General features: G+C 42.4%; 23 protein-coding genes across 24 annotated transcripts; 22 read left to right on the top strand and 1 right to left on the bottom strand.

Moving 5' to 3' along the window:
- Positions 1–25,984: 25,984 nt before the first annotated feature.
- LOC138201190 (ribosomal RNA processing protein 1 homolog A-like) lies at positions 25,985–39,656 on the bottom strand. 2 transcript variants are annotated; one of them, XM_069154435.1, is made up of 16 exons: positions 39,438–39,656; positions 38,958–39,040; positions 38,344–38,401; positions 38,172–38,257; positions 37,235–37,296; positions 36,283–36,412; positions 35,559–35,623; positions 35,154–35,374; positions 34,446–34,561; positions 33,029–33,126; positions 31,901–31,920; positions 31,656–31,799; positions 28,590–29,827; positions 28,327–28,491; positions 27,297–27,363; positions 25,985–26,367 (listed from the first exon to the last, which is right to left on the bottom strand). In XM_069154435.1, the coding sequence occupies exons 1-16, from the start codon at positions 39,562–39,564 to the stop codon at positions 26,159–26,161; spliced, it is 2,889 nt and encodes a 962-aa protein (XP_069010536.1). In that variant the 5' UTR covers positions 39,565–39,656; the 3' UTR covers positions 25,985–26,158. The 2 variants fall into 2 exon arrangements, with proteins under 2 accessions (XP_069010536.1, XP_069010537.1); XM_069154436.1 differs by lacking the exon at positions 27,297–27,363 and having other exon boundaries at positions 26,243–26,367.
- A 7,340-nt stretch (positions 39,657–46,996) lies between these two features.
- Positions 46,997–48,185, top strand: LOC138201633 (trace amine-associated receptor 13c-like). Its single transcript, XM_069155251.1, has 2 exons — positions 46,997–47,220; positions 47,369–48,185. The coding sequence occupies exons 1-2, from the start codon at positions 46,997–46,999 to the stop codon at positions 48,183–48,185; spliced, it is 1,041 nt and encodes a 346-aa protein (XP_069011352.1).
- A 3,440-nt stretch (positions 48,186–51,625) lies between these two features.
- Positions 51,626–52,758, top strand: LOC138200735 (trace amine-associated receptor 13c-like). The gene is made up of 2 exons (XM_069153607.1): positions 51,626–51,789; positions 51,942–52,758. The coding sequence occupies exons 1-2, from the start codon at positions 51,626–51,628 to the stop codon at positions 52,756–52,758; spliced, it is 981 nt and encodes a 326-aa protein (XP_069009708.1).
- A 3,347-nt stretch (positions 52,759–56,105) lies between these two features.
- LOC138200734 (trace amine-associated receptor 13c-like) lies at positions 56,106–57,230 on the top strand. Its single transcript, XM_069153606.1, has 2 exons — positions 56,106–56,269; positions 56,414–57,230. Exons 1-2 carry the CDS (start codon positions 56,106–56,108, stop codon positions 57,228–57,230), a joined length of 981 nt encoding a protein of 326 aa, XP_069009707.1.
- A 2,430-nt stretch (positions 57,231–59,660) lies between these two features.
- On the top strand, positions 59,661–60,851 carry LOC138201632 (trace amine-associated receptor 13c-like). Its single transcript, XM_069155250.1, has 2 exons — positions 59,661–59,884; positions 60,035–60,851. The coding sequence occupies exons 1-2, from the start codon at positions 59,661–59,663 to the stop codon at positions 60,849–60,851; spliced, it is 1,041 nt and encodes a 346-aa protein (XP_069011351.1).
- Positions 60,852–66,033: 5,182 nt separating this feature from the next.
- LOC138200733 (trace amine-associated receptor 13c-like) lies at positions 66,034–67,166 on the top strand. The gene is made up of 2 exons (XM_069153605.1): positions 66,034–66,197; positions 66,350–67,166. Exons 1-2 carry the CDS (start codon positions 66,034–66,036, stop codon positions 67,164–67,166), a joined length of 981 nt encoding a protein of 326 aa, XP_069009706.1.
- A 2,574-nt stretch (positions 67,167–69,740) lies between these two features.
- Positions 69,741–70,864, top strand: LOC138200732 (trace amine-associated receptor 13c-like). Its single transcript, XM_069153604.1, has 2 exons — positions 69,741–69,904; positions 70,048–70,864. The coding sequence occupies exons 1-2, from the start codon at positions 69,741–69,743 to the stop codon at positions 70,862–70,864; spliced, it is 981 nt and encodes a 326-aa protein (XP_069009705.1).
- Positions 70,865–75,039: 4,175 nt separating this feature from the next.
- LOC138200731 (trace amine-associated receptor 13c-like) lies at positions 75,040–76,162 on the top strand. Its single transcript, XM_069153603.1, has 2 exons — positions 75,040–75,203; positions 75,346–76,162. Exons 1-2 carry the CDS (start codon positions 75,040–75,042, stop codon positions 76,160–76,162), a joined length of 981 nt encoding a protein of 326 aa, XP_069009704.1.
- A 2,510-nt stretch (positions 76,163–78,672) lies between these two features.
- On the top strand, positions 78,673–79,865 carry LOC138201631 (trace amine-associated receptor 13c-like). The gene is made up of 2 exons (XM_069155249.1): positions 78,673–78,896; positions 79,049–79,865. The coding sequence occupies exons 1-2, from the start codon at positions 78,673–78,675 to the stop codon at positions 79,863–79,865; spliced, it is 1,041 nt and encodes a 346-aa protein (XP_069011350.1).
- Positions 79,866–84,115: 4,250 nt separating this feature from the next.
- Positions 84,116–85,249, top strand: LOC138200730 (trace amine-associated receptor 13c-like). The gene is made up of 2 exons (XM_069153602.1): positions 84,116–84,279; positions 84,433–85,249. Exons 1-2 carry the CDS (start codon positions 84,116–84,118, stop codon positions 85,247–85,249), a joined length of 981 nt encoding a protein of 326 aa, XP_069009703.1.
- A 2,505-nt stretch (positions 85,250–87,754) lies between these two features.
- On the top strand, positions 87,755–88,887 carry LOC138200729 (trace amine-associated receptor 4-like). The gene is made up of 2 exons (XM_069153601.1): positions 87,755–87,918; positions 88,071–88,887. Exons 1-2 carry the CDS (start codon positions 87,755–87,757, stop codon positions 88,885–88,887), a joined length of 981 nt encoding a protein of 326 aa, XP_069009702.1.
- Positions 88,888–91,993: 3,106 nt separating this feature from the next.
- LOC138201630 (trace amine-associated receptor 13c-like) lies at positions 91,994–93,178 on the top strand. The gene is made up of 2 exons (XM_069155247.1): positions 91,994–92,217; positions 92,362–93,178. Exons 1-2 carry the CDS (start codon positions 91,994–91,996, stop codon positions 93,176–93,178), a joined length of 1,041 nt encoding a protein of 346 aa, XP_069011348.1.
- A 3,105-nt stretch (positions 93,179–96,283) lies between these two features.
- LOC138201629 (trace amine-associated receptor 13c-like) lies at positions 96,284–97,468 on the top strand. Its single transcript, XM_069155246.1, has 2 exons — positions 96,284–96,507; positions 96,652–97,468. Exons 1-2 carry the CDS (start codon positions 96,284–96,286, stop codon positions 97,466–97,468), a joined length of 1,041 nt encoding a protein of 346 aa, XP_069011347.1.
- Positions 97,469–100,627: 3,159 nt separating this feature from the next.
- Positions 100,628–102,516, top strand: LOC138200728 (trace amine-associated receptor 13c-like). Its single transcript, XM_069153599.1, has 2 exons — positions 100,628–100,791; positions 100,944–102,516. Exons 1-2 carry the CDS (start codon positions 100,628–100,630, stop codon positions 101,758–101,760), a joined length of 981 nt encoding a protein of 326 aa, XP_069009700.1. The 3' UTR covers positions 101,761–102,516.
- A 2,346-nt stretch (positions 102,517–104,862) lies between these two features.
- LOC138201628 (trace amine-associated receptor 13c-like) lies at positions 104,863–106,055 on the top strand. The gene is made up of 2 exons (XM_069155245.1): positions 104,863–105,086; positions 105,239–106,055. The coding sequence occupies exons 1-2, from the start codon at positions 104,863–104,865 to the stop codon at positions 106,053–106,055; spliced, it is 1,041 nt and encodes a 346-aa protein (XP_069011346.1).
- Positions 106,056–108,570: 2,515 nt separating this feature from the next.
- LOC138200727 (trace amine-associated receptor 13c-like) lies at positions 108,571–109,703 on the top strand. The gene is made up of 2 exons (XM_069153598.1): positions 108,571–108,734; positions 108,887–109,703. The coding sequence occupies exons 1-2, from the start codon at positions 108,571–108,573 to the stop codon at positions 109,701–109,703; spliced, it is 981 nt and encodes a 326-aa protein (XP_069009699.1).
- A 3,116-nt stretch (positions 109,704–112,819) lies between these two features.
- On the top strand, positions 112,820–114,002 carry LOC138201627 (trace amine-associated receptor 13c-like). The gene is made up of 2 exons (XM_069155244.1): positions 112,820–113,043; positions 113,186–114,002. Exons 1-2 carry the CDS (start codon positions 112,820–112,822, stop codon positions 114,000–114,002), a joined length of 1,041 nt encoding a protein of 346 aa, XP_069011345.1.
- Positions 114,003–116,580: 2,578 nt separating this feature from the next.
- LOC138200726 (trace amine-associated receptor 13c-like) lies at positions 116,581–117,703 on the top strand. The gene is made up of 2 exons (XM_069153597.1): positions 116,581–116,744; positions 116,887–117,703. The coding sequence occupies exons 1-2, from the start codon at positions 116,581–116,583 to the stop codon at positions 117,701–117,703; spliced, it is 981 nt and encodes a 326-aa protein (XP_069009698.1).
- A 2,899-nt stretch (positions 117,704–120,602) lies between these two features.
- LOC138200725 (trace amine-associated receptor 13c-like) lies at positions 120,603–121,735 on the top strand. The gene is made up of 2 exons (XM_069153596.1): positions 120,603–120,766; positions 120,919–121,735. The coding sequence occupies exons 1-2, from the start codon at positions 120,603–120,605 to the stop codon at positions 121,733–121,735; spliced, it is 981 nt and encodes a 326-aa protein (XP_069009697.1).
- Positions 121,736–125,207: 3,472 nt separating this feature from the next.
- LOC138200724 (trace amine-associated receptor 13c-like) lies at positions 125,208–126,324 on the top strand. The gene is made up of 2 exons (XM_069153595.1): positions 125,208–125,371; positions 125,508–126,324. The coding sequence occupies exons 1-2, from the start codon at positions 125,208–125,210 to the stop codon at positions 126,322–126,324; spliced, it is 981 nt and encodes a 326-aa protein (XP_069009696.1).
- Positions 126,325–129,190: 2,866 nt separating this feature from the next.
- Positions 129,191–130,383, top strand: LOC138201626 (trace amine-associated receptor 13c-like). The gene is made up of 2 exons (XM_069155243.1): positions 129,191–129,414; positions 129,567–130,383. The coding sequence occupies exons 1-2, from the start codon at positions 129,191–129,193 to the stop codon at positions 130,381–130,383; spliced, it is 1,041 nt and encodes a 346-aa protein (XP_069011344.1).
- A 9,888-nt stretch (positions 130,384–140,271) lies between these two features.
- LOC138201625 (trace amine-associated receptor 13c-like) lies at positions 140,272–141,400 on the top strand. Its single transcript, XM_069155242.1, is given in 3 exon segments — positions 140,272–140,340; positions 140,342–140,442; positions 140,578–141,400. Coding segments are annotated over 3 exon segments (993 nt in total).
- A 21,696-nt stretch (positions 141,401–163,096) lies between these two features.
- Positions 163,097–166,579, top strand: LOC138200723 (probable 2-ketogluconate reductase). The gene is made up of 6 exons (XM_069153594.1): positions 163,097–163,166; positions 164,237–164,618; positions 165,503–165,674; positions 165,949–166,127; positions 166,207–166,303; positions 166,389–166,579. The coding sequence occupies exons 2-6, from the start codon at positions 164,240–164,242 to the stop codon at positions 166,549–166,551; spliced, it is 990 nt and encodes a 329-aa protein (XP_069009695.1). The 5' UTR covers positions 163,097–163,166; positions 164,237–164,239; the 3' UTR covers positions 166,552–166,579.
- Positions 166,580–247,981: the final 81,402 nt, after the last annotated feature.

Raw genomic sequence — 247,981 nt, 5'->3', positions numbered from 1 at the left:
ACAAGATAACTAACAACATCAAAATTTATTTTCATTTACAAAAAAATAACTAAGAGAGTCTGGAGTTAAAAAGAGCCAAAAGATGAGAGACACTAAACTAACAAACTAAAATAACCCAAAACAGGAGAATCAGACCTCAGAAGAGGAAAGGAAAACAACAGAGCGAGATCCTCCTCCTCCTCTTATCCCTCCTCCACCTCTTCCTCTTCCTCCTCCTCCTCCTCCTCTTCCTCCTCTTTCTCCTGGTCCTCCTCCTCATCCTACTCTCCTCCTATTGCTCCTCCTCCTGCTGCACTGACGGGTGGAGGGAGGGAGGGGGAGATCGTTAATGCTTTGCATTGATAGCGTCGTTCTCTCGGACAAATTCAAAAATAAATAAAATAAAAAATGCAGAAATGGATCCACAAATATACCTGCAGGGCCGTCAAGTAAGTCTGTGTGTGGGAAACATTTCATGTTGTTCATTCAGACAGCTGCTCAGAACCGTGTCATAATTAACATGAATTCTTGAGTGGAGCAGTTTGGAGCAGGAAGTGACCATATTTGGACAAGCTGGGGGGAGGAGCCAGCGGTGGATCTGACTGATCTGATTGGAAACCTGACGATACTATGTCCCGCCCACCGATAGCTGTAACCTGACAGGCCTGTCAATCAAACAGACACACCCCCAAAAACAGGTCTTTTTGAATCTTATTTTCTAATGAATGAGGGATTATTTTCAGATGGACCTCCAGAAAACTAATAAGAATGAGTGACTTTAGCTAACAACACTGAGATAACTGCTGGAGACATTTTAATGACTTTGTATTTGATGAGAGAAGTTGAATGGGAGTCTATGAAGCCGGATGCTTTTTGGAGCCGACCTCTAGTGGCACTCGGTGGTATTGCAGCATAAGACACTTCTGCATCAGACTCATTTTTCAGATCTGAAGCTGCAAACACTTTTATAAACATTCTGTGATCTTCACCCGCTGCAGCTGTTAAAACTCAGAAGAGAGCGATGAAATAACATTAAAAACAAAAAGCTCAAACCGACGTTTCCAGTCTGAGGGATCAAAAGTGGACGCCGACGTGTCAAACTTGATTTACATCAAGTCGAGCTGATCGTAACCCCGTAGGTTTCCGAGCGCTCTTCCCTCTGTCAGGTCATCAGCAGGTCAGGTCAAAAAACATACACACACACACTATTTTACTTCTACAAATTGTAGCCGGGTCAGTGTGCTAAGAGCTTGGTGATAGCGCTCTAGCACGCACTCTAAAATTACCCAGTTTTCACTTGAAATCGTTTGACACACACACACACACATACACACACACACACACACACACACACACACACACACACACACACACACACCACACGCCACACATTCACATTCACATACACACACAATCAAGTGCTCCACACATCAAGTTTTTTTCAGCGTGGTGTGCTTCAGGACGAAGTGAGAAAGAAGACTACGTGAAATACCCAGAAGGCAACAAGAAACCTCAATCACTATTTTTGTCAAATTACAGCTCACCTGCATCGACGAGTTTGAAGTGTTCCTTGTGTTGTTGAGACTCGCAATTGAGCGGCAGAGAATCATTTTTCAGCCTGACAATAAAACCCCAGCCGACTCTGTCCCGCGGTGCCTTCAGGCCCGGAAGAAAGTCTGTGGTTCATCGCTGCATCCACAAATGCAGGTTAAAACTCCAAAGAAGAAACCATAGGAACATGATCCAGAAACACCGTCGCCTTCTCTGGACCCGAGATCAATGAAGATGGACTGAGGTGAAGTGGAAAACTGTCCTGTGGTTTGATGGATCACAATCTGAGATTCTTTTTTGAAATCATGGACACTGCATCCTCCAGGTTAAAGAGGAGAGGGACTATCCAGCTTGTTATCAGCGCTCAGTTCAAAAGCCAGCATCTGTGATGGTACAGGGATGCATTACTGCACATGGCATGGGTAGCTTGTACATCTGGAAGGAACCATCTCTTTCATATTTTCATAAATATGAAAAATATTAGGTAGTTCTTCCAAGTGGCCCAAGACACTAAGGTTCACTCTACTAACAATGTGATTATATGACTCTTTTAGTCAGCAGCCGTGTGTATTGATCTGACTCCTGTTTTCTCCTCACACTGTCTGGAAACGGCTGAGATCAGCTCCACCAGGTGAGACTTTGTCAGTAACTGAATGTCACACCGGCTGCTCCACATATACTCTCAGCAGGCCACTGGGCAGTGCATGTGTGAGTCTTCTATGAATGAGTCCCTCCTCACCTTCTGCTGTCCGTCCCCCTCCTGTCGCCAGCTGTGAGATGCAGCACTTAGAACCTGAGGACAGAATCATCAACTGCACCGAAGTGGCCAAACGGTGAGCAGAAACAGCAATCTGATATGGATTTAAATGATCAACTGTAACGGAGCTGACTTCCTTCAGTTTAGGATCCGAAGTGACGGCAGCTGACAGGAGTCTCTTTGTTCTGCCTTCAAATTGCCAGTCGGTGTGTTACATCAGCTGGTTTAGTTGGAGGTGTGAAATGTTTTTTAATGAAGGATAACCAATCAAACGGCTCTCGAGCTGTTTGAGTCGCAGAGCCAGACTGTTTGATCAGTTTGATGCCAAAGCACAAACTGACCCTGAACATCAGTAAAGTCAAACCTCTTCTCTACAAGCTGGATTCCTTCCAAGACGTGGTGGGAAAATCTGATGGGCTGCTTCCTGTATTTAAGTTCTCTGAGTGTTTTTAAAAGAAAACTAAAGAACAATCTTTTTAATCTGTCTTTCTCGTGATATTTACTGTCCTGATTTTTTTAAAATTTTGATTATTATTTTTATCGCTGGTGTTTTTCTTTACTTTCCCTGAATTTTAATTATCGATCTTTACAACGTGTTTTTTTTTCTTAATTTTATTTAACCTACATACCAAAATTTATTTCAAAATCTTATTGTTCTGTTTTGTATGCCTGTCGGTTTGTTTGGATCTTTGCTTTTTTATGTGTGTATGTTATTCTGATGTGAAGCACTTTGGGCGGCAGGTTTGGATGAAAGCTGAGTTGAGTTGAGTTCAGCATGTGATCAGGACCCTCTGGAATCCACTGGAGGTTCTTCTGGATCCGTTCAACTGGTAGGACAAACCGAGGATGACCCAGAACACGATGGCGGGATTATCTGGTTTTGGGAACGCCTCGGGATCCTCCAGGAGGAGCTGGAACATGTTGGAGAGGAAGAGGCAGGTCTGGATTAATAGATTCAGATCGTTGCAGGAAAGTAGTGTGAACTGGCCCGTCTGAGCTGGTTGTGTCAACTGCTTGTCAAATCTCTAGTGGGCACGTGAGGTGTGAATGTTAATGGGGTTTTTTTCCTACTCATTCGAGGAGACACCAAACGGCTCCATTAAAGATAAGAGAAACTGCGGAAAACAGAGGCAATCTCGTATCTCTAGTTTGAAGCGTATCCTCATGGTATTCGGTTGAAGCACCAACGGGTTGCTTCGAATTATAGACGCTTTTGTTTTATTCATGTTTGTTTCATCACAACAACAAAAATGCAGCTGTAACAGGAACTCTGCATCCCTGTTCTCAGTTCATCGTTTCAAGACGTTACCATTTCCAAACAGGAGCGCAGAGTCAACTGGCAGCTTTCAGGATGCTGCAGGTTTCACCTGCATTATGCTTCAGAGTTCTGCTTCAGGAGAAGATTTTGTTCAGTAAAAGGTGAGACGACGATCTCCTGATGCCACTCAGTCTGCGGCCCATCTGTCAAATACTGAAGTAATCCAACTAATGTAACCTACTGCATGCTCATCATCAACACATAGAAGTTAATATGGTGGATGATGCAGGTGATTGTGACAAATCTGAGTTATTAAAATCCATTTTCAGATGATCAGAAGTCATGTTTAAAGGCTTAAAAAAACCACCTTTAAAAGGTCAAACCTGAGTGTTTGAAAGTTTAATTAAAAAAAAAGGTTGAAAGCAAGTTTTGAAGGCTTACATAACGTTTCAAAAATTTATATCTCTGCAATCATTATTTTGTATTGGAGTTTAACTAAAAATAAGTTCAAACAGACAGGCAACAAAAACAACTAAAAAACAATAAATTAATGAATAGATAGGTATTTAAGAGTCCCGATTGGCTCAGAGGTCATTTCATGACAAGTCCGGAAGTTTCTCCAACAAAGCTGATTCTGGAGGAGCACAAAGTTGTTGCCATGACAGCAGACTATACCTCAAATATGGATGCTGCAACAAAGAAGCTACAGTTTAAAAAATGTGTGTTTCACGCACATCTTGGTTACAAGTGTTCACTGGAGGAGAGGGAACTCTAAACCCGTGACATCGGAGGCGGCAGGTGTTAAACAAGCATAAAAACCTTGAAAGACAAAAGGCAGGAGCTCCATTGTACAAACAGGCAAACAGAAACACGGCGACTCCGACTGAGCTGAATCCAAAAAGTCTGAAAAACCACAAGTAGGAACTGAAGAGAAAACTTTCATGGAGACAAAAATAAAGATCACAGAAACGACATCCTGGTGATAAAAGAAGGGAACACAGGGACTAAATAAACCGAGGAGAGGAGAACAGCGAGGGACAGGTGAAAGTGATCAGGGCGGGGCGGATAATCACAGTAGCAGAAGGACAGGAAGTGACGTAATAGAAACGACAAAGCGAAAAACTGTCAAAGTAAAACCGGACACCTAACACAAGAAACAGGAAACACAAGGGGGAAAGACAGGAGTCACGACAAACAGAAGATCTGTACACTAGCTCCTATTTATTTTTTTTCCATATGCTGCACGTCTGGATTGTAACATCTCCAAGAAACATTTTACAAACAGGAACAAAAACATGTATTTGTCTTTCGTTGCAGTGCTGCTTTGAAACCTCGTTGCCTCCACGAGGTAAATAAGGACAAATGCAGTTTGTCCGTGTGACGCACAAAGAAGTAACAGGAGTCCCTTCAGAAGTTCCCCACCGGCCTCTGTTCTCAGTCCCTCACCGGAAGAGGCATCTGAGCTGAGACGGAAAACCCGTAACGACAAAAAGAAACAGATGGTGGAAAGACGAGGTGAGATGATGAGTCGGCTGCAAGTGGTTTTATTTTTTGCTTTGCTTTTGTCCTTAAAAAACAATTAAAATCTTACAGCAGGGAGTGAGAAAAGCTTTCTGAAGATGTGTCGCTGGTTCACAGATGAATGTCTGGACTGAGATGTGGAACCAGAAGCCGTTTCAACAATCCACTGCACTGTGTCGGAGTTGCAAAGAGAGACGGATGAATGAAAGTTTGTGAACGGGAGATTTATTTGAGCATGGATGGAGCGAAGCACGGAGACGCACACGAAACAGCAGGAAGTAACGACCTTCATGAGGAAGTATTCAGAGTTCAACATCAGCACTGAGTTCCACACGTTAACGTGACCGCTGGTACGAGAACATTAGTGATGTCACCGTGGACCTGAAACTGGAGCAGAGAAACATCAGATTTTAGGGAACAAAAATCTTCAACATGCCCACTTACAGCCGAGTGTTCCTGAGCCCACGCAGTGATTTCCACCACAGAACCATGGCTGTTTTTGATGATGCAGCACGGTGTTGACATGGCACCACAGTTCAGGTCATGAATTCGTCCTCCAGAGTCAGATTTTCAACACCGAGTTCTACTGGGACCACCTCAACTGTGGCGCCATGGCAACAGGTTCCAGGTTAACGTGTGGAACTCAGTGATGATGTTGATCAAGAGACGAAACTTTGAATACTTCCTCGCGAAACGTGGCCGAACATTTTAAACGCACATCCCACGCGAGAGTGAAGAACAAACATGTCAGAAAGACCAAAAAAAAGCCTTCTGGTTTGTGTGTGTGTGTGTGCGTGACGCTCCCGTCAGTCCTGATGTGTAAGAAATTAGACATTTTGTCACATGTTTAAAAAACAACCAAATGCAAGAGAAGTGGATATTTAATTCCACCACATATCACTCACACACACACACACACACACACACACACACACACACACACACACACACACACACACACACACACACACACACAGTCGATGTCCTGAAATGAGCGCACTGATTGATGGCGAAGAATCATTTCAGATTGTCAAATCAGTCCAGATCAGAATCGTGTTCCTCAGCTTCTGCTGGCAATATAAGAAGAAAATGTGAAACGATTACCTTTTTAAAATGTACTGGCTTACATACACACACACACAAACACAGTCGATGTCCTGAAACGAGCGCACTGATTGTTAAATCGAGCTGAAAAAAACGTGACAGAAGAAGAAAGGTGGAGCTTCAAATAATTAAATTAATAAAAAATCACTGCACAGGACAAGGTATAAAAAATTATTGAGATTCTTTAGTGGCAAAGTGAGGTGTGGGGATGGGGGGAGTGGGGAGAGGAGAACCTTCACGCTGGAGAGGATGACGCCATCAAAGCGACAGCTGAGACATGTGAAGTAGTATTTCAAGGAAAATACTTTAAATAGGATGTCGTGCTGCTGACTGTACGTCTGCACTGAAAACGAACTGCAACAAGTGTGATGTTTTTAAAGCTAATTATTGTCCTCTCAAACAATGACATTATGGGAAAATGTAAAAAGAAGTTGCCACTGAAAATATTTTTAGACGTAAAGCCAAATGATCAGCGTACTATGAAGAAAACTTAAGGAAATTAAAGAACTTTATGTTTCCTGTAGGATGAATATTCTTGGAAAAATAAAAGAAGAAAACTTCCTGCTTTATTTATTATTATCGAAAACACTGCAGAATATTTTCTGAAAATTTTTCGGGCAAATGATTTTATAGCTGGGCAGTTCAGCAGTTTTCATCTAGGTTTTTTTTTTTTCAGAAAGTGACCATATTTGGACGAGCTGGGGAGGAGCTCCACCCACCTGGACTGAAATATATCCAAACATATCTGTGTTTAAGTCCTGATATTCAATCAATGCTGGAGTTATTTTCAGAATGAGGGAGTTTAGCTAACGACACCATGATGACTTGTGGAAAACATTTACTGACTTTGTATTTCAGGAGAGAACTTGAATGGGAGTCTATTGGAGAGAGAATTATTTTGGTTTCCACCTCTAGTGGCCCTCAGTGGTATTGCATTTTAAAGCACTTCTGAACTGGTTTCACTTTTCCGATCCAGAGACTACATCCATTTTTATCTTTGTCTTTGGCAGCAGCTCATCATTACAGTGCCTCCAGCAGATCCTGTTCTAGCACCAAAGTATTTCATTTTGTTATTTCCAACAAAAGAGCAAGTCCACAAACCAATTTTATCTCAGTCAGAATTGAATGAAAAGATATATTTTCTCTTTTTGCTTCCTACTGTCAGCCTGTGGACCGTGTCAACCCAATTCTTGTATTTAGTCCGCTGCTTCTCATTTATATTTTTCATATATTTGTTTCCTGATTAATTAGAGAAGCAGACGCTCATGCTGGTTTGTTATAAAAACAATAATGTGAGCAAACTGCTGAATGCCAAATATAATTTTGATCCCATCTTGAACTGGCAGCAGAAACGTGATGACGCTGGCTCGTTGCCATGGCTACCAGGGATGAGGGATGGTAAATCTTGTGGTCAGACTGATTAGACACAAAGACACTTCACAGACACTTTACACTCTTATAACAAGGATTTAACAGGAACAATTCACTTCTCCATCTTAACGACGTGCTCAAATAACTGCTTTAGTTGTTGAATAAATTTATAGATCAACTGGTTTAAGAAACATGAATTGCTTTGTATAATCTTATGACGATTTCTTCAGACTTATTATTATTACGCAACAAAAAGGAATTGTAAATGTATGTTGTTGTGAACAACAAACATTTGTGCAAGGATTTCTGTTCGAGGAGCTGAATCACTAAACAAGTGGATGCTCAAGGTTTTAGTTTTACAATCTTTAAACTAGGAAGTGACAAACTGGATGCAGCAAGGCCTACAAATCTAATCTTTCAGCTTTAAATCCCCGAAAGGAAGTCAAGTCCCTGTAAAAACACTCTCTTTCAAAACTCACATTTCTTGTCTCTACAAGGAGTTTAAAATACTAAAAATATTGTGTTATTGTATGAAAGTGTTGCAGGTGAGGTCACCACGGTGACGCGCCCGTCTAGGCGACGACTTTGGCACACAGTGAGGCCCATTTAAACCAGTACCCTGCAATTTTCAACAATTTTCCTCTGTTGAAGTCTGAGAAAGGGAAAATTATTCTTTACAACCTGCCTGAATAAGTGCTGCCTTCAGACGGTGTTTACGAGAAGAGGTCGAGTGATTGGCGCCCTCCTGTGGTGTTAATGACCAATGTCAACTGACTTTTTTCAACCCGCCTCGTCCCCGTATAACACAAACCAAATCTCTGCACGTCTCCGTGACGCCAGCTGTGATTAAATGTCAGCGTTTGACGGGAACGATAACAATGTGTCATGACCTTCCGAACGCGCCGAATTCAGCCATAAAAGTTCATTTTTATTCGGAAGATAAGTTAATGTATTGGAATTTTATCGCTTTTCTCCTTTCTTCTCGTAAATGATTAATATGTTTATATCTTCTACTTCTGCCTGTGCATTTTTCCGCGTTAGTTTCTCACCTTTCTCTAAATTAGCCCCCTGTGGCTTCTAGACGACGTCCGTGTTGCCGTTGCCTAGCAACATTTTTTTTTTTTCAGGACTCTGCACTCTGAGCCTAAGGTGATCACAACTTCCCGTGTCGTAACCGCGAGCGCACGGGCTCTGTTTGAAGGCAGTGAAAAAACTAAAGCAATGAATGTGTCATTTTAGACCTCTACATTTTTTACATTTTGTTTAAAAAAAAATAAGAACAGCGACATATTTCAAGGTTATTTGATGTTGTTTTTAAAATGTAGTTTTGCCAAAATATTTTTGAATTATGTAACATTATGTGGAGGCTGTTATTCAGCTTAAACATCCCAACTTACTGTTGCAGTACACTGTTACTGTTGCTTCTCTATATCAACCGCTCTCTCGCACATATGTGTGCACGTGTTTGGCAAATGGGAACATGCCTGTAAAAAGCAGCCAGTGACAGTTTACAAAAAAAACACATTTGTTTTTGTTGATTTAAGGTTTGAAAAAAAAAAAGACAGTGCTTACTGTCGATCATTCTCGTTTCCTTGCAGCACCTGTTTGTCTCTGCTGATGAAAAATGTCTGCAGCATCTTGATTTTGGAAACCTCATTTTTGTGGGCTGTTTTGTTCCTTGTTGGCTGCAACGGGTTCTTTTAGTTGCATTAGTGGTCTTAATGCGTTGGGGGGTTGCTGGTGTTCACGCTCACACAAATCACCGCAGGGAAAAATGACCGAGCTTTGTGCTTGAAGTATAATCACAGGCAACAGTTCAGGTGTGAAAACGTATTCAGAGTTTTGCTGCCTACCAGTATCAGACATTCATTTGTGCACACGGACAAAAGTGCCTCTCCACAGCAGAGAAAGTTCCATGTTCACGGGCTTCTTTCCCTGAATGGAACTTTATAATGAAGCACGATTGATGGGTTAGTCAGCCAACCTTTGTTTGGGTTTAATTTGGCTCTTCCACCGTCACAAAACAGCCTGGTGTTATGAGACTAATATTCGCTGTGTGATTATCTCGGTCCGACCGCGCTCGGATCGGAGATCGTTTCCAGTCGTTGCTTTCTAATTGGCTCAGACGTCGGGTTAATGTTCAACCTACTGCAGCAGCTTTTAATCACTCAGCATTGACCACAATATTCACTGAAACTCAACCCCCGCTGCATCTATACTTAGAAACAAGATGGCTTAAAGCCAGGTGGAACACTGTGAAACCATTGGCAGGAATGTGTATCGCAATAAAGTATATTGATATTGTGACAATAAGTGAAAGTACTCTATTATGCTGTTGAGTGGAATTTCAACATTTCAGATCATTTTGGTAGTTTTACACACGACCAGCCTCATTCCTCCCAAAGAAACTTGGGATCACAATAATTAACGCAATCTTTGCTGTATTTGCAGCAGCTTGCAATTTAGCAAAATTCGCACGATTTTTCCGCAAAAAAAGTCATCAGTAGAAGCTCCGCTGAAAGTATGACGGCGTAATGTAGCATTTCCCCCCCAAAAAACTAACCTTATTAACAAAAACGAATCACATCACTCATTTCCTATCAGTGTGATAGCAAATGTAGTCGTAGCCAGCTAATCGTTGAAAAAAAAAAAAAAAAAAAAAAAAAAAAAAAAAATCGCAATATTCTTTTTCATTAATTTGCCATTTTTTGCTAATTGCTACAATTTGACCTCTCTTTGTATAAAGGCCTGAGAGCGTGGCAGGACTCTGAACATGAATTTATAACTCCAGTTTCAGCCCTCTCAGGTGGTCTTCACCCGTTTGTGCTGGCTATTGTACAATCAGGTTTTTTTCTGTTTTCCTAAAACGCTTTTCCTAAAACGCAAATAAATCAATGAGACAACAGACTAACATATGCAATTGTTTTCTCCTGCTGAGGACACCCGTGTGGTCCAAGACCCATCAGCAGGGTCGCAGCTCCTCTCGATGTCACCTGTTCACATCCAGGCCGATTGGTTGGATGTTTGTGTCCCTTTAAAGAAAGTCAAACTGTCCCTCAGTCCGACAGAAACCCTCTGACGGAGAAGCATCCAGCAGACGTCTGGTTTGTTGCCACTTTAACGGGAGTCTGCAGACTGTTCATGATGGTTTAAGTTGAAAAGTGAATGTTGGACCAATGAGAATCACCAGAGAAAGACGGTGGTCGCTGACGCTCCGCGTGACGCAGCGACAGCCAGAAGCAGAGCCTCTGATTGCCGGGTTGATCGTGGCCTCGCCCGGTGTTGTGACGTGACCGGAGTCCCGCAGAGAAAATGAAAAGCCAACAGATATCGTTCTGTGATTTCTTTATTTTTTTTTTCTTCCTCACTTCCCACCTCGCTACACCTGCTCCTCCACTTTGTTGGGGTCCACGTCCACCGAAGGAGCCACCTGCATGGGCTTGCAGCAGCCGGCGCAGACGTACTTCAGGAAGCAGAGGTAAGCGCTGCCCGACATGATCACCGTGATGATGATGATGATGGTGGCGCCGAAGGCCGGCGACACCGCGTCCTCCAGGACGGACTTGAGGCCCCCCATGGTGATCCCTCCGGACGCGCTGCCCGGCACGCTCTCGTTGGGCTCGCTGGTCGCCTGGCCTACGAACAGAGGAGAGACATGAACGCTGGTTCTGCTAATCTTAACAGTCTGTTGACCTCCAGGAGAACCCGGCGGGAATAGTTCATCGGGCCGGAGATAAACCTGCTTTAACCGACGTGTTCACGTGTCGGCTGCCTCGCATTGGTTGTGCACGTGCTCAGAAATGAACGCAAAGCAACAGGCAACATACAAATGACCTATTAGGGCGGTGTCGGGGCAGTATGGAGACTGACGGGGTCAAGGACTCCGAAAACTAAATGGAAAGAAGTCAGTTACTGTTACGTTCACGCACGGTGGAAATTGTCCCAAAAAAACGGAGTGAGGACGGAGACCTGACTTGTTTTTGTCTCCCTGTCATACCAGAATCACCAAAGTAGTGACCTCCTCGATTGTGTCCATGTTTATTGTTTACATCAGGCAGATCAAGATGTTGTAATGGTGTCATTGTTTCACTGGTGCGCCCTCTGGTGGAGTCCTCCAGTAACACAGCACATTGTCAATTATATGAATAAAATGGTTAATGAGGCAAATGGCCGTCCACGTGCATTGTTTAAAAGCAGGTATATCTCCGGCCTTATGCTTCACACTTGTGCACCCACAGTTAATTTCTGGATTATTTTGCAAGTGGCATACATTTTTCCAAATGTGTATATTTCTTTTAAATGAAGCTTAGTATTTCAATTTCAGTTTTATAGGAACTGTCTACAAAAGACTTTGCACATTAAATATTTTCACTGAGGACGCAGAAATCAAAATGCATTAAAATGAATGGTGGTAATCTTTGACATGTCCCAGACTGTTAATCCAGAACACAAAATTACTATACTATTACTATATAGAAAATAATTCATTTTTTGTATTTTTTTAGAAATGAAAACCGAGTGGCATTATCTAAACAAACTGGTTCAAAATGATTGAAGTCCTAAAAATCTAAAAAAAAAACTTGTGGTAGTTGGTTAACATCCATGCGGGACGATGAGGTTGGAATCCAGGAGGTCACACCGTTTTTCTCGAGTCGGTTTTTAAACCCCAACCATGTGTTGTTGGTTTAATTTTCCTCTTCATCACATGGCTCTAAGCATGCAGTAGGTTTAATTTTCATCCACTACAGGAAAACGTGCAACTTTTACGTAGCCCAAAGTGTGGCTATCTCACGTTTTGCTGTAGTGGACCGGCGTGTCTATTTCACGCTTCGATAGCGGGTTGTATCATCATGACAGGTGTTGGTTCAAAAAATAAAGTCAGTGAAAGTGGACAATAATATAAGATGAATATATAATATTTTTCTGGCATTTTTCTGACAGGTCCTCAGTGTAACTTTTTACATCAAGCACGATTATTAAATTTGACTCAATTTTAAAAGATACTGAACTTGTTTTGCACAATAGCCAACAGGTCAAAGTCACATTTTTATCCGTATTCTGCAGAGACGGTTGTTCAGACAGGATGATTAGTGTCGGGCTTTAGGTGCTTCTTTTATTATATGCTGGAATATAAATGAATGTGTATAAAGAAAGGAGCAGAGAAAGAAGCATGAACATCATGAAGTTTGGAACATAAAGAGAAAACATTTTTAAGAAAAAGGTGCGTATGGAAGAAAGAGTGGATGAAGCATAAAGAGTGAAGCTTCTAAATGCAGGAGATCATCACCATTATACGAAAATGGTTTCCAGAGCTTGGGAAGGAAAAAGCCTGTTTCATAATGCACCATTTGAAACAAAGACCTTTCGTTCAACATGACAAAGAGGACAAAATTAGAGTGAAGAGATGATTGAGTCCTTGTGAGAATTTCATTCATTTCTATTCAAATCCAAATGTCTTTATTCAGAATGAAGTAAAGTAATAGAATATGTTCTTTATGAAACCCTGCCAGAGATCACGCTGCAATAACCTCCTTATGAACCCATCTCAGTCATTCAAGTGGTTTATATTTTAAGGGTGATTCCTCTTCTAAATTGAATCAACAGCGTGACGTCACCCGTCAGTTTGTGAACCCCCGTTCTGAACCTGCAGCTCGGCAGTTTGGCCATCGCCATCTTGGAATTTTTGAGCCAGAAGTGACCATGTTTGCACCCCGCCCACCTGTAAACCTGACTGCAACACTCAATCAAACAGCCCCACCGCTCCTAAACATAGCTGTGTTTGAGTCCTAATATCTGATGAATGGTGGGATCATTTTTCGAATGACCAGAACATTGATCAGAAGGAGGTAGTTTATCTGATGACACCATGATGACTAAAAAACATTTACTGACTTTGTATTTCAGGAAAGATGCTTTCTAAATGGAGCCAGAGGGTTTTTTTTACTGCTGGGTGTGAGCTGTGCTGTTCATCCAGCGGTACCTCAGAAAGTCCCCGAGGGTCATCAAGGACCCGTCACACCCACCAAACAGCAGGATGCCCTCAGGAATGAGGTACAACAGTCTCAGGGCACGAACTGAGGAACAGTTTATTCTCCCAGGACAGAAGAACACTAATTAAATTACACACAAACATATCTAAACATCTCCCACGGCGATTTTAATTGTCATAATGTATTCCCTAGTCCCTTAACCTAAACATAATCATCACAACTAAAGTCTTAACCCAAAACTAAAACCTGATTCTAACCCTGAAACCAAGTCTTAACCCCCAGACGGATTTCTGTCCTCACTGTATGGAAACATGAACAGACACATTTCCAAGTCAACCAAATGTCTACATTTTTAAACTAAGTTATTTACATGTCTTTTCATGTATTTTTTCATATTTTTTTTGTGTAAATGTTCAATATTCAGAGTATATTCTATTTATTCTATGTAAAGACGTCTGCTATTAAAGCTGTTTCAGGGGAAAAACATGCAGTTGATGCGGCTCTGAGGGTGACTCTTAGTTTTTATGACGTCTCATTTGTGCAGACGTCAGAATTTAAACGTGTAGATCTGAAAGAGAAAACTTAACGCTCAACTGCAGCGATTTCTAATTACATACGACGAAGGAAACCACGGGAGACGGATAAAATGTTGAAGCAGTCCATCCGAGTAGACGCCCGTGGATGAGTCTCCAATACTGATGAATTTTCCACAGTGCGGTTTGATAGCATCTTTCATTAGACCCCCCATGCCGGGCGTACAGGGCAGCGATTGTGTCAGATAAGCCACTACAATGAAAGTGCGGTCACACTTTAGGAATATATAGTAACTACTTTTGACAGCTTCGAAGCAGTGTGAGTTTTGTTAAAATATCAAAGAGCCGCCGGCATTCTTCCAGCGGTCAGACGGACTTGCGTGTCCTCGCTCATCTCAGAAAAACGCAAAAAAAAAAAAAAAAAAGGAAAAGTGTCGGAACACCCATCGATTAAATCATCTGCTACAGTGACAAAGACAAATCTCCCACAACATTTAATGACTAAGATATGTTATCAGAGCAGCGTATCGTATTTTATAATTTCACGACTGGTGTCTAGAAACCCAGAAAACATAAAATGAATGAGGCTGAATTTCGTTTCAGTTTCAGGGACTTGGTGTTGCTAATGCTGGTTAACTGTTCCTGCGAGGTCCCATCAAAAAGTTCAGAGTCTGTTCCTGAACGCAGCACAGCGATGCACACGGAACAGCAGGAAGCAACAACCTTCATGAAGAAGTATTCAGAGTTCAACATCATTACCGAGTTCCACACGTTAACGTGACCGCTGGTACGTGAACATTAGTGACGTCACCACGGACCTGAAACTGGAGCACAGAAACATCAGATTTTGGGGTCAAACTCTGTAAATCATCAACAGAGAAACGCTTCAGAAAGTCTACGGCGATGAAGCGACGAGCCGGGCATGGTGTTCTGAGTGACGTCCAACATTTCAAGAGGGGCGGAGCTTCACTGTCCAAGACCGAAGAAGAAGGTGCGTGAAATCGTCCCCCAGAGTCAGACTGTCAACACCGAGTTCCACTGGGACCTTCTGAGGACCCTGAGGGGGAAACATTTGCTAGAAACCACCTGAACTTTGGCGCCATGGCAACAGGTTTCTCACATTTAAAAAAAAAAAGAAAAAAGCCATGATTCTGTAGTAGAAATCACTGCATGGGCTCAGGAACACTCGGCTGTACGCGGGCATGTTAAAGATTTTTGTTCCCTAAAATTGGATGTTTCTCTGCTCCAATTTCAGGTCCGCGGTTCTCCAACATGACAACATGGCCGCTCAGCGAGTTGGAAACAGACGAGTTGTTTCCCCAAAATCTGATGCAAGTGACAAGGCCCAATTTTTTGGGGGGATGTCTGTGTTCTTTGGGCCCCTCAGGTGACACCGCTTCAAAAACAGCCACGATTCTGTCATGGAAATCACTGAATGGGCTCATAAAATTAGAAATTAACGCTGCAGCTGCGACACAAAAGGTTCATCATGTTTTTTTGTTTTTGATGTGAATATCTTTTCCTGGGATTACAGCTATCCTCCTGCCAGTCTAATTTCCACCTCGAACAAGCTTTGAAAAATTACACGCAACTGATTCAGAAGAAATGCGAATCACCGAAACGAATCCCCGATGCAGAGCTGCTGTCCGGCTCGTTTCTGTGAGCGTTGCTGGCTCTCATGAATTGGCAGCCGTTAGTGCAGGTGAAGAAACGCTGTTTGTTTGTTTTTTTGCCAATGTAAATGGAAGTGAAATCCAATTACGTTCAGCATGCAGAGGAGGGAAGATGGAATAAATTCAGCTCTGCGGATAAATCCCACATTCATCCCATCTGTCAACATCAGCCACATGCAGAAGATGGATGGAGGCTCTGTTTCCTCGCTGGGCCGTTACTGTTACACCGATTATTTCCTTTACTGAGACGCAGAGGAAAAGCCCGAAAATACAGAGGAAGAAAGCCAGGAAGGCTCAGGAGAACTCTGACAAACCCGAACTCTCACAAGGACGAAGATGTGAAAACTGTTTTCTGTTCCTGTTCCTGTTTGTACAACACAGGAAACAGTGAGACCTTCGTACAGAGAGACGGAGGCCGCAGCGAACGTGTACTAAATGTTCTTTAAGCCGCGAGTTCACCAGTTGTGACGTTGTTTGCTGACGTTTACAGAAAGGTCAGAGGTCGTGGACGTTCATGCTTGGTTGGATGTTAATCTGTTATCTTGTTTTAGTCACGTGGAGTTTATCTTCATAACTTAGATAGTAATCTATGTCTGAGGAACATGTTGACCTTCCCAACGACCTCATCTCATGTCTTTGTATTTCCTGCTTTACGTTAGCTTGATAAACTGTTCTAGACGCCCTCCACGTTGTCGTTGCTTAGCAACAGTGTTTTTAACGACTTAACCACTTGAACGCGGAGCAAACGGCGCACACACGATTTCCCGTGTCGTAACCACGAGCTCACGAGGTCAATTTGAACGCAACACGTGTGTCAGTAGATTTGAAGTATTGTTTGAAAGTTGCTACGTCTGTTTTGAGACGTACAGTTAGTGCAGCTGTCAATCAAGCTGGGCATGGTCTAATTACAGGTGTGTGTGTGTGTGTGTGTGTGTGTGTGTGTGTGTGTGTGTGTGTGTGTGTGTGTGTGTGTGTGTGTGTGTGTGTGTGTGTGTGCGCCAATAACAGTCTTGCGTCAGAGGTCAGGCTGACCCACGCCAGCTGTGACCTCCTGTGTCGCATCCATTTGATGACAGAGAAAAATTCAACGACAGTAACATGTGGACCGTTTTAAATGTCTGGACGAACGCTCAGGTTTGCCGAAGGATTTCAAATGTTCAAATGTCAAATGTTTCGGCCTCCGCTCCACGCGTCGAACACACTCGTTCGGCTGATACCCATTTTTTCCTTTTTCCTCGCCTCTTTCTCAGAACGGGTGAAAAAGCCTCGATTCCAGCTGCTTCGCTTTGAAATCAAATCCAAAGGCCTTTGAAGTGACAACAAACGTGCGCTAATTACGCCGCAAGTGGCCTCGCAGTATGACATTTCAATAATGCAAGATCTGACAACTAATTTACCAGTGATCCAAGAAGCCTGTGGAGCCCATTCAGGACACTAGTTTTTTCGTCATCCTGCTACGTCTGACAATCGACGGGCGATTTCACTCCACAAAACCTTGATGATCTTCCTATTTCATTGTGGCCGCTGCAGATTAAAGGCAGACGCAGCGTAGCGGCCTCGTAGCGCAGCGCCTCCTCTACGTTTCACAGCAAGGAGGAGCTTCACTGTACGAGACCGAAGAGGAAGGCGCGTCAGGTCAGGAGACACCAAGTGGGTTCTTCTTTTGTGTCACCGTGAATTCGTCCCCCAGAGTCAGACTGTCAACACCGAGTTCTACTGGAAGCTTCTGAGGGGAAAAACACTCGCTGCAAACTAGCTGAACTCACATGACAACAGGGTTGGTAAAGCTAAAATATGGTTTCACGTTTTGGTAAATGACTGGAAACAACAAAAGCTGATGGTAATAATCGGTCTGGAACATGAAAAATCACTGGTGGATCTTTTAACATATACGCTACAATTGTGTTTGAAGCAGTAACTGCAGTGCAAACACATTGAATGTGAATCACAGCCACACTCAACACTGAACTGAGGGAATACATGTATATCTGGGCTCCTGTGCAGCTCTCTGACGGGTGCATCCTGGATCCTGAGCTATTATTATAATCCATATATGTAACAACGGATAAGAAGACAAATGAACAGCCGTGTGACTCAAACAGAAGCTTGTGGAAAAATCAATTAATGGCAGCTGCGAGAGCTTTTCATTATTCATGCTTCTGTTCACGCTTTAGTTGAGCCCAGACGTCACTGTTGCTTCTTTGTATTTGCTTAGAGCAGAAATACTCGCTCCTGTGCAGCTCTCCGACGGGCACTCGTGGAGAAGAGAAACTTGTGTGCAGCTGAACACCACGAAGGACGGAAGAGCACGAGTCCACTCCACTTCCCAGTCAGTCGTGCAGGCAGTGCAGCCGCTGTGCAGGCAGACAGGATGAACTTCATATAAAGCAGATTGATGCAAACGCTCGAAGAGACGTGGAAACATTAAGATTACCTTCAAGTATCCAGTCTGGGACACGACCTCGGTTTACTCACCTCGCAAGTCAAGTGTTTTGCAATTTGTTTTCATGAGAATTAAAGGGGACGTGATAATACAAAGTCACAGAGGGGAAAAGATGAGGTCGTTGGGAAGATCAACATGTTCCTCAGACGTCGGCTGTTTATCTAAGTTATCAAGACAAACTCTACATGAATAAAACTACAATATATTAGATTAACATCCAACCAAACATGAACTTCCACGACCTCTGACCTTTCTGTAAACGTCAGCAAACACGTGACAACTCGTGAACTCGAGGCTTAAAGAACATTTAGAGTTGCAACATTGTGAATACCACAAGAGGGCGCTGTTCAAGAGGACTTTTCTCGCGTAACAATTAAAGGTGCAGTTTTATCTTGAATTTAGACACAAGTTCACATACTTGCGAACCTACCATCTGGCAGGTGAAGTCGCCGGATGCGGTGGTCCCGGGTTGCCGTGGTTACGCAAGGTCAGCGGATGCGAGGTCGGTTAATCGACTGCCAAATTCTGGAAAACGTCAGAGGTGGCTCGTGTTTGTGAAATGAACATTGAATTCACAGGCAACATCCAGCAGACGTCCCTGCAGTCAGCATGCCAACGTTGATGGTTGATCATCTGAGCAAAAGGTGATCTGGTGTAAAACTCAAAGCACATCAGTGCGGTCAGAGTGACCGAGTGAGGTCAGAGTGACCGAGTGAGGTCAGAGTTGAAGGACACTCGGACAGAAAGCAGAGGATCTCTCACGTTAACTTTGTCTCGAATTTGCTGCACGCCGCCTGGTGGAAGCCGTTACCCGGACAGACGGGGTGCCATTGCATTTTCAATCTCAGCAGATCTCCTGACTCCCTTCAACTCTCAACGAATCAAATCAACTAATTTCATCACGTCTGGACGCCCTCGGGGAATGTTAAGTGGAACAAAAGCTGACAGTAGTGTTCCGTTTCTTTTAAATGGAAACTACATTGACTCGAGGGCTCGACATTTGGACATTATTAAGTCGGGTATGACGACTTTCTTCCACTTCGTACTTCCTCTCCGCTGCGTTTCAGAATCAAAAATGGTGCCTTTTATCAAACCGCATTTCCTTACAGATGAAGATTTGATTTCAATTTTGCTGCATTCGTATCAGAGTGCAGCAGTTTAGTTAAAATCAGCACAAAGTACAGCCGAGGATGAAAAGAACGTATTTTAGCATAAATCTGGTCGTAACTAAAACTATCTGACAAACGATGGACCGACGATGGTGCGAGATGAAAAGCGAGGTCACCAAATTTACTACAGTTTATCCTCTAGGGGATCATCAATATCTGTACCAAAAATCAAGGCAATTCATTCAGTAGCTGCAAAGACATCAAGAAACAAACAACAAATGTACAAACCATGCATTCGATTTTTGGATTATTATTACAAGAGGATTGTAAATCCCAAATCAATACAGTTCATCCTCTGGGGACCATGAATATCTGGACTAAATTTCAAAATAACACATTCAATAACTGATATTTCTGTCTGTCTACCAAAGTGGTGGACTGACGTTCAGTCAGCGAGCGTGGGGGAAAAAAAGAACCCTTTTATATCGAGTCTGTTATCTGGACGATGCTTCCCTCTAGTGGACGGGCGGGTGTATTGCACGCTTTGCCGTGACACTGAGCGGTCTGATCAGCGTTCTGGTGGTCAGTTCAGACGCATGTTTTAGCCTAATATATAAACATACGCACTTAATACCAATAAATATGCAAATAATTCTTAAATGTGACTTTAGCCACAAAGTTTCAGTAATTCTTGCTTATGTTACAAACTCTAACGCGAGAGCAATCCTTGGCTAACAGAGCCGTCTGATTCATCAAAACTGCGATCACATTTTTGGCAGTATACATCACATACGACTTCCTTGACAGCTCCAGAGAGACCTAATGATAAAATGTACCACATATTGTGTATTATTCACCCTTATTGCTCAGTTTTTAAGCCCGGCTGTTACGCAACACCGGACTCCGGATCCAGCAGCACATAAATATAGTTTGCAACTGAATTATGATGACCGGCATGGTGTGTGTGTGTGTGTGTGTGTGTGTGTGTGTGTGTGTGTGTGTGCGTGTTACGCACATGCAGATCAGTTGTAGAGGAGGTTTCTGAGATGAATAAATCAAAGCAGGCGGATTAAACCACCACCACCCTTAGATATATTATTACATTTGTTGTGATGAATATTCAGCAGGGGAAGGTGGGACTTTTTTTTTTTTTTTTTTTTTTTAGCAGATAAACTGACAACATTATGAAGTTGTAAGAAGGCAGAGGATGGAAGAGGTGGTAATAACTCACAGCACACAGCTGGTAGGGCCACAGAGACCAAGAGGAGCGCTTTCAAAGGGAACAAACGCTCTGGCAGCATTTTACACCTCCTGCGTCTGCAAAGGAAAAACAAAGACTCTACCATTAAATGCATTATTTCCTGCAGTGCAACATCTATGATTCACAAATAATAACTGAGTAATGACACCACGCAGGATTTAAAAAAAAAAAAAATGAGTTCCTGGATATAAAAGTCACTGGAGCAGAGAAACAGCAACATCTGTGTCATTGAACTCACATGCACAGAATGAACGAGGAGGTGGAGCAGAGAATTATTCATCTGACGAGACACCTCACTGAGAAATGAAACGCAATTAATGTGAACTGGAGGAGGCAACTTGTTGTGGTGCAAACTGACCTCGATGTCTCCGCAGCTCCGCTGCGATGATTTCATCTGGTAGGATTAAAAAAAAAAAAAAAAAAAAAAAAAAAAAAAAAAAAAAAAAAAAAAAATGCGCTGAAAAGTGAAGGAAAATTAAAACTTCACTTGCACGTCTTCTCGGGTTGCGCGTGATATCCGGATATATATATAAAAGCTGAATGTGGAGCGTCGCTGTGCGTTTACAGACCTCGGAGACACGGGAGATCCGCGGGTACCGAGAGAAACAGAGTGTGTGTGTGTGTGTGTGTGAGAGAGAGAGAGAGAGAGAGAGAGAGAGATGATGATGATGATGATGATGATGATGAAGATGACTGGACTACAGAAGCGCCTCTATTCGAGTCACATCAGCCTCCGCTGCGTCCCTCACCTGCTGTCTTCTCCCCGCTGTGTGTGTGTTGTCGGTAATTGCGTGCCTGCAGGAGTCACACACACACACACACACACACACACACACATCTGCAGCCGCGTGCTCCCTCCACCGTCTCAGCACCATCACAGATTATTGCTGGACCTGCAGCTTGTCACGTCTGAAAACGGGACTGTTGCCTGGTTTGATTTGATGGAGCACGCTCGTGCATTTCCTGGCTGCATTTGTCCCCTTTTGTGGGTCACGATCAGCTCGACTTTATGTAAATCAAGTTTGACACGCCGGAATCCACTTTATATTTCTCTGACTGGAAACGCCGGTTTGAGCTCTTTGTTTTATTTCATGTTATTTCATCGCTCTCCTCTGAGTTTTAACAGCTGCAAGATCACAGACTGGATTTAAAAGTGTTCGTAGCTTCCAGGTCTGAAACATGAGTCCGATGCGGAAGTGTCTTTATCTGCAATACCACCGAGTGCCACTAGAGGTCGGCTCCAAAAAGCCTCCGGCTCCATAGACTCCCATTCAACTTCTCTCATCAAATACAAAGTCAATAAAAATGTCTCCAGCAGTTAGCTTGTTGTTGTTAGCTAAAGTCACTCCTTCTTATTAGTTTTCTGGACGTCCATCTGAAAATAATCCCTCATTCATTAGAAAACAAGATTCAAAAAGACCTGTTTTTGGGGGTGTGTCTGTTTGATTGACAGGCCTGTGGTGCAGTCAGGTTACAGCTATCGGTGGGCGGGACGTTGTATCGTCAGGTTTCCAATCAGATCAGTTAGATCCACCACTGGCTCCTCCCCCAGCTCGTCCAAATATGGTCACTTCCTGCTCCAAACCGTCTCCGAACTAGCAAAGATGGTGACGGACAGAATCTGAACTGGAGGCTTCATAACGTTCACAAACCAACGATGACATCACTGATGGTTGATGACATCACTGCTGGATGCTGGTTGGATGTGATTGAGTAGTGGTTGTTTGTGACATTTCATTTTGTGCTGTGCTGAGTTTCAGGAGGAAGGGAATAATAAAGGAGGATAAAGGAAGTCCAGGACTTTATTGTCAAATAATAACATCGTGTCTCAGAGTGATGCTGTTAAACCGCTGCATGCATTCATCACTGCAGACGATGTTTTCTATTCGCTCTCACGGAGCTTAATTTTCTGAAGTTCAACGGGCTCACCAGGCCGCTCGCTCAGCATCTTTCAGAGTTCACCAAAGCTCTTCAGTGGATTTATTCCGTCTGCGTCTCCGTGACACATCGAGGCCGTCGGCGGGATGTTTGTGTCTCCGTCCTGCAGCAGGATGAATTCGGGGCAGATCAGACTTCCCGCTGAGACTACAGAAAACAAACAAACACAAACACAAAGACAAAAAAAAAAAAAAAGACAAAAAAAACCCCCACATTTCTGCCCAGTTTGATTTATTGGAGACGTCTAGAAAGAGGAACTCGTTTGCCTGGTTGGGATCCCGGAGGATTTTTCAGGAACTGACTTTTCGTCGCCGCCAGTGTTGTTGGTCGCGGCACGATTAACGTCGAGGCGCTCGGCTCTTTCAAGGGTGCAATTAAATTCAGTCTCATCGAGTGGCGTCTGATCTGGAGCGGATCGGCTGCGATCCCTCGGCGTTTCGTCTTCTTTGATGCCGTCTGAACGCCGAAGTGCTGCTCAAAATGCACCGGCGCTCTTTTGAACTCATCCTCTTTCTGCTGCCGTTCCGCCCTCCGTTTGAGTCGACTGCATTTTGGACCGGGTCTAATTATTCCTCGAGACACTCATGCGAAGCAAGAGAAATTCACTGTGACAATTTTAGGGGAATTTACTTCAACGGGAGAAATGCAATCAGCAAAAAAAAAAGTCCACTGGTGTTTTATGTTCGAGCGATTTTAAAGCTCGATAAGCTTTTTATACCTCTGCAGAAAATATTCTCCAAAAACCGAGGAAGGTTCAGGCCAAACATTTCTAAGACACGATTTTGTCGTAGCTTGTAGTCTCTCTCAACCTCTGTGATGTCGTCAGGAAGGACTTCCTGAAGCGAGAAACGTCAACGAACAACGTCCTGCTTTGCGTCTAAACCAGAGTGGAAGCAATTGTAAAAAGTGGAAAAAGCCCTGAAAAAGAAAACAGGTATTAAAGTTACACATCACATTACAATCGCGGAAAAAATATTTGGGTTTTTTTTAAACATTGAAATATTTTAGGAACAAAAATACGCCTGCGCCGAAGCCACGTGGGCTAACGTCGCGTTGAAGAGGAGTCCCGAGTCGGCGCTCGACAACGAGACAAATCAAACGAGCTGTTTCTTTCACAGATCGAGCTCGGTTACACAAACGGGCAGAAAAAAAACAAAACGATTAAAGTGGAAAAAAACACACAAAAAAACCCAGCAAGCAGGAAGCAGAACACTTAACAAACAGTGCCTTCAGGCCCGGAGGGAAGTCTGCGGTTACATCACGATCCAAAAAGCTCTGAGGAGAGTCCAGAACCTCAAATCCACAAACTGGGACAGCAAAGTTGAAAAAAAAAACAAAAAACTGTGTGTGTGTGTGTGTGCAGCAATTTCAGGTGAAAGCTCTGGGTAATTTTAGAGTGAGTGATAGAGCGCCATCACCGAGCTCTCAGCACAGCTACAATTTGTAGAAATAGTGAGTCGCCCTGCTGATGACCTGACAGATGGAAGAGCGCCCGGGAACCGACGGGGTCACGATCAGCTCGACTTGATGTAAATCCAGTTCGACACGCCGGCGTCCACTTTAGATCCCTCGGACTGGAAACGTCGGTTTGAGCTTTTTTGTTTTTAATGTTATTTCATCGCTCTCTTCTGAGTTTTAACAGCTGCGGCGGGTGAAGATCACAGACTGGATTTAAAAGTGTTCGTAGCTTCCAGGTCTGAAAAATGAGTCCGATGCGGAAGTGTCTTATGCTGCAATACCACCGAGTGCCACTAGAGGTCGGCTCCAAAAAGCCTCCGGCTCCGTAGACTCCCATTCAACTTCTCTCATCGAATACAAAGTCAATAAAATGTCTCCAGCAGTTATCTCGGTGTTGTTAGCTAAAGTCGCTCCTTCTTATTAGTTTTCTGGAGGTCCATCTGAAAATAATCCCTCATTCATTAGAAAATAAGCTTAAAAAAGACCTGTTTTTGGGGGCGTGTCTGTTTGATTGACAGGCCTGTGGTTCAGTCCCAGCATGCATTTACACTGTTCTTGGCTCAGTTCACAGCTTCATGCATCGGGATGTAAAAACGCGCTAGCATGCAGCGTCTATAACGGGCCGACGCCAACGTCCGTCCGAATCTCAATTTTCCAAAAGTGAACGGGTACCAGTTTTAGTATTTAATCGTCTTGAAGGACAATATATTATCGTGGGATGAGTTTTCGGCTGGACTCTCTGGTTTTACATGATTAATACACATCGTTTTGTTGCCCGTTGAGTAAATGGACAGTTTCCTGTTGCCTCGAAGCTTTTAGTTTTGTTTGGTTTCCTTTTTTGAAGTGTCTGCCTCCTGTTGCACTTTTACCCGTTTTTAGCTCTGCTGCTGATCGTCTCCACGGTGGGCTTGTTGAGTGATTCCCTCTCCTCTCCTGCACGGTCCTGGTAATTGCTCATTCACCCTTCGTTCGAGTTCACTCTGATTGGTGCGTGCGTGCGCGTGTCGGAGTCATATCAGGATGTTCATCATTTAAACTTTCTTTTTTTTCTTCTAATTTTTTTTTTTTTGCAGCTAATAAATCTGCACATTTTTAGGAGTTAAAATCTGCACCGGCCTTCATTTCAAACTCTCTTTTGATAGGTTCCCCTCAGCTCGGGTCCGAAGGACTCCGCACACGAAGAGTAACGTGTCATACGTCATCCCCAGATTTGGCCCGACGGATCCCAATCGGAGATTCTTTTTGGAAATCGTGGACGCCGTATCGTCCAGGTTAAAGAGGAGAGGGACCATCCAGCTCGTCATCAGCGCTTGGTTCAAAAGACGGCTTCTGTGATTTATGAAACATGTTGCTGGCTTTGAATTCAAAACAATTACTTCTTCATAAAACTATACCATTTCCCAGTTTCAACATTTGAAATGTTGTCTTTGGTCTATTCTCAGTTAAATAAAAGTTTACGTGATTTCATCACATTTGGTAATTATTTGCATTTTGCAGTGTTCCAACTCCTTTTAGAAACAGGTTTGTATTATTGTTTTAAGGTGTATTACGTGGTAAACTCGCCCCTTTAAGCAAACGTGCCTTTTTTAGGTGCAGTCCATCTCTTGACATTTTGACAAAATTATCACGCAAAACTGCTTCAGTTACAAGATGTTTAAAGGGTTTTCTAGTATGTTGTGCTCATTTCTTTCCCTCCACTTCCAACAGTTCGAACACCTGAAGAGCTTCATTTATTTTATTTTCAGTTGAAGATTTACTTCTAATCATCGGCATCTGATCTCGAAGCCTGGTTGTAATTTGATGGATTTGAAGGCATCATAAATGTGACTGACCTAATTAACATTACAATTTCCTGTCATTTGCTTGAATATATTTGTTTACTAGTTCAAATGTGGTAAAAAAAAAAAAAATGTCCACATGATGCATTTCCTTTTTCACCCAACTCTACCCCCAGCGATGTTCTTGAACGCCTCCCTGACAACATCAGAAATACTTACCACAAAGTTTGATGCAAAAAAACTTCAATGACACGACAACATTTGGTAAAAGTGGAAAACCTGGAATGAGCAACTTTATTGAAACACGGAGTCACTCAAAGAGGCAAAACATGTTTTTTTTTTTTTTCTATCAGATTAACATAAAAATACTTTGATGATATTTGAGTCAGTCAGTGTTGGAAGAGTTCCCACAGAACATCGGTACCTCCGGGCGGCTAGAAAAAGTCAGCGGCCGACGGTCGCCGTGTGGGCGTGGTCTTCGCAGCGTTGGCGCCGCTCTTCTTCTTCTTCTTGCTGTTGGGGGTCTTTCTGACTGTGGGCGGAGACTTTAACACCCCGAACTTGGGTTTCTGCTGCGGGTCGAAGGGCACTCGAGACGACCCGTCGGGACTCACCAGCAGGCTGCGGTCGGTCTTCCTGAACTCTGTGTGACACCGGTAAATAAAGACATTTCACGGATTAACGGCACGCACGACACTTTATGGTCTAAATCTATTTCCATGAAGTTCCTGTGCGCCGCGGTGATTCATGTTTCCATCGTGTTTATGGACTTTCGAATTCAGCTTGAATATTAGGATTTTTCTTCCGTGTTGGAACAGACGCAGGCTCATAGCGCGAGTCTGATTGGAAACCTGGCGATACTATGTCCCGCCCACCGACGGCTATAACCTGACTGCACCAGGGGCCTGTCAATCAAACAGACACGCCCCCCCCAAAAACAGGTCTTTTTTTTTTTTTTTTTTTTTAAAGCTGGGGACCTCGGCCAGATCCCTGGAGACGACGTCTGGTCTTGTTTGCATCAAATAAACATCCACATCTGACCCTCCTATCAAACTAAACCACGGTCAATTTTCTTTCCATCTGGTGTGTTTTTTGTGAGTCGGAAACGATCAGCTGGTGACGCGGGTCGCCGATCGGGGAGGATCGACACGTGTCTGTTACAGAAAAAAAAGGAATGACGCGTGTTGAAACCGCTCCGGTTTGAACATTAGCAAGAAAACAAACCCGACGAAACCTTTGACCGGCTCGCTCGGATTTCCAGAGTGCGAGCGAGCGAGTCAGCCGAGGCTGCGCCGACACAAAGGAGGTCGAGTTGCTTCCTCCTGGCTGCAAATGGATCAATCTGCCGTGTTAAAAGAGCGCAGCGAATCTCTCCGGAGCCCATCATCCACTCCACCTGAGGAGAAGGCTGCTCGCTGAGCTTCCCGCACACTCCGGTGTTTTAAACGGAGCGAGTCCATCGTCACCATTTTCGTCTTCGGTCTTTAGTTTCACACCGAACGCGTCTTTTATAATTAAAAAAAAAAAAATAAATAAATAAAAAAGATTATCGGATTACGCGCGCTTCCTTACCGGCTGTTTTATTGTTCTTGAGGCCGAAGGTCACCTTCTTGGAATCCGATTTGGGCGTTTGACTCTTCTGTGGAATAAAAGCACAAACAGGAAGTGACACACGGATACAAAACGGCAGCGAGGGAGCCGCGTCCGTCGCCCTGGCCTCCAGCTTTCACTTTAATTCAATACAACTGGAGTTCAGTTCATCGGAGAACGGCTGAGAGCGTCGCACAATGAGGGAGAACAAGGAGCGGTTCCATTCATTCAGCGAAGGGGAACGTTTCCTAAAGAAGGGAGGCGAGAAATCTGACGGGTTTACGGACGGAACGACTCGACCTCGTCTCGTTCCGTTTAAACTCACGAACTACACACTCAGACGGCAAAAATATTCACCGAGCTGTTCGGGAAAAGGACTCTTCTTCTTCCAGCCTGGCATCTGAAGAATATCCCTCGGCTGTGGTAAACTTGGGAGACCATCGTCTTGACTTCAATAATCAATATCTGTGACTTCAATTAGGCGGCGTGATCAATATTCTTTATCGACACTGGATGCAGTATTTAAAACCCGATCAGAACCGACTCCGCTGCAGGTCGGAGTCCGAGAATCCTCACGCAGCGTTTCCCTCCGTCAGTCGTCCTGTTCTCACCTCAACGGCAGCACGTGACCGGTGTGTGTGTGTGTGTGTGTGTGTGTGTGAGAGAGAGAGAGAGTGTGTTTGGCCCCCCTCCGTTGTGCTCCAGCTGAAAATATTGTAATGTTATTGACCTAATTTCTGAGCAGCCGTTTGTTTCCATTTCAGTGAGAGTCTCTGCTGCGTTTCTGTCCTCTGATCTCTGTGTCTCACTGTGGGCGGAGCTTCACGTCTGCTGCGTTTCTGTCCCCTGATCTCGTCCGCTCGTTAATCCATTGTTCTGATAGCGTCGTTCTCTCGGACAGGTTAAAAAATAAATACATAAAAGAAATGGGTCGCCGTCTGTTACCATGGATACTAACCTCTGCAGACACCATGGCCTCAAAAACAAGAACAAACAACAACCACCACGTTACCTTCTTGCGGGACAGCGGGGTGTTGAGGCCTCCCTTGGTCCTGCAGAAGAGGGGCGTCGGGGTCGAGGCTTTACTCTTGAAGGTGATGAACTCGAACCCCGGACCGGTCTTAGTCTTTTTCTGGGACTTCTTCCTGCTCAGAGGTGTCGACGGCTCACCGACGTCCTGAAACAGGCAATGAGTTTAGAAGCTGTTGATGTTACAGCTTCGTTTAAAAAAAAAAAAAAAAAAAAAAATTGTATTCCACCTCGTCACACACTCACATCGCCGAGTTTGGTTTTCTTGGGAGTTGCCTCTTCCTCTTCAGCGAGGCCGTTGACAGCTGCAGCCGCCTCCAGCTCGTCGGCCTCGAACTCAAACACCACGGGGACCTTCCTCTTCTTCTTCTTCGCTGGTGTCCCGGAGGACGCCTCGTTTAATGGGAGCTCCGCCTCCTCACCGCCGGCCACCTGTGCCTGCGTTTCATCTGCCAGCTGTGGATTCTTCTTTTTCTTCCTCCTCGTTGCTGGCGTTGTCACTGCGATCTCCTCCAGCTCTTTCTCTGCATCCTCTCCTGCTGCGGAGTTAAATTCTTCTTTCCGATTCATTTTCTTCTTCTGTGGTGTCACGGCAGCAGAGGGCGCCGCAGGCGTCGGATCCGTTTCCCTCTCGTCCACCCTCACTTGCTGCTGCTGCTTCTTCTTCGGCGTCTTTTTTGCCGGTGTTGCGGCGGTTTGCTGTGACGCTGGAGTAACATCCGCCTCGACCTTTGGCTCTTCTTCGAGGCTCTTCTTCTTCCTCTTTCCCTTCTTCTTGGCTGGCGTTGTAGCGTTGGTCGGCGTCTCCCCTCCGCCGGTCGCGTCTTCGCCTGCCGACGCCTCGCAGCGCTCTGATGTCGCTTCTGTTTCCGAGCTCACGCCGTTGACCTGCAGCTCGCCCTCCGGACTCCCTTCAGCCTCGACACCCTTCTTCTTCTTCTTCTTGGCAGGAGTCGCGGCGTCGGTCTCCGGCGCTTCTCCCGACGCCTCACAGCTTCCCGCCTCGGTGCCGTCAGCATCTCCCCCGGCTGTCAGGCCCTTCTTCTTCTTCTTCCTCTTCTTCGCTGAGACCGGAGCGTCTTCAGAGGACATCTCTGCAGCAGGAGTCGGACCGTCCGCCTCCGTGACCTTGGGTTTGGGCTCGGCATCGTCGCTCTTTGATTGGTCGGCGGCGGGCGGCGGGGGACCGGCGTCCTCCGTGACCGTGACTGAAGGCTGCGTCTTCTCCGAGAGCAGCAGAGTTTCTGTCGGAGCCTCTGTGACCGTCACGGATGAGACGGAGCTTTGCGCTGCTTCTTCTGAACCCCCCAGGCGTCCTTCAGCCTCTGGCGCCACAATCTGCCCCTCTGCTGCTTTAATCTTCTTCTTCCTTTTCCTCTTCTTCTTCTTCTTCTTCTTCTGGTCTTCATCATCAGCAGCAGCCGCTCCGTCTGCCGGCTCGCCGTCCTTGTTCAGCTCGTCCGGCGTCTCCTTCTTCTTCTTCCCTGAAGGTGGCAGGGACACAGATCAGTGACTCCCTACGGACGGATTAACTGGAAAAGTGTCGCACGGTTGATATTTTCAGGGTCGACGGGTCAAACTGACCCGACCAGAGAAACAGGGCTGCCGTTATTCACATTAATCTGAGAGCTCACGGTACGAAACCTTTCACGGTCTGTGCAAAAAAAAAAAAAAAAAAAAAAAAAACTGCAACGCGAACACAAAAGTACAGGCGGCCAACAGCAACCGATTTTTCAAAAGAAGCCAGCATGTTTCTTACTGTTGTCGCGACAACAAAAAGACTCCCTTCTCCCATTTTTGCATCGTTTTGAAATCAACATTTTTTCCCCCCCGCATGTTCTTCTTCTTCCTCATCAGCTACAAGAACAGACTCGTCTTTACTAAAGTGTTTGTGACGTGTTGACGAACAGAAAAGAGGTTAAAAACCACTCGGGCAGGACGCGACACACGAGAAATAACGAGATTAAAAAAGAAAAGCGCGTGATATTTTAATAAATGTCAACTAAAAGTTACACAAAAGCCCAAAGAACGATCAAATCCACTGACTGTCCCTGTCTGGAAAGGAGTTTTAATAACTCCCTGATAATCCATGAAACTCTGTATTTAGTTGAAAACGCAGCTCGGTTCTTCATCTCAGACACTCAAACCTCAACATGGTGGCTGCTCGCTGCACCGACGCGAGAGCTGATAAAAGGAGGAGCTTCCTCAGATGAACATTTCTTCCATTTCAATGCAGATTGTGACGTGACGGAGTGTAATTACACATCTGCACACCGCGATCCCACACCCATGACTGCGTTGTGGTTTTAAGAGGCAGGTCCACGCCGACCTCTCTGAGGACGGGTTGACTCGACCCGAAAGGTCTCCGATTACCGAGGCGACATATCGCGCGAGGAGGAAACCGCCGGGATAATAATCCACACATCAAAGTGACACACTGTGGAGCTCAGGGACCGCTGACGCCACAGCTGGAGTTTTACAGCAGAGCATTAAGATGTCACGGACAGACGCACAAAAGGAGACTAAAGCCTCTTTCAACACGGGGAGACCTTTCTGTTCATCTGAGGGGGACATTAAAAGTGTTGACCTCCTGAATGAACACTCAGCTTTCCGAGTCAGACCACCTTTGACAGACATTGACGGGTTTCCTCCAATCATCAACCAGCAGTGATGTCATCGTTGGTTTGTGAACATTATGAATTCTCCAGTTCAGATTCTGTCCGTCACCATCTTTGCTAGTTCGGAGCGGTTTGGAGCGGGAAGTGACCATATTTGGACGAGCTGGGGGAGGAGCCAGCGGTGCACCTGACTGGAAACTTGAAGATACTATGTCCCGCCCACCAGTAGCTGTAACCTGACTGCACCACAGGCCCGTCAATCAAACAGACACGCCCCCCAAAACAGGTCTTTTTTAAGCTTATTTTCTAATGAATGAGGGATTATTTTCAGATGGACCTCCAGAAAACTAATAAGAAGGAGTGACTTTAGCTAACAACACCGAGATAACTGCTGGAGACATTTTATTCACTTTGTATTTGATGAGAGAAGTTGAATGGGAGACTATGGAGCCGGAGGCTTTTTGAGGCCAACCTCTAGTGGCACTCGGTGGTATTGCAGCTTAAGACACTTCTGCGTTGGAACCTTTGTTCGGAGCCGAAAGCTACGTCCACGTAGTAACACGTTCCTCTTCTACTTTGTTGGAAAACAGCTTTTAGGCGCAATACTGCCACCTTCTGGCAGCAGTAACACATTACTACCAGACACCAATAAAACTAAAATTAAAAAAAAAAAAAAAAAATCAGCCTGCGTTACCTTTACTCTTCTTGGCTGCCGGTGCGCTGTCCTCGTTATCTTCGGCGCGACGCCGCCCTCTCTTCATCCTCTTCCGGCTGCCGAACATCTCATCGTCCTCATCTGTGGAGACCTCCTCCGGATACTCGTCCTGAGGAAAGATGCCTGCCGGGAGGAAAAGTAGACGAGAGTGAGCCGAGACGAGGAGAGACGTCAAGGACGAGCGTCGTGTTTTGAAGACGAGAAGAGAGACGGATGTTTCCTACCTTCACTGAGGTCCCGCAGGCTGAGAGTCAACGCGACAGACGGCGGGAGAGAAGGGAGGAGAAAACACGTTAGTTTTGACTCCGACAGATCACTCGCGGTGCACCAATAACGACCCAGAGGACTCGGAGCGGACGCAACAAAAGCTTTCTTCGGGTGCAAAGGTTCAACCGGCACAGCTCGCCAGGAGCCGCAAACGATCGCTCTTCATCACTTTCGACAGCCTCGTCCTCATCTGTACAATCCTCCCAACAGAACAACGCTCGTGCAACGCGGCTCTTACGACTGAGACGCCGGGAGTCACGGCGGCCTGCGAGCTCAACGCGCCGCAACTTGAGGAAAATGAACCGGACGAAACACAAGCAAACCAAGAAAACGTCCTCAGTGATGGGAAAACACAGAATACACAAGGAAAAAAAATAAAATAAATGCAGCAAGTACAGAAAACTAAACCAAACACAGAAACAGCACATCGGAAACAAAAAGGGACAGACACACCGGACCGTTATTTGTATACTGCTAAATCGGATCAGGCGGAGGAACGCATGCACTAAACTCTGCGCTGCTGCCATTGGTTTGTTTGAATGTCACTCAACTGAACCCAGACCCCCCCCCCAGAAGATATCGACCAATCACAGGCTCACCCAATATACACAACTATAAAAAAGTATCTCTACTTGTAGTATTTAATAGTGATATACATGTAAAGGCAAAACAATTTCATAGGACGAAATTAGATTCCCCCCCCCCCCCCTTGATATAAAGGCTAATATTTAAAAAATAATCTTCAAGTATGGCCGCTATGATGACCAGGATCTGAGCTTAAAAGTGAAGGTAGTGAAATCACCCTGAAAGTAGCCTTTCGGGTTCAAAGGGTTAATGAAGTTCACACATGTTCGCGTACCAGCAGTCATAAAACCTCCAGTGCTGAAGAAGAAATGCAACGTGGAAATTAGATTCTAAATAAAAATGATGAATCTCAAGAGGTATTTTGCACTTTCCTTTTAGTTATGTTCACCTGCTATAACAGACAAGAGTTTTTTGGGTTTTTTTTTGTGTTGTTTTCTCTGATTAGAGAAGCCGGATGTTCCCAGCATGTTCTTCACTGCAGTGCCGGAGCTTCTACTCACACTTTGATGATTCTGTAGAGCCTCGGTCGGTTCTGGCCCGGCGTGCTGCTCCGACTCGCCGACTCAAACAGCTTGTCTGCCAGGGCGCCGAAGTCGAACTGCACGACACACAACGGCACATCGTTAGAATCGATTCAATTCCGAGTCGCAAGGTCCCGATTCGATTCTGTTCGGGATATTTTAGTTAAAATACCAGTGTTTCTTCGTTCTGAAACAAGAATCTCAGAGACCTGATTCTGTAAATTGTACAAAGAACCCTCTAACATAGTGTATTTTTAAAAAAATATTAGTAGTTACGTCAATGCATCTTTTATTCAAAAACAAAAACATCATCCTCCTTCTTTCTGGTATAAGCCCCGCCCAGGCTGAGGACAGGATATGGAGGCTCCTATTGGCTCAGTGAGATGTCAATCAAACAGCCGGCGTAAAGACGCTACCTGACTTCACTGCTTAACCGTGTAGAAAATGAAAAAGCCGTGCTGGGACATTTCAAATGAAGCTACAGCAGATTGCTTGTATTCTGGATGTTATCAGGTATTTTGGACTAAATATAATGTGATTCTATCTTGCAATGGTTCAAATCAACCGAATCACAAGAATCATATCTTTCCACAGACGTCTCGCACGTAAAGTTCAGCTCTGCAAACAAGAAAGTTGATGACGCTAAAACTATGACGGCCCGCGAGGGGGCGGCCCGAACGTTACGTGACGAAAAGATCAACCTTTGAATTTATGAATCTATATCGGAACATTCGGGAAATCGAGTTTTTGCACCCATTAGAAACAAAACTAATTTATCACCGTCACAGACAAATGGCTATACACAAATTAAAACACTAGTTTGAATTAAATCCCAGACAGAAACCTTGTTCTGATCTATAAAACAGTGACTCACTTTCTGCTTCACTTTCAAACTACTTCTTTCACAAATTCAATAAACGGATTATTTTACATTTTCAAAAACACATCATTAGTGGCCACTTTGATCTTCTTCCCTCCAAGCAGCAATGATCGGTTTGTTTCTGTTATATTTTGGCAGTCTTTTTTTTTTATAATTTTTTTTAATCATCATCCTTCGGCTGAGAGGTGATGAGGCTCTCAGCTGCGATGGTGCGTTCAAGGACACCGTGATACTGCAGGCTGAGAGCCTGTTCTCCAACTCCACTGACTCACATTGGCTTTTAACAGTGAGGATGCTTTGCGCACGTACTTCTATTCCGGTTGTTTTTTTTTCGTGGAAGCAACAGTGTTCGACAGCAGTACAAAAAACTGCAATCAATGATTTAACAATCTTCTTCTGTATATTTTACGCCTCTAACATAACGATTAATTCATTCGACACATGCATCATTAAGAAGAGCCAGTACAATATAAAAACCACAAAAGTAAGGTCCAAAAGAGAGGAGGAAGCCTTCACCTGTAGGACCGGTCCGATGTCTTCATCACCCGGCAGCTCTGTGTCCGAGTCTTCTTCCAGGTGAAGCAGCTCATCGTCATCATCGTCGTCGTCATCCTCTTCGCTTGATTTTTTACCTGAAACACAAGGACCAGCAGAATTTACTACACCTGGTTCCAACTGCCCATCCTAACTTCCTGTTTCCTGATCGGTGCGGCATCTGGCTCAGCTCACCGACCCGGGGGAGGCGGCTTCGGACTGAAGTCATAAAAGCTCAGACGAATTTTTTGGAGCCGACCTCTAGCTGCACTCGGTGGTACTGCAGCTTAAGGCACTTCTGCATCGGAAACCATTTTTCAGACCTGGAAGCTACGAACACTTTTAGAAACCGCTAATGGTCCGTACGTACTGGGAAAAACAGAGTGTGGACGGAGCCGATGGCGTTTCGTCCCCCTGTGACCTCAGAATCAGCAAAGTAGTGACTTTAACTCATTCATGCAAATTTTGAAACTTAAAATACAAACTAGTGATTCATTAGCAGAGATGAGATCATTTGAATGTCTAACTTAAGAAATCAGTGCATCTAGCAGAAGAATTTGTGCACATTTATCAATTTGACTACAGCGATCTCCAAATATTGTGCAGAAGTTCTCCCCCCACTCCCCCCTCCGTCAGACACCACTTTCTGTATCCCCTAATGAACAGAAATCCGTTTCTACGGCGGCGTACCGTTGAGCTGCTTCCCCGCTCCTTTCCCGCCGACCGCTTTGCTCTCCATCTTCTCCTTCCCTTCGCCGCCGCCGTCGTCCTCTTCGGAGGCCTGTCCCGAGTCGGAGTCCGAGGCCTCGGCTGCTGCCTTCACCTCCTTCATTAAATCTTCAATAGCGAAGGGGGCCTGGTCGATGATGGTGCTGAAGACGCTGCCGCAGATGGCGCTGAAGAGAGTCCGACTGGAAAGACACGCAACAAAGGTATGAGCGGAGAAACGAGCTGCTTCGGGCGTTCAGAGCGGCTGAGCTTCATAAACGTGCGAGAGAGTCACGATAGGAGACGGACGTCTGGCTCGAGGCGAGTTTTGCAGTTCAAAGCCTGATCTGCGGCGCGCTTCATAACGAGCCGTGCGGAGACACTCACTCTTTGGTTCTGGCTGCTGTTCTGCAGAACGGCTCGATGAACTTGAGGTTCTGGTCAGCGGTGAGCTGTCGGAGGGGAGAACGTCAGCGCAGTGTTAATATAAAAACAGCAATAATTGGAAAATTAGGGGCTCGGCAGAAAATGACAAGTGTTAACATTTTCTACGAGCTGCAGCAGCAGCAGCAGACAGAGCAGGACGAGGAAGACGAGCCAGTGAGGAAGACTTCTACTTGTTTCCATAGGAGACGTGGAGCAGCCTGCCAGGAGGGCTGATGGCTTCACCATCTTTAAACACCTTCAAAAGAAATCTTAAGACATACTTTTTAAACTTGGCATTCTCGTAATCTATTTCATACTATTTTCTATATTATCGTCTCTCACGACACATTTTTTTGTTTCGTGAACTCTTACCGTCGCTGCTCCAGGAAACGATATTTATGACACATTTATAATAACAATATTTTGAAATTACAGATCCGTTTCTAACACTGATGGGACAAGAGAAAAATCGCGGTTTAAATGACGAGTCTGTGAATATTTTGTACTGAAAACGTTGATAATGTGAATAATATTCACGCAAGTTCAGCCACTTAAAACGTTTCCTGTGATTTTAGCACCCTGAGGTGTGATGTGTCACGGCGATCTCCTCTTCCTCCATCACTGATAAACAAACCGCAGCGAGACCCTGTGGTGATGATGATGATGAAAATTGGTGCTGCCGTACCTCTGCTGAGCCCACGGCTGCCAGCTCGGTCATGTAGAGGTCCAGGATGTGCAGCTGCAACTCGCACGGCGCCGCGCTGCCGCTGTGCAGCAGCTGAGCCGCCAGCACGTCCAGGAATGAGGCGACCGCGCTGAGGAGACCCAGAAATAAAGAAATATTACACAGGGAGACCCAGAAATAAAGAAATATTACACAGGGAGACCCAGAAATAAAGAAATATTACACAGGGGGGCCGGAGCCTTAATGGCATCAACTGGCACGATACGTTACCAACTAAATAAAATGTGTAAAAACTTAATTTCAAACCTCCAATAAATTTGGATGAGGGCTGACTGTGTCGTTCGATAAAAACGTGAATTTTTTTGGAAATGATTACAATTTTTTTCCCTTTGAATTTTGACTTTAGTTTTTTCCGATGCTGTGGAGGACTGTTAGTCTGTTGGGTTTTATGATCATATCCGCGATGACACGGTGCTAAAATCTTAAAAATGCACGCAGCAGATATCTTAGTTCATCAGATATCTTAGTTCCAACCAGACTGAGCTAGCTGAGCAGTTTAGTGTTTCCATGTTCTGTATTTATTCAGTTGGAGACTAGAAATCCTCTCCGTTGCTAGGTGGTTGCTAGGGGGAGGGCTACTTCCTGGAATAGTGAACATTGCGTACGTTACATTCGCTTCCACCGATGCGACTGATTGTTTTCCAGTCGGTAGTCATGACCTAATGCGTTGCCATGGAAACGGAGAGCGCACGGACAAAAAAAAAAAGTTTTATATTTTGAGAGCGAATTGCCCCACGACATGAACACTTCTAGATTACTTGTTTTCTTTAGTTTGCAACTCGTCGTATAAGCGCCTCCGTCCCGGTGCGTGAATAATGACGATAAAGCTCAACCCCTCGAGTGTAATATTGCTTAATCGTTCCCCCTTCAAAATAAAACGACGACACTCTACCTGCTCTCCCAGGTTTTCCTCTTCAGCGCCTCGAAGGTTTGTCGGAACATGAAGCGAACCAGCTATGAAGAAGAGAGAGAGAAACGTGTGGATTCATCAGCAATGACAACGTCACACACACACACACACACACACACACACACACACACACACACACACACACACACACACACACACACACACACACACCTCGCTGCAGCGAGATGCATTCAGGTGCAATCACACCTGCTCGGCTGTTAACGGATTCACCTCGTCAGCTGTTCGTGACCAGCAGGAAGACAGACCGGCTGCTCAGAGAGTGCAAGAAGAGTGACCCGCGTACGGCCGCATCACAAAGTAGTCGGACCGCTTCACTCTTTTTATTCACAAGTGGATAAAATGAATACAAAAAAAAAAAAAAAAAAATCCTCCCTCGCGATGAAAGGAGAATCAGCGGCAGAATTTTTCTGCATCAACTAATCTTTTTCTTTTAAAACGTTTATTGCGAGTTCGCGGCGGTCGGAAACCTCCTTCTTCCGTTTATGACTTCACTTGTTCTACTTTATCACGTACTTCAAATCGGTGTTTGTCCCACTATTGTTGAAAAAGACCTAACGAAACGTACTCGCAGAACTGCAGTGACGTCCCGTAACCGCCGTGTGTTTCACTCAATCCCTGAACACTCGCTTCACTTCAGCTCCGTGTGAGAGTCGCTCGTGTAGTTTTTCTCCCGTCGCTCAAATTTGTCCGATTCTCAGAGGGTGGGCGGAGCCTCACGGACGGCAGATACACATGAACATTACTCGAGTTGATGACAACTACACTCGTTCCGTAAAATCCGAACGTGATATTTGCATCCACGCGGCGATGTCCCACCTAAACGTGTACGTCACGAGTCGTCTCGCTGCAGCAGCTCCTTTAAAAAGGGGGACAAAAAAATAAAAATAATCCCACCGACCTGATAGAACTTGTCCATCCGCAGCCTGTCGATACCCGTCCACTCCCTCTTACAGGTCTGCAGGAAGCTCTCCAGGTACAGCATCTCTGCACACAGACGCTCATCATCATCATCATCATCATCATCATCATCACCACCACCACCCCCGTGCACAGACACCTGTTCGACTTACGTCCGTGGATGTCGTGGAAGCTGAGGATCAGACTGGAGATCTGCTTCGACAGCTCCTCCTGCAACACGAAGAGCAAACGAAGGTTCAAGAGGATGATTTATGGGTTTGGAGTCGATTTCGGGTCCTTTCCAGATCTCACGAGCTTTGAGCCGTTAAATATTTTAATTTCTACATGCAGACTTTAAAAAGGCAGAACAAGACTTTTTATTTGCTTTTTTTCCCCCCCTGTGTTACTGCTGCAACCTCTGCGTTATTCATCAATCGAGACACAAACATCAGTCCATCCTCGGAGTATCGCAAATATAAACTCTACAGAATAGTGACCTGATGTAAAGTCTACGGAGGCCCGTAGCGGCCACGGAGAAATTAAATCGGGTTCTCGGTGTAGTATTTCCTATTCTCGATTTAGTATCTCAAAGAGACAACAGATTTATTTAAATCCTGCGTGGAGGCCCCGTGGCCACTCCGGGCCTGTGTAACATTCAGATGTGAGAAACACAGCGGGGGGGGGGGGAAGAAACCCCCCTCCGTCTGTTGCTCTCTTTCCACATGTGCTCGCTCTCCGCGAGTAAAAAAAAAAAAAAAAAAAAAAACACACAAGCGGAAACACGAACCTGCAGCAGCGGCTTGTCCTGCATCCACAGGCAGTAGAAGAGGCCCTTCCACAGTCTGAGCAGCTCGTCAGCCGAGAACCCACCTGTGGGAAGAGGAGGGATGACGTCACGCAGAGGTCAGGCTGCATCTGGACGCTTAATTCACAGCGACGTCGCTCGACAGTGACCTTTGACCTCCTGCCGCTTTGACTTCTCGCCGTCACGTTTGTCTTTGCTGCTCTTAAAAGTGAACAGGAAGGGTCAGCTTGTGACATCAGACTCACGAGCCGCTGACCTGAACTCGCCGTCGCACGTGCGCACAGATTTTTTTTTTTTTTTTTTAAAGACACACAAACACGCAGCTCACCGACAACTTTTAAAAACAGACTGTTTAAATTAAAATCCGAACACTCGGGAGAGAAACATTAATAACTCGCGCCCCCGCGGTTAATGTTAGGTTCAGTGTGTTTGCCCTGTTGTTAGCCAGAGCTAGCCGCGTACCTGTCGCCTTCTGTGACCTCACGTTAACGTATTTCCTCAGTTTCTTCAGGGCCCTGGTCCGGACGGGCTTCTCGTTGGAGGCTAGTCTCTGCGCGAACTGGACCTCCGGCTCTTGAGTCGACGCCATGCTCGTCGCTCCACTTCACGTGGACACTTGGTTTTTCCTCCACTGCGTTTTCAACTCGGCTCCTCTTCCCACGTTTCCCCCCCGTGTGGCGCGGGCTGATGACGTCAGGAGAGCGCCGGGCGTTGCGCTTTGAAAGGCAAAGCAGCACCACGAGGCGGCAGCAGCGGAAGGAGGAAAATAAACAGCTCATCACGTGGAGTCACGTTGATTCAGATAAGAAGGGTCGGATTGGTATAAGAATGAAAAAAAAAAGATATAATTTAAATAATAATAATGATAATCTAAATTATAGAACGTTTCTCATCATTATGAGTTTGGAAGTCAGTATTTTGAGTGACTATTAATCTTTTTTTAAAACGTTTCTCATTATTTCTGGATAGATAAATCAATATTTTGAGATGCTAAATCAATATTTTGATAACGTCTCATTATTTGTAGTTTGCAAGTCAATATTTTGACACATTATCAATATTTAGAGAATGTTTCTCATTATTTTGAGATAGTAAACCAATATTTTAAAATACTAAATCAATATTTTGAGTTTGTAAGTCAATATTTTGAGATATCAAACAAATAGTTTAAGACACTGAATCAATATTTAGAGAAGGTTTCACTATATCTAGATCAGAGGTGTCAAACATACGGCCCGTGGGCCGGATCCGGCCCGCCAGGGGGTCCAGATCGGCCCGCCGGATGACTTTGCTAAGTGTGAAAATTACAGAAAGACATAAATTGCATTTCTATGAGAATATGGAGGTTTATGAGTACAAACGTTTCGTTATTTTTTTTAATCAATCCAGTAATTGCTTCAAAAACAGCGTAAATGCGACGTCTGCTCCGGAGGCAGCAGCGCTCGCTGTTCGGGAATCTGCAGAGGAGAGCCCAGGCAGATAAACAGTAGCTGAGTGTTTGGTCTTTATGTTTCTAGTTTATTGTAGAAAGACCTTGAAATAGGGTTTATCATCCAAAAACCTTCACCAATGATTTAAACATAGAGAAATATTGTCGTTATGTATGCGTTATTATGCTATGAATTTACTGGTCTGGCCCACTTGAGATGAAAGTGGGCAGTATGTGGCCCCTTAACTAAAATTAGTTTGACACCCCTGATCTAGATAGTAAATAAATATTTTGAGGTATTTAATCAATATTTTTTTATAACGTTTCTCATTATTTGTAATTTGTAAGTCAATATTTTGACTTATTATCAACATTTAAAGATTGTGTCTCATTATTGTTGAGATATTAAATCAATATTTTGAGATTGTAAGTCAATATTTAGATCATGTTTGTCATTATGATGAGTTTGTAAGTCAATATTTTGACATATTACCAATAATTAGAGAATGTTTGTCATTATTTTGAGATATTTAGTCAATACTTTCAGAATGTTTATAAATATAACGACTTAGAGGATCTATTTTTTTTTTTTTAATACCATGGTTGAAATCGGCTTCCATACATTTAATTAACATAAACAACTTGAAAGGGAGAAGAAAATAATTCTGACCATTGGTAGTCTAAAAGTCTGACGCCAGTAAACAGGATACTTATTGGAAATATATTAAAAAAGAAAAGAAAAGGAGGAGCAGGTCTCTGCAAGAGTGAAAGCAGCTTCTCCTCAATCAGGGTGGAGTCGAACCAGTGTACTACTGCATATAAACAGCAGGGGGAGACAAAGGATGCCAGAACAAAAACAGCACTGTTCATCCTTTTTCAATCAAAGCATCTAACATCTAACTTCATATGAGTGATTGATCATCCTGACTGATGCTCATCTAATTTTTTTTTTATTCTGTCCAAGAATGCAAAAGCAAAGTAGAATAACTCCACGATGCATTTATTTGACTTTATACTTTGTAATTTGCAAAGTTTTTTTGGTCACTTCACACGAGCACATTACGCTCTTATTAGTATTATTTTTTTTATTATGATAGAGCTGGACATGAGTTGTCCTGGGAGGCATGAATGAAACATCTGCTTTGTCTTGATTTCTTGAGGTTCTGTTGTCCAAACAATTTCATTTTGCCTTATAAAAAAAGACAAAGGACAACTTGCTTGGCTAAAAGCTGAAAATGTTTACATATGAAGCTCCATGTAGAAGCGGCAGCCACATTCCCAATCCGAGCAAGCCTTAGATAAGAACGTCATCTCCTGTAATGTACAGGATGAACTCATACGGTTAAAGGAGAGCAGCAGGTTGAGTCTATAATGTAATACTGACACAAGACAGAAGAGGGAGACACTGGGAATGTCATGTTCCTTCACATGCACCTCATACTGTAAACATATATCATAAATAATAAATTGTCATATAATTAGCTGACATTCATTGATAAGATTTGGTTTTTAATTTACCCAACATCTGTTTGTCTGCTTTTTTTTATGGCGTGTCAGACTCACAGGAGTCAGATAAAGTAGATTTTAGAAGAACAGTAAGTATAACTGACTCTGTTGCTCTGGTTAATTTATTATTATTATTATTTAATATTATTGAACAAGAATAATCCAGAATAGTGCATTCAAGATCTGAGGGTATTATTTAACAAAACCAGTGGTTCCCTGAAGAGAGAATTAAACTGAAACATTCAAACACTCACACTTATACACAGTAGTGAGATGTCAATCATATTGTGCAACAGGATTTTTCCCACGTGGAGAAGTCACAGTGATTTTATGACACAAAGAGGAATAAAAAGAACCACAAAAACTAGTGTGTGAAAAGTCTGCGAGCCTTTCTGAGACAATCAGGGAGAATTAAAAGGAACACAAGAGCTTCTCACGGTGTCTGTTTGAGTGGAAACATTCCAGCTGTCATACTTCAATATGCAAAAATATTTAAAGAAAGAAAGAAAGAAAGAAAGAAAGAAAGAAAGAAAGAAAGAAAGAAGGAAAGAAAGAAAGAAAGAAAGAAAGAAAGGAAGGAAAAAAGAAAGAAAGAACAAAAGAAAGAAAGTAAGAATAAACAAACAAAAGAAAGACAAAGAAATAAATAAAGAAAGAAAAAGACAGAAAGAAAGAGACAATGAATGAAAGGAAGAAAGAGACAAAGAAAGAAAGAGCATCTCCTTATTCTACTTATTAATGCATGTTTTGAAAATGATTCAGTTCAATCTTCAGCCTCGTCCTAAAGTCAGTGTTTACTGGGTGGCTTTTTACACATTCATAAAGTAAACTAGTTTTACAGGCGGTGACGGACAGTGATGTCATCAACCATCAGTGATGTCATCAACCATCAACCAGCAGTGATGTCATCGTTGGTTCGTGAAAGTTATGAAGCCTCCAGTTCAGATTCTGTCCATCACCATCTTTGCTAGTTCGGAGACGGTTTGGAGCAGGAAGTGACCATATTTGGACAAAGCGAGCGGTGGATCTGACTGATCTGATTGGAAACCTGTGGACACTACGCCCCGCCCACCGATAGCTGTAACCTGACTGCACCACAGGCCTTTCAATCAAACGGATCCATAGCCTTCTTTGAGGCCTAATATCTAATTAATGATGGAATCATTTTCAGAAGGACCACAAAAAAAACAAATAATGAGTGAATTTTGTGAATGACACTGTTTTGACTGGTGGAAAAAAACTGATTTCACAAGTGAAGTTGAATGAGAGTCTATGGAGAAAGTTATTTTTTTGGAAACCAATCTCTAGTGGCACTCATTGGTATTACAGCTTAAGACACTTCTGCATTGGTTGAATTTGTCAAACGTGAAACTACGAACACTTTTACATCGAGTCAGTAGTTTTACCACATGAACTAAAACACGTGGAGAGATTTGTAGTCATTGAGTATTTACACCTGGATACGGATAGGTGGAACAGGTGTGCAGCCAACGGACTAAATGTCAGCTTTCCATATCTGACCTGCATCGTGATGCATGTACACGTGTGTTGTTCTGGCTGCAGGTAGGAACTGCCAACATGCAACACAACTCGACTGAAGAACCGATTTTTATTTTGTATTTATTGTCTACAAACCTTTTATATTAAATTCAACATGTGGGATTTATATTGTTCTATTGTACTTCTTATTATTGTTTGCTTGATGACCGTGTTGCTACTGATGACTGAATGAAAATAAAGTTTTCATAGACATCCAGTCTGCAGAGCCGTCAGACTGACAGTCACAGGTCATCAGAGGGGGAAACAAATTTAGCGTTATATTAGAGATAAAAACTATTTATCCTGTCCAGTATATTTATTCATCAGATCCTGGAGTTACACTGAACAAGTTCTTCAAGAACTGACATTGCCATGAAAGCTGACTTTTGCTGTCCATAGTTTAAACCTGCATAAACTTCATGATAGAAAAACGGTGCAAGTTGCATCAAGTTCAGTGTGTTTGTTGTCACGTGAAGTTTGCATCATGTATTCACGTGTTTAGCTGTGTTTACGTCGGAACGCAGGTGTTTTCGTTAACACCTCTGATTGGAGCGGTCCCACCGAGACGAGAGCTTCGCGGCCTTCTACCGAGGTGTGAATCCTCCACGAGAGTGCTTCATTAGAGAGCTGCTTACTCTCACGTGTGTTGGATGTTTTGTTCAGCGCCTGCCATGAAATCTGGTCTCTCGGGCTTTGGAGGGTCATGCAGACAGCATGCATGTGTGCATGTGGAAGAAAGAGATACTGTGATGATTCAACACACACACACACACACACACACACACACACACACACACACACACACACACACACACACATGCAGGAAAAGTCAAGTCAAGTTAAGTTCACTTTTGATTTTTACACAATTTAAAAGATACACACAAATAACATGAACAGCAGAGAAAACCCAGTGACCTGTTTGACAGAACTCATATGACCACATGAAAGTGATATAACAACATAGGCAATAAGCCCTCCAAAAGCACAGGACCAGCATGAAGCATGGAGTATTTATAGAGTCCAGAACTCCTTCCTTTTACTTCAGTCCATTTCCTGTGTTGAATTCGGAAATTGTAGCCTGCTCTGACACCATTTAATAATATAATAATAACAAAGCCGCACAAAACCTTCCAGAGAGAATGACCTTAAGCATTTACCATGTCTGTTTTCAGGTGACTATGAGGCTTTCTGAAGCACCTTGAAGTCTGAGGCCAAGGTTCTGAGTCTGAGGTCCTCTGACAGTGAACTGCTCCCTTCAGGACTGGAAGTGAGTCTCTGCCTCAAGTTCAAGCTGCTTGCTCACAAATGAAGGTAAAATGAAGCGTAAGGCAGATTGGCACGTCATTTCGGTATCGTTTCGAACCATTGAGCTGAAGACAGCTGAGCCTGAAGGTGAAGTTCTCAGGAGACAGAAGGAAATCTAGCTTATTCTAATCAGGTTAATACCACAAGTGCTAATTCTTTGATGATTGTTTAGGGATCAATTACAGGACAAGCATGGTAGTGGCACCAATTTAAACTACCATAAACTCTATGTGTTGAAGGGTGGCAGGTTTTGGTACACCTCTTTTTGTTGGGGGATCTGTAACTTAAAGAAGGCAGGAATTTTAAACCTTGGAAGCGGAACCAACATAAAATTGGCTATAGGAGCGCGTTTGAGGATTCATGTCTGATCCTAGTGTGTTTCCCTCTGTTTTGTCCCCGATCACCTCTCCTCATGTGTGCTGTCATTTCCCTGTCTGTGATTGTTTGCCACAGGCTTGTGTTTTGTTTTGTGTTCCTCCATTGTACCCTCCTTCGAGCTCTGCCCACTCACACCCGTCTCCAGAGATCCAGCTGGAGCTCATTCCACTGATCACCTCCAGCTGGATTAAATACTCCGGTCTTCCATCAACTCTCCATCAGTCCGTCCGTTTACCTACCCGACATCACGTCCCGTAAGTCTGTCCGTCTCCTTGCCTGAGATTCCGGTTCTGACTCTGTCTGTTTCCTTTTCCTGACATTCAGTGTCGAGCCACGGGCATTCACCTGAACAAAGAAGATTCCAGATCGTTCCACAGAGATCATCTGCTGCAATCTTGGCAATCCTGTGTCGAGCTTCGAGTGTCGAGCGTCACACAGTCGACCCTGCCTTGCCGTCCAGTGTCGAGCCTTGGGTGTCACCTGTACGAAGAAGCTGTCTAGTTCGTTCCTCGGAGATCAGCTGTCGAAGGTTTGGCCATCCTGTGTTGAGTCGCGGACGTTGCACAGTCGATCCTGCCAATAAGCTGCGCTGGTGGAGGACCGCGGGATTCCCACCAAGCCACGTCAACCTGCCGCTCGCTGTGGAGAAGCCTCGGGATTCCCCAGCGAAGCTTCGCCCACCCAGCTAAATCAGCCTGTCGCTTGCTGAGGAGGACCACGGGATTTCCCCAGTGAAGCCACGCCCTGCTGCGTTCTGCCTGCCTGTCCATCCGTCAGCCTGCCAGCCGTGTTCGCGGAGGAGCTAACTTCCGGCTCGGATTGGGACTCAGACTTTTGGTGTGTTTTCCTGTTTGCTCTCACTGCCTGGAAGAAATAAATGCCTGGTTCCAAGAGACTTTGCTGTGTGTCTGCATTTGGGTCCGTTTATCAACACACCACATAACAGCGTGTCCCTTTATATCTAACCTGGCATTGGACTACCTCGGGATCCCACGAGGAGCTCAGAAATTTTGGTAACCCAGATTGGAGTCATGATGGTGTAACCCAGCGTCAAATGAAAGGCAAGAAACTGAATCCTCTCCCATCTCCTTCCCACTGAAGACCTTCTTTAGCTGCTTCAGACACCTCAGATAGGAGTGAGACTCCCCCGAAGTCTTCAACCTCTCCTTCCACCTCATGGCGTGTTGGTCGGGTGCAGGAGTTCCTCAAAGTGCTGGTTGTCACGACGATTTCTTCCCGTGGGATTTCAATGCGCATGTGCTCGTCAATACTTCTATTCAAGCCATGGATGGGCCATAACAAACGCCAATAAGTGTAATTGGTACCAAGACACCTTAGGCCCAAGATCAATGATTGATGTTGTGGTCATATCGTCTGATGTGCGGACGGAAGTTGACCAAGCCCATAGTGCAACAAGAGGCATCAATAGTAAATAAACCAGATGGAAATGAACTGGGATTACTCTTTAAGTGTCATTTACCGCTATATTTAAAGATATTTAACTTGACTGCAGCATAACAGATGATGTGAGGAGGCCACCGATGATGTGAGGTTGCACAATGTGGAACAGCTTGACGTGGACAAGGTTACTGTCAACTGTCAAGTCATTGAAACCTTTTCTCTTGAGGTTTGAAACAATATTAACAAATCTGACGTCCCGAGAGGACGGAAAGAAAAATGAGGCGGAAAAGATGTTATTGCTGGAACGACTCACAGAAAACATGGAAGGAAAGGAGGGAACTTGAGGAAGAGGAGGGTTGAAAGTTCAGTGAGTCAATCTCTATGGAAAAAATCTCTACGGACAGAAAAAAAAATAGGACAGAGGAGTGGAGGAAGGAGGGGAGGATGTAGATAAATCAGCTGCATGGTACAAAGAGTGGGTCAGAGAGCTGCCAGCGTTCAGAAGCTGCTCCTCTCTTTGATGATGGAGGAAACTGAACTCTGCTTTCCAGAACTCTTCAACACCTCCTGCAGGAGGCCGAAGCGTCCTTACTTTGAGAATATGCTGATTTACATTCCGCTGTCCTCCATCTCTTTGCTCACTGTGATTCTCAACCTGCTGGTCATCATCTCCATCGCACACTTCAGGTAGACACATATTGTATTAATTAATGAAACTGGTTTACTCCACACAATTTATATTTTTGCTACTTCAGTGTTTCCTCTGTCTGCTTCAGTAATACAACCAAAAGAAAATATTATGAATTATGAATATATTGCTTTTCTTTCTCCTCAGGCAGCTCCACACCACCACCAACCTCATCCTCCTCTCTCTGGCTATCTCAGATTTCTTCCTTGGCATCCTCATGTTCTTTCTAATTGTGGTCATAGATGGCTGCTGGTTCCTTGGTGACCTCATGTGTGCTCTGTATCAGTATCTAGGATACATTATCACATCTGCCTCCATAGGAACCATGGTGATCATATCTATTGACCGTTATGTGGCTATTTGTTATCCACTACATTATTCCACCAAAATCACGATTCAAAGAGTTCAGATGTGTATTTGTCTGTGTTGGATCTGTTCTGTGGTCTTTCAAAGTTTGGTTCTGAATGATGTCTTGAAACAACCAGGTAGGTTTAACTCCTGTTTTGGAGAGTGTGTCTTTGTTATTAACTATATTGCTGGACTATTTGATCTTGTATTTTCCTTCATTGCTCCCATCACAGTGATTGTACTTCTGTATGTGAGAGTATTTGTGGTGGCTGTGTCTCAGGCTCGAATCATGCGGTCTCAGCTTGCACCAGTCAGACTGCAGAAATCAGTTACAGTAACTGTTAAGAAATCGGAGCTGAAAGCAGCCAGGACTCTTGGTGTTGTTGTACTTGTGTTTCTAACATGCATGTGCCCATATTATTGTGTTACTCTCTCAGAGCAAGATGACTATATGAATGCCAGATCTACTGTCTTTGTATTATCTTTGTTCTACTTTAACTCCTGTCTAAACCCCATCATCTATGCCTTTTTCTACTCCTGGTTCAGAAAATCTATTAAGCTCATCGTTACACTTCAGATACTGCAGCCTGACTCCTGTGAGGCCAACATGCTGTAAACATGCAAACACCCTCCAACTCATTTAAAGCTAAAAGTTAGATAATTAACAGTAACCTCAAAATGTCATAGAAATATTAAAGATGATTTAATAATTAATATTGTTGGGTTCATTTGTTTTACCTATAAATTCAAACAACAGTATGCTGGCCTCTCTTTTCCTCCACTGCATTTCAACTCAGCTCCTCTTCCCACGTTTCGCCCGTGTGGCGCGGGCTGATGACGTCAGGAGAGCGCCGGGCGTGGCGCTTTGAAAGGTAAAGCAGCACCACGACGCGGCAGCGGAAGGGGAAAAATAAACAGCTCACCACGTGGAGTCATGTTGATTCAGATAAGAAGGGTCGGATTGGTATGGAAGAATGAAAAAAAGATATAATTTAAATAATAATAATGATAATTTAAATTATAGAACATTTCTCATCATTATGAGTTTGGAAGTCAGTATTTTGAAAACTTTTCTCAATATTTTGAGATATTAAACAGTTTAAGATACAAAATCAATATTTTGAGAATGTTTCACTATTTCTAGATAGTGAATAAATATTTTGAGACATTTAATCAATATTTCCAGAACGTTTCTCCTTACTTGTAGTATGTAAGTACATATTTTGACATATTATTTATATTTAGAGATAGTTTCTCGTTATTTTGAGAAACCAAATTCATATTTTGGGATACTAAATCAATATTTTGAAATTGTAAGTCAATATTTAGATTATGTTTGTCATTATGATGAGTTTGTAAGTCAATATTTTGACATATTATCAACAATTAGAGAATGTTTGTCATTATTTTGAGATATTTAGTCAATACTTTCAGAATGTTTATAAATATAATGACTTATACACAGTAGTGTGATTGAATTTGTCAATCAAAATCATGCAACAGGATTTTTCCCACTTGGGGAAGTCACAGTGATTTTATGACACAAAGATGAATAAAAAACCCCACAAAAACTAGTGTGTGAAAAGTCTGCGAGCCTTTCTGAGACAATCAGGGAGAATTACAAGGAACACAAGAGCTTCTCACGCCGTCTGTTTGAGTGGAAACATTCCAGCTGTCATACTTCAATATGCAAAAATATTTAAAGAAAGAAAGAAAGAAAGACAGAGACAGAAAGACAGACAGAAAGAGAAAGAAAGATGGACAGTCAGACAGAAAGAAAAAAAAGAGAAAGAAAAAAAGAAAGACAAAGAAAGAATTAAAGGAAAACCAGAAGAACAAAAGAACAAATAAGACAAAGAAAGAAAGAAAGAAAGAAAGAAAGAAAGAAAGAAAGAAAGAAAGAAAGAAAGAAAGAAAGAAAGAAAGAAAGAAAGAAAGAAAAATACAAAGAAAGAAAGATACAAACAAAAAAGAAATAAGGAACAAAAGAATGAATGTGACAAAAAAGAATAAGAAAGAACTACAAATGAAAGCATGAAAGAAAGAGACAAACAAAGAAAGAACAAAAGAGACAAAAAAGAAAGAAAGAAAGACAGAAAGAAAGAAAGAAAGAAAGAAAGAAAGAAAGAAAGAAAGAGAGAAAGAAAGAAAGAAAGAAAAATAAATAAATAAAGAAAGAGCATTATCCTTATTCTACTTATTAATGCACTTTTTTTTTTAAATGATTCAGTTCAATCTTCAGCCTCGTCCTGAGGTCAGTGTTTACTGGACTATAAAATGATGTCTTTATGTACCAGGGCTGTTTTCAGGTGACTATGAGACTTTCTGAAGCACCTTGAAGTCTGAGGCCAAGATTCTGAGTCTGAGGTCCTCTGACAGTGAACTGCTCCCTTCAGGTCTGGAAGTGAGTCTCTGCCTCAAGTTCAAGCTGCTTGTTCCAAAGGAAGGTAAAATGAAGCGTAAGACAGATTGGCAGGTCGTTTTTGTATCGTTTCGAAACATTCAGCTGAAGACAGCTGAGTCTGAAGGTGAAGTTCTCAATTTAGGTTTCACCCTCTTCACATCTGGACGATCGCGTCGAACGTCAAAGTTACAGAAATGGTTGAACAAAGCGGCCTCAATCTGATGTCAGGCAGGCATGGCACAGATGGGTTTCTGAAAACTGTCCAACGTGCTTCTCAGACTCAGTGTTGAGGTCCCTGCAGTGCCCGAGCTGATGAGGTCGAGGAATCTCATATAACCTGCTTCTTGGAATTTCTTGGAAGTCCTGAATCTGCTCATCAAATCTTTTGAAGCAGTCAGTTAGGTGTACAATAAAGACAATCATGTCATATTTTAAAATCTAGCTTATTCTAATCAGGTTAATGCCACAAGTGCTAATTCTTTGTAGGTGGTTTAGGGGTCAATTACAGGACAAGCATGGTAGTGGCACCAATTTAAACTACCATAAACTCTATGTGTTGAAGGGCGGCAGGTTTTCGTCACACCTGTCTTTGTTGGGGGATCAGTAGTTTAAAGAAGGCAGGTATTTTAACCAACCTTGGAAGCGGAACCAAAATAAAACTGGCTATTGGAGCGCGTCCTTTTATATCTAACCTGGCATTGGACTACCTCGGGATCCCACAGCAGGAGCTCAGAAATTTTGGTAACCCAGATTGGCGCCCTGCTGGCGCCACCCAGCATCAAATGAGAGGCAAGAAACCGTATCCTCTCCCATCGCCTTCCCACTGAAGACCTTCTTTAGCTGCTTCAAACACCTCAGATAGGAGTGAGACTCCCCCGAAGTGTTCAACCTCTCCCTCCGCCTCATGGTGTGTTGGTTGGGTACAGGAGTTCCTCAAAGTGCTGGTTGTCACAACAATATCCTCCCGTGGGATTTCAATGCGCATGTGCTCGTCAATACTTCTATTCAAGCCATGGATGGCCCATAACAAACGCCAATAAGTGTAATTGGTACCAAGACACCTTAGGCCCAAGGTCAATGATTGATGTTGTGGTCATATCGTCTGATGTGCGGACGGAAGTTGACCAAGCCCATAGTGCAACAAGAGGCATCAATAGTAAATAAACCAGATGGAAATGAACTGGGATTACTCTTTAAGTGTCATTTACCGCTATATTTAAAGATATTTAACTTGACTGCATCATAACAGATGATGTGAGGAGGCCACCGATGATGTGATGTTGCACAATGTGGAACAGCTTGACGAGAACAAGGTTACTGTCAACTGTCAAGTCATTGAAACCTTTTCTTTTGAGATTTGAAACAATATTGACAATTCTGAAGTACCGAGAGGACGGAAAGTAAAAGGATGCGGAAAATAAGTTGTTGTTGGAACGACTCACAGAACACATGGAAGGAAAGGAGGGAACTTGAGGAAGAGGAGGTTATAAAGGTCAGTGAGTCAATCTCTATGGAAAAAATCTCTACGGAGAAAAAAAAAAGTATGACAGAGGAGTGGAGGAAGGAGGGGAGGATGTAGATAAATCAGCTGCATGGTACAAAGAGTGGGTCAGAGAGCTGCCAGCGTTCAGCAGCTGCTCCTCTCTTTGGTGATGGAGGAAACTGAACTCTGCTTTCCAGAACTCTTCAACACCTCCTGCAGGAGGCCGAAGCGTCCTTACTTTGAGAATATGCTGATTTACATTCTGCTGTCCTCCATCTCTTTGTTCACTGTGATTCTCAACCTGCTGGTCATCATCTCCATCGCACACTTCAGGTAGCCACATATTGTATTAACTAATGAAACTGGTTTACGCCACACAATGTATATTTTTTGTCTTTCAGTGTTTCCTCTGTCTGCTTCAATCTGACTGGTGATAGATACAACAGAATAACAATTATGAAAATATTGCATTTCTTTCCCCTCAGGCAGCTCCACACCACCACCAACCTCCTCCTCCTCTCTCTGGCTGTTTCAGATTTCTTTGTTGGCATCCTCATGTTCTTTCTAATTGTGGTCATAGATGGCTGCTGGTTCCTCAGTGACCTCATGTGTGCTCTGTATCAGTATCTATCCTACATGATCACGTCTTCCTCAATAGGAACCATGGTGATCATATCTATTGACCGTTATGTTGCTATTTGTTATCCACTACATTATTCCTCCAAAATCACGATTCAAAGAGTTCAGATGTGTGTTTGGCTGTGTTGGATCTGTTCTGTGGTCTATACAGGTCTGGTTCTGAAGGATTTCCTGAAACAATCTGGTAGGTCTAACTCCTGTTTTGGAGACTGTGTCCTTGTTATTAACTATATTGCTGGACTATTTGATCTTGTAATTTCCTTCATTGCTCCCATCACAGTGATTGTACTTCTGTATGTAAGAGTATTTGTGGTGGCTGTGTCTCAGGCTCGAATCATGCGGTCTCAGCTTGCACCAGTCAGACTGCAGAAATCAGTTACAGTAACTGTTAAGAAATCGGAGCTGAAAGCAGCCAGGACTCTTGGTGTTGTTGTACTTGTGTTTATAATATGCATGTGCCCATTTTACTGTGCGACTCTCTCGGGCCAAATTAATGTGTTCAATGCTTCAGCTGATGCCTTTGTAGTATGTTTGTTCAACTTTAACTCCTGTCTGAACCCCATCATCTATGCCTTTTTCTACTCCTGGTTCAGAAAATCTATTAAGCTCATCGTTACACTTCAGATACTGCAGCCTGACTCCTGTGAGGCCAACATGCTGTAAACATGCAAACACCCTCCAACTCATTTAAAGCTAAAAGTCAGATAATTAACAGTAACCTCAAAATGTCATAGAAATATTAAATATGATTTAACAATTAATATTGTTGGGTTCATTTGTTTTACCTATAAATTCAAATAACAGTATGCTGGCCTCTCTTTTCCTCCACTGCGTTTCAACTCGGCTCCTCTTCCCACGTTTCCCCCGTGTGGCTCGGGCTGATGACGTCAGGAGAGCGCCGGGCGTTGCGCTTTGAAAGGTAAAGCAGCACCACGACGCGGCAGCGGAAGGAGAAAAATAAACAGCTCACCACGTGGAGTCATGTTGATTCAGATAAGAAGGGTCGGATTGGTATGGAAGAATGAAAAAAAGATATAATTTAACTAATAATAATGATAATTTTAATTATAGAACGTTTCTCATCATTATGAGTTTGGAAGTCAATATTTTGAGTTACTATTAACATTTCGAAAACGTTTCTCATTATTTCTGGATAGTAAATCAATACTTTGAGATACTAAATAAGTATTTAGAGAATTTTTCTCATTATTTGTAAATAGTAAACCAATATTTTAAGATACTAAATCAATAATTTGAGTTTGTAAGTCAATATTTTGCGAACTTTTCTCAACATTTTGAGATATTAAACAAACAGTTTAAGATGCCAAATCAATATTTTTAGAATGTTTCAGTATTTCTAGATAGTAAACCAATATTTTGAGAAATGTAATACATTTTTCCAGAACGTTTCTCCTTATTTGTAGTTTGTAAATAAATATTTTGACATATCAATATTTAGAGGTAGTTTCTCGTTATTTTGATAAACCAAATTCTTATTTTGGGACACTAAATCAATATTTTGAAATTGTAAGTCAATATTTAGATAATGTTTGTCATTATTATGAGTTTGTAAGTCAATATTTTGACATATTATCAACAATTAGAGAATGTTTGTCATTATTTTGAAATATTTAGCCAATACGTTCAGAAAGTTTATAAATATAATGACTTATAGACAGTAGTGAGATTGTGTTTGTCAATCAAAATCGTGCAACAGGATTTTTCCCACGTGGAGGAGTCACAGTGAATTTATGACACAAAGAGGAATAAAAAGAACCACAAAAACTAGTCTGAAAAGTCTGCGAGCCTTTTTGAGACAATCAGGGTGAATTACAAGGAACACAAGAGTTTCTCACGCCGTCTGTTTGAGTGGAAACATTCCAGCTGTCATACTTCAATATGCAAAAATATTTAAAGAAAGAAAGAAAGAAAGACAGAAAGACAGAGACAGAAAGACAGACAGAAAGAGAAAGAAAGATGGACAAGAAAGAATTAAAGGAAAACCAGAAGAACAAAAGAACAAATAAGACGAGAAAGAAAGAAAGACAGAAAAATACAAAGAAAGAAAGATACAAACAAAAAAGAAATAAGGAACAAAAGAATGAATGTGACAAAAAAGAATAAGAACTACAAATGAAAGCATGAAAGAAAGAGACAAACAAAGAAAGAACGAAAGAGACAAAAAAGAAAGAAAGAAAGAAAGAAAGAAAGAAAGAAAGAAAGAAAGAAAGAAAGAGAAAGAGAAATAAATAAATAAAGAAAGAGCATTATCCTTATTCTACTTATTAATGCACTTTTTTTTTTAAATGATTCAGTTCAATCTTCAGCCTCGTCCTGAGGTCAGTGTTTACTGGACTATAAAATGATGTCTTTATGTACCAGGGCTGTTTTCAGGTGACTATGAGGCTTTCTGAAGCACCTTGAAGTCTGAGGCCAAGATTCTGAGTCTGAGGTCCTCTGACAGTGAACTGCTCCCTTCAGGTCTGGAAGTGAGTCTCTGCCTCAAGTTCAAGCTGCTTGTTGACAAATGAAGGTAAAATGAAGCGTAAGGCAGATTGGCAGGTCATTTTTGTATCGTTTCGAAACATTCAGCTGAAGACAGCTGAGTCTGAAGGTGAAGTTCTCAATTTAGGTTTCACCCTCTTCACATCTGGACGATCGCGTCGAACGTCAAAGTTACAGAAATGGTTGAACAAAGCGGCCTCAATCTGATGTCAGGCAGGCATGGCACAGATGGGTTTCTGAAAACTGTCCAAGGTGCTTCTCAGACTGAGTGTTGAGGTCCCTGCAGAGCCCGAGCTGATGAGGTCGAGGAATCTCATATAACCTGCTTCTTGGAATTTCTTGGAAGTCCTGAATCTGCTCATCAAATCTTTTTAAGCAGTCAGTTAGGTGTACAATAAAGACAATCATGTCATATTTTAAAATGTAGCTTATTCTAATCAGGTTAATGCCACAAGTGCTAATTCTTTGTTGGTGGTTTAGGGATCAATTACAGGACAAGCATGGTAGTAAATAAAACTGGCTATTGGAGCGCGTCCTTTTATATCTAACCTGGCATTGGTTGGGTCGGGATCCTACAGCAGGAGCTCCGACATTTTGGTAACCCAGATTGGCGTCCTGCCGGCGCCACCCAGCATCAAATGAGAGGCAAGAAACCGTATCCTCTCCCATCACCTTCCCACTGAAGACCTTCTTTAGCTGCTTCAGATACCTCAGATAGGAGTGAGACTCCCCCGAAGTCTTAAACCTCTCCCTCCGTCTCATGGCGTGTTGGTCGGGCACAGGAGTTCCTCAAAGTGCTGGTTGCCACAACAATATCCTCCCGTGGGATTTCAATGCGCATGTGCTCATCAATACTTCTATTCAAGCCATGGATGGCCCATAACAAACACCAATAAGTGTAATTGGTACCAAGACACCTTAGGCCCAAGATCAATGATTGATGTTGTGGTCATATCGTCTGATGTGCGGACGGAAGTTGACCAAGCCCATAGTGCAACAAGAGGCATCATTAGTAAATAAACCAGATGGAAATGAACTGGGATTACTCTTTAAGTGTCATTTACCGCTATATTTTAAGATATTTAACTTGACTGCATCATAACAGATGATGTGAGGAGGCCACCGATGATGTGAGGTTGCACAATGTGGAACAGCTTGACGAGGACAAGGTTACTGTCAACTGTCAAGTCATTGAAACCTTTTCTCTTGAGGTTTGAAACAATATTGACAATTCTGAAGTACCGAGAGGACGGAAAAAATGAGGCAGAAAAGATGTTATTGTTGGAACGACTCACAGAACACATGGAAGAAAAAGAGGGAACTTCAGGAAGAGGAGGGTTGAAAGTTCAGTGAGTCAATCTCTATGGAAAAAATATCTACGGAGAGAAAAAAAAGAAGGACAGAGGAGTGGAGGAAGGAGGGGAGGATATAGATAAATCAGCGGCATGGTACAAAGAGTGGGTCAGAGAGCTGCCAGCGTTTAGCAGCTGCTCCTCTCTTTGGTGATGGAGGAAACTGAACTCTGCTTTCCAGAACTCTTCAACACCTCCTGCAGGAGGTTAGAGCGACCTTACGTTGAGAATATGCTGATTTACATTCTGCTGTCCTCCATCTCTTTGTTCACTGTGATTCTCAACCTGCTGGTCATCATCTCCATCGCACACTTCAGGTAGCCACATATTGTATTAACTAATGAAACTGGTTTACACCACACAATGTATATTTTTTATCTTTCAGTGTTTCCTCTGTCTGCTTCAGTAATACATCCAACAGAACAAACAATTATGAATATATTGCTTTTCTTTCCCCTCAGGCAGCTCCACACCACCACCAACCTCATCCTCCTCTCTCTGGCTGTTTCAGATTTCTTCATTGGCATCCTCATGTTATTTCAAATTGAGGTCATAGATGGCTGCTGGTTCCACGGTGATCTCATTTGTGGTCTGTATTTGTATCTAGACTACATTATTACTTCTGCCTCAATAGGAACCATGGTGATCATAGCTATTGACCGTTATGTGGCTATTTGTCATCCACTACATTATTCCTCCAAGATCACAATTCAAAGAGTTCAGATGTGTGTTTGTCTGTGTTGGATCTGTTCTGTTGTCTATACAGGTCTGGTTCTGAAGGATTTCCTGAAACAACCAGGCAGCTTTAACTCCTGTTTTGGAGAGTGTGTCCTTGTTATTAACTATATTGCTGGACTATTTGATCTTGTAATTTCCTTCATTGCTCCCATCACAGTGATTGTACTTCTGTATGTAAGAGTATTTGTGGTGGCTGTGTCTCAGGCTCGAATCATGCGGTCTCAGCTTGCACCAGTCAGACTGCAGAAATCAGTTACAGTAACTGTTAAGAAATCAGAGCTGAAAGCAGCCAGGACTCTTGGTGTTGTTGTACTTGTGTTTCTAATATGCATGTGCCCATATTATTGTGCTACTCTCTCAGACCAAACAAGTGTGTTGAATGCTTCATCTGATGCCTTTGTAGTTTGGTTGTTCTACTTTAACTCCTGTCTAAACCCCATCATCTATGCCTTTTTCTATCCCTGGTTCAGAAAATCTATTAAGCTCATCATTACATTTCAGATACTGCAGCCTGACTCCTGTGAGGCCAACATGCTGTAGAGACGCTGTATGCTGAGTGATTGAATAACAGATGGAAAGTCTAGACAAAGCAGTGTGTTGACAGTTTTTCACGTTCATAAAACAAACAGACCATGTGTCCAGACATACTGCATGTGACAGTATAATGTTGTCATAGCACCACCTCTATCGAGGATTTAACATGAGAAACTCTAAATCAAACTGTATTTAAACGTGAGGGAAACCCACAGACATTAGCTGAAACCAGAGTTGTCTGTGGTGATGCTGTACGAGGCCAGTTTTTGAACACAAACACTCTCAAACACAGTTAAAGATAAAAGTCAGCTTATTAACAGTAACATAATACCTAATGGTAAACATCAAATGACAGTGAGACTATTATTTTTTGTCTTCCATCCATCCATTATCTACACCCACTTTATCCTGAACAGGGTCACGGGGAGCTGGAGCCTATCCCAGCTCACTTTGGGCGAAGGTAGGGTACACCCTGGACAGTATGCCAGTCTATCCCATTTTTTGTCTTCACACCTGCAAACTAGAATAACTCAGTGTGCTGGCAAAATGAGTTGGAGTTTCAAAAGTACAAAATGAAACAAAGAAAACAAACTGAAGCAAAGTAATATATTCTTAATAAAATTGGAAGATGCACATTAATAGCAGGTTAGTATCTTAAATATGGTGTGGAAGAATGAAAGTATATGTACAGGCTGTCAATGCAAAAAAATAAAATGAACTCCCTTATGTTATAAGTTGAATAAAAATATTCTGTTAATTGACCGAGTGTTCCCAAGAGATCAACTCCCATTCAGATCCTATTGTTCTAGTATGGACTTTCCCCAGGAAGGGATACGCCATCACCTGTGTTTCATGAGTCCTATTCACTGTAATCAAAACTACTCACTTCACCTCATCAACTGCTGCTGCCTATTTGGTGACACAGTGGGTTTTATCGGTTTCAGAAACAACCTGACATGTCACGGGTTACAAGCAGTTATATTTTCTGTTGTCCAATGCCGACACCTGACTGACATATAGTCCATCTATTCTACGTATTTACACTTTGCACTGTGATGTTACGCAAACTCAATACTTCTGTTACATAAGCTTTCAAAAACTTAAGATTCAATCCAAAACTGAGTGTAAAGACATCGGGTTTCCCAAAAGAAATCTTCCACACCTGGTGGAAATGTGTATGAAATTTTTGTCATAATTGGTGCATGAATTCTTGAGTCATGGGCACAAATGTGTTCTGTGAAGTAAAAGTGATGTTTGGCAAACAAAAATGTAATCACTTCCTCCAAGTGAACGTTTGTGCCGAGCATCTGGTAACCAGGTCTTTTCCCATGGGACCTGGTCGGGCTAAGTCCGAAGAAATAAGGTTTCGAGAGGGTAAGCTGGGAACATCTTGTCTTAGACCCCTGTCCATGAGGACTTTAACTCCCACCTCCAGAGGAATTCCTCTCCCATCCCAGAGGACAATGGGGACATGGAATCTGAGTGGGCCAAGTTTGAAGCCTCCACTGTGGATATGGCCAAAAGGAATTTGTGGTCAGGCGGTTGTCGGTGCCTGTCGCAATCGCAAATCGATACCTTCGTGTTGGCAGAAGCCATCAAGCTGTAGCTGTGGCCTTGGTTACCCAGAGATCAAGTAAAGTAGCAGACACAAACCATTGGGCTTACCAGTTGTTCTATGTTCTAACCCTAACCTCTGGTCATGAGCTGTTGATGGTTACCAAAAGAATGAGATTACCAATACAAGTGGGTGAAATGAGTTTCCTCTGCAGGGTGGACAGGCCTGGTATTAAGGAAAAGGTCCAAGTGGTTCGGCCATCTGATTACGGTGTCTCCTGATGCATCATGGGTGGTTTTCGGGCCATGTCCAACTGACAGGAGACACCAGGGTTGACCCAGAATATACTGGCGAGATCATATATCTCATCTGTCCAGGGACGCCCAGGATGAGCTGGAAAAAGTTGCTAGGTAGGAGGCAGGCCTTGTGAGGCCTTTGGCCACCTTGAACAAGAGGCAGGAGATTGATGGATGTCAAAAGTCTATCAAATGCCTCATAGTTGTGGAGCTCTTACTGAATAGATGTGCGGATGTGTTTAAGTTTGAATTCTATTTTAAAATTGCTTCAGATTTGAGGTTCTAAAACAAAGAGTTTTCTCACCTTTTGTTATTTTTATAGTATTCTCCTGATCTACTTTAACATCAAGGATAAAAGGAAATGAAGATGAACATGAATAAGAGAAATGAGGAACAGAATAAGAGAAAGATGGAGGGAAGAAAGTCAGAATCTAGTGTCATAAGATATTTACGTAATGAAAGGAGGAAATGTCACGTTGAGGAAGATGAGCGCAGAAAGCAATGAGTCAATCTCTACGGAGAGAAAAAACAAGAACGGCACAGAGGAGTGGAGGAAGGAGGGGAGGATGTAGATAAATCAGCTGCATGGTACAAAGAGTGGGTCAGAGAGCTGCCAGTGTTCAGCAGCTGCTCCTCTCTTTGGTGATGGAGGAAACTGAACTCTGCTTTCCAGAACTCTTCAACACCTCCTGCAGGAGGCCGAAACGTCCTTACTTTGAGAATATGCTGATTTACATTCTGCCGTCCTCCATCTCTTTGCTCACTGTGATTCTCAACTTGCTGGTCATCATCTCCATCGCACACTTCAGGTAGCCACATATTGCATTAACTGATGAAACTGGTTTTGTTCACACTGTATATTTTTTGTCTTTCAGTGTTTCCTATGTCTGCTTCGATCTGACTGGTGATAGATACAACAGAATAACAACTAAGAATACATTGCCTTTCTTTCTCCTCAGGCAGCTCCACACCACCACCAACCTCATCCTCCTCTCTCTGGCTGTCTCAGATTTCTTCGTTGGCATTCTCATGTTCTTTCTAATTGTGGTCATAGATGGCTGCTGGTTCCTCGGTGACCTCATGTGTAGTCTGTATTTGTATCTAGCCTACATTATTACGTCTGCCTCAGTGGGAACCATGGCGATCATATCTGTTGACCGTTATGTTGCCATTTGTTATCCACTACATTATTCCTCCAAAATCACAATTCAAAGAGTTCAGATGTGTGTTTGTCTGTGTTGGATCTGTTCTGTGGTCTATACAGGTCTGGTTCTGAAGGATTTCCTGAAACAATCTGGTACATATAACTCCTGTATTGGAGAGTGTGTCCTTGTTTTTAACTATATTGCTGGACTATTTGATCTTGTATTTTCCTTCATTGCTCCCATCACAGTGATTGTACTTCTGTATGTGAGAGTATTTGTGGTGGCTGTGTCTCAGGCTCGAATCATGCGGTCTCAGCTTGCACCAGTCAGACTGCAGAAATCAGTGACAGTAACTGTTAAGAAATCGGAACTGAAAGCAGCCAGGACTCTTGGTGTTGTTGTACTTGTGTTTCTAATATGCATGTGCCCATATTATTGTGTTACTCTCTCAGGCCAAAGTACTGTGTTCAATGCTTCATCTGATACCTTTGTAGTTTGGTTGTTCTACTTTAACTCCTGTCTAAACCCCATCATCTATGCCTTTTTCTACCCCTGGTTCAGAAAATCTATTAAGCTCATCGTTACATTTCAGATACTGCAGCCTGACTCCTGGGAGGCCAACATGCTGTAGAGACGCTGTATGTTGAGTGATTGAATAACAGATGGAAAAGTCTGGATAAAACTTCGTGTCAACAGTTTTTCACATTCATAAAACATACAGACCATTTGTCTACACATACTGCATGTGACAGTATAATGTTGTCATAGCACCACCTCCAACGAGGATTTAACATGAGAAACTCTAAATCAAGCTGTATTTGAATGTGCAGGAAACCCACAGACATTAGCCGAAACAAGAGTTGTCTGTGGTGATGCTGTGCGAGGCCAGTTTTTAAATACAAACACCCTCAAGCACAGTTAAAGATAACTTATTAACAGTAACATAATACCTAATAGTAAACATCAAATGACTGTAAAACTATTATTTTTTTCTATCCATACATTATCTACACCCACTTTATCCTGAACAGGGTCACGGGGAGCTGGAGCCTATCCCAGCTCACTTTGGGCGAAGGCAGGGTACACCCTGGACAGGACGCCAGTCCATTCCATTTTTTGACTTTACACCTGCAAACTAGAATAACTCAGTGTGCTGGGAAAATGAGGTGCAGTTTCAAAAGTACAAAATGAAATAAAGAAAACAAACTGAAGCAATGTAATATATTATTCATGAAATTGGAAGATGCACATTGATAGCAGGTTAGTATCTTAAATATGATGAGGAAGAATTAAAGTATATGTACAGACTGTCAATGCAAAAAAATAAAATTAACTCCCTAATGTTAAAAGTTGAATAAAAATATTGTCCACGACGTTAAAAAGGCTATTTTGTACAAAAATGTCTTAAATAACATCTTTTGGTCGACAATGAGTAACAAAAGAAGTGAAATTTCGTCAGTGGTCATTTTTTAATGAACAGCATATGTACAAATCTGCAGGCTCACAGTCTGCTTGCAGGTGTTATTTTTTTGAGAGAATATATTGTTATGCACAGATATTCATGCATATACTTGTCAGATTATCATGCCTCTTGTCATCATATTCACCTCAGGAGTTTTTGTTAAATTAACACCCTCCCATAGATATATATTTCCCCCACTGACAAATGAATTGGATGGAAGAGGAAGAGCAAACATAATTGCGAGGTAACACAAAAATAACCCTCAAAACTAACATTACTGTCTTGTGGTTATGTGCCTCCGCCAACCAGTTCAGTTTAAGTTTACATCCATTTATTTCTCGACCCATATAATATATATAGTAAAGGCTTTGAAGGAATCCTTCTTGTGTGTACATGTTTGGCCAATAAAGCTGAATGATAGTAGATAATACTTCAATTATGAATGTTGTTGCAGAAGCTACAATTTCATTTCATCATTTTATCCTCTGTGGTGGATAATTCCTCACCGGGGCCGAAAGGTTTTGTTCCCTTCACACCGCTTGCAATCGTCTTAATCTAACAAAATCTTTTGCAATGTGTGTTTTTGAAAATCAAAAGATTTAATTGACCGAGTATTCCCAGGAGATCAACTCCCATTCAGATCCCATTGTTCTAGTATGGACTTTCCCCAGGAAGGCACGCGCCATCACATTTGTTTCATGAGTCCTATTCACTATAATCAAAACTGCAACTTCTCCTCATCAACTGCTGCTGCCTGTGTGGTGACACAATGGGTCTTATCGGTTTCAGAAACAACCTGACATGTCACGGGCAAAATGCAGTCGTATTTTCTGTTTTCCAACACCGACACCTGACTGACACATAGTCCAGCTGTTCTACTTATTTACACTTTGCACTGTGGCCACTAAGAGTTGTGGTCGGAAGGTCATTTGTGGCTGTTGCGGTGGCAACCTGAGAACCAGGTGGTGGACACCGGGGGTGAGGGAAGCTGTCAAGCTGAAAAAGGAGGCCTTTCAGGCCTGGTTGGCTCAGGGGTCTCCAGAAGCAGCTGACAGGTATCGGCAGCCCAGAAGGGCTGCAGCTGCGGTGGTCGTGGATGCTAAAACTTGGGCATGGGAGGAGTTTGGGGAGGCCATGGAGAAGGACATTCGGTTGGCCTCAAGGAAGTTCTGGCAAACCATCCGACAACTCAGAAAGGGAAAGGAGAGACTACCCCAAGCTGTTCTCAGCGGGAGGGGGAGGGGTGGGACTGCTGACTCGGATGGGGTACATCGTCGGGCGGTGGAAAGCACTTTGAGGAACTCCTAAACCCGGCCACCATGTCTTCCGGAGAGGAGGCAGCGTCTGAAGACTTGGGGATGGTTGCACCCATATCCCTGGCAGAGGCCTGTGAGGTAGTCAAAAAGCTCCTCTGTGGCAAGGCGCCGGGGGTGGATGAGCTTCGCCCTGATATGCTGAAGGCGCTGGACATTGCTGGGCTGTCTTGGCTGACATGCCTCTTCAATGTCACATGGGGGTCGGGAACAGTGCCCATGGACTGGCAGACCGGGGTGGTGGTTCCCATTTTCAAAAAGGGGGACCGGAGAGTGTGCTCCAACTATCGGGCTATACACTACTCAGCCTCCCGGGCAAAGCTTATGCCAGAGTGCTGGAAAGGAGGCTCCGACCATTTGTCGAACCTCAGATTCAAGAGGAGCAGTGCGGATTCCATTCTCGTCGTGGAACAGTGGACCAGCTCTTTACCCTCGCAAGACTACTGGAGGGGGCCTGGGAGTTTGCTCATCCAGTCTACATGTTCTTTGTGGACTTGGAGAAGGCTTTCGACCGGGTCCCCCGGGGTTTTTTGTGGGGGGTGCTGTTGGAGTACGGGGTGCCGGACCCATTGCAACAGGCCATCCGTGCTCTTTACAACCGCATTCGGAGCTGTGTTCGTATTCTCTGCAAGAAGTCAGACTTGTTTCCAGTAGGTGTTGGCCTCCACCAGGGCTGTCCTTTGTCACCGATCCTGTTTGTGACCTTCATGGACAGGATATCTAGGAGCAGCCGGGGGGAGGAGCACATCGGGTTCGGGGTCTCCGGATCGTATCTCTGCTGTTTGCAGACGAGGTGGTCCTGTTGGCTTCTTCGGACTGCGACCTCCACCACTCACTGGGGAGGTTTGCAGCCGAGTGTGAAGCGGCGGGGATGAGGGTTAGCACCTCCAAATCTAAGGCCATGGTTCTCTGCCGGAAACCAGTGGATTGCTCCCTCTAGGTGGGGACGGAGTGCCTGCCTCAAGCGAAGGAGTTTAAGTATCTCGGGGTCTTGTTCATGAGTGAGGGGAGGATGGAGCGGGAGATCGACCACTGGATCGGTGCAGCTGCAGCAGTATAACAGGTGCTGAACCCAACCGTGTTGGTGAAAAGGGAGCTGAGCCGGAAGGCGAAGCTCTCAGTTTACGGGGCGATCTACATTCCGACCCTCACCTATGGTCATGAACTCTGGGTCATGACCTAAAGAACGAGGTCGTGGCTACAAGCGGCCGAAATGAGTTTCCTCTGTAGGGTGGCCGGGATCAGCCTTAAGGATAGGGTAAGGAGTTCAGACATCAGGAGGGAACTTGGAGTTGAGATGCTACTCCTTCGCATCGAAAGTAGTCAGCTGAGGTGGTATGGGCATCTAATCAGGATGCATCCTGGGCGCCTCCCTCTGGAGGTTTTCCGGGCACGGCCAACGGCCAGGAGACCCTGGGGAAGACCCAGGACACGCTGGAGGGATTATATCTCCCGGCTGGCCTGGGAACGCCTCGGGATCCCCCAGGAAGAGCAGGAAAATGTTGCGGGGGAGAGAGAAGTCTGGGTCAGCTTGCTTGGCATGCTGCCACCGCCCCCGACCTGACCCCGGATAAGCGGAAGATGATGGATGGATGGACTGTGATGTTACGCAAACTCAATACTTCTGTTAGGTAAGCATTAAAAACTTAAGATTCAATCCAAAACTGAGTGTAAAGACATTTGGTTGTCCAAAAGAAATCTTCCACACCTTGAAGAAATGTGTGTGAAATTTTGTCAGAATAGATGCATGAATTCTTGACTCATAGGCACAAATGTGTTATGTGAAGTATCAGTCACCTTTGACAAACAGAAATGTAATCACTTGCTCCTTCAAGTGAACGTTTGTGTCGAAGATCTGGTAACCAGGTCTTTTCCCATTGGACCTGGTCGGGCTAAGTCTGAAGAAATAAGGTTTTGAGAGGGTAAGATGGGAACATCTTGTCTTAGGACCCTGTCAATGAGGTCTTTAACTCCCACCTCCAGAGGAGTACCTCTTGCATCCCAGGGGAGGACGGGGACAAGGTATCTGAGTGGGCCATGTTGGAGGCCTACACTGTGGATGTGGCCAAAAGGAGTTCGTGGTCAGGCGGTTGTCGGTGCCTGTCGCGATTGCAACTCGATACCCCGGTGGTAGTAGAAGCCATCAAGCTGTAGCTGTGGCCTTGGCTGCCCAGAGATCAAGTGAAGTAGAAGACACAAACCATTGGGCTTATCAGTTGATCTATGTTCCAACCCTAACCTCTGGTCAATAGCTGTTGATGGTGAACAAAAGAATGAGATTACCAATACAAGTAGCTGAAATGAGTTTCCTCTGCAGGGTGGAAAGGCCTGACGTTAAGGAAAAGGTCCAAGTGGTTCGGGCATCTGATTAACGTGTCTCCTGGGCATCATGGGTGGTTTTTGGTCCATGTCCAACTGGTAGGAAACACCAGGGTTGACCCAGAATATACTGGCGAGATAATATATCTCATCTGTCCAAATACGCCCAGGATGAGCTGGAAAAAGTTGCTAGGCAGGAGACAGGCCTTGTGAGGCCTTTGGCAAACTCGAACAAGAGGCAGATTGATGGATGTCAAAGGTTTCCCAAATGCTTCAGTTGTGCAGCGCTGACTGAATAAATGTGTGAATGTGTTTAAGGTTGAATTCTATTTTAAAATTTCTTCAGATTTGAGGTTCTAAAACAAAGAGTTTTCTCAACTTTTGTTATTTTTACAGTTTTCTCCTGATCTACTTTACCAGCAAGGAAAAAAGACAATGAAGATGAACATGAACAAGAGAAATGAGGAACAGAATAAGAGAGAGATGGAGGGAAGAAAGTCAGAATCTAGTGTCGGAAGATATTCACGGAAGGAAAGGAGGAAAAGTCACGTTGAGGAAGTTGAGCACAGAAAGCAATGAGTCAATCTCTATGGAGAGAAAAAACAACAACAGCAAAGAGGAGTGGAGGAAGGAGGGGAGGATGTAGATAAATCAGCTGCATGGTACAAAGAGTGGGTCAGAGGGCTGCCAGCGTTCAGCAGCTGCTCCTCTCTTTGGTGATGGAGGAAACTGAACTCTGCTTTCCAGAACTCTTCAACACCTCCTGCAGCAGGCCGAAGCGTCCATACTTTGAGAATATGCTGATTTACATTCTGCCGTCCTCCATCTCTTTGGTCACTGTGATTCTCAACCTGCTGGTCATCATCTCCATCGCACACTTCAGGTAGCCACATATTGTATTAACTAATGAAACTGGTTTTGTTCACACGAAGTATATGTTTTGTCTTTCAATGTTTCCTGTGTCTGCTTCAATCTGACTGGTGATAGATACAACAGAATAACAATTGTGAAAATGTTGTTTTTCTTTCTCCTCAGGCAGCTCCACACCACCACCAACCTCCTCCTCCTCTCTCTGGCTGTCTCAGATTTCTTTGTTGGCCTTCTCATGTTCTTTCAAATTGTGGTCATAGATGGCTGCTGGTTCCTCGGTGACCTCATGTGTTCCGTGTATCAGTATTTAGCCTACATTATTACATCTGCCTCAATAGGAACCATGGTGATTATATCTATTGACCGTTATGTGGCTATTTGTCATCCACTGCATTATTCCTCCAAAATCACAATTCAGAGAGTTCAGATGTGTATTTGTCTGTGTTGGATCTGTTCTGTGGTCTTTCAAAGTTTGGTTCTGCATGATGTCCTGAAACAATCAGGTAGGTTTAACTCCTGTTTTGGAGAGTGTGTCTTTGTTATTAACTATATTGCTGGACTATTTGATCTTGTATGTTCCTTCGTTGCTCCCATCACAGTGATTGTACTTCTGTATGTGAGAGTATTTGTGGTGGCTGTGTCTCAGGCTCGAATCATGCGGTCTCAGCTTGCACCAGTCAGACTCCAGAAATCAGTTACAGTAACTGTTAAGAAATCAGAGCTGAAAGCAGCCAGGAATCTTGGTGTTGTTATACTTGTATTTCTAATATGTATGTGCCCATTTTACTGTGTTGCTCTCACGGGCAAAGATAGCGTACTCAGTTCTTCATCTGGTGCCTTTGTAATATGTTTGTTTTCCTTTAACTCCTGTCTAAACCCCATCATCTATGCCTTTTTCTACCCCTGGTTCAGAAAATCTATTAAGCTCATCGTTACACTTCAGATACTGCAGCCTAACTCCTGTGAGGCCAACATGCTGTAGAGACGCTTTATTTTGAGTGATTTAAGAACAGATGGAAAAGTCTGGATAAATCTTTGTGTTGAAAATTTTGCACATTTATAAAACATGTCAATGTCAGACTATCAATGCAAAAAATAAAATTAACTCCCTAATGTTATAAATTTAATATAAATATTGTCAACGATTTAGAAAAGGCTATTTTGCACAAAAATGTCTAAAATAACATTTCTTGTTCGACTATGAGTAATAATAAAAGTAAAATGTCGTCGGTGGTAATTTTATAATGAACAGTATGTATGCAGATCTGAAGGCTCAAAGGCTGTTTGCAGTTGTTATTTTGTGTGACTACGTATTTTAATGCACCGATATTCATGCATACACTTGATGTCAGATCAACATGCCTCTTGTGCCTTTTCACCACATGCAGGAGTTTTTGTTATGTTAACACCCTGCAAGGGAGAATTTTTTTCCCCCACTGAAAAATGAATTAGATGGAAGAGGAAGAGCAAACATAATTTCGAGGTAACACAAAAATAATCCTCAAAACTAACATTACCACCTTGTGATTATGTGCCTCCACCAACCAGTTCAGTTCAAGTTTACATCCATTTATTTCTAATCCCGTAAAATACAAGTAGTGAAGGCTTTGAAGGAATCCTTATTGTGTGTACATGTTTGGCCAATAGCGCCAAATGACAGCAGACAATAATTGAATTTTGAATGTTATTGCAGAAGCTACAAATTCATTTGATCATTTTATCCTCTGTGGTGGATAATTCTTCACTGGGGCCGAAAGGTTTTGGTCCCTTCACACCACTTGCGATCGTCTTAATCTAACAAAATATTTTGCAATATGGGTTTTTTGAAAATCAAAAGTTTTAATTGACCGAGTGTTCCCAGGAGATCAACTCCCATTCAGATCCCATTGTTCTAGTATGGACTTTCCCCAGGAAGGGATACGCCATCACCTGTGTTTCATGAGTCCTATTCACTGTAATCAAAACTACTCACTTCACCTCATCAACTGCTGCTGCCTGTTTGGTGACACAGTGGGTTTTATCGGTTTCAGAAACAACCTGACATGTCACGGGTTACAAGCAGTTATATTTTCTGTTGTCCAATGCCGACACCTGACTGACATATAGTCCAGCTATTCTACGTTTTTACACTTGTCACTGTGATTTTACACAAATCAATACTTCTGTTACGTAAGCGTTCAAAACTTAAGATTCAATGCAAAACTGAGTGTAAAGACATCGGGTTTTTCACAAGAAATCTTCCACACTTGTTCGAAATGCTAGTGACATTTGTTCATAATTGGTTCATGAATTCTTGAGTCATGGGCACAAATGTGTTCTGTGAAGTAACAGTGATCTTTGGCAAACAAAAATGTAATCACTTGCTCCTTCAAGTGAATGTTTGTGCCGAGCATCTGGTAACCAGGTCTTTTCCCATGGGACCTGGTCGGGTTAAGTCCAAAGAAATAAGGTTTCAAGAGGGTAAGATGGGAACATCTTGTCCTAGAACCCTGTCTGTGAAGTTTTTAACACATACCACCAGAGGAGTTCCTCTTGCATCCTCGGGGAGGACGGGGACAATGAATCTGAGTGGCTCATGTTGGAAGCCTACATTGTAGATGTGGCCAAAAGGAGTTCGTGGTCAGGCAGTTGTCGGTGCCTGTCGCGATCCAAACTCGATACCCTGGTGTTGGCAGAAGCCATCAAGCTGGAGCTGTGGCCTTGGTTACTCAGAGATCAAGTGAAGTAGAAGACACAAACCATTGGGCTTACCAGTTGTTCTGTGTTCTAACCCTAACCTTTGGTCTTGAGCTGTTGATGGTGAACAAAAGAACGAGATTACCAATATAAGTGGCTGAAATGAGTTTCCTCTGCAGGGTGGACAGGCCTGGCGTTAAGGAAAAGAACCACGTGGTTCGGGCATCTGATTAAGGTTTTTCCTGGTTATCATGGGCAGTTTTCGGTCCATGTCCAATTGGTAGGAGACACCAAGGTTGACCCAGAATATACTGGCGAGATCATATATCTCATCTGTCCAAGTTGCCAGACAGGAGGCAGGCCTTGCGAGGCCTTTGGCCACCTCGAACAAGAGGCAGGAGATTGATGGATGTCAAAAGTCTACCAAATGCCTTATACTTGTGGATCTCTTTCTGAATAAATGTGCGGATGTGTTTAAGGTTGAATTCTATTTTAAAATGGCTTCAGATTTGAGGTTCTAAAACAAAGAGTTTTCTCAACTTTTGTTATTTTTACAGTATTCTCCTGATCTACTTTACCAGCAAGGACAAAAGGTAATGAAGATGAACATGAACAAGAGAAATGAGGAACAGAATAAGAGAGAGATGGAGGGAAGAAAGTCAGAATCTAGTGTCGGAAGATATTCATGGAAGGAAAGAAGGAACTGTTACGTTGAGGAAGATGAGCACAGAAAGCAATGAGTCAATCCCTATGGAGAGAAAAAACAACAACAGCACAGAAGAGTGGAGGAAGGAGGGGAGGATGTAGATAAATCAGCTGCATGGTACAAAGAGTGGGTCAGAGAACTGTCAGTGTTCAGCAGCTGCTCCTCTCTTTAGTGATGGAGGAATCTGAACTCTGCTTTCCAGAACTCTTCAACACCTCCTGCAGGAGGCCGAAGCGTCCTTACTTTGAGAATATGCTGATTTGCATTCTCCTGTCCTCCATCTCTTTGCTCACTGTGATTCTCAACCTGCTGGTCATCATCTCTATCGCACACTTCAGGTAGCCACATATTGTATAAACTAATGAAAATGGTTTACTCCACTCGATGTATATTTTTTATTTTTCAGTGTTTCCTCTGTCTGCTTCAGTAAAACATACAACGGAATAATAATTATGAATACATTGCTTTTCTTTCTCCGTAGGCAGCTCCACACCACCACCAACCTCCTCCTCCTCTCTCTGGCTGTCTCAGATTTCTTCGTTGGAATCCTCATGTTCTTTCAAATTGTGGTCATAGATGGCTGCTGGTTCCTCGGTGACCTCATGTGTACTGTATATCATTGTTTATCCTACATTATTACGTCTGCCTCAATAGGAACCATGGTGATTATATCTATTGACCGTTATGTTGGTATTTGTTATCCACTGCATTATTCCTCTGAAATCACAATTCAAAGAGTTCAGATGTGTATTTGTCTGTGTTGGGTCTGTTCTGTGGTCTATACAGGTCTGGTTCTGAAGGATTTCCTGAAACAATCTGGTACGTTTAACTCCTGTTTTGGAGAGTGTGTCTTTGTTATTAACTATATTGCTGGACTATTTGATCTTGTATTTTCCTTCATTGGTCCCATCACAGTGATTGTAGTTCTGTATGTAAGAGTATTTGTGGTGGCTGTGTCTCAGGCTCGAATCATGCGGTCTCAGCTTGCACCAGTCAGACTGCAGAAATCAGTTACAGTAACTGTTAAGAAATCGGAGCTGAAAGCAGCCAGGACTCTTGGTGTTGTTGTACTTGTGTTTCTAATATGCATGTGCCCATATTATTGTGTTACACTCACGGGCCAAGATAGCGTGTTCAATGCTTCATCTGATGCCTTTGTAATATGTTTGTTCTACTTTAACTCCTGTCTAAACCCCATCATCTATGTCTTTTTCTACCCCTGGTTCAGAAAATCTATTAAGCTCATCATTACACTTCAGATACTGCAGCCTAACTCCTGTGAGGCCAACGTGCTGTAGAGATGCTGTATGTTGAGTGATTTAATAACAGATGGAAAAGTCTGGAGAAATCTTGCACATTCATAAAACATACAGACCATGTGTCCTCACATGCTGCACGTGAGAGTATAATGTTGTCATAGCCCCACCTCTATTGGGGATTTAACATGAGAAAATCAAAGTCAAGCTGTATTTGAATCTGCAGGAAATCCACGCACATTTGTCGAAACCAGAGTCGTCTGTGGTGATGCTGTGCGAGGCCAGTTTTTGAATACAAACACCCTCAAGCACAGTTAAAGATAAAAGTCAGCTAATTAATAGTAACATAATACCTAATCTTAAAAAGTAAATGACTGTAAGACTATTATTTTTTGTCTTCTATCCAACTATTACCTACTGACCTGTACTCCTCCTCCCGTCCATTCCTGGTTGGGTATATAAGGAATGGACGGGAGGAGGAGTATAGGGCAGTAGTGGATGACTTTGTGGTGTGGGCTGGTAGAAATCAGCTTCTTCTGAACGTGGCCAAGACCAGAGAGATGGTGGTCGATTTCAGGAGGAAGACGACAGCTACACAACCACTGAGAGTTCTGGGAGAGGAGGTGGACATGGTGGAGGAGTACAAGTACCTGGGTGTCTCCATCGACAACAGACTGAACTGGAAGACCAACATCAATGCTGTCCACAAGAAGGGGACGAGTCGACTTTTTTTCTTGAGGAAACTTCGATCCTTCAATGTGTGCAGCAAGATGTTGGAGATGTTCTACCGGTCTGTTGTGGCCAGTGCATTGTACTTTGCCGTAGTCTGCTGGGGGAAGGTAGGGGGAGCAGCATTGGAGCCGGCGACACCAACAGACTTAACAAACTGGTTAAGAAGGCCAGCTCCATAATTGGCTGCAAACTGGACAGTCTGGAAAAGGTGGTGGAGAGGAGGTCACTGAAGAAATTATTATCCATATTGGATAATCCTGACCACCCTCTCCACCACCAGCTGCAGGGACAGCGGAGCACGTTCTCCAATAGACTCCTCCAGCTCCGCTGTCACAAGTACAGATACAGGAGATCATTCCTGCCAACCGCAAGAAGACTGTCCAATAAATCACCACAGGCAAAATCTATCACACAACAATAACTCCCTTGCACTGCTGTTTTGTACGTTGTTTTATTCTAATTCATCGCACTGTTGTTTAGGTTTTGTTTAGGTTAGTTGATTTAATATTATTTTATTGTATAGAATGTAAAGATTTTTATGCTGCTGTACCAAAAGTTTCCCTCTGAGGGATTAATAAAGTATCTATCTGTCCATCCGTCCATCCGTCCATCTATCTGTCTATCTACCAATCTATCTATACCCACTTTATCCTGAACAGGGTCAGGGGGGGCTGGAGCATATCCCAGCTCACTTTGGGCGAAGGCAGGGTACACCCTGGACAGGACGCCAGTCTATCCCATTTTTTGTCTTTTCACCTCCAAACTAGAATAATTCAGTGTGCTGGCAAAATGAGGTGCAGTTTCAAAAGTACAAAATGAAACAAAGAAAACAAACTGAAGTAAAGTAATATATTATTAATGAAATTGGAAGATGCACATCGAAAGCAGGTCATTATCTTAAATACAGTATGGTGTGGAAGAATGAAAGTATATGTACAGACTGTCACTGCGAAAATAAAATGACCTCCCTCATGTTATAAATTGAATATAAATATTCTCCATGATGTAGAAAGGCTATTTTGTACAAAAATGTCTTAAATAACATTTCTTGTTCGACAATGAGTAACAAAAGAAGTGAACTTTTTTCAGTGGTAGTTTTTTTAATGAGCAGTATATATGCAAATCTGTAGGCTCACAGGTTGCTTGCAGGTGTGATTTTCTTGTGAATATATAATTTTATGCACTTATTTTAATGCATACACTTGATGTCAGCTCAGCATGCCTGTCGTCATCATATTCAAAAAATTTCCCCTCGGGGATTAATAAAGTAAATACCTACCTACCTACCTACCACCACAGGCAGGAGTTTCTGTTATGTTAACACCCTCCCACAGAGATTTATTTCCCCCACTGACAAATGAATAAAACGGAAGAGGAAGAGCAAACATAATTGCGAGGTAACACAAAAATAATCCTCAAAACTAACATTACCACCTTGTGGTTGTGTGCCTCCACCAACCAGTTCAGTTCAAGTTTACATCCATTTATTTCTAGACCCATATAATATATATAGTAAAGGCTTTGAAGGAATCCTTCTTGTGTGTACATGTTTGGCCAACAAAGCTGAATGATAGTAGACAATACTTCAATTATGAATGTTGTTGCAGAAGCAACAATTTCATTTCATCATTTTATCCTCTGTGGTGGATAATTCCTCACTGGGGCCGAAAGGTTTTGTTCCCTTCACACCACTTGCAATCGTCTTAATCTAACAAAATCTTTTGCAATGTGTGTTTTTGAAAATCAAAAGATTTAATTGACCGAGTATTCCCAGGAGATCAACTCCCATTCAGATCCCATTGTTCTAGTATGGACTTTCCCCAGGAAGGCACGCGCTATCACATTTGTTTCATGAGTCCTATTCACTATAATCAAAACTGCAACTTCTCCTCATCAACTGCTGCTGCCTGTGTGGTGACACAATGGGTCTTATCGGTTTCAGAAACAACCTGACATGTCACGGGCAAAATGCAGTCGTATTTTCAGTTGTCCAATGCCAACACCTGACTGACATATAGTCCAGCTATTCTACGTTTTTACACTTTGCACTGTGATGTTAAAGAAATTGATACTTCTGTTAGGTAAGCCTTCAAAACTTAAGATTCAATTCAAAACTGAGTGTAAAGACATTGGGTTGTCCAAAAGAAATGTTCCACACTTGTTAGAAATGTTAGTGAAATTTTGTCATAATTGGTGCAGGAATTCTCGAGTCATGGGCACAAATGTGTTCTGTGAAGTAACAGTGATCTTTGGCAATCAAAAATGTAATCACTTCCTCCTTCAAGTGAATGTTTGTGCCGAGCATCTGGTAACCAGGTCTTTTCCCATGGGGCCTGGTCGGGCTAAGTCTGAAGAAATAAGGTTTCGAGAGGGTAAACTGAGAACATCTTGTCTTTGACCCCAGTCCATGAGGTCTTTGACTCCCACCTCCAGAGGAGTTCCTCTTGCATCCCTGGGGAGGACAGGGACATGGAATCTGAGTGGGCCATGTTGGAAGCCTTCACTGTGGATGTGGCCAAAAGGAATTCGTGATCAGGCGGTTGTCGGTGCCTGTCGCGATCCAAACTTGATACCCTGGTGTTGGCAGAAGCCATCAAGCTGTAGCTTTGGCCTTGGCTACCCAGAGATCATGTGAAGAAGCAGACTCAAACCATTGGGCTTACCAGTTGTTCTACATTCCAACCCTAACCTCTGGTCATGAGTTGATGGTGAACAAAAGAATGAGATTACCAATACAAGTGGGTGGAATGAGTTTCCTCTGCAGGGTGGACAGGCTTGGCATTAAGGAAAAGGTCCAAGTGGTTTGGGCATCTGATTAAGGTGTCTCCTGGGCATCATGGGTGGTTTTTAGACCATGTCCAACTGGTAGGAGACACCATGGTTGACCCAGAATATACTGGAGAGATAATATATCATCTGTCCAGGGACGCCCAGGGTGAGCTGGAAAAAGTTGCTAGGCAGGAGACAGGCCCTGTGAGGCCTTTGGCCACCTCGAACAAGAGGCAGATTGATGGATGTCAAAGGTTTCCCAAATGCATCATAGTTAAAGAGCTCTTACTGAATAAATGTGCGGATATGTTCAAGGTTGAATTCTATTTTAAAACTGCTTCAGATTTGAGGTTCTAAAACAAAGAGTTTTCTCAACTTTTGTTATTTTTATAGTATTCTCTCGATCTACTTTACCAGCAAGGATGAAAGGAAAGGAAGATGAACATGAATAAGAGAAATGAGGAACAGAAAAAGTGAGCGATGGAGGGAAGAAAGTCAGAATCTAGTGTCGGAAGACATTCACGGAAGGAAAGGAGGAAATGTCACGTTGAGGAAGATGAGTGCAGAAAGCAATGAGTCAATCTCTATGGAGAGAAAAAACAAGACGGGCACAGAGGAGTGGAGAAAGGAGGGGAGGATATAGATAAATCAGCTGCATGGTACAAAGAGTGGGTCAAAGAGCTGCCAGCGTTCAGTAGCTGCTCCTCTCTTTCGTGATGGAGGAAACTGAACTCTGCTTTCCAGAACTCTTCAACACCTCCTGCAGGAGGCCGAAGCGTCCTTACTTTGAAAATATGCTGATTTACATTCTGCCGTCCTCCATCTCTTTGCTCGCTGTGATTCTCAACCTGCTGGTCATCATCTCCATCGCGCACTTCAGGTAGCCACATATTGCATTAACTAATGAAACTGGTTTACTTCACACGATGTATATTTTTTGTACTTCAGTTTCCTCTGTCTGCTTCAATAATACATACAACAGAATAAACAATTATGAATGTATTGCTTTTCTTTCCCCTCAGGCAGCTCCACACCGCCACCAACCTCCTCCTCCTCTCTCTGGGTGTCTCAGATTTTTTTGTTGGTCTTCTCATGTTCTTTCAAATTTTGGTCATAGATGGCTGCTGGTTCCTCGGTGACCTCATGTGTACCGTGTATCAGTACTTAGCCTACATTATTACTTCTGCCTCAATAGGAACCATGGTGATCATATCTATTGACCGTTATGTGGCTATTTGTCATCCACTACATTATTCCTCCAAAATCACGATTCAGAGAGTTCAGATGTGTATTTGTCTGTGTTGGATCTTTTCTGTGGTTTTTCAAAGTTTGGTTCTGCACGATGTGCTAAAGCAACCAGGTGGGTTTAACTCCTGTTTTGGAGAGTGTGTCTTTGTTATTAACTATATTGCTGGACTATTTGATCTTGTATTTTCCTTCATTGCTCCCATCACAGTGATTGTACTTCTGTATGTGAGAGTATTTGTGGTGGCTGTGTCTCAAGCTCGAATCATGCGGTCTCAGCTTGCACCAGTCAGACAGCAGAAATCAGTTACAGTATCTTTTAAGAAATCAGAGCTGAAAGCAGCCAGGACTCTTGGTGTTGTTATAGTTGTGTTTCTAATATGTATGTGCCCATTTTACTGTGTTGCTCTCACGGGCGAAGATATCGTGCTCAGTTCGTCATCTGGTGCCTTTGTAATATGTTTGTTCTACTTTAACTCCTGTCTAAACCCCATCATCTATGCCTTTTTCTACCCCTGGTTCAGAAAATCTATTAAGCTCATCGTTACATTTCAGATACTGCAGCCTGACTCCTGTGAGGCCAACATGCTGTAGATTTCGAGTGATTTAATAACAGATGGAAAAGTCTCGATAAATCTGTGTTGAAAATTTTGCACATTTATAAAACACGTTAATGTCAGACTATCGATGCAAAAAATAAAATGAACTCCCTAATGTTAAAAATTTAATATAAATATTGTCATTGATTTAGAAAAGGCTATTTCGCACAAAAGTGTCTTAAATAACATTTATTGTACGACAATGAGTAATAAAAGAAGTGAAATGTCGTCGGTGGTCACTTTTTTAATGAACAGTATATGTGCAGATCTGCAGGGTCACAGGCTGTTTCCAAGTGTTATTTTGCTTGACTATTTATTTTTATGCACATATTTCATACATATACTTGTTTTTAGATAAGCATGCCTCTTGTCATCAAATTCACCTGAGGCAGGAGTTTTTGTTATATTAACACCCTCCTACTGAGAATTTTTTTCCCCACTGACTATGAATTAGATGGAAGTGGAAGAGCAAACATAATTGCGAGGTAACACAAAAATAATCCTCAAAACTAACATTACCACCTTGTGCTTGTGTGCCTCCGCCAACCAGTTCAGTTTACATCCATTTATTTGTAGACCCATTAAATATAAGAAGTGAAGGCTTTGAAGGAATCCTTCTTGTGTATACATGTTTGGCCAATAAAGCTGAATGACAGTAGACAATACTTCAATTATGAATGTTGCTGCAGAAGCTACAAATTAATTTGATCATTTTATCCTCTGTGGTGGATAATTCCTCACCGGGACCGAAAGGTTTTGGTCACTTCTCCCCACTTGCAGTCATCTTAATTTCACAAAATCTTTTGTAAATTGGGTTTTTTGAAAATCTAAAGTTTCAATTAACCGAGTGTTCCCAGGAGATCAACTCCCATTCAGATCCCATAGTTCTAGTATGGACTTTCTCCAAGAAGGGACATGCCATCACATGTGTTTCATGAGTCCTATTCACTGTAATCAAAACTACACGCTTCACCTCATCAACTGCTGCTGCTTGTGTGGTAACACAATGGGTCTTATCGGTTTCAGAAACAACCTGACATGTCACGGGCAACAAGCAGTTATATTTTCTGTTTTCCAACGCCGACACCTGACGAACACATAGTCCAGCTATTCTACGTTTTTATACTTTGCACTGTCATGTTAAATAAATCAATACTTCTGTTACGTAAGTCTTCAAAACTGAAGATTCAATCTAAAACTGAGTGTAAAGACATTGGGTTGTCCAAAAGAAATGTTCCACACTTGTTGGAAATGTTAGTGAAATGTTGTCATAGTTGGTGCATGAATTCTCGAGTCATGGGCACAAACGTGTTCTGTGAAGTAACAGTGATCTTTGGCAAACAATATATTAATCACTTGCTCTTTCAAGTGAATGTTTGTGCCGAGCATCTGGTAACCAGGTCTTTTCCCATGGGACCTGGTCAGGCTAAGTCCTAAGAAATAAGGTTTCGAGAGGGAAAACTAGGAACAACTTGTCTTAGACCCCTGTCCATGAGGTCATTAACTCCCACCTCCAGAGGAGTTCCTCTTGCATCCCAGGGGAGGACAGGGACATGGAATCTGAGTGGGCCATGTTGGAAGCCTCCACTGTGGATGTGGCCAAAAGGAATTCGTGTACAGGCGGTTGTCGGTGCCTGTCGCAATCACAAATCGATACCTTGGTGTCGGCAGAAGCCATCAAGCTGTAGCTGTGGCCCTAGTTTCCCCGAAATCAATTGAAAGTAGTAGACACAAACCAGTTGTTCTATGTTCCAACCCTAACCTCTGGTCATGAGCTTTTGATGGTGACCAAAAGAATGAGATTACAAACACAAGTGGCTGAAATGAGTTTCCTCTGCAGGGTGGCCAGGTCTGGCGTTAAGTGAAAGGTCCATGTGGTTTGGGCATCTGATTAAGGTGTCTCCTGGGGATCATGGGTGGTTTTCGGGCCATGTCCAACTGGTAGGAGACACCAGGGTTGACCCAGAATATATTGGCAAGATCATATATCTCATCTGTCCAGGGACACCCAGGATGAGCTGGAAAAAGTTGCCAGACAGGAGGCAGGCCTTGCAAGGCCTTTGGCCACCTCGAACAAGAGGCAGGAGATTGATGGATGTCAAAAGTCTCCAAAATGCCTCATAGTTGCGTAGCTCTTACTGAATAGATGTGCGGACGTGCTTAAGGTTGAATTCTATTTTAAAATTTCTTCAGATTTCAGGTTTGAAAACAAAGATTTTTCTAAACTTTTGTTATTTTTATAGTATTCTCCCGATCTGCTTTACCAGCAAGGAAAAAAGGCAATGAAGATGAACATGAACAAGAGAAATGAGGAACAGAATAAGAGAGAGATGGAGGGAAGAAAGTCAGAATCTAGTGTCGGAAGATATTCACGGAAGGAAAGAGGAAATGTCATGTTGAGGAAGATGAGCGCAGAAAGCAATGAGCAAATCCCTATGGAGAGAAAAAACAAGAACAGCACAGAGGAGTGGAGGAAGGAGGGGAGGATGTAGATAAAGCTGCTGCATGGTACAAAGAGTGGGTCAGAGAGCTGCCAGCGTTCAGCAGCTGCTCCTCTCTTTGGTGATGGAGGAAACTGAACTCTGCTTTCCAGAACTCTTCAACACCTCCTGCAGGAGGCCAAAGCGTCCTTACTTTGAGAATATGCTGATTTACATTCCGCTGTCCTCCATCTCTTTGGTCACTGTGATTCTCAACCTCCTGGTCATCATCTCCATCGCACACTTCAGGTAGCCACATATTGTGTAAACTAATGAAACTGGTTTTGTTCACACAAAGTATATGTTTTGTCTTTCAATGTTTCCTCTGTCTGCTTCAATCTGACTGGTGATAGATATAAAAGAATAACAAACGTGAAAATATTGTTTTTCTTTCTCTGTAGGCAGCTCCACGCCACCACCAACCTCCTCCTCCTCTCTCTGGCTGTCTCAGATTTCTTCGTTGGGATTCTCATGTTCTTTGAAATTGTGGTCGTAGATGGCTGCTGGTTCCTCGGTAACCTCATGTGTATTCTGTATCAGTATCTAGGCTACATTATTACGTCTGCCTCAATAGGAACCATGGTGATCATATCTATTGACCGTTATGTGGCTATTTGTTATCCACTACATTATTCCTCCAAAATCACAATTCAAAGAGTTCAGATGTGTGTTTGTCTGTGTTGGATCTGTTCTGTGGTCTTTCAAAGTTTAGTTCTGAAGGATTTCCTGAAACAATCAGGTAAGTTTAACTCCTGTTTTGGAGAGTGTGTATTTGTCTTTAACTATATTGCTGGACTATTTGATCTTGTATTTTCCTTCATTGCTCCCATCACAGTGATTGTACTTCTGTATGTGAGAGTATTTGTGGTGGCTGTGTCTCAGGCTCGAATCATGCGGTCTCAGCTTGCACCAGTCAGACTGCAGAAATCAGTTACAGTAACTGTTAAGAAATCGGAGCTGAAAGCAGCCAGGACTCTTGGTGTTGTTATACTTGTGTTTATAATATGCATGTGCCCTTATTATTGTGTTGCTCTCTCAGGCCAAAGCAGCGTGTTCAATGCTTCATCTGATACCTTTGTAATATGTTTGTTCTACTTTAACTCCTGTCTTAACCCCATCATCTATGCCTTTTTCTACCCCTGGTTCAGAAAATCTATTAAGCTAATTGTTACACTTCAGATACTGCAGCCGAACTCCTGTGAGGTCAACATGCTGTAGAGACGCTACATGTTGAATGATTGAGTAACAGATGGAAAAGTCTGGATAAAGGTTTATGTTGAAAATTTTGCACATTCATAAAACATACAGACTATGTTTCCACACATAATGCTTGTCACAATATAATGTTGTCATAGCACAAACTCTATCGGGTATTTAACATGATAATCTCTAAGTCAAGCTGTATTTGAACGTGAGGGAAACCCACAGACATTAGCTGAAATCAGAGTCATCTGTGGGGATGCTGTGCGAGGTCAGTTTTTGAATACACACAACCTCAAGCACAGTTAAAGATAAAAGTCAGCTTATTAACAGTAACATAATACCTAATAGTAAACATGAAATGACTGTAGGACTATTATTTTTTGTCTTCCATCCATCCATTATTTATACCCACTTTATCCTGAACACTGTCAGGGGGGGCTGGAGCCTATCCCAGCTCACTTTGGGCAAAGGTAGGGTACACCCTGGACAGGACGCCAGTCTATCCCATTTTTTGTCTTCACACCTACAAACTAGAATAACTCAGTGTGCTGGCAAAATGAGGTGGAGTTTCAAAAGTACAAAACGAAACAAAGAAAACAATCTGAAGTACTATAATATATTATTAATGATATCGGAAGATGCACATTGAAAGCAGTTGAGTTTGTTAAAGGAGGTGTGGAAGCAAAGAATAAAATTAACCCCCTAATGTTACAAGTGGAATACAAATATTGTCCACGATGTAGAAAAGGCCATTTTGAAAAAAAAGTTTTAAATAACATTTCTTGTCATAAAATGAGTAATAAAAGAAGTAAAATATTGTCGGTTGTCATTTGTTAATGAAAAGTATACATGCAGATATGCAGGATAACAGGCTGCTTGTTGGTGTTAGTTTGTGTTACTATGCATTTTTTTGCACATATTTTCATGCATATACTTGTTGTCAGATCAGCATGCCTCTTGTCATCATATTCACTTCAGGAATCATTGTTATATTCACACCCTCCCACAGAGATCTATTTCGCTCACTGACAAATTAATTACAAGGAAGAGGAAGACTAAACATAATTGCAAGGTAACACAAAAATAATCCTCAAAACTAACATTACCACCTTGTGTTTGTGTGCCTTCGCCAACCAGTTCAGTTCAAGTTTACATCCATCTATTTGAAGACCCATTAAATATAAGTAGTGAAGGCTTTGAAGGAATCCTTCTTGTTTGGCCAATAAAGCCGAATGACAGTAGATAATACTTCAATTATGAATGTTGCTGCAGAAGCTACAAATTCATTTGATCATTTCATTCTCTGTGGTGGATAATTCCTCACCGGGGCCGAAAGGTTTCGTTCCCTTCACACCACTTGCAATCGTCTTAATCTAACAAAATCTATTGCAACATGGGTTTTTTGAAAATCAAGATTTTTAATTGACCGAGTGTTCCCAGGATATCAACTCCCATTCAGATCCCATTGTTCCAGTATGGACTTTCCCCAGGAAGGCACACGCCATCACGTGTTTCATGAGTCCTATTCACTGTAATCAAAACTACACGCTTCACCTCATCAACTGCTGCTGCCTGTTTGGTAACACAATGGGTTTTATCGGTTTCAGAAACAACCTGACATGTCACGGGCAACACGCAGTCGTATTTTCTGTTGTCCAGCGCCGACACCTGACTGACATATAGTCCAGCTATTCAAAGTTTTTACACTTGTCACTGTGATGTTACACAAATCAACACTTCTGTTACATAAGCCTTCAAAACTTAAGATTCAATGCAAAACTGAGTGTAAAGACATTGGGTTGTCCAAAAGAAATCTTCCACACTTGTTAGAAATGTGTGTGAAATTTTGTTATAATTGGTGCATGCATTTTTGATTCATGGGCATAAACGTGTTCTGTGAAGTAACAGTGATCTTTGGCAAACAAAAATGTAATCACTTGCTCCTTCAAGTGAATGTTTGTGCCGAGCTTCTGGTAACCAGGTCTTTTCCCATGGGAACTAGTCGGGTTAAGTCCAAAGAAATAAGGTTTCGAGACGGTAAGATGGGGACATCTTAAAGCGCTTAAAATGGCACTTACTTTTAGCACTTTGTAGTTTGGCTTTCTTGAAGAAATTGTATTTTGTTGATTCTTCTTGTCCTGAGTTTTGTACCCTCATGGTTGAAATTCACTTGTTGTAAGTCGCTTTGGATAAAAGCGTCAGCTAAATGAAATGAAATGAAATGTAATGTAATCTTGTCCTAGAACCCTGTTCATGAGGTCTTTAACTCCCACCTCCAGAGGAGTTCCTCTTGCATCCCAGTGGACGATGGGGACATGGAATCTGAGTGGGCCATGTTGGAAGCCTCAACTGTGGATTTGGTCAAAAGGAGTTCGTGGTCAGGTGGTTGTCGGTGCCTGTCGCGATCGCAACTCGATACTCCGGTGGTGGTAGAAGCCATCAAGCTGTAGCTGTGGCCTTGGTTGACCAGAGATCAGGTTAAGTAGCAGACACAAACCATCGGGCTTACCAGGTGTTCTATGTTCTAACCCTAACCTCTGGTCATGAGCTGTTGATGGTGACCAAAAGAATGAGATTACCAATACATGTGTCTGAAATGTTTTGTCAGGATTCCTGTCTGCTCCTACTGTTTGCTCCTCCGTTTTGTCCCCAATCATCTCTCTTCATGTTTTCTGTCTTTCCCCTGTCTGTTTGTTATTGTGTCCCCATGTGTTCTGTCTCCTCCTCTCCCTGCCTCCTTTCACATCCCATGTCCACACCCCTCACCGGTCTCAGCAGCTGCTACCATTCTCCCCAATCAACACCTGCAGGTGGCTGATTCCACTGATCACCTCACCAGATTATATCTGCCCTGCCCCTGCAGTCATCGGGTGTCGGCCCATACTGCGAGTTTCTGCTAGTCACTGCAAGTTACTGCTAGACTCTGTCACCCGTCCGTCACCCGTCCGTCTATTCATGTGGTTGTGGCTGCTTCGGCTCCGGCTCCTGTCCCTGCTCTCGTTCTGCAACCCTGTCAGCGCTTTCAGTAAGCGCTACTGGACAACACTCCTGTCAGCTGTCCTACCACCTGTCCCACCAGCTGTCCTGTCAGCTGTCCTACCACCTGTCCCACCAGCTGTCCCGTCAGCTGTCCTACCCGTCCGTCTGCTCCTGCTCCTGCTCCAGTACCCTGTTTCTGCTTCCAGTCCATGCGATCAATCAGAGCTCCCAATCTCAGCTGATTACTGAAGCGAAGCAGGGTCGGGCCTGGTTAGTACTTGGATGGGAGACCACCTGGGAGTACCAGGTGCTGCAGAGCTACCAGTCGGAACCACCAGTCAGAGCTGCCCGGTAACTCCAGTACCAGCCGGGGCTACCGGACAACGCTACCGCACAGTGGTCATCTTCACCCCCCCGGGGAGAGTCGGTTGAGTTGCCCTCCTGACTCGGGAGGAATAGGAAGGCTGTGACTGTAGGTACCGTACACCTGTGTTCAATAAAGACTGTGTTTTGAACTTATACCTGAGTCTGTGTGCCTGCGTTTGGGTCCTGTTACACCTCACCTCATAACGTGAGTTTCCTCTGCAGGGTGGCTCGGCCTGGCGTTAAGGAAAGAACCACGTGGTTCGGGCATCTGATTAAGGTTTTTCCTGGGTATCATGGGTGGTTTCGGGACATGTCCAACTGGTAGGAGACACCAAGGTTGACACAGAATAAACTGGTGAGATCATATATCTCATCTGTCCAAGTTGCCAGACAGGAGGCAGGCCTTGCGAGGCCTTTGGCCACCTTGAACAAGAGGCAGGAGATTGGTGGATATCAAAAGTCTCCCAAATGCTCATAGTTGTAGAGCTCTTACTGAATAAATGTGCGAATGTGTTGAAGGTAGAATTCTATTTTAAAATAGCTTCAGATTTTAGGTTCTAAAACAAAGACTTTTCTCAAATTTTGTTATTTTTACAGTATTCTCCCGATCTACTTTACCAGCAATGATAAAAGCCAATGAAGATGAACATGAACAAGAGAAATGAGGAACAGAATAAGAGAAAGATGGAGGGAAGAAAGTCAGAATCTAGTGTCGGAAGATATTCACTGAAGGAAAGGAGGAAATTTTACGTTGAGGAAGATGAGCGCTGAAAGCAACGAGTCAATCTCTACGGAGAGAAAATACAACAACAGCACAGAGGAGTGGAGGAAGGAGGGGAGGATGTAGATAAATCAGCTGCATGGTACAAAGAGTGGGTCAGAGAGCTGCCAGCGTTCAGCAGCTGCTCCTCTCTTTGGTGATGGAGGAAACTGAACTCTGCTTTCCAGAATTCTTCAACACCTCCTGCAGGAGGCTGAAGCGTCCTTACTTTGAGAATATGCTGATTTACATTCTGCTGTCCTCCATCTCTTTGGTCACTGTGATTCTCAACCTGCTGGTCATCATCTCCATCGCACACTTCAGGTAGCCACATATTGTATTAACTAATGAAACTAGTTCACTCCACACAATGTCTATTTTTTTGTCTTTCAGTGTTTCCTCTGTCTACTTCAATCTGACTGGTGATAGATACATCAGAATAACAATAATGAATATATTGTTTTTCTTTCTCCTCAGGCAGCTCCACACCACCACCAACCTCCTCCTCCTCTCTTTGGCTGTCTCAGATTTCTTCGTTGGTATCCTCATGTTCTTTGAAATTGTGGTCACAAAAGGCTGCTGGTTCCTCGGTGACCTCCTGTGTGCTCTGTATCAGTATCTAGGCTACATGATCACGTCTTCCTCAATCGGAACCATGGTGATCATATCTATTGACCGTTATGTTGCTATTTGTTATCCACTGCATTATTCCTCCAAAATCACGATTCAGAGAGTTCAGATGTGTATTTGTCTGTGTTGGATCTGTTCTGTGGTTTTTCAAAGTTTGGTTTTGAAAGATTTCCTGAAACAACCAGGTATATTTAACTCCTGTTTTGGAGAATGTGTACTTGTCATTAACTATGTTGCTGGACTATTTGATCTTGTATTTTCCTTCATTGCTCCCATCACAGTGATTGTACTTCTGTATGTGAGAGTATTTGTGGTGGCTGTGTCTCAGGCTCGAATCATGCGGTCTCAGCTTGCACCAGTCAGACTGCAGAAATCAGTGACAGTAACTGTTAAGAAATCGGAGCTGAAAGCAGCCAGGACTCTTGGTGTTGTTATACTTGTGTTTATAATATGCATGTGCCCATATTATTGTGTTACTGTCTCAGGCCAAAGTACCGTGTTCAATGCTTCATCTGATGCCTTTGTAGGTTGGTTGTTCTACTTTAACTCCTGTCTAAACCCCATCATCTATGCCTTTTTCTACCCCTGGTTCAGAAAATCTATTAAGCTCATCGTTACATTTCAGATACTGCAGCCTGACTCCTGTGAGGCCAACATGCTGTAGAGACGCTGTATGTTGAGTGATTGAATAACAGATGGAAAAGTCTAGATAAATCTTCATATTGACAGTTTTTACATTCATAAAACTTGCAGATCAAAAATGTCTTAAATAACATTTCTTGTTCAACAATGAGTAACAAATGAAGTGAACTTATTTCAGTGGCAATTTGTTCATTAAAAGTATATGTGCAGATCTGCAGGCTCACAGTCTGCTTGCAGGTGTTGTTTTTTGGTGAGTGTATATATTATTATGCATGTATTTTTATGCATATACTTGTTGTCAGATCAGCATGCCTCTTGTCATCATATTCACCTCAGGTAGGAGTTTTTGTTATATTAACACCCTCCCACAGAGATTTATTTCCCCCACTGAAAAATGAATTGGATGGAAGAGGAAGAACAAACATAATTGCGAGCTAACACCAAAATAATCCTCAAAACTAACATTACCACCTTCTGGTTGTGTGCCTCCACCAACCAGTTCAGTTCAAGTTTACATCCATTTATTTGTAGACCCGTTAAATATAAGTAGTGAAGGCTTTGAAGGAATCCTTCTTATGTATACATGTTTGGCCAATAAAGCCGAATGACAGTAGCCAATACTTCAATTATGAATGTTGCTGCAAAAGCTACATATTAATCTCATCATTTTATCCTCTGCAGTGGATAATTCCTCACCGTGGCCAAAAGGTTTTTATCCCTTCACACCACTTGCAATCAGCTTAATATAAAAAAATCTTTTGCAACGTGGGTTTTTTGAAAATCTAAGGTTTTAATTGACCGAGTGTTCACAAGAGATCAACTCCTGTTCAGATCCCATTGTTCTAGTATGGACTTTCCCCATGAAGGGATACGCCATCACCTGTGTTTCATGAGTCCTTTTCACTGTAATAAAAACTACACGCTTCACCTCTTCAACTGCTGCTGCCTGTGTGGTCACACAATGCGTTTAATCGGTTTCAGAAACAACCTGACATGTCACGGGCAACATGCAGTTATATTTTCTGTTGTCGAACGCCGGCACCTGACTGACACATAGTCCAGCTATTCTACGTATTTACACTTTGCACTGTGATGTTACACAAATCAATACTTCTGTTACGTAAGCGTTCAAAACTTAAGATTCAATGCAAAACTGAGTGTAAAGACATCGTGTTGTCCAAAAGAAATATTCCACACTTGTTAGAATTGTCAGTGAAATTTTGTCATAATTGGTGCATGAATTCTTAAGTCATGGGCACAAATGTGTTCTGTGAAGTAACAGTGATCTTTGGCAAACAAAAATGTAATCACTTGCTCCTTCAAGTGAACGTTTGTGTGGAGCATCTGGTAACCAGGTCTTTTCCCATGGGAACTAGTCGGGTTAAGTCCGAAGAAATAAGGTTTCGAGAGGGTAAACTGAGAACATCTTGTCCTGGAACCCTGTCCGTGAGGTTTTTAACTCCCTCCTCCAGAGGAGTTCCTCTTGCATCCCAGGGGAGGACAGGGACATGGAATCTGATTAGGCTATGTTGGAAGCCTCCACTGTGGATATTGTCAAAACGACTTCGTGGTCAGGCGGTTGTCGGTGCCTGTCGCAATCCAAACTTGATACCCAGGTGTTGGCAGAAGCCATCAAGCTGTAGCTGTGGCCTTGGTTATCCAGAGATCAAGCGAAGTAGCAGACACAAACCATTGGACTTACCAGTTGTTCTATGTTCCAACCCTAACCTCTGGTCATGAGCTGTTGATGGTGAACAAAAGAATGAGATTACCATTACAAGTGGCTGAAATGAGTTTCCTCTGCAGGGTGGCCAGGCCTGGCGTTAAGGAAAAGAACCACGTGGTTCGGGCATCTGATTAAGGTTTTTCCTGGGTATCATGGGTGGTTTCGGGCCGTGTCCAACTGGTAGGAGACACCAAGGTTAACACAGAATATACTGGTAAGATCATATATCTTTTCTGTCCAGGGACGCCCAGGATGAGCTGGAAAAAGTTGCTAGGCAGGAGGCAGGCCTTGTGAGGCCTTTGGCCATCTCGAACAAGAGGCAGATTGATGGATGTCAAAAGTTTCCCAAATGCATCATAATTGAAGAGCTCTTACTGAATAAACGTGCGGATGTGTTTGAGGTTGAATTCTATTTTAAAATAGCTTCAGATTTTAGGTTCTAAAACCAAGAGTTTTCTCAACTTTTGTTATTTTTATAGTATTCTCCTGATCTACTTTAACATCAAGGATAAAAGGCAAAGAAGATGAACATGAACAAGAGAAATGAGGAATAGAATAAGAGAGAGATGGAGGGAAGAAAGTCAGAATCTAGTGTCGGAAGATATTCACAGAAGGAAGGAGGAAATGTCACGTTGAGGAAGATGAGCTCAGAAAGCAATGAGTCAATCTCTACGGAGAGAAAAAACAACAACAGCACAGAGGAGTGGAGGAAGGAGGGGAGGATGTAGATAAATCAGCTGCATGGTACAAAGAGTGGGTCAGAGAGCTGCCAGTGTTCAGCAGCTGCTCCTCTCTTTGGTGATGGAGGAAACTGAACTCTGCTTTCCAGAACTCTTCAACACCTCCTGCAGGAGGCTAGAGCGTCCTTACGTTGAGAATATGCTGATTTACATTCTGCTGTCCTCCATCTCTTTGCTCACTGTGATTCTCAACCTGCTGGTCATCATCTCCATTGCGCACTTCAGGTAGCCATATATTCTATTAACTAAGAAAACTGGTTCACTCCACACAATGTATATTTTTTGTCTTTCAGTGTTTCCTCTGTCTGCTTCAATCTGACTGGTGATAGATACAACAGAATAACAATAATTAATATATTGCTTCTCTTTCTCCTTAGGCAGCTCCACACCACCACCAACCTCCTCCTCCTCTCTCTGGCTGTCTCAGATTTCTTCGTTGGAATCCTCATGTTCTTTCAAATTGTGGTCATAGAAGGCTGCTGGTTTCTCGGTGACCTCATGTGTGCTCTGTATCAGTATCTAGCCTACATGATCACGTCTTCCTCAATCGGAACCATGGTGATCATATCTATTGACCGTTATGTTGCTATTTGTTATCCACTACATTATTCCTCCAAAATCACAACTCAAAATGTTCAGATGTGTGTTTGTCTGTGTTGGATCTGTTCTGTGGTCTATACAGGTCTGGTTCTGAAGGATTTCCTGAAACAATCTGGTACATATAACTCCTGTATTGGAGAGTGTGTCCTTGTTTTTAACTATATTGCTGGACTATTTGATCTTGTATTTTCCTTCATTGCTCCCATCACAGTGATTGTACTTCTGTATGTGAGAGTATTTGTGGTGGCTGTGTCTCAGGCTCGAATCACGCGGTCTCAGCTTGCACCAGTCAGACTGCAGAAATCAGTGACAGTAACTGTTAAGAAATCGGAGCTGAAAGCAGCCAGGACTCTTGGTGTTGTTGTACTTGTGTTTATAATATGCATGTGCCCATATTATTGTGTTACTCTCTCAGGCCAAAGTACCGTGTTCAATGCTTCATCTGATGCCTTTGTAGTTTGGTTGTTCTACTTTAACTCCTGTCTAAACCCCATCATCTATGCCTTTTTCTACCCCTGGTTCAGAAAATCTATTAAGCTCATCGTTACATTTCAGATACTGCAGCCTGACTCCTGTGAGGCCAACATGCTGTAGAGACGCTGTATGTTGAGTGATTGAATAACAGATGGAAAAGTCTGGATAAAGCTCCGTGTTGACAGTTTTTTACATTCATAAAACAAACAGACCATGTGTCTAAACATACTGCATGTGACAGAATAATGTTGTCATAGCACCACCTCTCTCGAGGATTTAACATGAGAAACTCTAAATCAAGCTGTATTTAAAGTGCAGGAAACTCACAGACGTTAGCCAAAAACAGAATTGTCTGTGGGGATGCTGTGCGAGGCCAGTTTTTGAATGCAAACACCCTCAATCATGGTTAAAGATAAAAGTCAAGCTTATTAACAGTAACATATGACCTAATAGTAAACATAAAAGGACTAAGACTATTATTTTTTGTTTTCCATCCATTCTTTATTTATACCCACTTTATCCTGAACACGGTCAGTGGGGCTGAAGCCTATCCCAGCTCACTTTGGGCGAAGGCAGGGTACACCCTGGACAGGACGCCAGTCTATCCCATTTTTTGTCTTCACACCTACGAACTAGAATAACTCATTGTGCTGGGAAAATGAGGTGTAGTTTCAAAAGTACAAAATTAAACAAAAAACAAACTGAAGCAAAGTAATATATTATTAATGAAATTGGAAGATGCACGTTGAAAGCAGGTCATTCTCTTAAATATGGTGTGGAAGAATGAATGTATATGTACAGACTGTCAATGCGAAAAATAAAATGACCTCCCTAATGTTATAAATTGAATATAAATATTCTCCATGATGTAGAAACGCTATTTTGTACAAAAATGTCTAAAATAACATTTCTTGTTCGACAATGAGTAACAAAAGAAGTGAACTTTTTTCAGTGGTAGTTTTTTTTAATGAGCAGTGCATGTGCAAATCTGGAGGCTCACAGGCTGCTTGCAGGTGTGATTTTTATGTGAATATATGATTTTATGCACTTATTTTCATGCATACACTTGATGTCAGATCAGCATGCCTCTTGTCATCATATTCACCACAGGCAGGAGTTTCTGTTCTATTCACACCCTTCCACAGAGATTTATTTCCCCCACTGACAAATGAATTAGATGGAAGAGGAAGAGCAAACATAATTGCGAGCTAACACCAAAATAATCCTCAAAACTAACGTTACCACCTTGTGGTTGTGTGCCTGCGCCAACCAGTTCAGTACAAGTTTACATCCATTTATTTCTAATCCCGTAAAATATATGTAGTGAAGGCTTTGAAGGAATCCTTCTTGTGTGTTCATGTTTGGCCAATAAACCCCAATGACAGTAGACAATACTTCAATTATGAACGTTGCTGCAAAAGTTACAAATTAATTTGATAATTTTATCCTCTGTGGTGGATAATCCCTCACCGGGGCTGAAAGGTTTTTATCCCTTCACACCACTTGCAATCGCCTTAATCTAACAAAATATTTTGCAATGTGGGTTTTTGAAAGTCAAAGGTTTTAATTGACCGAGTGTTCCCAGGAGAACAACACCCATTCAGATCCTATTGTTCTGGTATGGACTTTCCCCAGGAAGGCACACGCCATCACGTGTTTCATGAATCCTATTCACTGTAATCAAAACTTCACGCTTCTCCTCATCAACTGCTGTTGCCTGTTTGGTGACTCAATGGGTTTTATCGGTTTCAGAAACAACCTGACATGTCACGGTCAACATGCAGTCGTATTTTCTGTTGTCCAACGCCGACACCTGACTGACACATAGTCCAGCTATTCTACGTTTTTACACTTTGCACTGTGATGTTACACAAATCAATACTTCTGTTACGTAAGCGTTCAAAACTTAAGATTCAATGCATAACTGAGTGTAAAGACATCGTGTTGTCCAAAAGAAATATTCCACACTTGTTAGAATTGTCAGTGAAATTTTGTCATAATTGGTGCATGAATTCTTAAGTCATGGGCACAAATGTGTTCTGTGAAGTAACAGTGATCTTTGGCAAACAAAATTGTAATCACTTGCTCCTTCAAGTGAATGTTTGTGCCGAGCATCTGGTAACCAGGTCTTTTCCCATGGGACCTGGTCGGGCTAAGTCCAAAGAAATAAGGTTTCGAGAGTGCAAACTGAGAACATCTTGTCTGAGACCCCTGTCCATGAGGTCTTTAACTCTCACCTCCAGAAGAGTTCCTCTTGCATCCCAGGGGAGGACGGGGACATGGAACCTGAGTGGGCCATGTTGGAAGCCTCCACTTTGGATGTGGCCAAAATTAATTCATGGTAAGGTGGTTGTCGGTGCCTGTCGTAATCGCAAATCGAAACCTTGATGTTGGCAGAAGCAATCAAGGTGTAGCTGTGGCCCTGGTTTCCGAGAAATCAATTGAAAGTAGTCGAAACGAAACATTGGGCTTACCAGTTATTCTATATTCCAACCCTAACCTCTGGTCATGAGCTGTTGATTGTGACCAAAAAAATGAGATTAGCAATACAAGTAACTGAAATGAGTTTCCTCTGCAGGGTGGACAGGCCTGGCGTTAAGGAAAGGGTCCAAGCGTTTCGGGCATCTGATTAAGGTGTCTCCTGGGCAGCATGGGCGGTTTTTTGGCCATGTCCAACTGGTAGGAGACACCAGGGTCGACCCAGAATATACTGGCGAGATCATATATCTCATCTGTCCAGGGACACCCAGGATGAGCTGGAAAAAGATGCCAGACAGGAGGCAGGCCTTGCGAGGCCTTTGGCCACCTCAAACAAGAGGCAGGAGGTTGATGGATGTCAAAAGTCTCCCGAATGATCATACTTGTGGAGCTCTTACTGAATAAATGTGCGGATGTGTTTTCGGTTGAATTCAATTTTAAAATAGCTTCAGATTTGAAGTTCTAAAACAAAGTTTTCTCAACTTTTGTTATTTTTATAGTATTCTCCGGATCTACTTTACCATCAAGGATAAAAGGCAATGAAGATGAACGAGGAACAGAATAAGAGAGAGATGGAGGGAAGAAAGTCATAATCTAGTGTTGGAAGATATTCACGGACGGAAAGTACGAAATGTTACGATGAGGAAGATGAGCTCAGAAAGCAACGAGTCAATTTCTACGGAGAGAAAAAACAACAACAGCACAGAGGAGTGGAGGAAGGAGGGGAGGATGTAGATAAATCAACTGCATGGTACAAAGAGTGGGTCAGAGAGCTGCTAGCGTTCAGCAGCTGCTCCTCTCGTTGGTTATGGAGGAAACTGAACTCTGCTTTCCAGAACTCTTCAACACCTCCTGCAGGAGGCCGAAGCGTCCTTACTTTGAGAATATGATGATTTACATTCTGCTGTCCTCCATCTCTTTGTTCACTGTGATTCTCAACCTGCTGGTCATCATCTCTATCGCACACTTCAGGTAGCCACATATTGTATTAACTAATGAAAATGATTTACTTCACACGATGTATTTTTTTTTTATTTTTCAGTGTTTCCTCTGTCTGCTTCTGTAAAACATACAAGAGAATAACAATTATGAAAACATTGCTTTTCTTTCTCGTAGGCAGCTCCACACCACCACCAACCTCCTCCTCCTTTCTCTGGCTGTCTCAGATTTCTTCATTGGAATCCTAATGTTTTTTCAAATTGTGGTCATAGATGGCTGCTGGTTCCTCGGTGACCTCATGTGTACTGTATATTATTATTTATCCTTCATTATTACGTCTGCCTCAATAGGAACAATGGTGATCATATCTATTGACCGTTATGTTGGTATTTGTTATCCACTGCATTATTCCTCCAAAATCACAATTCAAAGAGTTCAGATGTGTGTTTGTCTGTGTTGGATCTGTTCTGTTGTCTATACAGGTCTGGTTCTGAAGGATTTCCTGAAACAATCTGGTACGTTTAACTCCTGTTTTGGAGAGTGTGTCTTTGTTATTAATTATATTGCTGGCCTATTTGATCTTGTATTTTCCTTCATTGCTCCCATCACAGTGATTGTACTTCTGTATGTGAGAGTATTTGTGGTGGCTGTGTCTCAGGCTCGAATCATGCGGTCTCAGCTTGCACCAGTCAGACTGCAGAAATCATTGACAGTATCTGTTAAGAAATCGGAGCTGAAAGCAGCCAGGACTCTTGGTGTTGTTGTACTTGTGTTTATAATATGCATGTGCCCATATTATTGTCTTACTCTCACGGGCCAAGATAACGTTTTCAAATCTTCATCTGGTGCCTTTGTAATATGTTTGTTCTACTTTAACTCCTGTCTAAACCCCATCATCTATGCCTTTTTCTACCCCTGGTTCAGAAAATCTATTAAGCTCATCGTTACATTTCAGATACTGCAGCCTGACTCCTGTGAGGCCAACATGCTGTAGAGACGCTGTATGTTGGGGTGATTGAATAACAGATGGAAAAGTCTGGATAAAGCTCCGTGTTGACAGTTTTTTACATTCATAAAACAAACAGATCATTTGTCTAAGCATACTACATGTGACAGAATAATGTTGTCATAGCACCACCTCTATCGAGGATTTAACATGAGAATCTTGAAGTCAAGCTGTATTTGAACGTAAGGGAAACTCACAGACGTTAGTCGAAACCAGAGTCGTCTGTGGTGATGCTGTGCGAGGCCAGTTTTTGAATGCAAACACCCTCAAGAACAGTTAAAGATAAAAGTCAGCTTATTAACAGTAACATAAGACCTAATAGTAAACAACAAATTACTGTAAGACTATTATGTTTTGTCTTCCATCCATCCATTGTCTCCACCCACTTTATCCTGAACAGGGTCACGGGGAGCTGAAGCCTGTCCCAGCTCACTTTGGGCGAAAGCAGGGTACACCCTGGACAGGATGCCACTCTGACCCATTTTTTGTCTTTAAACCTACAAACCAGAATAACTCAGTGTGCTGGCAAAATGAGGTGCAGTTTCAAAAGTACAAAATGAAACAAAGAAAACAAACTGAAGCAAATTAATATATTATTAATAAAATTGGAAGATGCACATTAATAGCAGGTTAGTATCTTAAATATGGTGTGGAAGAATGAAAGTATATGTACAAGCTGTTAATGCAAAAAAATTAAAATGAACTCCCTAATGTTATAAGTTGAATAAAAATATTGTCCACGATGTAGAAAAGGCTATTTTGTACAAAAATGTCTGAAAAAACATTTCTTGTTCGACAATGAGTAACAAAAGAAGTGAACTTTTTTCAGTATTAGTTTTTTAATGAGCAGTATATGTGTATATCTGGAGGCTCACAGGCTGTTTGCAGGTGTAATTTTTTTGTGAGTATATATTTTTACGCACATATTTTCATGCATACACTTGATGTCAGATCAGCATGCCTCTTGTCATCATATTCACCTCAGGAGTTTTTGTTATATTAACACCCTCCCACAGAGATTTATTTCCCCCACTGACAAATGAATTACAAGGAAGAGGAAGAGCAAACATAATTGCAAGGTAACACAAAAATAATCCTCAAAACTAACATTACCACCTTGTGGTTGTGTGCCTCTGCCAACCAGTTCAGTTCAAGTTTACATCCATTTTTTTCTAATCCCATAAAATATATGTAGTGAAGGCTTTGAAGGAATCCTTCTTGTGTGTACATGTTTGGCCAATAAACCCCAATGACAGTAGCCAATACTTCAATTATTAATGTTGCTGCAAAAGCTACAAATTAATTTGATAATTTTATCCTTTGTGGTGGATAATTCCTCACTGGGTCCGAAAGGGTTTTATCCCTTCACAACACTTGCAATCGTCTTAATCTAACTAAATCTTTCGTAAAGTTGCTTTTGAAAATTTAAGGTTTTAATTGACCGAGTGTTCCCAGGAGATCAACTCCCATTCAGATCCCATTGTTCTGGTATGGACATTCCCCAGGAAGGCACACGCCATCACATGTGTTTCATGAATCCTATTCACTGTAATCAAAACTACACGCTTCTCCTCATCAACTGCTGCTGCCTGTGTGGTGACACAATGGGTCTTATCGGTCTCAGAAACAACCTGACATGTCATGGGCAACATGCAGTCGTATTTTCTTTTGTCCAACGCCGACACCTGACTGACACATAGTCCAGCTATTCTACGTTTTTACGCTTTGCACTGTGATTTTACACAAATCAATACTTCTGTTAGGTAATACAAAACTGAGTGTAAAGACATTTGGTTGTCCAAAAGAAATCTTCCACACCTTGTAGAAATGTGTGTGAAATTTTGTCATAACAGATGCATGAATTATTGAGTCATGGGGACAAATGTGTTCTGTAAAGTATCAGTCACCTATGACAAACAAAAATTTAATCACTTGCTCCTTCAAGTAAATGTTTGTGTCGAGCATCTGGTAACCAGATCTTTTCCCATGGGACCAGGTCGGGTTAAATCCGAAGAAATAAGGGTTTCGAGAGGTAAACTGAGAACATCTTGTCTGAGAACCCTGTCCGTCAGGTTTTTAACTCCCTCCTCCAGAGGAGTACCTCTTTCATCCCAGGGGAGGACGGGGACATGCAATCTGAATGGGCCATGTTGGATGCCTCCACTGTGGATGTGGCCAAAAATCATTCATGGTCAGGTGGTTGTCGGTGCCTGTTCCAATCGCAAATCGATACCTTGGTGTTGGCAGAAGCAATCAAGCTGTAGCTGTGGCCCTGGTTTCCTAGAAATCAATTGAAAGTAGTCGAAACGAAACATTGGGCTTACCAGTTATTCTATGTTCCACCCCTAACCTCTGGTCATGAGCTGTTGATTGTGACCAAAAAAATGAGATTAGCAATACAAGTAACTGAAATGAGTTTCCTCTGCAGGGTGGACAGGCCTGGCGTTAAGGAAAGGGTCCAAGCGTTTCGGGCATCTGATTAAGGTGTCTCCTGGGCAGCATGGGCGGTTTTTTGGCCATGTCCAACTGGTAGGAGACACCAGGGTCGACCCAGAATATACTGGCGAGATCATATATCTCATCTGTCCAGGGACACCCAGGATGAGCTGGAAAAAGTTGCTGGACAGGAGGCAGGCCTTGCGAGGTCTTTGGCCAACTCAAACAAGAGGCAAGAGGTTGATGGATGTCAAAAGTCTCCCGAATGATCATACTTGTGGAGCTCTTACTGAATAAATGTGCGGATGTGTTTTAGATTGAATTCTATTTTAAAATAGCTTCAGATTTGAGGTTCTAAAACAAAGAGTTTTCTCACCTTTTGTTATTTTTATAGTATTCTCCCGATCTACTTTACCATCAAGGATAAAAGGCAATGAAGATGAACATGAACAAGAGAAATGAGGAACAGAATAAGAGAGAGATGGAGGGAAGAAAGTCAGAATCTAGTGTTGGAAGATATTCACGGACGGAAAGTACGAAATGTTACGATGAGGAAGATGAGCTCAGAAAGCAATGAGTCAATCTCTACGGAGAGAAAAAACAAGAACAGCACAGAGGAGTGGAGGAAGGAGGGGAGGATGTAGATAAATCAGCTGCATGGTACAAAGAGTGGGTCAGAGAGCTGCCAGTGTTCAGCAGCTGCTCCTCTCTTTGGTGATGGAGGAAACTGAACTTTGCTTTCCAGAACTCTTCAACACCTCCTGCAGAAAGCCAAAGCGTCCTTACTTTGAGAATATGATGATTTACATTCTGCCGTCCTCCATCTCTTTGTTCACTGTGATTCTCAACCTGCTGGTCATCATCTCCATCGCACACTTCAGGTAGCCACATATTGTATTAACTAATGAAAATGGTTTACTCCACACGATGTATATTTTTTTTATTTTTCAGTGTTTCCTCTGTCTGCTTCAGTAAAACATACAACAGAATAACAATTATGAAAACATTGCTTTTCTTTCTCGTAGGCAGCTCCACACCACCACCAACCTCCTCCTCCTCTCTCTGGCTGTCTCAGATTTCTTCGTTGGCATCCTCATGTTTTTTCAAATTGTGGTCATAGATGGCTGCTGGTTCCTCGGTGATCTCATGTGTACTGTATATTTTTATTTATCCTTCATTATTACGTCTGCCTCAATAGGAACAATGGTGATCATATCTATTGACCGTTATGTTGGTATTTGTTATCCACTGCATTATTCCTCCAAAATCACAATTCAAAGAGTTCAGATGTGTGTTTGTCTGTGTTGGGTCTGTTCTGTTGTCTATACAGGTCTGGTTCTGAAGGATTTCCTGAAACAATCTGGTACGTTTAACTCCTGTTTTGGAGAGTGTGTCTTTGCTATTAACTATATTGCTGGACTATTTGATCTTGTATTTTCCTTCATTGCTCCCATTACAGTGATTGTACTTCTGTATGTGAGGGTATTTGTGGTGGCTGTGTCTCAGGCTCGAATCATGCGGTCTCAGCTTGCACCAGTCAGACTGCAGAAATCAGTGACAGTATCTGTTAAGAAATCGGAGCTGAAAGCAGCCAGGACTCTTGGTGTTGTTGTACTTGTGTTTATAATATGCATGTGCCCATATTATTGTCTTACACTCATGGGCCAAGATAGCGTTTTCAAATCTTCATCTGGTGCCTTTGTAATATGTTTGTTCTACTTTAACTCCTGTCTAAACCCCATCATCTATGCCTTTTTCTACCCCTGGTTCAGAAAATCTATTAAGCTCATCGTTACATTTCAGATACTGCAGCCTGACTCCTGTGAGGCCAACATGCTGTAGAGACGCTGTAGGTTGAGTGATTGAATAACAGATGGAAAAGTCTGGATAAAGCTCCGTGTTGACAGGTTTTTACATTCATAAAACAAACAGACCATGTGTCTAAACATACTGCATGTGACAGAATAATGTTGTCATAGCACCACCTCTATCGAGGATTTAACATGAGAATCTTTAAGCCAAGCTGAATTTGAAAGTGAGGGGAAACCCACAGACGTTAGGCGAAACCAGAGTCGTCTGTGGTGATGCTGTGCGAGGCCAGTTTTTGAATGCAAACACCCTCAAGAACAGTTAAAGATAAAAGTCAGCTTATTAACAGTAACATATGACCTAATAGTAAACAACAAATGACTGTAAGACTATTGTTTTTTGTCTTCCATCCATCCATTGTCTACACCCACTTTATCCTGAACAGGGTCACGGGGAGCTGAAGCCTATCCAAGCTCACTTTGGGTGAAAGCAGGGTACACCCTGGACAGGATGCCACTCTGACCCATTTTTTGTCTTTAAACCTACAAACCAGAATAACTCAGTGTGCGGGAAAAATGAGGTGCAGTTTCAAAAGTACAAAATGAAACAAAGAAAACAAACTGAAACAAATTAATACATTATTAATAAAATTGGAAGATGCACATTAATAGCAGGTTAGTATCTTAAATATGGTGTGGAAGAATGAAAGTATATGTACAGGCTGTTAATGCAAAAAAATAAAATGAACTCCCTAATGTTATAAGTTGAATAAAAATATTGTCCACGATGTAGAAAAGGCAATTTTGTACAAAAATGTCTAAAATAACATTTCTTGTTCGACAATGAGTAACAAAAGAAGTAAACTCTTTTCAGTGGTAGTTTTTTAATGAGCAGTATATGTGCAAATCTGGAGGCTCACAGGCTGTTTGCGGGTGTTAATTTTTGTGAGTATATATTTTTATGCACATATTTTCATGCATATACTTGTTGTCAGATCAGCGTGTCTATTTTCATCATATTCACCTCAGGAGTTTTTGTTATATTAACACCCTCCCACAGAGATTTATTTCCCCCACTGACAAATGAATTACAAGGAAGAGGAAGCGCAAACATAATTGCAAGGTAACACAAAAATAATCCTCAAAACTAACATTAGCACCTTGTGGTTGTGTGCCTCCACCAACCAGGTCAGTTCAAGTTTACAGCCATTTATTTCTAATCCCATAAAACATACGTAGTGAAGGCTTTGAAGGAATCCTTCTTGTGTGTACATGTTTGGCCAATAAACCCTAATGACAGTAGCCAATACTTCAATTATTAATGTTGCTGCAAAAGATACAAATTAATTTGATAATTTTATAATCTGTGGTGGATAATCCCTCACCGGGTCCGAAAGGTTTTTATCCCTTCACACCACTTGCAATCATCTTAATCTAACAAAATCTTTGCAACGTGGGATTTTGAAAATCTAAAGTTTTAATTGACCGAGTGTTCCCAGGAGATCAACTCCAATTCAGATCCCATTGTTCTAGTATGGACTTTCCCCAGGAAGGCACACGCCATCACATGTGTTTCACGAATACTATTCACTGTAATCATAACTTCACGCTTCTCCTCATCAACTGCTGCTGCCTGTTTGGTGACACAGTGGGTTTTATCGGTTTCAGAAACAACCTGGCATGTCACGGGCAACATGCAGTCGTATTTTCTGTTGTCCAACGCCGACACCTAACTGACACATAGTCCAGCTATTCTACGTCTTTACACTTTGCACTGTGATTTTACACGAATCAATACTTCTGTTAGGTAAGACAAAACTGAGTGTAAAGACATTTGGTTGTCCAAAAGAAATCTTCCGCACTTGTTAGAAATGTTAGTGAAATTTTGTCATAATTGGTTCATGAATTCTTGAGTCATGGTCATAAATGTGTTCTGTGAAGTCACAGTGATCTTTGGCAAACAAGAGTGTAATCACTTGCTGCGTCAAGTGAACATTTATGCCGAGCATCTGGTAACCAGGTTTTTTCCCATGGGTTCTGGTCGTGCTAAGTCCAAAGAAATAAGGTTTCGAGAGGGTAAACTGGGGACATCTTGTCCTAGAACCCTGTCCATGAGGTTTTTAACTCACACCTCCGGAGGAGTTCCTCTTGCATTCCAGTGGAGGATGGGGACATGGAATCTGAGTAGGCCATGTTGGAAGACTACACTGTGGATGTTGCCAAAAGGAATTCGTGATCAGGTGGTTGTCGGTGCCTGTCGCGATCCAAACTCGATACCCCGGTGTTGGCAGAAGCAATCAAGCTGTAGCTGTGGCCTTGGTTTCCCAGAGATCAAGTGAAGTAGCAGACACAAACCATTGAGCTTACCAGTTTTTCTATGTTCCAACCCTAACCTCTGGTCATGAGTTGATGGTGAAGAAAAGAATGAGATTACCAATACCAGTGGCTGAAATGAGTTTCCTCTGCAGGGTGGACAGGCCTGGCGTTAAGGAAAGGGTCCAAGTGGGTCGGGCATCTGATTAAGGTGTCTCCTGGGCAGCATGGGCAGTTTTTTGGCCATGTCCAACTGGTCGGAGACACCAGTGTCGACCCTGAATATACAGGCGAGATCATATATCTCATCTGTCAAAGGACACCCAGGATGAGCTGGAAAAAGTTGCTTGACAGGAGGCAGGCCTTGTGAGGCCTTTGGCCACCTCAAACAAGAGGCAGGAGATTGATGGATGTCAAAAGTCTCCCAAATTCTCATACTTGTGGAGCTCTTACTGAATAAATGTGCGGATGTGTTTAAGGTTGAATTCTATTTTAAAATAGCTTCAAATTTGAGGTTCGAAAACAAAGACTTTTCTCAAATTTTGTTATTTTTACAATATTTTCCCGATCTACTTTACCAGCAATGATAAAAGCCAATGAAGATGAACATGAACAAGAGAAATGAGGAACAGAATAAGAGAAAGATGGAGGGAAGAAAGTCAGAATGTACTGTCGGAAGATATTCACTGAAGGAAAGGAGGAAATTTTACGTTGAGGAAGATGAGTGCTGAAAGCAACGAGTCAATCTCTACGGAGAGAAAAAACAACAACAGCACAGAGGAGTGGAGGAAGGAGGGGAGGATGTAGATAAATCAGCTGCATGGTACAAAGAGTGGGTCAGAGAGCTGCCAGTGTTCAGCAGCTGCTCCTCTCTTTGGTGATGGAGGAAACTGAACTCTGCTTTCCAGAACTCTTCAACACCTCCTGCAGGAGGCCAAAGCGTCCTTACTTTGAGAATATGCTGATTTACATTCTGCTGTCCTCCATCTCTTTGCTCACTGTGATTCTCAACCTGCTGGTCATCATCTCCATCGTACACTTCAGGTAGCCACATATTGTATTAACGAATGAAACTGGTTCACTCCACGCAATGTATATTTTTTGTCTTTAAGTGTTTCCTCTGTCTGCTTCAATCTGACTGGTGATAGATGCATCAGAATAACAATCATGAAAATATTGCTTTTCTTTCTCCTTAGGCAGCTCCACACCACCACCAACCTCCTCCTCCTCTCTCTGGCTGTCTCAGATTTCTTCGTTGGCATCCTCATGTTCTTTCAAATTGTGGTCACAAAAGGCTGCTGGTTCCTCGGTGACCTCATGTGTGCTCTGTATCAGTATCTATCCTACATGATTACGTCTTCCTCAATCGGAACCATGGTGATCATATCTATTGACCGTTATGTTGCTATTTGCTATCCACTGCATTATTCCTCAGAAATCACGATTCAGAGAGTTCAGATGTGTATTTGTCTGTGTTGGATCTGTTCTGTGGTTTTTCAAAGTTTGGTTTTGAAAGATTACCTGAAACAACCAGGTATATTTAACTCCTGTTTTGGAGAATGTGTCTTTGTTATCAACTATATTGCTGGACTATTTGATCTTGTATTTTCCTTCATTGCTCCCATCACAGTGATTGTACTTCTGTATGTGAGAGTATTTGTGGTGGCTGTGTCTCAGGCTCGACTCATGCGGTCTCAGCTTGCACCAGTCAGACTGCAGAAATCAGTTACAGTAACTGTTAAGAAATCGGAGCTGAAAGCAGCCAGGACTCTTGGTGTTGTTATACTTGTGTTTCTAATATGCATGTGCCCTTATTATTGTGTTACTCTCTCAGGCCAAAGTACCGTGTTCAATGCTTCATCTGATGCCTTTGTAAGTTGGTTGTTCTACTTTAACTCCTGTCTAAACCCCATCATCTATGCCTTTTTCTACCCCTGGTTCAGAAAATCTATTAAGCTCATCGTTACATTTCAGATACTGCAGCCTGACTCCTGTGAGGCCAACATGCTGTAGAGACGCTGTAGGTTGAGTGATTGAATAACAGATGGAAAAGTCAGGAAAAATCTTCGTGTTGACAGTTTTTTACATTCATAAAACAAACAGACCATTTGTCTAAGCATACTACATGTGACAGAATAATGTTGTCATAGCACCACCTCTATCGAGGATTTAACATGAGAATCTTGAAGTCAAGCTGTATTTGAACGTGAGGGAAACTCACAGACGTTAGTCGAAACCAGAGTCGTCTGTGGTGATGCTGTGCGAGGCCAGTTTTTGAATGCAAACACCCTCAAGAACAGTTAAAGATAAAAGTCAGCTTATTAACAGTAACATAAGACCTAATAGTAAACATAAAATGACTGTAAGACTATTGTTTTTTGTCTTCCATCCATCCATTGTCTACACCCACTTTATCCTGAACAGGGTCACGGGGAGCTGAAGCCTATCCAAGCTCACTTTGGGTGAAAGCAGGGTACACCCTGGACAGGATGCCACTCTGACCCATTTTTTGTCTTTAAACCTACAAACCAGAATAACTCAGTGTGCTGGCAAAATGAGGTGCAGTTTCAAAAGTACAAAATGAAACAAAGAAAACAAACTGAAGCAAGGTAATATTTTATTAATGAAGTTGGAAGGTGCACATTGAAAGCAGGTCATTCTCTTAAAAATGGTGTGGAAGAATGAAAGTATACGTACAGACTGTCAACACAAAAAATAAAACGAACTCCCTTATCTTATAAATTGAATATAAATATTCTCCATGATGTAGAAAAGGCTATTTTGTACAAAAATGTCTGAAATAACTTTTCTTGTTCGATAATGAGTAACAAAAGAAGTGAACCTTTTTCAGTGGTAGTTTTTTAATGAGCAGTATATGTGCAAATCTGCAGTCTCACAGGCTGCTTGCAGGTGTGATTTTCTTGTGAATATATAATTGTATGCACTTATTTTCATGATTACACTTGATGTAAGATCAACATGCCTCTTGTCATCATTTTCACCACAGGCAGGAGTTTGATATATTCACACCCTCCCACAGAGATTTATTTTCCCCACTGACAAATGAATTACAAGTAACAGGAAGAGCAAACATAATTGCGAGGTAACACAAAAATAATCCTCAAAACTAACATTACCACCTTGTGGTTGTGTGCTTCCACCAACCAGTTCAGTTCAAGTTTACATCCATTTATTTCTAATCCCGTAAAATATATGTAGTGAAAGCTTTGAAGGAATCTTTCTTGTGTGTCCATGTTTGGCCAATAGCGCCGAATGACAGTAACCAATACTTCAATTATGAATGTTGCTGCAAAAGCTACAAATTAATTTGATCATTTTATCCTCTGTGGTGGATAATTCTTCACCGGGGCCGAAAGGTTTGTATCCCTTCACATCACTTGCAATCGTCTTAATCTAACAAAATCTTTTGAAATTGGGTTTTTTGAAAGTCAAAGGTTTTAATTGACCGAGTGTTCCCAGGAGATCAACTCCCATTCAGATCCCATTGTTCTCGTATGGACTTTCCCCAGGAAGGGACATGCCATCACATGTGTTTCATGAGACCTTTTCACTGTAATCAAAACTATGCGCTTCACCTCATCAACTGCTGCTGCCTGTTTGGTGACACAATGGGTCTTATCGGTTTCAGAAACAACCTGGCATGTCACGGGCAACATGCAGTCGTATTTTCTGTTGTCCAACGTCGACACCTGACTGGCACATAGTCCAGCTATTCTACGTTTTTACACTTTGCATTGTGATGTTACACAAATCAATTCTTCTGTTCCATAAGCTTTCAAAAGTTAAGATTCAATGCAAAACTGAGTGTGAAGACTTGGGTTGTCCAAAAGAAATCTTTCAAACCTGGTAGAAATGTTAGTGAAATGCTGTCATAATTGGTGCATGAATTCTTGAGTCATGGGAACAAATGTGTTCTGTGAAGTTACAGTGATCATTGGCAAACAAAAATGTAATCACTTCCTCCTTCAATTGAACGTTTGCGCCGAGCATCTGGTAACCAGGTCTATTCCCATGGGACCAGGGTCAGGCTAAGTCCAAAGAAATAAGGTTTCGAGAAGGTTTGATGGGAACATCTTGTCCTAGAACTCTGTCCATGAGGTTTTTAATTCACACCTCCAGGGGAGTTCCACTTGCATCCAAGGGGAGGATGGGGACATGGAATCTGAGTGGGTCATGTTGGAAGCCTCCACTGTAGATGTGGCCAAAAATAATTCATGGTAAGGTGGTTGTCAATGCCTGTTGCAATCGTAAATCGATACCTTGGTTTTGTCAGAAGCCATCAAGCTGTAGCTGTGGCCCTGGTTTCCCAGAAATCAATTGAAAGTAGTAGACACAAACCATTGGGCTAACCAGTTGTTATATGTTCCAATCCGAACCTCTGGTCATGAGCTGTTGATTGTGACCAAAAAAATGAGATTACCAATACAAGTAACTGAAATGAGTTTCCTCTGCAGGGTGGACAGGCCTGGCGTTAAGGAAAGGGTCCAAGTGGTTCGGGCATCTGATTAAGGTGTCTCCTGGGCAGCATGGGCAGTTTAATGGCCATGTAAAACTGGTAGGAGACACCAAGGTTGACACAGAATATACTGGCGAGATCATATATCTCAGCTGTCCAAGTTGCCAGACAGGAAGCAGGCCTTGTGAGGCCTTTGGCCACCTCAAACAAGAGGCAGGAGATTGATGGATGTCAAAAGTCTCCCAAATGCTCATACTTGTGGAGCTCTTACTGAAGAAATGTGCGGATGTGTTTAAGGTTGAATTCTATTTTAAAATAGCTTTAAATTTGAGGTACGAAAACAAAGACTTTTCTCAAATTTTGTTATTTTTATAGTATTCTCCCGATCTACTTTACCAGCAATGATAAAAGGCAATGAAGATGACCATGAACAAGAGAAATGAGGAACAGAATAAGAGAAAGATGGAGGGAAGAAAGTCAGAATCTAGTGTCGGAAGATATTCACTGAAAAAAAGGAGGAAATTTTACGTTGAGGAAGATGAGCGCTGAAAGCAACGAGTCAATCTCTACGGAGAGAAAATACAACAACAGCACAGAGGAGTGGAGGAAGGAGGGGAGGATGTAGATAAATCAGCTACATGGTACAAAGAGTGGGTCAGAGAGCTGCCAGTGTTCTGCAGCTGCTCCTCTCTTTGGTGATGGAGGAAACTGAACTCTGCTTTCCAGAACTCTTCAACACCTCCTGCAGGAGGCCAAAGCGTCCATACTTTGAGAATATGCTGATTTACATTCTGCTGTCCTCCATCTCTTTGCTCACTATGATTCTCAACCTGCTGGTCATCATCTCCATCGCACACTTCAGGTAGACACATATTGTATTAACGACTGAAACTGGTTCACTCCACGCAATGTATATTTTTTGTCTTTAAGTGTTTCCTCTGTCTGCTTCAATCTGACTGGTGATAGATGCATCAGAATAACAATCATGAAAATATTGCTTTTCTTTCTCCTCAGGCAGCTCCACACCACCACCAACCTCCTCCTCCTCTCTCTGGCTGTCTCAGATTTCTTCGTTGGCATCCTCCTGTTCTTTCTAATTGTGGTCATAGATGGCTGCTGGTTCCTCGGTGACCTCATGTGTGTTCTGTATTCGTATTTATCCTACATCATTACGTCTGCCTCAGTAGGAACAATGGTGATCATATCTATTGACCGTTATGTTGCTATTTGTTATCCACTGCATTATTCCTCCAAAATCACAATTCAAAGAGTTCAGATGTGTGTTTGTCTGTGTTGGATCTGTTCTGTGGTCTATACAGGTCTGGTTCTGAAGGATTTCCTGAAACAATCTGGTACATATGAATCCTGTTTTGGAGAATGTGTACTTGTCATTAACTATATTGCTGGACTATTTGATCTTGTATTTTCCTTCATTGCTCCCATCACAGTGATTGTACTTCTGTATGTGAGAGTATTTGTGGTGGCTGTGTCTCAAGCTCGAATCATGCGGTCTCAGCTTGCACCAGTCAGACTGCAGAAATCAGTTACAGTAACTGTTAAGAAATCGGAGCTGAAAGCAGCCAGGACTCTTGGTGTTGTTGTACTTGTGTTTCTAATATGCATGTGCCCATATTATTGTCTTACTCTCACGGGCCAAGATAACGTTTTCAAATCTTCATCTGGTGCCTTTGTAATATGTTTGCTCTACTTTAACTCCTGTCTAAACCCCATCATCTATGCCTTTTTCTACCCCTGGTTCAGAAAATCTATTAAGCTCATTGTTACATTTCAGATACTGCAGCCTGACTCCTGTGAGGCCAACATGCTGTAGATTTTGAGTGATTTAATAACAGATGGAAAAGTATCGATAAATCTGTGTTGAAAATTTTGCAAATATATAAAAAACATCAATGTCAGACTATCAAAGCAAAAAATAAAATTAACTCCCTAATGTTATAAATTTAATTTAAATATTGTCATTGATTTAGAAAAGGCTATTTTGCATAAAAGTGTCTTAAATAACATTTCTTGTACGACAATGAGTAATAAAAGAAGTGAAATGTCGTCGGTGGTCACTTTTTTAATGAACAGTATATGTGCAGATCTGGAGGGTCACAGGCTGTTTCCAAGTGTTATTTTTCTTGACTATTTATTTTTATGCACATACATGTATTTCATACATATACTTGTTGACAGATCAGCATGCCTCTTGTCATCATATTCAGCTCAGGGGTTTTTGTTATATTAACACCCTCCCACAGAGATTTATTTCCCCCACTGACAAATGAATTACAAGGAAGAGGAAGAGCAAACATAATTGTGAGGTAACACAAAAATAATCCTCAAAAGTAACATTACCACCCTGTGGTTGTGTGCCTTCGCCAACCAGTTCAGTTCAAGTTTACATCCATTTTTTTCTAATCCCATAAAATATATGTACTAAAGGCTTTGAAGGAATCCTTCTTGTGTGTACATGTTTGGCCAATAAACCATAATGACAGTAGCCAATACTTCAATTATTAATGTTGCTGCAAAAGCTACAAATTAATTTGATAATTTTATCCTATGTGGTGGATAATTCCTCACCGGGTCCGAAAGGTTTTTATCCCTTCACACCACTTGCAATCGTCTTAATCTAACAAAATCTTTTGAAATGTGGATTTTTGAAAATCTAATGTTTTAATTGACCGAGTGTTCTTTGGAGATCAACTCCCATTCAGATCCCATTGTTCTAGTATGGACTTTCCCCTAGAAGGATCACGCCATCACATGTGTTTCATGAATCCTATTCACTGTAATCAAAACTACACGCTTCCCCTCATCAACTGCTGCTGCTTGTTTGGCGACACAATGGGATTTATCGGTCTCAAAAACAACCTGACATGTCACGGGCAACATGCGGTCGTATTTTCTGTTGTCCAACGCCGACACCTGACTGACACATAGTCCTTCTATTCTACGTTTTTACACTTTGCACTGTGATGTTACACAAATCAATACTTCTGTTACGTAAGCGTTCAAAACTTAAGATTCAATGCAAAACTGAGTGTAAAGACATCGTGTTGTCCAAAAGAAATATTCCACACTTGTTAGAATTGTCAGTGAAATTTTGTCATAATTGGTGCATGAATTCTTAAGTCATGGGCACAAATGTGTTCTGTAAAGTATCAGTCACCTATGACAAACAAAAATTTAATCACTTGCTCCTTCAAGTGAACGTTTGTGTCGAGCATCTGGTCTTTTCCCATGGGACCTGGTCGGGCTAAGTCCGAAGAAATAAAGTTCCGAGAGGTAAACTGAGAACATCTTGTCTGACACCCCTGTCCATGAGGTCTTTAACTCCCACCTCCAGAGGAGTACCTCTTTCAGCCCAGGGGAGGACAGTGACATGCAATCTGAATGGGCCCTGTTGGATGCCTCCACTGTGGATGTGGCCAAAAGGAATTCGTGATCAGGTGGTTTTCGGTGCCTGTTCCAATTGCAAATCGAGACCTTGGTGTTTGCAGAAGCCATCAAGCTGTAGCTATGGCCCTGGTTTCCTAGAAATCAATTGAAAGTAGTCGACATGAAACATTCGGCTTACCAGTTGTTCTATGTTCCAACCCTAACCTCTGGTCATGACCTGTTGATGGTGACCAAAAAAATGAGATTACCAACACAAAAAACTAAAATGAGTTTCCTCTGCAGGGTGGACAGGCCTGGCGTTAAGGAAAGGGTCCAAGTGGGTCGGGCATCTGATTAAGGTGTCTCCTGGGCAGCATGGGCAGTTTTTTGTCTGTCAAGGGACACCCAGGATGAGCTGGAAAAAGTTACTAAACAGGAGGCAGGCCTTGCGAGGCCTTTGGCCAACTCAAACAAGAGGCAGGAGATTGATGGATGTCAAAAGTCTCCCAAATGCTCATACTTGTGGAGCTCTTATTGAATAAATGTGCGGATGTGTTTAAGGTTTGAATTCTATTTTAAAATAGCTTCAGATTTTAGGTTCTAAAACCAAGAGTTTTCTCAACTTTTGTTATTTTTATAGTATTCTCCTGATCTACTTTAACATCAAGGATAAAAGGCAATGAAGATGAACATGAACAAGAGAAATGAGGAATAGAATAAGAGAGAGATGGAGGGAAGAAAGTCAGAATGTAGTGTTGGAAGATATTCACGGAAGGAAAGAGGAAATTTTACGTTGAGGAAGATGAGCTCAGAAAGCAATGAGTCAATCTCTATGGAGAGAAAAAACAACAACAGCACAGAGGAGTGGAGGAAGGAGGGGAGGATGTAGATAAATCAGCTGCATGGTACAAAGAGTGGGTCAGAGAGCTGCCAGTGTTCAGCAGCTGCTCCTCTCTTTGGTGATGGAGGAAACTGAACTCTGCTTTCCAGAACTCTTCAACACCTCCTGCAGGAGGCCAAAGCGTCCTTACTTTGAGAATATGCTGATTTACATTCTGCTGTCCTCTATCTCTTTGCTCACTATGATTCTCAACCTGCTGGTCATCATCTCCATCGCACACTTCAGGTAGCCACATATTGTATTAACGAATGAAATTTGTTTACTCCACACGATGTATATTTTTTGTCTTTCAGTGTTTACTCTGTCTGCTTCAATCTGACTGCTGATAGATACATCAGAATAACATTTATGAAAATATTGCTTTTCTTTTTCCATAGGAAGCTCCACACCACCACCAACCTCCTCCTCCTCTCTCTGGCTGTCTCAGATTTCTTCGTTGGCATCCTCATGTTCTTTCAAATTGTGGTCACAAAAGGCTGCTGGTTCCTCGGTGACCTAATGTGTTCTCTGTATCAGTATCTAGGCTACATGATCACGTCTGCCTCAATAGGAACCATGGTGATCATATCTATTGACCGTTATGTTGCTATTTGTTATCCACTACATTATTCCTCCAAAATCACAACTCAAAATGTTCAGATGTGTGTTTGTCTGTGTTGGATCTGTTCTGTGGTCTATACAGGTCTGGTTCTGAAGGATTTCCTGAAACAATCTGGTATATATAACTCCTGTATTGGAGAGTGTGTCCTTGTCATTAACTATATTGCTGGACTATTTGATCTTGTATTTTCCTTCATTGCTCCCATCACAGTGATTGTACTTCTGTATGTGAGAGTATTTGTGGTGGCTGTGTCTCAGGCACGAATCATGCGGTCTCAGCTTGCACCAGTCAGACTGCAGAAATCAGTTACAGTAACTGTTAAGAAATCGGAGCTGAAAGCAGCCAGGACTGTTGGTGTTGTTGTACTTGTGTTTATAATATCCATGTGCCCATATTATTGTGTTACTGTCTCAGGCCAAAGTACCGTGTTCAATGCTTCATCTGATGCCTTTGTAGGTTGGTTGTTCTACTTTAACTCCTGTCTAAACCCCATCATCTATGCCTTTTTCTACCCGTGGTTCAGAAAATCTATTAAGCTCATCGTTACATTTCAGATACTGCAGCCTGACTCCTGTGAGGCCAACATGCTGTAGAGATGCTGTATGTTGAGTGATTGAATAACAGATGGAAAAGTCTGGATAAATCTTCGTGTTGACAGTTTTTTACATTCATAAAACTTACAGACCATGTGTCCACACATACTGCATGTGACAGTAAAAAGTTGTCATAGCAACAACTCTATCGAGGATTTCACATGAGAAACTCTAAATCAAGCTGTATTTGAAGTGCAGGAAACCCACAGACATTAGCCAAAAGCAGAGTCGTCTGGTGAACGTGTGCGAGGCCAATTTTTCCAATGCAAACACCCTCAAGCACAGTTAAAGATAAAAGTCAGCTAATTAACAGTAATACCTTATCGTTAACAATTAATTACTGTCAAATTATCATTTTTTGTCTCCCAGCCATCCATTATCTATACTCATTTTTATCCTGAACAGGGTCAGGGGGGGCTGGAGCATATCCCAGCTCACTTTGGGTGAAGGCAGGGTACACCCTGGACAGGATGCCAGTCTATCCCATTTTTTGTCTTCACACCTTCAAACTAGAATAACTCAGTGTGCTGGCAAAATGAGCTGCAGTTTCAAAAGTACAAAATGAAACAAAGAAAACAAACTGAAGCAAAGTAATATATTATTAATGTTGAAAAAATATTGACAGCCGGTTAGTATCTTAAATGATGCGTGGAAGAATGAAAGTACATGTAAAGTCTGTCGTGTCAATAAATAAAATGAACCCCTTGATGTTGTAAGTTTAATAGAAATATTTTTCACGATGTAGAAAAGGCAATTTTGTACAAAAATGTCTGAAATAACATTTCTTATTTGACAATGAGTAACAAAAGAAGTGAAATGTCGTCGGTGATAATTTTACAATGAACAGTATGTATGCAGATCTGAAGGCTCAAAGGCTGCTTGCAGTTGTTATTTTGTGTGACTATGTATTTTAATGCACAGATATTCATGCATACACTTGATGTCAGATCAACATGCCTCTTGTCATCATAATCACCACAGGCAGGAGTTTCTGTTGTATTCACATCCTCCCACAGAGATTTATTTCCCCCACTGAAAAATTAATTAGATGGAAGAGGAAGAGAAAAAATAATTTCGAGGTAACACAAAAATAACATTCAAAACTAACATTACCACCTTGTGGTTGTGTGCCTCCCCCAACCAGTTCAGTTCAAGTTTAAATCCATTTATTTCTAATCCCGTAAAATATATGTAGTGAAAGCTTTGAAGGAATCCTTCTTGTTTGTTCATGTTTGGCCAATAGAGCCGAATGACAGTAGCCAATGCTTCAATTATGAATGTTGCTGCAAAAGTTACAAATTAATTTGATAATTTTATCCTCTGTGGTGGATGATTCTTAAACAGGGCCGAAAGGTTTTTTGTTCCCTTCACACCACTTGCAATCATCTTAATCTAACAAAATCTTTTGAAATGTGGGTTTTTTGAAAGTCAAAGCTTTCAATTAACCGAGTGTTCCCAGGAGATCAACTCCCATTCAGATCCCATTGTTCTAGTATGGACTTTCCCCAGGAAGGGATATGCCATCATGTGTGTTTCATGGGTCCTTTTCACTGTAATCAAAACTACACGCTTCACCTCATCAACTGCTGCTGCCTGTTTGGTAACACAATGAGTTTTATCGGTTTCAGAAACAACCTGACATGTCACGGGCAACATGCAGTCATATTTTCTGTTGTCCAACGCCGACACCTGACTGACATATGGTCAAGCTATTCTACGTTTTTACACTTTGCACTGTGATGTTACACAAATCAATACTTCTGTTACATAAGCTTTCAAAACTTAAGATTCAATGCAAAACTGAGTTTAAAGACTTGGGTTGTCCTAAAGAAATCTTCCACACCTTGTAGAAATGTGTGTGAAATGTTGTCATCATAGATGCATGAATTATTGAGCCATGGGCACAAATGTGTTCTGTGAAGTAACAGTGATCTTTGGCAAACAAAAATGTAATCACTTGCTCCTTCAAGTGATTGTTTGTGCTGAGCATCTGGTAACCAGGTCTTTTCCCATGGGACCTGGTTGGTCTAAGTCTGACGAAATAAGGTTTTGAGAGGGTAAAGTAGGAACATCTTGTCTTAGACCCCTGTCCATGAGGTCTTTAAGTCCCACCTCCAGAGGAGTTCCTCTTGCATCCCCAGGGAGGATGGGGACATGGAATCTGAGTGGGCCATGTTGGAAGCCTCCACTGTGGATGTGGCCAAAAGGAATTCGTGATCAGGTGGTTGTTGGTTCCTTTTGCGATCCAAACTCGATACCCTGGTGTTGGCAGAAGCCATCAAGCTGTAGCTGTGGCCTTGGTTACCCAGAGATCATGTAAAGAAGCAGACACAAACCATTGGGCTTACCAGTTGTTCTATGTTCTAACCCTAACCTCTGGTCATGAGCTGTTGATGGTTACCAAAAGAATGAGATTACCAATACAAGTGGGTGAAATGAGTTTCCTCTGCAGGGTGGACAGGCTTGGCGTTAAGGAAAAGGTCCAAGTGGTTCGGGCATCTGATTAAGGTGTCTCCTGGGCATCATGGGTGGTTTTTTTGGCCATGTCCAACTGTTAGGAGACACCAGGGTTGACCCAGAATATACTGGCGAGATAATATATCTCATCTGTCCAGGGACGCCCAGGATGAGCTGGAAAAAGTTGCTCGGCAGGAGGCAGGCTTTGTGAGGCCTTTGGCCACCTTGAACAAGAGGCAGATTGATGGATGTCAAAAGTTTCCCAAATGCCTCATAGTTGTAGAGCTCTTGCTGAATAAATGTGCTGATGTGTTTAAGGTTGAATTCTATTTTAAAATTGCTTCAGATTTGAGGTTCTAAAACAAAGACTTTTCTCAACTGTTGTTATTTTTACAGTATTCTCATGATCTACTTTACCAGCAAGGAAAAAAGGCAATGAAGTTGAACATGAACAAGAGAAATGAGGAACAGAATAAGAGAAAGATGGAGGGAAGAAAGTCAGAATCTAGTGTCGGAAGATATTCACGGAAGGAAAGTACAAAATGTTACGTTGAGGAAGATGAGCTCAGAAAGCAATGAGTCAATCTCTACGGAGAGAAAAAACAACAACAGCACAGAGGAGTGGAAGAAGGAGGGGAGGATGTAGATAAATCAGCTGCATGGTACAAAGAGTGGGTCAGAGAGCTGCCAGTGTTCAGCAGCTGCTCCTCTCTTTGGTGATGGCGGAAACTGAACTCTGCTTTCCAGAACTCTTCAACACCTCCTGCAGGAGGCCGAAACGTCCTTACTTTGAGAATATGATGATTTACATTCTGCCATCCTCCATCTCTTTGCTCACTGTGATTCTCAACCTGCTGGTCATCATCTCCATCGCACACTTCAGGTACACACACTGCATTAACTGATGGAACTGGTTTACTCCACACGATGTATATTTTTTGTACTTCAGAGTTTCCTCTGTCTGCTTCAATAATACAAACAACAGAATAAACAATTATGAATGTATTGCTTTTTTTCCCCTTCAGGCAGCTCCACACCACCACCAACCTCCTCCTCCTCTCTCTGGCTGTCTCAGATTTCTTCGTTGGAATCCTCATGTTCTTTCAAATTGTGATCATAGATGGCTGCTGGTTCCTCGGTGACCTCATGTGTACCGTGTATCAGTATCTGGGCTACATTATTACGTCTGCCTCAATAGGAACAATGGTGATCATATCTATTGACCGTTATGTTGGTATTTGTTATCCACTGCATTATTCCTCCAAAATCACAATTCAAAGAGTTCAGATGTGTATTTGTCTGTGTTGGATCTTTTCTGTGGTCTTTCAAAGTTTGGTTCTGCACGATGTCCTGAAACAACCAGGTGGGTTTAAGTCCTGTTTTGGAGAATGTGTTATTGTTATTAACTATATTGCTGGACTTTTTGACCTTGTATTTTCCTTCATTGCTCCCATCACAGTGATTGTACTTCTGTATGTGAGAGTATTTGTGGTGGCTGTGTCTCAGGCTCGAATCATGCGGTCTCAGCTTGCACCAGTCAGACTGCAGAAATCAGTTACAGTAAATGTTAAGAAATCAGAGCTGAAAGCAGCCAGGACTCTTGGTGTTGTTGTACTTGTGTTTCTAATATGCATGTGCCCATTTTACTGTGTTGCTCTCACGGGCGAAGATAGCGTACTCAGTTCTTCATCTGGTGCCTTTGTAATATGTTTGTTCTACTTTAACTCCTGTCTAAACCCCATCATCTATGCCTTTTTCTACCCCTGGTTCAGAAAATCTATTAAGCTTATCGTTACATTTCAGATACTGCAGCCTGACTCCTGTGAGGCCAACATGCTGTAGATTTTGAGTGATTTAATAATAGATGGAAAAGTATCGATAAATCTGTGTTGAAAATTTTGCAAATTTATAAAAAACATCAATTTCAGACAATCAATGCAAAAAATAGAATTAACTCCCCAATGTTATAAATTTAATATAAATATTGTCATTGATTTAGAAAAGGCTATTTCGCACAAAAGTGTCTTAAATAACATTTCTTGTACGACAATGAGTAATAAAAGAAGTGAAATGTCGTCGGTGGTCACTTTTTTAATGAACAGTATATGTGCAGATCTGCAGGGTCACAGGCTGTTTCCAAGTGTTATTTTGCTTGACTATTTATTTTTATGCACATATTTCATACATATACTTGTTTTTAGATCAGCATGCCTCCTGTCATCATATTCACCTCAGGCAGGAGTTTTTGTTATATTAACACCCTCCCACAGAGATTTATTTCCCCCACTGACAAATGAATTACAAGGAAGAGGAAGAGCAAACATAATTGTGAGGTAACACAAAAACAATCCTCAAAACTAACATTACCACCTTGTGGTTGTGTGCCTCCACCAACCAGTTCAGTTTACATCCATTTATTTGTCGACCCATTAAATATAAGTAGTGAACGCTTTGAAGGAATCCTTCTTGTGTATACATGTTTGTCCAATAAAGCTGAATGACAGTAGACAATACTTCAATTATGAATGTTGCTGCAGAAGCTACAAATTAATTTGATAATTTTATCCTCTGTGGTGGATAATTCCTTACCGGGACCGAAAGGTTTTGGTCTCTTCACACCACTTGCAATCGTCTTAATTTAACAAAACCTTTTGCAAATTCGTTTTTTTGAAAATCTAAAGTTTTAATTAACCGTGTGTTCCCAGGAGATCAACTCCAATTCAGATCCCATTGTTCTAGTATGGACTTACCCCAGGAAGGGACACGCCATCACATGTGTTTCATGAATCTTATTCACTGTAATCAAAACTGCACGCTTCTCCTCATCAACTGCTGCTGCCTGTGTGGTAACACAATGGGTCTTACCGGTTTCAGAAACAACCTGACATGTCACGGGCAACAAGCAGTTATATTATCTGTTGTCCAATGCCGACACCTGATTGACACATAGTCCAGCTATTCTACGTTTTTTTCGTTGCACTGTGATGTTAAAGAAATCAATACTTCTGTTAGGTAAGCGTCCAAAACGTAAGATTCAATGCAAAACTGAGTTTAAAGACTTGGGTTGTCCTAAAGAAATCTTCCACACCTTGTAGAAATGTGTGTGAAATGTTGTCATCATAGATGCATGAATTATTGAGCCATGGGCACAAATGTGTTCTGTGAAGCAACAGTGATCTTTGGCAAACAAAAATGTAATCACTTGCTCCTTCAAGTGATTGTTTGTGCTGAGCATCTGGTAACCAGGTCTTTTCCCATGGGACCTTGTTGGGTTAAGTCCGAAGAAATAAGGTTTCGAGAGGGTAAGATGGGAGCATCTTGTCCTAGAACCCTGTCCATGAGGTTTTTAACTCACACCTCCAGAGGAGATCCTCTTGAATCCTAGGGGAGGACAGGGACAAGGAATCTGAGTGGGCCATGTTGGAAGTCTCCACTGTGGATGTGGCCAAAACGAGTTTGTGGTCAGGCGGTTGTCGGTGCCTGTTTGAGATCGCAACTCGATATCCCGGTATTGGCAGAAGCCATCAAGCTGTAGCTGTGGCCTTGGTTACCCAGAGATCAAGTGAAGTAGCAGACATAAACCATTGGGCTTACCAGTTTTTCTATGTTCTAACCCTAACCTCTGGTCCTGAGTTGATGGTGAACAAAAGAATGAAATTACCAATACAAGTGGGTGAAATGAGTTTCCTCTGCGGGGTGGACAGGCTTGGCGTTAAGGAAAAGGTCCAAGTGGTTCGGGCATCTGATTAACGTGTCTACTGGGCATCATGGGTGGTTTTCAGGCCATGTCCAACTGGTAGGAGACACCAGGGTTGACCCAGAATATACTGGCGAGATAATACATCTCATCTGTCCAGGGACGCCGAGGAAGAGCTGGAAAAAGTTGCTAGACAGGAGGCAGGCCTTGCGAGGCCTTTGGCCACCTTGAACAAGAGGCAGGAGATTGGTGGATGTCAAAAGTCTCCCGAATGCTCATACTTGTGGAGCTCTTACTGAATAAATGTGCTGATGTGTTTAAGGTTGAATTCTATTCTAAAATTTCTTCAGAATTGATGTTCTAAAACAAAGAGTTTTCTCAACTTTTGTTATTTTTATAATATTCTCCCGATCTACTTTACCAGCAAGGATAAAAAGCAATGAAGATGAACATTAACAAAAGAAATGAGGAACAGAATAAGAGAGCGATGGAGGGAAGAAAGTCAGAATCTAGTTTCGGAAGATATTCACGGAAGGAAAGGAGGAAATGTCACGTTGAGGAAGATGAGCTCAGAAAGCAACGAGTCAATCTCTGCGGAGAGAAAAAACAACAACAGCACAGAGGAGTGGAGGAAGGAGGGGAGGATGTAGATAAATCAACTGCATGGTACAAAGAGTGGGTCAGAGAGCTGCCAGCATTCAGCAGCTGCTCCTCTCTTTGGTGATGGAGGAAACTGAACTCTGCTTTCCAGAACTCTTCAACACCTCCTGCAGGAGGCCAAAGCGTCCTTACTTTGAGAATATGCTTATTTACGTTATTGTGTCCTCCATCTCTTTGGTCACTGTGATTCTCAACCTGCTGGTCATCATCTCCATCGCACACTTCAGGTAGCCACATTAACATTAACTAATGAAACTGGTTTACTCCACACGAAGTATATTTTATATTTTTCAGTGTTTCCTCTGTCTGCTTCAGTAAAACATACAACAGAATAATAATTATGAATACACTGCTTTTCTTTCTCTGTAGGCAGCTCCACACCACCACCAACCTCCTCCTCCTCTCTCTGGCTGTCTCAGATTTCTTCATTGGAATCCTAATGTTTTTTCAAATTGTGGTCATAGATGGCTGCTGGTTCTTCGGTGACCTCATGTGTACTGTATATCATTATTTATCCTATATTATTACGTCTGCCTCAATAGGAACAATGGTGATCATATCTGTTGACCGTTATGTTGCTATTTGTTATCCACTGCATTATTCCTCCAAAATCACAATTCAAAGAGTTCAGATGTGTGTTTGTCTGTGTTGGATCTGTTCTGTGGTCTATACAGGCGTGGTTCTGAAGGATTTCCTGAAACAATCTGGTACATATGAATCCTGTTTTGGAGAGTGTGTCCTTGTTATTAACTATATTGCTGGACTATTTGATCTTGTATTTTCCTTCATTGCTCCCATCACAGTGATTGTACTTCTGTATGTGAGAGTATTTGTGGTGGCTGTGTCTCAGGCTCGAATCATGCGGTCTCAGATTGCACCAGTCAGACTGCAGAAATCAGTTACAGTAACTGTTAAGAAATCGGAGCTGAAAGCAGCCAGGACTCTTGGTGTTGTTGTACTTGTGTTTCTAATATGCATGTGCCCATATTATTGTGTTGCTCTCTCTGGCCAAGATAGCGTGTTCAATTCTTCATCTGGGGCCTTTGTAATATGTTTGTTCTACTTTAACTCCTGTCTAAACCCCATCATCTATGCCTTTTTCTACCCCTGGTTCAGAAAATCTATTAAGCTCATTGTTACACTTCAGACACTGCAGCCTGACTGCTGTGAGGCCAACATGCTGTAGAGACGCTGTAGGTTGAGTGATTTTTTACAACATATCACACAACAAGAACTCTCTTGCACTGCTGTTTTGTACGTTGTTTTATTCTAATTCATCGCACTGTTGTTTAGGTTTAGGTTTAGGTTTTGTTTAGGTTAGTTTATTTAATATTATTATATTGTATAGAATGTACATTTTATATACTGCTGTGACAAAAATTTCCTTTTGTGGGATTAATAAAGTATCTATCTGTCCGTCCGTCCGTCCGTCCGTCCATCCATCCATCCATCCATTGATCTATCGACCTATCTATCTATACCCACTTTATCCTAAACAGGGTCAGGGGGGCTGGCGCATATCCCAGCTCACTTTGGGCGAAGGCAGGGTACACCCTGGACTGGATGCCAGCCTATCCCATTTTTTTGTCTTCACACCTACAAACTAGAGTAACTCATTGTGCTGGCAAAATGAGGTGCAGTTTCAAAAGTACAAAATGAAACAAAGAAAACAAGCTTAAGCAACATGATATATTATTCATGAAATTGGAAGATGCATATTGAAAGCAGGTTTGTATCTTAAATATGGTGTGGAAGAATGAAAGTATATGTACAGACTGTCAATGCGAAAAATAAAATTAACTCCTTAATTTTGTAAGTTGAATATAAATATTCTCCATGATGTAGAAAAGGGTATTTTGTACAAAAAATGTCTTAAATAACATTTCTTGTTCGACAATGAGTAACGAAAGAAGTGAACATTTTTCAGCGGTAGTTTTTTACTGAGCAGTACATGTGCAAATCTGGAGGCTCACAGGCTGCTTGCAGGTGTGATTTTCTCATGAATATATAATTTCATGCACTTATTTTCATGCATACACTTGATTTCAGATCAGCACGCATCTTCTCATCATATTCACCAAATGCAGGAGTTTTTGTTATATTAACACCCTCCCACAGAGATTTATTTCCCCCACTGAAAAAGAAATTAGATGGAAGAGGAAGAGTAAAAACCACCGTGTGGTTGCATGCCTCCGCCAACCAGTTAAATTCAAGTTTACATCCATTTATTTCTAATCCCATAAAATATATGTTGTGAAGGCTTTGAAGGAATCCTTCTTGTGTGTACATGTTTGGCCAATAAACCCTAATGACAGTAGTCAATACTTCAATTATGAATGTTGCTGTAAAAGTTACAAATTCATTTGATCATTTCATCCTCTGTGGTGGATAATCCCTCACCGGGGCCAAAAGGTTTTTATCCCTTCACACAACTTGCAATTGTCTTAATCTAACAAAATCTTTTGCAATATGGATTTTTTGAAAATCTAAAGTTTTAATTGACCAATTGTTCGCAGGAGATCAACTCCCATTCAGATCCCATTGTTCTCGTATGGACTTTCACCAGGAAGGCACACGCCATCACAGGTGTTTCATGAGTCCGATTCACTGTTATCAAAACTACACGCTTCACCTCATCAACTGCTGCTGCCTGTTTGGTAACACAATGGGTTTTATCGGTTTCAGAAACAACCTGACATGTCACGGGCAACACGCAGTCATATTTTCAGTTGTCCAACGCCGACACCTGACTGACATATAGTCCAGCTATTCAAAGTTTTTACGCTTGTCACTGTGATTTTACACAAATCAACACTTCTGTTACATAATCCTTCAAAACTTAAGATTCAATGCAAAACTGAGGGTAAAGACATTGGGTTGTCCAAAAGAAATCTTCCACACTTGGTAGAAATTTTAGTGAAATGTTTTCATAATTGGTGCATGAATTCTTGATTCATGGGCACAAATGTGTTCTGTTAAGTAACAGTGATCTTTGGCAAACAAAAATGTAATCACTTCCTCCTTCAAGTGAACATTTGTGCCGAGCATCTGGTAGCCAGGTCTTTTCCCATGGGACCTGGTCTGGCTAAGTCCAAAGAAATAAGGTTTCGAGAGGGTAAGATGGGGACATCTTGTCCGAGAACTCTGTCCATGAGGTTTTTAACTCACACCTCCAGAGGAGTTCCTCTTGAATCCTAGGGGAGGACAAGGACATGGAATCTGAGTGGGCCATGTTGGAAGCCTCCACTGTGGATGTGGCCAAAAATCATTCATGGTCAGGTGGTTGTCGGTGCCTGTTCCAATCGCAAATCGACACCTTGGTTTTGGCAGAAGCCATCAAGCTGTAGCTGTGGCCATGGTTTCCCAGAAATCAATTGAAAGTAGTAGACACAAACCATTGGGCTTACCAGTTGTTCTATGTTCCAACCCGAACCTCTGGTCATGAGCTGTTGATGGTGACCAAAAAAATTAGATTACCAATACAAGTAACTGAAATGAGTTTCCTCTGTAGGGTGGACAGGCCCGGCGTTAAGGAAAGGGTCCAAGTGGTTCGGGCATCTGATTAAGGTGTCTCCTCGGCAGCATGGGCAGTTTTTTGGCCATGTCCAACTGGTAGGAGACACCAGGGTTGACCCAGAATATACTGGCGAGATGATATATCTCATCTGTGCGGATGTGTTTAAGGTTGAATTCTATTTTAAAATAGCTTCAGATTTGAGGTTCTAAAACAAAGAGTTTTCTCAACTTTTGTTATTTTTACAGTATTCTCCCGATCTACTTTACCAGCAATGATAAAAGCCAACGAAGATGAACATGAACAAGAGAAATGAGGAACAGAATAAGAGAAAGATAGAGGGAAGAAAGTCAGAATATGGTGTCGGAAGATATTCACTGAAGGAAAGGAGGAAATGTCACGTTGAGGAAGATGAGCTCAGAAAGCAATGAGTCAATCTCTATGGAGAGAAAAAACAAAAAGAGCACAGAGAAGTGGAGGAAGGAGGGGAGGATGTAGATAAATCAGCTGCATGGTACAAAGAGTGGGTCAGAGAGCTGCCAGCGTTCAGCAGCTGCTCCTCTCTTTGGTGATGGAGGAAACTGAACTCTGCTTTCCAGAACTCTTCAACACCTCCTGCAGGAGGCCGAAGGGTCCTTACTTTGAGAATATGCTAATTTACATTCCGCTGTCCTCTATCTCTTTGCTCACTGTGATTCTCAACCTGCTGGTCATCATCTCTATCGCACACTTCAGGTAGCCACGTATTGTATTAACTAATGAAACTATTTTTGTTCTCACAAAGTACATGTTTTGTCTGTCAATGTTTCCTCTGTCTGCTTCAATCTGACTGGTGATAGATACAACAGAATGACAATTGTGAAAATATTCTTTTTCTTTCTCCTCAGGCAGCTCCACACCACCACCAACCTCCTCCTCCTCTCCCTGGCTGTCTCAGATTTCTTCGTTGGCATCCTCATGTTCTTTCAAATTGTGGTCATAGAAGGCTGCTGGTTCCTCGGTAACCTCATGTGTATTCTGTATCAGTATCTGGGCTACATGATTACGTCTGCCTCAATAGCAACCATGGTGATCATATCTATTGACCGTTATGTGGCTATTTGTTATCCACTACATTATTCCTCCAAAATAACAATTCAAAGAGTTCAGATGTGTGTTTGTCTGTGTTGGATCTGTTCTGTGGTCTTTACTGGTCTGGTTCTGAAGGATTTATTGAAACAACCAGGTGGTTTTAACTCCTGTTTTGGAGAGTGTGTCTTTTTCATTAACTACATTGCTGGACTATTTGATCTTGTCTTTTCCTTCATTGCTCCCATCACAGTGATTGTACTTCTGTATGTGAGAGTATTTGTGGTGGCTGTGTCTCAAGCTCGAATCATGCGGTCTCAGCTTGCACCAGTCAGACTGCAGAAATCAGTGACAGTAACTGTTAAGAAATCAGAGCTGAAAGCAGCCAGGACTCTTGGTGTTGTTGTACTTGTGTTTCTAATATGCATGTGCCCATATTATTGTGTTACTCTCTCAGGCCAAAGTACCGTGTTCAGTGCTTCATCTGATACCTTTGTAATTTGTTTGTTCTATTTTAACTCCTGTATAAACCCCATCATCTATGCCTTTTTCCACCCCTGGTTCAGAAAATCTATTAAGCTCATTGTTACACTTCAGATACTGCAGCCTGACTCCTGTGAGACCAACATGCTGTAGAGACGCTGTATGTTGAGTGATTTAATAACAGATGGAAATGTCTGGATTAAGCTTCGTGTTGAAAATTTTGCACATTCATAAAACATACAGACTATGTTTCCACACGTAATGCTTGTCACAATATAATGTTGTTATAGCACCAATTCTGTCGGTGATTTAACATGATAATCTCTCAGTCAAGCTGTATTTGAACGTGAGGGAGACCCACAGACATTAGCCGAAACCAGGGTCGTCTGTGGTGATGCTGTGTGGGGCCATATTTTGAATACAAACACCCTCAAGCACAGTTAAAGATAAAAGTCCCCTTATTAACAGTAACATAATACCTAATAGCAAACATCAAACTACTGTAAGACTATTATTTTTTGTCTTCCATCCATCCATTGTTTATACCCACTTTATCCTGAGCAGGGTCACGGGGGGGCTGGAGCCTATCCCAGCTCACTTTGGGCGAAGGTAGGGTACACCCTGGACAGAACGCCAGTCTATCCCATTTTTTGTCTTCACTCTTACAAAGTAGAATAACTCAGTGTGCTGGAAAAATGAGGTGCAGTTTCAAAAGTAAAAAATTAAAGAAAGAAAACAAACTGAAGCAATGTAATATATTATTAATGTTGAACAAATATTGATAGTCGGTTAGTATCTTAAATGATGTGTGGAAGAATGAAAGTACATGTAAAGACTGTCGTGTCAATAAATGAAATGAACCCCCTGATGTTACAAGTTTCATAAAAATATTTTCCACGAAGTAGAAAAGGCAATTTTGTTCAAAAATGTCTGAAATAACGTTTCTTTTTTGACAATGAGTAACAAAAGAAGTGAAACATCATCGGTGGTGAATTTATCATGAACAGTATGTATGCAGATCTGAAGGCTCAAAGGCTGCTTGCAGTTTTTATTTTGTGTGACTATGTATTTTTATGCACAGATATTCATGCATACACTTGATGTCAGATCAGCATGCCTCTTGTCATCATATTCACCACATGCAGGAGTTTCTGTTGTATTCACACCCTCCCACAGAGATTTATTTCCCCCACTGAAAAATTAATTAGATGGAAGAGGAAGAGCAAACATAATTGCGAGGTAACACAAAAATAATCTTCAAAACTAACATTACCACCTTGTGGTTGTGTGCCTCCGCCAACCAGTTCAGTTCAAGTTTCCATCCATTTATTTCTAATCCCGTAAAATATATGCAGTGAAGGTTTTGAAGGAATCCTTCTCGTGTATACATGTTTGGCCAATAAAGCCGAATGGCAGTAGCCAATACTTCAATTATGAATGTTGGTGCAGAAGTTACAAATTAATTTGATGATTTCATCCTCTGTGGTGGATAATCCCTCACCGGGGCCGAAAGGTTTTTATCCCTTCACACCACTTGCAATCGTATTAATCTAACAAAATCTTTTGAAATGTGGGTTTTTTGAAAATCTAAAGTTTTAATTGACTGAGTGTTTCCAGGAGATCAACTCCCATTCAGATCCCATTGTTCTAGTATGGACTTTTGCCAGGAAGGGACACGCCATCACCTGTGTTTCATGAGTCCTATTCACTGTAATCAAAACTACACGCTTCTCCTCATCAACTGCTGCTGCCTTTGTGGTGACTCAATGGGTCTTATCGGTTTCAGAAACAACCTGACATGTCACATGCAATGCAGTCGTATTTTCTGTTGTCCAACGCCGACACCCGACTGACATATAGTCCAGCTATTCTACGTTTTTACACTTGTCACTGTGATGTTACACAAATCAATACTTCTGTTAGGTAAGAGTTCAAAACTTAAGATTCAATGCAAAACTGAGTGTAAAGACTCTGGTTGTCCAAAAGAAATCTTCCACACCTGGTAGAAATGTGTGAAATTTTGTCATGATTGGTGCATGAATTCTCAAGTCATGGCCACAAATGTGTTCCATGAAGTAACTGATCTTTGGCAAACAAAAATGTAATCACTTGATTTGATTTTGATTTTATACACTTTATTAATCCCCGAGGGGAAATTTCTTCACTACAGCAGGGGGGCTCTCAGGGGGGAGCTGCTGCAGCAGGCTGCCACTAGCGCGGCGCCAGGTAACCTGACCTGAGGTGCATGTTTTTGGATGATGGGAGGAAGCCGGAGAACCCGGAGAGAACCCACGCAAGCACAGGGAGAACATGCAAACTCCGCACAGAAAGGCCCAGGACCGGATTTGAAACCGGAACCTTTTTTGCTGTGAGGTGACAATGCTAACCACTGCACCACCGTGCTCCTTCAAGTGAATGCTTGTGCCGAGTATCTGGTAACTAGGTCTTTTCCCATGGGACCTTGTTGGTCTAAGTCCGAAGAAATAAGGTTTCGAAAGGGTAAACTAGGAACATCTTGTCTTAGACCCCTGTCCATGAGGTCTTTAACTCCCACCTCCAGAGGAGTTCCTCTTTCATCCCAGGGGTGGACAGTGACATGGAATCTGAGTGGGCCAAGTTTGAAGCCTCCACTGTGGATGTGACCAAAAATAATTGGTGGTCAGGCTATTGTTGGTGCCTGTCGCAATTGGAAATCGATATCTTGGTGTTTGCAAAAGCCATCAAGCTGTAGCTGTGGCCCTGGTTTCCCAGAAATCAATTGAAAGTAGTACACACACACACCATTGGGCTTACCAGTTGTTCTATGTTCCAACCCTAACCTCTGGTCATGAGTTGTTGATGGTGACCAAAAGAATGAGATTACCATTACAAGTGGCTGAAATGAGTTTCCTCTGCAGGGTGGACAGGCCTGGCGTTAAGGAAAAGGTCCAAGTGGTTCGGGCATCTGATTAAGGTGTCTCCTGGGCAGCATGGGCAGTTTTTTGGCCATGTCCAAATGGTAGGAGACACCAGGGTTGACCCAGAATATATTGGCGAGATCATATATCTCATCTGTCCAGGGACACCCAGGATGAGCTGGAAAAAGTTGCTGGACAGGAGGCAGGCCTTGTGAGGCCTTTGGCCACCTTGAACAAGAGGCAGGAGATTGGTGGATGTCAAAAGTCTCCCAAATGCTCATACTTGTGGAGCTCTTACTGAATAAATGTGCGGATGTGTTTAAGGTTGAATTCTATTTTAAAATTTCTTCAGATTTGAGGTTCTAAAACAAAGAGTTTTCTCAACTTTTTTTTTTAATTTTTATAGTATTCTCCCGATCTATTTTACCAGCAAGGATAAAAGGCAATGAAGATGAACATGAACAAGAGAAATGAGGAACAGAATAAGAGAGAGATGGAGGGAAGAAAGTCAGAATGCAGTGCCGGAAGATATTCACGGAAGGAAAGAGGAAATGTCATGTTGAGGAAGATGAGCTCAGAAAGCAATGAGTCAATCTCTACGGAGAGAAAAAACAAGAACAGCACAGAGGAGTGGAGGAAGGAGGGGAGGATGTAGATAAATCAGCTGCATGGTACAAAGAGTGGGTCAGAGAGCTGCCAGTGTTCAGCAGCTGCTCCTCTCTTTGGTGATGGAGGAAACTGAACTCTGCTTTCCAGAATTCTTCAACACCTCCTGCAGGAGGCCGAAACGTCCTTACTTTGAGAATATGCTGATTTACATTCTGCTGTCCTCCATCTCTTTGCTCACTGTGATTCTCAACCTGCTGGTCATCATCTCCATCGCACACTTCAGGTAGACACATTAACTAATGAAACTGGTTTACTCCACACGATGTATATTTTTTGTTTTTCAGTGTTTCCTCTTTCTGCTTCAGTAAAACATACAACAGAATAATAATTATGAACACATTGCTTTTCTTTCTCTGTAGGCAGCTCCACACCACCACCAACCTCCTCCTCCTCTCTCTGGCTGTCTCAGATTTCTTCGTTGGCCTTCTCATGTTCTTTCAAATTGTGATCATAGATGGCTGCTGGTTCCTCGGTGACCTCATGTGTTCTCTGTATCAGTATCTAGCCTACATGATTACGTCTTCCTCAATAGGAACTATGGTGATCATATCTATTGACCGTTATGTTGGTATTTGTTATCCACTGCATTATTCCTCCAAAATCACAATTCAAAGAGTTCAGATGTGTATTTGTGTGTGTTGGATCTGTTCTGTGGTCTTTCAAAGTTTGGTTCTGCACGATGTCCTGAAACAACCAGGTGGGTTTAACTCCTGTTTTGGAGAATGTGTCTTTGTTATTAACTATATTGCTGGACTATTTGATCTTGTATTTTCCTTCATTGCTCCCATCACAGTGATTGTAGTTCTGTATGTGAGAGTATTTGTGGTGGCTGTGTCTCAGGCTCGAATCATGCGGTCTCAGCTTGCACCAGTCAGACTACAGAAATCAGTTACAGTAACTGTTAAGAAATCGGAGCTGAAAGCAGCCAGGACTCTTGGTGTTGTTGTACTTGTGTTTCTAATATGCATGTGCCCATCTTACTGTGTTGCTCTCACGGGTGAAGATACCGTGCTCAGTTCTTCATCTGGGGCCTTTGTAATATGTTTGTTCTACTTTAACTCCTGTCTAAACCCCATCATCTATGCCTTTTTCTACCCCTGGTTCATAAAATCTATTAAGCTCATCGTTACATTTCAGATACTGCAGCCTGACTCCTGTGAGGCCAACATGCTGTAGAGATGCTGTATGTTGAGTGATTTTTTTACAACATATCACACAACAATAACTCCCTCACACTGCTGTTTTGTACATTGTTTTATTCTAATTCATCGCACTGTTGTTTAGGTTTAGGTTTAGTTTTTGTTGAGGTTAGTTTATTTAATATTAATATATTGTATAGAATGTACATTTTTATATACTGCTGTGACAAAAATTTCCGTTTGTGGGATTAATAAAGTATCTATCTGTCCGTCCGTCCATCCATCCATCCATCGATCTATCTACCTATCTATCTATACCCACTTTATCCTAAACAGGGTCAGGGGGGCTGGCGCATATCCCAGCTCACTTTGGGCGAAGGCAGTGTACACCCTGGACTGGATGCCAGTCTATCCCATTTTTTGTCTTCACAACTACGAACTAGAATAACTCAGTGTGCTGGAAAAATGAGGTGCAGTTTCAAAATTACAAAATGAAACAAAGAAAACAAACTGAAGCAAAGTAATATGTTATTTAATGAAGTTGGAAGATGCACATTGAAAGCAGGTTATTATCTTCAATATTGTGTGGAAGAATGAAAGTATATGTACAGACTGTCAATGCGAAAAATAAAATTAACTCCCTAATTTTATAAATTGAATATAAATATTCTCCATGATGTAGAAAAGGCTATTTTGTACAAAAAATTTCTTAAATAACATTTCTTGATCGACAGTGAGTCACGAAAGAAGTGAACATTTTTCAGCGGTAGTTTTTTACTGAGCAGTACATGTGCAAATCTGCAGGCTCACAGGCTGCTTGCAGGTGTGATTTTCTCATGAATATATGATTTCATGCATTTATTTTCATGCATACACTTGATGTCAGATCAGCATGCCTCTTGTCATCATATTCACCAAATGCAGCAGTTTCTGTTATATTAACACCCTCCTACAGAGATGTATTTCCCCCACTGAAAAATAAATTAGATGGAAGAGGAAGAGTAAAAATAATTTCGAGGTAACACAAAAATAATCCTCAAAACTAACATGACCACCTTGTGGTTGTGTGTCTCCGCCAACCAGTTAAGTTCAAGTTTACATCCATTTACTTATAATCCCATAAAATATATGTTGTGAAGGCTTTGAAGGAATCTTTCTTGTGTGTACATGTTTGGCCAATAAACCCTAATGACAGTAGCCAATACTTCAATTATTAATGTTGCTGTAAAAGTTACAAATTCATTTGATCATTTCATCCTCTGTGGTGGATAATCCTTCACCGGGGCCAAAAGGTTTTTATCCCTTCACACAACTTGCAATTGTCTTAATCTAACAAAATCTTTTGCAATATGGATTTTTTGAAAATCTAAAGTTTTAATTGACCAATTGTTCGCAGGAGATCAACTCCCATTCAGATCCCATTGTTCTAGTATGGACTTTCCCCAGGAAGGCACACGCCATCACATGTGTTTCACGAATACTATTCACTGTAATCATAACTTCACGCTTCTCCTCATCAACTGCTGCTGCCTGTTTGGTGACACAGTGGGTTTTATCGGTTTCAGAAACAACCTGATATGTCACGGGCAACACGCAGTCGTATTTTCAGTTGTGCAACGCCGACAGCTGACTGACATATAGTCCAGCTATTCAAAGTTTTTACGCTTGTCACTGTGATGTTACACAAATCAACACTTCTGTTACATAATCCTTCAAAACTTAAGATTCAATGCAAAACTGAGTGTAAAGACATTGGGTTGTCCAAAAGAAATCTTCCACACTTGGTAGAAATTTTAGTGAAATTTTTTCATAATTGGTGCATGAATTCTTGATTCATGGGCACAAATGTGTTCTGTTAAGTAACAGTGATCTTTGGCAAACAAAAATGTAATCACTTCCTCCTTCAAGTGAACATTTGTGCCGAGCTTCTGATAACCAGGTCTTTTCCCATGGGACCTGGTCGGGCTAAGTCCAAAGAAATAAGGTTTCGAGAGGGTAAGATGGGAACATCTTGTCCGAGAACTCTGTCCATGGGGTTTTTAACTCGCACCTCCAGGGGACTTCCACTTGCATCCTAGTGGAGGACGTGGACATGGAATCTGAGTGGGCCATGTTGGAAGCCTACACTGTGGATGTGGCCAAAAATCATTCATGGTCAGGTGGTTGTCGGTGCCTGTTCCAATCGCAAATCGATACCTTGGTTTTGGCAGAAGCCATCAAGCTGTAGCTGTGGCCCTGGTTTCCCAGAAATCAATTGAAAGTAGTAGACACAAACCATTGGGCTTACCAGTTGTTCTATGTTCCAACCCGAACCTCTGGTCATGAGCTGTTGATGGTGACCAAAAAAATTAGATTACCAATACAAGTAACTGAAATGAGTTTCCTCTGCAGGGTGGACAGGCCTGGCGTTAAGGAAAGGTTCCAAGTGGTTCGGGCATCTGATTAAGGTGTCTCCTCGGCAGCATGGGCAGTTTTTTGGCCATGTCCAACTGGTAGGAGACACCAGGGTCGACCCAGAATATACAGGCGAGATCATATATCTCATTTGTGCGGATGTGTTTAAGGTTGAATTCCATTTTAAAATAGCTTCAGATTTGAGGTTCTAAAACAAAGACTTTTCTCAAATTTTGTTATTTTTACAGTATTCTCCCGATCTACTTTACCAGCAATGATAAAAGGCAATGAAGATGAACATGAACAAGAGAAATGAGGAATAGAATAAGAGAGAGACGGAGGGAAGAAGTCAGAATGTAGTGTCGGAAGATATTCACGGAAGGAAACAGGAAATTTTACGTTGAGGAAGATGAGCTCAGAAAGTAATGAGTCAATCTCTACGAAGAGAAAAAACAAGAAGAGCACAGAGAAGTGGAGGAAGGAGGGGAGGATGTAGATAAATCAGCTGCATGGTACAAAGAGTGGGTCAGAGAGCTGCCAGTGTTCAGCAGCTGCTCCTCTCTTTGGTGATGGAGGAAGATGAACTCTGCTTTCCAGAACTCTTCAACACCTCCTGCAGGAGGCCGAAGCGTCCTTACTTTGAGAATATGCTGATTTGCATTCCGCTGTCCTCCATCTCTTTGCTCACTGTGATTCTCAACCTGCTGGTCATCATCTCCATCGCACACTTCAGGTAGCCACGTATTGTATAAACTAATGAAACTGTTTTTTTTCACACAAAGTACATGTTTTGTCTTTCAATGTTTCTTCTGTCTGCTTCAATCTGACTGGTGATAGATACATCAGAATGACAATTGTGAAAATATTGTTTTTCTTTCTCTGTAGGCAGCTCCACGCCACCACCAACCTCCTCCTCCTCTCTCTGGCTGTCTCAGATTTCTTCGTTGGCATTCTCATGTTCTTTGAAATTGTGGTCATAGAAGGCTGCTGGTTCCTCAGTAACCTCATGTGTATTCTGTATCAGTATCTAGCCTACATGATCACGTCTTCCTCAATCGGAACCATGGTGATCATATCTATTGATCGTTATGTGGCTATTTGTTATCCACTGCATTATTCCTTCAAAATCACAATTCAAAGAGTTCAGATGTGTGTTTGTCTGTGTTGGATCTGTTCTGTGGTCTTTCAAAGTTTGGTTCTGCACGATGTCCTTAAACAACCAGGTGGGTTTAACTCCTGTTTTGGAGAATGTGTCTTTGTTATTAACTATATTGCTGGACTATTTGATCTTGTATTTTCCTTCATTGCTCCCATCACAGTGATTGTACTTCTGTATGTGAGAGTATTTGTGGTGGCTGTGTCTCAGGCTCGAATCATGCGGTCTCAGCTTGCACCAGTCAGACTGCAGAAATCAGTTACAGTAACTGTTAAGAAATCGGAGCTGAAAGCAGCCAGGACTCTTGGTGTTGTTATACTTGTGTTTCTAATGTGCATGTGCCCTTATTATTGTCTTACTCTCTCAGGCCAAAGTAACGTGTTCAATTCTTCATCTGGGGCCTTTGTAATATGTTTGTTCTACTTTAACTCCTGTCTAAACCCCATCATCTATGCCTTTTTCTACCCCTGGTTCAGAAAATCTATTAAGCTCATCGTTACATTTCAGATACTGCAGCCTGACTCCTGTGAGGCCAACATGCTGTAGAGACGCTGTATGTTGAGTGATTGAATAACAGATGGAAAGTCTGGATAAATCTTCGTGTTGACAGTTTTTTACATTCATAAAACACACAGACCATGTGTCCACACATACTGCATGTGACAGTATAATGTTGTCATCGCACCACCTCTATCGAGGATTTAACATGAGAAACTCTCAATCAAACTGTATTTGAACGTGCAGGAAACTCACAGAAGTTACCCGAAACCAGAGTCGTCTGTGTTGATGCTGTGCGAGGCCAGTTTTTTTAACACAAACACCCTCAAGCACAGTTAAAGATAAAAGTCAGCTTATTAACAGTAACATAATACCTAATAGTAAACATGAAATGACTGTAAGACTATTATTTTTTGTCTTCCATCCATCCATTATTTATACCCACTTTATCCTGAACACTGTCAGGGGGGGCTGGAGCCTATCCCAGCTCACTTTGGGCAAAGGCAGGGTACACCCTGGACAGGATGCCAGTCTATCCCATTTTTTGTCTTCACACCTACAAACTAGAATAACTCATTGTGCTGGCAAAATGAGGTGCAGTTTCCAAAGTACAAAATGAAACAAAGAAAACAAGCTGAAGCAACATGATATATTATTCATGAAATTGGAAGATGCATATTGAAAGCAGGTTTGTATCTTAAATATGGTGTGGAAGAATGAAAGTATATGTAAAGACTGTCAATGCAAAAAATAACATGAACTACCTTATGTTATGAGTTGAATAAAAATATTGTCCACGATGTAGAAAATGCTACTTTTCACAAAAATGTCTTAAATAACATTTCTTGTTTGACAATGAGTAATAAAGAAGTTAAATGTCGTCGGTTGTCTTTTTTTAATGAACAGTATATGTGCAGGTCTGGAGGCTCACAGGCTGTTTGCAGGTGTTTTTTTTTGCGAGTATATATTTTTACGCACATATTTTCATGCATATACTTGTTGTCAGATCAGCATGCCTCTTATCATCATATTCACCTCAGGAGTTTTTGTTATATTAACACCCTCCCATAGAGATGTATTCCCCCCACTGACAAATTAATTAGATGGAAGAGGAAGAGCAAACATAATTGCGAGGTAACACAAAAATAATAATCCATTATTAACTGTATTGCTTGATAATTTGATCTTGTATTTTCCTTCGTTGCTCCCATCACAGTGATTGTACTTCTGTATGTGAGAGTATTTGTGGTGGCTGTGTCTCAGGCACGAATCATGCGGTCTCAGCTTGCACCAGTCAGACTGCAGAAATCAGTTACAGTAACTGTTAAGAAATCGGAGCTGAAAGCAGCCAGGACTCTTGGTGTTGTTGTACTTGTGTTTATAATATGCATGTGCCCATATTATTGTGTTATTCTCACGAGCCAAGATAGCGTGTTTAATGCTTCATCTGGGGCCTTTGTAATATGGTTGTTCTACTTTAACTCCTGTCTAAACCCCATCATCTATGCCTTTTTCTACCCCTGGTTCAGAAAATCTATTAAACTCATCTTTACATTTCAGATACTGCAGCCTGACTCCTGTGAGGCCAAAATGCTGTAGAGACGCTGTATCTTGAGTGATTTAATAACAGATGGAATAAATTGTAAACTTTGTATTGACGGTTTTGTACAGTAATTCAGATGCGCAGACGGTGTGTCACAATGTGCAAGTGACGGTAAAATGACCTCGATGCACCACCTCTCTTGAGGGTTCGTTCAGCACCAGAAACTTTTATTGTAGCCGTGAATTTTTAAAGTATTGGCCACTGTACCCTTTAATACACCTTCAAACACACTTAGAGCCAAATGTCAGCTAATGAACAATAACCTAAGAGCATCATGGAAATATTAAAAAAAGACTGTAACTTAAGAATTTTTTTTCTTTTTTTCCATCCACAAACTAAAATATTATCGTATTCTGGCTCGTAGTTGTAGTTGTACAAGCGCAAAATGAAACCATTTTATTCGCTATGAAATGGAAAGAGGCACATTTGAAAAATGTCTCGTGGAAGATTGAAAGTTGGATTATATTATATTATAATATCATATATTAAATAAAAAGTTGGGCTAAAATATTGTCTGCGATGTAGGTAAGACTATTTCGCACAATAATATATTGTAAATAACATTTCTTGTTCTCATTTCAAAATTTGGCACAAACGTCTCACGATGTCTCAACAATTAACTGATTCGATTTTGTTGGTCAAAGGTCACTCCATCGTTCCCATTCGGGTCCATGCGATATCTCAGGAATGCCTTTTGGGAATTTCTTTGAATTCGCTTTGAAGCTGTGTTTACCAGAAGTTGGTAATGTTATGTCGTATTCTTATCCATTTTGCTAAATTGTTGAACATATCTTCAAACTGTTGGTGCTCAGTTTGAGACTGATCGGCCACACCTGAGCTTTACATCTTCCCTGGAGGTAAAAAAACAAAACACAAACCACGCTTGCGATCAAACTGTCTGACCGTTTCCTGCCCCGTTACATTCCACACCACAGCTCTATCGATTTAACCCGAACATGGGAGCTCTGAGCTGTTCTCCTTTTGTCAGAGGAAATGATTTAAAACACGCTGCATGTCAGAGCAGTAATAGAACATACACACACACAGATGGCCTCTCTAAGATATAAATATAAACTGTTGATTATGGATGTGAAGCCCAAACTGTAACGAACGACTACTCATCAATATCTGCCACATCAAGGCAGTATTACAACTTTACTATACAAAAAGTAATTCTGCCCCTGAGATCTGATTGGTCAACTGAACATTTGGAACAAATCATTATGACATCACATCCACCTTCTCAATGGGAATTCTAGAATAGAGTTTCATATAATATGTAATATAATGTAGTTTCTACTTGTTATAGGTCTATTAAATTAAACTACGCGTTCTCTAAACTATTAAAGGATTTTAAAATGATCCGGGAGGAATCAAAGGAGATTAAAAAGAAGAAACACATTCATTTGAATTTAATTCTTTTTTTTTTTTTTGCATTGCGAATGTTTAACTCCAAATGTGTTTCAGGTGCCTGTAAGCAGACCGCCTTCATGTCCTGCTTCCTGCTACACCTGGCTTCACACAGCCTGCTCGCAGGTGAGAGGGCTTCTCACTTCAAACACATCCATGCCGACTTTACTCACTCTGCTTTTATTTTGAAACTTGCCAGACAATCAGGAGATTCATGTTGTTGTTTTTTTAATGTGTAAAAAAAAATTGTCCGGTGAATAATATCTTGTCTGTTTTTTGAGCAGCTGCCCCAACCCTCCAGACCGGATGGTTACGGTGGAGGGCAACGGACTGGGAACGTCCAACTACGTCTCTCAACACGTTACGGTTCTCTGGCAGGACCGGTGACGTCTACCTGCACTGCAGAGTGGAGCTGTGTGTCCGGCAGGGTAACACCTGCGCACCGGCAGGCCCACCTGCCCAATATTCTCCTAAGTTCAGGAGAAAACACAGACGATATCTAAATTAAGAGGATTTGCGCAATATTTGTATTGATGCGTGTTTGTTTGGATCACTGTTGGACCACGAATGCCGAAACCAACCTTAAAACCGGATCTTTTTCTGTGACTGTCTCCCAGAGGTGCAGCCAGAGAAGGCGCAGATCTGCCATGCCGAGACATGAGGATGAAAACCCTGCCTTCATCACCATGGCCTGGTGTTATTAGGTAAGTGCTCCTTTTCTAGTCGTCCCTGTCCCACGAAAACCATCGATTTCCAAAACACGAGCAGATTATACAGCCATGTTTTCAGAGCAAAATGTGTAAGGTTGATTTTAATAACATCAACACACAGAATTAACACGCATGTCGACACACTAGCAGGGCAGGCTTCCCTTCCTTCATTGACATCATTCATAGATGCAGAGCAGGTGACGACCAACAGCAGGTAGCAGCCTACGACCCACAGAGTCCTGCATCAGCATCAAGCAGAGGAGTAAAGTGAAGGAAGCGGTCCAGGTTCCTGAGCTCAGACCGGCCTGTTGTTATATTTGTAGAAGGTTGCAGAAAGTGTTTACATGTTTTCGGTTTACGTTCACATGTTGAACTCAGTGCCGATGTTGAACTCTGAATACCTCCTGATGAAGGTCGTTGCTTCCTGCTGCTCGGTGTGCATCGCCGTGCTGCGTTCAGTAACACTCTGAACTTTCTGGTTACACCTCGTATTCTTTGATAGTTCTGTGTTCTGTGCGTCCATGTGCATGTGGACAGAAAAAGTTTGATTAATGACAACTACATTACTTTCATGAAAGCTGAAAACACTTGCAAACAGCGAGTGACAGTGTGGACTCGTCTCCTGATGCATTAATGTTTGATTGACAGTATCTGAATAATGTCCATGATGAAACAGTCTTTCATAACAAACACATATTGTGTTACTAACATCCTCGCTGAGTAGCTCATTAGCTGCCTCTAATGAGTGTGTACCTGTTGGACCGAGAACATTTTCACACCTGCTTTCACAGGTGTCAGATGATGACATCGCTGCAATCAGAGGTGTTACTGTTGGAAAAAAACAAGCGGCGACATCAGAACATGATGCAACCATTAATAAGTGCATCAACAAGTAGTTTGTTTTAACTGAGATTGTTTCTGTGACGACCTTTTAAACTTTTCTGATGCAGCACCTACATCAGCGCAGGATGCAGTCGTGGCTTCCCGCATCTGATCGCCCAAACCAACCCAGAAGATAACTTTAAATGACAAAATGATATATTTTTTTCTTTACATGTTACACAAACATCAGGAGGCCGTTTGTACACATGCATATTTAACAGGCATCATCTGGCTGCACTGCATGATCAGAAGCTCTTCTTTTTCTTTTTGACCAAAAAATTCCAGACTTTAAACACAAAATATAAACTGTGAAGTTGGATGGAACCAAGAAACATTGTTTCATGATGCTCCAGATGTTTTCAATGGGTGACAGGTCTGGACTGCAGGAGGCCAGTTTATCAGCGGACTCTTCTACTACGGAGCCATACGTGCAGAATGTGGTTGGACTGGATGGCAGCATACATTGCTCCAGAACCTGAATATATCATTCAGCATTAATGCTTTCTTCCAGGTGTACAAACTACTCATGCCATGTGCACTAATGCATCCCTGTACCTTCACAGATGCTGGTTTTTCAACAGAGCGCTGATAACAAGCTGGATGGTCCCTCTCCTCTTTAACCTGGAGGATGCAGCGTCCATGATTTCCAAAAAGAATCTCAGATTGTGATCCATCAGATCACAGGACAGTTTTCCACTTCACCTCCGTCCATCATCAATGATCTCGGGTCCAGAGAAGGCGGCGGTGTTTCTGGATCATGTTTCTACCTGGTTTCTTCTTTGGAGAGTTTTAACCTCTATTTGTGGACGCAGCGATGAACTGTGTTCACAGATGATGGTTTTCACAAGTGTTCCTGAGCCCACGCAGTGATTTCCAACACTATTTTGAAAGGTGATATACAGTATGAATAACACAATTGCTGAATATAGTGAGAAAATTAGGTGTGGAAAGTCACACTCTGTTTTCATTACACCATCTCAGTCATAAACACGCAGTGGAAGATTTCCTCTTTCAGTTTCACATGAATATTAAATGCTGTTAATATAAACACATTTTGGCAATAATCACTGCAGCTCTGCTCCAACATGCTTGATTCTAAGCTTTTAATCAGCTTAAATAGCAACCTTAATTGACATAGAATTTGACGTCTGTGTCTCACCATATAGCTAAATGCAGAGTAAATAATTCCCTCTGTGGGCTCTCCACCTGTGAATATACAAAAAAAAAAATTTAAAAAAAAATTGGGGACCATAGGCTAGAAGTTATTTTCTTTAAATTTCTACCTCAAACTAAATCCCAAAATTCAGACCGTAACTGTGAGGCCAAGCTGAACCTCAGGCTCTCTGGATCCGAGGAGAAGTTTGAAAAACACTAACCGTCTGCGACTCCGTCAGCAGGCCAGAGTGACGTCTGAAAAACGGATATTTCACTATTACAGTATTACCAGGCTGAATGTGCCACTTTCTGCAACCTTCTACAGACATAACAACAGGCTGGTCTGAGCTCAGGAACCTGGACCGCTTCCTTCACTTTACTCCTCTGCTTGATGCTGATGCAGGACTCTGTGGGTCGTAGGCTGCCACCTGCTGTTGTTCGTCACCTGCTCTGCATCTATGAATGATACCGATGAAGGAAGGGAAGCCGCCCTGCTAGTGTGTCGACATGCATGTTAATTCTTTCTGTTTGTTGTTGTTATTAAAATCAACCTTACACACTTTGTAACCATTGTTTCTGTCATTAATTTGGTGTTTACAGGGAGTTGTGTGTGTGTGTGTGTGTGTGTGTGTGTGTGTGTGTGTGTGTGTGTGTGTGTGTGTGTCTCTCCTCCACCGGCATAGGTCCCGCCCATTATGTTCAACTTAACTTGCAAGAAAAATGTTTTTGACTCACATCCAAAGAAGTCAGACTCACAATCAAAACTTTCTGTGACACAATGAAGAAGCTTTGAGAGCAAAAGTTTCAAGTCTGTGACTTAAAACGAAAAACAACTTGGAGATAATTTATTTGCAATTGACAAAAATGTTAAATCTCAGTCTATATATTTTTTTAAAAAATTAAATTTTTGATTGCAGTGCAAGAAATGTGCTTTCTAAAGTGTTGTTTTTAATTATAATACAAAGACACAAAAATAACTTAACCTTGCAGTCCGGGAAATGAGGCCTTAAGCTGCAATACCACCAAGTGCCACTAGAGGTCGGCTCCAAAAAGCCTGTGGCTCCACAGACTCCCATTCAACTTCTCTCATCAAATACAATGTCAATTAAAACTGCAAGATGCAGTGATATGCGGGCCCTCACAGCTGCACGTCGGAGAGCCGGTGGCCCCAACCCACTGGATCCCCACACGCGAGGGTCGGCATATTCCCTCTTGCAGTTTTATTTTTTTTCTCGATCTTGGTCCATATTCTTCTTTAAAAAAAAAAAGGCTTTTTTTAGCGGCTTCAACATCTTCAAAAACTCATGAAACTTGGTGCCTGACACAAGTTTCATGAGGTTTGGAGCATCGTTTGACCTTAAACATCAACTTCCTGTGTCACGGCGAAACATCAAACTTAGCCGCATCGCCCTGGCTATACTATATACTCTATACAATATACTCTATACTCTATACTCTATACAATATACTATATACTCTATACTCCATACCCTATACTCTATACAATATACTATATACTCTATACTCTATACTCTATACACTATACTCTATACTCTACTCTATACGCTATACTATATACAAAAATGAATTTTGGGTCACTTTTTGGACGACATGCTATAGTATGACTTTTCTTTGAATATTTTGGAAAACATACTTTGGATATTTTGGATGACTTTCATGAATTTTTGGAGTATGACCTTTTTCTGAGCTGACATGCATGTCTCAAGTTACTTCTCACTGAGGTATCTGCTCTAACACCACTGTGTCATACTATATCACGTTGTCAGAAATATGAAAAAAAAAAAAAAAGTCACTTTTGGACTTTTATTTTTTGTTTGTTTTGTGGTTGACCTTGGGTTTGGTATTAGTATGACTGCATGTTCAAACATTGAACCTGTGTGACTTACCCTTAGAGCAGGGGTGTCAAACTCATTTTAGTTAAGGGGCCACATACTGCCCACTTTCATCTCAAGTGGGCCAGACCAGTAAAATCATAGCATAATAATGCATACATAACGACAACATTTCTCTATGTTTAAATCATTGAAGGTTTTTGGATGATAAACCCTATTTTAAAGGTCTTTCTACAATAAACTAGAAACATAAAGAGCAAAAACTCAGACATCAGCCCACTGTTTATCTGCCTGGGCTCCCCTCTGCAGATTTAACGGGTCACAAAGCCAGCAGCAGCTTCTTCCTCCGGAGCAGACGTCGCATTTACGCTGTTTCTGAAGCAATTACTGGATCAATTAAAAAAACAATCACAAAACGTTTGTACTCATAAACTTCCATATTCTCATAGAAATGCAATGTATGTTTTTCTGTAATTTTCACACTTAGCAAAGTCATCCGGCGGGCCGAGCTGGACCCCCTGGCGGGCCGGATCTGGCCCGCATGTTTGACACCCCTGCCTTAGAGGGACTTGCCTTAGGAGGTCTTGCCCTCCGTGAACCATGTGGCTTACCCTTAGAGGGATTTGCTCTCTGTGAACTGTGTGGCTTTTTAAGGGGACTCGACCTCAGTAAACCATTAACCTTGTGTGTTACCTCGGCGGGTAAACCGTGAACCTCGTGTGTTACCTTGGCGGGTAAACCGTGAACCTCGTGTGTTACCTCGGCGGGTAAACCGTGAACCATGTGTGTTACCTTGGCGGGGCTTGAACCCGTGTCTTCATGAGGTCGTTTCCAGCTCTGAGTCGGTGTCAGCGTTGTAGACCACTGGACTATCTTCGGCGCCGGAGAATGAATCACAGCAGGAGAAAGAGTTTCATGGAGTTCACTCAGAGCTTCCAGAGACTCAACCAACAGTCTGGTTAACTCAACAGGTAAAAGATTCTACTTCACCAAGGTTGCTATTAATGGTTCAGATTCCACCTTGGCCTGTTGATGGTGATTCAACTTTTAGTGAAGTTGAAACGTTTGGAGAAATTGAAAAAGTTTTGCATACACTACACATTACAGGAAGATATTTAATATCACTGCAGACCCCCTTGAAAACACGTATATCTACTATCCAAAGAATGTCTGTGGCAATTTTGGTCGCATTTGAATGAATATTTGTGGACGGTCGAGTTATAGGTTGCAGTGAGCCAAAGATTTGTCACAATGCCGTCTAACTCCTGGGAAGATTGGTAGTGCAGTGGTTAGCACTGCTGCCTCTCAGCCAGAATGGTTCAAGTTCACCCTTTGTCATAACTTAAAAAAAAAAAAATCATAAGTCATTTTGGACTTTGAAAATGCCGGTCATTTTTTAAACAACATGCCATAGCATGACTTTTGGGTCACTTTTTGGCCGCCATGCCACGGGCACATCGATCGATGAAAACAAATTATTTTGATAACTTTTAATTCCAAACATGTTAAGAGGGCACAGACTCAATTTCGAGTCGGTCCGACAAAATCTGAAAAAGGAGTTTGTTAAAGTACAATGTGCGAATCGCCAAAAATGGCGAATAAATTCAAAATGACGGACTTCCTGTTGAGTTGATGTAATGATGCAATGTAACTTTTTTGTATGTCCAGGTGTGATACACATGTCCACCGAATTGGCATCTGTTTAGGGGGCGCTACCGAGCCATTTGGCCGTGCCCACTCGCGACTACACAAGAATATGAAATTTTTCGCTGGGACAGATGTGTGTATCAACTTTCATGAGTTTTTGAATATAAGAAAACCTCCAAAAATGCATTTAAACTTTCAGGAAAAAAATAATAATAACTTTACGAATAGCAATAGGGCTTTCGCACCTTTGGTGCTCGGACCCTAATAAAATGTCTCCAGCAGTTATCTCGGTGTTGTTAGCTAAAGTCACTCCTTCTTGTTAGTTTTCTGGAGGTCCATCTGAAAATAATCCCACATTGATTAAAAAATAAGCTTAAAAAATACCTGGTTTTGGGGCGTGTCTGTTTGATTGACAGGTCTGTGGTGCAGTCAGGTTACAGCTGTCGGTGCATAGTGTGTTCCAAATACGGTCACTTCTGGTTCCTAAAAGACAAAAAAAATGTATATTTCTAAGATGTTAAGAGAAAAAGCGAAGAGGTGTTGATGCAACGACTCCGACAGACCAGAAGCAAACGCACACTACAGACTACCAGGAGAGGTGAAACCCTGAGGGAGCGTCGGTCAGGAGAATAAAAGAGCTGAACGTCAGAGTCCGTCAGCTTCTCTCCGTCGAACGATGGACGTCGCTGGAGGAGCCGAACTCTGCGTCCCGCAGCTGAACTCGTCCTGCAGGAAGCCCGCCCACCCCCCCCACCGCCACCATGCTCATCTACGTGCTGCTCTCCTCCATCGCGCTCATCACCGTGGCTCTCAACCTGCTCGTCATCATCTCCATCTCCCACTTCAAGCACGTATAATCATCTAAAAATCCTACAACTCACACACTCTGCTTGTTTTTGCGCGTGTTAATGCTTTTTTTTTTTTTTTTTTCCCTTTTGGGCCTTTTTGCCTGCGGCTCCCCGATGACACTCTCCCTCCCCAGGCAGCTCCACACCCCCACCAACTTCCTCCTGCTGTCTCTGGCGGTGTCGGACCTCCTCGTGGGCCTCCTGCTGATGCCGGTGGAGATCGTGTACGTGGAGGCCTGCTGGTTCCTGGGCGACGTCCTGTGCACGCTGTACTACGTCGTGGACTACATCATCACGTCGGCCTCCGTGGCCAACATGGTGCTCATCTCCCTCGACCGCTACGTGGCCATCTGTGACCCGCTGCGTTACTCCAGCAGAGTCACCGAGAGGACGGCGCGGACCTGCGTGTGCCTGTGCTGGCTCTGCTCTGTGTTTTACAGGATGCTGCTGCTGATGGACCACCTGAGACAGCCGGGCCGCTCCAACACTTGCTTCGGGGAGTGCGTGGTCGTCATCAGCCACGTGGCGGGAGTGGTGGACGTCGTGTTCACCTTCGTCGTGCCCATCGGCGTCATCATGGTGCTGTACCTGAGGGTGTTCGGCGTGGCCGTGTCTCAGGCTCGCAGCCTGCGCTCTCAGGTCGGCGCGGCGGCCGGCCGGCGTTCGGGAGCCGCGACGGTGAAGAAAAAGGAGCTGAAGGCGGCCCGGACGCTGGGCATCGTCGTGCTCGTGTTCCTGTTCTGTTTCTGCCCGTATTATTTCCCCGCTCTGGCAGGCGAGGACACTTCGGTCGACGCCTCGTCCGTGGCCTTCGAGATCTGGTTGGCGCATTTCAACTCGAGTTTGAACCCCGTCATCTACGCCTTCTTCTACCCCTGGTTCAGGAAGTCCATCAAGCACATCCTGACCCTGCAGATACTGAAGCCCGGCTCCCGCGATGCTAAGATCCTGCCCTGACCTCACACATATGAACGGCACAGCGGGATCCAGTTGTTCTTTATTTGTGTAACGTGTGTGTGGAAATGTTGTGAAAACAATTCGGTTTCTCTCAAAAATATTTTTGTCCCACGATTATAAAAAAGAGGATTCATTTATTTGTACATTTGTTGGATAAACATTAATGAATTTAGTTTCTCCTCCTCTGCAGCCTTGAAATAAAGTAACTCCAGCTGATGGAGGGACGACATTAAGTTCAAAAACACTATGACCAGTCAAATGTCACCAGCTCCCTTTTCTATCAATATGCTTCACTGCATGTGTCGGATTCTTTTCTTTCTTTGAAAGTCAGAAGGAAATATGTCATTATTTCAAACAGCCGATCGATGGTCTGCAGCCTCAGTGTACATGCTCGAGTGTTTCTCAAATTCATTTCAGACATATTTTTAGCTTGGCTTTTTAATTGAAGCTCTATTGTTTTGTTTTTAATTGATTTATTGCTTTGATCTTTGTTTTTCAATGTTGTTGTTGTTTTTATTGTATTTTTAAGCTTCTTTTTTCTTTTATCATTGCGATGCATCACAGTTTGAAAGGTGATATATAAATAAATCAAGCCAGAAGCTAATATAAACCTTCATTTCTCAGTGTCTGATCCATTTCTTTTAATGTAGTTTTCCGTTGATGAAACAAAGCTTAGTTGTATTGTATGTCCAAATGACAGAAACACATTTTAAAAAAATAAATCATAAAACATGCATAAAATAATGCGCAGTAATGTTTTTATTTGACAGTTTACACCAAACTACACAAAATACCTGAGAGACACAGTTGGTAGTTTACTTTATAATCAGAAAGCAGCTGAAAGATGAGTGAAAATTAAAGGACAATAACAGCAAAGAGGCATCGAAGGTACCGACAGTAACCAGCAGGGGTCAGTGTGTGCAGCCCTTTACTGTGTGTGTCACAATAATCTCCCTCACTGTAAAAAAAACATAATAAAATATTACAGTAACACGTCAAACCACCACTGATATGAAAATAAAGCTCAGATTTCTCCTTTGATTCTCTTTCATTTCATTTAATCTAAGTAGGATGATTTATGGCGTGAAGACCCAACATTTCATAAAAGATATTTACATCTTTTAACTGCAAATTCACTGGTAGATTTTAAATTTAAAATATAACCAAATCTGAAACTTTGAAAGTGCTCTCAGGAAATATGAGAAGCATCCTGCATAATTAAGGTTAAAGGTTAATCCTCTCTTTTATTTTCATTATTTTTTTACATTTGTAGATATTATAAATCACTCTCTGCAGAGTTCTGCTCTGAGTTTTAACCATCTCATTACAACAGAGGTAGCAAGGTGTGTTCATATATTGGCATTTCTGCTTATCACCTTGTCATTTCATATTGTTTTCTTCTCAGTCTCAAACAGTAGATTTTTAAATGTTTCAAGCAGATTTATTTTGATGTTTGTACAGCTGAGGATGTTAATATAGTTATTATATTATAAAACAAGATCATTTTTTTTTTAAAAGAGCTTTCCTGTTGGGTTTATTGTGGGAAAAACATAGAAGTTCAACTTTTGTATTTGTCCAAGATGACCGAGGATATCTTTAACCTGAGCAGCTCTGATTGGCCATATGACTGTGCTGCATAATATCTATGATTGCTGATAAGCTTTTTAATGTAAAAATCAGAGAAATTGTAGATGCCAGGTAAATTTAGTGCAGTACAAATCACAGTATTTCCCAACCAAAATGAAGTGTAGTACTTGAAGCAAAACTATGAAGTAGCACAAAGTTGAAATATTTTATTCTAAGAAGAAAAAAAAAAAAATCTCAATTATTGACAATTTACATCATCATAAAAGTATCTTGGAGGTAGCTGGAACAGCCTTTTAATAACACGCAGCAGGCAGAGAATACATTTTAACAATAAACTTAATCCAGCAGAGAAAATGGGCCGCACCCCTCCAGTCTGCAGGAACCCAGCAGAGGGCGCTCAAACTCCACACAACACACGAAGCATCAACACAAAAGGACATGTTTTAATCTTTCATTTCAAAGGGAAAGTGACCCCCCCCCCCCCCCCCAAAAAAAAAAAAAAAAAAAAAAAAAGTGCTGAACTCGTGCTGCGTTCCAGATGACAGACTTCCCTCTAAATAGTGCTCTTCCATGTCAGGACTCTTACTTGTGAAGTGCAGGAGTTTCTACCGAGTGGTGTTGTTTCAAACCACACCGACAGGAAATGACCTCGGCATGTGAACACATCACCCTCCAAAATATCAGCAGCTTTAGTTATTTTACCCAGATATCAGCGTGTTTTTGTGTCCTCTGTTTAACACACAGATTCTTCTGTCCAGCAGCAGCAGTGAAAAAGAAACACTTTGTGTCCATGAACAGCTGCAGCTTCCTCATATGCTTTAATTTGAAAATCCTTTATGGCCCCGCCCCTTCCTCTACGGAGCCAAGATGGCGACCGGTTAGGGTGGAAAGTGTCCAGAGTTTCACACTTCTTTTTTTTTTGGAGCGTTCTGAGTGCTTCATCCTGGTACTTGTACACAGGAAAAACGGGAGAGTCATTTTTTACCGGAGCTACTATTATTTTCCTCTAACAGAGTAATATTTCATCATTCTGGAGCGTAATTACTACCAGTAGCCAGTAGAGTGGGATCAAATATTCAGAATAAAATCTATTGGCGTAAAACAGCGTGACCACGCCCACCACGGTTCCTTAAATTTAGTTCTCGCTACGCTGAATTCCCACAACTTTTGGTGCTCCACGGACACACTAACGCCAGGTGGATTGCCGACACGCCTGTGTTAAAGTCTCAGTAAAGCAGTCTTAGCTATCATCAGCAGCCAGCGGACTTCGCCGAGCAGGTGCACGCGTGTTTTAGTCTGTGCAGAGCGCCGTGGAGGGACCGTCTTTTGCTGGTGTAACGCGTGTCTTTTACTCCTGAAAAGAGCTCCGTTAACCACCGCTTTAAACGGACGGTTTCGATCTGCAGTTCGTCAGCACCCTGGTCGATGCGACCTGCGAGTTGTACTCTGAAAAATGCACTTTCGCTGTGTTGACTGCTAAAACTTGCTGGGCTTGACATCGGCGCGGGACGTCGGCGCGGGCCACCCGCCAAGTGCGGGCGGAATTGGGCAGCACAAGCCTGATTGGTCTGTTATACTGATATATATAGATATAGATCTATCTATAGATATAGATATAGATATATCTATATCTATATAAAAGCTAACTGGCGGCTGCGTGTCCTGTATTACAGTGAATAATGTCGCCAACATGACTTCGACATTAGTGGTCACCGCGGCAGTCGATATTAGTGTTCACTTAAAAATAAATACAACTGACAACACCGTGGCAATTAACATTTTATACGAGCGTATAACCAAGGTGGAACAGGTTTTTAACAATCCTCCCATTGCACAAGTTGTCTTTTTTGCTGTACTTTTTATGTTTAAATTTTACGGCACAACAGATGCTTTTCCGTTTTATTGTTTATTTTTGACCTGTTGTGTAATAAAGTAATAGTGTAATAAAGACCTGCTTGAAAGTTCCCTTATTTTTTTATATTGAAATAGTTTACCTCTGTGGAGACATATTAGTCCATGCATCATGTCTTTCTAATGTTAGTTTACTATGGTATTACCAATGTTGGCAGTTACACTGGTTCTGTACATTTTAATTGAAGTTGTAACTGTTAAAGATACTAAATTGTTGGCTGTTTCTGATAATGCAACTCATTTAGTTTTTCTTGTCGTGAAGGATGCAGGCTGTGCGAGTGAAGTACAGAGATCGTCAGAAGTACATTTGTTATGAGGGGCAACCAACCTTCAAATCCTTTTTGGATTGTGGCGAGTGGAAAATATTGCACACTAATCTGTGGAACAATATACTTGGGATGTCGGTTTATGTTTTGCTTGACTGAAAGTCTTTTCCCTGAAAAAGCAAAGGTCTGCTAAGGAACACCAAGTCAGTTTTGGGATTACAATGTTCAAGTAAAAATGGCCTTCTGACTTATGTCTGTTGTGTTTTTCTGCAAATACACAACCGATTCACCACTAAGCTTGTCCCTTGTTATTTTGTCTTCACAGCTGCCAAGAAATTTGACCTTTCAACCTTGGACGTAAAAGTCTCTGATGAATCGAAGACCGAAGTTGATGAGGAGGTGTATGAGTGTCTTCTAAAGAAACAAGACCTCGGTGTGCTGGAGATTTTGTTTACCCCAAGACCCGAATCTTGAGGGTGAGTTACTTATTAGCTTATAACTTCATATTTATGTCTACAGCTCGGTCAATCTAACATGTTTTGAATATGCAAGACAATTGAATATATCTGAGTTTTCTTTTACTTATTTAGATATTTTGAAATCATCTTTGTTTCTGTGCTCACTTGTTCCACCATTTCTGGAACTGTAGTGGGCATAATACAATGTGACATATTTGAATTCCTCTAGTAATAAGGGATGTCTGCACTTATATTGTGTGATAGTCACAATGTTAATCACATCAGTTAAATGTTAATATGATTTCCAGATCCTTTGAGCTGCCCTTCATGATGCTCCTTTGCAAGCTTCAGTGGAGACAATGATCCTATGATGTAGTATTCAGGAGGGAAAAGGCCAAAATTGTATTTTTCACTTTACAGAGGTCCAATTTTATTTTCTTAAAATGTATTCTGTAAAATATCTGTTTTGATGTATTGCACATTTATTATATTTCTTTTCAAAATCGTAAAGTGTGTTTTGTTAAATACTGATATCTGATTTATTCAACTTGTCGGGTTTAAAGATAACCTTCCAGAGTGAGTTCTCACAGGTTTGAATCATAATTTAAGTATATATCGAGTGAAATTCAATTCCATATGGAGTTCAATCCAATTCAGAGTGAAATTCAAATCCATATAGAGTGAAATTTAGTTCTATATGGAGTGAATTCCAGTTCTAAACAGTGAAAATCTACTCTAAATGGAGTAAAATATAACTGTAAATTGAGTGAAATGGCAGTAGAGTTGTTTTCATTTTACGCTACGTAGAGTAAATAATCATCATGTAGAGTTAAATATAAACACTGAATAGAGTAAAAAATACTCTGAGGCAAGAGTACATTTTACTCTATTTAGACTGGGACCAAATGCTACATTTTTTTTGGAGTAAAACTTTTTTTCAAATTGAGTAAAATTTACTCGGATGAATTTGCCGTTTAGTGTTCTGATGTTTCTGTACTGACAGTGAGAACACACTGATGAGTGATGGTACACAAGTACAACATCTGAAACACGAGTAAAACATCCGAAACACGAGTGCAACATCTGCAACACAAGTAGAACATCTGGATCACAGCACCAGTCTTCAGGCCCACAGTGTGTCGACATCTGAGCGTTATGCCTTTAAAAGTTTCAGCTGACCTTCTGTTTACATGTCAATATATCAACTAACCTGTGCAGGGAGGTCAAACCCCTTTTATTATATGTAACAAAAACTCCTATTCAGCACCTCTTTTTGTTTATTAGAATATTTACTCATGCATGTGTCTTCAGTTGTGTTGAAGTGTTTAGAGACTGAATTAGTGGATGGAGGAAGACCGACTTCCGGGATCAGATTTTGGAGCAACGTTCCCAACACGGGCGTCACGGAATCCTGCAATACCAGAGCCGGTCCACTGGGGGGAGCTGTGGCTCCTTAAAGGCCTGCCACAGTGACTGGTGGTTAGTGTGCAGATGTAATCCGGCTCTCATTCCTTCATTTGGGAGCTCCACCTGGTCATAATTTCCCTGAATACGAGTCATCGTCTCACACACCAGACATTTCTCCTCCTGACTGATTTCATTCATGTAAAAAAAAAAAAAAAAATAGAAAAGAAAAAAAGTAAACGCATTAAAACTCCTCCCGTCTCATCCCTCCGTCCTTCCCTCTCTGCATCCTTCTCTGTCATCTCTTTTCATGCGTTATGGTGGAGTATTTCTCATCAGCTGGACATGTATTCTCTCATCTCTTCCTCCCAGCGACGCCTCCTCCTCCTCCTTCTCCTCCTCTCCTTCCCGTCGCTCTCTGCATGAGAGAGCAGAGGAGCTGCTGCTGCTGGTAATACTGCAGCAGTCTGAGGTTAATGTCACACAGTGCAGGGAGCTCGATGACAACGGCTGCCAAATTATAATTTCAAGACACACACATACTGTATGTGTGAGTGTGTGTGTGTGTGCAGACTTTGAGCACACATTTAGGGATTTTGACCCATTTACTGAATTGTACCGGTAAAAGGGACAAGTTTAAACACACAGGAGAGAGTTAGCTTTAGGAAGAGACTAAAACAACAGGTGGTTATTTTGGTGTCACTAAAAAAAACTATAAAAACCATAATTTGAGCATGTTAATTAGTCCCGTTAGCAGCAATGTTCAGGAACCACGGGGCTTCGAGCTGCATGCTAACGTCAGCATGCTAATAACGAAGACACTAACTGGTGTTAAAGCAGCGAACCTCCATCTGCTCGATGCCGCTCATCACCATCACCTGCAGCCGCTTTCAGTCCTTCAACGCTGATTCGATTTGATTTATTTTGCACAAATTTTAAAACGCAAGATCTTACAAGGTAAAAAAAAAAAAAAATCTTCTTGTGCAGTGCAGGGAGAAGTAAAAAAAAACAACAACAACAACAAAAACAAACTGGGCTTATTTATAAGTTATAAGTTATAGAACAAAATGTACATGCAGAAACAATATTGCTGCATGGAAACAAATGACAGCAAAATGTATCTGACAACCACAGCAAAAACAATGAAGTCAATACAAAAGCTAACAGATCTGCTGATGTCGGAGTGTGTGTGTCTGTGTGTGTGTGTGTGTGTTGCAGTTACAAAACAGCAGTTAAATGTTTTTTTGTTTTTTTTTAAAGCAACTTAATTTTTTTTTTTTTTTTAAAGGAACAGCTTTTCACGCAAAGCATTTCCTTCAAAGGAACAGATGCTGCGTTCAAACGCGGTCGTATTCACCGCGTGCATGAGAACAGTCCGCGTGAACAGCGCCCTCTTGTGGTGTGCACGACGTCGCAACTCTAAATGTTCTTCGAGCCTCGAGTTCGCGAGCTGTGACGTGTTTGTGACGTTTACAGAAAGGTCAGAGGTCGTGGAAGTTCACGTTTGGTTGGATGTTAATCTAATATATTGTAGTTTTAGTCACTCAGAGTTTGTCTTCATAACTTGGATAATAATCTACGTCTGAGGAACAGGTTGACCTTCCCGACGGCCTCGTCTTTTCCCTCTTTGTCTTTGTATTTCCCGCGTTACCTTAGCTTGACGATCCATAATAACCAAGGTCAGCGCTGAGAGGGGAGGAGAGCTTTAATTAGTTACTTTTAAATCGTTCAGCGTTATCGTGACTCCGGCCAACGGGTTCACCGGCCGTGAGCGCGTCAGCTCATAGTCTACAAAACGTAGCAGAGCCACATACGGCTTCCCGCGTCAAAATCTAAGTTTTAACGTCCGATCGTGACTTATTGTGGTTATGGCGCGATTATAAGCGACAAAAAGAAACTGCGGTTGCGTTTCGGAGGAGCGTTCGTTGTCTGTAATATAACGGCGGCGCCAAGCTGCAGTCTGCCGCGGCAAATCTTCCCCCCCGCAGCACGTTCCTGCACCGAGGCCCCCCCGAACATATTTACTCTGCTGTGATCCGTACAGCGTTGTGGAAAGACAAACATGTGCCTGTGTTTGTTTCTGCTTCCTGCAGACCCTGGAGCAGATTGCTTTCGCGCAGCGCGATGCTCCGAGCAGTCGGCTTTAATGAAAACCGAGCTCGTTCCGCTGCGAGCCGGAGAGGCCGACAGACGAGGAGGTCCGACGGAACGCAAACATTGGGAGGTTTTTAAGGAGGGAGCTCGTCGTGGCGGCAAAGAAACAAGGAGCTGCGAGGTTTCGCTTTCCAAGTCATCGAATTCACGACGTGAACGGGAACAGAAAGGGTCCTACCGGGGCGGAAGTGAGCCGTCGGCCGACGCCGATGGATTCTCCCACATCTCGCAGGAGCGAGCGGAGTCTGTTGGAGCTCCTGTCTGCGTGACCGCTTGTGATTTTTTATTTGTCAAACGGCAGCAGCTGTCCAGGATCGGGCGTCGAGGTCGGCCGTTCTTCTTCCTGACTTCAGGTGAAGTACAAGAAATTGTATTTTCTTGATTCCTGTTGTTCTGGGTTTTGTACCCTCGTGGTTGAAATGCACTTACTGTAAGTCGCTTTGGATAAAAGCGTCGGCTAAATGAAATGTAACGTAAAAAGTGCTCGTGAGACACTTCGGAGACGCCCTGCAGGACTTTAATCACTTTGTAGGAATTTGGAAATCACTGAGAATTAAAAGGGTGTCACAGTCTGTAGGAATTGAGACTCAAACGCACGACATGAGAAACCGGAGGGGAAGCAAACAAAAGAACTTTGGTCCAGAACGTGTGGCTTCTGGACACCCTCCCCGTAGCCGTTGCATAGCAACAGTGGTTAAACACCAAGCATACGGTGTACACGATTTCCCATGTTGTAACCATGCGGCGACCATCAGCGACGTTGGTTTGTGAACGTTATGAATTCTCCAGTTCAGATTCTGTCCGTCACCATCTTTGCTAGTTCGGAGCAGTTTGGAGCAGGAAGTGACCATATTTGGATGAGCTGGGGGAGGAGCCAGCGGTGGATCTGAGTAATCTGATTGGAAACCTGACGATACTATGTCCCGCCCACCGATAGCTGTAACCTGACTGCACCACAGGCCTGTCAATCAAACAGACACGCCCCCAAAAACAGGTCATTTTGAATCTTATTTTCTAATGAATGAGGGATTATTTTCAGATGGACCTCCAGAAAACTAATAATAAGGAGTGACTTTAGCTAACAACACAGATAACTGCTGGAGACATTTTATTGACTTTGTATTTGATGAGAAGTTAAATGGGAGTCTATGGAGCCGGAGGCTTTTCGGAGCCGACCTCTAGTGGCACTCGGTGGTATTGCAGATAAAGACACTTCTGCGTCGGAACCATTTTTCAGACCTGGAAGCTACGAACACTTTTATTAACAGTCTGTGGTCAATATACAATATATTAGCTACATATTTTCAGCTGACATAAGCTGTTTGTCTCCTACTGTACTTTCACACTTGTCTCAGTGTCAGTTAAATACTTTCTCTTTGTTTTCCTCCAGGCAGTCATTTCATTTAACACTGTTCACGGCCCTGACAGTCACGCTGTTGTTTCCATTCACATTGCTACTCTTCAGCTGATTTACTCGAAATGCTTCAAATTCTCATCTTTTACACATTATTAACAGTTCAAGACATTTTGTTTCTGTCCCGTAAATACAAATAATTGATGAGAGGCAGCAATCTAAGTTTTGTGCTGGAAGTCTTTCAGTAACACAAGAGGCTGGAAAATATGGCTGAAGAATTGAGCCGAGCGTCCATCCACCCGTCTTCAGACCCCAAATATCTGCAGCACGTTGAGCTCAAACACAAAGCGAGTGTTTGGCAGTGATAAAAAGGGGGGGGGGGGGGGACCAAAACCAAAATGCAGCTTAAAGATGATTGTACACTGCTTTAGAAATGCTTTTTATTTAATCGACCTACACCTCCAGCTCATTATTGGATGAAATGAATGTGCGCGGTAGAGCTTAAATCAAGGTTGTTGTTTCTAAATGAAAAGACATGGAAACAGAACATGTTAACATTCAATGAGCTTCCGTGTCAGAAAACAGAAAATTATCCAGCGGTTCTGCATCATGGAGTGCTAATGGAAGCTCTGGAGATAATATTCAGGCGCAGGTGCAAACACCTTCGGGAAAATGAGGTTGAACAAATTTATTTCCTGAGATCCCCAGTCAGACAAAACTCCAGCGGAGAGTGAAATGTGACTCCTCCTGCCAAACACTATTAAATTGGCTCGTTTTGTCTTTGCTCTCGCTCGCTTGCCAGGTTTCTGATAACATATTCAATATAAAGCCGGCAGCAAATTAATGGCTCCTGACATAATAAACAGAACTCGATACTGTTTGGTTAGCTTGTGGCTGTGAAAGCAATTCACTTCATTAATGTGGGCAATGGGCATCCAATTAATTTATGGACTGTCAATATGTGTAGTTAACAGCAAAGATATCAACAGCTGCAGATCTGCAGCTACACATTTCTTACAATAGTTCGAAAATGCGACTTTAAATTTAAGCAAACACTTTACACTTTAGGCATCAAGTATTCAGACCCACTCCCTTGTTTGGTTTCGGAGTTTAATTATGAATGCTTAGATTGGAATTTTTCCATCAGTCCACATTCAATAACTCACTTTCAGTGTGCAAAAAAAATACACCTGCTCAAAATCCAGAGGGATGCGCTTACGAAGAGATATCGGCGGGTTAGCAAGGTTTGTGGAGACTCAAGTCGGGATTCAACTATCAAATTGCTCTCTGCGAAAACTATAAACACTGAAAACATGATTGCACTTTTCCATAGTTACAGCGGCAGCGGTTCAGTCATTGTTTGTTTCCCTGGAGAGGAGAGGTGGGTGGTCATGACTTCAGCAGCTTGTCCACAGCTCTCTGGGAAAAATATGTTCATCAGTGACGTCATCGTTGATTTGTGAACGTTATGAAGCCTCCAGTTCAGATTCTGTCCGTCACCATCTTTGCTAGTTCGGAGACGGTTTGGAGCAGGAAGTGACCATATTTGGACGAGCTGGGGGAGGAGCCAGCGGTGGATCTGACCGATCTGATTGGAAACCTGACGATACTACGTCCCGCCCACTGATAGCTGTAACCTGACTGCACCACAGGCCTGTCAATCAGACACGCCCCCCAAAACAGGTCTTTTTGAAGCTTATTTTCTAATGAATGAGGGATTATTTTAAGATGGACCTCCAGAAAACTAATGAGAAGGAGTGACTTTAGCTAACAACACCGAGATAACTGCTGGAGACATTTTATTGACGTTGTATTTGATGAGAGAAGTTGAATGGGAGTCTATGGAGCTGGAGGCTTTTTGGAGCCGACCTCTGGTGGCACTCGGTGGTATTGCAGCTTAAGACACTTCTGCATCTGAACCATTTTTCAGAGCTGGAAGTTATGTCCACTTTAGAGAATAATGTAAACCGACACTGGGGCCAAACAGAGCTCAGGAAGTCATGATTATTTGGACACAACATTTTCACATGTTTAGATGTTGTGCTGTTTGTGATATTGACCACAGAGCTAGCTAACTGGGTAGGCTACGCTAACCAGGTCTGTTGTACAGTTCTTCCATTCACTCCAATCAATGCTACATCAATCCTTCCTTGTGAGGAGTTCCCAGTTCATCAGGTGTTCCGGTAGATTTCCCCACCACCCAGTTGCTCATGAATGTACCATTGAACTGAAGAGCCGTGATTTAAAATATCTTTAATTTAATTCTGTCTTAAGTTTTTTAACAGTGAGGCCTTTTAAGAGCAAATGGAAAAAAAAAAAAAAAACGTTTCAAACATGTTCATGGTGAATGCTCTTCATTTTTTTTCTCTTCTGCCAGATATTCTGATTGAAGTCAGTCACTCTCATTGCTTCTTCCGCCCTGAAATTTAATTTCATGCAGCTCTCACTGTGCAGCGTCCACTGGTTCCGCCGTTGATCTAATATCTCAGCTGTTAGATTTACACCGCTGCAACTTCTCCTTGGCATGATTCTAATGCAGTAACTCCTCTTTCATCCTTTTTATATTAATGCTGTGGGTCTTTTGAACTCAATCCGGCACCGAACCGGGCACCTTGTGTGAAGACACCACGTTGTGTGCCATCTTCAGTGTGGCGGTAGTGTGATATTTTAGAGGTGACGTAACTGCACACAATCCCACAGGCTCTCTGCCACACTCCACATATTTATAGCTAGATCACAGCAAACACCTGCAGAGTCAGGCGAAAACAGTCGGAAGCAGGAAGCAACAACCTTCACGAGGAAGTATTCAGAGTTCAACATCATCACTGAGTTCCACACGTTAACGTGACCGCTGGTACGTGAACATTTAGTGATGTCACCTGAAATCTGAAACTGGAGCAGAGAAACAGCAGAATTTTGGGGTTAAACTTTGTAAATCGTCAACAGAGACCCTTGAAACGCTTCAGAAAGTCTACGGCGATGAAGCGACGAGGCGGGCGACGTGTTCTGAGTGATGTTCAACGTTTCAAGAAGGGGAGGAGCTTCACCGTCCAAGACCGAAGAAGGCGCGTCAGGTCAGGAGATACCAGGTGTGGGTTTTTTTTGTGTCACCGTGAATTCGTCCCCCAGAGTCAGACTGTCAACACCGAGTTCCACTGGGACCTTCTGAGGGAAAACATTCGGTGAAAACCAGCTGAACTGTGGTGCCAAAGCAACAGGGTTCTCCAACATAACAACACACCTGTTCAGCGCGTTGAAAACAGGCGAGTTCTTTCCCCAAAATCTGATGCAACGGACGAGGCCGAAAACCAATTTTGGATGTCTGTGATCTTCAGGCCTTCAGGCGGCACCACTTTAAAAACAGACATGATTCTGTGGTGGAAATCAGTGCGTGGGCTCCGGAACACTTGACTGTGTTGAGGATTTTATTCCCCAAAATCTGATGTTTCTCTGCTCAAATTTCAGGTCCGTGGTGAAATCCCAAATATTCACGTACCAGCGGTCACGTTAACGTGTGGAACTCAGTGGTGAAAACTTCCTCATGAAGAACAGTCTCAGAACTTTCCGATCCACCCTCGTTTTTGGATGAGCTGGGAAGGAGAGTTTTTTTTTTTTTGCAGCCGGCCCCTTGTGGCCCTCAGTGGTATTGCACTTTAAGGCACTTGTGCACTGAATTGAAACTGCTATTGAAGCACTAAAAGTGTTGCGCTCTCACGTGCCCTGTTTCATTACCCAAAAGAGCACTGAGAGTTCAGAGAAGTTCAAGACAAACACAAAGCAGCTGCACAGCATCCTACTTTTACCTTTTCTCTCCATTAAACACACTCATCTCAGTTTGGTCCGTGCGACATCTGAAATAAAAGCATTTCAGGATATTGATCGATACCCATTGATTCATCTGTCGTCTTAACTGGGGTTGAAATAAAAGCAGCACTCTGGACGAAGTTTTTTTTTTTTTTTTAGCTGTTTCACAGATCAAGCCATATAAACAGACCCTAAAAAATAATCCAGTGGTCTGGTGAGAAAACCGCCCAGCTTTTCAGGTCTGCCAAATCGATTTAGCCTGGATTACTCAGTGAAACATTTTGGAGCACTTTGATTTTTCTCCCCCTGGAGACACACAGCTCTGTCATTCGTCTTTCATATAAGACATTCTCTCTGAGTCAATTCAGAGGGTAGCTTTAATTCAGCCTCACGGTGCCTCCAAAATGCTATAAATTTAAAATGACCTTTGTACGGTTGGATTTCTGAAAGGTCACCCTAACATTTGGTTTTGACGCGACTGGGCTCCCTTGATGATTTCATCCCGATAACAGCTGTCGGAAAACTGCCGGGAAAAAAAGCTTTAACGCAAAACAACAATTCACATCTGCTTAAATTAGAAGTGAAAAGTAAGAAAACACAGTAACATGATTTACTTTTTTGAAGGCTCTTGTCGCAGAGTGGCACACTGCATGTCGTAACCACAAGCTCTCAAGTTGCATTTGAAAGCAGCAAGTTTACAAAGGTGTCCTGCAGACATCTGTTTTCTACCTCACTGAGTCTCCAGGGGAGCGGCTCAACCGTGAAATATTTTTCTCTGCTCCGCAGACAATACGCTAGCTGACACTAGCACTATGCTAACAGACGCGGCTGTATTATAATGCAGCGTCCCGTTGCCTTCCCGTCGTACAGCTTTTTACTTTATCGTTGATGCAACCAACTACACAGCAGCCCTTCGGCATTGGTTTTTAATCCAGTTAGTTAGTTAACGAGAGCCTGGTCCGAATGACGTGGTGCCGGTCGAGTATATTCAGGCAGCTGAAAGCAACTGAGCAACAAAACCCTGCTCTGAAGTCAGTGGTGCTGTATTTTGCTGTTACTTTAAGGGACGTGTTATCACATTAATTTACATAAATCCTAAATATAAATAGAATATTATCGTGAACACCCATTAGCACACGAGCAGATCTATTTCATCTGCAGAGAACAGCTCTTTGTGACAGCAATCTGCAAAGGCGCAAGCATGCCGAGAGTGGGAGATGACACGTCTGTCAGAAGGGTGAGAGGAACTGATTCGACTTTTTAGACTTGAATGCATAACTCAGAAGCAGAGAGTTCACATAAATAAAGGTCCTCACTGCTGAGAGTTCAGTTCACAGGTGTTCAGGCGGAGACGGGCAAACTACACAAAAGGGAGAAGCCGAGGCGAAATCCAGAACAACTGAAAACGATAGGAAAAAAAAAATAATAACCAAGAAGACGGAGATGAGGGAAAAGGCTGGAACACCAAGCGCAAGGACGAACTGGCACAGAGGACAACGGAGTAATGAGACACAGGTGGAACAAATCAGGGTGGGTAAGACAATCACTGCGGCACAAAAACACACAACGGCAGGAAATGGAACCTCAGAAATGACAGATGTGAGTTTACAAAATAAAACAGGAAGGCGTAAGTGTGGAAAAACACAGAACAAAAGAAAACGTGACCAAATGAGCGGGTTGTAAAAAGTGTCTTCACAAATTGTAGGTGTCTTTTGGATTCGTACGATGCGTTCAAATGTTGTCGTATTTACCTTGTGCAGAGAAGAGTCCGTGTGAGCGGCGCCCTCTTGTGGTGTTCACGACGTCGGAACTCAACATTTTCTATCAGCCTCGAGTTCACGAGTTGTGACGTGTTTGCTGACGTTTACAGAAAGGTCAGAGGTCGTGGAAGTTCATGTTGGAATGGATGTTAATCTAATATATTGTAGTTTTAGTCATGTAGAGTTTGTCTTCATAATTTAGATAACAGTCTACGTTTGAGGAAAACGTTGATCGACCCAACGGCATCATCTTTTCCTTCCGTGTCTTTGTATTTGCATTACGTTTCCGTTACCTAGCAACAGTGTTTTTACAACTTAACCACACGAATGCCAAACATACACGGCTTCCCGTGTTGCAACCACTCGCTCAAGAGTTCCCTTTGAACTGTGCGTTTCGCTTCAGATTATCCAATGTTAAATTGGCAAAAGTGGATTTGGACGCCCCTGAAACCCAAAGTGCTTCACAGTAAAACAACACAGAAAAATAAAACCAAAAACAAACCAAAACTTAAGACTGAGGACAATGCAGGATTCAATATTAAACAATAATGTGTTACAATAAATACATAAATAATATTCAATAAAACGGGGTGAATATGACCATTACAAAAAACAAGGTGATAAACATTGCTCCAAATTAAAAGCCAGTTTAAAGATTTCTCTCCTGAAAATACTGAGAGTTTCCCACTCTATTCGAATAGTTTAGGGTGATAAAAAGCGAATAGTCTCCTTTATCGGCACCATATGGACACAACTGCAACGGTGTTTCGGGCCAGTGTGCGAGCGCCTGGCTAGAGAACCATCCTCTCACTCAACTCATGGGTGCAACATAATAACGTTTTTTTTACAGTGTTTCTTGGATCGTTCTGAAGGAAACCTGCATTTTGTATTTTTTTTTTTAAATATAAGGCCATATTAAATCCATGCAATTAGCTCTTTACGAGATGGAATTCATCACAACACACCTGAAGTAAGAGCACCTGCATGTCACCCAGCGGCACCTTCACTCATGTATTTAAACGAAGCCTTTCCAAACTGAGGCGTACGAGGCTAAATTCCCTGACTAAACGCGGTGTGTCTTTTCCCAGTGTTATCAAAGCGTTACAAACTGATCTGGGAGCAGAGCATCCCCGAGGTCTCTGTGTGCAAACGCTGCTCTTCCTGTAACTTTGATTTGCCTTTACAGCAAATATTACCTACAAATCTCACTACAGACGAATCCCTTCAGCTGATTCCCTTTTAATTCTTTTACAAAGGTTTGAGGCAAATTGAATGAAGTAGGACTAAACCGGGCCGTTTCCTCTGGGATTTTACCTCCAACGCATCTTTTCCAGCTGCAGCGGTTTGAGGTAGAATAAAGATGGTGAAAGGCACTTTGATGGTGTTCTTCATAAAGAGGTACACCGTGAAAACAACTCGTGATAGTTCGACTCTGAGATCTGAGTTCCCTCGCTGCCTCAGAAACAAGAGTAAACCCGACATTAAAGAAACTCTTTTCCAAATCGGAAAGTAAAGAGAGAACTGATTGCTCCTGACTCCTGTGGCTCCAGTCGCACTCGCTTCGTTTGCTTTTACTCTTGGTTTAGATTTGTTTTCTTCGTTCTCTGTCTTATTTGGGTTTTCCCGGTCAGACGATGCGTCTCTTGCTTCGTTTGCCATCACACTCTTACTTCCCGTTTTGTCATCATTCAGCGGCCTCCTGTTCTGCACAGGGAAGCAAATTTGGTGCCCCACACAGTGCAGTCTCACATGAAAATGATTGTTTCCTACATCTAACCAGTCTTCTTTTTTTTTTTTTTTTTACCGAACCCATGATGCATCCCGAGGCTTCATATCTCCTCCCCGTTGCAGGACCAGATAATGTACAATTCCAAAAGAGTTAAGACGCTGTGTAAAATGTAAATAAAAGCAGTATGTAAAGATTAACATATCATGTAAACCTATATTTAACTGCAAATCGACCAAAGACAAACAGATGCTGGTTTTTCAACTGAGCGCTGATAACAAGCTGGATGGTCCCTCTCCCGTTTAGCCCGGATGACGCAGAGCCCATGATTTCCAAATAATCTGGATCAGAGTCCTCCTGTAAACCCTCCAATGGAGGTTTGCGGGGCAAAAATGAGTTTGGCTCTGCTTCTACGTCTGGTTCGGTCTCCACCACCTACTGGAGGGAAATGTCTGTTGGTTGTTTTGTGTGTTTTTTGTGTTTGTGGAGCTGAGAGGAAACAGAGAGTGAAGCAGTCGTTTTCTGTTGTGACCCCAGTAGACATGAGATCCATTGTTAATATCAAACATAAATCTTTGATCACAGAAATGCCACATCAGGAAATGTTGAGACAAGTTGAAATCGGAGTACCGACATGTGGTCGTCATTCTGCAAACAAAACTGCTCCGCTGTCATCAGCTGACGAGAAGGTACACGTCCCGAGTCCCGACGCAGATCGTAACCTCTGGATCTCTTTAAGTAATATAACATTTCTGACAAAAAAAAAAGTGTCTGAATTTTTATAATAAATCATCTTTGCTAATTACTGAATGTTGGCCAAAGAAAACGCTTTAATTTGTCACTGCGTAATAATGATCTTGGCAGTGAAAAAAAGTCACAGATGAAGTCTGCCCTGCTGCCGTCCTAATGAGCCCACCGAATACATTAAAAACTAAAACCCTCTTTATGAGCAGAGACGTTTCTAATTTATAATTAGAGTGAGATAGACAGACTAAGAGGCAAATATATCTTCATTTTAATAATTACTTTGGAACGCATTAATTATCTTGCTCACTATAGTGCCACAGTACATTTGAGGTGATAGTTTAAATGGATTGGTCTGTCACACCAGTGACAAGGATCAGACCACGGCGATCTGACCACTGTTTGATTCTTTGTTTTGTTTTTTTAACTCAACCAAAGCCGTCCTGATATTTCAGAAAGGCCACCCCGGGTGGTGCCGTTCACGGGGACACCGACACGAGTTGACCCTTTCAAACACAAAATCAATGTGGGTATAACCCCGGCTGACCACTCGGTGTGTGCAAGCGGATTTAGAAAGACAGAAGAACATTTTCCTTCATGGCGCTTTGAAATCCTGTGTGAATTTTTTAAAATCCGTACGGCATCTTATTTCTTTTGTTTTTCCTGGTTGTAGAAAAGAAAGTGTGTCAGCGCAGCGGGGCTGTAGCTGTGGTGAGATGCAAAACAAGGTCATTAGCGAACTGTGCAGCAAGTCTCTCGCTCCAAATTATAACCGGGAGGAACAGAGGAGTGAGTGGACGCCGCCATCAGCGACACCCGTGCTTAGGGAAACAGGATGCTTAATAAACGGAGGGACATCCACAGCACGTCTTCAGAGGAGGAATAAGAAATCAAACCTGAAGAGGGATCTGGACCCGCCTGGGAGACGACAGCACGGGTCCGATCAATAGGGGAACGGATTATTCAGGGTGGTTTGTGGTGAGGACTCGAAAGCTGGGGAAATGGATCCAGAGTGTACTGTACACTGAGTCACTATTACCACTGTGTGTGTGTGTGTGTGTGTGTGTGTGTGTGTGTGTGTGTGTGCGTGTGTCTCCTCGACTAAAGAAAATAATCATCAGACCAAATCTAAAAGGAGAACCCGAATTTCACTCTGAATCCAGTTTGTTTCAAGATACCGAAGAGACAATAGTGTTCTCAAATAACTTATCATCTTCAGACCAAACTGACGTTCTTTCGAGGAACCCCAAGTTTTGTTGCGTCATCAAAATCAGCACCCGAGTCACACATGGTTTGAGAGCATCTGTCCGGGTCTGTTGTCAATTTCTCCGTAGACCTGGCTAGAGGGAAATCATCAACAGACGGCCTTGAAATGCACACCGAGTGTTTCTGAGCCCACGCACCGATTTCCACTTCAGAATCAGGGCTGGGTTTGTTCGTTTTTTTTTTTTGTGGTAAAAATGCGGAAATTACCGGAAAAGACCTTTGAAATGCTTCAGAAAGCGAGGTGTTCTGACTGATGTCCAACGTTTCAAGAGGGGCGGCGCTTCACTGTCCGAGACCGAAGAAGGTGCGTCAGGTTCAGGAGACACCAGGTGGGTTTTCTTTGACGTCGCCGCTGGTTTTGTCACCGTGAATTCGTCCCCAGGGTCAGACTGTCAACACCGAGTTCTACTTCTGAGGCGTTAGCTGTTTGTTCAGCTGGTTTTTAGTCAAATTTGCTGGCTTTTTAGCTTCGTTAACTAGATGTTAACGTTTTGATAACTTAAGTTTAGCTGGTTTTTTCGCAAAATTATCTCTTTGTTAGCTCAGTCAGCTGGTTGCCAGACGGTCAACATCGAGTTCCACTGGGACCTTCTGAGGCGTCTGAAGGAAAACATTCGCTGCAAAACCACCTGAACTGTGGCGCCATGGCAACAGGCTTCTCCTGCTCACAGCACCCTTGACAACATAATCATCACTTCCCACCCAACTTTCCATATTTGTGTCCCCGCAGCTTCTTTCTGTTCTTCAAAAATGTGTCTCAAACTCTAATGTGCGCCGTCTGCTCGAGTTTCATGTGTGGGAAGAAGCTGCTCACGGGCAGGACCGGCGCCCACAAAAACTTGTAAATCAGGTGTTTTCATTTTACTGCCGTTAGTGAACACAACACTGACCCTTCAGAATAGTTCAGTAGTAGTTTAGTCCTGCGAGGGATGAAGAAAACTGAGCCTGTTCACATTGTTTAAAAGACCTTGAGAGTTTCACATTAGTCACATTCTGTCTTTAAATGTCGCCGTGGTATTTTTTCATAATCATTGTTTAACATCTGCGTGACTAATTAGCGGTTCTTTGATCAGTAAGCGTCTTGGAGCGTGGTGTCACAGAGGCGCCACACTGTGACTCAGCACCGTGATCCCTTCTGTGTTTTTCTTCGCATCGGACTCGCCGTTGCCTTCCACCCACATTCACACCCAATAAAGGAACGCACAGGCAGCTTTGAATGGAAACATCCACCACAGAGTTTAAAGCAATCTCTGTGAAAAAAAAAAGTCCAGTTGAATCTCAGCTAACGCACATCAAATTACCGTGTCAGGGAAGTCAGCCAGAAGAGCAGGGGGCCTTTTCAGGTCTGTTGGGTTTTCTGCCTCCTCCGTGACTGAGTGTTCAAGTCGTCGTGTTTATCTTTTAGTTTCATCCTTCCTTATAATTGAAAAGGACAAACCATGTGCCCTGATCTCCGAGGAGGAGGATCAGGTTTATCTGCACGACCCTTGCATCCCGGCCGTGTCTGTGTGGAGTGTCTCTCCTGCGGCATCACCTGCTCAGTTTGCTTCGAGACAACAAAGCTGGGGTGGAAACAGCAGCTTTTCTTTGATTGCAGATTGCTTTCAAATTATTATTATGTTTAGCCTAACTTTCCTTTTGCACATCTGTGGTTTTACTTTAGACCGAGTTGTTTCGCTCGAAGCGATCGAGCCTCGGACGACTCGTTGCGGTGGCGTGAAGCGTGACTCACCCTGAACCTTTAAGAAGGCCTCATCTCAGAGTCAGTGTTGTAACAACAGATGCTCCTCAAGCTGTGTAAAACATGATCTTGACTCACAGTCAGTCTGAAGAAGAAGACGGTACGTGCAGATGTACGAGGCACCGAGCACCTTGTGCACACGGCGAGGTTCTGTGGAATGATGGGAACAGAATGATTTATTCATTTAGAAGGAGAGAGTTGTTTTCAACTCGAAAGATGGTGTGTCCACCTGTATTTCTGCTGTATATGAAATGTTTATTGTGTGTTTTGTGTCAAATTCTTTCAGTTTTTATCAAAAAATTCAGGTGGTGACAAACGATGGACTGTTAACTAGTTAACTAGTTTCATTTGTCTTTCAGGGAGCATCCTCTCCTGAGCTTCCTCCTCCAGTGATGGACGGGCGATCCGTCCCCAGCCCGAGCCCAAAGACAGCTCCAATAGGCTCCAGAAGCGCCGTGACGCTATTCAGGATGAAGGTGGCAAATTATTTCCGTTGAGCAATTACATACAAAGTCAATGCAAAGATGCGCATGTCCGCCAATAAAATTTTAACATGTGCAGCCGTAATTGCGCGAGTAACGTGATGCGAAAATTCGCAGTCTTTTCAGAGGATTTTTTTTTTTTTTTTTTGTCTAAATCTCATGTCTGAGATCTGATTTATCTCTGATTCAACAAAATTTTAACTCACTTCTGAACTAGAGAAAGTTACACAAACTTACTTAAAGTATTTGGTTACAGAATTTAGTTTTAACCTACATTTGTGGATGCAGCGATGAACTGTGTTCACAGACGATGGTTTTTAGAAGTGTTCCTGAGCCCATGCAGTGATTTCCACTCCAGAATAGTGTCTGTTGTTAATGCAGTGCTGCCTGAGGGCCCGAAGATCACCACCCTCCAATATTGGTTTTCAACCTTGTCCCTTGTGTTCAGAGATTTCTCCAGATTCTCAGAATCTTTTATTGATATTATGAACCGTAGATTATGAAATCCACTAATTATTTGTAGTTTAACATTGAGGAACATTATTCTTAGATTGTTGCACTATTTTCCCACAGTCTTTCACAGAGTGGTGAACCTATGATAATTTATTTTTCATAAAACAATAACATTTCTCAGTTTCAACATTTGATATGTTACCTTTTATATATTTTCAATTAAATATGAGTTTATGTGATTTGCAAATCATTGCATTCTGTTTTTATTTTCATTGTGCACAGCGTCGCAACTTTTTGGGAAACGGGGTTGCATATGCAAAACACAACAACCAGAGTTGGTATAAAAGTTAAAAATGGACTTTTTCACAACAACTGTTAGTTTTAATCTGATTGTATACTACTGAAGTTAAACTCTATAACTGATAACTGATGATAAGTGTGGGCATAGTCTAAAAGATCATTCCTGTTGTGCATTATTTGTGAATCATAAACTACTTTCATCCTGCTGCTGCCTCTCTGACTCCACTGTGCGAGTTCCATATTAACCCACTTCAATTTATCCATAACTTCATCCAGGAAAAGTGACAACACGAAGCAGGTCAAACTCTCAGCTTCAATCTGACAGAAGGGTTGAGCGTCAAATTTTGGTCAAAAAGGTAAGTCCTGCTCACAAAAGTAACTTTTCTGATAACGAAAGTATTTTTTCTTGAATATAGGTTTAGTTCTGTGTTCAGTTTTGTATTTTTTTTGTATGTTAGACTGATATACTGTATACTGACGGGGATCTTTAGGTTATACTCGCTGTTAACTGAAATTACAGATTTGCAAATGTACTGACCGCTGCTTGAAGTGGAAAAATAAAAGTGCCTGTACTACCCTGCCTCACATCTTGGTGTGTGTCGACCGGTATCAGCAAATCTTGAATTATGACACTCTGAAATCCAACGGTGATTAAAAGATATAAAGGGATATTGCTGATGTTCACAGCATGAATTTATTTAATTAAAGTGACAACCATTTCAATTATTAGAATAACTAGAACTCACCTATTGCTGGACCATGTATGAAATCTTAAAGGTCTTTTAATTTGGAACAAAGGCTTTTAATTAGAAAAGTTGCTGCGTTTGCCTGACCAATGGAGACTTTTGCAGTTTTGCCATTTGAAGTCCGGACATTGTCCCCAGAATCAGGAAGGCAAGTGGAAAAGTATACGGGTCATTTAGTGCCCCCTGAATGATACTTTTCATTTCACCCTGAGGACCCAACGGACGCAAATTGTGTCCAAATTCTCCACCCCCACTACTCTTGATTGAATAATTCCCAAAGTCTTGATCGCTTCACAACGTCCTATATATCAAATTAAACAGCAGAGCTTAACCTTCCCAATGATACCCATTATTTCTCCTCTGCACAATTATAAAAAGATAGCTCTACTGACAATATTTAATGGTGAGATACATGTAAAAACATAACAGTTTCATAAGGCGAAATATTTTTTTTCCTTTATGTAAAGGCTAATACAAATCTCTCAGTGTTATCAAATTAAATGAATGATTTAGATAGCCTACACTGTCCTGAAAAAAAAACAAGATATGGCATGAATGGTTCGCCCCAACAATGACCAAGTTATGAGCGTAAAAGTGAAGTTTGTGGAATTGCCCTGAAAATAGAAAAAGTGATGTGTCCAAAAATGCAGAAAAAGTTATTTTCCATATTTTGAAAGCAGGTGATGGAGCAGGAGAAGCCGTGGGCATTGATCTCAGAGATCGGAGGCGAGCATGGTTACCTCGAAGAGCTCGCTGACATCATCAAACAACACTTCCGAATCATCTGCCTCAAGGACTTCCTACAGAACCCACAGCTCCACGGATCTAACATCCAGGCTCTGCTGAGTTGGAAGTACTGCCCTGCTGCCGAGCCGTCGCTGCTGAGGTTGCTTCCCTCCCTCAAAGTGGTCATCAGCGGAGGAGTGGGCGTCGACCACCTGGACGTGCCGTTCATCAACAGTCTCGGCGTGAAAGTGGCCAACACGCCCGGTGTGGTCGGTGACGCCACGGCAGATTTAGCCATCGGTCTGCTTCTGGCGTCGGCGCGCAAGATTCTCGAGGGTGAGATTAACCGGTGCAAAACAACATTCAGGCAACAAGTTAAAGTTAAAACGCAGGTCTGAGGAATCTCCATTCACTGTTATACTGATGCCATACAACTGTACGTGCCTTTTAAACCTGTTGAAACTTGACGTATTGGACAAATTGTTTGAATTCCATTAAGGACTTCCTACAGCTTAATGCAGACAAGACTGAGGTCGTGATCTGAGCTTCAGAGAGTGTAGCTATGAAGGCGTCTCGGTGTATTGGATCTCTTTCCTCAGCCATTCAGTTCAACCTTAGAAACCATGTCTTTTTAGCAGCATGTCAAATCACGCACTCGTACATGTTTCCTTCACATAAGAAACACTGCCAAACTCAAACCAGAACTGGAAATGATTAACGCCTTCGTATCATCCAGACTGGACTGCTGTAACTCCCTTTTTGCCTGCCTCAGCGAGTCGTCTCTGGACCGTCTACAACTGGTCCAAAATGCTCCTGTGAGGCTCCTCACCAGGTCCAGCAGGATAACTCGCATAACATCCATTTCATCCTCCCTTCACTGGTTGCCCATCAAGCGGTTACATCTGCATCAGGGCTCCCAGTCAATCCAGACATCAACCATGTTTAAATGGACACAGGATACGTATTTCTTTGCTTTTCATAATAGACAAATAACACTTATGAATCTGGGAAAAGATGTCATTGGTGTAGGCTTTTATAAATACATAGCTGAATCATATACAGCACATATTTAAATTGTTTCATCTAACCCAACAATTACTGCAGGCAAGCGGGAAGCCAGTGAGAGATCGCTTCCCTTTATCTGCCTCCTTCTGAAATAAATAAATCAAATAAATGATCCTGACTTTTTTTTTTTTTTTTTTCCTCATTTTCCTTCGTAGGTCATCGGATAGCCACAGACCCAAAGACTATCCAAATACCACAGAGCCTGATGGGAGTCGAAGTCACGGGCTCGACTCTCGGGATCGTTGGAATGGGAGAGATCGGCCTCAAAATCGCCCAAAGAAGCAAAGGATTCGACATGAAGATTTTGTATCATAACAGAACCAGGAGGTAACAAAAAAAAAAAAAAAGAGAAAAGAACAGTCTGCTTTAAATTAATGAGGATGATAAATCTGATGGCTATTTTGCTTGTATATTTGCAGAAATAACAAATGACTGTATGAACATGCAAGAAATCAACCGTGGCTGCATGATGAGCTTTATGCTTTCATTCTTTAAAAGAAAAAAGACAAATGCGGTGCGAAAAAAGGATGCACGCTCTGAGTAAAAGCTGCATTGTTTTAAAATGCTCAGGATTGATTCAGCCGCTCGTTACTCCACTCAGGATTGCAGGAGCCGAGCAGGCGGTTGGGGCGACTTACTGTGAACGCCTGGACGACCTGCTGAGGTGGTCGGACTTCGTCGTGATAAGCGTGAAACTGACTCCGGAAACGACGGGCCTCGTCGGCCCCAGAGAGCTGTCCCTCATGAAGCCCACGGCGACGCTGATCAATATCAGCAGAGGTGGGGACGACATATTTCCTCGACATTAATCAATTAGGTATTACCGGTCCCAGTTCATAACGCTCCTTTTGTGTCTCAGGTCAGGTTGTGGACCAGGACGCTCTGGTCGAAGCGCTCCGGTCGGGAGCAATTCGAGCGGCGGCACTAGACGTAACGCACCCCGAACCATTACCGAGGTCCGAAACAACGAAAACTCTCGAGACCGGTGACGGAGCACGATCACAAAGTGACAAGCTGCTGTTTGTGCTCCATCTCCTGCAGGGACCACCCCCTCCTCCAGCTGCCTAACGCACTCATCACCCCCCACATGGGGATCAGTACCTACAGCACAGCTCGTGGGATCGTGGAGAAGATGGTGGAGAACGCTGCGGCTGCGGTGAAAGGCTCACCGGTTCCTAACGAAGTCACCGGTAATCAGCGTTAAATCTGTCTGCAGAGATTTATTAAAGATATCTTCAAAATGAACAAAGTGAGAAGGAGTCCAAATGTATTCAAAATGTCAGATTATTGAACATATCTGATTACGCGATTTAGAAAAAGGTCTTTAATCAAGGTTGAAATAATACGGAAAGAAATGATTTCATTAGTTTTATACACTGACGTCCCCGCTGTGCACTAAAATTAGATGTTCTGTTTTTACTGGTTACTTCTTAATCAGTGAACAAAATATGCTCCTCGTATATTTCTCGACATAGACTCAGAGAAACTCTTTGTTCTACTTCCTGTCTTTGTGTAGTTTCCTGCCTTTTTTTTTTCCTGTGTATTGTTAGTCAATCAAATCCCTGTGTACATATAGTACAACTTCTTTCCCTCCAGATTGGGTTTGTACTCTCTGTAGACACTTTGGATGACCCTGAGTTTGTCAGCGTCAGTTCAGCTGCATAATGACTGGAACCGGCGTGGATGAACAACCGGTTTCATCGTTAATTACAATACCTGCAAATCACAGCATTGTAAAGTGGTGAAAGATGTACTCTTAGATCTTCCTTATTGACCTGCAAATTAGTTTGTTGTCATATCCAGATTCTATGATTTTTGATCAGATCCAAACCACATTTGGAGACGGTTTAAAATGTGATTCCAATCAGCTTTCTACAGATAAGTCAAAGTCCGGACCAATCAGCAACCAGCAGTGATGTCATCAACCAGCGGTGATGTCATCGTTGGTTTGTGAACGTTATGAAGCCTCCAGTTCAGATTCTGTCCGTCACCATCTTTGCTAGTTCAGAGCGGTTTGGAGCAGGAAGTGACCATATTTGGACGAGCTGGGGGAGGAGCCAGCGGTGGATCTGACCGATCTGACTGGAAACCTAACGATACTACGTCCCGCCCACCGATAGCTGTAACCTGACTGCACTGCAGGCCTGTCAATCAAACAGACACGCCCCCAGAAACAGGTCTTTTTGAAGCTTATTTTCTAATGAATGAGGGATTAGTTTCAGATGGACCTCCAGAAAACTAATAAGAAGGAGTGACTTTAGCTAACAACACCGAGATAACTGCTGGAGACATTTTATTGACTTTGTATTTGATGAGAGAAGTTGAATGGGAGTCTATGGAGCAGGAGGCTTTTCGGAGCCGAGCTCTAGTGGCACTCGGTGGTATTGCAGCTTAAGACACTTCTGTATCAGAACCATTTATCATACCTGGAAACTACGAACACTTATATAAACAGTCTGTGGCTCTTTGCTGGCTCAGATCGGATTTCTTGCGTCACTCACAACGCGACACACGGTGATGACATAATTTTCAGAGAGAGAGTGAGCAAGTTTATGTTCAAGGAGAAAGATTGTGCTTTTGGTTAAATATTGAAAAAGTCATCCATGAATATTTATAGTGTTTGACATTAAAGTAAAAAGTTATTTTCCCTAAACCTTCACCGAAGTGCTTTTGTTGCTTACATTGTAGGTGAGACTCCAGTCTTCAGTGTAAAAGTCCTGAACTTTAGTTTAGTCTTTTATTATTTATTATAACAACTGCACTGTCAGCAAACTTAATGCAAGCAGCAATGTACAATTATTTGTTCCCAGAACACTTCAGCTGTTTGTATTTTACTGACTCCGAGTCATGAAAATTATATCATCGACACATCACTAATAAATTTGAGAGGGACTGGCAGGAAGTCAGATTAGAACTGGTGTTGACAGACATATTAAGAAATCTGCAGTGACATTATAATTATCATAAATTTGTTTGGACTTTTATTTTGTAAAAGGCCGTGATGTGTTTGTGTTCTTATATTGAATATCTTGTGATTTTTCAGAGATAATCCATAAATAGAATGTAGTGATAGATATGGTGTCTCCATACAGTACAGACATATGCTGATTACAGTGCAGCGTTGAAGGTCACGTTTTGACCCTGGAGCTTTGGCTACCCAAATGAGGCTTTCGCGGCCGTGCCCGTGAGCGAGCGAGGATGGACGGCGGTGAGGCTGCCGCTCACTCGCTACGTGAGATTGTATTTTAAAAAGGGCACACTGTCTAGAAATGAAGGGCACCCTTTCAGCAGCCAGCGAACACGAGCCTCCCCGAAGCACCTCAGAGCGGCTTGCTCCGGCCGCCCGTTTCCCCTCAAGGCTGCTCCTATAAACCGCCGAGATGTCCCTAATGGAGAGCCATACATTAATGACCTCACTTCAAACTAAAGGTGTCCTTGAGATCTTATGATTGTTCCTTAGTTTAATTTACTCAGCAGTCTTTTCCTTGAGGTTACTGAAGGTCTTTGTTCACGTGGACGAATCTGTGCACTTTGAAATCGTGCAGGTCGGCTGACTTCATTAAATATCAAGGGATTTAAAAAAAAAAACAACTCTTTTCCGGACAGGGAAAGTCAGGATTTTATCATTTTTTGTGGTCAAAATCTGAAATATGAGGGAATTCTGTTTGTCAGCATGTGACAAACACTTCAGTACAGATGAGTCTTTTCTTGTAGCTGCTGAGGAAGCAAACAAGCCGGAAAATGTAGATTTCAAGAGCTTCAGCTACAAAATGATGCATTCAAAGACTGAGCAATTAAAAACAGACAACAGAAGAGTTTGTAAAACTTCTGCAGATCTATTAAACACGGGAAATGGAGCCTTTTGGTGCCACGTTGGCTTCTTATTGCTTCCTTTCACAGGATTTTTGCACAGGCCTCGTTACGTGTGATCACAACCGTGTTGCAGGTTTAAAGAGGGAAAAATGTCGTACCTTGAGCTCACACACAGAAATAAATCAAATTATGTGTGTTTGTTGTCTGCTCAGCTCAACACCAGCCGGTTTCTCTGTTCATTCGAGGTGGTGGAGTCTCAGATGTTTTAGTCAGAGACAGTCAGAGAGTTTAATATTTGACTCACAGTGGGATCCCTGCATTCGTTTCCTGCAGCCCCCCTTCATGCAGGATCGTTGTTACAGGAGGAGCTGATCAGTGAAATATTAACTGTGATCCACTGTAATTTAACTCGTCGCTCCAAATGCCATTTTTAACCACAGAGAAATGACAGGATGTGGAACGGACGTGGACATCCTGCAGGACGAGCTCACGCAGAATATCCGCCTGCTGATGCTGCTGACAGCAGTTTGGACGAGCTTTCATACGGCATTCCTCTCTCTCTCTGACTGGAACAGGTCTAAATGTTGGCGCTGACAGTTTGTCACCTATCAGAGGAGCAGAAACAGTTTTAATTGAGCCAATGGAAACATGTTTAAAAAGTTTGGCAGGTTGATTTTTGCCTCTTTAAGTCACAGCTCCTCCAAGCGCCAAGCCGGAGTCAGAAAGAACGAGGAGTCCTTCAACGAATCTAATTGGCACAATTCTTTTGAATGAAGAGTCATTTGAATCAGAGTTGATATGTTGAATAATGTAAGTTATATCAGCCGACGTGGTGTGTGTGTGTGTGTGTGTGTGTGTGTGTGTGTGTGTGTGTGTGTGTGTGTGTGTGTGTGAGTGAAGAGAAGCCTAATGAGCGATGCTTCAATGTGTAGTGACCTCCCTACATAACATTAACATAATTTTCACTCATATTGTGAAAAAAAAAAAAAAAAAAAGGTTAAAAATAATAAGAACCAACAGATCAGAAGTGCGGAGCGTCTGGTGGGAATTGAGACGCTCGCAGTGATCTCAGTGAGTCACAGAAACAGAAACAGACATCAGTTCCTCTCAGGCTCCGCTGGATGCCTTTATTTGTTCGTGTCTTTGTCTGCAGCCCGTCCTCATGTTCTATTTCTATTTTTGCATGTTTTGACTTCAGTAGATGAAAGCGCAGATTCTTTTTCGCCTCAAAGCTCGAGTTCCTGTGAACGACTTCTTTGAGGGGGAGGAATTCACCAGCCTTAATTACAGCACGCACAATAAAGTACAGTAAGGAATATCTGCTCGTTTCTTTTATTATTTTTGGATTAATAAAGACTGAAACCTTGTGTGTCGTTTGCACACGGCTCCTTAAGTGTGACACATACTGTCTTGATCCATCAAACCTTCATGAGATATATAGAAATCCTTTCTTTGTTACTTCATGCAATCATCCAATTATCTCGGTGTTGTTATATATAAAAGTTGTCTTAGTGAGATGCTCTATATATCTGAATAATCACTGCTCGTGGGCTGCGTTGTATTTAAATGTTCCAGTTTCCACAAAGAATAGAAAATTAGAGAAAATCTTCTGAAGTTTTCTGTGTTGAAACTTTTTGTTGGCTTTGATTATAACATTAAATTTAGATGATTTTCTTTTCCTCAGGTCCGTTGGTGATTTTAATTAACACTTACTAAAAGTGTTAACAGTGCATGTGTAGCTGTCGTATCACTCCGAGGGGGTTACAGCGAGCGTCGGGGAATTTGTTTGCCGAGAGCTGCTGAGGAAAATAAGAAACTGCAAAAATGCTTTTCTATTATGAGCTGCGAGTATCTCACCATGAAAATAACAAAGGCAGAGTCCTGGCTGTGTAGACGGCGCTGACATACCTACATACCACCCTCTTCATCTGAAAGCTCCGTCCATGCGTCCCCTTCTCATCCGTAAGGGGTCCAGGGCATATTGTCCTCAGGTTCTCCGTTACATCCAACGCCTCGTTCCGCCTCCAGTTCAGATTCTGTCCGTCACCATCTTTGCTAGTTCGGAGCGGTTTGGAGCAGGAAGTGACCATATTTGGACGAGCTGGGGGAGGAGCCTGGGTGTATCTGACTGATCTGATTGGAAACCTGACGATACTACGTCCCGCCCACCGGTAGCTGTAACCTGACTGCACCACAGGCCTTTCAATCAAACAGACACCCCCCAAAAAATTATTATTATTTTCTAATTAATGAGGGATTATTTCCAGATGGACCTCCAGAAAACTAATAAGAAGGAGTGACTTTAGCTAACAACACCGAGATAACTGCTGGAGACATTTAATCGACTTTGTATTTGATGAGAGAAGTTGAATGGGAGTCTATGGAGCCGGAGGCTTTTTGGAGCCGACCTCTAGTGGCACTCGGTGGTATTGCAGCTTAAGACACTTCTGCATCGGTCTCATTTTTCAGACTTGAAAACTTTGCCCACTTTGATACACAGTGTATGGTTACACTCCTTTTGAATGCCTATTCTCCGTCCTTCTTTTGTGGGCGGAGCTTTAGCGCCACAAACTGTCCCTGCAGCTTGGTCAATGTGACGTATCTTTCTCTGCAGAGGATTGTGGGTCAGAACAACCAGAGCAGCATGCTGGCCTGTAGACTGCAAAACAGGACCGGATTCAGTAGAACATCCTGGTACTTCTGGCGTACTACATTTAACAAACTGTGTATTTGGACACACTGAATCATTGTTGGGCAGACTTAACAAGACGGCAGTTTGCAGCCAAATGTTGTGTCTGATACTTTTAGTGTGATTCACACTCTGCTGCCTGAACAGCTGTCAGCTGCAGCATGTGGTGACAACAGCTTCGCAGAGCTTATTGGCCATCATAGATCACACTGTAGATGTGTTGTTAGTATATCTGATTGATAAGAGATATTGATCATTATTTCAACTCTTCTCAGAAGAAGAAGGGCTCTCAGTGAATCTTCTTTTGCAGGTTTTGGATTCAGAGAGATTTGCCTGATTAAATCTTTTAAAGAGGGAGTAGATGGTAAACATCCAGAGAGCATTAAATACCCCGTAGAGCTGTCATGTTGCTTTTATAGAGGAGAATAATACACAATCTGATTGGTTCGGAGCTCCCTTTGGTGTTTAACAAGGTGATTTTCTCCCTCCTGTTTACAGCATATGTAAATGACTCAGCTCTTGATGTTTAAGGAATCTAATTTGGTGCATTTGAACCATTCAACTCTCCACATCTGTGAAAGTTGTTCAAGAAAAGTCAAACAAACGATTTATTTCTCAGGGCTGCTAAAATACACCTGAATATAAATGAAAGTTATGATTTACTCCTGATGAATTTATAATTAGCTGACAGCTTCGTGATGCATGTGTTTCCTCCGTATTGAATTATTCTGCAGGGATACAGCATTCTTTGTGCCCCTTTTCATGTAGGTGGTTATAAGTTTGCTCCTTCTTCGGGGTGAATTCATGATTCAAAAAGGAAAAAATGTGAACTGATAATGTGAAGTTTTGGATCAATGTGGCAGAAAAACAGGGTCGAAAAGAAGTTTTGTTTTTCTTCATGGGCTGCAGAGCTTCATGATGTTTGAGACATAAGTACAGTGATCCTTCACACACAACTGGAAGAAAGTTAGTTGCCAGATTTGCAAAAAAGAAAGATTGTTTATAAGAGATTTTGTTACCAAATTGCGAACATATATTCAAATGAAGTAAAACTATGGGCAACCGGTTCCTTTTGTACCCAATCATGTTCCTGACCTGTTGCCAATTAACCTAATTAGTTGTGAGATGTTTTTTTTCAGTATTACACAACTTCGAGACGTGTCACTGTCATCAAATTCAAAATGAGCATATATTTTTCATAAAACAATAAAATTTCAAAAAAAATAATTTAAATTTTTGATTAATATAGGTTTATGTGATTTGCTGTTTTTATTTACATTTTACACAGCGTCCCAATGCCCTTTACTTTAAAGTTAAACAAGTACACACAGTATTGACTAAATCTCTGACCACCACATAAATCTCGGTATATTCCTCAGTATACAGAGCTTACAATAAGCAGATAAAATAATTCAATCATGCATCTCTTTCCGGATGTTGTCTGACCGAATGGATCAAACTCTCAAAGTAAAACAAATAATTTCGGGGGGTTATGATGCCTTTTTTTCTTCATATTTCCACCATTTAAACGACCCAACAGGTGCACCAGAGTCGGCTACAGCCAAAGTCAAAGATTTTATTTGCACTGTTGAAAGCAGGAATTCTTCCTGTGGCTCATGAATTTGGCAGATTTAAGAACATCCATCAAACATTGAACGACACCTTCTTTCTGTGGGGAAGTAATAGATAACACTGGTGCACCAATTTGTTTGCACAACTGCTGAATATAGCACTGTTATACTTTATATTTATGTTTTATTTACATTTGTTTTTACAGTACAATATATTTTAATACCTCTTTTATTCTGTCAGTTTTATTGCTTTGTTTAAAATTTGTAATCTGTTGACATCTATCTATCTATATATCTTGAGAACCTTAGGACACCACGCCCCGCCTTCCTCTACCAGAAAACTGACGGCACCCCGGGCCTGTCAATCAAACCAGATACGCCCACAATGAATGCTGGAATTATTATTTTTGAATGGGAGTCTAAGGAGCTGGTTTTTTTTTTTTTGAGCCAGCCCCAGTGGTATTGCACGTAATTGCTATTTCAGCATCGGCCTCACTTGTCAGACCTAAAGTCAGATAATTCGGTCTGTAATCAAGCTTCAGTTTCTTCCTAGATCCGTCTGTTTAAGACTTAAAGAGCCAACGTGTGTTTGAAATGAAGCCTGTGGCCGTTCGTCAGCAGACCGAAGCTCCTGTGAGAAGCCGAAAGGTCTCCAGACAGATGACATTAGTCACCCTTCTGTCCTTTCACCGCCCTGCCTCATGTTTCTGTCAGCTCACATCGTGTAGGAGCCCATCTGTGTTGTGGCTGCGAGTCCACCGAGTCAGACACCTCTTGTTGTCTTGGGGACTGAACCGGTGGGAGATGTGGCTGTCAGAACTCAATGACACAGAGCGCGAGGTCACAGAGGACGGTCGGACCAGAAAACAGGCTGATGGTTTTTTTTTTTGTGAAGAGTGAGGCAGAAGCGCAGTCCATTAATTGCCATATCCATCCTGTTATCATTCTTATTATTGTCCAAACGCCTCCAACCCGGCTTACCTCTTTACAGGATTCCTGAAGGGAAGAGTTGAGGTACTTTCGCAGTCCGATGTTTTCACCTCGCTGGACTGCAGCTGTGAAAATGGGAACGGGTGAAGGACAGATGTGACATCCTGTTCTCTCCTCCTGTATAGAGAAACTTTGTGAAATCAGCCAGTTGCTATAGAAAGTGACTTTTTGTCCAAATTGGGTGAATTCACTTTTCTTTTCTTTTTTGGGGGCTAAGCTGTTAAAAGCTGCAACATGTCAGATTTATAGTTTGAAACATAAAAAAAATGAAATGAAAATTGTTGACTGTGAAGAAATATCAGTGTTAACATTATTAATAAATAATTTATGTGCTGTGCTGCACAGATATCTTCAGAAGTTAGCATGCTAATTAGCTAATTATATCATGACGACACTATACCAGGTGAAGGACAGTGTTTTCTTTGCTGCTCTCCTCTCTGTATCGCTCATCTGTCTCGATGTGAGTGTTGTGTGTGTCTGTGTTTTTTGTCTGAATGTGGGTCAACAGAAACCACGTCTCCCTATGAACGAAGGTAAATAAAAACCACGTCTCACTATGAACGAGGGTAAACAAAAAATATGTTTGCTGTGGACGAGGGTAAACAAAAACCATGTCTCGCTATGAATGAGGGTAAACAAAAAACACGTCTCGCTATGAACGAGGGTAAACAAAAACCACGTCTCCCTATGAACAAAGGTAAACAAAAACCACGTCTCCCTATGAACGAAGGTACACAAAAACCACGTCTCGCTATGAACGAGGGTAAACAAAAAACATCTCTCGCTTTGAACGGGTAAACAAAAACCACGTCTCGCTTTAAACATAGGTAAACATAAGACACGTGCCTGCTTTTTGGTGACAACTCATCACTTGTTGGACCTCAAAAGTTCAATATTGATGTCCATTATCGAAGAGGAAGTCATTGAGTCATTAGTAGGACCTGCAGTTGACACGCAGCCGGTGTGGACACACACACGCGCCATCAAGCCACAGCTGAGCAGCGTGACAGGTAACGCACACATGCAGCCAGTGTGTCCAAGACCTTAACGTTGGTGGTGCTTTCCACTGCTGCTGATGTTCGATGCTTAAAATAGTTTCTTCTTGTTTGGCGAGGAAACATTTGTTAATTATAACGGCGGCTACATAGCGATAGCTTATAAAAGCAGCTAATTGTGCTACATTACTGACAGTGTCAATATGTTTAGTTTGCCCATCAGAGCAGTTAGAATAGATGTGACGTGCTCAGTCCTTTAACTATCTACCAAACTGAGGCAGTTTAATGTTGCGAACAAACCAGGGTCGTGGACAGTTGGAAATAGATATTTGGTGCAGCTAAAATTAAAATGCAGTCGATTTGGGTTTTGCTAGTATGGTCTCGCTAAAAACGGACGTAAGCAAGTTATAACGTAAACTATTGGTTTAACCGACCGCTATTTTTTTCTATGATCAACCACAGAGTTCAAACCAATTACCTTCACAAAAATCACGTTTTTAACAAAGCAAAAAAAACCATATCTAACATCAAGGCAAAAATATGCAAAATTCAACCAAACTGTTGAAACTCAGAGTCGGACGGAGGACAAACTGGACACTGTTGTAACTCACTATCGCCTCCCTATGTACAAAGTGGTTTAACAAGACCTCTGCTCCTTTTTTTTTGCAATCCTTGGAAGCTTACCGTCTTCTTTCTTCCCATCTGATAAAGGAACCTTGCCTCTCACTAACTCTGCTAATTTGCAACAGCAGCTATTTTTCTGGGGGAAAGTAATGCATTACAAATGACATCCTTTGATGAGCATAATAAGGGCAATCTTGTACACATATTTGGTAAGCCAAGGTATATTCCTCATAGAAGTGTAGTGAAAGCTTAGTACTTAAAGAGGTAAGTCTACTTGAGTTAAATCACCTCTTCTGTCCACTCGTATGAGCACTTCGTTAACTAAATACTAATTATTCCAGGAATTCATCACAGAAACTGACCTGGAGGTTCTTGATAAATAAGGTGCACCAGTGCCTAACGCGGCTGATAAAACATCTTCGTTCTGATGCTAAATTTTAATTAGTGCAAAATGTCAACCCAGACACAGAAAGTTAACTTGACCCGGAGGCCTTTGGAAACATTTTCCCCATAATGTTTCTCATTATGTGCCTCGCAGTGAATTATTAGGGAGGCTCTCAAAATGAAGGCAGTGTCATTAAAGTGAAAATGTTTCCGTCAGTTCAGCAGGGAGACGACAGGCCTCTACATCTCACGTGTACTGAGAAGAAGGATAATTGTGCATTAATGGGTACCTAAATATTCAGTGGTCGTATTTTCCAGTCGGTAACTAGTCGTTCTACAGTATGAGGGTTCATCAGTAAGTCCAAAGACTGCACCCCAAAAAACTGCACTTGATTTAAATCTGGCTGCCGCCCACTTCAAAGTCGACGAAAGACGTCGCATGGAGCCAAATCTGGAGAATAAGTGAGCGAAGGTCGTGTTGTTGTGAGAAACTCCCACATTGTCATGTTTGAGAGCCCTGTTGCCACGGCACCACAGTTCACTTTTTGATCGACATCCGTTCTGCATTTTTGTCTCATTTAAAGCCCGACGCTGTAGTTCAGCTTTCAGTTCTTCTGGTTCAATTCTTTGACAAGACTGCTCTGATATTTTTGTTGTACTTTGCAACTGCGTCTTTTTTTTTTCTTTTTTCTTTGCCGGTTTTGGTGCAGCTGCTTCAAAGTGATCAATAATAAGGAAAATAAATCCGTGGAACAGCATTGCAAACTCATCCACTTTATACTCTGTTTTTAAAGAAACTCTTCAAATGCTCAACAACCTAAAGACAGAACAAACAGCTTCAACCAAACTGGTCCTCAGGCCCTACACACCACCACACGTCAGCCTTTTCAGGCTGCGTGTAACCTTTGTGTAAAATTGTTGTCATTGTTTAGAGTTGCTTTCTGAGAGGGCATTTCAAAAAGGCTGTCCAGAAAACACAGAACAAAGAACGAAATGTCTGAAACACCCATTAAAACCATACATTATAAGAAAAAAACATTCATTTTGAGTTCAGACAAGCTCCCAAGTTATAAAAGAGCCTAATTTAATATGATTTTCAAGGCAACAAAGGTTTTAATGTTTTGCAGATGTGACTCTTCTTGAAAAAAAACACAAAGAACACAAAAACCGAACCGAACAAGATGTTAACACAACACATACTTGTCCAACAAGGACATCTGCAGATAAAAGATACTCTCTTATTTTATTTTTCTATCACGTCTCTCACAAATTGGGTTGATGTGATAATTAAACTGCTTGAGAGCCGTGCCAACGGTTGCTACTAGCAACAGAAAGTTCAACTGTAAGTGAGTGACTGCGGTGGATTAAAGTATCTGAATATTTGATGAATATTTGATGAATATTTGAACAACGTTAAAAAAAAAATTCAGGGTGAACACCAGCAGAGTGAAACAGAGCATCAAAAACACCAACTTGAGAATAAGTTTGAAGTGTTGGTGCTTTGTTTGATATTTCCATTTTTATGCCGTTTATTACCTTTACTCCGTTACAACTCAAAGGTAAACATGATACTTTTTACTTAACTGCATTTAACTAACAGTGGCAACACTGTGGTACACAAACATGTGCATGCTTACTGAAGAATGAATCAAGAATGATCGGATGGCCGATTTATTAGTGTCTTCCTAAGACGAAGTGCGACCAATAAGTTCAACAGGAACAGTTCAGAAACTGTTCCTGTTGAACGCAGCACAGTGAGACAGAGATCTGAGGACAGAAACACAGCAAACGGCTGCTCAGAAATTAGGTCAATAACAGAAATACAATAGGTTCAGCTGGAAAAAAGATTGGAGTCCTTGTCCGTGGCGATGAAGTATTCGTTGGTAAAGTGCACAACATTTACTCATGTCAAAACTGTGATTAACACAAGTTAATCCCAACATGTTTTTCTAATTGAGGAAGCAAGAACATCAGACTGATGTTGATTTTACTCTTAAGAGATGCTCTTTTTAATTAGTACTGTGTCTATGTATATTAAAGGTTCTGCACAATTATTGGTGTATGAATTTAAAAGCTGACTTCCAGACAGCAAAACATTTGATGAACAATTAAGTGGTAGACAAATTCTCCCTTATGAGTGTGTTTTAGCTGATCATCCTTATCCTTAACAGTTAATTAAAGCTGTTTCTTTATTTTTTTAAATTCGTTAATTATGATTTGTTTATTGCGAATGCTGCTGCCTGAGGCGGATTTGTCGCTAACACAACACGAGTCTTGAGTTTATTTCAGTGCTTACAAGATTTATTAGTGTGTTCTTTGTGAGGGAAGTTATCTTTTTATTGTTTTCTGTATCATTGAATTTGTTGCATTTCTTGCCGACAATGTTTCTCTCACCTAATCGGTAGTTTTGCCTCATCACACCTGAACTTTATGGTAATCCAGCCTTTGATAGTACTACTAATGTTACTTATAAGTATACACAACAATAAGAGAACAGGGAACAACAGCAATAGAAAAATGTCAGTATGAAATCAATAGTTCTCAGCACAAAACCACTCCGTTTTTTCAACGTTTTTTCTGACTGCATTTTTATCTGTTCTTGTTTCCTCCAGATTTGGAGCGCTCGGTGTCCCAGGAGGATAACATTAAGTCAACAGGGCTTGTTGCAGCTTGCGAGGGAGGTTCGGGAACAAAGATAAGGGCCCTCTTAGCCGACTGCATTCTCCGGGAAAAGCTCAGGTGTCAATGAGATTTCAAGCTCCAGCTTTGGAGTCCGCTGTGGTATAAAAAGAGGCCGAGCGGAGTACCGAATACTTGATAGTTAAATATGTGAAGCAGCGTGAGGTGGTGAACGACAGATAAGAGCTGTTAGATCACTTAGTTCAGGACGTTCACGTCTCTGAATATAAAACTGTCAAATAACGGGAGCACCTGTGAGCTCCTGACTGACAGCTCCCACCGTATCTGCAGCACCCAAAGTGCTGCTGAGCAACAACACTTGTACAAAATAAAAGTGGAGAAGCATGCAGACCTCTGTGGTGAGCATTACCAGACAACACGGACGCAGCCAATCACTCGTCAGTCTTCGAATACGAGGAAAACCTCCTCCAGGAAGACAAGTCTGCACTTTGAGCTGCTTTCAGCTCTGAAGATGAAAGAGCACTGGTTGAACCGCTCTATCCATTATATGGATATCGATGAAAGCATCTCTCGCATCTTTTCTGTCCTTGGATTATAAAATATTCCCACAGTCATTTCAATTATGATCACACGCCACAAGACAAACACAATTTTCTCACACAACAGGAGGAAGTTATATTTGTAATGGAACATACAGACCGCAGAAACATATTTCCTGCAGTCACGTAAGCAGAGATATGACTTATTATCCAAATAACATTTGAATTTGAGTGGAGAAAAAAAAAAAAATCTATTTTGTTCCCAATAAATGCATTTTCTGTGAATCGATATCCACATCTGCACACGATGATGAGCTCTTGCCCTCGTTTCCTGTCGTTTTGTGTCCCACATGTTAATCTGGCTGAACACTGCAGGACCGACGCTTTTCCTGTCTTTTGTCTAAAGGCTGAGTAATGTCAGGAAGGCTGTCATCATGTCAGTCAATGTGCACTAAGGACGGGCATCTCAAGCAAAACTATGATTGAAAATTTGCTCCAAACTATTTGATTTCTAATACAATATTCGCCTCCATGGTTTGCACCGCACCTCCTCTTTTTTTTTTTTTATGTTTTGAAAGAGTTCCACACGGAACTTTCTGACGGCTGTAGTCGTCTTTGCTTGTTTCCTCATGTTCCTAGCGTGTTATCTAATAACCAGGACAGATTTTCCTGCAGAGCTCCGGACCCCTTGAAAGCAGCGTGTTTCCTCTTCTACCTACGTTAGTTAATGGCGGCTGGCAGGCAGCTTTTTAGGCGCATCACCGCCAACTTTTGACGGGAGTAACGCATTACAACCATGCGCCGGTAAAAACAGGAAATAAGGAAGCGGGTTTGTCGCGTGTACTTATCGAATTTGTAGATTATAACAACTATTTGAATATTCAAGATTCGTGCCAAAATCCCTACTCTGCATACGTGGATGAAGTTCAGGTTAGCAAAATGAGCTCAATGGGGAAAAGTCACAAGCTGCAGATTTCTACGAAACAGGACGGCTGGTAGGAAGGTCGCACCGCGCAACACCATTTCCAGTCAAACTTTAGCTTCCTTTTATGCTTTCTGTTGCTTAATGTGGGAGATCGGAAAGTTGCATTCAACTAATATATGTTTAGTCCTTCGCAGGCTAAAGGCCGAACCACTTTGTCCCACACAAACCTACTGCCTACTGGCCAAGGCATATTTTCATTTAAATGAACTGTGGCTGTAAACTGAAATAAATCTGTTGGATTTTGTTGAACAGTGGCAGCTGCATCCCATTTACACCCAATAAACTCAGCCGAGACACTGAGAGAACAAACAAAGTCCAAGGTCTTAAATGCCAAGAGGACAGATGAGCAAAACTGAGTGAGACAAAGAGGTTGTCGTCGTGCATCGTTGTGCACTTACTGTATGTGAAGAACACGAAACAGTATTAAATATATCTAGAGTAGATTTTCATTTCCTCACAAGCGCCATTGTGCGCTCATAAAAATCTATATTTGTAGATGATCACCATGGAAACCAAATGATTGTAGGAGGATGTAGAGGTATTTAAAATGGAACTTAAACTGACTTTTGATGAAATGATTGTCGGGATTTATAAACTTGAACAGTTTATTGTGTAGTTTGTTCCTGTTGAGTATCCAGATGATGTACTCAACATGAATTGAGTATGGAGCGCTGGACACTTTTCACCCTCAATGGTCGGCACAATGCCTTCGTAGCAGTAAAGTAAAGTGACATAAGGTATTTTCAAACCGCACTGGCCGGGGAACGTTCAGGCTGCAGACACACAGTTCCTGTAAAAAAGGGGAAAAAAAACTCTCTGACTCGTTTGTATTTTCTCAAACCAATCACAATCCTCTTTGGCGTGGCCAAAATAGTGTCAGGGGAGCTTGTTGAAGGTGGAACATTTGCACGTATGGACGCGAGTCCTGGTATTGAAATGGTTAAATCCCGTAAAAAACGGAAGACAAATCCTCAATGAAACTTTCCATTTACAGCATGGAGGCGGCTGCTCGGAGGTTGTTGTTGTAGTTTCCTCCTGTGATGGGGACTAAGGCCTTGGACACGCTGCCTGCCCGGCGTGTGCGTTACCTGTCACGCGCTGCGGCTAGGTTGCGTTTGTGCGTCCAAACTGGCTGCGTGTCGGCTGCGGTGCCATTTAATCAGAGTTTCTCCTTGATGATGGCCATCAGTACATAATTTTTAAGGTCCGACAAGTGATGGGTTATAACCAAAAAGCAGTCGTGTTTTTTGTTTACCCTCGTTCATTCCGAGACGTAGTTTTTGTTTATCCTCGTCCATAGCAAGATGTGTTTTTTGTTTACCTTCGTCCATAGTGAGACGTGGTTTTTGTTTACCCTCGCACAGAGCGAGATGTGTTTTTTGTATACCCATGTCCACAGCGAGATGTGTTTTTTGTTTACCCTCGCACATAGCGAGATGTGGTTTTTGTTTACCTTTGTCCATAGCAAGATGTGGTTTTTGTTTACCCTCGCACATAGCGAGACATGTTTTTTGTTTACCCCTGTTCATAGTGAGACGTGGTTTTTGTTTACCCTCGCACATGGGGAGATGTGTTTTTTGTATACCCTTGTCCATAGTGAGACGTGGTTTTTGTTTACCCTCGCACATAGCGAGATGTGCTTTTTGTTTACCCTCGTTCATAGTGAGACATGATTTTTGTTCCTTCTTCAGTGCTCCGTATGTGCTGCTGATTATATGTGTGAAGCTCGCAGCCAACATGTGAAAAGGAGGAGCAGGTGTGTCGCAGAGGAAATATGACTGCGTTGATGAAGTTTAAAAACTGAGATTGTCCTCCAGAGAAGTGTGTGTAGGAGCATGCTGGTTAATATATTTCTGTCTTAGAAGCTTTTCTTTGATCATTTTTGTGCACAATGACTGGTATAAGGTTCAGGGGGAAGCGATCAGCGTCTCTAACTGTGTTGTAACGGAAGATATTATTACAGAAAAAATTTTGCTGATCAAAACAAATCAGAAGAAAATATTTTGAGGAAAAGACTTACTGTGAATTATTTTAAGATATGGACATGTTCTAATCATCATGTTACAGCAACTGGCAGGAGAATAATCCTATTAATCAGCCGTCTTTTTTTTTTTTAGACAGAACTTACTTACAATATCGACAGAGAGCGAAGCGACAAAACTTTTGACTTGTACCTGTTAAACAGTGACTGGTAAAATCTGTATGTATGAAGTGATGAGGTCATCAGTTATGAACCGTATAAGTGGTTTTGGTTTTATATCTGAATGGGACGTATGTAGGTGATTTATAAGTTCTGTTATTTGCTTGATGAAAATCACCACCTGAGTCACACATGCTTTTGTGAGCAGTGATCCGCTGATTCTTTAAACTTGAGCCATAGAAACATTAGTTTTCAGGGAACAGAACGAAGTCGCGGGGAGTCAAATCTGGTGAGTAGGGTGGGGTTGTGTTGTTGTGGGTCCCGTTTTCAACGCTCTGTGAGCGGCGTGTTGTCATGTTGGAGAACCCTGTTGCCCTGGCGCCACAACTCAGGTGGTTTGCAGCAAGTGTTTTCCCCCTCAGACGCCTCAGAAGGTCCCAGTTTAAGAACTCTACGTTGACAGTCTGACTCTGGGGTACGAATTCACGGTGACACAAAGAAAACCCACCTGGTGTCTCCTGTCGCCTTCTTCTTCGGTCTTGGACGGAGAAGCTCCACCCCCTCTTGACACGTTGAACGTCACTCAGAACACCTCATCGTCATCGTTTCATCGCCGTAGACTTTCTGAAGCAATGAGCTGTCTCTCTGTGTGTGTTTGGATCACACTCACCTGAACTGGATTCGATTGTCAGTGCAGCTGTATATCAACCTTTTGAACCGGAGCTCCTCTCCATTTGGCCATGGAGATGTTTTTTTGGGCTGCTGCTGTTGTTCAGCTCGATACTGTTGTTTAGACAGTGTTTTGATGGATAGCGCTCTGTTCGGTTCTTTTGCAGACTAATTAGTAAAAGTGTCTTGTTCAACTCACCTATAAGGAAACCTTATTTTGTTAATTTGCTCCTCTTGTGTCTTGTATGGTTAGAGAGCTCAGTACTGTCTTTTGGTTTTTGGAGGCCAACCGAACTTTTTTTGAAGCAATGAGCTGTCTCTCTATGTGTTTTTGTATGTATGTGTTTTTTTTTTGTATGTGTTACTGGAGCCCATGACCTCTGGCTGCTTCCACATCTGCTTTTTTTAGTTTAGTTGTCGTGATTAGTCATTTCAATAAACAAGTGTTCTTCATTGTCATGCTGGTTCTGTTTTTGTAAAGGTCTTTACAGCTCGAGACACTCGGAAAAATACAATTATTTTTTGCCACAAAATAGGAGAAGGCCATGTGAAGGTGGTGTCAGACGTTTGCAGATGAACAGCAAAACAAGATTCTTTGAAACCAATCCTGTGGAATTATGAAGTTATACTGCAACGTTCTGGCTGCAAAAGAGATAAATGAAATTGTGCAGAACGTCATCTGAAGAACAAAATCTACAACTGACGACCTCAAGAGGCAACCCGGTATCACGGCAAAGCGTGAAATAGACAGGCCCGTTCACGACAGCAAAAGCGTCAGGTAGCCACGCTTTGGGCTGTCTAGGTGTGGCAGTTACACGTTTTTCTGTGGTGGACGAAAATTAAACCTACTGCGTTCTTTCAACCATGTGATTTACATAAAAACAAAACACACGATTGGGATTAGAAAACAAGAATATGTTTGGGGATGTGGACCAAAAAACAACCCAAGAAAAAACATGGTTGCCTACTGGATTCAAACCTTTTTGGGTTATTAGTGCCACTGATCGGGTCTCCTAATACCACAGAAAAGTGTCCTTTACACTTGGGCTCAACACCTCTGTTGCGGTACCTTGGTCAGATGATCCTTCGTCACGTGCAAAATCCACGCTTACAAAACGTGTAACTTACACGCCTAGACAGCCCTCGGCGTGGCTATCTCATGTTTTTTTCTGTAGTTAACAGGCGTGTCTATTTCACGCTTTGTTGTAATACTGAGTTGCAACAGGGGAATCTGAATGTTTTTTTGGCCTTGACCCTCACGGTCCCCTCACAGAAAGCTGTGCAAAATTCCCCAAAGAACTGATACGCTCCTGGCTGACTACTAAGCGTGTTTACAAGATAATTTAAGAAATTGTAAAAGGAGAGCACATTGGACTGAACTTTGAATATTATGTTTATTTTCAGTGAACCTCGAAACTCCTAAGACGACCCTGCACTGATGACTGAAGCCTTGTATAGTGAAGAGGTTTTTAAAGTAACCCACCTGAGAATACTTCACAGAGCGCAGCGCTGAGGTGTTGGGAGTTGAGGGAACAGGTTAACCTTTGCTCAATGGTGGCAGCGGCAGCGTCACCGAGCGCTACGCTGTCACTGGAGCGTGAAATCACTGTTGACCAAAGAAAAATATTAAAAAAAACAAGTCCATTCTTTTAACGCTGTGTGCTTCCAGTCCGGATACATTGTTATTTTTACATTTGTAAAAAACGATCACAATGGTGGAAACAATGGGAGCTGACCAATAAATGTATTACATGTTTATATTCATGCAACTTTTCCGCATGCAACCAGCCCACAGAGCTGCCATCCTGCAGGCGGGACCACGGGAGGGAGAAAAGGGGCTCCTGTGTGTGTGTCTGCATTGTGCTGATTGTCGAGCAGCGGAGCGGCACAGGAGGAGGATGATCAGCTGCGTCCTGCCCAGGAGGAGCCGATGACCCCCGAGTCAACCTCATCAGTTTCCCCCCGTGGACGAACGGCGCCGGAGCCGAGAGCCGCCGTCCATGTATCACCGGCAAGATCTGCTTACCGCAGCCCGGCGGAGCGCCACACATCACGCCGGAAAGGAGGCTGCATGGTGGAGGAGGGGGGGGGGGGGGTCGCAGCTACTGTGTCATGTACACCTGTAAGATATGGTGGAAAAAAAACTAATGGAAAACAAAAAAAAACCTTGTAGTTAAAGCGTAGCTGGGATTTTATTAAACCCTCGACACCATGAATAGTATGAATGCAGTGCACTGATTTCAGACTCGTAGATTACACGGGCTTCCTGTGTGTGTGTGTGTGTGTGTGTGTGTGTGTGTGTGTGTGTGTGTGTGTGTGTTTGTGTGTGTGCGCGCGCGCGCGGGTGTGCGTGTGTGTGGGCCTGCAGAGACCACAGGTTTTAATTTCTCAGGGAAAATAACCAGTCAACATATGAAAAATGATGCTCCCCAGATAATATTTTCATAAGAAAAAGGAATTTAAGGCTCATACTTTATACGGTGAATTTGAGCGGATATATTACTCACAACAAACACTGTTTCAAATGATGATCGCTCAGTAAAATAGTGTTTTCTAAAGCCGCGATCCTCAGTAGATCAGCTCGACGCAACAAAATGAAAAGTAGAAAATGAAAGTGTGTTGGTTAATGTCCTGCAGCTGTTTGCTGGGATATTACGTGACCTTTTAAAGTTCACGGCCGCGCCGGATTGGCTCCTCTCCATCTCACGCTTCTCCTGCAGAGATGCGAGAAGCACAAGCTCAGCAGACAGCACAGGGGAATAAAGAGAGAAGAGGAGGAGAGAGAGGTGGAGAACTCATTAACAGAATTGATGCAGTCTGCTTCTACCCAGCTCTGATGCCAATACTCGTCCAAGGTTGATTTCTTTGTTAACACCAAACCAAGTAATCAGTGGCCCTGTGGCGCAGACGCTGGAGGTCTACAGCAGCCCGCTAATGATTTTGTTTACACACACAGAAGAAGAATGTCACACAAGTGGCAACACAGTTACTCACAACGGAGGGGAAGAAAAAAACAGTCTTCTGGTTTCATTTTTGTTTTTGTCCTGCAAACTAGATTAGTGAGACAATCAAACGATTTTAGGTTTATTTCAACCTGCCATGATCTCAGTGTTTCCCTGAACGTCCGCAGCAGAGATGAAGCGTGACCCACGGAGACACAATACATTAATGTGAAAATATGAATGGTTGAAATTCACCGGAATGATCCATTAAACTTTGGATAAACGTGAACAAACTTGTACCCTTTTTTTTTTTTTTTTTTTTTTTTTTTTTTTTTTAATCTTCGACAGTCAGAAGAAGAATGAACCTTTTGATAAAACACGGAATAATCTAAAACAGAAAAAAATGTAGAATATGTTTTGTAAATTTATGGGTTTCCTTTTTTTTTTGCTGACGTATCCACGAAAGTTGATAAACCAAAACCTTAATTTAAATTGCACTTATTTGTATGAGACTGGTTTTCACTTAAAAATGCTGTTTTTTTTAAATTTATTTCTGCATTTATTTCTATTTGATGAAAGAATAAACAAATATAAGAAATAAACAAAGAAGGAAGGCGGACAGACCTCACATTGATCTCTAATCAGTGCAGAGCATCCCTTCGTCAAAGGAACAAAATAATACAACTTTACTTCAAATAAATCCACAATAGCACTATGTGAAATAGAAAATGGAAACCAGAATCCCTCTTTTCATTGCACTACGTCTTGTATGTAGAAGTTCAGATAAAACAGTAATTTGAACTAAAATTTAACATCATAATCTCAATCTTTTTTAGACGTTAAGCGGGCAACAATATTAAAATGAGTTGAGGATTAATTCTGCACAAAGTCCCGACATGAAGAGCTCCTGTCCACACTGCAGAGAGACGGAGGTATCAGCTACTTCGCCTTTAAATCATAAGACATAATACACTGTTCAATATAAATCAGTTATTGTAAATGGTCTGTACTTGTATAGTGCTTTATCACCTTTTGGTCTCAAAGTGCTTTAACATAGTTTTCCAATTCACCCATTAATGAGACAGATCACCATGCAAGGTGCTGCCATCAGGAGCACATTCACACACTGATGGTACACCATCGGGAGCAACTTAGGGTTCAGTGTCTTGCTCAAGGACACTCGGGCATGTGGACAGGAGGAACTGGGGATTGAACCACCAACCTTCTGATTGGTGTTCAACCCACTCTACCGTCTGAGCCACAGCCTCCCAGCCTTATTGTGACGTTGCTATGGTGACATGAGGGTTTGGTCAGGTTAAAGTAAGATAGAGTCATGTTTTCTGTATTTTGGGTTCTCTTCTTGTTCCAGGTGTTTTCACTTCCTGTCCTCGTGTCTGATCACCTGCCTAATTGTCTCCACCTGTGTCTTATCGTCTTCCCGCCCTCTTCATTTTTAAACAAGGTCCACAGGTTGCACAGGATCACAGTGTAAAATCACCATGCAAAGCACTTCACACCCACAAAACAACACACAGCAAGGATACAAAATAACAAAACCCTTAAAGTTGGCACATTCATGTAACAAAAAATGCATTTAAAACATAACTTTTTTTAAATCCTTTTTTTTTTTTTTTTAAGAAAAAACGACAACAAAGAAAATAAGGAAAGAGGAAAAGTAGCTAAAAAATGAGATGTCAGTTCTGGTTATCAAAAAATGTGTAAGTTTGCACATTTATGATGCAAAACGAAACCTGTAAATTAAAAACCACAGTGTGACTTTTGTCTGCAGCTTAGCCGCTGTGGAGTCGAGGCTTTGTTAACGATGTATTTCCAAAGAGTTTTAGAAATACATACTAAAGACCTCCGCCCAGCGAGTCCCCCTCACCACAGGCTACACCCACACATCCACCTCCCTACATCATTATATCCATAACCGTCCTCTGGCAGGTTTATTCAAGATTTTACATCAACAAAAGGACGAAAATCAAGGAGAGACGTTTGAAATATGAAGCCCTCATTTCTGCTCTGAGATTATGAGGAACAAAGGTGTGATATCAGTAATAAACTGAATCTCCGTGTTTTATTTATTCGGCTGTGCAGAATTATTGTTGGCAGAAAAGCATAAACAATGACTCACTATTTACAACAGCATGCCGGATTTATTCATGTATATATATTTCATACTTGCTTTTATTCTGACAGTCCAGTGTGGACAGGAAATGTGGGGAAAACAGAGCAGACAGCAGAGGTCTGTCGTAACCTCTCGGTCATCCAGCCTCCCAATGTGCTGAATTTTTTATTTCACAGAGTCGTACGGGTTGGACATGACGAGCAGATGAAAAATAAAGCAGAACACACCGACACGGAGCGGCCACGTCTCCGGCGTGGAGGAGATTTCTCAGCGCGGGGGACGTGTGGTTGTGTGGGCGCGTTTCCACAAGTACTGGTGAGGAAGAGCAGTTAGTCATTCTTCAAAAAAAAAAAGAAAAAAAAAGAAAGTAGAACCTGCTTCAACTGTTTTTGTTTTCACACAATAATAGCTTCCTTTGTTCTTTCACATTTATGGGGTGATTTCTCTCTGTTTAATACGCTGTCAGATTCTAGCCGTACATCTTCACACTGAGAGGCGGAAACAACAGAAAAAATAAAGGCCTCCGTATTAAATGACAGAATATGTTGGTTGGACATGTCCTCTACATCAACACTTTCCCTGCGTTCCAGTATCCATACTACAATATGCCAGAAAAAGATTTAGTACGTCCCAGTACATAGTATGTTAAATGTAGTAAACTAAAAGTACCACGATGTCACATCGACTGAGCCGCTGAGACAGTTGGTGGCGCTAAAGCTCTGCCCACAAAAGGAAGAAGAAGTATTAAAAGGAAGCGTACTCGTTCCGAATCGCAATCCTTTTTTACTTCCAATCGGATCGTGATGGATACGACCAAGAGGGTCAAAGGTCAAGATGCATTTTTTTTTTATGGAGTATTACGTCCCAGGTGTATCCGTGCTACATGCAACAGTATACTTACTTTTTAAGGGGAGCTGCAGTGCATTCTAAAAGCAAAACGATATAGTATGCGATTCGGAACGCAGGGATGGAAATGGTTTCTGATCTTATGTCCCTGCTGGTCAGAACATATTTGTCTGGTCTTTGCAAAAACTCCATTTCAAGTCACGAAAACTAAATGGTTTTGTTTAAAATAAATACTTTCCTTCGGTTTGGGGGGGGAAGTTCATGGTTAAGACTAGAGAGAAATTTGTTGAAAGTATTATCAAAACAAAGGGGGCTATTAGTTATAAAAATACATAAAACTGTCCGAACTCCGGGTTTGAAAAGTGAAAGAAATGCAGAAGTTTCTTCATGTGTAATACCACTGAGGGCCACTGGGGGCTGGCACTAAAACAAACCTCCAACAGATCATTAACTTCTCTCATAAATACAAAGTCAGGAAATGTTTTCCACGAATCATTATGGGGTCATTAGATAAATTATCCCAGCATTGATTAGATATTAGGACTCTAACACAGATATATTTGGGGGAGTGTTTGGTTTGATTAACATGCCTGAGGTGGTAAATCAGAAAGATATTTGGCCTCAGGGAAGAACGTAGCCCACGAATGCGGTTATTATTACTAGAAGTAAAAGAAGTAAAAGAACTACACCCACGGTTCCTCAGTGATCCAGTCAGATCCGCTCCTCTGAAGCTCGTCCAGATGTTGTATGCATTCCAGTATCCATACTGACATACTATTTTAAGTATGCAAGAAAACGATTTAGTACGCCCCAATAAACAGTATGTGAAATGTAGTATGCCCCAAAAAAATCCCAGGATTTTGAAGTGTGCAGGTCAGCATGCTGCTCCGGCTGTTCTGACCCACAATTCCCTGCAGCAGAAGATACGTCACATGGACCGAGCCGCCGAGACAGTTGGTGGTTGGTTGAAAAGAGGCAGTAAAAAGAAGTGTGAAATTGAGTTTTTTATTTAACTCAAATGTCACGCTACAGATTTCTCAAGGCACACTTTTATGACAAAGTAGTATGTCCCAATCCCATGAATACTGCATGTACCTACTTTGTAAGGGTTGCTGCAGTATGCACTGACGGTAAAAGTATGCAGTTTGGAACGCAGCTTAAAAAATAAAAAAGGCGACAGATGAAATGCCAAACTGGGAGCTTTACAATCAGACTGGTGACGCCACGCTGGGTCGACAATGCGAAACGAACGCCAGTCTCCTACAAGAAAATCGGATGTTTTGTTGACATCCATCCACCCCAACCTCCTCTTTAGTTTACTTTGTCACTTTATTTCGTCACCTGATTTCTTTTTAAATTAAAGCTACGACAATCATTTAAAAAGAGACCAATAGGAGGAGTGTGCTCTTCACTGATAAAATTATCCTCAGTGCAATTAAATTTTTGACCTTATTTTTTAACCTATTTTAAAATGTTATTTTGGGTTTTCTATTAGGCAAATGGAAAACTTCTAATCAGCTGCTTTATCATTTAAAAAGGCTAAATGTTGAAATCGATGTGGAAAACAAGGATAGCCCACAGAGGTAATAAAAAACAGTTAGTTACCGTGACGGACAAACATGAGAAATGATGAAAGTAAGAAGCTGAAACACACACGGGGTCAGTGAAGGCTGCGGGGACGTGCTATTGGCTGCAAAATAACAGATTTAAAAGGCCTCCGCGGTCAGAGGCGTCTTCCAGCAGCCGGAGGAGAGTGTCACATTACTTCTTCGGTGCGCTTCCCGCTGCAGGGTGAACGTAGCCTCACCACTCGATTTGTTTCCAAAACCCCGGAGCTCAGACAAAGAAAAGGGTTTAGAGAGTACAAGGCTGAGGGTACGGAGGCTTTCGGCGCGCTGGTTTGTTGTTGATACGTTCAAAAAGTCAAGGTTACAGCTCGCCTACAAAGCGAAGGCCAGATTTACTGAGGCTTTAGCAGCAGTTTCTCTCAGGTACAGATTTAAGACATTCTGCAATGAAAGGAGGTTTGAGCACAAGAGCATCAAACGACATCGGTTTTGTACCGGCAAGAAAGTAGGACTGATCACAACAATGATGCAAAAAATTAAACAAAATGAATATGGAAAAAGCAAATGAGCTCTTTTAGACCTGCAACAGCTAAATAAATTGGCAAAAAAAAAATTGGCATAACATCAAGGATTCTGAATTATACTTTTGTACAGAACTGTGCAGAAGAGATAAAAGTGAGGATATTTTTGAAAATAACACCATGAATACTTTCACTATCAATTAACTTCAAACATGCAGTAAACAGAAAAAAAACATCGAAATGAAATCCGTGTTTGGTTTGAACACCATCTGCCTTTAAAATCAGCATCAGCTCAGAGTGTCTGCAGTGAAAAAGGCCCTTTCAGTTTCCCTACATAAGAAATGATGTAGAATCTGTCTTCGGCTGTGGTTAGCATCAACGAGAGCCGCCGTCCAACGGGTGTGCGATCTCTCCGAGGTGCTTAAATATCAACAAGACGGACAGAGATGGAGGAGCAGAGTTCACCGGCATCAGAGGAGCCCGGTGCACAAACACTCATCCATCATCATCATCATTATTATTCTGAAGGGCAGCAGATAAGTGACAGCGGGGCGGTTATATTACATCACCAGTGACATGATAACCCAACAGCGAAGCGCACTGAATGTCTCACCATGTGGGCGGCAACACGGCCGCAAATTACTATGATGGATGTAAAACAAAAAAATGTGTGGGATTAAAGTCCAGTTCACCTGATTCCTATGCAGGAACTAAACTCGGTCAGATGGAGGCCATCTCATTTTCCACAGGTCACATGAACCACTTGTCGGCTTTGAAGTAATTGGCCGGGGGACAATAATGCTGCAGCATCTCAGGGTCTGCAGGTGTTTCCTTTGTACTGAATATCTGCAGCTTCCAACGCAGAATGCTCACCAGAGGCTCCAGCAGCGAGTCATGTTATCGCTCACGTACTTGCCTCTGTACTCTACGCGGTACCGGAGGCCGCCACCAGAGGGCGAACCAAAGAAACAGGGATATAATTAGAACATCTGGCTCTGCCCACACTCTGCAATTTCACGGCCGGAGTGGTCTCAGACTTGTTTAGTTTTGCAGGTCCCCGTCACACCTCCACACTGCCCCTACAGGTCATCTTCATATTTAATCTTGGCGACATGCCGACACACCTAACAGACGGACAGAGAAGTTCTGCAGAATTAAGGGCGGGGCTACTTTGAGTGACAGGTGGGTGCCGCCGGGAGTACGGCTGAATCAGGGACTGCCAAGGTAGAGTTTCCTCAGATTTGGGTTACAACAATCACTGAAATTGTTGTCGTCCTTTAAAGGTATGATTTCCTTAAAGTTACGCAAGCTTTATCGTCATGGCAACAGTAAACTTTTTTTTTTTTTTTTTTTTTTAAAGGACCTGCCTGGTGGTTGGTCTCCTGTGGAACCAGCTCCAAGTTCTCCACAAGTGTTTGGAACCATGTTTCATGGTGATTTTACTCTTCAAATAAAACCAAATTTATCTTAATTCAGTTAAATACTATAATGTGATTCATCCAGAACGGATGCCAAACTCTTCATGAAGAGATAAAGCTTCTCTTTCTGTTTAGTTTTCTGTTGGATGAAATTGATTGGAATGTGAAAGCCGTGATTGTTCTGGACATCTTCTGCTGCTTGAAACACACTTCAGATAAAACACATCACAGGGAAGACGTGTTTTTTTTATTTTATTTTATTGGCGCTAAAAAAGACTCTCGATAGTTGGACCCTCGAGAAGGCGCAGCTCGTCAACGACATGCTTGCTGTGGTGTTTTATTGTGGCAGGATAATGTTAAGGATTACCAAACATCACCCCCACCCACCCACCCACCCACCAGCCTTCCATCCACCTCCCACACACACACACACACACAGTCTCCATGGATTTCAGCATAACAGATTCATCAAGGCCTTTATGGTCCCAATCCGGCTGCCAGTGGTCCCACCTTAATGATGTAAGTGCTTCCTGAAGGCCTCGGCACCTCGCCGCTCATCTGTCAGCATTCACCATCAGCCTGCCACCGCGCAGCAGTAATGGTGTTGCGTTTCTGTTCTGAAGGTCACTTACCACTTTAAAGTGACAGCACAAAGCGAGAGGCCCGTGTGTCATTCCAGGCCAACACCAGTTTGACATCTGCTTCCCTTGACGTTCAATCACAGTGATTTTCCTGTTTCCCACTCGGGTTTTTGATTCCGCGGCACGGCTCTCGCTCAGGCAGGTGGGAAGTGATGAATGTGGCTCAGGCAGGTGGAAAATGATGAATGGCAACAATCACGCCTGACCATCAGCGGAGGCTACACAAAGCGGAAACGCAATGGAAAAGGTTGCCGAAGGAGCTCTGTTCAATGAGTGACTCATTTATGATGTTTTATATCTTTTCTTACCATTTATCCCTAACTGGCTTTTTATTTAGCTCTATCTGTATGTTGCCTCTTCTACCAGCTGGAACAAAGCAATGGTTTCATTTCCAATGGATGAATAAATAAACGCAAACTGAGAGAATCGTTTTCGTGGTTTTGGCCTAAACATCCGTTTTTCTACAGTGGAAAGCCGCATTTAAAAACCCCATCGCTGCTAACAGAGACACCACCGGTCCATTACGTGCTCATTGGTCTGCAGTTATGTCGCTCTTTTTAACCTTGTGTGTAAAGGGAATGCAACTTGAGGTTCTGCATCTCACCCGAGGACGCTTCAGAGTGTGAACATCCGTACGATCCATCCGTATGATAAGTGGACATCCTGCTGCTCCATCTGAGGCGGTCCAGTAGGTTACTCACTGATGAGACTTCAGGACGTGAAAATATCATCGTGTCCAGACAACAGCCTCCTAAGTCCGTAATCAATGAGTCCGATTGTTGCATCTCCCTTATAATGACCTGCTTGGGGAAGCCTTTGAGAGAAATAAGAAATGACAACTTTTATTGCTCTTAAAACCAGAAATTGATTGATATTTAAAACTCAGACTGTGAAAGCACCACAGGATGTGAACATGGTATAAAAGTGCATTCAAGCGATCAAGAGTTTGCAAAGTTGAACCTTCTGATAAAGTTTGTGTACAATATTCAGATTGTGAAAGCTGAGAAGAAGAGAAGAAGGAACTAACAGAGTTTAACGTATTTTATTTGACAGTTTCTGAGCAGCATCCGTGTGCTGTGTTTTTCTGTGTTGTGTTTCCATCCTTTCAGCAGGATGATGAGGCCACAAAGGAGACAGCACATCGTTAGGGTTCATCCTCCAGGTAACATACAGCGGTCGTCATGGAAACGAGGCTTTTGGTTTAGTACAAAATCACGTTGTTTGTAAAAGGAGACATTTAGGATGGTGTTGGGAATTCAGAAATTCTTCAAATATAACTGGCATTCAAATCATTCAAATCTGTATCTGGATCAAATGTGTTGACATGTCATTCAGGAAGTACTTAGTCACTTTAATCACTTTTACATTTATATGACTGACCTTTTTTCCAATCAATTTCCAATTTTCTTGCCAATTTATAAAGAAAAATCAAAAACTGACATTTCTCGTCGACAACAATAGTGAGACTGTCTGCTGCAGTTTCAATCTGTTCAGCTGCTTCCTGTTTGCTGTGATCGTCCTTGAGATGAGGCTGGAACCAGACTCCACCTGTGAATTGATTTTGATTCTCACACGTCTGTGTGTGTGAGAGCGTTCTCACCAATCTTTCTGCTTCTCAGGACACAAACTGAGCTGTGAAGTCTCTGCAGACTCCTGTGATCAAACTGTGGTGCACAGATCGAGTCTACCACCGTCTCTGAAGCTGAGGTTGTTCCCAGCAGCCGGCGGCCTCAATTAACTCTGACTCTTCAGGAAGGAGGTGACCAAGAAGTCAACAGTCAGAGCTTCAGTAGACCTCAGCAGAGACGAACATCTCAGCAGAGCTTCATCAGTCACGTTTTACATTACATTTCATTTAGCTGACGCTTTTATCCAAAGCAACTTACAATAAGTACATTTCAACCATGAGGGTACAAATTCAAAACAACAACAATCAAGAAAGTACAATTTTCTTTAAGAAAGCCAAACTTCAAAGTGCTATAAGTAAGTGCCATTTTAAGTGCTACTATTCAAGGTGAAGTCTGAAGAGGTGTGTTTTTAGTTTGCGGCGGAAGATGGACAGAGTTTCTGCTGTCCCGATGTCATTGGGGAGTTCATTCCACCATTTAGGAGCCGGGACAGCAAACAGCTGTGATTTTGTTGCAATTAGGGATTGTTTATGATTTCCATTTATTTGAATAAGTTAGCACATTTTTCGCTCATTTTACCAGATTTTTGCCCACACCTGGTTGTACTGTGTTACAAAAGACGAATGAACCACAAATAAAAAAGATGACATTACAACTGGACAACCGTAAAACCTGTGTGGCTGTGTGATTACGTGCTACGCTAAAAACAGGAGAGAGAAATAAAGACGACTACAGCAGGTGAAGCTAGCAGATCATCAGTCTGCCACAGCTTTGCAGCGTCATCAGAGTGAAGCACCGAGCAGACGGTGCGTCCACTGATCAATAATCAACAGTTCTGTCATCAGACGAAGTTTGATGTTGGACCACAGACTGTATACAAAAGTGTTCGAGGCTTCCAGGTCTAAAAAATGGTTCCGATGCAGAAGGGCCTTAAGCTGCAATACCACCGAGTGCCACTAGAGGTCGGCTCCAAAAAGCCTCCGGCTCCATGGACTCCCATTCAACTTCTCTCATCAAATACAAAGTCAATAAAATGTCTCCAGCAGTTATCTCGGTGTTGTTAGCTAAAGTCACTCCTTCTTATTAGTTTTCTGGAGGTCCATCTGAAAATAATCCCTCATTCATTTGAAAATAAAATTCAAAAAGACCTGTTTTGGGGGCGTGTCTGTTTGATTGACAGGCCTGTGGTGCAGTCAGGTTACAGCTATCGGTGGGCGGGACGTAGTATCGTCATGTTAATAACTGAGGTTTCAAAGTAATTCAATGAGCATATTCAATGCTTATTAGTGCTGAAGACGTCTTACTCTCAACCCAAATGTTCCTCGAGCCCTGGGGAGACAAAAAATTAATAAAAAATTGGACCATTTCTACAGTGCAACATGCAAATGTGTCGCGTGATACGTCGAGGTTTCCTTCAGATTGCAGAGTCCTGCTGGAGCTCCCGAGTCTGTCGGGGAAAAAAGAGCGATAGTGGAAAAAAAAATGGAGTGTGATTATGTTGTCCAGTTACTGTTTAAAATTCCCCAGCATGGTCTCAGTCCTCACCAACCGCACATTTCTGCTGGGAGCGGGAGAACTGGCAGAACTCCGGCTGCTCATATTTGTCTGGAATAAAACAAAACTTGGATTTATCTCAAAAATGTTTTGCTGTTATTTTTCATTTGCAATTTAAAAACTCCCTCTTGCATGGTCGCTGAGATGTTTGCAGCGATGGGGTGAAAAAAAAGTTGTATTGCTCATTTTTCCGTCCACAATAACTTTCCCCAGCACGGCCGAATGAAACCAACCGACGTCTGTTGGAGATGGATTTAGCCCGTAGCAACTCAGAATCATTACGTGGTATTTTAGGGAAACCATAAAAAAAAGCTTGGACCTTAAGTAAAAGTGACAGAGACGTGTGAGCTGCTGTGTAACTCTACTTAATTTCTATTTCAAAAAAAAAAAAAAAATCCTTTATGTGACGAGGAGGAGTGTTGCAAATTGCCAATTACAACGCAAGATCCAACTGAAATCTCTCACAAATGGCGCCTTTGAGGAAGCTTAGTGTCTCGTTCAGGGAAGCTTGAGTTCCCAGATTTAACACAGAGGCCTGAGGATACATGCAAATATTAATCCTAACTGCCATTTATGAGCCTGGCGCAGAACAATCAATACTGAATAAACGACAAAAATCGGGGCCCAGAGTGAATCCGGATATCCCCGGATCCCTCTCAGACCGTTAGGAGTCGTGTTAAAATAATATTTTACTGAACAGTAAATGAGAACGAGCGCATTATGAAGGTGTTTTAATGCATCAGATGACAACACAAAGAAATGAAAGCGATGCCTCAAAGGTTTTACTTCTATCCATCCATCCGTTTCTCTCCTCTTTATTCCGAGCTCGCTGCCTGCTTCGACTTTAGTTATGTAATTTTTTTTTTTTTCAGGACCTCAGCTGCACTGCACGAAGAGGAAAACACTTCTCTTGATTACTTTCTGGGCTGCAGCGTTTTGCTGACTGGAAAAGCTTTGCACTATTTAAATAAACCTGCGAATAACAACATGCTTGTTTTACAACTGCAAAATGAAACCAAACACAGAACAGCATTAGAAACCCTGCAGAGAATCAGAGACAACATAGGATCCTCAGTTTACAGGAAAATATTGGACAAATAAAAACCCTTCAATCATAACACATTTTCTTCATCACCGTAACATGAACATAACAGCTGGTCGTTCATTTTAGTTCGGTTCCTGTGAGCTGCATTCTCTGTTTTCAGCTTAAACTTCATTTTAGGTGCAAAAAGAAGTCGCAGGGAGTCAAATCCTACAAATAGAGTGCGCATCGTCATGTTGGAGAAGCCTGTTGCCATGACGCCACCGTTCAGGTGTTTTTTAGTGAATGTTTTTACCCTTAGATGCCTCAGAAGGTCCCAGTGGAACTCTGTGTTGACAGTCGGACTCTGGGGGACGAATTCACGGTGACACAAAGAAAGCCCACCTGGTGTCTCCTGAACCTGACGCACCTTCTTCGGTCTCGGACCGTGAAGCTCCGCCCCCTCTTGAAACGTTGAACGTCACTCAGAACACACAAAAATCTGATGTTTTCTGCTCCAGTTTCAGGTCTGTGGTGACGTCACTAATGATCTCGTACCAGTGGTCACGTTCACCTGTTGAACTGATGCTGATCAAGAGACGACACCCTGAATACTTCCTCATTAAAGTTGTTGCTTCCACCTGCTTTGTGTTCAGGTTTCCAGATTTTTCTCATGCTTATTAAAACCAAGAACTAACTATAAAATAAAACATGTCCTTATTGAAGTCAGAGGTCCTGCAGGCTCAGTCAAAATAACACTTTCAATCATGCTCAGTAATTACGGCATCAGCTGAATTTGCGTCACTGTATTCTGTAGCACTGTTGTCTCCTGTTAAGATGCTATTACCTTGTGTGCTCAGGTAATTTAACTTCCAGTGCAAAGCTCAGGATCGGTGTGCAATATGATATGATATGATATATGAGCTTAGAGCTTGGCTGGTTTTGGAGGTTATTGGAGTTTTGGCTCTGATGATGCACCGTTCTCATTGTACTCTCAGATATGCAGGACTCAAAGATTGAAACCGAGCGCCCTTCTTTGCAAGACTCCCAATCTACCAGCTTTGCAACTTTTTAATAACATTTCCTGCTCTGCAAGATGTGCAGTATTGGATAATGTAGCAGTGGCTTTCTCCATAAGAGGATGATTAAACCTGCTGCCGGGAGCTGATAGCATTAGGCAGTCACCACTATGATGAACGACCTTCACATCTATCAACCTTATTGTCAAAAAAATAGAAAATGTTTAGGGATGATGTGATTAGCAGGGCTCAGAGGAGAATGAAACAATGGGGCACATCAGAGGGCTTTATTAGCATCATTAGCTGAGGTTACTCCTGAAGGTCGGGTTCGCAACGGTTCTGTCTCCACATCAGAACACGCAGATTTGTCCCTGCTGACCTTCCCTTCATCATCCTCACACCAGTGAGCCCCGCTGATCCGAGAGACGTCTTTCAGTGCATGAGCAGGTTTCACCGATGATCCTCACGTCTGAATGTGAGCTGACAGAAATATTTACATTGTTCTTATTGTGATAAATTACCAGAACATCACAGCTGCTGTGTGTCTGCCCTGTTTGTGTTTATTTATGTTAACGGCTGCTCACATCAGTAGCAAGGTGATTTAGCAGGTGTGATGGTGGGCGGAGCTCTGAGCCCTATCGGTATACGCAGGTGAAAGGTGCTGAAGCCAAACACAGATTGTATAAAGATTGTATAAAAAAAAAAGTGGACAAAATGAGGCCGATGCAGAAGTGTGTTATACTGCAATACCACCGAGTGCCACTGGAGGTCGGCTCCAAAAACCCTCCGGCTCCGTAGACTCCCATTCAACTTCTCTCATCAAATACAAAGTCAATCAAATGTCTCCACCAGTTGTCTCAGTGTTGTTAGCTAAAGTCACTCCTTCTTATTAGTTTTCTGGAGGTCCATCTGAAAATAATCCCTCATTCATTTGAAAAAAAGATTCAAAAAGACCTGTTTTTGGGGGAGTGTCTGTTTGATTGACAGGCCTGTGGTGCAGTCAGGTTACAGCTATCGGTGGACGGGACGTAGTATTGTCAGGTTTCCAATCAGATCGGTCAGATCCACCATTGGCTCCTCCCCCAGCTAGTCCAAATATGGTCACTTCCTGCTCCAGACCGCTCCAAACTAGCAAGATGGTGACAGACAGAATCTGAACTGGAGGCTTCATAACGTTCACAAACTAACGGGTGATGTCACTGGTACAGAGAGGACATGTTTAAGCTGAACATTATAACATCATATGTGATGGAAGAAAAGTACATCAGGTCCCCTTAAAGAAATGTAAAAAAACAGCAGAGATAAACTTTTGTAAATGAAAGTCTGAAAGCTGAAACACCACCATCAGTAAAAACCCTCCTGATTAAACGGCTTATCTCACATTTCTTTTCCTCGTCGGCCGCTGTTTGAAATGAGAACCTTTCTGCTGTAATGTTCACATGACGAACAAAAAAAGGGAGTGTGTTGCCAACATGCGATGGCTTCCTGCTGATGTGTAAAGTAGTTTTTCTGCAGCCCGGCTTCAACAGGAATCTTTAGCTTTGTTATTTACATGAGCTGAGGATGATGTTAATGTGCAGCTTGTCTCTGTGATCCAGGCTATTATTGGATGCCTCCGTCACCGTGTGTCTCTGTAAACACAGACTGTTTGTGTTTTACTCGTTCCTCAGTTATCCTCACAGAACCCTGCAGGCTTCGTGGCGGCGACTCACACAGCCAAGGCGGTCCAAGGGGAATAAAAACTATGAATTTAAAAAGCCTGGCCTTTACCTTGGGAGACCGCACAAACGCTATTTCATCACGGTTCTTAGCGGGCGAGGCGAGCTGCATCCGCACCCAGAGCTCGTTCTCGGTAATGGCTTCCTGAGGGACGGACAGGAAACAGATCCTACACAGGTGGAGAGTCGCCCTCTCACAAGTCCCGTCTTCTGGTAAATTTGCGGAAGTGTCAGAGGGGCGATAAAAACAGTGAAAAAAAAAAAAAAAAGATGCCGAATTTACAGGCTGTGGGAGAGCAACAACACACATTTGAGTTACGATCCGGTGCACAAAACTCAGGCAGGAGTCGGGTTTTATGTCGGCAACTAAAATATCCTCTCCTACCTGCACCATCATTAATGTCAGCCAATTTTGAAGGTACTTTATTGTTTCAGGAAACAAGTCTGAAGCCCATTAAAGTCTAATGAGGTCTGAATAAGGACAGGCTGCAGATATTTAAAGGATATCTGCAGTTGGAAATGTTTAGAGGGTCTGTGGTGGTTAAAATAAAATAAACCTGCTTATCAACTGAAGACCACCGCTGCTGCTGTACATCATCCGAAGAGTCGTCGAGAGCGATAACAGCTGAGAGCCAAAGCTTTCAATTTTCTCAAGACGCTATCTCTCTCCATTTTTTTTTAATATATATATTTTTTTTTTAATTAAGAAAGTGATTCCTCATGAAAAAGGGTTTCAGGCTGATCAATACAAAAAAAGAAGAAACAGAAAGTGGTGTTTAATCAGCTCTGATGTGGAGGAAGCAGCACGAGATGCTCTGAGCCGCCGAACTCATCCAGTCTGATGGGAAACATTACGAATGATGCTGCTGGTTGTGGTTCAGCTTTAAACTTTGACCTACATTTTCAGGGAGCCATTCAAATCACAGTCTTGGAGATATTTGTGTCTGCTCCACCTATGGCGGGAACTGACTGCATCACACAGGCCTGTCAATCAAACAGACACGCCCCCAAAAAACACATCTTTTTGAGGCCTAATATCTCATGAATGCTGAAGTTATTTCCAGGAGGAGGGGATTAAACTAATGACACCATGATGACTCTTGGAAATCATTTACTGACTTTGTATTTCAGGAGAGAACTTGATGCTTTTGCAGTGGGAGTCTATTGGAGGTGGAGGTTTTATGGAGACAGCCCTTAGTGGCCCCGAGTGGTACTGCAGTTTATGCCACTTCCAGTATTGGCCACAATTATCAGACCCCGGAAGGTTTGGGAACTTTATGGGCGGAGCTTGTAGCATCAAAGGTTTGGTTGTATTGTTCCAGGTGCTTTTTAATAAAAACTCCAGTGCTTCGGCTTTGATTTATTTTTCCATAACAGTACTTTATTTATCTAACAGGCAGAAAACGTCTGTATTGCCCTCTTAGGTGTCGCAACAATGCTGCTGAAATCAAACTGACTGATTGTGTTTGGAAAAATTTCTCATGATATGCAGAATCTCCAGATATGAGTCATCTTTTTTCCCTTTTTTGGGGACCTCTATCGTAATACTTGTAGAATTACTAATACTTCTAATTCGGAGATAAGCATATTGCCGTACCGTTCGGTGATATTATGGAGAATAACAGGAAATGTTTTAATCTTCTCGGGATCCCAGAAGCAGCGTGAAGAACAGGAGAAAGTCAGGTGACCAACATGTCTGCAGGGCAGCTGCTCTGATTAAAGCCGGCTCCTCTGAAGGCTTCAGCCGACCATCCTGCACCTCTGACACGGCGTCCTTGTCGTTCAGCCTTTTACGATGTGACCTCTGGATGAACAGCGAGATAGGGAGACAAAAGCCAAAAATAATTACAGCCCCCGTCTGCACTCACCTCAGCACATCAGATGGGCGCTCACACCGATGCCAATCAGACATGGCACACGATCAGCTGCTGTCTTTACAGAAACTCACAGGGAGCCAATTACAGCCCCCCTCCCTTCCCCCTCCTCCTCCCATCCCCATCCCTCCATCCACCCCTCCTCCCCTCTTCAGATGCACAGCGGCGCCTGGTTCCCGGCAGCTTCACAGGAAATCTGAGGCCTCATTAGCATGAACAACAGGTATAACTAGCTGCGTTCTCCAAACCGTCACACTAGTTAGTTCTCGTTGTACATGTGGAACAAATCTCACCTCCAAAATCCCTGAGGTAAAAACAGCAACAAATAAACATTTGGAAACCGATTTTTTTCATTTTAGTAATGTTATTTATTGCAGGTTTGTTCGCCAGCCAGAGCGGAAACAAAAGGCTCGGGCTCAAAAGTAGGTTTACTGACTGAAGCTGCTGTGGTGGTCGTCACAGCACTGCAGCTCTAATCTGCTTTAAACTCCAAATGCCTCAGTATCATGACATGCATGGTAGATAGAAGAGCCTCAGCGGTTTAATGGATTTCAGCGGGTTCACAGGAGCGTCCAGTATCCGTCCCACTGGGTTTCTGTTCATCCTGTGTCGTTCATGAAGTGTCGTTAAAGACTTTGTGTGCCTTTTACCACATTGTGCCTCTTCAGAATGGCTTTACAGGATACTGAACAACAGCATTGAGATGGTGTCTATTTACAGTTTTCTCTCAAACGCTCTGCAAAATGTAGAAAAACTGATGATTGACAGAGTGACTTCAAATCAGTCACCTCATCTCAGCGCCACGGTGTCGATACAAGGCGCCATTAAGAGGCGGCGGAGGTGCTGGTGGCAGTCTGGTTCTGTCCATTGAGTTAAAGGTAATCAATTCCCCCTGACTCAACAAAAGAGTCTGAAGGAGAGGAGTTGATGGAGCTCCATGTGTAGAATGATAGCGCCCGGGAGAGTTTAACCTACTGAGACTGAACCCAACAATTCAACAATTCCCACAAAATCTAGGATGGAAAAACTGTCTTTTAACAGGAAGAAACCTCCAACAGAAGGAAGGAAAAATAAAGTCAGGTTCCGCTACAGGTGGGCGGGGCATAGTGTCCTCACGTTTCCAATCAGACCAAGTCAGATTCACCTCTTGCTCCTCCCCAGCTCAACCAAATATGGTCACTTTTGGCTGCAAAATACCAAGATGGCGACAGACAAAATCCAAACTTGAGGCTTCATAATGGCTGTTTGCAAACCAATGGGTGACATCATGGCGTGTTACCAGTTGGAAATGAAATAATACATGGTGTACTCCTCCCCAGCTCGCCCAAACATGGTAGTTTCTGGCTCAATAAAACCCGACTGGAGGCTGTAAAATGTCACTTCCCAAACCAACGTGTGACGTCACATTATCGGTCTTTTTTTTGGCAATTAAAGGCTATTTAAAGAAAATAGATTTGACAGTCATGTAAATCCTGAGTGAGGTTAAATGTTGAAGACGTAATCTGCCTGCCAGCGGTCATCTGTTTGATACGTGGAGTGCTTCATTTAGATCCGACATAAATCTGCCGCGTCGTCTTAAGGTTATTATCAAATCAAACATGTCTGATCCTCGGTACCAACGCACAGCCTCTTTAATAGGCTTCAGTTTTTCCCATTTCGTGCGGCTTCTGCTTCAGTGATCTGAATAATAAGAAGGTAGATCGACACACAGTCCATTCACCCCGTTCACCGACGCTCCTCTCACATTACACAGCGTGTGCATCGCATTAGGAACCTGTTGATGAACGTTCCCTCCGTCACACTGTAATGAAAACTTCCCTAAAACTGTGTTGCTCAGCTGAACTGAAGTGAACCCGGCGTCCTGAGGTTGGTCGTGTTGTGCAGAGCTCAGACCGGAGATGGTGGGGGGGCACCGAGACACAACTGAAACACACTTTTGCACACGGTAATTGTGACATTGCAGTCGGTTGTCACTGCGGCAGGCGTACCTGTCCATCATCCATGACGTAGGACACGCGCACTTCTCAAGAACTAATGAGGTTCCAACTCAAAGTGGAGAATTTCAGCGCTGAGGAGCCGCTGTGGTCTGTGTTGCACAGTTTAAACTAGACTATGAGAAAAAGTAGGACTCAGTCGGTTTGATCATTTATTCTCTGCATGAGGCAACAGGAAGAAGAACCTGAATGCAGGCGACCAGATCCCCCCCCCCCTCCTCGTTCTCAGAGAAACATGCACAAGGTGCCCTTTGGCGTCTCTGACACACGGATAAAGGTGCCTTATGTGTTGTGCAGCATGATGGGGGTCAACAAAAGGTCACGTGACGAAGCGCAGAGGGAGAGAAGACCACAGAGGGAGGAGGTCGAGGGCGGTTGGATGGATCAAACCCGTGAATTCACCCGGGAGAGTCCATGGAAAAGCAAAAGTCAACATAGATTTCTTTTAAAGCGACCTGAACTTAGATGTTTTCTGAGCCATAAACACGTCGTTTTTGGTGTAAAAAGGCTTCGATAAAACGCCTTGAGAACGAGAAGCAGGCAGGAACAGATCAGTTACTTTTTGTTGTTAATTTAGTCTTTTTCTTAATGCATAAGGCACTTTGAACTGCCTCGTGTCTGAATGATGCTGCAGCAATAAATGTGTGTTTACAACTGGCCGAACGGTTGGAAATAAATTTTTAAAAACACACGGATTATTGAATGACAAGAAAGTAGAAATATGAGACAAAATATGCACACACAGGCAAGCTCTGTGCACAGAGTAAATAAAAAGACAACGTAACCTGTGAAATGTAAAGAAAAAAGGTCATTAACGCACAGGTGGTAAAAAAAAAAAAATGTCGTTAATTGTAACTTTCCCAGGATATATTGCACATCTGTCAGTCTGGTGTGAAGACAGCTGGTTGTGTTTCTTCGGAGGCAGAAGTTAACGAAGTGTCAATGTACGTTCACAGATTTAAGTCGTATTTATGTTGGCAGAAAAAACCCCATTAAACTTTTAAACTTATGCCAGATACAAACAGTCTTACTTCCTGAGATAAACTGAGCTAGAGACCCTGTGATCCCCCCGCCCCCCTCCTCCCTCCCTCCCTCCTCCCCTCCGCCCCCTCTTCACCTCGTGGGGCTTCACTCAGTTTAACTTATTATATTCTGTGAGTGCAGATCTGTGAGACAGTGAGATCATGCTGCCCTCCCACTCCCCCCCCCCCCCCCTCCACCCGCCCGCCCCCTCCCCTCTGAGGTCCGCCGGGGTCAGAGAGGCAGCGGAGCGTCCCCTCTGATCCAGGGAGGCGGCCCACCGTGGGGACGTGACAGGCTGACCTGCCTGGCAGCTATGATAGATACACTGGGACTGGGAGCGACCTCTCTGGCTGACATCCACGAGATCACCGCCGGCAACCGTTCGCCGTCCCCGGGCACGTCTGGGAATAGGGAACACTGCTGCAGTATATCATGGCCCATTTCTGCTGGACCGGAGAACAACGTGCGCTGTGACGACTTCAAAAAAAGAGGGAACAGAGCTTCGTAGTGAAAAAGGCACAACCCCCCCCCCCCAAATATCAGCTAATGTTTGCGTCTTTGTGAAGGATTTATTTGCAGTAAACAGTCTGACAAACCTGCTGATGTATTTCAGTATAATACCTTCCTCAGAGCAGGAGTGACAGCTGTGAGCGCATCATGTAATCAGCAGAAAACAGATGCAGCTGCAGACCTGACAGGAAGTCCTCTGCTCCCACAGACAACAACCTACAAAAGAACAGCAGATCAGAAAAGAAGCGACAACACCTGTGAAATAAACACAGGCTGCAGTAAAGACGAAAAGTTAACGAGTCACTGCATTTGAGCTATTTTTCAAATTTGACCCCCTCGCAACGCGTTTCCTCCGTCGTCGCCTAACTCCTCATTTCCCACCGTCATCCGGTCAAAATGACAGTTTGCACTTTGAAAAATGAAAAACATGAGCCGTTAGCACGGTTAGTACTAAAACCAGTCAGATGAGGAGTCTTCGAATTCACGAAGGTCTTTAAAACATCTGCAACAAATTTGGACTAATTGAGGCTTCGGATTCCAGATCATTTATTTCCACAGACGCGAGAAAAAAAAAAAAAAAAAAAAAAAAGAGCAAAGCTGCTGCACTGCTGGCAAACGTGTGAGACAAACTTGATTAGAACAGATACAACATAATTACCGGGAAGATATTTCAGAGCAAAATATGAAAACAAGATGAAGTCGACTGCCGGGGTCTCAGAGTTTACTGAACATTTTAAGATGCTCATAAAATGGTGCTTAAAGGTCGAAACCTTCGCGACCTGCAACGAAGCAGAAAAAACTCATTTGTGTCTTCATTTCAGACAAACTAACTATGATGCATTATTCATCGGCGAGGCCGTCTGAGAAGCTCTCTTCTCCAGTCTAAACTCTGCTGGTTGATTCCTATTGAAAACACAAAGAGCGTTGGGCCGCGTTTGCTTTAAACTCTTTACGCTTCAAGTTCCAGTTTTACACGAATACAAAAAAAAACCAACCAAAAAGCTTTAACGCTCCGACAAAGCTCTGGTCTCTGGAACATTTCAGATTCCTTTTAATGCCTCATCACCCTCAGATCATCTCTGCCAATATTCAGCAGCACCCACTTTGAATATGAGTCATAAAATATCCTTGTAAAGTACAGAAGACTTTATATATATTTCAATAAAACTTGTATGTTTAATATTTGATCAACCTTTTAGGCCGATTCTGAGTTTATTGCCTTCAACTTATTAAATGTGCTCTGAATGATTTATTTTCTGTTGTTTGTATTCATTTGTTTCCTGCTCGGCGCCTGGATGTATGTTTGCAGCACTTTAAAATGACTTCAGCGGATGAATTGTGTTTCTATAAATAAAATCTATTATCACTGTAATTATTTGGATTAAATTATAGCTCAGCTTTCATGTCTGCAGACAGAACCGTGCTCCTGCCACTCGTCTCCTTCCTCCTCGTCCTCGTCCTCATCCTCGTCCTCGTCTTTGTCCCCTTGACAACCACTTTCTGCTCCGTAGGACAAAGTGAATATGATTGAAAAGCCAACAGTGGCTATCTCCAGCGTGAATTCAGGCATACCGAAACACCCACCGCTCGGTCAAAAGCAGCTTTCTTGTGCAGTCTACTCCCACCTGCTGTCAGCGCAAGAAACACTCGGAGTGACTGGCAGACGCTCGGGGAAACTCGACTCCCACACCCAAACAACAGGACGCTGGAGATACTGGTGAGCGTGTGTTCGCTGCACGCCTCATCTCACACACGCAGCCTCTCAAACTATTGATTCTGTCAGTCAATAAGAAGACACCGAGTATGTGTGTGGCATGCGTGTGGCGTGCGTGCAACCAGGTATCATGACAAAGCGTGAAATAGACACGCCGGTCCGCCACAGCAGAATGTGAGATAGCCACGCTTTGGCCTGTCTGGGCGTGACAGTTCCACGTTTTGAAAGCGTGAAACCTACACGCACGAAGAAGGAGGTGTGGCTTGGTGGCTTTAGTCACCGACTGCTACATGGGAATTTAGGTTCAAGTCCAGGAGGTAATTTTTGTCCACTACTGGAAAACGTGTAACTAAAGCGTGTCTATTTCACGTTTTGCTGTGATGCCGATTTGGTGCATGTAGACCACAGTTTGGCAATTTGAATAAAATCTTGAAAAAGGTGTGGGTCTATGATATCGACAGAATGTGTCAAAAGCTTGTGAAAACAAAAATGGTGTCAGTGGACCTTGAGTTTATAAAATCTCTACCTCAACGATGAATGAACATCTAAACTCGATCATTCGTGTTTAGTCGTTCTTGAAATATTTTGGAAGCAAATTCTGGTCACCTGTATTTACATTTAAATCCTAATGAAATTGAAAACTACAACACACTTGCAGGTTTCTGTACCTTGAATGAACTGCCTGCGAAGTACAGAGACTATCTTTGTCAGGAGACTTCAGATGTGGTTGAGCCACGAGAATACTTCCATCCAGTATCAGTGTCCGCGATCATCCTGCCTGTCAGAGGGGGATAAATAAATCAGCAGGCTGCTTCCTCCTCCTCCTCCTGCGGCACAGCTACAGTACGGGAGGCACAAGTGCAACTCCAAACCACCTCTGAAAGGAGGATTGACATTTTCAGAAAAACTCTTTATTTTGCAGAGCGTTTGATGAGAGGGTTGATACCACTCTGCCTGTTGAAACATGGTGCTCGCGCCCGCAGAAGATTAGCGTAGCACAGACGTGGAAACATAGCTCCAGCTGGAAATGCAGTTTTTATTGCAATTCTTTCACTGCTCAATCCCTCCAAGATGTCCACATGTTTGATTTTGCGGCGGCTTTTCTCAAAAATGTATGTGAAGTTGCAGGAACTGGCAAAAATTACATATCAAGGAAAAAGCTTTTGATCTTGATTTACCCCCTCCCTTATAAAGAGATAATTATAAAGAGATAATCTGTGCTGACTTCCTGTGATTATAATCCTGTTGAAATATCTGACCTGTAATGTGTTTTTCTTCCTGTGTTGAATTTAGAGAACCACCAACGTGATAAAAAAGAGTCTAAAAGTGACGTATCTTTCCAGAACAGACTGTCTGGGACTGGAATATAGAAACAAAGAATACATCGGCTGTCAAAATAAGAGCTTTACATGCTTTTTAAATCACATTCATTCAACACTAAAACAAAGTTCAGTCTCTTCCAGCTGGAAGTGGAGAAAACTCATTTAACATATACCTTGTTCCATCATAAGACCACATTTCCCACAAACCCCGTCGCTTCCTGTTGTTGCAGTTCGCTAACAGCAGTTTGTTTTGATGGTGAGAGGAGAGGGCGGAGCCTGATGATTGGAAATCAACATGACATGTTTGTACGTGTACGTAATGGTAATAAAGTCTGACTTTATGCAGTAAAACTTTCAGAGTTTCTGTTGACGACGTGGTGCTGAAAAATGTTAGGATTTTTGCAAAATTGATTGCTTCAAGTTGTTTTCATTATTGCGACTGCAAGACGGCGATTTCTTGGAGGAATGAGTTTTTTACATCCTTATATCTGTCTTTTTTTTTAAAAATGCATTTAAAAACAGCTGCACATTATCGAAGAGCTTCATCTCGTCAATTTAATTCTAGTGAGTAAAATATGTCAGTTCTATATATTCAGGGTGAAGTTGACATATATATTTGAAAACATTGACATTTAATTGGGTTGTAAATAATGTATCTGCCTCAGAGTTAAAAATTTAACTGTACATCAGGTTCTCATGCCCAACAAAATAAATACAAAAAAACCAACAACTCTGTGCTACATGACGGATTCACCCTTGATGTTAAGGCCGTGAGAGAGCAACTGCTTGCATAACAGAAACAATCGATAAAAACGTGGGCAGGAAGCAGCCGGAACGAGCAGCTCAGGAGTCTCCGTCTGCACACAAGTGTGAAGGTCTCATCCTCAGCTGCTGCGTGTTTATTCCCAGCCTGAGATAGCATCAACCGCGCTGTCGTTCTCCTGCCTCCTCCAATTTTCAGTTCCCACAGCGTGGAAGCTACTCAGTGCTTCTTTTTTTTTCTTTTTTTTTTTTTTATGCAGCGCAGCAGATGTGGAGGCAGGAATTAATCTGACACCTGCAGTGGCATCGCCGATTAATATAAATTTATTTGCTGCAATTAAGATCCCTCCACTGTAAACCTCGGTTTGAAGATTGGACATATTCAAGGGGTGTATTTTGTAATTTAAATTCAAGCGTGGTGTCCTCAATATTAGCCGAGCTGATCCCTGTACACCTAATAAACGTGATGCCGGTCCGACATGTCTTCGGGGAGCGCTGCTGTTAGCGCGGGTGGGCAATTCCTTAATGGACTGTAGAATGACCAGATTAGTTCATTGACATGCCTCACTCGCCTTCCTAAATTCAATTATCCGCTCTCTTGAATTAAATTATCACCTTTGTGTCAGGACAGATGTGTTGCTTAGAAGGGGAAGGTAAAAGTTGATTAGATGTATACGGTGTGTGTGTGTGTGTGTGTGTGTGTGTGTGTGTGTGTGTGTGTGTGTGTGTGTGTGTGTGTTCCAGTTTAAGTGTAAACAGTGTATTTCAAACCATTTCAGAGCTACGACCCGGAGACATTTTCATTAGGCGGTCTTTGGACAATATTTGCCTAAGTGGAGAGCCATAAAGGTTTCCTGCATAATTAATTCTACGTAATGAAGGATATTTATTGTGCAGATGACATTTGCATTTTGTCGTTTTTCCGCCATGAAGTGCCATAAAGATTGACATTTGAGCAGCTGTGGTTCTCGGGGCAGTGATGGAGTGGCGCCATTTGTCTCTGCGGCTGCGGGGACGGTTTACTGCCTCGACCACATCTCATCCGCTGGATCCACCGTAAATGGAATAGTAGGAGCTCTGTGTAATAGACAGCGTCCTGCTCAGACTAATGGCCACCCCGGTCGTTGCAGCAAGCACCCTGAAACAACACGGAGGTGCCGAAGCTCTCCTGTAACCATATAAATATAACTAACATCTGGAGCTACAGTCCAAATGAGGAGGAGGTCGGGGTGGCTGGACAGGTCAACAAAACATCCCTTTTTTCTTTTTTTTTTTTTAGCATGAATTACTATTATTTGTTTCCTACAGAGAGGTAACTTTTTCTTCTTTATTAAATTAAGTAATATTTGAAACCTGCATTGCGAAAGCTCGCCCCATCCCACCCCCTCCTTTTGCCGTTGAGAGGAATTATAAAAAAAAACAAAAAAAAAACCAGTTATAGACTCCTCTGTTGCTCCTATAAATGATTCTGCATTCATCCTCATCAACACAGGAAGTGACAGAATCACAAAAAAAAAGTTTCTGTCCTAATAGTGACTAATTAAACGTCTTCCTTTTTGCCATATGGTGACACCACAACAACCAATCATTAACTTCATCTGAGACTTGTCAATTATTTTATCTCAACTTGCTAACAGGCTGGTTCACATAGGCTGCTGGGGGGAAAAAAAAAAAAGAGAGAAAAAGATGCTGCAGGCAGGAAATGACTTGCCACAACTGTCTGTCCTGCGCTGATGATTTATGTGCCGGGTATCACAGAGCCACGCGATGAATCTTCATTTGATGGAAGGGCTGCACGACTCTCCAGTGTTTTACATGTATTCCAGAAACCTTCTGCAGGCTGAGAGGGAGCTGCTCTACATTTAACTCTATGTTTCAGAGATATTGAAGGGAAACATAACATTTGTCAGTCTGTTGGTGTGTCTGTAGTAAACCCAAGCTGCTGGTGCAGACCGGCCCGGCCGAGCCCTCGCAGCTTTCACTGTTTGTTTTTCTCTGCACCGGGACACACGGTGATATATGTGCACGTCAGCGGCAGCAGCCGGAGTTGGCAGGCTCCGTTTGCAATAACATCCCATATTGCATCATATGAAAAAGCAGCTGTCGTGGCGGGAACGAGGGCAGTAGTTCAATATCAATAAAAACAATTTACATGGAGATATGTTATTTAGAAAAAGATCTGCAGGTGTTTGTTGGAGTTCTGTGTGGAACACCCTGCCTGCTGTTGCAGGGAAGTTGCACAAACACCTGCAAGTCTTCACACCTGAAAGTTAATTAATATCAGCCATTTTTAATGTGATTCCGTTGATTTAAATTGAAGTTGCCTTTCGATTTCTTCGTTTGGACCAAATAGCACCTCATTTGTACTTCTCTTCCAGCACTTTTTCTTCTTCTACTGTTTATTTGGTGACCACAGCCGGCCTCAACTTCCTGTAATTGGTCCTAAGATCACCTGTGTGTTTCAATCCCCACACTACCAGACTATTCAGTACGGCAGAAACAGATTTGGTACGTCCCAGTAATTCATATGTTAAACGTAGGACGCCAAAGGTAACAAGATGTTCTACTTCATCCAGTCGCATTCTGCAGTCTGCAGGCCGGCAGGCTGCTATGGCTGTTCTGTGTACTTTAGTGTAAAACATCTTTAGTTTAAACACCTGTTTAAAATGTTTACTTCCTTCTTCCTCAGGAGTTTTTTTTTTTTTTTTTGTCCAGAGTCTCTCCGTCATGCTTTTTGTCCACAGCGAGCTTGAAAGAGAAATGGTTTTTTTTTGTTTTTTTTTACCAAAGTGTGAAAGTGGAGAGTCAACAGTGTGGCGGTGTGCTGTGCTTGTTCAAATTACAGAAAAGGGGCTTCAAAGAGGGAAGGGGAGGTGGGGCCGAGTAAAAGGGGGGGGGGGGTCCACTGATGAAAAATTCACAAACATGCAGCCTGTGGCTTGGCTACACTCTCGCCTGTTAATGCTGCTGCCGCTGCAGAGATTGGCAGCTCGGCCTTCTTTGACTGTGGATTCCTCGCTGCGTGATTGAGCACTGATGTAAGATGGAGAGGCGAGAGTGAAGCCTTTGCTCTTTAGATTTGCTTTTGGACCCGAGCGTTTGAAAAAATTTCAGCGCGACACCATCTCCGAAATGGAAGAAAAACACACTCCCAAAACAAGCGGACGGAGAGGCACGTCGAGTTGTGCTGAAATTATAAAAAGGACTGTCACTGTAAGGGCTCTAAAACGGTCTGAGGAGAAAGCTCTCCGAGATACGACATCATCATCATCATCATCAGTGCATCCAGAAGGAAGAGCTTCTCTTTTTGTTGTGTGAAAGAGGTTGTGGCTCTGAAACTTTTTTCTTTTTTTTTTCTTTCTGTTGTTAAGCGGCAGCAGCTTTCATCCCGTTCACCACAACCTTACAGCATCAGCGTCTTTAGATTGCACCGCTCCTCTTTAATGCACGTGGGGACCCAGTTCAGACCGAACGTCGAGATGATTGGAAACTTGCAGCCTCCTGAAAGCTGCAGAGGAACCAGACAGAACCTCTCAGTGCTTCGGTTTTAATGGCCGCCTGCCATACAGCTGGAAAAGAATTCGTAGCGTCTTAAAACATGAATGAGTACAGCGATAGTGAGTTCATGCAAAAGCTGCGTTCGCAGTCGTGATGAAACGACAAGAACACGAGTTGACACGCCGACTCGCAGGCTGCGCCGCGAGGCTCCTACATTTTGGAAATAATTTCACGTGGATATGAATCTTTGATCTGAACCGGGTTACAGAGAATCTACGGTTGGTTTGTACCTACGAGGCTCCTGTGGAAACATGGTGGCTCTGAGGAAGAGGATCCACTTCCTCTGTAGTTAAGAAGTTAATGAAAACACAACGATTCCAACTATCAGCTGATTATACAGTAATGAAAACATAATCATAAATATAATATTCAATTAAGCAACATTACAGAAGAGGATGTGCTTAAACGTCATTATTGTCACAGTGATGCGGTCAGTTAGCATCACTGAAGTAATAGATAGATAGATAGATAGATAGATAGATAGATAGATAGATAGATAGATAGATAGATAGATAGATAGATAGATAGATAGATAGATAGATAGTTAGTTAGTTACTTTATTAATCCTGCAAGGGGACATTTCTTCGCTACAGCAGCATTTATAGATACAGATAAAGCAATAAATACTTTGATTATACAAGTTACCAACTAAATAAAATATGTCATCAAAATGGATTCTTATTGTAGAGCAATTTGCTCTCAAAATATAAAACCTTTTGTTATGCGATGTTCACTACTGCAGGAAGTAGTCCAACCCTTAGCAACCACCTAGCAACAGAGAGGATTTCTAGTCTCCAACTGAATAAATACAGAACACAGAAACACTAAATTGCTCAGGTAGCTCTGTCTGGTTGGAACTAAGACATCTGATGAACAAAGATATCTGATGAACAAAGCTATCTGATGAACACAGATATCTGATGAACTAAGATATCCATTGACTCATGTGTTTTTAACATTTTATCACTGTGTCGTGTTAAAACCAAACCAGGTTCAGCTAGCCGCAGATAGGATTGTAAGTGCATGACTATCCATGGTGTTACGGTACGGGTGCTCGGAGCGACCAAAAAGGACCAAAAGAGACCCGACTTCACCAAATGGGTCATTTAATAGACCTATAACAAGTAGAAACTACATTATATTACATATTATATGAAATCCTAATGATATATTCCCATTGTGGAGGTGGAGTGGTATTTATACTGATGAGTAGGATGTGATGTCATAATGGTTTGTTCCTAATGTTCAGTTTGGAACTACTTGTCCTGTAATCATTCCTCCTGAATCCTCCACTCTGAGTCCTGTAGGCTGAGTTGAATGATTGTGTTTCTGCAGCAGCGCAGCAGAGACCGACTGGAAGAAAAGCTCCAGCAGACAAAGACGTATCGACACATCTCCTCTGCAGCAGTGCAGTGACACGGCACATTGTTTACTGATGTAAAGCAGGAAGACGAAGATCTAAATGCAGCTCGGTGTGTCTGCTCCGTGAATCTGTGGAGCAGTCGGCGGCCTCATCAGGCTGAAATCGTATTTCTGTGAATATTTGATGGAAAACTTGTTTGACTTATCAATCCAATTTCCTCCAGAACAAGTCCCATGTTTTATTTACAGTTTTAATGGAGGAAGCAGTGTGATCTTTATCAGCAGGCTGTGATTAGGGTCATTCAAAGTTGCATTTTCATGTGATCAGTTATTTTTAAATTGTTTTGTATGTTGGGCCAGAAAGAGAACATGGATCAATGACATTCCTCCTTTCAGTACATTACAACATATGAATAAAAATAACAACTACTTATAATACAAACAATGTCCGCTGTTTATCTCATGCATGGAGAAGTATCAATAAACACTAATAAACTGTATATTTGCAAACACATGTTAACTGAAAGCTTTGAAATACAACTCAATACGGGATGACATTTTTAAGATACAGAGTAAAAATTCCCTTAAATGTGAAGAGAAGTCGTTCTACAAAGTTAACGCAGGAATCAAAGAGCCGCTCCACCCGAGAGCAACCGGTCCCGCTCACCAATGATCACAGCTGCTTTTGTTTTGCCTTTAGTTTGAAATTCATGTATTCATTTGATTTTCTTTTTTACAGAGTTTACCAGCAGTGACAGAAAAACTATAAAAAAAAAAAAACACTTTTCCAGAATTTTTAAGGTCCCAGATGGAAACTGGCTGTGTGAACGTCTGAGTCGGACCGAGCTGCGTTCACTCTCCAGTCCTCCCGTCCTGCTGCTCGCACACTTCAGGTTCATTTAGAAACTCGTGCTGCGTTCAAACGCGGTCATATTCACCGCGTAGAACGAGAAGAGTCCGTATGAGCGGCGCCCTCTTGTGGTATCCACGACGTCAGAACTCGAAACATTCTAAAAGCCATGAGTTCACGAGTTGTGACGTGTTTGCTGACGTTTGCAGAAAGGTCAGAGGTCGTGGAGGTTCATGTTTGGTTGCATGTTCAGAGTTAACAGCGAGCTCACAGGATCCACTTGAAGGCAGCGTCAGTGTTGGAGCGTTTTTAGGCTTCGTTGGAGGCTGATTACCTGACAGGTGAGGCTCGCCAGCTGATGCAGCTCACCTCAGGTGTTCAGTTTGTTTTTCTCCTCTGTCCATCAGCCGTCAACATTTTTTCATGTTTCAGCTCTGCTCATTTCCAAACTCCTGTCTTAGTTTGAATTAACTTATTTAAAAATACATTTAACCTGAGTGAAGTGGATCTCCTGAGAGGACTTCTACTCGTTTCTCTCTCTGAGTCAGTTCGTGACACTTAATTAGCAAACTGTAGTTTTGCTGTGATGTTTTTGTGAGCTGCAACGTTTTTGTTTTTTTATCCAAGCAATTAAACAAAGGACATTTTCAGTATATCATCTATATATTAAAAGAAGCTTATTAATCAAGGATCAAGATTTTAATGTTATATATGTAGTTATTTTTAGAGATGACTGAATGATTATAACTTCAGATTAAATCCCTCCTCTTCTAATAGATTGTTAAAGTGTTTTGAAATGTTAATTCTACACTCGTGTTTTCTCCAGTTATCATATGAGCTGATAATAAATCACATCGGGGTCTCTGAATCACTGATGATCCAGCTCACGACTTACATTTGAACGCAGCACCACATACACTAATTATCTTTCTGGCTCCGCCCACCTATGGCGGAGCCAGAAAGATAATTAGTCATTTGATGGCCCAGATTTCCAAATGAGAGAATTTGTCAAAGCTAACTGTCACTTTCATATCTTATTTTAAAAATGGCTAATTGTTTGTGTCCACAGACTGTTTATAAAAGTGTTTGTAGCTTCAGGTCTGAAAAATGAGGCCGATGTGGAAGTGTCTTAAGATGCAATACCACCGAGTGCCACTAGAGGCCGGCTCCAAAAAGCCTCCCCCAGCTCGTCCAAATATGGTCACTTCCTGCTCCAAACCGCTCCGAACTAGCAAAGATGGTGACAGACAGAATCTGAACTGGAGGCTTCATAACGTTCACAAACCAACGATGACATCATTGATGGCTGCTGATTGGTCCTAATATGAATTTATAAGGAATTGGGATTATTCCTTTGGCAGTTTGCAGAAGAATTTTGGTCTGAGGATGAACTATGTGATTGTAAACAGAAAAAAAAAATTCTTAAGATTTTAGGAAGATTAAAATGATGTTTGAGTTTAAAGATGGACTTTTTAATCGGCTCATGACGAGCAATCAGATGAAGGACCGACTGAGGCCGACACGTGACAGACAGCAGAGCACCACCAACCTTAATATTTACAATCTTACAGTATATCTGGTAAGCTCATCTCGACCCAACTTAATATCGTGATAGAATTACATCATTTAATTTAATCTGCCTTTTTAAAAATGTGCCCAGAGTCTTTTTATGTTTACTAGCCCAGAAAAAAATGTGTGAATCCAGATTGGACCGGTTCAAACAGTGTTCTGGTGTAATCACAGGCCAGCAGACGTTATCAGGTGGACCCGCTGCGCACTGCTATCAGACCTATGTGTTTACAGAGCCCCAGTGATGGGGTGGGGGGATCGATCCGCTGCCGGCTCACTTTGTTTTCCCCAGCTGGAGGGAAATTTTCTGCATCACTAAGGGATTCTATTTTTTTTCTGTAAAATCTTAATTATTTAGCCACATTTCTTTTGACATGCTGTGCCTCTCGCTTGTTACAGTAAATCCATGAATCATTAATGGAAATAAATTAATTATAATGTTCTATTTTTGGCCTCCCCCGTGCAGATTCAGTTATCTGTTTCACTGGGTATAAATTGGAGTCATCTCGCACAGCGATGTCATGGTCAGTGAAACATGATGGGCTCTGGGGAACCAAAAAAAACACACTGTAAAAAGGGTAAAGAGCCACTGGAGAGGCCTGGCAGCTGTCGGAGGAGCTCAGAGGTCCTTCCTCCTTCTTGGAGGCTTTGTCCGAGTAAACACCAGAAAGAGTTGGTGTCGGGGAGGCTATTAATTCAGCGTGTGCATGTCAGTGTGAGGGAGCTGCATTTACATCCCCCGTGGATAAAACTAATTGCATTTCATGGGCTGAAAACACAGAAGAGCCTCCATCCAAACACAAACACACACACACACACACAGCCATAAATCCTCTAACAACCACGAGGTCCATACTCAAGGGGAAATCAATTACCACGCTTACATCCACACAGAAAACGTAGAAGTCGTCCTTGTGGTGGCGGTGCAGTGTGTGCAGGCTGAAGTCTGGAGCAGGGTCCTTCAAATAGAAATGTTCCTCTTCTTATGGATTTGATTGGACTGTAATGGGAGGAATGCAACACCCCCCCCCTCCCCCCCATAAAAAAAATGCTTCTTTGTGAGCAGCATTGTGACAAATGTGTCATGAGAGAGTGACTGTGAGCGGGAACACGGTGTGAAGCTCTGATCTCAGTTTCAAATGACCAACAAAACACAAGAAAAACAACCCGCAGCCATGAGACTGGAAACATCACAGCGCTGGTAGGAGCTTGTTCTTAAACATGTGGTGTTAGCAGACTCAGACTGGATGTAAAAGGGAGAAGTCCTTGAAGCTGCAATACCACCGACTGCCATTAGAGGTCGCCTCCAAAAAGCCTCCGGCTCCATAAACTCCCATTCAACTTCTCTCATCAAACACAAAGTCAATAAAATGTCTCCAGCAGTTATCTCGGTGTTGTTAGCTAAATTCGCTCCTTCTTATTAGTTTCCTGGAGGTCCATCTGAAAATAATCCCTCATTCATTAGAAAATAAGATTCAGAAAGACCTGTTTTTGGGGGCGTGTCTGTTTGATTGACAGGCTTATGGTGCAGCCAGGTTACAGCTATCGATGGGCGGGACGTAGTATCGTGAGGTTTCCAATCAGATCAGTCAGCTCCACCGCTGGCTCCTCCCCCAGCTCGTCCAAATATGGTCACTTCCTGCTCCAAACACCTCCGAACTAGCAAAGATGGTGACGGACAGAATCTGAATTTAAGGCTTGATAACGTTCACAAACCAATGATGACATCACTGATGGTTGACGGTTGGTCACAATAGGTCAACGTGATTTGTTAGAGCGCCCTCTGCTGGATGACAAGGAAAACTACTTCAAACAGTCTGCTGCGCATATAGACTGTACATTTTTTATTCGAACGAGTCATTATAAAGTTAACTACGTTCGAAGGAAAAAAAGGGATTATTATTATGAGAGTTTATTTCTTTTAATTCATTTAAGAATGAAATTCTCTCCTAAAACAGTTTGTTTCACGATCAGCTGACAGAATTACAATATCAGACTGCACAGTGAGCCTATACTGTATTATTTATATACATATATATATATATTTATATATACATACATATATATGTGTGTGTTTATGGGAGGGAGCTCTGACTGCCTCCCGGCAGCTGCTCGAGAGGCAATGAACAATAAAAATGTAATAATCCTTTATTCGTGTGGGCTTTCTTAGCTTTACAACATATACGCTCATTTTTAAATCTGACTTTTCTTTTCATTTTTCTAATTTGCATGTGTTATTAATGAGCTGAATAAGTTATTTCACAGATTACTGCAGTTTCGTTCTCTCATTAATCAAACCCAAAGTTGTCTGTTTGGGACTTCGCTCTCTTTCATCTTAAAGCGCAGATTCTTCTTCCTCTCCGCCTCAGCTCAGCCCAACCTGTTTGCCTTCAACGGCTGCATTACTGTTACTGTGGGTCGCTGCCTGATAGACATGATCGCTGCTTGGCTCGCTGTTGTAATGTGCATCTGTCACGTGTGAATATTACTGTTAATAATACCCGGCAGCGAAGTTCTGTTCGGTCGGTTCACTGCTGAAATGCCCCGACACCTTCACCTGTCGCCGTATTTATCCTGATGGTCGTGGAGCTTCGCTGCCGCCTCCGTCTTACAGGGCACAACTTCAAACACTAATAGAGCTCTTCATTTCTTCAGCACAAAGGATGGAGCTCAGTAGGATGCTGAAGTGTATCGAAACACAATATTTGCATACCGCGTATACGTGGAGAGAGTTTTGCTGAAATAAATCCCCCTCTCACTCCGGCTGTGAAGTAATCCTCGCGCAGCGCTGGGTAAGAACCGGGACACCACATCCATAGTCTTCGTCTGTTCCAGATGTATTGTAAAGTTCATGCAGAGCTAATACGAGCCTTTAGCTGTCAGCTCTCCAAAACACACGTGGGTGTCTTTCGTCCTGGCAGATGGACGGAGGTTTTCCTGTCAGGTTGTGTCCTGGTAACCGACTCGGATGGATCCCTCCGCCACGCTCAAGGACTGGATATAAAACAGTGAGGCCAACGCGGAAGTGCAATACCACCGAGGGCCACTGGAGGTTGGCTCCCATGTAACTTTTATAATGAAATACAAAGTCAATAAAATGTCTCCAGCAGTTATCTCGGTGTTGCTAGCTAAAGTCACTCCTTCTTATTAGTTTTTTGGAGGTCCATCTGAAAATAATCCCTCATTCATTAAAAAATAAGCTTCAAAAATATGTATTTTGGGGGCGTGTCTGTTTGATTGACAGGCCTGTGGTGCAGTGAGGTTTCCGCTATCGGTAGGCGGGACATAGTGTCCTTGGGTTTCCAATCAGATCGAGTTGAATCCCCAGCTCGTCCAAATATGGTCACCTCCAAACTGCTCCGAATTCGATAAAACAACAGGTGACGTCACGGTTGGTTGCTGCTTGTTCATGCTCCAGCAAGAAATACAAATATTGTGTCATGTGTATCCTGCACATAAAATCTTTGCTCCACAGCACCACCTGTGGTCAAAACTCACAGAGACTACCTTTAATGTTTTGTCAATGCCTGACACTGCTCCGACCTCCTCATTCTGTCTCCGTCCCTGTATTTGTTTTCATGGTCTGATTCTGTTTCATTAAATTTACTTTGAACCGCAGCAGCTTAGCGGCATCTTACAAGGACCTTACAGTAACAGTCCACATATCTTAGTCAGCCGCTGGGAAAATGGCAATAAAAATGTTCATCCGGAAAGTGATGAGGAATATTTTTAAATATTGATATGCAAATGGTTCGCAAGCAGAATATTTTGGGAGGAAACCTGCTCCTGGAGCTCCCTTGTGGTTTTCAGTGTGAAGTCGTGTTCATTAATGCACAGAAAAACATCTTGACTGAGATTATGATAATTAGGATGGTGATAGTTTTAGATCAAAATGAATATAAATATAGAAATCATATGTTTGTTCAATAAAGGGAAACCATCTGTGGTATATATATATCACCTTCCCACCTTGCACACTTAGTTTTCAGTCACAGCTTCTTTTTTATGTTTGTCTTTTTTTTTTTTTTTTTTTTTTTTTAAATCGATTCCAAAACTGCATGTTTTATTAAAAAAATAGATATTTCTCCTGTCGCTTAAACCTGTATAATTTGGTTGTTCTATTCTCTAGAAGTACAAATGAAGAAGTCATGCTGGGAAATGCTCATTTGTTTGTGATGTTTCGAACAGTTTGCTGCTAATTCCCTGCAGAGGAGCCGAAGATCAGTGTAAAGACACTGACAGGGCTGGGATTTCATTGGACACCAAAATTAGCATTTCCCAGCATGCCCTCTTGCTTTGCAACTTTTAAGAAAAAAGCAACCAAATTATATTGGCCTAAATGGTGAGTAAAAATATAGATTTATTATGAACATGCAGTTTTGGAACATTTTGATGAGTCAAAATTAACTTGCACATCAACGGGTCAAACTGAACCCAGAACTGGTGGGTCTTCTTCCCTGTTCGATAATCACAGATCGGTACTGTCGCTGGAATGTTTAATGATTTTATCACGCATGTTAAATTAACACAATAAATATGTCCTTTTTGAATATCACGGTCATAACATCACATCGTGATCCCTCTATTTTGGAATGTGCAGATGTTGAATATACAGAAAAGCTGACTAAGCAACGAGGACGACTGGGATCAAGTTTACGATGGCTCCTGAACAAAAGAGGATGCAGCTGATTATTATTTGTTTGAGTATTTGTTGTGTGTTTGTTTCGGCGTCACGGATGGTTGCCATTTGCCGGTTTGTCTGCAGGGTGTTGTACGCTGCAGCAGGAGAGTGTGTGTAGTTTGTGACAAGCCAAAGACGTCGCGCGGGCACAGACCCCGTCAGTCCTTCTTTTTTAGGTGACAAACGGGGACACGCACCGACACGCCATCTGTGCTGCATTACGGAGCTGCAGAGGCTGTCATGATTGACAAAACTGGGAACAGCGACACCCATTCCAAACTGCTGTCTGGCTCTGGGTCGCTGGAGATGGAGAGTGATGGCCTGTCACGCGGCTTCTTGGGATATGACTTGGGGACGGCTTCAAACGTGGGGGGAGAAAACAAGCTCATCTCTGGTGTGCATGAGGATGACAGTGTGCCACATGCTTGATAATAGCTCCCTGAGCTCAGGGAATAAACAGAGGGGTGTTTATAATGAGATTGTGCTGTAGGGCCTCCGATGGTCCCAAGCAGTGTGAACACACCATTTAGTTCACACGCTTGTACTATAATACACAGGCCGGAAACATTTTAAAGCTATTTATGTATTCTGCACTGAGAGGAATTACCGGGAAAAGTCATCGGGGGGATAAAACCAACTGAGATTTGAAGGTAAATAAATAGTTTTGAGTTCCAAAAGCAGAACCTGAGCTCCAGCGTTTAAATTCGCTTACTGCTGATGAAAGAAAAATAAAGCTGCTGTGAAGTTTAATTAGGGGGGAGAGAGGGGGAGGGACTGTGTTCCTCTCTCCTCAGGTGTTTCTGATCTGTGATGAGTGAATGGCTCCGCCCACTTTTATTCTATTTAGGGCAGGTTGGAGGAGAAGAAGCTCTGACTGAGTGTTTTGTTTTTTTTTCTTCCTGTTGAGACTGAAGGTCTGGCCATCCTGTTTTTTGGGGTTTTACTTTGTTTAGGGAAGTTTGTGAGGGAAAGCTACGCCTCCTTCGGTCGGCCTCCAGCATCCTACAGTTTTGTTAAGGTTTTTTGGTAAATAAAATGACTGCTGTCTGTTGTCCTCGGCATGTCATTTGTGCAGCACAACAGTATTTTGTTTGACACTTTGGTTGCACAAGTGGAGCGTTTCATTTTGTGTTTGTGTACTCTGTTTGCAGGGCTGCATGACCGTGATGTGTAGTTTCTGTTTTTAATTGTCTGAGTGGCTGCTCTGAGAGCAGTTGGTCCTCTGTTGTTGTTCCAACTGGCTGCACTGCATAACAGTTTAATCTGTAACATTTTGTCGGTGGCACAATAGCTGGAGTGTCTAAAGAAAATCTTCAAGTCGTTGCAGGGAGGTTTGACGCTCCTATCAGGCAGCGAACAGGGATTGTTGTGAGGCTGCTATTCAATCTGAGCAGGCAGATCTCGCTGAAGGAGCTGGAGGTGGAGTTACGGAGGAAGCTGATCGTAATCTTGGTGTGTTTGAAGGAAACGTAATGCCGCCGTGTCTCTTGAGGCGCCGTACAGATGGGAATTGCCTAATATTTTAAACATATGAAGTCTAATTGTGATAGCATGAAGCTCGGTGTTGCTCTCTGAAGCATTCAGCCTCCATCTGCTGACTGCTGGGTGGAGGAGCTGCCGGTAAAATACAATATGGCTCTGTCACCACAAACTGACGGAGGAATAACAGAACACGGAAAGGCAATGTCACCCATTGGTTTGTGAAAGTTATGAAGCCTCCAGTTCAGATTCTGTCTGTCACCATCTTTGCTATTGGAGCAGGAAGTGACGAGCTGGGGGAGGAGCCAGCGGTGGATCTGACCGATCTGATTGGAAACCTGACGATACTACGTCCCGCCCACCGATAGCTGTAACCTGACTGCACCACAGGCCTGTCAATCAAACAGTTATGCCCCCAAAAACAGGTCTTTCTGAAGCTTATTTTCTAATGAATGAGGGATTATTTTCAGATGGACCTCCAGAAAACTAATAAGAAGGAGTGACTTTAGCTAACAACACCGAGATAACTGCTGGAGACATTTTATTGACTTTGTATTTGATGAGAAAAGTTGAATGGGAGTCTATGGAGCCGGAGGCTTTTTGGAGCCGACCTCTAGTGGCACTCGGTGGTATTGCAGCTGAAGGGCACTTCTGCATCGGACTAATTTTTCAGACCTGGAAGCGACAAACACATTTATAAACATTCTGTGGGTTGAACAGAGGTAAATAACCGCACCACGGTTTCTATTTACAGCATCCAGAGTGAGGAACCGTCTCAGTTATCTCACCGTCTCAAACCTTGTTATGAGGAATACCATATGACTGCATATGAATAATGGGAAAACATGTAATTACATCACTTGGGTCCTTTGGGATACACCTGCACTTGTGTTTAAATTAAATCCTCAGATGCCCTCTGCTTGACATTTGTGTGAGGAAGCTGGAACCCCATCAGGCTCACTTCGGAAAAGAAACCCCACGGGGCAGAACAAGCCCAGGGCTCATATTTTCCTTTACGGCACCTGTATCAGCGCAAAGCCAAGGTGTCCTTCTGCTTTCGCCGACAGACCGCAGGCCTCCGATGATTAATCACTGCAGAGACACACTGGTTCACACTAGTTAAAACAACAGCAGCTCTCAGCTCCTTCACCCCTACCAAAGTTAATTAACATCAGCGTCTCTTTCTTAATTACATTACCAGTTAGCTTCCAAGGAGCAGATAAGAGTAATCATAAAGATCTCTCTTAGCAAACTGCAACGTATTCCTTTACAAATGAAGACTAGACTAAATAAACTCATTAAAGAGGTCTCGTGACCGTTGGAGAAACACAACGACGGAGTATCAGGCACCTCTGAAATCGATATGGTTGGTTGAGCCATGACTTTGGTTCAGACCAAAATCCGGTGCAACTATTGGATGAATTCCCGTTGATCTTAGTGTCTTTGGTGATCTCCTGAGCCACAGTATCCCCTGGTGCCGACAACACGTGGATGCAATGTGGTTCTGCAACAGCTGTTGGATGGATGACGATGCAATTTGGTGCTGGCATTTATGTCTGCTGTGAACAGCTCTTCTGAAAACTGGGCTGGTGCTTTGGAGATGCTATGATACCGGGTATCCTCTGAAGTGAGTCGTGGGGTGGGGGTGGAGGGGGGTGCATTGGTCCCGCCAACTCAAAGTTGAACATTTTTCAACTCTCGACGCCCAGAAAAAAAACCTCAAACATTCAGCTGCCGTTTTTTCCGTGCGAGAACAATAACAAGTCAGAGGTTTCGGCTCCCCAGACTGCAGAATTCTCCAATATCACCTGCTGTTGTGGTTCTACGAGCAGCCGGATATCCATTCGACCTTCCTGAAGTTAAATATAAGTCCGATGGTTTGTGTGAATAGTAAATTCGGTCTCAGCCGGTGACGTCGCTGCTCTCTTCGACCTGAACCAGCCGAGCCGATCAAAGCAACAAAGACAGCTAAACAAACAAGCGGAGGCTCTGCAGAAAATCCGACTGGGGAGCACGCAGTGCCGCAAATATGCAGCCAGATGGTGTGGGTTTATAGACACAAATACGTTCCGATGAGGAAGTTTATGTGCTCGTACAGAACCAAGCAGTTTAATTTCTAAAGTGCATCTCACCTTATTAAAATGTGACACGACACAAATCTGCACGGTCAACAAATAAAACGTGAAAGTTGGAGACGAGGCAGCGATACAGAGGACGGATGATCCGCTGTGACCCGGCGGCTCCCGTCCAAACAGCCGAGCGCAGATCGGACCGCACTGATGTGGGGGAGCATCGATCGGAGCGTCTTCGTAGCCGCTGGCCGTATTTGCACATGATTTAATGAAGGCAAACACAACAGGCTGGCGGTAGTGTGGAACGGCATGTCGCCCTGACGCTCCACTCCTCAAACCTGAGGCTGCACATTCATCAACATCTGGCCCGCTGTGGTGTTTTAGACTCGGCAAGGAATTCCTCACTACACCTGCACTTAACTGGAGACAGGACATCCCCCTCTGCTCTGTCACCTATTTTTATCCACAGCGGTTCGGTCGTTTAGAGGAGTCTGTGTCTCCTCAGAAAAATGGTTTAAATTATACAAACACTTGAGTTCTTCTGTACGAAATGCTGCCAGTTCACTCGGTTACTGCAGCTGACTTTGTTACAAGCTGATTGAAAGAGGTGATGTGCCCACTGATGACTAGGCAAGCTGAGTTTCAAGAGGACATCATCGGCTGGTTTCAGCCAGGGCCAGTTCCCACTTCTGCCAACTTTTTCCTTAATAGTTTAAATCTTGTAAATTTTGTTTGGTCTGAATTTGCTTTAAAAAAAACAACTGAGGGTGGTTTAAACTTTAATAGATTAGAAAAATAACCTCCGATCAGAAACAAATCACCTCTGCCTCTCGTTTTTTTGGTTGGTTTTTTTTGGAGCCAGAAGTGCCCATATTTGGACGAGCTCGGGGGGGGGGGGGGGGAATCTTACATTATGCCCCGCCCATCTATACCGGAAACCTAACTTGTACCACAGGCCTGTCAATTAAACAGACACGACCCCAAACATATGTTTGAGACCTGATATCCAATGAATGCTGGAAATATTTTTTTTTGTGGTTGATGCTTTTTCAATGGGAGTCTATTGAAGACAGATGTTTTTTTGGAGCCAGCCCCTGGTGGCTCACAGTGGTACTGCACTTTTAGGCACTTGTGCATTGGCCTCACTTTCCAGAACTGAAGACTACATCCATGAATGTGGGACTCAGGCATCTCGAAAATAATCCTTCCTCGTTCATTCATTGTGAATATGATATCGTCACATCACATTCTCTTTCCATAACAATTAATCAGGAGCAGCTGAGCTCTTCTCAAACGACGTTAGCATCTCCCCAGGAATCACACTCTATTGTGAGGAAATTGCCTTTTGAGAAATGGATGTTTCCCCGCGCTACAATATCAGAGTTTATCCTGGGAGAACAGTTTTCTCTCTGCAGCATGACCCTGCCAACAGATTCCTGGTAGCAGTTTTAGGAGAGGTGGCCTGTTCGTCCACACTGGTGTTATTACAAGCTGAGGGATGCATGTGTGCTGGCAGCTCGTTCCCAATCAGCAGAGAGGAAAAACACCCTGATGAATCTGTCCTCGATACCCCCGTGAACAGATGAAAATACAGAGTCCGAATGCTTTTTTTGATCCATAGTTCCCATTTGGTCTAAATTGAAATGTCTCACCATTCATGTCCATAAAGCACTCAAGCATCACACACACAGAAATATTTCTCTCTGGGAGGACTTCATGCAGTGAGGCCAGACTGATGGCAAACACATGCAGACGTGTTGCTTTTAAAAACCAGTAAAATGCACCGATCGACAGAAAAACGATGCCCTTTGCAGGAATGTTGTGTTCTGACACAACATTTCCACGTAATCACTATTATTCAGTGCTTTTCTCATCACCGTGTCTGCGCTGATGATCGTTTTAACACCTGAGTGACAGCCGCGCCGCCGTTCAGGGTCATTTAACTCCAGCTGACATGGCGTCGGCGAACAGGCTTCTCGGTCTCATTTAGCTCTAATGTATTAATGCACTGCTCTATTCCTTTTAATTACAGCATTTTTAATTGCAGCATGTATTTGTGCTCGAGCGAGAAGAGCCCTCTAAAAACGGAATTGAATATGAGCAAATGAGCATGTGGGGTCAATGGATGGGTCAACCAAACATCCGGCTGTGACGCGGTGGACCGCTGGTCGTTTCCAACTAACAGATAACATGTGTTTTTAAAGAAGCTTTCTCTAACTGACCCGACTCCAACAGATCATTCGACTCATCAACTTTGTAACCATGACAACAAAGGACCTCTAAACTTAATAAAGTAATACATTTAAACAAAACCACAGTGTTTATCTTAGCCGCTGCACTGTCACATCATGAATTTGATTTCTTAAAACATGTTGTGGCAGAAAATATTTCTATGTGGCGAAAGACTTTCATTTTGCTTCTATAATTACACTTTTTCAGTATTTTCTGTAAAAGTGAAAATTTTCCTGATTGTTCCGGTTTCTTAATTATTTTTTAAAGTAAATTGCAGCACTTTCTTTTAGGATTTGAAGTGCTGGTGATTTTAACATAGTTGAAGGATGATGCTGGTGTCAGAGTCCAACATAACCGATGGCCCGGGTACCAGCAACGGTTTAGAGTCTGCGATGTGAGCGTGTTTTCAACGATGTCATTGTTTTCAAGTTGCATGAACGATGCACCATGATTCCCTGAAATAACCTAATTCTATATATCTCTCATGTGATTTCCACAGACTGAATATAAAAGTGTTTGTAGCTTCCAGGTCTAAAAAATGAGGCCAATACAGAAGTACCTCAAGCTCCAATACCACCGAGTGCCACTAGAGGTCGGCTCCAAAAAGCCTCCGGCTCCATAAACTCCCAACTGAAAATAATCTGTCATTAATTAGAAAATAAGCTTCAAAAAGAGGTGTTTTTGGGGGCGTGTCTGTTTGATTGACAGGCCTGTGGTGCAGTCAGGTTTCCTCTATCGATGGGCAGGGCCTGGTGTCCCTGGTTTCCCAATTAGATTGAGTCAGATTCACCACTGGCACCTCCTCAGATTGTCCAAATATGGTCACTTCCTGCTCCAAATGAGCAAAAGGGTAAGAGACAAAAAGCCGAACTCGAGACTCCATAATGGTAGCTTACAAACCAACAGGTGACGTCCTTGTTGGTGATCCCTCCTCCATCTTTATAGCCTTCCACCATCTCATACCTCTCAGCTACAAATGTGTCGTGTCAGGTTGACAGACTGTAATTTAACAAAATTGCATATTTTAATGTAATTACAAAGATTTTCTCCTCATCACACCTCTTCAGAGGATTACAGAATAATGAGCAGGGTTGTTTGACATGTCCACAGCTCACTGAGACCGAAGAAGAACGGATAGAGCCGAAAACCAAATCAAAGAAAACACAGGAGGCTGTTGGTCACCCGAGGCGCCGCGCTACGGTAAATAGTACCTCTGACAGTAATTGAGATGCATCAAGATGGCTGTGGAAGTGATCTGTCAGAGATTGGTCGTGGAAGTGTGTGTATCACAAAGTGACGGAGGAAAAATCCTTCCTCCTCCCTCCTCTCGGTTTGCTTTGTGAATGCACGAGGGGCAGTCAGCAATATTCCGGCTAAATGAGTCCACTCTCCTCTCCGGGAAGCTAAATCTATAAAGCAGCTACTTTGGCATTTAGAAAATCCATTTACCATGATTGAAACTATCCAGCTGAAACCACTACAGTCAGTGTTTTCATTCCCAAGAGTCAGTGCATCTCACATATGATGTTCTCAAAGACATGGGGAAAAAAAAAGGGGAAGCAATCAGTCATATGAAGCACATGACACAGTGGATGTCGGAGCACAGCTTACTCAGCAGGTGACTAACTCCATTTTCACCTTTTATATCTTTGCATTGGTATTTTCTTTTGACAGAAATATCCTTTTCTTATGTTTTTACAGTTATTATCTGAAAAAGGCCTTTATAGGCAGATTAAACTGAAGATCCAACGATAAGTGATGAAGAAGAAAACCTGTTGCAGGTTGTTTGTTAGAATGGTTTTATGTATCAGTGAGCTGAGAGGGCTCAAGTAGGTGAAGAAAACATTTATTCATGATGATAATAATAATAACATCTTTAGTTCATTGAGGAACCCCCACATGTCCAACAGAGGAGCAGCCAAGACGAAGATAGCTAAACCGGACAAGGTCTTCCTAGTAACCCTGTCCTTCCCAATGACTGTTTATAAAAGTGGACATAGTTTCGAGATCTTAAAAAATGGTTCCAATGCAGAAGTGTCTTAAGCTGCAATACCACAGAGTGCCACTAGAGGTCGGCTCCAAAAAGCCTCCGGCTCCATAGACTCCCATTCAACTTCTCTCATCAAACACAAAGTCAATAAAATGTCTCCAGCAGTTATCTCGGTGTTGTTAGCTAAAGTCACTCCTTCTTACTAGTGTTCTGGAGGTCCATCTGAAAATAATCCCTCATTCATTAGAAAATAGGCTTCAAAAAGACCTGTTTTTGGGGGGTTTCCGCTGTCGTTGGGATCCACCACTCACCTGGTGCGATCCATGAATATGGGTCTTGTCACCCGCCATAGAGAATAGTTTGCAGTCGTTCCATCCTACTGGGCGTAGACCTTGGATTAATATTAACCAATCAGCGTGCGGCAAAACCCTCCGACCCTCTGCCACCGCTGCAGCTGCCTACCGTGTCCACCAAAGTGTTTTTTCCTGAGTACAGCATGTTTTTAAAGTTGATTTTAATTATTTTTATTCTGCACTGAACATTTGGTAATTTTTTTTTCCGGTTACAAATCGTTGAAAAACGTAAAGGCTGCGCTCGTTACTGTCAACAGCCATCCAATCACGGTGAAGGAGGGGCGGGACCAATGCGTTTAACCAGCGATGCTGGTCTCTGATTGGCCCGCCCTTCAGAGTGGCTGTGCAAATGCTAACACTGATTGGGAGCTGATTTACCAGACGCTATTGTCGACAGTCGTGTGTAGACGGGAAAGCAAACCGCTCCCAACTAGCAAAATGGCAGAGGCTTCATAAAGGCTATTCTGTCCTCACCTTTCCCAACTGCCCCGGTCCGAAGCTTTAAAATTCTGTTTGGGAAAACATCCCTAATAGTTTGAAAGTATTCAGGCTGCAAGTTGGGGGAACGCTGCTGCACCCTGCGACGCGATAATCAGAAAAGAGGAAATAGTTTTATATCCGTGCCGTCTCGCTCTGTCACAGACAATCACAGACCTGTTTGCTGTTTATTGTGCTCTCTGTTCCCCTCTCACACACTACAATAACAATATTATGGAATTCAAGAAAGCCCAAAACCCCATGACAATAGGATTAGAACAAAAAAACGCATCTGCAAGTCAAATACCCGAGTTTCATCATTTATTGTCTTTTCATGACTTGCAGATCAGCTAAAGTCCTTCCATTTTCATTTAGCTGATTATATTCTGAGGCGTGCTCGCCGCCGGTGGACCTTGTTTACTGCACTGAACACAATCAAACACTTGAAGATCAGAATAACTTGGTGAAGTTCACAACTTCATAATTCAAATGCAAACAGAGACAACAAAAAAACACACATCATCAAAGAGACTGGAAACAAGAACGGTTCTGCGTTTCTGTCCCGTTCACACTGATCAAAAGCCTGTTTAACAACTGGAGCCCTGTCTGGGCGAAACATCACTGTGTTCTCATCACTTTGATTTTGTTCCTGCCTTTGTCATTGTAAACGTTACGTCTGACCCACTGTTTGAATTCAGCACCGTCTGAAACTCACCCGCTGACAGTTTGCAAACCATTGATCACGACTAAGAATAAAATATACATATTTATAAATAAGTAAAAAGGCTTTCAGATAGAAAACAGAAAAAAAAAAAAAAAGAGGCTGTGTGGAGCTGTGACGCCACCAATACTCGTAAAACATGAAGCACACTGCAGGAGGACAGTTTCAAAAACCCCACGATGAAAACACTGGAGTTTTTATCCTCCATCACACAAACTGAACCTTTGGAACAATTCATCATGACATCACATCCTGCTTATCACGACCAATATAACTCCACTTCTTCAATGGGAATATAGAATTAGAAATAAAATTTCATATACTATGTAATATAATGTAGTTTCTACTTGTTAAAGGTCTATTAAATGTGACCTATTTGGTATCTTTTGGTCCTTTTTGGTCGCTCCGAACACCCGTACCGTAACACCACGGATAGTTGCGCACTTCAAATCTTAGCGGCAGCTACCTGGACCGGTTTGGTTTTAACACCCGGTGCACGTGCAGAGTCCATGGATATCTTTGTTCATCGCATATCTTAGTTCATCAGATATTTTTGTTCATCAGATGTTTTGTTCATCAGATATCTTTGTTCATCAGATATCTTTGTTCATCAGATGTTTTGTTCATCAGATATCTTTGTTCATCAGATATCTTTGTTCGTCAGATGTTTTGTTCATCAGATATCTTTGTTCATCAGATATCTTTGTTCATCAGATATCTCAGTTCATCAGATATCTTGGTTCCAACCAGTTTGAGCTACTTTAGCAGTTTAGTGTTTCTATGTTCTGTATTTATTAGAAATCCTCTCTGTTACTAGGTGGTTGATAAGGGTCGGACTACTTCCTGGAGTAGTGAACATTGCATGCGATACATAAGAGTCTGCTGACGCGACTGATTGTTTTCCAGTTGTTAGTCATTTCTGTTTGCTGCTGCCTTTCACTGAACCAGATCTGAGGATGTCTTAAACTGTACTATAACTTTTATCTTATTTTTTAGCTTGCTTAATGTTTTTAATGACTGTTTTTAATGTTTTAATTACTGTTCTTAATTCATTTTTAAATGTCCTTTTCTTTTGCCTCATGCTTTGATGCTTTTAATGGTTTTATGTGAAGCACTTTGAATTGCCTTGTTGTTGAAATGTGCTATACAAATAAATGTGCCTTGCCTTGCCCATGTGTTGCCATGGAAACGGAGATCGTACTAACGAAACGTTTTATATCTTGAGAGCAAATTGCCCCACAATATGAATACATTTTGAGGACATGCCCCCAACCATAGCTGTGTTTGAGTACTAATATCTAATGAATACTGCAATTATTTTCTTTGTATTTCAGGAGAGAACTTCATGCTATTGAATGGGAGTCTATTGGAGATTTGGGGACTTCCTGCATTGGCTTAACTTTGCATGTCCAAAGATACTTTTTTTTTTTAAATTTTATTTTTTTGTATCACAGTCTGATAGACTGAAAAGAAAAGATGGAAAAAAGTGTGGTGGGGCTGGATAAATACACACACACACACATATATGTGTGTGTGTGTGTGTGTGTGTGTGTGTGTGTATTCACGTGACCTCTCATGTAATAGCTTTGTTTTGTGTCAGGCTTCCTCCTGTTATCAGTACATTTTGTTGTACCAGTGTTCGATGTTATTTTTTGTCCCTTTTCACTGTCACATTGCACCAAATAAAAAAGCGTGAAACAAAGAAAACCCTCTGGTCCAGGAGAAAGCACTCATTACTGTTTGGCTGGCTGTTGCCTAGCAACACGAGCTTGCAGGAAGCTGCAGCCACGTTTCATGATGCTCAGCACAGAGAGGCAAATATTAGTTGTTTAACGGTAATGGGCGGATGAAGTTCTTCATTGACCCCGGTCATTTATTAGTCATTATGCTCATGTGATGCACAACTTGTTGGGAATCAACACCCACTCTATCTACATGCAAATTTAAACGTGATCCGGAAACTCCACGGCTCATTTATTCCTACTAAAACAGTCCAACAGCAGTTTAATGTTACGTCCACTGTTTTATCATATCAGCAACCAAACAAATATTTTGAGTACCTTCAGGGTGCTCAGACACAAGAGTCCCTAATTAATCTGTAATTAAGAGCTGCACGTTTAATTACATCCTCCAACTGCAAAACACATCAAAACTCTGATGTGTTGGCATGAAAAGTCTTAGTTTTTTTTAATATTAGAATTATAAAGAAATTATAAAGAAAAACACACATATAAAAACACAAATAGAACAATTTCTAGTTATTTATATTCTCCAGTGAAGTTTGCCATTTCAGTGCTCTGATGTCATTTTGAACGATAACATTTATCACTCAAATATCCTGCGTCCATTACAAGTGTTTGAAAACCACATTTCTGCCAATATATTGATATTTCTTTACTCCCTATTATCAATATTGAACCTGGTATCACGGAAAAATGTGAAATAACCACGCTTTTTGCTATCTAGGCGTGAAAGTTGCACGTTTCCCGAAATAAAACCTATTGCATACAGTCATGTGATTTACAGGAAAATGAAACGTACAGCTTAAAACACATGGTTGGGGTTAGAAAACAAAAAACAACAACAACAACATTGTCGCCTCCTGGATTCGAACATCATCATCCTGCATCACAGTCTGTGACGTCTATTATTGCCCCTTTGTCAAACAGTCTATGGTTTCAGTCCATAACCTTGAAAGACATTTCAATATTTTTTAAATCCATCACAAACTGGTGTTTAGAGTGTTTTATATCTTCCCTTTCCCTGTCAGATTTATTTCCATTTTAATTAAATCTTTGATCCAAGGTACATTCAGCGCTCTTTTTCTTTTTTCTTTTCTTGGTTTGATGAAAATCTGTGTGAAATGAACAAAAGCAGTGAAATCCCTTAATGGAAAACAGAGAGGTGAACGTTGAGAAGCTGCTTCTGCAATAAAACATAGTTCCAGTAAAAACAAAGTCTTCAAAGTCAGGTTTGAGGATTAGCAGAAGTAAAGAGGCTGCTGATGTCGTTTTTTTTTTTTTACAAATGTCCTTTTACTGACTGAAATGACCTGAGCTGACGGGCGTTACTGAGGACACGTGTTGTTTGTGATGTGTGTGAAGGAACCCTTTCATAGGCATCAAGAGCAGGCAGCTGCAGGACCCAGATTAACACGCACACACAGCACATGACTCGTCTGCCGCTAAATTGGATTAGTAATTGCAACTTTCACTCCAGCACAGAAAGTACATGACTGCACTGAGCTCCTAATAGCCTCTCTAAGTGCCCTCAGTGGATTAAGTGGTAAATATGGCAGATGAAATGGAAGCCGACAACCTCCTTTCTTCAACTGACTGATCGCGCGCTCATCCTTGTGTTAGACATAGAGAGCCTCCCTTCCGTATGGGTCAATTTAACATGTCATGCTTTTCTAAATATATTATACGGGGGGGGGGGGGGGGGGGGGAAATTAAGTTTTTTTTCTCTGTATATAACATGGATGACTCTTTCTTTAACCACGAACTTGGAATCATCTGTGGATTGTACTCATAATTAAAAGTGTGAACTGAACCTCTGCAGAGCTGTAAGGAGATGATACAGTCATTTACAGAAAGTATGTGAAACACAAAATAGCAATTTCAGCTAAATGGGTGATAATTTGGCTCCTAGGAAGCATCACCAATTACTGTGACCTTAATTACATCCACATTATTGAATGTCCATTTTTAACACCTTTATTTTTCAGCTCTGATGCTGGGTTTGAAAACAGTGCGGCCTTTAAGGGGTTAATACCTCACCCCCACTGTGCGTAACTGATGGTGGAGACAAGAGTCTATTTATTAGTTTCTCAAAAACTGTAACTGCGAATCTGCTCGACCCGCTTTAACTGAATATATATATCATTTTCGTAAATAATGTGACTTCAATCTGTTAGAAGAAATGTTTTTAAAAACTGAACGGAGGAGCTGCCAAAACCTCGTGTCTCTTCTTGTTTGTCTTTTTTTTGGTGAAGTTTCCAAATATTCTGCGAAATGATAAACAAAGTTTTATAATAAATCCATATTTACTTAAAAAATAATGATGTAGGTAGTGCATTTTTAACTGTGGGGGCCCCAATAGTGCAACAATCTTAAGAATAATGTTCCTCAACATAAAACTACAAAGAATTAGTGGATTTCATCATCTACGGTTCATAATATCATTAAAAGATTCAGAGAATCTGGAGAAATCTCTGAACACAAGGGACAAGGCTGTAAACCAATATTTGATGGTGGTGATCTTCGGGCCCTCAGGCAGCACTGCATTAAAAACAGATACTATTCTGGAGTGGAAATCACTGCGTGGGCTCAGAAACATTTGTGAAAACCGTCGTCTGTGAACACAGTTCATCGCTGCGTCCACAAATGCAGGTTAAAACTCTCCAAAGAAGAAACCAGGTAGAAACATGATCCAGAAACACCGCCGCCTCCTCTGGACCCGAGATCATTGAAGATGGACGGAGGTGAAGTGGAAAACTGTCCTGTGGTCTGATGGATCACAATCTGAGAATTTTTGGGGGAAATCATGGATGCTGTGTCCTCCAGGTTAAAGAGGAGAGGGACCATCCAGCTTGTTATTAGCACTCAGTTCAAAAGCCAGAATTTGTGATGGTACAGGCATGTATTAATGCACATGGCATGGGTAGCTTGTACATCTGGAAGGAACCATTAATGCTGAATGATATCTAGGTCTTGGAGCAACATATACTGCCATCCAGACAACGTCTCTTTCAGGGAAGGTCTTGTTTATTTCATATGACAAACTGCATTTAGGGCCTGACTCCCCACAGTGAGTCCCTCAGAAACACAGTTAAACGGAGAACAAGAATTACAGCCTGCAAACAGTTAATAAAGGGATAGTTTGTAAAAATGTGAGTTATTTTGTATTTTCATGTCCGAAATCACTCAATATTCCGTATGTAGTGCACTATGTTGGGGGGGGGTTTGCCATTTTGTAGTGCTGTCTACATATCTAATAATATTATAGTGAATTCCTCCGTTCACGTCATAGTGGACTCAAAGTTCCCACAATGCATCAGGAAAGTAGCATCTAAACAAGCACCACTACAAACCAAAACAGGATCAAGCACGAAGAATAATCTTAAACAATGTACAAAGTATATTTCTGCAAGTGAACTTTATAACATCCACATATCTCTAGGTTGCAACAAATTGATCCATGTAGCGTCAGAAAGTGTTTTATCAGTTGGCCAACGAGCTCACTGTATCGTGCCCTACATACAACTCCCCTGTACAGTGAGGAGGGAGTGATAAACGAGTGATTTCAGACAGCCGAGCTGCATTGTTGACTGCGCCAGTGTTTTCAGTGTTTAGCCGACGTATTTCACAGCAGAATGTGTGAACAGTGTCCTCTTTGCGCATGTAACTTCTATAAATAAATGCGCCGTGGACATGAAGGCGTCGTTCTGAGCCGGCAACACCAACGGTGATTCATCCCAGACAGAAGAATGTCTACAGAGAGCCGTGAGAGGATACTTGCATTGTATTGAACGCACATTCAGCAGGATTCACGGCAGCTTCAAGATGTTTACTCAAACAGGAACTTCAGAGGTGGTTGTGGATTTTCCCTTAATCAATAGGTTTCTATAGACAAAGACAGGGCCAACTACTCCTGCATGCAAGAGCTGTTATGATAAAGGACACAGAGATGAGAGTGACGCCTCTTCTTATTGTCTAAGTGACATTATCAACGATGACGAAGGAAAAAAGAGCTCAGGAAATATCGTCAATAAATATTTACATTTTAGACATCAGACAGTCGTCTGAGGTTGACGAGCGCCACGATTTCCACCACAGCTTTTCATTCGTATACTTTAATTGACAAGACGGAAATCGTCTGGAAATGTAAAACGTTGCGTGGAACAACAGTCACGGTGTAGTCGCTGACCTATACGCTGACTCTCCTCCATCGAGTATGCCAGTAAATATTTCAGTTTCAGACATCAGACGTTGTTGTGAAGCCTCTTCCAGTAGAGTAGACTTGATTCCGTCCCGGGGGAGGGGCTCGGCAACGGTCGAGTCAATATTTGTTGTCTCCACTTGTTTCCATAAGGACGGATCATCAGGAGTGAACGAACGTCGGGGGATAAAAGACTTCAGCGGTTAAATTCCATCGCCGTGCAGCATCTTTGTCGTTGACCTCTTGTTGAGCTCTGCAGCTGTTTCTGCCAAGAAATGAAGCAGCGAGGAAACAAACAAGAAAACACGGATGCGAACCAAACTGGATTTCAGATACGCTTTGCAGCAACAACCAAAAAAGTACCAACGCATGAGTTTGACCTCACAGACCCACACAAGGTGTTCCGGCAGCTCCGAGCCGAATCCCCCTCGGACCTCCTGGAGGAGTAGGCGCTGACGTGGAAGGTGTTGTGGGAGGTGTGAGCGGCAGGATCGCTATGATATTTAAAGAACGGGGAGCGTCTGGCTGGAGGAGCGCGGGCTGAGCAGCTGTGGCCGTGGGCGTCCGACATCTTGCCGGCTTCTTCCTCCGTCTACGCCTCTTTGCCTCCCGTTAGCACGGTTGGCCGTGCAGGATTTTTTTTTTTTTGTTGCGCGTGTTTCTCCTCAAATCAAATCTTCATCATTTGTTTTCTTGTTAAAGGCGATGAAGCTGCTCCTCGGCAGTATTTCTTCACCTGGTTCAAACATAGAGTTTATGACTGTGAGATTCCTCAGCTACTTTTCCTCTTCAAGCACTGTTTTACTTCCTTCCGCAGTGACTCAGATCTTTTTTTTTTTTTAACTTTTTTTTTTGTGGCGTAAAGACACTTAATTAGAGATAAGAGTGAAAAATAAGCAATTTGTGCTTCACGCAGATTAATCACAATTAGAATGGTAGACAGCAACAAGCATTGCATCAACACTTGTACAAAAAAAAATAGAAATGAATGAGGCTCCATCAGGCTGAAGGCAGACAGATGGAGAGATTGCAGAATGTCTCCCAGGGATACCACTTCAAATAATGACAGAAAGCCAGACATTCAGACTGGGATTTAATTCTGGGCTCCCGGAGTGAAGTTCTGCCTCATCTATTCTGTGATGAATCCATCACCCGTTTCCCGGGTCGGCACTGTCTTCTGTATTCATGGGAAAGGCGACATTAGCATAAATGTGCAGGAATTTTTAAAATGACAGCGTGGTGCACCTTCACGGTAACACTCAAGACATCCGCCGAATCGCCAGTGGACATTTGTTCGCTAATTGAGCTGTTAATAATTCCCATTCATTTTTTTTCTTTCTTCTAAATGGAAAGATATCAACATTAGCAACACCGGTGCTGAACTTCTTTTGTGACGAGACCTCCCGCTTCTTCTCTTTAAAGCAACGTTTTCCCACCGTGAAGTCGCTCTCAGCTGGAAAAAAAAGTCCCTTCCAAATCCGTCGCGGAGCTCGGTAAAGATTTAAAGAACGGTTATCTCATGTCCTTTTATCGCCGGTCGTCAGGCTGCTGCAGATTGTTTAATGTTGGAGGGTGTGAAACGTGTTGTCTGGAAGCCTAACGGAACATTTCGCAGAATTCAGGGCAATTATGCAGCGTCTCCGTCGTGCTCCGACTTTTAGGATCCTGTAAAAGTGGTGTGCGCAGCCTCCCGAGCAGCAGCGGCTCAGATCGGGTTGCTATAATGGGGCCGAGGAGCTAAAGACAACATCCCTTTGTTATCTGTGAGCACGAGGACATCGTCCTCTGAGAGGATGTGGCAGCCGTTATCTTTGTCACCTGACACACACAAAACCAGCCGTGATACATCACACGGTTTTATCGGGGCGCTTCTCAAACACAGTGGGCCGAGCCGGAGCTGTGGACGGCGGTCGCATTGTTCCAGCGGCCAAACAAGAATCAGATAGCCCGCCAGCCCGTCAGCGATTCATTACAAAAACACGCCAGCTTATCGTCACAACAAAGAACATTGAAAAGGAGACAACACGTGTGAGTTTACATGATTTCATTGACCTGAACATTTATCAGATGGCAGAACACGCTGACTTTTCTCTCAACATGTCCGTTTAAGGAGAATAAAAGATTGAATTTGTGTCTGGGAGCCATCGCCGTGGAGGTTATGCAGCGTCCATGAGATGATGGATCATTAAAAAGTGGCTTTTTTTTATGCGGGCTGCCAGCGTCCTTCACCGCGGCCTCCACCCTCCGAAGCCCCGACACCATGTTTCTGACTTTCACTGAAAGGATAAGCACACTGAGTATTTCATTTTCAGTCCAATGGCACAAAGCAGCAGTCAAAGCCACGAGGTTATTCAAAATGAAAGTCTACCATTTAGAATATAATGAATCACATCCCACCAAAGGTCCCCTCCACAGATCTCTGTAATCATTTATTAAAATCAAATAAAAACAGAATATAACAGAATAAACAAACTTTATGATGGACCTTTAAATCCGTCCTCGTACTTCGTCAGCTTTTAAAGTTCAGAGTCTGTTCCTGTTGAACGCAGCACAGTGATGCGCACACGCAGCAGGAAGTATTCAGAGTTCAACATCATCATTGAGTTCCACACGTTAACGTGAACATCTGTGATTTCACCGTGGACCTGAAACTGGAGCAGAGAAACATCAGACTTTGGTGTCAAATTTTTGGGGAATAGAAAATCTTTAACAAGCCTGCTCACAGCTGAGTGTTCCTGAGCCCATGCAGTCATTTCTACTACTTTTTTGTGTGTCAACCTCTGTAAACGGTCAACAGAGACCCTTGAAATGCATCAGAAAGTCTACGGCGATGAAGCGACGAGCCGGGCGAGGTGTTTCTGAGGTACATTCAACGTTTCAAGAGGGGGCGGAGCTTCACTATCAGAGACCAGAAAAGGAAGGCGCGTCACGTCAGGAGACACCAGGTGGGTTTTCTTTGTGTCCCCGTGAATTCGTCCCCCAAAGTCAGACTGTCAACACTGAGTTCCACTGGGACCTCCTGAGGCGTCTGAGGGGAAAACGTTCACTTTGAACCACCTGAACTGTGTTGCCATGACAACAGGGTTCTCCAACAACAAAAATGACCAAAAAAAATGTCCCCACTGTGTGATCAATAAAGTCTTATCTTATCTTAACAGGTTCCCAGCGTGTTGAAAACATAATCATAATCGTATCTCCCCCCCTCTTATCAGTGGACATGTCTCCCTGAGACTTCTCTCTGTTTCCTGAAACAAAGTTGAAGCTGAAGACTTGTCGTTTTGGACTCGGCGGAGGAGATCCAGCTCGCATCACAGACGGAGCGTGACGCACTCACAGAAACGAGATTTCCAGGGAGCGTTCACAGCGTGGCGGCAGCGCTGCCAGCGGTTGCGTCGCTGCACAACGAGCAACTTTGAAGTGGAAGGTGCAGGTTTCGGTTGTTATAGGAAACAGTCTCTGAAACTCTTTGATCCAAACAAACAGGGAGAATCTGTACTGAGAAACTTCTGAGAAAGTGAAAGTGCACTCTAATCTTATTTTGAGTAGTGTTATTGTGACGGTTTTTCCTCCTCAGAGGCCGATCAGCTGCTCTGCACTGAGAGGGTCTGCAACGGGGAAATTAAACCCTTTTGTTGGCCATTAGTGCAGCTTCAGTTGTTCGGCTCACCGTCGCAGCCTGGACCGGACCGTCATTAGTGATGGGGAGGTATGTTTATCGACAAGATTTCAATGAATTACTCAGAGTGTGACACCGACCCTGCAGAGACTTGATCACGGAGGGTTTTATCTTCTTCATCATCATCAGTAAACAGCGCTTCTTTTTTTGATTTACTATGGAGGTAAATGTGTTCTGTAAAGATATGATCGGCGGTATTTTTCTCAGTGATTAACTTGAGTTTTGATTTCTAGCTGTTTGGCTCAGCAGGACTCCTCTTCATCTCCGGCTGCAGCTCCGCACCACATGGGGTTAACACGTCTGGTCATGTGACTCAGTATCACAGAGCCTGTTGAGTCCCGGAGCAGATTAATGTACGCTGAAAATATAAATGTAAAAAAAAATATATATATATATATTTTAAATTCATGCATGAGAGGGTTAAACATGATGGAACCAATTAAAAGCTCAATTAACATGCAGATGAAGCTTGTAGTCCCATCTTCTACCATCTACCACCTGTGATCATCACGTAACCGTGTCACACTTAAAAGAACCTCTCAGGGATTTAAATTGTTCCATATTATCTTGTGTTTTGTTGTTTTTGGTCCCGTTCGGTGGTTTCGGTGGTAAAACACGACAAAAAAAAACACCAAACGGGTCTTTAGTGAAATTTTGTGGAAAGTTCAACCATCTGCTCGGGAGGAACTCGGTGTTCGGTGCCAGTACCGTTTCCAACAGAGACCGTTTTGGCTCCGAGCTCCTGAGCGTTTAGCGGCGGGTGTGGAAGGTGTGAAGAAGAGGCCCGTGTTCTTCATCCCATCAACACCAGAATGCTAAATATCAGTCCCTGCGTGTTGTCTCCCGAAAATAACCTGCATAATGAGCCCGGATTCAGCTGCACAGATTAGTCAGACCTCACCGCTCGGATATGAAATAAACAATTTGCCTTTCTGTCATTCTTCCGTTAATTCTTTCTGGTTGTGTTTGTTCCCCTTTGCTGACTCTGGTGTCATTTCGTCAACTCCCACCTGGCCTCTTTTCCTGCTAGTTAATCGGCTGACGTTCCCCCTCCTCTCCACTCACCTGCATCCATTTCCCTAATTGGCTCCTGCAGTATACCCCACCCCCCCCCCTCCACCCGCCCGCCCGCTCGTTCACCGCACCGCCCGCCGGCCTTCCAGTGTTTGTAGTCATCCTGGCAGCCTACTCCCCTCCCTGCCTCTGTTTGCCTGCTTTTAGCTTTTACCTGCTCGTTGATGTGTGGCTGTTTTTGAAATGTGACATATTTGGTCATTCCTGCTGAGTCTAATGAATTTTAATAACCCCGATTGTGAACAGTCCAAAAATTTTAGGAAGAAATGGCAACAGTGAGTCTTTGCGAACCTGTTGGTTTTTTTTTTCTTTTAGATGTTTTGAAATGTAAAAAGTCTGGCATCCATTTTCAGTTGTTTTCTTCTCCTCTGTCTCGGTGGAATAATGTGAAACCACTGGTAGGAGTGTGTGTGTGTAGTACGACACACACCTGAACAATGTTTTGGGGAGAATTAAGTAAAGAAATCTGCCTCACAAGCACAGACTGTTTATAAAAGTGTTCGTAGCTTCCGGGTCTGAAAAATGGTTCAGATGCAGAAGTGTCTTAAGCTGCAATACCACCGAGTGCCACTAGAGGTTGGCTCCAAAAATATATTAAGATTAAGTCCTAAAAATCGCACACAATAACAAAAAAATTACAAATGTCTGAGGAAAATGTTGTTTTACCCAGCGACCTCATCGTCTTTGTATTTCCTGGATTAAGTTAACTTCCGGCTAGCTTGATAAATCGTTAGCCTCTGTGGCTTCTAGATGCCGTCCATGTAGCCGTTGCCTAGCAACAGCATTCACGACTGCCCACGTTGTAAATAATAAATAAAAACCTGCCTGGTCGCACTCATAAAGTTCTCCTCAGACTTTAAATCTCTTCCTTCTGACCTTCTGACTTTGAGAGATGAACCCGTCACGGTCCTGATTTTAACTTGTGTTTAATCGTCAGCGAGTAGAAGAAGAAGGCAGGCGTCATGATTACATTCATGAAGCAGATATTCTATAAGCTCAGCTCTACTGTGGCTGACTGATTGCTGTCTCCTTCATCCTCCTCTTCCTCCTGCTCTTTAGTATCACAGCCCTGCAGAACAAAGGAACGTCTGCGGCTGCTGCTGATTGGCAGGCTCTCTCCTCCCTGCAGTTATCTGATCCCCCCTGGCCGGGGCTCTCACCGGCAGCCAGTCAGCAGCAGCAGAGGACCACTTTGTCATCCAAGACGCCTCTCTCAAGTTCTTCATCTTAATCACATCTCGGAGCCGGCGTTGACGTTTCTGATCGCACATCGAGGATCCTGCACACGTCCTCGGCTATTTAGGGCACGAAGCAAAAGATCAGACCCTCGGCCAATCAAAGCGGCTCTGCGGAAGCAGGACGCGCCGTGCTTTGCCGTACGTTGACGGGAGAACGTGGTCACATTAAGTGCATTTATGCAAATGAAGCTGCTTTGTTAGCGTAATAGCAGGCAGGGATCTGCAGCAGCATAATCAGGCATGTAAGGTCAGGGGAAGTGATGGAGCAGCAGTTCTCCCTCTCTCCTGTTCCTCGGCCGGGGGATGGAGTGTGCCACCTGGCTCATCTATCACAGCTGGAACTGCTGAGACGGTGAGTGCTGCCAATAAACAATCCTCGCAAAAATGGAGCGCACAGAAAATCCACTTACAGGCGGAGAGAGGGGGCCTCTGTGGATCCCATCACAGCTTGCGTACAGCTATGAATACACCGCAGCCATTCACACGCCCAATAATGCACCAAGTGGGGTGTTTTTTTTTTATTTTTTTATTTTTTTTTAAGGCCTATCAAATGATATATAAACCGTGTGTAGATTTCAAAATGTACAACTGTCTGGCCAAAAGTATGAGGACATCCATCCCTGTTACTTCAGTGAGTAAATGTGTTCTCGATGGCTTCAGAACGAGTACGACGCACCTTGCCTGTTAGCTAACATACTGACGACAGCCTCGGTGACGTCCTCTACAGGTTTCCTGTGGTGGAGTGGTTTTAAAACTCCTTCAAAAGTTCCAGGTGTCTCTGGTCGTCTCTGGTGTGTGGGTGGAGACTGAGACCGGCCGGATGAAGCCCGGTTGCAGCTTGTCAACTGTGACGCCACCCACCTGTCACTCAAAGCAGCCCCGCCCCCTAATTCTGCAGAACTTTTTAGCCTTAATACAATTAAAACAGTGAGTTCTATAAAAAAAAAAAAAAAAAAAAATTAAAAATCGTACAGTTGTCGTGAACAGGGAAATTGGCTACAAGGACCAGAAGCGCTTCTTGTACCAGGTTTTAAACATGTTTATTTCTGCTGTGAACATGTTTATTTCTGTTGGAAACATGTTTATTTCTGCTGTAAACATGTTTATTTCTGTTGTAAACACATTTATTTATACTGTAAACATGTTTATTTATGCTGTAAATATGTTTATTTATGTTGTAAACATGTTTATTTCTGCTGTAAACACATTTATTCATGTTGTAAACACGTTTATTTCTGCTGTAAACATGTTTATTTCTGCTGTAAACACATTTATTTCTGCTGTAAACATGTTTATTGCTGCTGTAAACATGTTTATTGCTGCAGTAAACATGTTTATTTCTGTTGTAAACACGTTTATTTATACTGTAAACATGTTTATTTATGCTGTAAATATGTTTATTTATGTTGTAAACATGTTTATTTCTGCTGTAAACACATTTATTCATGTTGTAAACACGTTTATTTCTGCTGTAAACATGTTTATTTCTGCTGTAAACATGTTTATTGCTGCAGTAAACATGTTTATTTCTGCTGTAAACATGTAAATGGAGCCTAATGGTTTTTGTTAAAGAGCTTAGAAATATGTAAACCGGCTGTACCATCGTCTTCATCATTCATTGCCACGCGTTTTCATAATGGTAATGGATGTTCTGCATCCTGCAACGACACACCGGGAACATCCATTAAATCAGAACACTGCAAAACACGGGAAAATGTGCACCACATGCATCCGGTCAGAGATTCACTCGGTCCACTTCACTTCGACTCCAGCTGAGGGTGGTTTGTTTGGTTGTAAAACAGCTACATGTCTTGTTTTGTCAGGGAAAAAGAGAGACGGGCTGTTTTTCACCAGTTCTTGAAGCTGTTAACACTTCGAACGCCCTCGTCATCAGCTGCGTCTGAGCAGTCAATGTTGTTAAAGGTCCTTTAATTTACAAAATGACCGAAGGAATAACGTATCCCAGCCTCCCGATCCTCACCCCCCGTGGTTCAGCTTTATTTACACTCTGAAGTACTAGAGAGAGAAACCCGACACAGTACTGAGTTTTCTCTATGCACAGCAACTGAAATTCTTTTAACGAGTAGTGAAGCTGCAGCTGCAAATCAATGCTTTTACATTATAGATGACCTTGTTAATTGATTTCACAGGAGAGTGCCAGGAGTGTGTTGGGTTACGTGTGACATTCAGGTACTTCACTTTAAAGCCCTGGAATGTGTTCACCTCTGAACATTATGTGTTGTACTCAATAAAACATTATAAACAATGATGCTTTTAAAAGACATATTGACTAAAGATGCTCTAGTTGTAGTTTGTCAAATGAAAAAATAACAGGTGATCGGTCATCTACATTTTCATGGAAACACATTTAAAGTAAAAGATGTCTAAGTTTAGCTGCACAATTATTCGTATTAAAATCTCATTTCTAAATACCAACGATTCTACTGCATTTCAGTTCGGGACATCAGCTGCATCAAAACAAGCGCTCCTCCTCTCTCCCTCGCCCAATAGCAAGGCAGCGTTACACCATGTGATGCAGAGCAGTGGAAATGGGCAGTTAGGATGTCGTGCCGAGTTCTGCCCGCCCGTTGAGGACTGCATGCAGCGCGCAGGACCGCGCACCGATGCTACAAGGAAAACGATCAGAAACTGGAACAATGTGACAGTGGTCGGTGTGGTTTTTGAAGGCGACGTCATCTTCTCTGTCAGGTTGATCGTTGATGATGAAGTGAGCTGATAAAACCCATCTGATTCCTGTCGGACTCTGAAGTGTCCTCCCTGACTGATCAGGGCTGCACCAACTGATCGGAGCTGATGTGGTGCAGCAGAGGAATTTTCTTCTGAAGCAGCGAAATGACGTACCGAACATTTATCGTAAATCGTGTTTGTCATTTTATTCCAGAACGACAAATGTAAGAACGTACTAGACTCACGACCAGGCAGGCAGGACGCCTCTGAAACGCTCTCCGTTGGGAAGGAAGCCACAGACACCTCGTCATCGACGAGTCCAAACACACACTCCTCAGTCGTGACCTCACCTCCCCAGTCCAGAGATGTGTTTCAGGTTGAACATCATCTTCTTAACCAGTCACAGCATGCCTCCCCTTTCCTTTTCAGCCTTTCAGTTACTGCTGCATCTGCCTGCAGCGGCTCACAGACCTCAGATCTCCACAAAAATAGGATCTCAGGTTGTTTTGATCCTCGCTGCTTTTTCTTTTCTTTCTTTCTTTCTTTCTTTTTTTTTCGGGGTGTTTTGGTTAAGCTTTGTTTCTGAACTAAAGTTCACCCTGTTATTGTTCTGCAGGCAGCTCATACGCCAAACAGCTACTGGACGGACAGCCGTGAATTTCTGCATGAATATTCAACGTTCCTCCAAGGACTCTTCCAAATGATTCAGATAACCTTCATTAAATAACAACATGAACTTCTATGACTACTACAAGGCTAATGTTAATGCTAGTTAATATTAATGATCTTTTAGGTTCAAGAAGGAAAACAATTACTGTGTTCCATCGAGTTCACCGCGGTTTGTTTGCAGGATCGTCCGATGGTCATCTGAACAGAATAATATTGAAACTACTTCCTCCTGTTTTGCCTCTCAGCTGTGCAGCCGTCTCTGTATGAAGTGCTGTTTTCATGACACGGTGCAAAAGTCAACTTTATTTATCTAGCGCCAAATCACAACACAGGTTATCTCAAGGTAGTTAACACAGTAAAGTCTTCACAACAGAACTTTACAGCATCACACAGAAAAACCCAAGAACTCAATTCCTCCGTAAGCTAAGAGAGAAAACCTCCAACAGTGGGAAGGAAAAATGTTCTTTTAACAGGAAGAAACCTCCAACAACAAATGCAGTTGGTTAAATATTATAAGTTAAGCGCCTCAAGATAAACAGGTGGCGCTAATTCACCACTAGCGTGCCTTAAAGCCACAGCGGAAAAATATTCTATAAAACACTGAAAAATTTGGTCGATGCAGAAGTGTCTTCAACCGCAATACCACCGATGACCACTAGGGGGCAAGAAACCTCCGGCTCCATGGACTCTTATTCAACTTCTCTCATGAAATAGAAGTCAGTAAATGTTTTCTAATTAATGAGAAAACATGCTGCAAAAAGCTGTGGTTTTAGGGGCGTGTCTGTTTGATTGACAGACCTATGGTGCAGTGAGGTGTTCGCTATGAGTGGACGGGGCATAGTGTCCTCGGGTTCCCAATCAGATCAGTCAAATTCACTCCTGGCTCCTCTTCCAGCTCATCCATATATGGTCACTTCTGGCTGCAATATATCAAGATGGTTACTACCAAAATCTGATACTTCAGTTTCAGCCAGCGGTTTTTATGCAGATGAATTAAACCGAATATTATAATGATGATGCAAAATAATCGTGATTAGTTCACACTGCAATCAGGGGATTATGTAATAATTGTAACAGGCCTCTTTATGAGGTATGGATTGGTCCATCAGAGACTTTCTGGGCCGGCTGCAGCATCCTGACTCATTCTTCCACCGAGTGAATGGTGTCATTTCAGCATTTTTTTCCACAGCGTCTACAGAGTCTGAGAGCTGCCAGTTTCTGCTCCACCATCTGTTGTCGCCACTGGCCGACAAGCTAAAAACAAGCCGCAGAGTACAACGGAGGAGAGGAGAGGGGCCGATGACGGGCTCCAGCTGTGCGTGGCATGATACCAGAGGGGGCGATTATCTGCCCCCACAGGGCCAAACCCACTCAGAGCCATGACCGGCTCCTTGGCAAAGACAAACTCCACTGATGCAGCGCCGCAGAGGGCTGAATAGCTAAAGAAGCACAGCGATTCCACAACTCCACGGGGCTCTTTCACATCTCCTTTTGAAGCTGTGGTAAATTAATTACCGAAACCGAGTTTCTCTCTGTGGATGATGTCGAGCCAGCATCCCACGACGGTCAGCTCAGAGGTTGCACCCGGACAGCCAATGAGCTCAGTTCATTAAAAAAAAAAAAAAAAAAAAAAATACTCCCGGGATGCCCTGCTTGTAAACTTCCTGGGTAATTGGATGACACTATCATCACAAGCTAATTTCACAGACAGAAAAACAGCAAAACAAACCAAGTCATTTGGAAACATTTTATCAGAGCTT

Source organism: Embiotoca jacksoni, unplaced genomic scaffold, assembly GCF_022577435.1.
Source record: "Embiotoca jacksoni isolate LCO1_2020_lvr unplaced genomic scaffold, fEmbJac1.0.p SCAF_2, whole genome shotgun sequence".
Lineage (NCBI taxonomy): Eukaryota > Metazoa > Chordata > Actinopteri > Embiotocidae > Embiotoca > Embiotoca jacksoni.
The sequence above is the reverse complement of the archived record's forward strand: the minus strand, read 5'-3'. Positions and strand labels throughout refer to the sequence as shown.

Bases quoted from the DNA above. Each gene is read 5' to 3' on its own strand.
- LOC138200733 (XM_069153605.1), top strand. From the start codon at position 66,034: ATGGAGGAAACTGAACTCTGCTTTCCAGAACTCTTCAACACCTCCTGC. The intron at 66,198-66,349 runs GTAGCCACATAT...CTTTCTCCTCAG, and splicing joins ATCTCCATCGCACACTTCAG to GCAGCTCCACACCACCACCA.
- LOC138201627 (XM_069155244.1), top strand. From the start codon at position 112,820: ATGGTACAAAGAGTGGGTCAGAGAGCTGCCAGTGTTCAGCAGCTGCTC. The intron at 113,044-113,185 runs GTACACACACTG...TTTCCCCTTCAG, and splicing joins ATCTCCATCGCACACTTCAG to GCAGCTCCACACCACCACCA.
- LOC138201630 (XM_069155247.1), top strand. From the start codon at position 91,994: ATGGTACAAAGAGTGGGTCAGAGAGCTGCTAGCGTTCAGCAGCTGCTC. The intron at 92,218-92,361 runs GTAGCCACATAT...TCTTTCTCGTAG, and splicing joins ATCTCTATCGCACACTTCAG to GCAGCTCCACACCACCACCA.
- LOC138200731 (XM_069153603.1), top strand. From the start codon at position 75,040: ATGGAGGAAACTGAACTCTGCTTTCCAGAACTCTTCAACACCTCCTGC. The intron at 75,204-75,345 runs GTAGCCACATAT...CTTTCCCCTCAG, and splicing joins ATCTCCATCGCGCACTTCAG to GCAGCTCCACACCGCCACCA.
- LOC138200724 (XM_069153595.1), top strand. From the start codon at position 125,208: ATGGAGGAAACTGAACTCTGCTTTCCAGAATTCTTCAACACCTCCTGC. The intron at 125,372-125,507 runs GTAGACACATTA...CTTTCTCTGTAG, and splicing joins ATCTCCATCGCACACTTCAG to GCAGCTCCACACCACCACCA.
- LOC138201190 (XM_069154435.1), bottom strand. From the start codon at position 39,564: ATGGCGTCGACTCAAGAGCCGGAGGTCCAGTTCGCGCAGAGACTAGCC. The intron at 35,624-36,282 runs GTACGGCAGCAC...CCCCTCCGACAG, and splicing joins CAGCCGTGGGCTCAGCAGAG to CTCACCGCTGACCAGAACCT. The intron at 29,828-31,655 runs GTAACGCAGGCT...TGCCACCTTCAG, and splicing joins GGCAGCCAAGAAGAGTAAAG to GGAAGAAGAAGAAGGAGACG.
- LOC138201629 (XM_069155246.1), top strand. From the start codon at position 96,284: ATGGTACAAAGAGTGGGTCAGAGAGCTGCCAGTGTTCAGCAGCTGCTC. The intron at 96,508-96,651 runs GTAGCCACATAT...TCTTTCTCGTAG, and splicing joins ATCTCCATCGCACACTTCAG to GCAGCTCCACACCACCACCA.
- LOC138200729 (XM_069153601.1), top strand. From the start codon at position 87,755: ATGGAGGAAACTGAACTCTGCTTTCCAGAACTCTTCAACACCTCCTGC. The intron at 87,919-88,070 runs GTAGCCATATAT...CTTTCTCCTTAG, and splicing joins ATCTCCATTGCGCACTTCAG to GCAGCTCCACACCACCACCA.
- LOC138200727 (XM_069153598.1), top strand. From the start codon at position 108,571: ATGGAGGAAACTGAACTCTGCTTTCCAGAACTCTTCAACACCTCCTGC. The intron at 108,735-108,886 runs GTAGCCACATAT...CTTTTTCCATAG, and splicing joins ATCTCCATCGCACACTTCAG to GAAGCTCCACACCACCACCA.
- LOC138201633 (XM_069155251.1), top strand. From the start codon at position 46,997: ATGGTACAAAGAGTGGGTCAGAGAGCTGCCAGCGTTCAGAAGCTGCTC. The intron at 47,221-47,368 runs GTAGACACATAT...CTTTCTCCTCAG, and splicing joins ATCTCCATCGCACACTTCAG to GCAGCTCCACACCACCACCA.
- LOC138200726 (XM_069153597.1), top strand. From the start codon at position 116,581: ATGGAGGAAACTGAACTCTGCTTTCCAGAACTCTTCAACACCTCCTGC. The intron at 116,745-116,886 runs GTAGCCACATTA...CTTTCTCTGTAG, and splicing joins ATCTCCATCGCACACTTCAG to GCAGCTCCACACCACCACCA.
- LOC138201631 (XM_069155249.1), top strand. From the start codon at position 78,673: ATGGTACAAAGAGTGGGTCAGAGAGCTGCCAGCGTTCAGCAGCTGCTC. The intron at 78,897-79,048 runs GTAGCCACATAT...CTTTCTCTGTAG, and splicing joins ATCTCCATCGCACACTTCAG to GCAGCTCCACGCCACCACCA.
- LOC138201632 (XM_069155250.1), top strand. From the start codon at position 59,661: ATGGTACAAAGAGTGGGTCAGAGAGCTGCCAGTGTTCAGCAGCTGCTC. The intron at 59,885-60,034 runs GTAGCCACATAT...CTTTCTCCTCAG, and splicing joins ATCTCCATCGCACACTTCAG to GCAGCTCCACACCACCACCA.
- LOC138200734 (XM_069153606.1), top strand. From the start codon at position 56,106: ATGGAGGAAACTGAACTCTGCTTTCCAGAACTCTTCAACACCTCCTGC. The intron at 56,270-56,413 runs GTAGCCACATAT...CTTTCCCCTCAG, and splicing joins ATCTCCATCGCACACTTCAG to GCAGCTCCACACCACCACCA.
- LOC138200725 (XM_069153596.1), top strand. From the start codon at position 120,603: ATGGAGGAAACTGAACTCTGCTTTCCAGAACTCTTCAACACCTCCTGC. The intron at 120,767-120,918 runs GTAGCCACGTAT...CTTTCTCCTCAG, and splicing joins ATCTCTATCGCACACTTCAG to GCAGCTCCACACCACCACCA.
- LOC138200728 (XM_069153599.1), top strand. From the start codon at position 100,628: ATGGAGGAAACTGAACTCTGCTTTCCAGAACTCTTCAACACCTCCTGC. The intron at 100,792-100,943 runs GTAGCCACATAT...CTTTCTCCTTAG, and splicing joins ATCTCCATCGTACACTTCAG to GCAGCTCCACACCACCACCA.
- LOC138200723 (XM_069153594.1), top strand. From the start codon at position 164,240: ATGGAGCAGGAGAAGCCGTGGGCATTGATCTCAGAGATCGGAGGCGAG. The intron at 165,675-165,948 runs GTAACAAAAAAA...TACTCCACTCAG, and splicing joins TATCATAACAGAACCAGGAG to GATTGCAGGAGCCGAGCAGG. The intron at 166,304-166,388 runs GTCCGAAACAAC...CATCTCCTGCAG, and splicing joins CACCCCGAACCATTACCGAG to GGACCACCCCCTCCTCCAGC.
- LOC138200735 (XM_069153607.1), top strand. From the start codon at position 51,626: ATGGAGGAAACTGAACTCTGCTTTCCAGAACTCTTCAACACCTCCTGC. The intron at 51,790-51,941 runs GTAGCCACATAT...CTTTCCCCTCAG, and splicing joins ATCTCCATCGCACACTTCAG to GCAGCTCCACACCACCACCA.
- LOC138201626 (XM_069155243.1), top strand. From the start codon at position 129,191: ATGGTACAAAGAGTGGGTCAGAGAGCTGCCAGTGTTCAGCAGCTGCTC. The intron at 129,415-129,566 runs GTAGCCACGTAT...CTTTCTCTGTAG, and splicing joins ATCTCCATCGCACACTTCAG to GCAGCTCCACGCCACCACCA.
- LOC138200730 (XM_069153602.1), top strand. From the start codon at position 84,116: ATGGAGGAAACTGAACTCTGCTTTCCAGAATTCTTCAACACCTCCTGC. The intron at 84,280-84,432 runs GTAGCCACATAT...CTTTCTCCTCAG, and splicing joins ATCTCCATCGCACACTTCAG to GCAGCTCCACACCACCACCA.
- LOC138200732 (XM_069153604.1), top strand. From the start codon at position 69,741: ATGGAGGAATCTGAACTCTGCTTTCCAGAACTCTTCAACACCTCCTGC. The intron at 69,905-70,047 runs GTAGCCACATAT...CTTTCTCCGTAG, and splicing joins ATCTCTATCGCACACTTCAG to GCAGCTCCACACCACCACCA.
- LOC138201628 (XM_069155245.1), top strand. From the start codon at position 104,863: ATGGTACAAAGAGTGGGTCAGAGAGCTGCCAGTGTTCTGCAGCTGCTC. The intron at 105,087-105,238 runs GTAGACACATAT...CTTTCTCCTCAG, and splicing joins ATCTCCATCGCACACTTCAG to GCAGCTCCACACCACCACCA.